This window comes from Lepidochelys kempii, chromosome 6 (assembly GCF_965140265.1).
Source record: "Lepidochelys kempii isolate rLepKem1 chromosome 6, rLepKem1.hap2, whole genome shotgun sequence".
Classification (NCBI taxonomy): Eukaryota; Metazoa; Chordata; order Testudines; family Cheloniidae; genus Lepidochelys; species Lepidochelys kempii.
Window position 1 is genome coordinate 105,281,161 of NC_133261.1, and position 288,358 is coordinate 105,569,518.

At 41.9% G+C, this 288,358-nt stretch overlaps 5 protein-coding genes and 1 long non-coding RNA gene across 13 annotated transcripts; 3 read left to right on the forward strand and 3 right to left on the reverse strand.

The window, feature by feature from the left end:
- Positions 1-286: 286 nt before the first annotated feature.
- CCDC197 (coiled-coil domain containing 197) lies at positions 287-24,848 on the forward strand. The gene is made up of 9 exons (XM_073350708.1): positions 287-568; positions 3,453-3,498; positions 5,417-5,593; positions 6,198-6,355; positions 15,043-15,125; positions 19,914-20,086; positions 21,431-21,541; positions 23,159-23,275; positions 24,424-24,848. Exons 1-9 carry the CDS (start codon positions 459-461, stop codon positions 24,619-24,621), a joined length of 1,173 nt encoding a protein of 390 aa, XP_073206809.1. The 5' UTR covers positions 287-458; the 3' UTR covers positions 24,622-24,848.
- Positions 24,849-52,135: 27,287 nt separating this feature from the next.
- DDX24 (DEAD-box helicase 24) lies at positions 52,136-67,442 on the reverse strand. 3 transcript variants are annotated; one of them, XM_073349532.1, is made up of 9 exons: positions 67,315-67,442; positions 64,690-65,410; positions 62,427-62,810; positions 60,724-60,877; positions 59,818-60,333; positions 58,086-58,161; positions 57,232-57,420; positions 54,319-54,448; positions 52,136-52,747 (listed from the first exon to the last, which is right to left on the reverse strand). In XM_073349532.1, the coding sequence occupies exons 2-9, from the start codon at positions 65,402-65,404 to the stop codon at positions 52,503-52,505; spliced, it is 2,409 nt and encodes an 802-aa protein (XP_073205633.1). In that variant the 5' UTR covers positions 65,405-65,410; positions 67,315-67,442; the 3' UTR covers positions 52,136-52,502. The 3 variants fall into 3 exon arrangements, with proteins under 3 accessions (XP_073205633.1, XP_073205634.1, XP_073205635.1); XM_073349533.1 differs by lacking the exon at positions 67,315-67,442 and adding an exon at positions 66,843-67,264; XM_073349534.1 differs by lacking the exon at positions 62,427-62,810.
- Positions 66,729-79,174, forward strand: LOC140913335 (uncharacterized). 3 transcript variants are annotated; one of them, XR_012159545.1, is made up of 3 exons: positions 66,729-67,375; positions 68,739-68,869; positions 78,706-79,174. It is a non-coding gene; the product is annotated as an uncharacterized lncRNA (long non-coding RNA). The 3 variants fall into 3 exon arrangements; XR_012159543.1 differs by having other exon boundaries at positions 66,729-66,914; XR_012159544.1 differs by lacking the exon at positions 66,729-67,375 and adding an exon at positions 67,462-67,586.
- A 16,696-nt stretch (positions 79,175-95,870) lies between these two features.
- Positions 95,871-215,172, forward strand: PPP4R4 (protein phosphatase 4 regulatory subunit 4). Of its 4 annotated transcripts, XM_073349556.1 has the most exons (25): positions 95,871-97,287; positions 97,777-97,850; positions 135,510-135,612; positions 147,054-147,201; positions 147,931-148,004; positions 149,964-150,070; positions 155,599-155,706; positions 162,372-162,493; positions 172,761-172,883; positions 174,007-174,176; positions 179,255-179,374; positions 184,718-184,795; positions 186,798-186,881; positions 188,368-188,550; positions 191,595-191,700; positions 192,557-192,704; positions 195,520-195,664; positions 198,756-198,797; positions 198,900-198,974; positions 203,086-203,155; positions 203,577-203,657; positions 204,029-204,122; positions 205,810-205,880; positions 209,091-209,241; positions 213,992-215,172. In XM_073349556.1, the coding sequence occupies exons 1-25, from the start codon at positions 97,198-97,200 to the stop codon at positions 214,014-214,016; spliced, it is 2,592 nt and encodes an 863-aa protein (XP_073205657.1). In that variant the 5' UTR covers positions 95,871-97,197; the 3' UTR covers positions 214,017-215,172. The 4 variants fall into 4 exon arrangements, with proteins under 4 accessions (XP_073205657.1, XP_073205660.1, XP_073205658.1 ...); XM_073349557.1 differs by lacking the exons at positions 95,871-97,287; positions 97,777-97,850 and adding an exon at positions 124,333-124,350; XM_073349559.1 differs by lacking the exons at positions 95,871-97,287; positions 135,510-135,612 and having other exon boundaries at positions 97,792-97,850.
- Positions 215,173-218,147: 2,975 nt separating this feature from the next.
- Positions 218,148-227,478, reverse strand: SERPINA10 (serpin family A member 10). Its single transcript, XM_073349561.1, has 4 exons — positions 226,809-227,478; positions 222,361-222,634; positions 220,838-220,985; positions 218,148-218,339 (listed from the first exon to the last, which is right to left on the reverse strand). The coding sequence occupies exons 1-4, from the start codon at positions 227,476-227,478 to the stop codon at positions 218,148-218,150; spliced, it is 1,284 nt and encodes a 427-aa protein (XP_073205662.1).
- Positions 227,479-263,668: 36,190 nt separating this feature from the next.
- Positions 263,669-272,181, reverse strand: LOC140913341 (alpha-1-antitrypsin-like). Its single transcript, XM_073349560.1, has 4 exons — positions 271,524-272,181; positions 267,510-267,780; positions 265,488-265,635; positions 263,669-263,860 (listed from the first exon to the last, which is right to left on the reverse strand). Exons 1-4 carry the CDS (start codon positions 272,179-272,181, stop codon positions 263,669-263,671), a joined length of 1,269 nt encoding a protein of 422 aa, XP_073205661.1.
- Positions 272,182-288,358: the final 16,177 nt, after the last annotated feature.

The window sequence follows — 288,358 nt, forward strand, 5'->3', positions numbered from 1 at the left end:
AAGCAAAGCCCAGCCAGTCACCCTCAGAGAAGACACTCTCCCGGTACTGAGGCCCTGATCCACTTGTGTCCCGCGTTCTCTTTTAGAACGCGGCCCAGGGTTGCTAGGGGAACGCCAGAAGAGGACGGCTACTGAAAGGTAACTGTAGCAACAGCAAACTCACCTCCTCCCTCTTCCCCCCCCTCCCCCCAGACGCTCACCCGCTCGCATTCCCCCGACTCTTGTGAGTGAGCTCTGCCGGAGATTTGCAATACAAAATTCTGAAGTTGCAACTAAGATAGACTGCTCTGCATCTCTCGTGCAGTTAAAACGATACGCTTCTAATTGCTTTGTTGTAGTTAGACGTCTGTTGCAAACTCTTTCCCCTCTGCAGAAGGAGAACGACACTGCAACGCACATGGCTTGTGTATGAAGTATTGCAGGTAGGGAAAGTCGCCTGCTAGATTCCCGAGCTCATCATGAGTTACATGGAGTCCCTGGCAGTGCCAAGGAACGATGATCCTAGGTATTCACTGCAGCTGGAAAACAGGAGGAGGAACGTTTTTGTGACCCAGTTAGGGGAACACAGGTAGGTGATGTCACTTGCACTCACGTTTTATTTCTTGGAATCTAAAGTCTAAAAGGGGAGTGTTAAAGTGAATGTGCCTGTGAGATCTGAGTTTCTGAAATCGATCTCCCCTTTCCCTGTGTGTTTCTAGGGCATTTAGAATAAGAACAGATTGATTAGTATTGTAGTAGCCTTTATGGTAGACATATAAAAATAGCTCCCTCCCCCGGGGATCTGTGTTGACTGTGGAGTTTACCTCTCAGAGGCTGAGCTATCTAGGATGATGCTCTTAGGCTGGACAATTTAGTGAGATTGAAACCTTCTCAATTTCTACTATAAAATTATTGCTTGCAACATCTGAACGTGTCCATTTATTGTAACTGAATCCATCTTGCAAACCCGGAGTAGCGTAGAAGACAGCAAGGCAGTGAATCATTTAAACTTACAAGTTATAGAAGATAGTATGGAGTCTCTAAAAAAAACACCCACCATGCATAATGTGACACACATGCACAATTGGCAAACTCAGGCCTGGAAAAGTCCAGGACAAATCTGGGAAACTGAATATGTGCAGCTGCTGCATATGTGTGCCCTGTTAATCTGTCTAGTTTGCTGTTTGTAATGTGGTCATCACTGTGGTTTCCGCTTGCCAACATACTGAAGTTGTGACACACGTATGAATCTACCATATCTGGCTGACTTGCTGGTTGTCTAAAAAGTCATGAGAGGTCAAGGATGCACAGTCCTCATGTATTTTGGCAGCCATTTCTTTTTTTTATAGAACATCTTTTCAAAAGAATAGGTAACATACCAGACATGCCCATTAGTTCTAATTATGCACATTTAAGGGTCATATCTAGAGTTTTATACCACCCTGGACTCAAGGATTTCAATCTCCAGTATGACAACCCTCATGAACACAAACAAACCAAAGTGGAAAATGATAACTTGAGACACTTTGCAGTGGGATTAATCTTGTAATGGAAACCTAAATTCTTGTTCCAGTTCTGCCTGACTCTTTGCCCAGGGGCAGGTCACCAACTGCCAATGTTTCACTTTTCGTATTTGTAAAACAAAAATAATATTCATCTCTCCAGGTACTTATCTGAACATTTGATAATACTTCTGTATGTCCTTGCGTGTTGTGAGAGCACTAAATTAAACTTTTATACAGTTTTTTAACTAAGGACACCAGGGCAAACTTCTAGTTTTAAGAGAAGTGCCAGGAAACCTGTAATGTGGACACAAGAGATCTCTTTCAGGAGTCGCTCACACTGTAAAGAGCATTGAACTCAATTTATTGGCTATAGAAAGGTGAAGTGAGTCTACCTTATTGGGATTTGATCATGTGGATTTAAGTTTTATTAATGATCTTGGCACAAAAAGTAGAAGTGTGCAAATGAAATTTGCTGAAGATACAAAGTTGAGAGACATCGTCAATACAGAGGAGGATTGGAATATTATACAGGAAGATTTGGATGACCTTGAAGACTGTAATAACAGAAATGGGATGAAAGTCAATAGTACAAAGTGCAAGGTCATGCACTTACGATCTAATAATAAGAATTTCTGCTACGAGCTAAGAACTCATCAGTTGGAAAAAAAAAAAAAAGGGAAGAGACCTGGATGTGGGGGTCAATTATAGAATAACTGAGCCATCAGTGTGAGGCAGCTGTGAAAAAGGTAAATGCAATCCTAGGATGTATTAGGGAAGACATTTCCAGTAGAGATAGGGAAGTATTAATGCCATTGTGCAAGGCATTTATAGGACCTCATCTGGAATACTGTGTACAGTTCTTGCCACCCATGTTCAAGAAAGATGAATTTAAAGTGGACCAGGTGCTGATTAGGGGAATGGAGGGCCTATCTTATGAGAAGAGGCTGGAAGAGCTTGGCTTGTTTAGCCTAGCAAAAAGAAGGTTCAGAGGGGTTATGAGTGTTCTCTATAATTACATTGGGGTAAATACCAGGGAATATGAAGTGCTATTTAGGCTAATGGATAATACTGTCAAAGAACAAGTGGCTATAAACTGGCCATGAAAAAATTCAGGCTGGAAATTAGAAGAAGGTTTCTAAACATCTGAGCAGGGAGGTTCTGGAACAGTCTCCCAGTAGGAATTGTGGGGGCAAACAACTTAATTCTCTTTGAGAGAGCTGGACAAATTTGAGTACAATTGTATGATGGAGGTGCTTGTGATGGTGAGGGTGGGGAGGGCTCAATAGCCCTGGGACTCACTGCCAGTTTATATTACTAAAAGCACATCCCTCAGGGTTTCAGGCAGTCACCAGTAGAGGTCAGGAAGGCATATTTTCCCCTGAATATATTCTGGGAGGGTATTTTTATCTCTTTCATCTGAAGCATCAGGGATGGCCATGACTGGAGATGGTACAATGGTGGGGTGGGCCAGGGCTCTGAGGGGGCACCGAGCATTCTCTCTCTCAGGTGCTTGGCTGGCTGATTCTTGCTCACATGCTCAGAGTCTAACTGATCACCATGTGTGAGGTTGGGAAGGAATTTTCCCCCAGGTCAGACTGGCAGTGACCTTGGGAGGTTTTTGCTTTCCTCTACAGTGGGTCACTTGCCAACTACACCAGGGTCCATCTCACTTAATCAGTTCCCTGCCATTGCTGGAGCCTTGGGCATTGGTGCATCAGTTCCTCCTATTCTCAGCCTGTGGCACACAATAGTCTGATCTCCTGTGGGTCTTATTTACCTTGGTCTCATTTTCTTCATTGGGTTTAGTGTGTGGGTGCTGGGTGGTGTTGGTGGCCTGTGATATACAGGAGATCAGACTCAACAATCGAGTGTGGTCCCTTCTGGCCTTAAACTCTATCACTCTGATCTGGCTTGTCAAAGTGTCCTTAATTCTCCCCATGTAAAGGTGACTCTCATTTGTTTTCCCAGGGAAGAAGAGGATAAAGATGTTACTCATATCCCCATCATCAACGAGGTTAGATGTGTTTTTTTTTATGCCTCCTTCTTTTGTGTGTGTGTCACAGGGAACATATTTCAAGAGCTTCCCCTTCAACAGGGTGCTGTGTATGTGTCATCAAGAATCAGCTCATCTGTGTCTGTCTATATGGGAATTGTATGGCCCTCATTGCTGTAGGATCTGAGTTTGGTGGCTGGATAGATGAGCAGGGACATATGCAGCTGTATAGGGCACCTAAAAATTTGGGGCACCAGCAGGACCGTAGGCACCGACTTCTTATCTTGCCGGGCGATGGTGGACCGCACGCTCCACTCCAAGCCCCCAACTTCACCCCTTCCCCCACGCCTCTGCCCCACCTCTTCCCGCCCCTGCTCCATCCCTGCCCTGCATCCTTCCCCGAGCACGCCCCATCCCTGCTCCTCCCCATCCGTTCTGGAGCTTGAACGCAGCAAATCAGCTGTTCGCAGCACTCTGGAAGCGCTGGGAGGGAGGGGGAGGAGTTGGTAAGTGCGGGGCTGCCGGTGCGCAAGAGGCGTGGGGGGAGGAGGGCTGAGGGGTGGAGTTTGGGGCTGGTGGGTGCTCTGCACCCACTAAATTTTCCCCATGACATCCACGGAGTCTGCGCCTATGACTGGGACAGCAGGTAAGAGCAGGTTGGCTCCCACACACCCAGTGCGCACCGCAGTCCCCTTCCTAGACAGAAGGCAGGGGCCATATTCACAGAGCCGAATGTGCCGGTGCAGGGGCACCAGTTGCACCAGCATAGGGCCACCAGTTTAATAATACTGCATAGGGCCCCATAAATCCTAAAGACGACCCTGTAGGTGAGGCCGTGGAACCCTTTTCCTCAGGAAAATTACCTCAGCGCCATGTATCAGTTGCTGAGGTGATGTGATGACAGTTGCAGCTGAAAGGATGCTGCAGTCAGCTCCTACAAGAGCTCTGTTCAAACATGGGCCTCTCACCCCTCACCAAGCCACGTCATTCTTTATGTGGGGGATTTCTTTTGCAAAAACATCTCAGTGCTTTTTTTTCATGAACACACAAATACGAGAGGCCAATTAGCAAAGAGCATTAACAAACCATTGTGGGCACCAAGCAGGAAAAAAATATTCTGGTAAGGAAATTTCAGCTTCAAGCTTCCAAGAACCATGGGCCCAATCCTGACGTCTTTAGTTAGGAAGACTCCCACCGACCTGAATGGGAACTTTGCTGTGGACTTCACTAGAAAGTAGAGCAGGCTTTTAGTAAGGGTTTCAGGATTGGGCTAAGAAGAAGTCAATGACAAACTTCTGAGGCTTTTGTGACACCTGACACTGTACCTCAGCTAATCACTTCTTTGTAGTTGGGATGTCCTGTCACATCTTAACACCATCTTCTGAAGTATCTTATCCAACACGGTAAATTCTGATTCTTCTCTCATTTACCCCAGTCTAATTCCATTAACCAAAATGGAGTTATTTTTTACTTACACCAGTAGAGAATCAGGTCCTGTGTGCATTGTATCACCATCAAGACTGGATTCTAGAAAATGTTGTCTGTTAGGAAATAAATACAGCCCAGCTGATATTAAGCCCCTGCACTGATGTACAGTTTATGTCCCTCTATATGAATTATTTTCCCACACTGTGGTCACATTTGGCAGGTTGGGAGCTCTGGGCCACTGTCTGCTCTCAGTGCAGTCAAGGGGAGCTCTGTCATTTGCCTTAATAGGATCAGGACTTGGCCTTAAAACTGTGGCATTCATGTTCTTGTTTGAATCCTTGTTTTCTTATTTTAATCCGTACCTTGAGGGCAAGGGGATAAAAATAATTATTTTGGTTAATACTTTAAGACAAAAAGTAATGATGCATTTGATTTTATGCAAGACCCAAGGGAACTTCACAGGAATTTGTTATGTGCCTCTATTGATTTGAAAACCCAATTCCACTTGTAGGCCCCCAGCAAGATTCTTGAGACTGATGCAAACTCTTTGCAAAAAACCTTGGTTCTGAAGAAAGAGGTTGAAGCTGATCGTGTCACGGCAGAGCTGATTGCTAAGAGACAGGAATTTAAAGAGCGGATGGAAGCTGTGGCTCAGCGGAGAGCACAATTTGCCAAAAAGCAGCAGGATGTAAGCATCATTTCCCATCTGTGTTATGAGAAGAGAGCATTCAGGGTCCCTGAGGAGTTAGTCCAGTCTTTTCACATTCCCAGGACTCTGCTATGGTGGTTTCTCTATCTGCATACTTGCTTCTGGGCTTGGTGCAGTCAATGGTGTATTTGAGTGCTTGGCAGAGTCATGTTGGAGCAGGCAAGAGCTGCAGCCTGGTATGCTTTTTTCCCAAGTGAAAGCAATGTGCTCTCCTTCGCTCTCTGTCTGATCATACTCACAGTGATAAGAATGACTTTCAGATTGCTCCATCAGCATTGGGTTGATCCTGAAAGCCTCTATAGACTGACACTGCTCCCCTTTGCTTATGCAGTAAAACATGTAGGGCTAAATTCAGCAGTGACATAAATGTTGGTGTCAGGTACCTAGTGTGAACCTGATTCTTCATCCTACAGGAATATAAATGGAAACAAACCTGGGGCTTTGTAGATTTGTAAAACTTTAGTTTAACAAGGATAAGCAAGCAGAGCATGCACATATTTAATTGATTTTACAAAAAGTCTCTTCCCTGAATGGGGTGTTGCACTGGTTTATTAAATATGTCCTTTTTTTTTTTTTTTGCCAGAGCAGGAATCAAGCTCTTAAATTTGACAAGTTTCTTACAGAAAGTAATGTGAAGAGGAGGCGTGCACTCCAGAAATACCAAGCAGAAGTAAAAATGAATGAAATAAAACAGACGGAGATAGATAAACTGGTAGCAGAACTTGAAAAACTCAAAGTCAGGTATGCAACAGACCCATCTAGGGTTATCTAAAAATTTCACTTTCCACCGCCCACTTAACGAGTTCTACTATATCATTTTGCATGTGTCTTTCTAACATGTGTTTGTGGCTTAGAAACCTAAACTTCAGGTTTGCATTGCAGTAATCTAGACCCTGAAGGCTCAAATACTAGCAGGATCAGCTCAGTTTCTCAGATAACTTACATTCCATGCAATGTATACAGTGGTAAAATCTTTAGAAGAGAGCTAACCCCCCAGATTTGAACACGTACACATTTTGTGAAAGCTTAAATCAGAAAGTCCAGAACCTTAAGTATATAAGAATAGTCCATCAGTAGTCCATCTAGCCCAGATCAATAGTCCATCTAGCCCAGAATTCTGTCTTGTGATGCCCATGCCAGATGCTTCAGAGGGAATGAACAGAACTGAGTAATTAGCGAGTGATCCATGCCCTGTCTTCCAGTCCCAGCTTCTGGCAGTCAGAGGTTTTGGGACACCAAAAGTATGGGGTTGTGTCCCTGACCATCTTGGCTAGTCATTGATGGACCTAGCCTCCATGAACTTATCTAATTCTTTTTTTACCTAGTTATACTTTTGGCCTTCACAACCTCCCTGGTAACAGCCTCATGTTGACTCTATGTTGTGTGAAGAAGTACTTCCTTTTGTTTTAAACCTAGTGCCTATTAATTTCATTAGGTGACCCCTGGTTCTTGTGCTATGTGAAGGGGTAAATAACAGTTCCTTATTCAATTTCTCCACAACAGTCATGATTTTGTAGACCTTCTATAAAATCCCCCCTTAGTCTCTTTCTCAGATGAACAGTCTCAGTCTTTTTAATCTCTCCTCATATGGAAGCTAATCCATACCCAACTATCCACAATGCTCCAAGGTCTCCTTCTTGAGTGGTAACAGCTAACTTAGACCCCATCAATTTTGTATGCATAGCTGGGATTATGTTTTCCAATGTGCAGTACTTTGCATTTATCAACACTGAATTTCATCTGCCATTTTGTTGTCCAGTCACCCAGTTTTGTGAGATCCCTTTGTAACTCTTCAGAGTCAGCTTTGGATTTAACTATCTTGAGTAACTTTGTATCATCTGCACTCTTTGACTTCTCACCAGGGATCCTAGCTTTCCATGATTTAAAAAAAAAAAAAATTCTCTGACCAAAAAAAATGAAAATCTTCATTTTTCCATGATTAAAATGAAACACTGAACTTTAGTTTCCCTAGCCATAATATATATAGTTATCAGCTGAACACACAGTTTTATTGATATATTTACAATTTTTGGACTGACAGCCTGAGCTCGGCCCATTGTCTTGACTATCTGAATTTCTGATGATCTGATCTGGCCCCAGTCCCAATTAGATCAGATAATCAGGGTTCCACTGTATATATTTTTATTTTGTTCACAAAATGTAAAAACTAGAGATTCTCTGTAAAAACGGAAAATCGATTTTCCTTGTTTTTCCATGGCAAACGGATTTCTAGGATCCCTGCTTCTCACTGTTTACCCCTTTTTCCAGATAATTTATGAATATGTTGAATAGCTCTGTTCCCAGTATAAATAAATCCTTGGAGGACACCACTATTTACCTCTCTTCCCTGTGAAAACGGATCATTTATTCCTACCCTTTGTTTCCTATCTTTTAACCAGTTACTGAATAAAGACTGGGAGTGGATGGATCATTACACAAAGTAAAAACTATTTCCCCATGCTAATTTTTCCCCTACTGTTACTCACACCTTTTTGTCAACTGTTTCAAATGGGCCATCCTGATTATCACTACAAAAGTTTTTTTTTCTCCTGCTGATAATAGCCCACCTTAATTGATTACTCTCGCTACAGTTGGTATGGCAACACCCATTTTTTCATGTTCTCTGTGTGTATATATATCTTCCTACTGTATTTTCCACTGCATGCACCCAGTGAAGTGGGTTTTAGCCCATGAAAACTTATGCCCAAATAAATTGGTTAGTCTCTAAGGTGCCACAAGTACTCCTTGGGTTTTTTTTTTTTTGCTGATACAGACTAACACGGCTACCACTCTGAAACCTGATCCATGAGAGGATCTTCCCTCTTATCCCATGACTCCTTATTTGAGGGGCCTTGTCAAAGGTTTTCTGAAAGTCCAACTACACTATATCCACCGTATCCCCCTTGTCCACGTGCTTGTTGACACCTTCAAAGAATTCTAATAGATTGGTGAGGCATCATTTCCTTTTAGAAAAGCTGTGTTGACTCTTCCCCAACATACTTTGTTCATCTGTGAGTTTGATAATTCTGTTCTTTAGTATAGTTTCAATCAATTTGCCAGATACTGAAAAGTTAGGCTTATCAGCCTGTAATTGCAAGGATCATCTCTGGAGCCTTTTTAAAAAATCGGCATCACATTAGATATACTCAAGTCATCTGGTACAGAAGCTGATTTTAGTGATAGGTTACTTACCATAGTTAGTAGTTCTGCAATTTCATATTTGAGTTCCTGTTTGATTTTTCAATTTGTTCCCCAAACTCCTCTATTAATACCTCAATTTGGGACAGTTCCTTAGGTTTGTCACCTAAAAAGAATGGTTTCGGTGTGGGAATCTCCCCCATATCCTCTGAAAGATACCACTGAAGACTGAATTGATTTAGGTTTCAGAGTAACAGCCGTGTTAGTCTGTATTCGCAAAAAGAAAAGGAGTACTTGTGGCACCTTAGAGACTAACCAATTTATTAGAGCATAAGCTTTCGTGAGCTACAGCTCACTTCCTCAGATGCATATCGTGGAAACTGCAGCAGGCTTTATATATACACAGAGAATATGAAACAATACCTCCTCCCACTGTCCTGCTGGTAATAGCTTATCTAAAGTGATCATCAGGTGGGCCATTTCCAGCACAAATCCAGGTTTTCTCACCCTCCACCCCCCCCCCCCCCCCACAAATTCACTCTCCTGCTGGTGATAGCCCATCCAAAGTGACAACTCTTTACACAATGTGCATGACAATCAAGTTGGGCTATTTCCTGCACAAATCCAGGTTTTCTCACATCCCCCCCACCCCCATACACACACAAACTCACTCTCCTGCTGGTAATAGCTCATCCAAACTGACCACTCTTCAAGTTTAAATCCAAGTTAAACCAGAACATCTGGGGGGGAGGGTAGGAAAAAACAAGAGGAAACAGGCTACCTTGCATTATGACTTAGCCACTCCCAGTCTCTATTTAAGCCTAAATTAATAGTATCCAATTTGCAAATGAATTCCAATTCAGCAGTTTCTCGCTGGAGTCTGGATTTGAAGTTTTTTTGTTTTAAGATAGCGACCTTCATGTCTGTGATTGCGTGACCAGAGAGATTGAAGTGTTCTCCGACTGGTTTATGAATGTTATAATTCTTGACATCTGATTTGTGTCCATTTATTCTTTTACGTAGAGACTGTCCAGTTTGACCAATGTACATGGCAGAGGGGCATTGCTGGCACATGATGGCATAGATCACATTGGTGGATGTGCAGGTGAACGAGCCTCTGATAGTGTGGCTGATGTTATTAGGCCCTGTGATGGTGTCCCCTGAATAGATATGTGGGCACAATTGGCAACGGGCTTTGTTGCAAGGATAAGTTCCTGGGTTAGTGGTTCTGTTGTGTGGTATGTGGTTGTTGGTGAGTATTTGCTTCAGGTTGCGGGGCTGTCTGTAGGCAAGGACTGGCCTGTCTCCCAAGATTTGTGAGAGTGTTGGGTCATCCTTTAGGATAGGTTGTAGATCCTTAATAATGCGTTGGAGGGGTTTTAGTTGGGGGCTGAAGGTGACGGCTAGTGGCGTTCTGTTATTTTCTTTGTTAGGCCTGTCCTGTAGTAGGTAACTTCTGGGAACTCTTCTGGCTCTATCAATCTGTTTCTTTACTTCTGCAGGTGGGTATTGTAGTTGTAAGAAAGCTTGACAGAGATCTTGTAGGTGTTTGTCTCTGTCTGAGGGGTTGGAGCAAATGCGGTTGTATCGCAGAGCTTGGCTGTAGACGATGGATCGTGTGGTGTGGTCAGGGTGAAAGCTGGAGGCATGCAGGTAGGAATAGCGGTCAGTAGGTTTCCGGTATAGGGTGGTGTTTATGTGACCATTGTTTATTAGCACTGTAGTGTCCAGGAAGTGGATCTCTTGTGTGGACTGGACCAGGCTGAGGTTGGTGGTGGGATGGAAATTGTTGAAATCATGGTGGAATTCCTCAAGGGCTTCTTTTCCATGGGTCCAGATGATGAAGATGTCATCAATATAGTGCAAGTAGAGTAGGGGCTTTAGGGGACGGGAGCTGAGGAAGCGTTGTTCTAAATCAGCCATAAAAATGTTGGCATACTGTGGGGCCATGCGGGTACCCATAGCAGTGCCGCTGATCTGAAGGTATACATTGTCCCCAAATGTGAAATAGTTATGGGTAAGGACAAAGTCACAAAGTTCAGCCACCAGGTTAGCCGTGACATTATCGGGGATAGTGTTCTTGACGGCTTGTAGTCCATCTTTGTGTGGAATGTTGGTGTAGAGGGCTTCTACATCCATAGTGGCCAGGATGGTGTTATCAGGAAGATCACCGATGGATTGAAGTTTCCTCAGGAAGTCAGTGGTGTCTCGAAGGTAGCTGGGAGTGCTGGTAGCGTAGGGCCTGAGGAGGGAGTCTACATAGCCAGACAATCCTGCTGTCAGGGTTCCAATGCCTGAGACGATAGGGCGCCCAGGATTTCCAGGTTTATGGATCTTGGGTAGTAGATAGAATATCCCAGGTCGGGGTTCCAGGGGTGTGTCTGTGCGGATTTGATCTTGTGCTTTTTCAGGAAGTTTCTTGAGCAAATGCTGTAGTTGCTTTTGGTAACTCTCAGTGGGATCATAGGGTAATGGCTTGTAGAATTGATTTAGTTTCTCCACAATGGCTTTGCCTTTCTTGAGTGCTCTTTTAGCACCTCAATCGTCCAGTGGTCCCACTGATTGTTTGGCAGGCTTCCTGCTTCTGATGTAATTTTTAAAAAATGCTGTGAGATTTTGTCTTTTGCTAGTTGCTCTTCAGATTTTTTTTTTTACCTGCCTAATTATATTTTCACACTTGAAATGCCAGAGTTTATGCTTCTTTCTATTTGCCTCAGTAGGATTTGGCTTCTAGTTTTAAACGGTGTCTTTTTGTCTCTGCCTCTTTTATCTGTTTAGCCATAGTGGCATTTTTTTTTTTTGGTCCTCTTGCTGTTTTTGTTTTTGTTTAATTTGGGTACACATTTAGTTTGAGCCATGATTATGGTGTTTTAAATAGTCTCCATGCAGTTTTCAGGCATTTCACTCTTGTAACTGTTCCTTTTAATTTCAGTTTAACTACTATCCTCACTTTTGCATAGTTCCCCTTTTAGAAGTTAAATAAGGGATGGGCAAACATTTTGGCCTGAGGGCCACATCCGGGATGCAAAACTGTATGGAGGGCCAGGTAGGGAAGGCTGTGCCTCCCCAAACAGCCTGGCCCCCGCGCCCTATCTGTCCCCTCCCACTTCCCGCCCCCCTGACTGCCCCCCTCACAACCCCCAACCCATCCAACCGCCCCTGCTCCTTGTCCCCTGACCTCCCCCTCCCAGAACCCCTGCCCCTAACTGCCCCCTGGGACTCCACCCCCTATCCAACCCTCCCCTCCGCTCCCTGTCCCCTGACTGCCCTGACCCCTATCTACACCCCTGCCCCCTGACAGGACTTTAATCTCTTATCTATCACCCTAAATTGGACTGCTTGGAACTCCTACCTTTCCCTGTGTCATTGGTACCTACATGTACCATGACCGCTGGCTCCTCCCCAGCAGTGCACATAAGTCTATCTTAATGTTTTGGGAGGTCTGCAGCCTTTACACCTGGCAGGCAATTCACCATGTGGTTCTCCCAGTCATTACAAATCTAGCAATCTATATTTCTAATAATTGAATCTCGCATAATTGTTAGCTGTCTTTTCCTAATAACTCTGTAGGTTGGTCCCATCTCTACTTAATAACAATCAAAAAGACATTCAACAATCAAAATCAAATAGCATGTCAAATAGCATGTTTCATAAGACCTGAATTTTCCATGGAGCCTTTGGCCAAACTTTCCTCTCTCCCATGTACTCTTACCATTTACTGTATACTGCTTTTGCTACATTCTACTCCGTGGGCACTTTAGTTAAAAAGGGATGACTAGTCAAGACAGCTATTTGTGAACATTTTGCAAATTCACATCTCTTTGATTTGCTTTTGAGTGATATCAGAAGTAGTAGTTGCTAATGGTTGTCCAATCAGGAAACAAAAGCGATACCATGTGACATGGGTGACCAATCACACAGCTTGAGTATTGAAAGATGAAGATAGAATGTTTGCTGCAGCCACTTAGTTACACACTCTCAGGCTGGAATTTGTTTGCAAAAAATATTAGTCAGACAACTGTGAACAGCAAACTTGTAAAAGTCATGCTCCATTTGTGGACAGCTTGCAAACATTACTATTTATTATTTATACTGTGGTAGCACCTAGGAGCCCCAGTCTTGGATCAAGGCTCCATTGTGCTAGTCACTGTGCAAACACAGAACAAAACAACAATCCCTGCCCCAGTGAGATTAAGAACAAAGGGCTAAATTCACTGAATAACTTGGACAGGTTCTGCAGCTCTTAAGGCTTCCACTAGGAATGGAGAACAAGGTTACAATATTAAAAAAAATTGAATGTAATATAAAATAAATAACACCCATTTAATTAATCCAAACCCTCCACTTTTAATGGAGCTGGTACAGAATTACCACACAAATCCCTGAACAATTCAGGGACCTTGATGGTGAGTTTAGGTCCAGCTGTCCACAGAGCACACATGGCCTTGAGGGATACGCTTCATTTTACAGATGGGCAAACAGGAGATCAGAGAGACAAAGGGGTTTGCACAGGAAGTCTCTGAGAGGCAGGAATAGAATCCAAATCTCCTGATTTCTAGTCCTGGGTCTTAACAAGACTGTTCTTTTTTGCTTTTTACCATCAGAAGATAAAAGCTCTTGTGGCTATGGGCAAGTGACCGGGGGGTGGGGGGGTGAGGGGGGAGAGACTGTCATGCTTAGATTCAAAAGAACATAAGAATGGCCATACCAAATCAGACCAAAGGTCCATCTACCCTAGTATCCTGTCTTCTGACAGTGGCCAATGCCAGATGCTTCAGAGGGAATGAACAGAACAGGTCAATTATTCAGTGATCCATCCCCTGTCATCCAGTCCCAGTATCATATATTTTGAGGCCAGAAGAGATCATTCTGATCCTCTAGTGTGACGTCCTGTATAGCACAGACCCGAAAACTTTCCCAAACTAATTCCTAGAGCATACCTAAAACATCCAGTCTTGATTTTAAAATTGTCATATGAGGGAGAATCCACCGTGACTTTTGATAAATTGTTCCAATGGCTAATTACACTCTCATCATTATAAATTCACACCTTATTTCCAGTCTGAATTTGTCTAGCTTCAGCTTCCGGCCATTGGATCGTGTTATAACTTTCTCTGCTAGACTGAAGAGCCCACTGTTACATATTTGTTCCTCATGCAGGTACTTATAGACTGTAATCAAGTCATCCCTTAACCTTCTCTTTGTTAAGCTAAATAGATAAACACAAAGGGTATGTCTACACAGCAAAGAAAAACCTGCAGATGCCCCATGCCAGCTGACTTGGCTCACAGAGTTTGGGCTGCTTCATTGCTGTGTAGACTTCTGGGCTTGGGCTGGAGCCCGAGCTCTGGGATGCTCCCACCTCGCAAAGTCCTGGAGCCTGGGCTCCAGCCTGAGCCCAGACTTCTACACAGCAGTGAAATAGCCCCACAGCCTGAGCCCCGCGAACTGAATCAGCTGGCATGGGCCAGCTGCAGATGTCTAGTTGCTGTGTAGACATACCTAAAGAGCTCAATCGCTATAAGGCATGTCTTCTAATCCTTTAATCATTCTTGTGGCTCTTCTCTGAACCCTCTCCAGTTTATCAACATCGTTCTTGAATTGTGGCCATCGGAACTGGACACAATGTTCTATCAGTGATCGCACAAGTGCCAAAAACAGAAGTAAAATAACCCCTCTACGAGATTCCCCTCTGTATGCATCCCAGGATCCATTACCTGTTCTGGCCACCACATTGTGCTGGGAACTCATGTTCAGCTGATTACTCTCCATGACCCCCAAATCTTCTTCAGTCACTCCTCCCCAGGATAGACGGTATGGTCCCATGGTTCAAGCAGGCCACTAGAGTCCTAATCTCATTAGTTATTGACAAAATTCCCATTGACTTTATTGGTACAAGGTCCCAGGAGCGTTGGGTTCTTGGCTTTGTCACAGACTAGTTAGATAATCATGGGCAAGTCACTTAACCTCTCATTGCTTCAGTTTACTCATTTATGAAAATACAGTATGACTATAATAGTACAGTAATGCTATTCTAACAACACTAACTTCCACGCGGTGTTGGGAGGCTGAACTGATTGGGCACTTTTGGATCTGATGAAGGATGCTATGTCATTTATATGCAACATACTTAACACCATTATTCACATTACTATAAGGGAAATCCTTTCCCTTGAGTAGTGCAAGTGTGACAAGAAGCCATAATTGACACATGGGATTCATGTAATTAGCTCCTCATGTTCTCATTGGTTTTTATTAAGCTTTACATATTTCTTGCTGCATTTTTACAGACAAAAGAAGCTGCAGAAGAAGGTAGCCAAGCAAAATGTCTATGAGGATTTCCTACTGAAAATCATTGACCAGTTGCCTGACAGTAAGTGCTCTTACACTGCATCTGCAGTCTCCTTAAGTATAATAATAGTAACTTTCACTGACTCATTTTGCTCCTGTGACCTGGCCATGTAGCCTAGTCATCGCCAGTAGTGAGTGTCTTTAAAAGTAAAGGCAATCCACATGTTACAGAGCATCTGACAGCTTCTGTTCCTCAGTCACAAACAGGCCTGCTAAGCAGCACGCTAACCATCACAGCAGGGTTGAGACAGTTCAGTGAGTCAAATCCATTTTGCACGACCCACATTGTTTTGTTCTGTGGGCAAGATAAGGTGCCCAGGCCTACCTGGACCATGTTGGCTGAGCTAGACCAGTTCTATTAGGTATGCAGGATAAAAATAGGTGGGAACATTGTCTCCATATTCCCAGCACTTGATGGCTGGTATAATCCAACTGCCCTTTCTTAGAAGAATTTACTCATTCAGACTTATCTATTCAGGGAGGGGCATGGGTTTTTTAAATTTTTTTTTTTATACGTAGGTATTTTATTTCTGCTCTGCTCTGCAAGTTTGCTATTGAAAGCAAAGTCTGACATGCAGCTTATCCTTGGAACAGAAAGTGATGAGGTTTCAGGCAGTTCTTAGCTCCCATGGGAGTTTGTTCCACAGCCATGGACCAACCCCTCCAAGAAAGCTAGGCTTTATCCTTGCAGTGGGCAGATCCATTGTGCCCAGCAGTAAGGTGATGATCCACAGATGACTCCTGCCAGAGCTTCTGGGGATCTTTTAGGCATCCTGGGCCCAGGGCTGGCTCCAGGCACCAGCGAAGGAAGCAGGTGCCTAGGGCGGCCAATAGAAAGGGGCAGCACTCTGTCCGTCATCGGGGCAGCATGTCCGGGTCTTCAGTGGCAATTCGGCGGCGGGCCCTGCTGTCCCTCTCTTCCTCTTCGGCAGCACTTTGGCAGCAGCTCAGCCAGGCTTGGTTTTTGGTTTTTTTTCCCCTTCACCGCTTGGGGCGGCAAAAAAGCTGGAGCCACCCCTGCCTGGGCCCAGACCATTTCTCCTTCCCTATTTATTAAACAATTGGAGTCACTAGAAGATGCTCCAGACCAGTTTCTCACTCAGTGTTTCTCAACCTGTGCGTTGCAACCCAGAGGTCACAAGGTCATGAAAGGCAATCGGGGTGGGGGAAGTAGTGGGAAGCATTACATATTTTATTACAACCTAAAGCAAAGGAACTCTTTCTCCTCCACTCCTCACAGACTCTTACCCTTCAAGGGTAAGCATTCTCTGGCAACATCTTAAAACACAAATAACAATAAGCTTAGAGTTTATCACTGATACCTTGTTACTCTTACTTTTGTACTAAATGTAATGGGGTCATGAACATTTTTGTCTTGACTAGGGGATCACCAACCTGATAAGTTGAGAAACCCTGTTTTAGCTGACAGGAGTGATATTTTGGCTGATACAAGCTCTTCTAGTTTTAAATGCTGTGGTTTATCTTTCAGTTTATGTCTATCATAAGTAAATACAGTGCAGCTTGTTATTTCTCTATCAAATAAAGGATCAGCTACTTGATTAATTTCCCCAAATCTCAGATTCTGCCTTGTTACTTGCACATTTCTCATAGAATAAGACTTTGCTTAAATTCATCAAAACGTCCATCTGAGTTCTTTCGCGTATTTCAGGTCTTGGTTCTCTAGCCCAGACTCAAGGCTGAAGTGATAATTGCGCACGAAAAGGTTATCAGATTATCATAGATATCTCTTCTGACAGCCATTTAACATCTAGTTGGGTGTTAAGTCTATAGATTATTCATCTCTTAGCAACATTCAGAAGCTGAGCCATGGAAACTTACCAGCTTCACTTCACAACACGGTCAAGTTTGGGTGATGCAATCACCTGCTTAAATGACTCAGAATTCATGACTAAGAGTAGATTCTTTTAAGCAGACTCTTCTATGCCATATTTAACTTTTTGGTACAAAATCTTAATTCCCTTGTCCCATCCTATTGCTGGAGAACCCGGTTCTTCAGATTATGCACTTAGATTCTCTTGTTATATGGTATCAATATTCTGTCCTGTGAAAAACTGTTACAGCCTCTGACCAAGCTTCCCACAAGTTAAATGTCCCTGTAATAGAACCAGTGCCATCCAGTGGTGGAGAGATGCAGCTACATTTCAGTACATCTTTTAAAATGGACTGCATTATATTGTCATAGAAACATAGTCATAGAATTTCAGGCCAGAAAGAACCACCAGCTCATCTAGTCTGATCTCCTGTATGTCACAGGCCACCAACACCACCCAGCACCAACATACTAAATCCAGCAACTGAAATGAGACCAAAGTATTGCAGCCTACAGGACATCAGACTGTTGTGTGTGCCACAGGCAGAGAATAGGAAGGACCAATGCCGAAGGCCCCTGCAATGGCAGGGAATTAAGTGACATGGACCCAGATAAACCTGGCAAGTGACCTGCACCCACACGTTGTAGAGGAAGGCAAAACCCCACAAGGTCACTGCCAATTTGACTTGAGGGGAAATTCTTTCCTGACTCCACATATGGCGATCAGTTAGACTCTGAGCACATGAGCAAGAGCCAATCAGCCAAGCACGAGAGAGAGAGAATGCTTGGTGCCCCCTCAGAGCCCTGGCCCACACTGCCCAGTGTCCCTTCTATAGTCATGGCCATCCATGACGCTTCAGAGGAAGGAGATAACCCCAACCCCCAAAATCCACTGGGGGGAGACTGGCAATCCCTTCCTGACCCTTGCAGTTGGCCAACGGAAACCCTGAAGCATAAGGTTTTAGGAACATAAGACATAAACTGGAATTGATCACTGGGGCTGCTGAACCCTGCCCCTCACCATCACAAGCAGTGCTGTCATCCAATCATACTCATAAATTTGTCCAGCTCTCGCATAAAACTAATCCACTTATTTCTCCCCACAACTCCTATTGGGAGGTTGTTCTAGAACTTCACCCTTCTGATTAGAAACTTTCTTCTAATTTCCAGCCTGAATTTGTTCATGGCCATTTTATACCCATTTGTTCTTGTGCCAACATTGTCCTTTAGCTTAAATAGCTCTTCACACTCCCTCGTATTTATCCCTCTACACCTCGATGTATTTATTAAGAGCACTCATATCCCCTCTCAGCTTTCTCTTTGGGAGACTAAACAAGCCAAGCTCTTCCAGTCTCCTTTCATAAGACAGGCCCTCCATTCTCCTGGTCATCCTAGTAGCTCTTCTCTGCATCTGTTCCAGTTTGAATTAATCTTTCTTGAATATGGGTGACAAGAGCTGTACACAGTATTCCAGATGAGGTCTCACCAGTACCTTGTATAATGGCATTAATACTTCTGTGACTCTATTGGCAATACGTAATACATCCTAGGATTGCATTTGACTTTTTCCACAGCTGCATCCATTGCTGGCTCATAGTCATCCTGTGATCAATCCCTGCACCCTGGTCTCTCTCATCCTCCTGTCACTTTCAACTGACAAGTCCCCAGCTTGTAGCAGAAATTCTTATAAGACCCTCCTAAGTGGATGACCTTGCACTTTGTACTATTGAATTTCGTCTCATTTCTGTCACTCCAGCCTTCAAGGTCATCCAGATTTTCCTGTTTAATATTCCAATCCTCCTCTGTATAGACAATTTTCAGAGTAGCTGCCGTGTTAGTCTGTATCCGCAAAAAGAAAAGGAGGACTTGTGGCACCTTAGAGACTAACAAATTTATTTGAGCATAAGCTTTCATGAGCTACAGCTCACTTCATCAGATGCATTCAGTGGAAAAACGATGAAGTGAGCTGTAGCTCACACAAGCTTACGCTTAAATAAATTTGTTAGTCTCTAAGGTGCCACAAGTCCTCCTCTTCTTTTTTTGCATTGACAGTGCCTCCCAACTTTGCATCAACAAATTTAATTAGCACACTTCTACTTTTTGAGTCAAGGGCACTAATAAAAATGGTGTCAATTGTTCAAAAACTTGGTACATTTTTATGGAATTAAGTCACTCATGCCTGCATGCTATCAAAACAAGAAGTCTTTTTTTTCCTTCTCAGATATCCATTAGTGTTTCCAACTCTTGCAACTTTATCATGAGTCTTGCAATACTTGTTGGTCTTAAAATCCCAGTTCCTGAAGTCAGCTGACTCTCATAAGTCATAAGACTGTCAGCTTTCAGTTTAAAAATATTCACTTCTGATCCTTGTGGTTGTGGAGAAAAGACTGAAAACATAAAGGCTCCAAAATTGGAAGGCAACTAAAAATAACTCCAAATTTAATATTTTTTAAAAAAATCTCATGATTTTTAAATCATCTCATCAGGGTTGAATGTTTGCAGTTGGAAATATTGAGTCAGTTTTCATGGAAAAGATTTATTTAGCATGGACAGGGCCCAATTGTGCAATTGGCCCCCTCCTGTAAGGTGTGGGAGCTGTGGATACACAATATCTCCCCTGAGCCACTTGGGGTATGTCTACATTGCAATAAAACACCTGCGGCTGACTCATGTCAGCTGGCTTGGGCTTGGGCTGCGGGGCTATAAAATTGCAGTGTAGATGTTTGGGCTTGGGCTGGAGCCAAGGCTCTGGGACTCAGTGAAGGGGGAGGGTCCAGAGCCCTGGCTCCAGCCAGAGCCCCACGAGCCCAAGTCAGCTGACATGAGTCATCTGGGTGTTTTGTTGCAGTGTAGGACATACCCTCAATTCCTTAAAGGATCCGGTACATAACTTGAAAAGGAAGGAAAAAAAGCATCTCTAATACATGGTGAGCTAAGTCTATTTTCCCTTTGTGCTGTTTCCCCTGTGTCCCGCTACAGACTATCTGGAGTATGGTGCAGATTCTGTCATTGGAGCTATCATCAGGCGGCATGAGATGCTGTCAGCTACAAACCAGACCTTGATAAAGAACTTGATCACCCTGTCAGATGACTTTGAGAAAAGCCAGCATGGCCTTGAAACCTTGCAACGGGAACATGATACCACAAAACTTGTAATGTTATCAAGCATGTTATTTATGGTATAGTAGATAGTAGTTAGTCCAAGAGAGTTAAGCCAGGGTCTGTAAGGGTCTGATTCTGTGAAATACTGAGCACCAGTGACTTCCACTGAACCCTTGGATGGGATCCATCCCCCAGCCCTCCAGGTCTGTCCTAGAGTCTCCAGAATTAAAGATTAATTAAAGATTATGTCATGTGATGAAACCTCCAGGAATATGTCCAACCAAAATTGGCAAACCTAGGTCCATATGTAACTGCTGAAACGGACAGTTTCTGGAATATTTCTGATCACAAACACCAAGTATGTTCTCATCACTTGATCACCCTGGACAAATTTTTACTCTCAGATTAGTAGTGTCAATCTCTGTGGCACATTCTGCCCTCCATCCCCCATTGAATGTCCCGTGGCTATTGGGTCAGGCAGGTCCAAGGGCAGACTATGCAGTAATGGTCCACAGCATGGGTCTTCTAGCACAATGTTGACCCACGCTTATACACTGTGGCCACTGAAGCCAATTCCTGATAGAGAAAAGTTTCTCCAGGTGTTTTATTTTTAATTCAGTGAATAATCCTTAACATTTCTGTTAATAAAAACAGAGGGCTAGATCCAGGCTCCTACAAGGGAAGGGGAAGAGATGTAGCAAGAGCCTGGCTCTTCAGCTCAAGTCGTAGAGACTTATGGTTCCAGCTCTTGGGAGCCCTTGTTCATTCCCCTGTGTGTTGGCCAAGATGGTGGCCATCACAGTAGCATTTGAATTTCACCTGGAGGCTTTATTTCTTCAAAGGCCAGGAACCTGGCATTAGGGGCCAAATTCTGTGCTCAGTGTAAATCCAGAGTGAGGGTTTGTCTATATAGGGAAGTTGACCCAGAATAGCTATTCTGGAGCTGCTCCCTGTTGTGGACACTCACCTTCAAGAATCAGTGTCAAAATACTTCAGAATTACTATTGCTCTTTAAATTCGCACCCTACGTTGTTCCAGAAGAACTTCCCATGTGGACAAGCTCTAACTGTATTGGAGTTGCTTTAGACTTATATCACTGTAATTGAGAGCAGAATGGCCCAGTTTTTTCAGAGTCATGGCTGCGGAGAATGCTGGTAGCCTATACAACACTTGTTGAACAGATCCAGCTTGTGCTTCCCCCAGTGGAGCCATGTGGCCAGGGAAAAACTTGCCTCTGAGTGTAACTCACTGTTAGTGAAATAGTTTGTTAATTTGTAAAGTGCTTTGGGATCCTTCAAATTGAAAGCCACTAGGAGAATGATTGACACTAGAGCTAGACTCCTTCTGCAGTGCAAAGTACATTCCCAGTGGGCATTCTTGTTTACTTCACCTAGATGCTGATTTGGGAACTTTCTGAGCTTCAAATGAAGTGCAACAGAATACAGGAGAAAAACAAGCAGCTGGAAGTCAGTATTAACCACGATAAAGGTCACTTCAGATATCAGGTAAGTTCAAAAGTGCCCCTTCTGTTCCTTCCAGCAGAACATGAGCTATGGATAAAAGAGGAGACACATACCCTAACTGAAAAGACTGGCACACGAGTGAGATCACAAACATTCAGAGCCTGATCCTCCTTCCTTGGAGGCAAGTGGGGGAGTTGGCAGCAGGATCAGGCCCAGAATTCATTAACGTGCCCATTGTTCTAAGATACACACATCATCCCTCTTCTTGGTTTGCTCTCCAACTTATCATTTACTTTCATCTAGTTTGTTGTTTGGTGTGGGCTAAACTTCCAGGTCAGGGTTAGTCCTCACTGAAGTCAGGGGGAATGTTGTGTGAGTAAGGACTTCTGGGTTTAGCCCTATGTTCTTAAACTTCAGTTCTTTCTAAAAGGACAATGTTAAAGACAGAAACTACCATTAAAATCTGCAGCAACTTGCTCCAAACACTGTATCTTCAGTGGTTTCCAGGGACGGATTCAAGCCTTGTTTACACTGAGATTTGCCTCTGTTACAGCCATCACAGACTAGCTACTGGTATAGCTGCACCACTGCAAACTTCTGCTGTTGCTAGGCAAAGAGGCTGTAGGCCATGACTTGTAGCCAGTGCAGTCTAGCCCAGTTTCAAGCAGTGATTTTGAACTTCAAGTGGCTTTCCTTGTCTACTCTAGGAGTTGGTATTGGTGAAAATGGCTAGTCACTGATTGTCTAAACTGGGGATTTCAGTCAAGGCCTTTAGGCACAATCCTTTCTCCATACAGACAAGTTTTCTCCCAACATAGCCCCCAGCTGACACCTAGAGAGACTTTTTCAGTCCAACCCTATGGACACGCTGTCTTCCTCCCACTCCATGAGTTACTACCCAGTTTTCCCTCTTAAACTTCCTCTCCCTCTTGACCTTTTTTCCCATCTCCCTCATTAGCCCCTCCCAGAGCTCCCTCTGGTTTTCCCTTTTCCCCACTCATCCCTTCATCTTCCTAGGTTTCACTCTGCTGCAATGCCCTACTTCTGTGCCTCTCCCCACCCACAGCTGCCACTTGGCACAGCTCGTTCTCACTAGCCCTGCTGCTGCTCACCACCAAGTGAGGCTACCACAACAGCGAGTGGGAGCCATGCCATGGACTGGGGCATGACAGAGAGTCGAGGCAGGAGGCAGCAGGGACTTGTGGGAAAATTGCTAAACTCTGCAAGCCTGGCAATCTGGAGGGACCCCAATCTTACTAGCCCCATGGGGGAGAAGACATCTGGGAGGAGGGGAAACAGTTAAGAGGGGGATTCTCCGGTGTAGGATGGAAGGGTCAATGTCAGTATTGGCAGTTGCTGAGGGTCTACACCTTGTGCAAAGAAGGGCACCAAGTGAGGAGGGAAGAGAGAAGCTTGGGTAGAACAGAGGGGCCAAGAGAGGGATGTAGGAGGAAATGGGGGCAGAGATACAGGCAGCAGTGCAGTTGGGTTGCACACTGAGGAGAAGCTAGGTCTCACAGCAGAATTGTTACCCAGCCAAACTCCTGTGTGATAGTCTTGAGAGGTGTTTCCTCATCATGGAAGTTAGCAATTCCAGGCACCCGTATGTGCAAAGTGTTCTGTGGGGCAAAATTCACCAATGTCTTTTATGCCTTGCAGAGTCAAGAACTAGGCAGCTTGCTGTTAGCTATCGCCAACCTGGCCAAGCAGTGCCACATGCAGCATTATGGCCCCTTGCAGGAAATGGAATGGTTGTCAAAACTGGACATGATCCAAGTAAGTAACAAACCCTGCTGTAGCATTAATAGAAAAGCTGCTTAGGACAGCGGGGTGCCTGCTGCTAAGGGAATACAGATTGTATAGGCAGCTAAAATTTAAGTGACTCAGATGTCTGGCTCATTCAAGAATGGGTGTTTTGGAGCCTTTGAGCAAATGCAGTAGTGCATGTACTAGCAACATATGTAGAGGTTAGTTATATACATAGTGGGAGAGGGCACACTGCATAGCACTTAAAACCTGGAACTGGGGATCGGGAGATCTGAGTTCAGTTCCCAGCTCTGCTAATGACTCACTGTGTGACTTTAGGCAAGTCACTTAATGGCTCCGTGCCTCAGTTTCACCATCTATGAAACTGGAATAATATTTCCCTATCTCTCAGCCATTCCACTACACACCCGTGGCGTTTGGCCTGCTCTTGGTTGTGAAACTGGGGCTTTGAGCCATCGTGCCCGTTGGTGGTTAGAGTACATTGCTGAATGGGAGCGGGCCAGCTGTAGTGCTCTGGGGACCAGCGCAGCAGCTCGTCATTAAGGTAAAGCAGGAGGACCACAGAAGCCTGCAGTACCAGTAGTGCCATGCGCAGCTAGTCTTGGGAACAATTTCTGAAATACCAATACTGTCTGCATTGCAATGCAGGGGTTTTGGACCATGTGGTACTTGCAGATTTTCACCAGAAACACTGTGTGTTGGATTGTCAGTCCTGCTTTCTCTGTGTGACAATTTTAAACATGCACTTATAGTCCAGACAAGATTGTAGTTTGTGTGTGGAACATCCTGAGTGTTGGAGTCATTAGAAGGAATTGATACAATTGATTTGCGTTTACCATCTAATTCACAGATTAAGCCCCCAGTTTAGCAAGATCCTGAAGCATGTGGCTAATTTTAAGCACATGAATAGGCTCATTGACTTCAGCGAGAATACTCACATGCTTTAAGTTAGGCATGTGTTTAAGTACCTTGCTAAACTGGGGCCAATGAGCCTAATCCTAATCCTCGATCCCTTACTCAGTATATCTCGCTGTGGACAGTATATAAAACTGCTGCTTAGTTTCATCAAAGGGACTATGTGTGTAAGTAAGGGCTGCAGGATGGAGCCCTTCCATGAGTGAATGTCTGCATGGAAGAAACCTCTCTTTTTGTACTAGGAATTCATTCTGGAAAAAAAGCATATCCAGCAATTAGTGACTCAGCCTGATGAATCTGGGGCATTGCTATCTACTCTTGGAGACAAAACTCAGAGCAGAAAAATGGGAATCACCAAGAAGAAGTTCCAAAGCCAAGTTCCAGGAGGCGGTGGTGGTGTAATACAAACTCCTAAAAACAACGGGAAAGCATCAGTGTGACACTGTTTTGTATTAATGTATTGCAGTTTCCAAAGCAATGGAAGAGAGGAAATTATACAAGCTTCCTCAGACTTATTGACTTTTCATAGTGTGAATTGCTTCTTTCTAGTGCCTTCATTTTTAATATTTGTGTCTTCCATACACACACAAGTTTGGCATTGGTTCACACAATTACTGGACTATAACTCAAAAGCCAAAAAGCCCACCAATAAAGTAAATGAAAACTACATTGGTTTTGCTATATGGGTATAGTATTAGTCCATTACTAGCTGTGGGTTTTATCCATGGCATGTCCAGTGAAATTAGTAAGGAGTCATTTATGATATTCCATTCTTTGACCAAAAAGTAAGACTAAAATGGATACAATAAAACATATCTGACCACAGTGTGAGAACAGTTAATTTGTTGTTTGTAAAACATACACTAAGATCCTTATCTGAAAATTGCTATGTAAATACCAAGTATGATTATGTTGCAGTGTGTGTTTTTCTGTGGGCTTGTTTGAAATTACATCAGGGACAAGTTCTCAGCTGTACTGATTTACAGCAGCTGGTCCGAGACTTTTCTGATGTCATAACAAGGGTTTCAGTTTCCTGTTGCCAAGGGGAGAAACTGAAACAGAAGGTACAAAGTGACTTATCAGCTGGAAAAGCTAGAGGAACTCAATGCCAGTAACAAGAAGTTCAGTACTAGGTTAATGGCCTTTGACTCAGTTCAAGTATAATATCAGTTTAATAGCTCAGACGTTGAGATGCTTCCTTATGGTCAAGTCTCCCATGACACCTAAGGAGTTAGCCAACTAATAATGGCTTACATGGAGGGGGCCCATTAATATTAATTTATTATATTTTTGTGGTTTTTTCCTCCCATCTTTCATCTGTTGCTTGTCTTCTTTGATTGTGAGCATTATAACTTATTTTATTGCCATTTGTTTATTATTATAGGTTACTGTGACATTCTGTGAACATTTCCTTACTTCTCACAGTTGAGCTCAAAATTAAGGTAAATTTATAGGCCCAGTTATTACAACAGAGCCCCAGTCACGGACCAGCACCTCATTGTGCTCGGTGCTGTACAGACATAGAACAAAAATTGCCCCACTGCACCCACTTGAGAGCTAAAACAAGGGCTCAATTTTAGAACCTCATAGATTCATTATCCTCAGCATGGTCTTACTCCTTGCCCAAAACAGAATCATTGCTGTGTGGTGTTCTTCTAAGAATAAAAAAAATCATGGCTTATTGTTGAGATGGGAAATTGGGTTTATGGTGAAGTTCTGGGATTTTTTTTCCTGGTCCACCACAGCCTTCCCATGGGACCCTTGGCAAGTCAAGTCACCTCTCTGTGCCTCAGTTTCCCCATCTGTAAAATGAGGATAATTCTTCCATTAGATGTAACTCAATACTATTTGTAAAAATGCTTTGAGAGTCTCAGGTGGAAGGTGATATGGTTCTATTAAGACAAAACTGGGATTATTTATCACTGGTCAGTCCACAGGTTAGGAGCTTTAAAAAGAAGTTCTCAAAAAGACCTCTACTGAATGACTCCCCCAGAACACAGTAAGAGGGACATGGGGAAGTCAAGCAAAGCTGTACATTAAGACAGGTTTCAGAGTAACAGCCGTGTTAGTCTGTATTCGCAAAAAGAAAAGGAGTACTTGTGGCACCTTAGAGAGTCTCTTAAAGGGAAAAAAACAGGTGGAAAGAGCTGGGGAAGGAAAGCATTTTTATTGGCTGGTACATTAGAGGAATGATTCAACAGCAGTTTATCCATGTGAAAATCTGGCCCGCCAGTAATTCTACCAAAGTCCATGAGCTCTGAGGCAACATAAAAAGGGGCAGTCAGGCAAATTAAAGTTATGTGAGGCTTAATTTACCAGGGTAATGTGCATTCAGCTTCACCAAGACTTTTAAAAGATCCAGAGCGGAGGCTTTGTACACCTTACTCATTCAGGCCTCTTTCTCCACTCTCTTCTCCACCATGGCCAGATATTCTGCATTTCCTTTGTGCATTACACCTTCCACATCTCCCAGCATATCCATACAAAGGAGAAAACTGATGGGTATCATTTTTATTGAAAAATGTACAATGCATCACCCTTTGTTTGCACTATACAAACTAGGGCTGGTCAAAAAAATTCCCATCAAAACTGTTTTTTGATGGAAAAATTGGGTTCTTGACCAAATTAAATTTTTCACACACAAAAAAATTTGTTGTTGAAATATTTCACCTACAAACCAAAATATTTTGGCTGAAAATGGGAATTGTAGCACCTCAGGGGAGTTGCCGTTTGCTCTTCATGTCCCCTTTCTGGACTTTATCTTCCATATTGCACCATGACTAGGAACTCCATGATGCACAGCTTTTCCTCACCAAGAGGGGAGATCATGGAGCATTACGAGTACACTTGGAAAATTTGATTTTTATTACAATTTTGTTGGATAACACTGATGTTTATTTTAAAGCATTTTTTAAAAATTATTTTTATCAATTTAAGCTTTCACAGTTGCAAGAAATTGTGGGGTGGGGGGTCACACATTTAATGACAGTTGATGTTGAGATTCAAAATGTTGAAGCTTTAGAACTGTTAAACCACAAATTGTCAACAGCACATGTCAAAATATACAAAGTAAATATGCTAAAATCAAACTCTAATAAGTTCTCAAGCAATATTTTTCTTACCTTGCCTATCTGTATATTTCTGTTCTTACTGATGGAAATATTTTGTGTTGGTTTGTATGTGTATGGTGAAATTGACATTTACTGTGATTTACCGGTAAAGATCGAATCCTTCGGAACCTAATTATGAGAGATGTAGTGTTGCTGATGATCCCGGCACATAGTGGAGCAAACGACAGCTCCCAGGTGGTGCCACGGTTCGTGTGTTCAGCCAAAATCTTGGAGTTTTCAGAGGAAAAAAAATGAAATTTCACAGAAAACAGAAGTTTTTTGTTTTCATCAGAATTTTCAATGGGGGGGGAAAAAACATGCAGACGAGCTCTAATGTTGAATTCCGGGACACGTGGACTGTAAGTGAGACCAAAACAGGGCTTAAAGTCTGGGTTTCATGCTTAGTTACGCCCATATAAAGCTGAAGTGATGCAGTTATCCCAGATTTACACCAGTGAAACTCAGAATGAAATTTGGCCTTTAGAACTGCAACAACGTAAGTCCTGATTCTCCTTCATTACATGCATTTAGTCATTTACACCTGGACAATGTGGTGTAAAATGCTACCAAATCAGAGTGTAAGGGGGGTGTAAAATGATGCCGTTCTGATCTGGATGGGTTCTACCTCAACTCTGCACAGCTATAAATAACTACGCATGTTTGGGAATGGAGCATCAGATGCACAGTAATATATACTGTCCTGTTATAATAATGAATGTTTCATTCTTCAAGGCCTCAACCAGTTCACAAATGGTGCAGGAACAAGGTATGGTCTGGGAAGTTCTGATAGGTGTCTGAACCTTGCTCCCACAATTCTCTCGGATGCCAACAGGGATCTGACAATATGCCGTGAAGGTTGCCCACAATGCAGTGAGCCTGGAGGCATTGCAAAGGACTCTGAGCCTTGGTCTACACTAGGAGTTGAGGTCGAATTTAGCAGCATTAAATCGATTTAACCCTGCACCCGTTCACACGATGAAGCCCTTTTTTTCGACTTAAAGGGCTCTTAAAATCGATTTCCTTACTCCACCCCCGACAAGGGGATTAGTGCGGAAATCAGCCTTGCCGGGTCAAATTTGGGGTACTGTGGACACAATTAGACGGTATTGACCTCCGGGAGCGATCCCAGAGTGCTCCATTGTGACCACTCTGGACAGCACTCTCAACTCAGATGCACTGGCCAAGTAGACAGGAAAAGGCCCGCAAACTTTTGAATTTCAATTTCCTGTTTGGCCAGCATGGCAAGCTGCAGGTGACCATGATGGAGTCCCAGAATCGCAAAAGAGCTCCAGCATGGACCGAACAGGAGGTATGGGATCTGATCACTGTATGGGGAGAGGAATCCATGCTATCAGAACTCCGTTCCAGTTTTCGAAATGCCAAAACGTTTGTCAAAATCTCCCAGGGCATGAAGGACAGAGGCCATAACAGGGACCCGAAGCAGTGCTGTGTGAAACTTAAGGAGCTGAGGCAAGCCTATCAGAAAACCAGAGAGGCGAACGGCCGCTCCGGGTCAGAGCCCACAACATACCGCTTCTATGATGAGCTGCATGCCATTTTAGGGGGTTCAGCCACCACTACCCCAGCCGTGTTGTTTGACTCCTTCAATGGAGGTGGAGGCAACACGGAAGCAGGTTTTGGGGACGAGGAAGATGATGATGATGAGGTTGTAGATAGCTCACAGCAAGCAAGCAGAGAAACTGGCTTTCCCGACAGCCAGGAACTGTTTCTCACCCTGGACCTGGAGCCAGTACCCCCTGAATCCACCCAAGGCTGCCTCCCGAACCCGCCAGGTGGAGAAGGGACATCTGGTGAGTGTACCTTTCAAAATACTATACATGGTTTAAAAGCAAGCATGTTTAATGATTAATTTGCCCTGGCATTCGTGGCTTTCCTGGATGTACTCCCAAAGCCTTTGCAAAAGGTTTCTGGGGAGGGCAGCCTTATTCCATCCACCATGGTAGAACACTTTACTACTCCAGGCCAGTAGCATGTACTCAGGAATCATTGTAGAACAAAGCATTGCAGTGTATGCTTGCTGGTGTTCAAACAACATCCGTTCTTTATCTCTCTGTGTTACCCTCAGGAGAGTGATATCATTCATGGTCACCTGGTTGAAATAGGGTGCTTTTCTTCAGGGTGGAGGGGCTAGCCACGCGCTGGGGGGAGGCAAAATGCGACCTTGGAACGAAAGCACATGTGCTATGTATGTAATAACAGCAAGGTTTACCGTGAAAGAATGTACCCATTGTTCTATAAAATGTGTCTTTTTAAATACCACTGTCCCTTTTTTTTTCTCCACCAGCTGCATGTGTTTCAGGGATCACAGGATCTTCTCCTTCCCAGAGGATAGCGAAGATTAGAAGGCAAAAAAAACACACTTGCGATGAAATGTTCTCTGACCTCATGCTGTCCTCCCACGCTGACAGAGCACAGATGAATGCGTGGAGGCAGACAATGTCAGAGTTCAGGAAAGCACAAAATGACCGGGAGAAGAGGTGGCGGGCTGAAGAGAGTAAGTGGTGGGCTGAAGAGAGGGCTGAAGCTGAAAGGTGGTGGCAGTGTGATGAGAGGAGGCAGGATTCAATGCTGAGGCTGCTGGAGGATCAAACTAATATGCTCCAGCGTATGGTTGAGCTGCAGGAAAGGCAGGCAGAGCACAGACCGCGGCTACAGCCCTTGTGTAACCAACCACCCTCCTCCCCAAGTTCCATAGCCTCCTCACCCAGACGCCCAAGAACGCGGTGGAGGGGCCTCCGGCCACCCAGCCACTCCACCCCAGAGGATTGCCCAAGCAACAGAAAGCTGGCATTCAATAAGTTTTAAGGTTTTAAACTTTTAAAGTGCTGTGTAGCCTTGTCCTTCCCTCCTCCACCACCCCTGCTGGTGCTTCTCTCCTCCACCACCCGTCCTGGGCTATCTTGGTAGTTATCCCCCTATTTGCGTGATGAATTAATAAAGAATGCATGAATGTGAAGCAACAATGACTTTATTGCCTCTGCAAGCGGTGATCGAAGGGAGGACGGGAGGGTGGTTAGCTTACAGGGAACTAGAGTGAACCAAGGGGCGGGAGGTTTCATCAAGGAGAAACAAACAGAACTTTCACACCGTAGTCTGGCCAGTCACAAAACTGGTTTTCAAAGCTTCTTTGGTGCGCACTGCACCCTCCTGTGCTCTTCTAACCGTCCTGGTGTCTGGCTGTGCGTAACCAGCAGCCAGGCGATTTGCCTCAACCTCCCACCCCGCCATAAACATCTCCCCCTTACTCTCACAGATATTGTGGAGCGGGCAGTAATAACAGTGGGAATATTGGTTTCGCTGAGGTCTAACCAAGTCAGTAAACTGCGCCAGCGCACTTTTAAACGTCCAAATGCACATTCTACCACCATTCTGCACTTGCTCAGCCTGTAGTTGAACAGCTCCTGACTACTGTCCATGCTACCTGTGTATGGCTTCATGAGCCATGGCATTAAGGGGTAGGCTGGGTCCCCAAGGATAACTATAGGCATTTCAACATCCCCAATGGTTATTTTCTGGTCTGGGAAGAAAGTCCGTCCCTGCAGCTTTTGAAACAGACCAGAGTTCCTGAAGATGCGAGTGTCATGTACCTTTCCCGGCCATCCCACATTGATGTTGGTGAAACGTCCCTTGTGATCCACCAGTGCTTGCAGGACTATTGAAAAGTACCCCTTGCGGTTTATGTACTCGCCGACTTGGTGCTCTGGTGCCAAGATAGGGATATGTGTTCCGTCTATGGCCCCACCACAGTTAGGGAATCCCATTGCAGCAAAGCCATCCACTATGACCTGCACATTTCCCAGGGTTACTACCCTTGATATCAGCAGATCTTTGATTGCATTGGCTACTTGCATCACAGCAGCCCCCACAGTAGATTTGCCCACTCCAAATTGATTCCTGGCTGACCGGTAGCTGTCTGGCGTTGCAAGCTTCCACAGGGCTATTGCCACTTGCTTCTCAACTGTGCATCTTGGTATTCTATCGCTTCAGGGCAGGGGAAAACAAGTCACAAATTTCCATGAAAGTGCCCTTACGCACGTGAAAATTTTGCAGCCACTGGGAATCGTCCCAGACCTGCAACACTATGCGGTCCCACCAGTCTGTGTTTGTTTCCCGAGCCCAGAATTGGCATTCCACTGCATGAACCTGCCCCATTAGCACCATGATGCCCACATTGCCAGGGCCCATGCTTTGAGAGAAGTCTGTGTCCATGTCCTCATCATTCTTGTCACCATGCTGACGTTGCCTACTTGCCCGGTTTCGCTTTGCCAGGTTCTGGTGCTGCCTATACTGCTGGATAATGCGTGTGGTGTTTAATGTGCTCCTAATTGCCAAAGTGATCTGAGCGGGTTCCATGCTTGCTGTGGTATGGCGTCTGCCCAGAAAAAAGGCGCGGAACGATTGTCTGCCATTGCCCTGACGGAGGGAGGGGTGACTGACGACATGGCTTACAGGGCTGGCTTGCAGGGAATTAAAATCAACAAAGGGGGTGGCTTTGCGAGAAACAGAATGGCCCCCTCAAGGATAGAACTCAAAACTGGGTTTAGCAGGCCGTTGATTTCACGGAGGGAGGGAGGAGAAAATGAATACAAAACAAATCTGGTCTATTTCTTGTTTTGATCCACTTCATCTATCTTTATACATCTTGCTGGCAGCAGACTATGCAGTACGACTGCTAGCAATTGTCATCTCCTGGGTGCTCGGCAGAAGACAGTGCAGTATGACTGCTGGCCATCATCTTCTGCTGGCTGCTGATTAAAAGACAGCGCACTGCCGGTAGGACTGAATTGCCATGAGACGAAACTTAAAAGGGAAATGACCTGGCTGAGTCACTCCCATGTTTGCCCAGGCGCCCCTGACCTCACTGAGGTCAGTTAAAAGAGCACCCAGGACTATGTCGACGACGACTACCAGTCATACTGCACTGTCTGCTGCCAAAAGGCAATAAATTGCTGCTGTGTAGCAATGCAGTACCGCGTCTGCCAGCACCCAGGAGACGTACGGTGATGGTTAGCTGAGTGGGCTCCATGCTTGCCATGGTATGGCATCTGTCCAGGTAACTCAAGAAAAAAGGCACAAAACGATTTATAGCCCTTGCTTTCACGGAGGGAGGGAGGGAACGGGGGCCTGACGATATGTACCCAGAACCATCCGCGATAATGTTTTAGCCCCATCAGGCACTGGGATTTCTACCCAGAATTCAAATGGGCAGCAGAGACTGCAGGAACTGTGGGATAGCTACCCACAGTACAAAGCTCCGGAAGTCAACGGTTGCCTCGGTACTGTGGACAAACTCTGCCGACTACATGCACTTAGAGCATTTTTGTGGGGACACACACAATCGACTGTATAAAAACGCTTTCTTCAAAACCGACTTCTATAAATTCGACCTAATTTCGTAGTGTAGACATACCCTAAGATACCTACACACACTATACCAGCTACATCAATGCAGTATGGCCCTGTGTAGACACGAGCATGCCCACCAGTGCACAAGGAGCAGTGTGAACACACTCAACCCATAGCTTCATCAATTTAATTGAACTGATATAACTTTTATTGGCACAACTCCTATGTGCAGACTAGGCTTTAGAAGGAGTCAAGTGAATTACACCAGCTGAAGATGCTGGGCCCGAGCATCAATCAGTTATGTTCTCAGTTAATATCTGCATAAAGCAGAGTTATTCCAGATTTACACCTGTTGAAGAGATCCCAGAGTTTGGCCGTCTGCCATTTGCTGATGTGTTTACTTGTTTTGAAACTGTGACTGTCAAGTGAAATTAAGTGGATTTCTTAGCACATTTGTCATATTACTTGTGCATGCATTTTCCAAACAATGTTTCTGCAGTTATGAAATAAATGGAGAAAGCTGCAATTGCCTTGCCTTTTCAGACTTAATTAAAAACAACAGGACCTAGAACCTATAGTTGAACCATTCCCTACCCTTCCCTCTCCCACTGCTTCAGCTATTTCTATGTGCCCACCGATTGGGATGACCTTATTATTACTACTTTATTCTACCATTTTGATTGATTGGTTGACTCCGCTACCTTAGAAATATAACACCACCACCAAATAGTTCCCCTCTACTCAGTTGCAGTAAAAAGATAAGTAAAGATAAATGCTTTCTAAAAAATTATAAGGTACTGTTTCTCTGCTACTTTATGCCACGGGGTTTCATGGAGAAGTCAGATGCGCCTGCCTTAAGACTGCAATGGCCTCTTGGGGGTCATCTGCCAAGGGAGGGTAGCTGGAGTGCAGTGTGTTTTGCCCCCACTTCCTTCTTGACCTTCACCCTTTCATTCTTATGTTGGGAGCAGGAAGAGAAGGCTGACAGTGTTATTCCAGCAGCTCTCCACCTGCTGAAAACCTCCTTATGGAGGGGACATTCATCAGGGGTCATTTATAGCTCCTTTTTGCCAATGGAATAACTTAAAGGGGCTTCAGTACAGTTGAGAACCAGGCTCTTTGTTTTGTTCTTTTGTCAAGATACAGTGAACTCAAACTCCTGAGAGACACGTGGGAGAAAAGCTCTCTTTGGTAAAGATTCAACACTCTTTCCCCTTCAGGAAAGCTCTGTGAAATCTCTGTTTTTGCTGGAGATTTCTCTAAGGAGAAGACAAGACTTGGCACTCCTGCTACTTCTATGGTAAAAAGCAGAAGCAATTCTTCCAGGTCTCTGTAACAGTGTGGTCTATCCTTTTAAAGGCCACAGGGCCTGGAGCCAGACAGCCCTGTTTTTTTTGAAGCAGAGCCTCTTTAAGAATAGGTGTTTGGAACTGGGTAGTGATTATCAGCCCCAGCTGGGAAGGGATCAGGTGACTGCCTGATGAACATCTGATTCATATAAAGGCAGAAAGAGGTAAGTTTGATAGTGGGCACCTGAGTTGAAGGAAGCAGGTTGATACTTGGGTAAGTGGATAGTCCAGCTCACTGGAGGAGTGGGGAGGCTCTGGTAAAGAAACTGCAGAGTCAGGTTAAAAGGTAGTTCTTGGATTTATATCAAGCTGTTTTGTTTTAGGGTTTGCTAATTATTGTTGATGTCATTGCTAAATGGTGCCCTAAAGAAAGGGCCTGAGCAGACTCTAAGTGTGGTGTTTAAACCTCTGTTGGCTGGGGAGATGGGCCAGCAGCCTGCATCTTCTTACATATAGCTTTGCTTCCTCCCTCTCTTCTTCTCCCCCCCCCTCCCCCTAGCACAATAGTCACAAACCTGTTTTTAATCTGTTACTGTTTTGACTAACTGCAGAACAGTTTTAGATAACAGTTTTACAGTTAGTGGGGCAAGCACTAGATGGAATAACACTCTCTTAGATCCTAGAGAGAGGACCAACTAGTACAACAAAGCTTGTGCTTTTTTTCCCTAAAGGAATAGGATGTTGCTAAATCTACCCAGGTGCACTTGCATCACCTGAGATTACTCAGACAAGGTGGGTGAGGTAATATCTTTTTATTAGAACAACTTCTGTGGGTGGGAGGTACAAGCTTTTGAGCTACCTGGAGCTCTTCTTCAGGTCTGGCAAGGTACTCTGTATCACAGCTAAATATAAGGTGGACAGATTGTAAGTATAGGGAGTTAATGCATGTTGCAAGAGATCATTCAAGATAAAGTGGGCAATTAACTCTCCTGCATGCATAGGACAGAGCAGTCTGTCATGCTATTTAATATTTCTCCTCTGGTGTAGCAGTTGGGACCTGTTAGGTCAGCATCCAAACATCCCACAGATTGGAGAGGGCTGAGAATTCAGATCAGGATCTGAACTTTGATAACTATCTCTAATATACTAAACCAAACCCCTGGATCAGAACACCCTTCCCTAAGTTTTGTAGGGGACTCTAAACCTTGAATTGCACCTGAACTTTGTAGGTCTGGCCTATTTTTTCTGTTAAGTGAAATGCAGCTGAAGATCATGATCTTCCTGATGAGATGACTTTCTGGGCAGGTCAACTATCTGACCTATTGCCACTGGTTTTTAACTTATTCCCCAGACTCCAGTATGGGATCACTCAAACTTCTCACATTTGTTTTTTTTTAATTGCTGGTTAATAGGATTGTTTCTCCTTTAATGGATTGATAGAGGCTGGTAAATCTCAAATTTTGAGGGGCTGCACCATTGTGTGAAAGGGTACAAGTTAAAAGAAGACTCCCCCTCCCCCCCCCCGCAAAGTACAGCAAAACTTGTTTTTATGTTTCAAGTTCTTTCTAGAAAGCTTGTTTTAACACTTTGGTTTCCCCCCTCCATTCTCCATTGCTGAATATAGTTCTGTCTAAACTGTAGAAATATCTTTGCTAAAGGGTCTACTTTCCACTTTGATGTATAGGCATCAGTAGATCCCTTAGAGAAGGATTGAAGTAACTGTGGGATTTCATACAGGCATGGATGGCACAGTTAAGTGGAGATCCAAGAAGACTTTGATGCCATTAGACAAGTTCTTTGGATTAATACTGTGAACTGTACCTGGTGGGATGTTCAGAACCAGGATTTGTTCCATGCCCATCTTTCCTACTCATGGCAGATTGATCAGACTTTGTGTGCTGCCATAAATATAAAGGGAAGGCTAACCACCTTTAAAATCCCTCCTGGCCAGAGGAAAAACCCTTTCATCTGTAAAGGGTTAAGAAGCTAAGATAACCTCACTGACACCTGACCAAAATCTCCAATGAGGAGACAAGATACTTCCAAGGCCGGGGGGGACACAAAGGGTCCTTTCTGTCTGTGTGGTGACTTTGCCGGGACCAGAGCAGGAATGCAGGTCAGAACTTCTGTAAAGAGTTAGTAAGCAACCTAGTTAAATATGTGTTAGACTCTGTTTTGTTTAAATGGCTGATAAAATAAGTTGTGCTGAATGGGATGTATATTAAGGTTTTGCCTAGAGGGATTCCCTGTTTTGAATCTGACTACTCTGTAAGGTATTTCCCTTCCTGATTTTAGAGGGATTTTTCTTTTTCTTTAATTAAAATCCTCTTTTAAGAACCTGATTGCTTTTTCATTGCCCTTAAGATCCAAGGGTTTGGGTCTGTGCTCACTATGCAAATTGGTGAGGATTTTTATCAAGCCCTCCCCAGGAAAGGGGGTGTAATGCTGGGGGAGGGGGGGGGATTATTTTTGGGGGGGAGATGTTTCCAAGTGGGCACTTCCCCTGTTTTTGTTAGATATTTTGGTGGTGGCAATATAAGGTCCAGGGACAAAAGATGAAACAGTTTGTACCTTGGGGAAGTTTTAACCTAAGCTGGTAAAAATAAGCTTAGGGGGTCTTTCATGCAGGTCCCTACATCTGTACCCTAGAGTTCAGAGTGGGGAAGGAACCTTGACATGGTGGCAGTGGTGCAATGCCCTGAGTTGTTTGACTTGCCAATGCTGAGATAAAAGTGCATACTGTAGAAACCTAGGAAAAGTGCAGGTAACATGTTCTTCCTATGTCAGACATTTCTCTCCTCTTTGCTAGGTAATTCAGGATAAGAAACACCATAACGGAGTTTATCCATAGAACAGTGGAAGACTAATTTGGACTATCCTGGTGGAAATGTCAGGTAAGGTATCATCCTGATTATTGGAGGCTAAAAGAAGCTGGTTGATGGGTATGTTTAAACTTATGCCAAACTGACTTTAAAATAACCATAGTGAAAAGCATTTTTAAAAAAAACTAGAACACACTCATTTACTAACTATGAAATGGCATGAAAGAAACAAAGGGAAAACATGTTATACCAATAAAATAAAAATCAGCAGGATCTTATTAAAGGGAAAGGCAAAATACCACATTCTTTGTGAATACAGAAAGTTATAGCTAAACATTCCATTCAATCTCTTATTTATTCACACATTCATTCATACAAACACACACAGGTTCTGCAAGGTTATCATAGTTACCAGCCTTAGAGTTGTTCATGCCAAGCCACTGGCCAGGTGGCCTGGACATGAGGAGGGAGCAGGACCTTGTCAGATGCTTATCTGATGCTTCTGGAAGCTGGTTTGCAGAATCAGACCCCAAAGTTCTCACTTTTTAGAGTCTATTTTTATAGGAATTTCTTCCTATGCCAGTCTATGAGAATAGCTTCATCATGCTGTTGCTGAATCAATCGGCAGATGTCACATTCCTGATGGCTCCATGCTGCCAGATGTTATCTTGTTCTTTGGTTCTCCCATTCTTGAGGCTGTTGGGTGGATTCCAGTCTGCTCTCCGGGGGGTCCTCTGGTTATTTCCACTTGATGCCTTCTTCAGCCAATGGACACTGCATTCTTAGGCTGGCACCTCCCTGATCATTCAGTTATTATCCACACCAAGCATCCATCCACATACATCCTCTAGCTCTATTTTAATCACAATTGTTAATACAACAAAAGGGCGGGGAGTCTCTGGGTGCTGTTTCTGTTCGAGTATTGCTTTGAGTCTCTCTCTGTGAATTGCTTTGAGAACAGACTCTGTCCTAGAATGTACTAATACAATTAGCAGCTTGCAAGTTTCACACACAGAGAGAAACTACCAAAAACCAAGAGCCCTCTTAATTAGTAATACCCTGGAATTTAAACTCTGGGGAATCAAACTCATTTGTGATTTTAATACAGAACTTCTTTAATATGATCCAGCAAACAGAATATTAATGGCAAGAAACAGCTCAGCTGTAAGCCTGTGAGTTTGCTGTACATGCCTGACCAGTGTGGTCTGCAAACACCACTACTAAATGGGAGGAAACACTGTCTAGTAGCTACGGCACAGGATGAGGATCCAAACCATCTGCTCTAGTCCTGACTCCACCACAAGCTCTTGTGAGGTTAGCTGATCCTTATTCCTGAATTTAGGAAAGCACATGCTCGGGTCCATCCCTGCTCAGATTAGGATCAAAGCACTACTTTAAGAATGCACTTAGGTCCCATTGAAGTTAATGGGACCTATGCACCTGCTTATCTGCTGCCCTGAACAGGGATTGAATTGGGGCCGTAACTGGCCTGTACAGCCATCTAAATGGGAATAATACCCACTTCACAGAGGTATGAGGCTAAATGCAGGAATGTTGCAACATGTTTTGAGACTAGGGAAGGTGTTACACTGTTCCTGATGTTGTTCAGGTTTGTCACTTATTCCCTCTGTCTCTCCAGTTAAGCAGAGTGATGCCACTTATCTGGGCCTGGATTAATTGGCTCTGGCTATAGTATTTTTGATTGTATCCATGTCAGATTCTGAACATGCATGTAAGGCTTAGTCCATCTACACTGGAAGGTTTTTTTGAGACACATCAAGAGGTCTGATGAATGGCTCATAGGGATTAAAACAAATGTCCCATAATCTAAAACTAGAAAGTCTGAGCTGTTTGAACCATGACTTCTCATGATACTTCACCCTGAGGAGGATGTTTGCACTATGATAGGTGGCTTTTGGATTTTGATTTGGTCACCCTTCACTAGAAGCACGTACTTCAAGATACTTTATCTGTAAATGTTTGTTCTGCTGTAGCAAGTGCCTTAGCCCTAGCTCTAGAATGCTGTGCATTAGGAATACCTGAGTTAGACAGGTGGATAAAACAGCAGCATTGACCAGGTAATCCAACAACTGGAATCTACCTCAATCAGCTACACTCTTATTGGGGTGAAGGGATTTTTTTTCTAATCCCTATAATGATAGAGGAAGTAGCTGCTTGTCACCTGAAATCTGCATCATGGGAATGCTGGAACATAACCAATCCATACTGCAGGGATTTACTCAAAAGAACTGAGCTCCCAAACATTTCTACAGTAATGCGATACTGAGCTAAATGTAACAAATAAGTCTTTTACTAATCTAGTAGGGACTTTTATAGGAAACACTAAGCTTCTCTGCAACAAGATCACTGTCTCCTACATACATAAATCTAACCATGCTTGAAGTACTGTGTGAGCTGCCACAGGCAGTGTAGCAACAAACTGAATGGGGGCTGGGTGTGTGTGCTTGAGGGGGCATTATGACCTTGGAGAGGAAGGATGGTTAAGGCACTGTGCTGAGACTGAGAGCTGGGTTCAGTTCTGGCGTTTGCAATAGGCTTTCTGTGTGACCTTGAACAAGTCACTTTTAATCTCTCATTGCTTCAGTTCCTTAGGTCATAAAAATGGGGGATTATGGGGGGTGGGGGGAGAATGTATGTAAAATGGGAGCCTGATCTTGGTTTTGGGCCTCTATGATACTGTAGTACACATAGTAACAAGCAGAAGCATGGCCTCTGGCCACCATTCCAAAGCATAAAGGGGCGAACAAATGTTTAGCATATCTGGCACATAAATGCCTTGCAATGCTGGCTACAGAAGTGCCATGTGAACACCTGTTGTCACTTTCATGTGACAGTGCTGCCCCCTTATTTACAATATCTCCCTAAATGTAACAAACTTGTTTGCCTTAGCAATTGGCTGAACAAGAAGTAGGACTGAGTGGACTTGTACACTCTAAAGTTTGTTTTTTCTAAGTGCCATTATGTAACAACAAAAATCTAAATTTGTAAATTGCACTCTCTCAAAAGGTTGCAATTCACCTCATACAAGTACTGTAGTGCACTGTAAAAATTAGTATTTTTCAAATTTGTAATATCAAGTGAGCACTGCATACTTTGTATTGTCTTGTAATTTAAATCTTATTCTACATTTTCAAATATAATTTTAATTGGTATTCTATTTTTAACAGTGCAATTAATCACAACTTAAACTAGTTTTTTAATAAACTGCAATTAATTGACAGCCCTACTAAGTTGTCATCTTACATAACTTTTCTGAAGGTAAGAACTTAATGTGGTAAATCTCTCCAAGCACTCATATCCTCACCAGTTGTTAGACCTACTAAAGAGTGACTGGTCCAGACATAAAAAGAAATGTGATTGGAATGTGGAATGAATTGTCATAGGATGTTGAAGCCAAGAATTTAGTAAGATTCAGAGGGATTGGAAGGTTGTATGAATGACCAGATCCAAAATTATAATGGTTAATGCTAACTCCACTGGAAGGCAGATAAAACTGCTGGTTTCAGCCCTGAAACCAGCAATCTCTAACTATTGGGGATCAGGATGATACTTTCATGGGGGCAGATTATCCCTCATCTGCCTGCCATGGGATTTCTTGCACCTTCCTCTGTAGCTGACACTGGATGCTGTCAGACTGTATGAAGGACAAGATGGGCCATTGGGCTGATCTGGTCTGGCAATTCCTATCTGAATGAAGTTACAATTCTACCATGAGATACCGCAAAACATTGAATGCCATCAACCCCCACTGAAGATGTTTGCCCTATCCATGCATGCAAGCAACTGGCAGGGGTGTAATGCCATTAAGCCAAGACAATTGTCACATCAATATGACATGGCTAAAGATGTCTTCCTCCACAAGGTCTTTAAGTGTCTTTGTCTGCATTACATCTGAATGTCACATGGTATACTTGCATTCCTTAGTGGGGCCTCAGTATTAGAGGTAACTAAATATAGAGCCTGTTAGGATAGATTTAATTCAAGCCAGGCCAATCTATAATAATTTTCAACTCCCTTTTTGGGTATTTAAGGAGGGCTCTTTCCCTCAGAACTGGGGAAATTACTGAAAACAAATTAAGGAGACCTTTAAAATTATGCATTAAGTGAATTAGGACTAGAGATTTATGCAACTAGGCACTGGCTATATAGCAAAGCTTTCTTCAGTTTACTATACTGTGGGATGTCTAAATTCTAGCTGGTAGATTCCTCCTCCACATAATGGCCTGGAGCGCTGCTGTTTGCTTGCGGATGTTACCAGATGTATTTGTAACAGTACACATGGCTAATAGCTTCCTGATGACTCCCTAGCTAATCAAGCCCCCCTGCACTTCAGTTGTTCCACCTACCGGCTCTAGAAACATTTTCTGAACTAGTCTTCCTTAAAGGCACTGTCAAGCTGGCAGAGTGACATAATGGTGAACTGTACCACTACACAGAACTAGGAGAGAAGGGGTGCAGGAAGTTGCAATACAAATAGGTGAGGGGCTTGAGACACCCTGCCTCTAATTTTGAGGCGCTGCACCAAGCCCTCAGGATCAGGGACATCCCTGGGGGAGCAGGGCCTGGGACATAGGTGCCGAGTTTCTAATGGGTCAGGGCACTCCTGGCTCTGCCTTGCCTCACCTCCCCCTTACCCCTCCGGCCGCCGCGGAACATTGGATCTGCAGCAGGCAGGAGGTGCTGATCAGCAGGGGCCCGCCGGCAGGGGGCGCCGCTGAGAGGAGGGTCTAGTAGGGGGGCTGCCGGTGGCCGCGGCTCTCTCCCTCGCTGTCCGTCCATCCGTCCACCCACCTACCTCCTCACTGCCGGCCGCTCACCTCACCTCTACCCCCGGCCTCCTCACGGGTTTATGGCGCGCGGGCCCCACGGCAGGCTGCCGATCCGCTGTACCCAAGGGAGGGCTCTGCTCGGGATCAGACCACTCGTGGATCAGGTTAATCCTGTGGACTGTGGGGAGGAGTTGCTTGTGGAAGACACAAGACTGAGGAAGCTGCCTAGCCACAAAAACCAGGAAGCCTTAGTTCATGGCGCAGGCAGCAGCTGCTCCGGGATAACTGTCCGGAGCGCCCCACAACACGCACTTAAACACACAATTCTGCGGAGTGCTGTGGAAGATGCCCAGAAAGTTGCTGTACAGACGCAAGTCGGACCCCCTGTAAACTGTTAGTGCGGTTACAAAATGGTGGTTCCATCTGTAATGTGGATGGGCCCTAAAGTAATTGCATCGGACTCAGCTTCACTGCGTCGCTTCTGCCCATCCGCCTTCCCCAGCGCTGCTTCTGCCTGGCCTCCAGCATGATGTTAAGCACTGCACCGTCCTTACACCCAGGCGCAAAGACGGCACAGGGTGAAGTGAGGAGCCAAAAGCGAGGGACATGAGCACTGTGAGTGCAAAATGCTTCTGAACAATGTGGGCTCCATGTCTTCAGCCTAAATGCCGTTGTTTCTCCTCTGTTTCATAATTCTGCATCTCTGAGCTCAATAACAGACAAAATAAAAGCGAGGTAGGAAATTTGTGGGGGCGGCTGTCAATTTGGGGTGCTCTATTTCAATAAAAGAAAAGGAGTACTTGTGGTACCTTACAGACTAACACGGCTGTTACTCTGAAATCTATTTCAATAAGCAACAAAGAGAAACAAAACTGGGTGTAAGCGTCTGTGTGCCTTTGGCATCTCTCTAGTGCTAAGGAAGAAGGGCAGGGGAGGGTATAATTTATTAAGATAATGTTGAAGTAAAAAGGAAAACAGTACAGAGTTTAAGCATAGAAGTTTCTGGTTATTGGGGAATAAGGTACAGATTATCAAGGGGTGCGAAATCCAGTTTAGGAACTGGTGGCTTACACTGTGAATTAGTAGCCACCATTGTTCTTCATGGTGGTAGGTAGGACAGTTTGTCAGACTATGATCCAGTCCAATGTCTTGCACGCTCAGTGGGGAGAAGATCCACTAGCGTCCTTGTCTTTTCCAGCCTATTCACTCCTCACAGTCCTGAGAGCTGCATTTCTACGGCTAGGAACAGATTTGCTGATGCATCTGTGCCATCTAGTGTCTGCTCTCGGTGGCTGTCAAAATGTCTCTTCCTAAAGAGCAATCCTTGGTCATGATAACTAAGTAGAAGAGAGACTTTAGAGAGCATGTAGCTGGCTACCTGGGAGTCGTGGGCGGGGGTGGTGAATTCTGTGCTCAGCTACAGACCCAGTCATTTAAAGGGACACTTTAAAGGGAAACCTAGGTGACTTAAAAGAAGAAAAAAGTAGTTGCAGGGATCACATGCCCTTGATTCCTCTTGCCAGTGTTGGCGTTCTTTAGTTGCATCTTCCTGTATTGTTTGCAATATTTTCCTTCCTCTGTTGCAATGTGGAAACCCTCAAAAGAATAGGGCAAACTGAATGAATGACTATAGCAAAAGTGCTATCAAATTCATAAAGCAAACTGGAATAACTTTTTTGGTTTGTTTGGTGTTTTTTAACCCTCTAATCTCCTTCATGTTTTGGCTTTCTGGCTACTCTAGCACTCTCCCCTGGACTATGCCAGCCCTTTCTTTGCTTGCAGATTAACAGTGGGTGCGCCCCAGTCTTCAGGTCCCCTTGAAGCGTTGCCCTGGTGATATCCAGCTCCTGTCACTGGCTACTCACAGAAATACCAAGTCTGCTATTCCCCAAAGGAACCGCTTCAACTCTTGTCCAGCACTTAAACTTGTTTTCACTATAAATATATTTATCAAAGATTTAAGGTTCAGGTAATAGTGAAAAAGGATATAGGGAAACAAATGGCTACATATACAACAAAATCATCTCATGTTTTCTAGAGACTAAACTTAACTCAGGCTGACCTCCTCCTTTCTAAAGTTTCTCATGGAAGTAGTTTTCAGTCAACCTAGCTACCATCTCTCAGGTAGATGGATTACCTACAGTGATGGGAGAATCCCTCCCATCTGCATAGGTAGTGTCTGCAGCTGCTCCACTGTAGCATTTTCAGGGTAGACATACCCTCAGCCTTCTGTAAGGAATTTGCCTTGACATTGCATGAGTTTGATTAAAACAGACTAGAATGATCGTTTTACGTCACGGCACACAACCAGTTGGGTCCTGCAGGGATTAGTTCTTGGCCCTGTGCTATTTAGGATTTGTATTAATGACCTGGATGACAACATAAAATCATCACTGAAGGTTTGCAGATGACACAATTGGAAGAGTGGTAAATAATGAAGAGGACAGGTCACTGGCAGAGCTTGATCTGGACTCAAGCAAATACCATGTGTGTTTTTAATATGGCTAAATGTAAATATATACATCTAGGAACAAAGACTTTAGGCCAAACTTGCAGGATAGGGGACTTTATCGGGGGAAGTAATGACTCTGAAAGATTGGGGTGGGTGGGGTCATGGTGGTGATCAGCTGAATGTGTTCCTAGTGTGATGCTGTGGCCAACAGTGCTAATGCAATCCTGTGACTGGAAAAACAGAGGAATGTCAAGTGGGAGTGCTGAAGTTATTTTACCTTTGTATATGGCACTGGTGTGACTGCTACCGGAATACTGTTTAGTTCTGTGTCGTCAATCCAAGAAGAATGTTGATAAATTGGAGAGGAGCTTCAGAGAAGAGCCATGAGAATGATTAAAGAATTAGAAAATGCCTTATAGAAGCTCCATTGATTTTTAGGTTAACAAAGAAAATGTTAAGGCTCACAGTCTGTAATTACCTACACGGGGGAATAAATATTTAATAATGGGTTCTTTAGTCTAGCAGAGAAAGGTATAACACAACAAATGTCAAGTTGAAGCTAGACAAATTCAGACTGGAAATAAGGTGTAATTTTTTAACATTGAGAATAATTAATCATTGGAACAACTTACCGAAGGCCATGGTGGATTCTCCATCCCTGACAATTTTTAAATGAATACTTTTTTTTTTATATAAAATAACATGCTCTAGGAATTTTGGGGAAGTTCTATGGCTTTTGTTATACAGCAGGTCAGATTAGCTGGCCACAATGGTCCCTTCCGGCACTGGAATCTATGAACAAAGTATAAACCAGAAAAGAATTGGGCCCAAAGTTTCAGTCATATTAATTATGGTAATGCATGCTGACTTTCCTGTAGATTTAAATAAAGGAAACATTAAGAGTAACCAATGGCCATACAATGTGATCACATTCAGATTATTGTGCTCTCTCACGTTCTAAATACCTCTTCCAGAGGACTGCAGGTGAGATGGACCCAGCAGTTAATCATTATAACAGCTAATCCTTCAGTTTATTCAGTTGATCCTTCAGGATAGGTCCTGCTTTGAACAGGGGATTGGACTAGATGACCTCCTGAGGTCCCTTCCAACCCTGATATTCTGTGATTGTGGCATACAGCTCTAGCAGAGTTGTTGCAGTCTGCTTAGAATATGCACACGTGGCTCTGTCAGTGGCTGGGATAACACCTAGTGTTTCCAGAGGACCTGTTTTTCATAGCAGATAGCTTTTTTTTTTTTTTAAATGGAGGTTTACCAGCATGTGTGGGAAGTCTTTTAGACTATCAAGGGAGCCTGTGTGCAAAGCCAATATCTGCAAAGCCTTGATAAAGGTCAGTCATAGTATCAATTTGGGATCTATTTTTTTTTTTTTTTTTTTTTTTTAGTCAAGGAAGGAATGACCTCCCATCACACAATATATCCATGATTTAGAAGTATTCAAATGAATCTGCATAGTCTTCCCTAGTTGATTTTGACTTGAATTATTTAAAACTCAAAGTGATTTGAGCACCCAACCTGAGATGCCTTGAAAGGGGCCTCACTTTCACAGGTCTGTGGGGCAGGGGCTGGGGTTTTCTGTTTTGTAAACCAGGATCTCGCTATGCTAGGCCTGGTACAAACACGACAGGGGGTCCCAGGCACTATTGCAATACATATAATTAATGCATGATTTCAGAAATTGATGAAAACAGGCAACCAAAAACTGGGGCACCAGGAATTGCTGATGACCTCTGAAAATTTAGGCCTTTAGTTTCATGACAACTCTGAAGTTTTGCTGCTAATTGAAAACCAAAGCAGGAAGGATACTGTTATACTGGTACAATCGCAAAGCAATATACTTTGCTGAGTTGCTGCCTCTTGGGAAGTCATTTGGCACAGGAGAGCACGAGTACAATGCTTGTATGGGCTGGGCACTAGACTTCTGAGGGGAGAAACTGTGCCATAAATCCAAGTGCCCAATTTGCTTTTCAAGGCTTATAAAATGGTTGTAAATATCAGTGAAAGGAGAGCAGAAACCTGTATTTATGGCATTTTGTTCCCAACAGGGAACAAATGCTTCAGTGGTAGCTGTTCTTACACCTCTTAACCTAGCCATGGGAGACCTTTTTTAACCTGATGCAAGCTGAGATTTGGCCTGATCACATCATAAGAAACTGCTTCATTAAAGTGTAAGGAGTAATAAAGAGAACTTTTGCTGACCAGTACGCCATTCTCGGTCAGACCTCGGTATTTTTAGGGCTTGTAAATAATTAGCATTCTGTGAGCGCATATGCCCTTTCAAGACACTTCTTATAAGACATTTTAGAATAATAAAAAAATGCAAACATTTCCTTGATTTGTGAGTGGAAAGCTGCATCTGGTTACTGGTAACACCCATACTTCTGAAAATAGACAGGTTTGCTGGGATAATTGAAAGACCCTTTTACTAACAAAGTCACTATCATTAAACATTATTAAATGGGTTTTTTTATACTACACAAACCATATTTTAGAGTGCAGGATAAAATCTGCTTGGTTTGATTGGAAAAAAAATCCTTGTTTTTTCACATTACAAATATCGGGTCTTTAATTCCCATTTTTTGCTGGGGAACTGATGGGATTGTGTTGTGTGGTGGTTTTTTTTTTTTTTTTTTTTTTTTTTTTTTGAGACGAACCAATAACTGTTCTGGAGTTGTTGGTGTAGTTTTATTTACTTTTTTGAAGCGTGGTTTTTTTTTTTTTTTTAAATTTTTTGGATCAAACTAAAATGAAAAACTTTCAAAATTGTTGATGAACCAAAAAGTTTAAAACAAATTGTTCTGGGTTCACATTTTGTTCAACCTGAAATGTTTTGAGTTTGAACATTTTAATGTGTTTGCTAAGAAAATGGAAGGAAATTTTGAAATTGTTTTAAATAAAAATTGAAATTTCCATTTTAAAAGTCAAAACTACAAATTTAGACTTTTTTTTTAACACTATCAATTCAATGAAACTAACAGGAATTCATGAAATGTTTCAATGGTCTGAACCTGTCAAAAATTTGCCCTGCTCTAATTCTGATAGCCCCAGAGACTAGAAGCTGGGTAAGTTAGTGAGGAAGAGACCTTTTGTTCATACCCATTTAACCCAAGCTCTTGACAAATAAGAGGAAAAGTTGTCTGTGTGAAAGATTCAACACCTTTAACCATTTTTCAATTCAAGGCTCAAAGCTCCACCTCCCTGGCAAAAATAGGGACAGGTCTTGATGTTCCTGCTATTTTGAGATTATATAAGTAGGTTTTTGTTTTAAATGTTGAGATCTTCCTGGTTTGCCTTTCAAAGTACGGAGTAGAACTTCCTATCAATATTTATTTACCGCAATTTCTCTAATGCAGCAGAAGCAGACCGCTCTGTGTGGGTTTACTTTCTGCTTTCAGTAGCCTCCAGGATTTTGTGGCAGGAACATGTGCAGCATTGGTAATAGCACTGATTAACTGCTCTGGCAGTTCAGATCATCAGGGGCTGCTCACGCTTTTTAAAAACATACTTGAGATAGTGTTGCCTAGTGGATAGGGCACTGGACTGGACCTCAGGGGATCTAGGTGCTAATCCTGGCTTTGCCAAAGTTCACTCAGCATACCCATGGCAAGTCATTTTGTGCCTCAGTTTTCCCATCTGTAAAAAGGGTACAACAATACTTGCCTCCAACAGCTAGGTGGTGGTATAATATATGACCTGATTTAAAAAAAAATGAATTTCAAAATGTTTTGATGGGAGGGGGAAGGGACAAATTTTCCAGTGCAATTTGTGTGGACAGATGCACTAGTGATCTTTCAAACTAGGACTAGTAGGATGACATAAAAGCACATGAAAACATAGCAGTTTTTTACTTGATAACAGTAGAGCTCATTATTTGGAACAGTCTCTCACTAGCTGGGGTTGAAGTCTCCTCACTTGAGCTAGTCGGGAAAGGATGGCCTGAATGATGCTGTGGGTTATCTTCCATTCTAATTTCTGTCACTAGACTTCAGAGGATATGCCCTAGGCTAGTCTGACAGTCTTTATGTAGCCATGCGCACATTCCATATGGTGAGTGATAAGTCTCAAAAAGCTTAACTCTGACGAGAAGAAATGTCTCCTTAGTAAAGTCCTCCTAGCTGGAAATTGCCCTTCTACAGAAAGCTCCTTACGTGTGTTGGCATTTTAGGCACTCTGTTTACTTCATGTAACTTCTTCCAACAATTAGCTAATCACACTGCCACAATTAATGTGGATAACTTAACTGAATATCTTTGCACATATTTTTTGGAAATGACTTCAATGTTCCGCTGAAAGATTTAAGCCTGATTATTTCCTTAAAGTTATAACCGTCTCATGGGAAAACTAACAGAATCTGGCCTTAGGTCCTGCCTTCACTAGGAAGTTGTATGGCTTTATCTAGCTCAGTGTAGTTAAAGCAGTACAACCTCCAAGTGCAGACACAGTTATTCTGGCATAAAGGTGTTAACAATAGTATAGCTTTATTCCCATAAGGGAAGTGGGATAAACTATACTGGTATAACGGTGCCCACCCTAGGGTTTGTTCTGGTATAACTACAATGTTAAAGACCCCTCCTAACCAACATAATTATACTGGTACAAAAATGGAGCATAAGCCCAGCCTAAAGATCAAATTTGCTGTGCTTTGCTTTCTGTGTGGTGCTTTCCCTTCGTTCTTTATTGAAATCAGGATCTGTATCCACTTTCTGTTGCTTTATTCCTCACCTGACAGCATTAGCCTGTTGGTAGCATCTCAGTTGGTTGCCCTGGAAACTACAACTTCAGGTAGGGCATGAGCTTATGCAGCAGATGAACCCTTAAGGCTGGATACGCTACAGAGCTGTATCGGTATAACTTTGTCGCTCAGGGGTGTGAAAAATCCACACCCCAAGCAACGCAGTTATACCAACCTAACCTTACATGTAGAAAGCACTATGTTGGTGGGAGAGCTTCTACCCTCTCTTGGGAGAGGTAGATTAAGTATGCCAACGGGAGACACTCTCCCATTGGCGTAGGAGCGTCTTCACATAATACTCCTGGGGGAATTTGACACCAATGCTCATGTGCAGAATTCATGATTTTTTTTTTTTTTTTGTAGAAAATACATTCTGCCTTTCACCCACCAGAGGTGGTTGTTGTGCCAGAACAGCCGGCTACCCACAGACCCAGATTAGGAGGCACAGGTTGGGAGGACAGAGGCACAGGGGGCTTCTAGGAGTCAGACTGGGCTTCAGGGGGGGAAAAAACTGGGGTGGGGGCTCAGGAGCCAGTGGGGTGAAAGCACTAAGCCCAGGGCTGAATGGGAGGGGGCTGCAGGGGCAGATGTGCCTGAATGGGAGAGGTTAGGGGTCAGTTGGTCTGCATGGGGGAGGCTCCCCAAATCCCTAAATTTCCCCTTCCGCCTCTCCACCACCCACACCCAACAACCCTACAGACTCACTCCCAGGCTCCTTCCCTCTTCCTCAGCTCCTCCGTAACGCCTGACTCCCCCAGGCCTTTGCACTGCTTCTGCAGGAAATATGTTTCTGTATTAATCTGTCTAGCAAAGAACCTATTTGTCCCAAAAAAAAAAAAAATTCTGAATCTTTGTCTGTATTGTTAAACATACTTGTTGACAGATATTTTAAAATAAATTACCAAAATAATTGAAACTGGTGTGATTGTGTTATTTTCACAAATAAAATATGTAGACTGTTTAGGCACAGAATTCCCCTGGGGGTAACTTAAGTATCACAGCTGTGCAGCTGCAGTGTTTTAAGTGTAGACCTGCCCTAAGATAAACAAGGGCTAAGTCTCTGTTCATGTTTCTGTGGCATATTCAGTGGCTTCATGAGTCATAGATTCTGAGACTCCTTCTTCTCACCTCCCTGAGCATGAACAAGGATTGGCTTTTGACTTATTTTGAGACAACAGGGGTGCTCATAAAGAACCTCTGGTGATTTTTTTGTGGGGGGGGGGACCTAGTTGGAATGTGAGGTCACATATCATACACAAACTGATATTAAAGAGCATCTGTCTTAGGCCTTAGTAATAAGAGGGTCTATAGACTGTGATACAACTAGGATCATTCCCTAAACAGAACCCCTGTGGTGTCCCCAACCCTGCTACGAAGCTGAAAAGAGCTGAGGTTGAAAGTGGCCTGGCTCAGCCAGTGTCTGACACACATCACTTTTCTCTCTCATATGTAAACTATTCAAAGTTGGCAGAGGAGGCAACATTTATACTACTACCTTTTCTGCCCCCCCTTCCCTAAAGCTAGCTAGTGCTCCCCACACTGAGTTATAATTTGTCAGAACTGTCTAAGATCACAAAGATTTTCTGAGAGGAAGGAAGTTTGTGCATCTAGCACCAGGATCTGCCCTTCATTCTTATTACTGGAATTTAAGTACAACCTGCCTGCTATAAAGCCCCTTAGGGAGGCACAGACGCTGAAGCGCTCCCTTTCTTTTGGTGAGAGGAGGATGTGATCAAAATCATGCTAAGACACAACAGCACAAGCAGCAGTGATCAACTTTTAGAATTTCACTTGACAAACTCTTCCCTCCCACCCCCACGCCCCCAGTATCTCGCTCTCACATACTAGAAATAGTGAGTTTTGAAGATGCATCTCTTCTTCAACTCACATGGACTCTTCTGGTTTCTTGCCCATCCTCCTTTTACACCAAAGAACATTAGACCATCCCACTGCTGTAGAAATGAATGTTACTCAAGCAGGATTAAACTCTTTGTTTTTGTCCTTTAACAGTTGTAGAATCCCACAGGTCAGAATGAATGGGTTGTAAAAGGAAAAGAGATTGTATTTTTCAGAAAGCAGGGGCATTGGCAGAGTAAAGGGGTGAGGGTATGTGTGAAAGGAGGCATTGCTGGAAGAGGGCAGAGCTAAGGTTGATTGGGTATTTCCTGGTTGTCAGAAGCTTGAGGTCTTGCTCATCTGTAGTCTGCAAGGGGGAAGACATACCACCAAGGAATCTTAACTCTGTGTTAATGTTAGCTGCTCTTGGATTTTGTAATTTAATTGAAGCCCACTTTATGATGTGGGATCTTAAAATATTTAACAATTATTTCCAACAGTCTGCTTAAAATGTTGTTAAGCACAGGTTTCAGAGTGGTCACTCAATTACAGACCTAAAAGTCGCAATACTACAACAACAAAAAACTTCAAAAACAGAGTTCAACAAGAAACTGCTGAATTTGAGTTAATTTGTAAACTGGACACCATTAAATTAGGCTTGCATAAAGACTGGGAGTGGATGGGTAGTTTTATTTTGTATAAAACGATTTCCCTATGCTAATTTTTTTCCCCCTACTGTTACTCATACCTTGTCAACTGTTGGAAATGGGCCATCCTAATTATCACTACAAAAGGGGTGTGTGTGTATTTTCCCTCCTGCTGCTGATAGCTCACCTTAACTGATTACTCTTGTTATAGTTGGTATGGCAACACCCATTTTTTCAGGGGGGGGGGGGAAATACATACACACAATCTCTATCTTCCTACTGCATTTTCCACAGCATGCATCCGCTGAAGTGGGTTTTAGCCCACGAAAGCTTATACTCAAATTTGTTAGTCTCTAAGGTGCCACAAGTACTCCTCATTCTTTTTATTAAAAGCACAGTTTGTTTTATTGATATGTGCACTTCAGTGCCCATTTCTTCCATGACATGCTCTCATTTTCACAAAAACAATGGTCACAGTGTTGACACACCTTCAAGCTGCTTGAACACCAAATAAGGAGTAGCAAAGATTTTTTTCCTTAGAAATCTAAATTTGGATTAGAATTCTTACAAAACTGGTTCCAGCACACTGCCATTCCAACTCAGTAGCATATTATATAGAGCACATCAACAGAGACTAGTGAAATTACACCCAGCAGAGGGAACTGAGAAATTAATCTCCACAGAAAAGCTCCAAGGAGATGGGAATCTGGGATTGATTCTGTTAACCAGAGCTGTTGGTTTATGGGCAAAAAGTCTATATATTTTTTTTTCTTATTTCACTGCACTGGCACTTGCAAAGGTCAAGCTTCACAGCAGGTCTATTTTAGCAAAGGTAGAGCTCCACAGCAAGAACCCTTCTTAGTCTCTCCCTGCTCTTTTAAAATGTAAGAGTTCAAATTCATTGAAGTAATTCATTGGGATGAATTTAGTCTAATAACTTTGTTTAAAGCTGATCTTTCATTAGCACGCTAAAAGGAAAAGGTTATTAAGAATACAGCAAACAGGATTTTTACAGTCAAGACACATTAACTAGCTACAGTTCTCATGTTACCAATGCCATTTAGCTTAATTTTCCAGAGCGTGCTAGTACAAACAACAATATGTAGGAGCTGTTTGTCTAGAATGTCCACCCACATGGTACTAGGTGTTTTGTTCTGCATCATTGTATAAGCAGTCATGGATGAATGTAATCCAGATCTAAGGAAAAATGGCCACTCTTCTCTCCCACACCCCGTGGTGCAACTGATCATTTATCTAATTAATCTGTAATTAATTTCTTTTTCTTCTTCCTCCTCTTTGCTTGTTGTTTTGATATGGTGCTCAGAGCAGATTCTGAATTGCTCACTGGTGAATGAGGGAGTAGTAGCTTTCCAGATTGTGTTGGATATTTAGTCTTCAGAAGGACTTTAAATACTGGTTGTGATAACAAATGTTTCAGCTGTTTTTTCATTCCCTTCAGCATCTTTTGCTTCTGACTCTCTTCTTGCTCATTCAATCGTCCTCCTTGGGGGACAAACCAAAGACAGAATAAGGCTTTATCATGACAGTTAAACAATCTTTTGTACTTCTAAATATAGCAGCCATAAAGATCCAAATCATCTCTCTTCTGCCCCCCTTTAGGGCTCTTAATGTAGCCACCCTGCTTTCCATGGATTTGTGCTTGGGGGTTATCACACCTCCTCTCCATTTTGGGTACCAGCAAGCCAATGAAATTGAGGAGAGAATCTTGACTTCTGAATTGTTTAAGTTTCAATGGGCTGCCCAATTATGAACAGAATAATGGGAAGAAGGATGGTCTAAGTGGTTAAGATGCTAGCCCAGGACTCGAGTGCTGGGTCCAGTTCCCAGCTCTGCCAGACTTCCTGTCTGACTTTAGGCAAGCCACTTAGTTACCATTTGCCCCATATGCAAAATGGGGATGATGGCACTCCCCTACCTCAGAGGGGTGTTGGGGGCAGATGCATCCGATGAAGTGAGCTGTAGCTCACGAAAGCTTATGCTCAGATAAATTTGTTAGTCTCTAGGGTGCCACAAGTACTCCTTTTCTTTTAGCTATGTAGTGACACTCATGCTACAGTCAGTTTAAGCCAAAGATACTCTGCCAACAGCCCTTTGACAGTGCCTCATATTGACTGGGGAGAAGTCGGTCAAAATCAACCACCACCACATGGGGATTTTTAAATTAAATCCAAGAACAGACACATGCATTTAAGGTTTTAATGTTAAGGTGTTTAAAAAAAAAAAACAAATGACCAAAGCAGCACAGAGCTGTGTGAACATAGCTAGAGCTGGTAGAAAAATGAGACTTTTACTGCTGAAAATTTCAATTTTCCATCAAAAAACTGAAAATTTTTAGTCAAAAACCATGAAGTTTTCTGTGTTTGGGTTTTTGATGAGGTTTTCCCCAGAAAGCAGGCACTTTCCATGATTTTTCTCTGTGGAAACCCAATTTTCTGTCCCCCCCGCCCCAAAATGCTGACAATTTTTAACTAATCTTAATTATTGCAGAATAACTACTCTTCTTAGTTGTTTGGTTAGGCATTCTGTCTTTGGCCCAGATCGCTCCATCCGTACCTCCTGGTGTACTGTTGTATAAAATATACAGGGAGAGTTGTGTCCTGCTGCTTGATTACAGGAAAGAGCAGGAAATAGATTCTACACAGTCATAGGGGGGTACAGGGTTACAGAAGCCATCACACTGTCATAGAACAGATGAAACTCTTGCAGGACCTGCTGGGACAGCATGTTCAATTAGGCTAAGCTAGCTGACAGGAGCTCCTGACTTCTTAGCCCAGACCCCTCAGTAATGTGTCAGAAGTGTCACATCTCTCTACCTAAGCTTCCCATCTGTGAAAGTCATTAGCCCAATCTACCCACCTTACAGAGGGGCTGTGAGGATTAGTGCTAATACAGTTTTAAGTGGTATCATCCCACACTCTCCCCTTGACTCCCCTCAGGGTTGAGATATTTCTTCCAGTATGGTTGGACATATGCTAGACACAGTTGCATCTGCAGGGGATGGGGGGGGGGGGGGAGGCAGTGAGCCAAGCATACTTGTGAGCAGTTCTACTTGCCTATAAGGACATCATCATCAAGATCAATTTCAAGAGCCTCCGCAGCTTGCTGGAACCAAGAGTTGTGCTGTTTTGCCCGGCTGTTGTAATATTCCACCTTTTCAATCTGCCTTGCTAAATTCACCCGCTCCTGCCACAAAAGCACAGCAATACGTCAGAGAGGAATGTGGGATGGCTGTAGAATCAGCACTTGACAGCATGTGTTAGAACACAGTTAGTGTGCTAATCTTGCAAAGGCAAGGACAAAAACAATCAGAGAAATACATGAAAGAGGCTTTGTCTCCAGCAAGCGATTTACTGTCACAGACAGACGTCGTGTTTGTATGACGTCTAGAACAATGACTCAGATGACTCAGACTTCTAGGCACTATGGTAACACAAATCATAATTCTCAAGTAATGCACAAATGAACACTAACTCTTAGTCTATCTTAGGGAGTGGTGGGGCCATGAATATCAGGACACTCTTCAGAAGTTAGGAACAAATCAAAAGTCCATTTGCCATTAGTTCCCAACGCAGGTATTAAATAGTACAGTTAACTTACATAACTAAGACTAGATAGAAAATTGTCACTGTTATTGAATAAAATGTAACAGAACAATAAGATTCCCTGCCCAGCTTGCAGACAGTAGTGACTGCAAAAAAGACTGTACAGCGTGCAGGACACGCTGACTGAACTACTACAACTTTACTGAATAGCAAGATGCTACAGTATCTCAGCATCAGACAGCACTGCTGGATGATCAGGGGCTAGGACACTTATGAAATCACAGAGGCAAAATTAAGCTTGAAATCATTAATTAACTGCAATCAACCATTTGTCCTCAGCTCATTACTGGAACCTTTAAATAGCTTTTTATTATTTCCATATAACTTCTTGAGTCCTCTACTTGTCCCTCCATCATTAGTGCTTTGCTAGGGTCCTATCAAGTCTCTTTTGTGCCCAGAGGTTTAGGATTGTTTATAAAATTCAGACAGGACCTAGCTCTTTTTTCATCTTTAGATCCCAATGCTTTTCCCTTGGAGGAAAAGGTCAGTATCACTATCCCAATTTTACAGATGGGGAAGCTGAGGCACGGGGGTGGTGGTGGTAAGTGACATGCCCAAGATCACCCAGCAGGCCACTTACAGACCTGAGCATTGACCCCTGGTATCCTGAGTCCCAGTCCAGTGCCCTATCCAGTAGGTTACACTGCCTCCTTTGTAGATAAAAAAAATTCAAGGGAAGCCATCTCGAGTCAAAGGTGCAAGATAGTGATGGGAGAGATGATAAGAACCAACACTGGCAGTTCCAGCTCTGTTACCAGGACCAGAATAACATTTAATATGGGGTGAGCAACTCTCCCAAACTACACAGACTTCCTGCTGGCCCCCACTTCCAAGCATTTAAACACTCATTTTGGTAATCAACATCAGTGGCTTTCACCTCATAACATGCCACTTTAAATACACAATCATGAGAACAATCATGCTCAGTAGTGAGTGGTGGGTTAGGCACAATAGCTGAAGCCATGACTGTCTGAAATGTAGCACATACTCCAGCTCAAGCCTACTGGCACTTATGAGTAAAACATTCCATGCAGGGAAAGAAGAGGAAGAGTGGAGGAGACAGATGGTGGATACACCTACCATCCAGCAGTCTGTAGGTTACAGACTGTGAAGTGCTATATAAGCATTAAGTATTACTCTGGAAAGAAAAGCAGAAGCAAACTCATTTCAGAAGCCACACACCAAAGAAAAACTCTTGAGACAAGAACGTTTTTGCCTCACTAGTAATCAAAGAGCTTTTGAGAGGACTGGTTTTTCTGGACATGTTTTAAAGGAGAAAAAACCTGTAGAAACAATTCTGCTTTCTCCTTCCTCTCTTAAAAAGGCTGCATCTAGCAACCCAACCTGCAAGTAGCCTGTAATACGTGGAAGTTCCTGGGTGTCCCATGAGAGCAGTACTGCTGTAGCTGTTGGGCTAGCCCAAGTGCCTAGCCCTGGTGGTGTATATGCCAGTCCAGATACTAGGGTAGGAGGGGCATTCACCACATCAACTGAAAAATTGCTTCTTTTTCTCCCATTCTTTTGGGTTGTACAAAGGTCAGCCCCTCCACTGCCGGCCAACTGTCATGCCAGTGTTACAGACAAGCATTATTCTTGTGCCATCACAGCTATTAGAGAATCCTGATGGAGTATGAAGCCACCAAAGCTTAGGGACGGAAGGTGTGGTGAAAGACTTTATTTTATTTTTTTATTGTTTTGCAAAACCTTGCCATTATTTATTATTCCACCCTTCAAGATACACAAAACTTATGTTGTTGTTCAGTAACACAAACAACAGCTCAAAAATGGCATTTGTCAGTCTCTATCAGGGTTCAGTGGTAGCTGTAACATTTGCCAGCATTGTCTGTACTGGGATATTCCAGCAGAGGGTGACCTCAGACTGTGGAAGGGCTGGATGTTGTGGGACCTAAAAGGGGTAGTTAGATATGGTCTAGCAGAATGACCACAGTACTGGGATATAGGAAGCCCAAGTTCCATTTCCTATTCTGCTACTAACTCACTGTATGATTTTGAATAAATCACTTGATTTACTGTTGCCTCAGTTTCCCCATCCATAAAAGAGGGATAATGATACATGCTCACCTCTGTAAAGCATTTCAAGATCTATATATGAGAAATTATACATAATTACACAGAAGTATTAACATTTAACACAGTGAACATTTAAAAAAATCTGTTTGTGTGATGAATGCCTTCCTTAATAGAAGCATTCAGCACATTGCTATTGAAGATGAAAGTTGATTAATTTTGTTTTCAACTCACCTTTTGAAACTCAGACTTATTCTGAAACCTTAATAAAATGTGAAGGGTGTTTCATTAAACATAATACACGAGCAATCACTTGTATTGAAAATGTTTTTTTACCTTGATAGCAAACATGCATTTTGTTTCAACTGGGAAAAATGGAAGCTCTTCATTTTTCTCCAATGTCTTATAAATCTTCCTAAAATTTATCATATCATCAGGGCCGATCAACAGCAAGCTAAGGCCTTCGTTGGCAGCTCGAGCTGTTCTACCGCTTCTGTGCACATAAATCTCAGAAGTGCGTGGAACCTGCAAAAAATCTATAGTTAAAGGGCTCCCATAAATCAAAAGAGTGTATATGAAAGGTAAGGAAATGCTTGCAACATTCAGACTCAGAGATGACAAGCAGGTGTCTGATAAATTGCTTTCATAACATGAACCTTGTTGATAAAGAAAGGAAGTGATTAAGGCACAGAGGTGGGATTCCAGGGACATGTTCTAGACCCAGCTCTGACAGTGACGGCTTGCACAACTTTTGGTGAATCACTCCTATTCCCTGAGCCTGTTTCCCTATGCACAAAGCAAGGCAAAATGATACCCAACCTCAGACATGTTATGAGGTGGGGTCATCTGACTCCTCTGAAGTGGGACCCTGATGCCTAAGTTCAGAGTGTAAATGGGAAAGTGAGAAGAGCCATAGCCATACAGGTAACTTCTTGTACACAAAACTGTCTGTAAACGGCACCCTGACACTTGTGATGGTCACTCTAGAAATGGGTATAATTTATCTTTGTAAAGCTTTCTGAGATCCTTTTAATGCAGAGGGCTATAGAAGCATTAAATACTTGAGGCTTAATTTCTATACTTCTTTACTAGGGACTGAGAAGCACTGTTTTATATTGTAGCCAGGTTTTAGATCAATGAGACCCTGGTTCAAAAAGCAGGCAATAGAAGCTTCAAAAGATTTTTATAACCTGGTAATGGATGACATGCTGCACGTTAGGAATATCCAGACCACGAGCTGCAACATCTGTTGTCAAAAGGACACAGCTGAAATAGAGAAAGTTGGGATACATGTTATTCATTAAACATAAACCTGTAATGTAAACCAGATGCCAGTAAACACGCAGTGTGAATGACCCAAAATTTTGCCAAAAGAATTTGAAGAGCATGCTCATTTTATAACATCTGCTAGGAATATGCCATCTATTTGGAAGTCAAGAAATTGACACCTAAACACCTGATCTAGGGCAATCTTGAAATGTGAAATATTGAAAGGAAAAGAAATAATGTAATTTGTTACTGACTGTGGACCATACACTACTCCCAATGAGGTCAATGGCAAAGCTATCATTAACTTCAATCCTAGCACTAGTGTGCCTTGCTATTCTTTTATTCTCTTCCTATTTCACCAAAGTCAGTGTGAAAAGACCTATTTGATCATTTAATCCAACTTTCTGGCAGTGCAAGTCTGCTCATCCTACAAAACATTTTGCAGCGCTTTGTCCAGTCTAGGTTTAAACGTCTCATTAATTTAATATGATTTTCTACTAATACTGCTGATTCTTTTGAAAAGGTACATGATACGGCTATGACAGCTTTTGCTAGTATGAACACTGCAATGCAGGTTGCAAAACTATTCCTCCTTTATAGACTTCTGTGTTCAAACACTCTGAATTTTCTGAACATAATTCCTTTTGGACTGAAAATTCTTATACTGAATTGCACTTGAGGAAATTGCATTTAGCCAGTTCTGAACTACAAAAGGGTGGGGAAAAAAATACAGTATTTTGAATTCTGACCACTAAATTTTTTTTCATGCAAATATGTCAAACAGATGCATTTTCAAGCAAGCCATTTCACATGTAAATAATCCATAACAAGGGTTAGGGCCTCTGTAAGGATTGATGATAACTGTGTTTTGTTTTGTTTTTAAATGCTACAGGCAACTGAAAAATCATTCACAAGCATTCTCAGTAGGAATCGGCTAAGATTTTAACAAAAGCTCTGTTTTATGATAATGCATTGCATAGCTTACAGTTATAGGGCTCAATACAGTGGGGTAGTTTGGTGAAATTCCTTGACCATTGCTATACAGATGAGACTAGACGATCTAAGGGTCCCTTTTGGCTTTAATAATCTATGAAACTCTGCTCGGTCTGTCATAAACCAAGGATAGTATTGATAGGATGTTCTCCAGCAGGGATGTTTTTATCAAAAGTTTCACTGAAAATACGCACACAAGAGTATGAATTTTGTACTAGTGAAAGGTGCTCAGGTACAAACCCTGGAGACAGAGGCCATCAACTTGAGCATAGGTCAGTCTGGGCAACAGCAATGTGAGCTTCCCCACACAGCTCCTACCTCAATGTCTTCATGTGTGATTCAATCTTTGGCTTCTCTGCCTGAGTCTGTCTACCAGGTTGCCAATCAATTCCAGCTTTGTAGGCATTTTGTTGTTATGGAGATGAACTGAGACAGTCACCTCATATCACAAAGGCCACTGAACAGCCAGCAGATGGTAACAATTTTCAGTTATTACCCCAGCCTGGATTAGATTTGAACTGGTGACCTAGAAGTTGTCAAGAGCTGTGTCCTACAGCCAATCCCTTGAACTAGCCATCATCTCCCCCCACACTCTCCTCCTGTAGTCAACCATTTTTCCTTTTCACACACAGTTTTCCCACAACAGAACAATCAACTTACTTCTCTCTCTCAGCAAACCTTTCCAGGTTTTTTAACCTTTGCTTCTGGTGCATGTTTGCATGCAGAGGCAGGGGGTTACAATCCAGGATTGTGAGGAGCGCACTAAGGCGTTTTATGCAGTCTATACTGTTTGCAAAGACCATGGTTCTTCCTGGGTACTGAAGCAAAAAATAATAGAGGTGATAATCTTTGTCATCCATGTCACAGTGGATCCTGGTTTCGGTCAGAGTCTCTACAGTGCTCTCTTTTCTTGTTAAGTCTATCACTTTAGGTTTGCCCCTTATCCCCACTTTTTCCATTAGCATTTCCAGTTTGGTTTTCTGATCTATTTTTTTAGCATATTTCTTTTGTAAAACTCTTGTGGGAGCCTGATGGACCAAAGTCAGTGTGGCAGAAAACACAAAAGTCTGACGTCGAGGGTTATATTGTGAATCATTTAACATTTCGAGCAACTGAGAGAGTTCTAAGAAATGTCCCCTTTCGACCATTCGGTCTGCTTCGTCAATCACAAGGCACCTGTTGGACACAAGACAGGTACAGTATAGAAGCACAGTGGTTACTTCAGATAAATAGAAATATATTACACTTCAAAAGAACCTTTCTTGCTTTTCCCCATGTAAAACATAAAGGAGGCTAGTATGCATGGGTAATTACAGCAGCTGTTTCTGTTCCTCTCTGAATGGTCAAGGTTCAAAGGCAACAATTAGTTTTTTGCTAATGCGGTTGACATCCCCCATTCTCAATATAATGAATATGAACTTTAATGAGATCTTCTAGCAAAGACATAAGTGCTCCTGCACAGTCAACATTAGTTAATCAGTAAGTAATTAAGCACGTTTGGTGATACTGGATAGTCTTTTCCAAGGATATTAATTCTGAGTAGTTAAGACTAAAAGCCACCTTTACCTGAGCTGCCGGAGATTTGAGAGATGTGAGTGTTTCTCTTTAATTAGCTCCCATAGACGACCTGGGGTTGCAATTACAATTTCTGGCTTCTGGTTCAATACTCGTTCCTGTTTCTGAGCAGCCATTCCACCAACCAGAATTGCAGTTTGAATGCCTAAAACACAAAAGGTTGCATGATGTAAAGACCATGAAGGATTAAGTTTACTTTAGTTACTTCCTGCTGGAAAATATTCTCCACATTTTAGGAAGGAAAACAGACATATTCCATACTATACTGCAGCTTTGGGAAATTATTTAAGAAGTCTTTATCTAGACTGTAAGTTCATTTGGCCAGGTATTGTCTCCTCCTCTTCTCTGTACAACATTAAGCATTACAGTGAAATGCTGATTATAGAAAGAGGCCGAAAGTAAAAGGATACCTCTTGAATTGCACTTGCCTTAAAACAGCAGGAATGATTATTTATATACTAGATAGTTAATACACGTTTTCTTCAGGTTACAAATGCCCACGTAGGAAGGCAACCCACCACTCTTCCTCAGGGTCTAAGCTTTGACATTCTTCCATTCAGAATTAGATATGTTAATATGTCTAATGGGTAAGCAGTCCCTTACACTGTCAGGAGGTCTGCACATAATGAATAAAGTTGAGGGAGGCATGTCTTGCACCTGGATTATGAACTGCCCATTTTAGCAACCAGCCAGTGGAAGTTGTTGACAACTAAAAGTGGCCAGACTAAGCATATGAAGACTTGCTCAAAATCAGTTTAAGCTGACAGGGAAGGACAACACTGGGAGGGATTTTCCTTCCTGCCTCCAAATGCTTTTGCAGCAGTAGCACACACTGGTTGTTAAAACCACCCCAGTCTACTCTGACTACATAGCAACTGTCTCTCACTGGGGTGCAAAGCTGCATTAGCTTTTAACAGAACTGTACTTCCACAAATCGATGTGGTGTTTTAAGGGTAAGAGTTAAAATTAGCCTTCCTTTCAATTACAGGATAGAGGCCAAAGGAACATGTTTTAAAGAAAATACTCCATGCTGCATGTATTCTGGAAGAATAGCAGTATTACTCTAGTCTAATGAATACATAATCATTAATATTAGGAAGGAAAGGTAATTTTTGCTACTTGATCCTCCCTGTCTTACCTCAACTCATTCACATAAGAGTTGTGTGAGCTTCTAATATGTAAAGGAGATGAGGAGGTTTATAATATGCTTTAGTCAAACAGATTATTGGTCTCAAAGCAAGGGGTAACTGGGTGAAAATCTATGGTATGTGTTCTACAGGATTCAAACTAAATGATCTAATGGTTCCTTTGGGCCTTAAAAATCTATGTCATTTCCATGTTGATATATTTAACCCATATCATCAGAAAGTGGTACTTGGGTATCTGTGGCAATGTGACCACTGATTTTAGTGCAGATTTTGTATTTCTAAGTCAACAGTGATAGTAAACATTTGTAGGTGGAAGTTATACTGCACAGCTTTAGGCAACACATTAATGGTAACTTTGCACTTCTACAGTGCTTCCCATCCAAGAATCTCAAATCACATTTCAAACATTCATGCATTAAGCTTCCTAACACCCCTTCCAAGATAAAGGAAGTATCTCCATTTTATGAAGAGGAAACTGAGGTGCACACACAGTCAATAGCAAAGGCTGGAATTAGACCCCAGCTCTCTTGCCTCTGTCTCTCCTACCTGTAAATTTGGCCACGGCATCAATATGATGTTTTACTTGTACAGCTAGTTCCCTTGTGGGAGTCAGCACCAGCCCTAAAAGAGGCCTGTTTTTATTCAAGTCAGCAGCACGTTTGTTGGCACCAAAATCAAATTCTACATTTTCCAGCACCTTCACGCAACCTATTGTGCAAGATTCATCTACATCATCATCACCCCGACTATCTTCATCCTGCTTAGGGTTTAGGTGCTTAGGGTTTGTTTCATTATCACTTTCCCATTCTGGTTTGTCTTCATCATCACAGAGAGGCTCTTCAGTAGCATTGTTGCTTCTGCTTTTTGATTCTTGCCACCGTAGCACAGAGTGGATCATTGGAATTGCAAATGCGAGTGTTTTCCCACTTCCTAAAAGCACCAAACAACAACACAGAAACACAAGCATTACAACTGTTTGCAAAGCAGCAGCAGCCAACTGCAGTTACTAAAGTAAATTAAAAATTACTCTTATTTTATTTATTTCTACGGTATAAGTGCACTTTTTTGATTCTATGAAATTAGAAGTCAAGTCACAGCACCTTGGTTTAAATTCCTATAATAGTGACCTCAAGTAGATACTTTTTGGATGGAGCAGGTATTTTTCCAAGCCCCAGATGGGCAGGCAGAATATACATTTGCTAGGAAAGTAGTTTTAAAAAATTGCAATAGCAGCCAAGGTCTTTTTAAAGAACCGTATACCCTAAAGGAGAATACCATGCCCTAATTGGCTGCTCTGATCAATGTTCTCCAATTAAAGGAATAGCAAATGAGGCCAAGGACAAACTGAAAGCTATTTAAAGGATTAATTTCTATTTTTTCATTATGTGATTTTGCTTATTAACTGAGAAACTAAATGTAACCATTATTTCACTTTTTGTAATAAAAAGACCAATCAATCACTTGACTTAACACAGAGCACAAACTAAGGGGGAAAGATGGAAAAGTGCTCCACTAAATATAATTTCAGGGTTCAACTGTAGATTCACTCATGGCTGGGGCAGCAAACCTTAATAGTATCTGATATGTAAAGGTCATCTCTAGGGGATGCTTTGGCCAAAAACTGAACCTCTTTAGGGGACCAAAAAAATTAAACAAAACTGTTCATCTAGAGATCCTTTTGTAGCTCTTCGCAGTCTGCCTGGCACTTAATTATCTTGAGTAGTTTTGTATCATCTGCAAATTTTGCCACCTCACTGTTTACACCTTTTTCCAGATCATTTATGAATACGTTGAATAGTACTGGTCCCAGTACAGACCCCTGGGGGACACCACTATTTACCTCTTTCCATTCTGAAAACTGACCATTTATTCCTTCCCTTTGTTTCCGATCTTTAAACCAGTTACTGATCCTGGAGAGCACCTTCCCTCTTATCCCAAAACAGCTTACTTTGCTTAAGAGCCTTTGATGAGGGACCTTGTCAAAGGCCTTCTGAAATTCTAAGTACATTATGTCCACTGGATCCCCCTTGTCCACGTTTGTTGACCCCCCTCAAAGAATCCTAGTAGATTGGTGAGGCATGATTTCCCTTTACAAAAACCATGTTGATTCTTCCCCAACAAGTCATGTTCATTTATGTGTCTGATGATTCTGTGCCCCAGAACTCCCCACAGCTGATCTCCCTGTGGATATACCTGGCTAACCAATCCCTGCAAGTTCCCTTATGCTGCTGCCAGTAAGGGAAACAGATCAGTGTCTCATCAATCCCTTTCTTCCCTCAGGCCCAACCTTAGCATACTGGATGCTTCAGAGGCAAGCAAATTCCTACTCCATGCACAATACACCAGACCCAATACGTACCAATATGTATAGGTCAACATTGGGAATGGGATAACTAGACTGGAAGTATTACTGGCTGTTCTGCTATGGCAAAGACACAGTGTTCTTCAGGGACAAATTCTGCTCTCATTTACACCTTTGCAACCCCATTGGTTTCAATTGGATTGTATGGGTGTCTAATTATGGCCTACTCTTTAAGAATAATTCAAAATAAGCCTTGTTGATAAGCATGGATGGGGAAGAAGTGGAGGATTTAAAGCTTTGCATGTAGTACTTGTGAACAGGCATAGTATGTAACATAAATGCACTACATTTAATCTTTTCTACATCATAACTATGCATAGTAAACACACCCATTCAATGTGCTGAAGCTTATATGCTCTTCACACCGTTACTGCAATTGTGACAATACACTGCGTGTTTTAAAAGGGAGAACGGGAGATTCAGTGTGCTAATAGAATGGATTTGTACCTGTTTCTGCAGCACCAAGAACATCCATATTATCTCTGATTGCAGAAGGCAGGGCTAATGCTTGAATAGGAGTTGGAGCACTAAATCCTAGATAGCTCAAGGCCTGCAGAACCGGCTTAGGAACAAAGAGGTCTTTCCATGCAGACACATCTGTTTTTTGATCAGATGAGGCAGACAGAACTCCTGTGGTCCAATTTTTAACCTTTTTAGAAGACTTTGCTGGTAGAGGAGCTTTCTCAGATGGAAACACTTTCTTTTTCACTTTCTTTTTTTTCTTTTTCTTCGAAGTTTTTTCTGTGGTTGTGGTACCTCCTGATTCACATTCATCTTCCTCATAACCACACAACTTGATAGTGTCTTTAGGCTTGTCCTCCTGATCAATTACCATTTCATCTTGCTCCACTTTAAGGTTATAATTTTTACTTGCCCTTGTTCCCAGCTCTTTCTCTTTCTTTCTCTTTTTTTTCTGGATGGTAGAATCTTCTTCCTCCTCTTCAGAAACACTATCAGATTTTCTCTTCTTTTCTTTTTCTTTTCCAATTTTGGAAGAATTCACCAATTTATAATCTGTAAGCTCCTCAAAACACACTAAATCTCCAAGCTGCTCATCAGCAAACAGATTTGGGTCAATTTCTATGGGTTTCCATTTTCCTACTACTTTGATACCCTTTTGTTTCAATTTAAAAGAAGTCTTAAACTTATTTCTTGTCTTCATGATTATCTAAAAAAAATCGGAAAATAAACCATTGTAAGCCACCAGAACAAAACAGTGACAGTCAAGTTAACATACCCATAAACGCTGGAGTGCATTTGTGTAAATCTGATAGGCTATGTCTGTTGCAGCTAACTGCAGTTTGTCTCTGGATTCTAGCCTATTAGCCTTATTGACTGACTTTCACTGTGCTGGATTGGGCCCTCTGTTTGGTTTCTGCACTTTTAAAAACACTTGCAACTCTAACCTCACACAGCTATTTGAGAAATGAATTTTAATTACTTAAATTGCATTTGAAATGACAGGCCTATTTTAAATTATTTGTCAGGCTCCTGTTGAAAAATGGATGAGATAGCTAAGCAATATCAAAGCCCCGATGCCAGACTGTCAAACCAGCTTCTGTTGTGCTTCTTTTTATTAATTTGACATTTTTAGAATTTAGTGCTGAAAACTCTTCTGAGGGTCACACAAAATGGAAAGTAGGCTGCAGCCTGATATTGGGGTTCCTCTACTGCTGTTTCATAAATAACATCCTTTTTACTAGAATGCTGTTCATTTACGGTAGGCTCATTTATGACCACAGTTAACTATTTGAATTTTTTATGTCCCCTTGAGATAAAGTGATTTATCTCACTAAAACAGCATACTGGGCAGGACACTATGCTCTACTTTAAAGAGAGAATCCTGTACCCCTCCCTTCCAGTTCCTCTGAAGAGCTGCCTTTCCTTTAGCAAAATGGAGTGGGGGTATTCTGAACACACGGCAACCGGATCTAGTTATTGAAATGAGAGCTGCATAATTTGTGGAGGATTCCTTCCCTTCTCCAACTCTCAGAAAGTACCCCACACACACACTACAAAATAAGCATGTATGTGAGCAGTTTCCCCTTGTGTATGTGCTTAAGTTTTATTGCTGGTTTTGAAAGTTTGACCCTCAACATCTTGATCTGGAGGGCAACTACTGCACCATTATATTATTAGAAAGTATGTACCAGTTAAATGCTAAGTTCAACTATACTGTATGTTGGTTAGATCACTGAGGTGATGAAGAATGGCTTTGGAACGTGAAAAGTCACTGGGTAATGCTTTTATTTAGGGGATAGAGAGGCAAAAAGATCTGGGAAGCTGGCAGGTGGAAGGAAGCACTGGGCAGCATTGGAGGCAGCCAACGGCTGTTGCGTTGGCATCTTCCCACAGGGTAGATCTGAGCACGGCTTCTGCCCTGCTTTAACTATATAATTTGAGGAAGTGTCAGAGCCCCTGGTGTGAATGCCCCCGTATAAACGTGTTCACACTATAGCGTTGTACCCCTTTAACTGTGTCCACTGCCACGCCAATGTACAGGGGGAAGCATTGGCTGGAGACAAAAACAGGACAGCACTGCACGCTACACACGCCCGCCCCAGGCCCTGATCTGCCGCTAGGGAGAAGTCGCTACTCACAGCGGTCACTCAGGCTGCTTCTCAGGGCGCCGGACAACAGCAGCTCAGCGCCCACCGGCCTGAGGGCGAGCGGTGGGTCCCCCCCTCTCGGCGATGGGGGCTGGGCGCAGGAGCCGAACGCGGGCAGATTTAGAAGGGGGAGGGGCGGCGGCGTGAAGGAGCCGGGCGAACGGCCTCCTCGCGTGGGGAGCTGGGCAGTGCCCACGAGCCCGGCCGCCGGGAAGGGAGCAGGGCTGCCCTTTACCCCCCGCCTGCCGGGCTGGGCATCCCCTGGGGTCCCGGCGTCCCCCGGCCCGCTCTCCCCACCAGGCCGGACGCCCTCACGCCTGCGTCTCCCTCCGGCTTCTGGGCCCGTTCTCTTCTCCCCCCCCCCCCCCGAACGCCGCAGGCAGGTCGGAGCAGGAGCGGCTGCCACCGGCCGTGCCCTAAGCCTCGCCCCAGCTGCCTCCCGCGACCCCGAGCGGGCCCTCACCGTCACCGCCACCGCCTGCTGCTGCTACTCTCCGCTGCAGGAGCCCGTCGCGCTCTACCACGTGAGGACACAGCCGGGCGCGGCCATGACAGCCGTGACGTCACTGCCCTGCGCCCGCCCCGCTTCAAACCGGCGGGAGGGGGGGGGGAGTTCGCAGCCTGGTGAGGGTGTCCGGGCCAGGCCGCGGGGTTGGGCCTGGTGAGGGTGTCCGGGCCAGGCCGCGGGGTTGAAGGGAACTGGGCATGCGCCAGGGGAGAGACAAGGAGGATGAGGTGATATATTTTATTGGGCCAGCTTCAGTTGGGGGTGGGTACAAGCGTTTGATCTGCCCAGGGCTCATCTGTAGGTCTGGAGAAGGACTTTGGCCTGTGTGTTACAACTTGTGGTTATGAGCCATGAAACCAGCATCTTGCTTGAGTTCATGATTTTTAGTGTCCAACAGAGTTATGAATTTAAGTTCCTAGTTTTGCCTTTTGGAAGTGATGTGTAGGTTTGCAGACCACAGTTTGAGAACCTCTGCAATAGAAGACATTTTTGTGTGTGTCTGTATTGTTACAAAAAGAACAGGAGGACTTGTGGCACCTTAGAGACTAACCAATTTATTTGAGCATAAGCTTTCGTGAGCTACAACTCACTTGAGCTGTAGCTCATGAAAGCTCATGCTCAAATAAATTGGTTAGTCTCTAAGGTGCCACAAGTCCTCCTGTTCTTTTTGCGAATACAGACTAACACGGCTGTTACTCTGAAACCTGTATTGTTACAGATACACTTGCTGACATTTATTTTTAAATAAATTACCAAAATAATTGAAATTGGTGTGATTATATAGTGTTATTTTGACATAAATTCTGCACACAATATTTTAAAATTCTGCAAAATTTTTAAATTTTTGGCATGGAATTTTTAATTTTTGGCACAGAATTCTCCCAGGAGTATTTACTCCAAAGATATCCACAGAGCAGTGGACTGAGATTCTCAATGTCCACCAAGAATGTAGTTACACAGCTCCTATTAACTTCAGTGGGGACTGTGTGACTAAACCCTTTAGTCAGCTATGACAGTCTCAACTGGGAGGCTTGGACCAAATAATGCTTTGTCCGAAGCAATGAAGAGCTGGTGCAAAGCCTGAACTTGAGTTGAATGTGTGATCTAATGACACCAACCATAAAGAAATAGGGTTGAGGATAAGAGTAGAATAAGGGGTCTGGAGAAGTAGCAGGGAAGAAGGGTTCAGGTTGCCTACTTTGCCAGCTGCCAGTGTGGAAAAATATTATCTTGGTAGTAGATGACGTCTTATGCATGCTGATTAATGAATGTGTAGGCAGCCAGTTGTTGGAAAAACACTCTAGTAGTGACTGTAGGGCAGGTCAGTTTACAGGCTATGTACATTGGTAGGAAAGTCTTTGTGATTCAATAATTTCTAGTTTCAGAGATGCTGTCTACAAGGCATATCCATCTACAGTGAACAAACATACGGATTATAACAATTACAGAACACTTGTGCTGACCTCTTCTGTTCTTATGTGAATGCTCTCATATTACCTACGTTCTCAGGGTGAGATTTCCAGTCATTCATCATTTAGTTAATTTCATTCATACTTGATGGGTATAAATGTAGATGAGGATTATTTACACACCACCTTTGAAGTTTAGCTCTTTTTGAATTATTGTTTACATAGGGGTGGGAAAACTTAGTGCAGCTGGTTAAATATTTTTTCTACATCATCATAACTCAAACAGCTGATGGCATTTTGTAGAGAGGGATCAGTTGTAAAATTTGGACACATTTAAAAAAAAACGGGAGAGGAAGAATGAGGGGAAGTTTGAGATCTGAAGTATTGATTCAGCTTATCTTCAGTTTAAATATAAATATCTTCAGTAAAGAAGTGTGACAAGAAAAATTATGAAAGTATATTGATTTTTTTTTAAACTTGCCTGTTATCTTTGAAAGTATTTCCCAGTATGATGGTCTATGTAGTAGGAGGAGAGCCTGAGACATATGCCCTTGTAGTAGAGGCCTGGCATGAGGCAGGACCTGCTCACAGAATTTGGCAAGAACAGGGCTGATATTGAAGAAATATATATTCCTAAGAAGTGCTAGTCACAGAGTGCTCATGCAAACACATCCCAATATTAAATGGTATCAGAACATCCCAATATCAACGATGGTACAAAAACATTACCCAAGGATAACAGAAACACACTGACGCCTCCTAAAAGATAAGGCCAGGATGACAGTACATAGTAGAGATGTTTTCATTGAACCAACATGTACAAAATGATGGGTAATAACTAGCAATGGCAGGGGGAAGTAACTAACTAACTATGTCAAAGAGGCAGTACTAACTTGTTTGTATGGGGGTATAAAAATGTATTTCAGAGGGAGTATCTTGTCAGGGCTTGTCTGGGAGGAATGGAAAGTCCCACCATTCACTGAGCTGATCCATTGTTATGGGCACACATGTATTAGTGGTCCTGTAAAGCCTACAGGATAATAGTACCATGCTTTGTCAACAATAAACCTGCCTGCGTGCCTTCGTCCCTTAACGGGTCTTGTGGTCATTGGGTGGTTTGCTTGAGGTCTGCTGTGCCAGCTGTCTGTGCAGGGCTGGGGTGGCACACAGTGGGAACACACCCATGCAGCCAAACCTCTATCAACATTTAACCACAGTCTAAGAGAGAGGCTATTGTGTAGTCTTGTAGTAACAGGACAAATGGGGGAGAGGGTAGAGAGAAACAAGAACATTTTACCCAGGTTATCATTTAACTATGGCATACCCGTAAGCCTCTGCACCACACCACATGTAAACTTAAGGCAGTTGTAAGAGGGGTGGTTTGTTTTTTTCAGCTGACACCCCAAAGTTGCAGTTTTCTCCCTCAGGATATGATTTAATGCAATCGCTGGGAAATTAGAAGAAATGTGGTAGTGTAGGCACACCATAGTCTCCAATTCAGGAAAGCGTGTAGACATGTGCTTAACTTTTAACCATGTTCTTATGTTTTCCTGAATCAAGGCCTTAGATACTGTGGTGGTAGGTGCTATGTAACTACCTAAAATAATCTGCAGGATACAAGCCACTGTCTTCACTTAAAGTTTCCAGTCCAGTGGAGAGAATAGGCCAGTGCAAGGACAGTACAGGTTTTCCCGCACCACTTAGCAAACATGCCTTGATCTAGATCTGAAGAGAACGCCCCTGAGTAGGAAAGGACACTTCGGACTCCGTCCCTATTCAGTCGTTTGGCTTTTCCACTGAGATCGCCAACAAGACTGCTGGTTAATTTTAGTTGTGATGATGGAATTTGTGATGGGGCACCTGCTTACTGAGTTGAGGCCACCAAATTACTTCTCATAGTTGGAGAGTAACAGTTGCTGTTCACTATCAATTTAGGTGAGAATGAAAAGGAAATATACCATTTAAACAACCATTTAAACAGCTTGCAATTCAGTCTGGCTTATTTTTAGTAATAAAGCTAAACTGGGGGCAAGAAAAAGACACCCCTTTTTCTGATCAGGTACAGTCTGCATCTGTCAAAAGCCTGTGAGCACCTAAGGTGCTGTCTGCATAAATAGGAAGTAGCTCTGATGCAGTACTGCAATACAGCAGAGAAAGCCATATGCAAATCTGTTTATCTTTGGTATTTTTATTATGTAAGAAGCTTTTCAAAACCCACAGTGTGTGTGCGTGTGTGTATAATATTTAAAAAACCTTCCATCCACCATTAAGAAAGCATGCATAAAGGGCTCTTTGGATCTAGTATCTAACATCAGCAATACTATGAGTGTAAATGTCACCAGAACCGCTCCTGCAACGACAGCCGTGTTATTTGCGCTTACTTTTCTATTACTCAGTTCTTTACCTATTGTGCTGCATTTAAAAGAGTGTCATGGACAAAGTAACATGATTTGAAGAAATAACTGTAGATGAAAAGCATACCACAGAGGTCACAGTGTGCTATTTTCTCCCCTATGTGATCAAGTGCTCTTTGCAGGTTGGCAAGGAAAAAGTACGTATAAATTCTCTGTTATAATAATAGAAGATTTTTAGTTCTACTTGAAGATTGGCAGATGGTCGGAACAGCTTCTTTTGCTATGAGACATGCAGACAGATAGAAAACAGGAGGTTTCTGGGTGGGAGAGACCCGGGCTAGAAAGTGAAGCACAATTATTGCAACGATTGTGATTATTTCCTCTCAGCGGTGTCTGCAGGTGCTTGTTGGCTATAGTTAGAGGACTAGAATACTAGAGGATTATTTTGAATACATAGTGGCAAAGGGCAGAAGTAAGAGAGGCAAACTCAGTATCTCAAGGACATTTCCAGTTCCAGGGAATCATTATTGGGTTAGTGGATTTGCAATTGCACAAGGGGATTGATTTCAACTGGTTTCCTACAGAATAAAAGGATGATGTGTCAAATTCTGCTTGGCTTGCTCACAGGAGTAACCTAATTGGAGACAATGGAAGTCTTCGAGTATGCCAGGTGAACAGGGTTTGACCTGATGGCAGTAGGCCTTAATTCTGCAAACCTTATACATATGGGACAGTCCTTACTCACAAGTGTAGTTACACTAAACTGGGAACTTCTTGGTGGCTTACACATAAATGCAAAGGGGTAGCAGGTGAGGAAGCAGGGGCCCAAATACGATGAAGCTCCTCATGAGGAGGGTTGACTCCAATAGGACTACATTCATTTATAAGGAACACTTGGGCAATTAATGGTTGCAGTGTTGCTCTATTGTTTTATTAAAAGGTATCCCTATAGTTTCTGTGAGATCAGATTCAGAGGGATACCTTCATTAGTTCACAATCTTCTAATTTTAAAGACACAGAATTGGTGTATTTAACTTGGTCACATTTTACACTCCTGAACTTCCTATTATGGCAGCAAATGAGAGAGATGAACTGATGAGCCAAATCATCAACTGACACTGCTAACAGGAATCATAGGCCTGGAAAGGATCTCAAGAGGTCATCTAGTCCAGTCCCCTGCATTCATGGCAGGGCTAAGTATTATCTAGGCCATCCCTGGCAGATGTTTGTCTAACATGCTCTTAAAAATCTCCATGATGGAGGTTCCACAACCTCCCTAGGCAATTTATTCCTGTGCTTAACCACCCTGACAGGAAGTTTTTTTCCTAATGTCCAAACCTAAACCTCCCTTGCTGAAATTTAAGCCCATTGCTTCTTGTCCTATTTTCAGAGGTTAAGAACAATTTTTCTCCTTCCTTTTTGTAACAACCTTTTATGTACTTGAAAACTGTTATGTCCCCTCTCAAGTCTTCTCTTTTCCAGACTAAAAAAGCCCAATATTTTCAATCTTCCTTCATATGTCATGATTTTTAGACCTTTAATCATTTTTGTTGCTCTTCTCTGGACTTTCTCCAGTTTGTCCACATCTTTCCTGAAATGTGGCACCCGGAACTGGACACAGTATTCCAGTTGAGGCCTAATCAGCACAGTGTAGAGCAGAAGAATTACTTCTCATGTCTTGCTTACAACACTTCTGCTAATACATCCCAGAATGATGTTCACTTTTTTTGCAACAATGCTTTTTTTTGTTACACTGTTGACCCATATTTAGATTGTGGTCCACTATGACTCCCAGATCCCTTTCCGCAGTATTCCTTCCTAGGCAACCATTTCCCATTTTGTATGTGTGCAACTGCTTATTCCTTCCTAAGTGGAACACTTTGCATTTGTCCTTATTGAATTTCATCCTGTTTGCTTCAGACCATTTTTCCAGTTTGTCCAGATCATTTTGAATTATAATCCTGTCCTCCAAAGCCCTTGCAACCCTTCCCAGCTTGGTATCATACGCAAACTTTATAAATGTACTCTCTATGCCATTATCTAAATCATTGAAGATATTGAACAGAACTGGACCCAGAACTGATCCCTGCTGTACCCCACTCATTATGCCCTTCCAGGATGACTGTGAACCATTGATGGCTACTCTCGGGAACAGTTTTCCAACCAGTTTTGCACCCATCTTCTAGTAGCGCCGTCTAGGTTTCATTTACCTAGTTTGTTTATGAGAAGGTCATGCGAGACACTATCAAAAGCTTTACTAAAGTCAAGATATACCACATCTACTGCTTCCCCCCATCCACAAGGCTTGTTATCCTGTCAAAGAAAGCTATCAGGTTGGTTTGACAAGATTTGTTCTTGACAAATTCATGCTGACTTATCACCTTATTATTTTGTAGCTGTTTGCAAATTGATTGCTCCATTATCTTTCCAGGTATAGAAGTTAAGCTGACTGGTCTGTAACTCCCTGGGTTGTCCTTATTTCCCTTTTTATAGATTGGCACTATATTTGCCCTCTTCCAATCTTCTGGAATCTCTCCAGTTTTCTATGACTTTTCAAAGATAATCGCTAATGGCTCAGATATCTCCTCAGTCAGCTCCTTGAGTATTCTAGGATGCATTTCATCAGGCCCTGGTGTCTTGAAGACATCTTACTTGTCTAAGTCATTTTTAACCTGTTCTTTCCCTATTTTAGCCTCTGATCCTACCTCATTTTCACTGGCATTCACTGTGTTAGACATCCAATCACCCCCAAACTTCTTGGTGGGGAAAAAAAAAGTCATTTAACACCTCTGCCATTTTCACATTTTCTGTTATTTCCCCCCCTCCCCCATTGAGTAACAGGCCTAACCTGTCCTTGGTCTTCCTCTTGCTTCTAATTTGTAGAATGTATTTGTAGAATGTTTTCTTGTTACCCTTTATGTCTCTAGCTAGTTTGATCTCATTTTGTGCCTTGGCCTTTCTAATTTTGTCCCTACATACTTGTGTTATGTGTTAGGAAGGTGACAAGTAAAAAGACAATCATGCTACAACATTATCAGCATTTTGACTCCATAAAATGATATATTTAAACACTAGGGTATGACTGTTTTCAAGGAACCTAGGACTGAGAGTCACTTTTTACCCCCTGCCGTTAGCCTTGCCCATGTGGCTGGGTGTTGGCTCACTAACACCACCAGCCTGTCAGCCACTCAAGCACTCTCTGGGCTATGCCAGTCGTGTCTTCGCTTTTCAGGGTAACAGTATGTGCACTCCAGTCTGAATCTCTTTGAAGCATTCCCCTGTGATATCCAGCCAGACACTGGCTACTCACAGAAGTCCCAAATTCTCTGCCCCCATGTCACCGGGGCCACTGCTGCCCCTCTTTTCAAACATGCACTGCTACACCCAGTCCCAGTCAAGGAGGTTTATTCTTCTATAACAAAGGTTAACAAAGACACAGAAGGCAGTCTTAAGTCAGTGCCTGGCCCTCAGGTTTCAGGACCACCCTTCCCAGGGCTCTATGGCTCTCTGGCTCTCCAGTTCCTGGCAGCATCTTTTCCTCCTCCAGTTCTGCTCCCGTCTTGGAGCCACAACCATGGGGTTGCTTCCTTGAGCTCCAGTGACCCACCAGAGGAGTTAGCTAGACTCCACTGTAGCCTCTTGACCAGGGAGCAGCCTGCTTCAGTTCTTCCTCCCCTCAGCTGCCTACTACTTTAGAGGCCCAGGTGTAGCCTAGCTGTCTTTAATTAGCTGGATTAGGCTCACCAGCTCCAGGGAACCTGGGCTCATCTATCCACAGGCACCAGCTACCCTGTGACACCCCAGAGTAGCAGTGTACCCCAATTTACTAGTTTTACCTTAAATCACTTCTCTTGTATAACACACAGCATTTGTGGGCACTTGTAATAAAACAAAAGTACGTTTATTTAAGAAAGAATAAAGATGCAAGTAGAAACAAGAGAGAGTGGTGGAAACAAATAATTACAATATAAAACAAACTCCTAAAACGCAAACTAGGGCATAGGCTTATTAATTGTTACCTTTCGATCGAATGAAGTAGGTTTTCCTCCCCAGAGTTCAGTCTGTTGCAATGCTGGCTGGTTTTACAGGAACCAGGATCCAAAGTTTCATGAGAATATCCCTGCTCCATAGTATGTTTCCTCAGTGAATGGTCCAGAATGCCTCTCCCCATTCTGCTATACTGAAACAATCTATTGTGTCTAGTCATAGGCCTGGTCTACACTGGGGGGGGGAGAATGGATCTAAGATACGCAACTTCAGCTACGAGAATAGCGTAGCTGAAGTCGACTTATCTTAGATCAATTTAGAATCACTTATTTCATGTCCTCGCGGCGCGGGATTGATGGCCACCGCTCCCCCGTTGACTCCGCTTCCGCCTCTCACTGTGGTGGAGTTCCGGAGTTGACGGCAGAGCGATTGGGGATCGATTTATCGCGTCTACACTAGATGCGATAAATCGATCCCTGATAGATCGATCAGTACCCACCAATCCGGCGAGTGGTGTAGACATGGCCATAGACAGGGCAATCCCTTTCCTGTTGTAAAGTTCCTTTTTGCCTCCAAATAGTTTGATTGTTTGCAGTTGTCTCATAGTTTTTCATTGATAGTCCAGGAATGGAGCAAGGGTAGACCACTGAGCCTTGCCTTATATCACAGGTTAACCAGGGAGGGGTTACTCCCTATTCCATCCTGCTTGAATCTGCCATTTGCTGAGACATAACCTCTGGTGACCAACTTTTACTCCAACGTCATAAAGCATATGTTCAATATAGTTACATTATTCCTTAAGGATTACCCTGCACATACATCTCACACTGTCTGACTCTTGATAAGTTATAAGCTTTCTGTAGGTACTTTACATGTTAACCTTTATGGATAAATGCCCTCCAAGATGAGTTTGTGTCGTGAGTTTTTCAGGTCTGAGACAAGAGTTGTTTGCAAAAAAACAGGATCCTTTGCCAAGGGGTCTCTGTGTCACAAACGGTATTATTAAATATTTGTATTTTGGCAAAGTACAGAGACCCTGATCAGAACTGGGGCACTGTTGTGATAGATGCTGCTGTAAAAATACTGGGGTAAGGCACTATCTCTCTCTCTGCTTGTGTAACATCTATCCCAACAGGGCCCCTATCCTGACTGTGGCTTTGGGTGGTACAACAAGATAATGGTACAATTATTATTTTACATTAGTTAATAATACTGTTGTGAGGTTCAAATAGAACATTTTTAGGGCAAAACCACTGTTAATGCTGTTTTATCTTGTTCTGAAATTGTTAGTAATGCACAGTGAACCCATGTTTAAAAATGCTCAAAATTAAAAGGAAATTTTTAAACAAAAAGTCACCTTGAATTGAAAAATTGTTGAAATGAAACTCGTGATTTTTTTTCTGAATTTGTTTTTAAGTTTCTTTTCCAACCAAAACAATTCTACAAAACCGACACAAATTAATGAAATATTAGTATCACCAAAACTTCGAGTTTTTGCTGAAAAAAGTTTGGGTTGAAATATTTTGCCCAGCTTTACCTGGAACCTTTTATTGACACTAAAACTTTGGGTTCAGTCCTTCTCTCACAGAAATGGCTTAGTATGACACGGAGGCTGATTGGTGCCAACTAGCAAAGAGTTCACTGCAACTCCTAACAGGCCTGACATACTCTCTACCCTAGATGTGGGCAAACTTTTTGGCCTGAGGGTCACATCTGGGTATGGAAATTGTATAGCGGGCCATGAATGCTCACGAAATTGGGGTTCGGGTGCAGGTGGGTGAGGTCTCTGGCTGGGGGTGTGAGCTCTGGGATGGGGCCAGAAATGAGTTCAGGGTGCAGGCTGGGGCAGAGGGTTGGGGTGGGGGGGTGAGGGCTCTGGCTGGGGGTGCGGGCTCTGGGAAGGGGCTGCGGATGAGGGGTTTGGGGTGCAAGAGGGTGCTCTGGGCTGGAATTGAGGGGTTCGCAGGGTGGGAGGGGCTCATGGGTGCAGACTTCGGGCGGCGCTTACCTCAAGCAACTCCCGGAAGCAGTGGCATGTCCCCTCTCCGGCTCCTACATGGAGGCATGGCCAGGCGGCTCTGCCCCGTCGCAGGCACCTCCCCTTCAGCTCCCATTGGCCACAGTTCCCAGCCAATGGGAGCTGCGAGGGCACCGTGCAGAGCCCCCTGGCTGTCCCTACACGTAGGAGCTGGAGCGGGGACATACTGCTGCTTTTGGGAGCAGCACGGAGCCACAGCACGTACGCGTGGAGTGGCCCCCCGGCCCCATCCCTGCTTCCTGGCTGGAGCGTGGGAGCGGGACAAGCCCCAGACCCTGCTCCCCAGCGGGAGCTTGAGGGCCAAATTAAATTGGCTGGCGGGCCAGATATGGTCCGTGGGCCATAGTTTACCAACCCGTGCTCTACACCTAGCACACTGGTTTCATGATATTTATTTACAAATGATGTCATGTAAGGTCTTTAATAAAAGTTTATGCCATACTTTCTGATCATCATAATCAGTGCAAGTTATATGCATGGATGATATGTAAGGAGTTGTGTATGTGTATTGAAGATATGTTTTAAAGTCTGTGTCCAAGGCAGAGCTGATAAACGGGTTTTGGGTAAGAAAAAGGACGTTGATTCACATGTCTCTCTGTCAGCCATGTAATAAGCATTGCAAGCCAACACAATGGAAACTCCATCTACATATATAGTCAACTGTAAAGGAGCACTCAGGAAAAACAAGCTTCAGAGGCTAGTGTGGCCATGTGCAAAGACAGTGAACTTGGGGATATAGTTAGAGGGCAAGGAGACACCCCTTTATTTTGGACTGAGGAAAGGAAACAGACAGCATATTTATATTCATGAAAATGGGATCCCAACCAGCCGTGGCTGGAAGCACTGCAAAGGACATTTGGGGTGAGATAAGCTTCTTTAGACAGATGGTTAGCCTATTAATGGTTACATTTAGTCTCTGGGAATTGTATTATGATTTTGTTTTATTTGCAACCCTTCTGTTTCCATTATCCTTACTCACTGTCTCTCAAATCTTAATCTTTGATATTAAACTTACGGTTGTTTTCACTATAAACATCTCTCAGTGCTGTAATGTTATGTGTGAACTGACCCTGAGCGGAATCAAACAAGCTGGCTATTCCTTTGGGCACAGTATACCTGATATTACTGTGAGCGTTCGGTGGATAAGAGACTGAATGCTACAGGGGGATGCTTAAAAGAGGCGTGGGGGCTGAGGTACACCTGTTGCTAATCTGCAAGGCAAAGTAAGGGCTGGCATAGCCCTGAGGAGATTGTCTGGGAGCTGACACCCCATTAACCACCAGCACCCTCTCTTGTGCTGGAGGCTGAGGATAACAAGGTGATTCACAGTCCTGGGCACCTTGGCAACAGTCACATTTAGATATAATGGAACCTTCATGTGAATCAACCAACCCTGGCTTTGATGTGGCTTCCTTGGTGCATCTCTTGTTTCTTCTCTTTTGTCAGGGAGTTGTATCTATGCTGCTTAGTTTAAACTGAACCACAAGGTGCTAATAAATGATGCTGTACACAGTGAAATCTCTTTGTATTAATCTTAACATTTTCTGGCTTGTTTCAGACAAAAAAGACCTAGGCATCCGCTGGTTCTTGAAGCACTGCAAGCCTTCTGTGCTCTACGGGCTGTGAAGGCTGTCCCCTTTGTGAGTCTCTGTGGAATGGCTGATTAGGCCTATGATGGATTCGTAGATTCCAAAGCTAGAAGGGGCTATTCTGATAATCTATTCTGGACTCCTGTATAATAAAGGCCATAGAACTTCCCCAGAATAATTCCTAGAGCACATCTTTATTTAAAACAGTAACAGAAAATCCACCATGTCCCTTGGTAAATTGTTCTAATGGCTAATTACCCTCACTGTTAAAAATGTATGCCATATTTCCAGTCTGAATTTGTCTAGCTTCAACTTCCAGCCATTGGATCATGTTATAGCTTTCTTAGCTAGTTTAAAGAGCCCATTATTGAATATTTGTTCCCCTTGTAAGTACTTAAATTGTGATCAAATTACCTATTAATCGTCTCTTTAACTTAAATAAATGGAGTTCATGGAATTAATCACTATAATGCATGTTTTCCAATCTTTTAATCATTTTCATGTCTCTTTTCTGAACTCTCTCCAATTTATCAACCTCCTTCTTAAATTGTGGAAACCATAACTGGACACCGTATTCCAGCAGTGGTTGAACCAGTGCCAAATACAGAGGTAAAATAACCTCTCTACTCCTGTGTGTTTATGCATCCAAGGATTGTATTAGCCCTTTAGGCCACAGAATTGCACTAGGAGCTCATGTTCAACTGATTATCCATCATGACTGTGACAGGTTAGATCACAGAAACCCCCTTGGGGCTGCCAACTGATGTGCCAAGACTACTTCTGCCCCTGCTTTCCCTGCCAGCTTGGGACTCCAGCACGCTGTCTTGTTGAGCTAGGTACGCCAGTCTGTTCCAACACAAACCCAGGGTCTGAACCACGTGCACCAAAGCTTCAGACTTAATTGAAAGCAGCTTAAGAAGTGTTCTTCTCTTTATCACTCAGATGCTCAACTCCCAATGGGGTCCAAACCCCCAAATAAATCTGTTTTACCCTGTTTAAAGCTTATACAGGGTAAACTCATAAATTGTTCGCCCTCTATAACACTGATAGAGAGATATGCACAGCTGTTTGCCCCCCCCCAGGTATTAATACATACTCTGGGTTAATTAATAAGTAAAAATTGATTTTATTAAATACAGAAAGTAGGATTTAAGTGGTTTCAAGTAGTAACAGACAGAACAAAGTGAATTACCAAGCAAAATAAAATAAAACACGGAAGTCTAAGTCTAGTACATTAATAAAACTGAATACAGATAAAATCTCACCCTCAGAGATGTTTCAATAAGTTTCTTTTACAGACTGGATGCCTTCCTACTCTGGGCACAATCCTTTCCCCTGGTACAGCCTTTGTTCCAGCTCAGGTGGTAGCGAGGGGATTTCTCATGATGGCTGCTCCCTTTGTTCTATTCCACCCACTTATATATCTTTTGCATAAGGCAGGAATCCTTTGTCCCTCTGGGTTCCCACCCCTCCTTCTCAATGGAAAAGCACCAGGTTAAAGATGGATTCCAGTTCAGGTGACATGATCACATGTCACTGTAAGACTTCATTATCCACTTGCCAGCACACACGTATACAGGAAGACTTACAAGTAAAACAGAGCTATCTACAGACAATTGTCTGGGTTAATGGGAGCCATCAAGATTCCAAACCACCATTAATGGCTTACACTTTGCATTATTACAATAGGCCCCCGGAGTTATATTTCATATTTCTAGTTTCAGATACAAGAATGATACATTCATACAAATAAGATGAACACACTCAGTAATTATAAGCTTTGTAATGATACCTTACAAGAGACCTTTTGCATGAAGCATATTCCAGTTATATTATATTCACCCTTATTAGCATATTTTTAAAAATCACATCGAGTTCAACATCACAAGGACCCCTGTATCTTTTTCAGAGTCATTGCTTCCCAGGATAGAATCTCCCATTCTGCAAGTATGGCTTATATTCATTGTTCCTACATGTAAAAAGAAAAGGAGTACTTGTGGCACCTTAGAGACTAACCAATTTATTATTTATTATTAATAAATTGGTTAGTCTCTAAGGTGCCACAAGTACTCCTTTTCTTTTTGCGAATACAGACTAACACGGCTGTTACTCTGAAACCTGTTCCTACATGTATATGTTTACATTTAGCTGTATTGAAACACACATTGTTTGCTTGCACCCAGTTTACACAGCAATCCCGATCCCTCTGTACCGGTCCTCTTCATTATATACCATTCTTCTATTTTTTGTGTCATTTGCAAACTTTATCAGTGATTATTTTGTTTTTTTCCAGGTTGTTGAATGAAAATGTTGAATAACATATGGCCAAGAACTAATCTGTGAATAACTCCACTGGAAACAGACCTGCTTAATGATGATTCTCCATTTAGAATGACATTTTGAGACCTATCAGCATGTACTATCTGCCATGATAATTTTATATCATTCTAGTTTTTTAATCAAAATGTCATGTGGTACCAAGTGTAAGTATATTACATCAGTACTATTACCTTTACCAAACGCACTTGTAATCTCAAACTTGTAGCTCTCTGCCCACTGCTGGGGGCATTGGTGCCCTGACACAGCCCTGCTTATGTCGAGCTACCACCAAGTGCTAAAAACACACTGAAAGTAGCTGTCTTTGGTAAAAATGTTCAACACAATTACACTCCAACATATCTCAGAGTGAAACTCGATCGCACTTTCACCTTCCATGATCACCTTGAGAAGGTAGCCGTAAAGAAAAACGAGAGCCGACATAATCCAGAAACTAGCAGGTACAACCTGGGGTGTGTCGGCATTAGTGTTGCGAACATCTGCAATAGCACTTTATACATTCAGTAGCTGAATATTGTGCACCAGTATGGAGCAGATGCAGCCACATGTGACTTGTTAACACCCAGCTGAATACAGTAGTGTGGTGCATCACGGGAACCCTTAAGTTGACTCCAAAACCATGGCTAGCTACTCTGTCTAACATTGCTCCCCCGCCGATACAAGGAACTGCTGCAACATTCCGCGAAGCTCAGCAAATCCAGGAAAACAGATGTCGTCTTATCCACCAAGACCTTAACAACGCCCCCGCCCCCACAACGTCTTAAGTACCACAAGCCTTTCTGGGAACATTCGCTTAGCCTCATGCAATCAGGCAACGATCAGAAGGAGGTTTGGAAAGCAGATTGGGCTAAACATCACTTAAAAAATAAACACCTGGTGGTGGATCTCATGCAGAGGGTCATCTTGGTCAACTCTGAACTGAATCCAAACCAACCATGGCAGATGCAGACATCTAATGCACATATGGAAAATCAAGGACTCCCCGATGTGTGAGTGTGGCTTCCCATGACAGACCATCGAACATATCACCACCTACTGCCTAATTTATAAATATGAAGGTGGCATTACTGCAATAAATTCTGCTGCTCTGATATAGCCATTTGGCTTGATCAACTTCAGGTGAAATTGTAGGTGCTGCTTCATGGGCGACGTGTGAACTGCCGGCTGAGGGAGGTTAGCCCCCAGTCCTGCCCCTTCACCCCTGCCCCACCAACCCCTACCCCAGGCTAGCACCCTCAGCCCCAGAGCGCCAGGAGGGTGGGGGTGGTGTGGCCCCAGCGCCGGGAGGGTGGGAGAGTGGGTGGCCCAGCCCAAGCGCAGCCCCTAGCCCCCCTAGCTCCAGAGTGCCGGGAGGGCGGGCAGCACTGCCCCAGCCCCGGAGTGCTGGGTGAGTGGTGCAGCCCCAGTGTCAGCCTGAGTTCTAGCTGCGGCCATGGTGACAGCACCGGGACAGGGGAACTGGCAGGAGGAGGTCTGGGGGCAGAGCATGGATGGGGTCATGCCTGGGTGTTTGGGGAGGCACAGCCTCCACCAGCCTATGATACCCACCACCCATGTGCTGCTTTACGCCAGCCATATGAAAGAAGAAGACAACCAGCAAGACTTAGGCCATGTCTACACTACAAACTTTGGTCAAAGCAAGTTATGTTGGCGTAAAGATGCCATGGTTAATATATCGCTTATGTCTTTGCATACTTGACTCCTTGTGTTGGGTGCTGTGCGTACTCACAAGGAGTGCTTGTGTCGATGCGCAATGCAGTGCACTATGGGTAGGTATTCCAATGTGCAGCTCACAATTGTCTGGTGCACTGTCTTTTGGGAAATTTTGGCAGTTCATGGTGGGGCAGAAGTGAGTCACACAAGGGTGACTGGGATCAAGGGGTCAAGTTCCCAGCATGCAGCTTTCTCCATCCCATAGTGCCATCCATATCCCATTATTTTTGTATCTTTTTAAAAAATCCCACAAACCTGTGTGTCACTTCTTGCTGCCTGCCATCTCTGACAGAAGCATGGAACTCACACAGCTCTGCACTATTGTTATGAGTGTTGCAAACACAGGACGGATGATCTGGTATTTGCAGAGCTGCAAGAAGAACCCTAGCAGTGGTGGACATGATGATTTTATGGAGGACAGATTGCTGTGGGACATAGTAAGACCTAAGGATGTTCATGGAACAGCTGCAGACAGTGGACTGCCACCTCAGGCCCCGAGAAACAAGCACTGACTAGTGCGATCGCATCACAACGCAGGTTCGGAACGATGTGAAAGGCCACATTCCTATGTCTGTGTACCAAACTCAACTCAGTCCTCCAGTGCAGGGACTCTAGAATGAGAGCTTCACTGACAATGGAGAAGCAAGTAATGATTGCATTGTAGAAGCTTGCAATGCCAGATTACTACTAGTCAGTAGGAAATCATTATGGAATTGGAAAATCCACAGTTGGGACCATTGTCGTGCAAGTGTTCAGGGCCATTAGCCATCTGCTACACAGGACTGTGACACTCGGTAATGTGCAGGACGTGGGGATAGATTTGCAGCAATGGAGTTCCTGAACTACAATGGAGCAATAGATGGCATGCATTTCCCTGTTTTGGAATTGTGTGGCCCACAACCCATCAATAGGAAAGGCTACTTTTCGATGGTGTTGAAAGCATTGATGGATCATCGGGGACGCTTCACTGACATCAGTGGTTGGCTGGTCAAGGAAGGTACATATGACGCTTGCATTATTAAGAACATAGGACTGTTCAGAAAGCTGCAAGCAGAGACATTCTTTCCTGACAGTTGAATTATCATTGGTGATGTTGAAATGCCACTAGTGACCCTAGGGGACCCAGCCTACTCCTTGCTCTCCTGGCTTATGAAGCTGAATACTAGCCAGCTCGACAGTACCAAGGAAAGATTTAACTACCAGCTCACCAGGTGCAGAATGACAGCTGAATGTGCTTTTGGTAGATTGAAGAGAAGCTGGCATTGGTGATCACCAGATTGGATCTCTGTGAGAAAAATGTCTCAATGGTTATAGCTGCCAGTTGTGCTCTGCATAATATCTGTGAAGCAGATGTTGCAGCGACATGGAGAGCTGAGGTTTGAACAGCCAGACCAGACCAAAGGGGTATTAGTAGAGCTCAACACAGAGCTGTGTGGTTGAAGGAGACCTTGAAAGAGCATGTCACTGTCTGTATTTAGTCACAGTGATGTGGTGGGCTGTGCTGTACCTGGCCCTAAAGTTTTGGGGGGTTGTTAGGAATTGTGTGGTGCTTGCCGTTTGTTAATACAGCTATTGATTGTGTGGTGCCTCCAGTACGTGTATAATAATTACCCTGCATTTGTCACTGATCCTATGAGCTCTGTCGCCCTGGACAATAACAAGCAGTGGGCCTTTTCAGTAGTGCTTGGCATTCTGAAGCATATGATGTTATAAAGATTAATTATTTTCCCCTAAAAAAGGATTTTTATTGCATACCAAAACCAGGGCAAAAAACCCCTGTGTAATTAAAAAACAAAAATAAAGTAATGGAACAGAACTTAGCAAGGGGAAAGAATGTTCATGTCCATTTTGGCTACACCTACACCAGTTATGGTTCTTGCAGGTCCATGGGGCCAGGATTTTCACCTTAGGACTCTAACCAGCTGTATATGGTCACTTGAAAGGAATAACACTGGGAAATGGCTTGTCAATGCTGGGAGAAATTCAAAGTGGGAATCTCCTCTCTGACCTTCCCCACAATTTGGTCACTATTGATGTGGCATTTTCCTCTGCATCCTCTTCCACCTCATTTGCTCTCCATCTATTTTTAAGTCTAATCTAAAAACATCCTTTCTCCTCTTGCTTTCTCTCTCCCTACTTTTGTTCTTTGTTTTATTTTTGCAACTAAGTTATTTATTTAACTTGGTAAAGCATGCTGGGATACAGCCCTCTTTGTTAAAGATTCAACATGCTGCCTCCTTTAGCTAATGGCTGAGAAAGTTCCCAATCTACTTCTCTGTAGGCCTGATCTTGCACCATCGATCTCATTGGATTTTTACCATTGACTTCAGCAGGAGCAGAATCAAAACCCTAGGTTCTGCAAGGGAGAGCTCCAGCAAAAACAGAAAAGACAATATTTGACATTTATATTGTATCTAAAGTAAAAATATGCCATTAAAGCAAGAAACAGCCTTCTTTTATACTGATACATTTTAAATAAGTAAACAAGGACAAACCCATTTCCCTCCCCTCTTTTGCAGGTGATTTTTAAAGTAAGAGGGAAGAGTTATAATTTCACCAGGACTTTATTCAAGTAATCTGATAATAGCTCCTTAGAGAGTCCAGAATCAAGCAAACAAAACCCCCAAAGAAATATTTTATGTAAAAAATGAAAAGAAATTGTTTGGCATTTTTTATGCTAGGATAAACAATCTCTCCTTTAATATCTTCCCTCTTTCATGTTATATTAGAGGGTACTAGTCTACAGAACAGCAAACAGCAAGCCAGTAGTACAGATAATGAAAATTTAAATTATATGTTCCATTATTTTCCATTATGTTCATTCTAATTATGCTGTTATAATGAGCTGACACAAAGTGGCAAAGGAACAATCAGAATTCTGCAAATGACAATAAAACTGTGAAGCAGCAGTTTCTTAGCAACAAACTGGAAACTGTGTTAAGTAGTAGTTTTATTTTTATCGAGACGTGTGTGTACTAGCTTCCAGGTATTTTTCTAATATATATACAGATATTTCTATATGTTGTTTTCTTCTAGTTTAACATACCTAATATCTATTTTATTCTGTTGTATGGAATGGAACGAGAAAACCCTAAGGGCTCAAATCTGCTCCCATTCATAGATTCCACGGCCAGAAGGGACCACTGTGGTCATCAAATCTGACCTCCTGTATAACACAGGCCATAGAACTTCCCCAAAATAATTCCTAAAGCATCATTTTTAGAAAACCATCCAATCTTGATTTAAAAATTTGTGTCAAAAGATAGAGTGAATGGCGATGTGGTGACTGGGAGAGATGGCTCAGGACAAAAGGTCAAGAAAGGAGACAAGGGGAAGGGGGTGAGGCTTAATGAGAACATTAAAGCAAAAGTCAGACAATGAGGAAGGTGGATTGTGTGAAGACAGAGAGACCGGTGTCAAAAATCAGAGGAGGGAGGCTGAGAAAAAGTCAGGGAGAGTTAGGTGACAGAAGACAGCTGTCACAGGTGTGACTGTGGTTACAGTCATGCTGAGGTTACAATCACAAAGGATATGAACAAAACAAAGGAAATTCATAAACGGACATAGACAAATTCCCCAAATTGTCACTAGAGTGTGGAATGGGGAGTCTCATGTCGTGTGTCTTGGAGGAAGAGAATGACTGGAAAGGGTGAGGAACTGGAAGCAACAGGGATAGGAAAGAAGTGCGAAGCCTCCCTGCAGTCCTGTAGGGACAATTCAAGGTGGAGGAGTGAGAGAAGGTCAGACCATTAAGGGAGAAAGTGACTGCAGAGTGAATGTCAGATTGGGAAATGCTGTTTTGTTTTGTTTTTTGTTTTTAAATTAGAGGTTTTGGAACAAAATGTGCAAGCTTCACTGTTATATCTGGCAAGTGTACAGAATTTTCATTCAGAATAACAAAATAAGTATGGCCCTACTGTGTCAGACCAAAGGTCCATCTAGCCCAGTATTCTGTCTTCCGATAGTGGCCAATACCAGGTGCCCCAGAGGGAATGAACAGAACAGGTAATCATCAAGTGATCCATTCCCTGTTGCCCATTCCCAGCTTCTGGCAAACAGAGGCTAGGGATATCATCCTTGCCCATCCTGGCTAATAGCCATGGATGGACCTATCCTCCATAAATTTATCTGGTTCTTTTTTGAACCCTGTTATAGTCTTGGCCTTCACAACATCCTCTGGCAAAGAGTTCCACAGGGTTGACTGTGCATTGTGTGATGCAATACTTCCTTTTTTATGTTTTAAACCTGCTGCCTATTGTGGGGGAAATTGCTGTTAACCTTGCTGTTGAAACTGACCCCATCCCATTCTGCAGCAAAATCTGTGCACTATATGCAACGTATGCAAAAGCTATAATACAAGAGGCCTACATGCCTGTATCCTGTAAGACTTGGCTTAAGCTAAAGCATTTACGTATGCTAGGCTGTGGCACTTGACCCGGATAATGGACTAGGCCAATCTTTAACTAGCAAAGAACCAAAAGGGCCTCTGGAAGAGTCCCTAGCTGTCCATTATATGCACCCTCCACCCTGCAAAAGTCCCTAGCCAAAATGCTGCCACAGCAAACCACAGATCTTGATAAGATCTTGATAATAACACGGTGCCCTTCCATTAATTCCTTATAAGGCTTTATTAATAATGCTTGAGTGGTAAGGAAATGTATCATTTGGCTTGAATTTGGACCTATATAAGTTTGGTATTATAGGGGCAGGGCAGAGAGAGACCAGGGTGGCACCTGCCTGTGGCCATCTCTGTCTCCTCTCTGCATGCTTGTATTCAATAAAGGACCTCAGACTCTTTGAACCAAACAGATGGTGAGACTCTTTTTCCACAACACTATTAATTTCATTTGGTGATCCCTAGTTTGTGTGTTATGAGCAGGGGTAAATAACACTTCCTTATTTACTTTCTCCACACCAGTCATGATTTTATAGATCTCTATCATATCCCCCCTTATTCGTCTCTTTTCCAAGATGAAAAGTCTCAGTCTTATTAATTCTCCTCATATGGAAGCCGTTCCATACCCCTAATCATTTTTGTTGCTCTTTTCTGAACCTTTTCCAATTCCAATATATCTTTTTTGAGATGGGACAATCACATCTGCACAGAATATTCAGGATGTGGGCATACCGTGGATTTATATAGGGGCAATATGATATTTTCTGTCTTATTATCTATCCCATTATCTATCCCTTTCTTAATGATTCCCAACATTCTGTTGGCTATTTTGACTGCCGCTGCACATTGAGTGGATGTTTTCAGAGAACTATCCACAATGAATCCAAGATCTCTTCCTTGAGTGGTAACAGCTAATTTAGGCTCTATCATTTTATACATATGGTTGGGATTATGTTTTCCAATGTGCATTACATTGTATTTATCAGCGTTGAATTTCATCTGCCATTTTGTTGCTCAGTCACCCAGTTTTGAGAGATCCTTTTGTAGCTCTTCACAGTCTGCCTGGGATTTAACATTTTGAGATTGAGAGATGTGTATCAGCTGTGGCCAAGCTAAAGCATTCTTAGATGAACATTGTGGCTGGTATTTATTTTACTGTGTTATTTCATTATAAGAAGTTATATTGTACTCTTCTCACCTACTGGACGTTCATACAGTCCTGTGAAAAAACTATTCATTCTGAAGTTAATGGGAATTATAGTTGCATAAAGTTTATAGGACTTGACCTTTAGGACCAGATTTTAAGAGGTATTTAGGCACCTAAAGATGCAGATAAGTGCTTTTGCAAATCTCACTAGATATCTAGATGCCTCTCTTTGAGACAGGCACCTGTCTGCATCTTTAGGTGCCTTAATGCATTTAAACATCTGGCCCTTAGTGCCTCACAACATTTTATAATAAAAATAAATTGAAAAGTCAACCACATTATACACTTTAAAACTTTGATCTTCAATTCAGTCTTGAAAACTGGCATTTGAAATGCCAAATATTAGAAGACTGCAAGTTCCAAAAAGGGAATGGTCAGAGGACTCTTTACAACCTGAAATAACTGAAACTTGGCTGCGAAAGAGCTTACAAAAGGATTTTCTTAATTAATTAGGACTGGACTCTGAAGATACTTTTCTAATACTTTATCATCAGCAGAAGCCTGGATGTCAGAATCCTGAAAATTTGGGAACAGAACATTTCATGTAATTTATTTTCTTTCAGTGACTAATTTATGAGCTACATTGCAAAGGGCTTAAATTAGGTGCACCTGTATTATATTTGATGTTATTGATTTTCCTTACTTAAAAGGACCCCATCGAGGAATGTTTCAAAACACCCATTGTTCTTTATTATACTGCCTTGTAACCATGACATTGAAATCTGTATCCCTGTTGGATGTTTTGGTCTTTTGCTGCATGTACACAATAGTTTATTATTTTATTGTTGCTGGTAAGTGCTTGAGTTGTGGGTATTGGGCCAGACTCTCATCTCAGCTACCATGGTGTAAATTTGAAGTCAGTGAAATTATTCTAGATTTTTACTGGTGTAACTGAGAGAAGAATTTGGTCCATTTATTTTATACAGAGAGCCAAGAAGCACTGTGGGGTTTTTTGTTTGTTTGGTTTTTTTAATAAATTCAGAATTACATACAGAAAAACACACAAGATAAAAAGTAGGTCAGATTTTAAGCAACACGCCTTCACACTTATTTGAACATAAAACACCAATAGATTCTTGGGAATTATTGTCAAACTTTTCTTATATTAAACAAAATCTAGTAGATTGTATCTTTGTTTTCAAAGTAATAGTAAAGTATTATCATCCATTCAATTGTTGGTAGGTAGACCTTTGTGCAGTATTTTAAAAAATGTTTTTCATTCCTATCGCCATTGGCTGTTTGGATCATATGAATTCTTTATAATTGTGAAGACAGTTACGCTGAAGTCAATGGGACTAATCAGTTTAGCAAGTATTGCACCCAGTAGTAAGTGTATGCAGAATCTTGCCCTCGATACATATCCTATCCCTATCAACTGTATATAAAACACATTTTATCATATGAAAATAATTTTTAAAAGACATTTTTCTGTAACTGAGACTGATAGACTTTAAGGCCAAAAGGGATCATCATGATCCTCTAGTCTGACCTGCATATTGCAGGTCGCAAAACCTCACACACTCACACCTGCAATAGGACCACAACCTCCAGCTGAGTTCCTGATGTCTTCAAATCTTAATTTAAAGACTTTAAGTTAAAGCGAATGCAGCATTTACTTTAGTTTAAACCAGCAAGTGACCCAGGCCCCATGCTGTAGAGCAGGGATCGGCAACCTTTGGCACACAGCCCATCAGGGAAATCTGCTGGCAGGCCGTGATAGTTTGTTTACCTGCAGCGTCCGCAGGTTCTGCCGATTGCAGCTCCCGCTGGCTGCGGTTCACCGTTCCAGGCCAATGGGGGCTGCACGAAGAGGCAGCCAGCACATCCCTCAGCCCACACTGCTTCCCGCAGCCCCCATTGGCTTGGAACGGCGAACCGCAGCCAGTGGGAGCTGCGATCAGCTGAACCTACAGACGCTGCAGGTAAACAAACAGTCCCGGCCCACCAGTGGATTTCCCTGTTGGGCTGCGTGCCAAAGGTTGCTGATCCTTGCTGTAAAGGAAGGCAAAACCCGCCCAGGGTCTCTGCCAATTTGACCTGGGCAGGGGTGAAAGTAAAATTGAATCTTACTGGTACTCCACCCCACACCCCAGAAGGGGCGGGGCCTCGGCTGGAAGGGGCTAGACTGGGGGGAATCAGCATCCCCCAGCCAGCCCATCCACGCTGCCTGGCCCACGCCACCCAGGGCGCCAGCAGTGATTTAAAGGGCCTGGGGCATTAGCTGCTGCTGCGGTAGTGGCAGCCATAGCCCTGGGCCCTTTTAAATTGCCAGCCCTGGAGCAGCTGCTCCTTTTGCCCACCCCCGTCGGCGGCCAAGGTGGGGCAAAAGGGCCGTGGCAGTGCTGTAAGGACCCTGCTTAAAGCGTTGCCACAGCAGTGCTTTAACGTCGCTGCCCTTTTGCACTCCCCAAAGTGTTGGAAGCCCCGCAGCAGCACTTTAAAGTCAACTGTACGGGCCAGTACCGGCGGCCACTATTTACCAGTACGCTGTACCAGCCCGTAATGCCTTACTTTCACCCTGGTCCTGGGAGAAAATTCCTTTCCAATCCCATCAGTTAGACCCTAAACATGTGGGCAAGACCTACTAGCCAGACATCTGGGAAAGAATTCTCTGTGGTAACTCCGCCCTCACCACCTAGAGCCCCCATCAGGTCGTTGGAGATATTTGCTAATAGCAGGTGCAGAAGGGCCACATACCATTGTAGCCAACCTCTTCATACCATCCCCTCCATAAACTTATCAAACTCTGTCTTGAAGCAAGTTAGGTTTTTGACCTCACTACTCCCCTTGGAAGGCTGTTCCAGAACTTCATTCCTCTGACGGTTAGAAACCTTCATCCAATTTCAAGCTTAAAGTTGTTGATGGCCAGTTTATATTAATTTGTTCTTGTGCCAACATTTGTTCTTAACGTAATTAACTCCTTTCTGTCCCTGGTGTTTATCCCTCTGATATATTTATAGAGAGCAATCATATCTCCCCTCAGCCTTCATTTTGCTAGGCTAAACAAGACAATCTCCTTAAGTCTCCTCTCATAAGACAGGATCTTTATTACTCTGATCATCCTAGTAGCCCTTTTCTGCATCTGTTTCAGTTTGAATTAATCTTTCTTGAACATGGGAGACCAGAATTACACAGTGTTCCAGCTGAGGTCTCAGCAGTGTCTTGTATAATGGTAATAACACTTCCCTATCTCTACTGGAAATAACTCACGTAGTGCTTCCTAGGATTGTATTAGCCTTTTTTTCACAGCCGCATCACACTGGTGGCTCATAGTCATCCTGCAATAGAACAATACACCAACATCTTTCTCCTCCTCTGTGGCTTCCAACCGATAAGTCTATAACTTATAGCAAAATCTCTTGTTAAGACCCACAATGCATAACTGCACTGTTAAATTCATCCCATTTATATTACTCCAGTTTTCAAGGTTGTCCAAATCTTCTCGTATGATATTCTGGTCCTCCTCAGTATTTGCAATACCTCCTAACTTTGTGTCATCCACAGATTTTATTAGCCAACTCTCACGTTTTGTGTCAAAGTCATTCATGAAAATTAGGGCTGTCAATTAATCTCAGTTAACTCACACGATTAACTCAAAAAAATTAATTGTGATTAAAAAAAATGAATCTCACTGTTAAACAATAGAATACCAATTGAAATTTATTTAATATTTTGGATGTTTTTCTACATTTTCAAACATGTTGATTTATATTACAACCCAGAATACAAACTGTACAGTGCTCACTTTATATAATTATTTTTTATTTCAAATATTTGCATTGTAAAAATGATAAAAGTGTATTTTTCAATTCACCTCATACAAGCACTGTAGTGCAATCTCTTTTTATCATGAAAATGTAACTTACAAATGTAGATTCTTTTTGTTATATAACTGCACTCAAAAACAAAACAATGTAAAACTTTAGAGCCTACAAATCCACTCAGTCCTACTTCTTGTTCAGCCAATTGCTAACACAAACAAGTTTGTTTACATATATGGGAGATACAGCTGCCTGGTTCTATTTACAGTGTCAGATGAAAGTGAGAACAGGAGTTCCAATGACACTTCTGTAGCCGGCATTGCAAGGTATTTACGTTCCAGACATGCTAAACAGTCGTATGCCCCTTCATGCTTTGGACACCATTCCAGAGGACATGCTTTCATACAGATGATGCTCGTTAAAAAAATAATGCTTTAATTAAATTTGTGACTGAACTCCTTGGGGGAGAATTGTATGTCTCTGTTCTACCTGCATTCTGCCATATATTTCATATTATAGCAGTCTCAGGTGATGCCCCGCTACATGTTGGTTTTAAGAACACTTTCACAGCAGATTTGACAAAATACACAGAAGATACCAACTGGAGATTTCTAAGAATAGCTACAGCACTGGACCCAAGGTTTAAGAATCTGAAGTGCTGTCCAAAATCTGAGAGGGATGAGGTGTGGAGCATGCTTTCAGAAGTCTTAAGAGAGCAACACTCTGATGTGGAAACTACAGAACCCAAACCACCAAAAAAAGAAAATCAACTTTCTGCTGGTGGCATCTGACTCAGATGATGAAAATGAACATACGTTTTTCTACACTACTTTGGATTGTTATTGAGCAGAACCCGTCATCAGCATGGACGAATGTCCTCTGGAATGGTGGCTGAACCATGAAGGCACATATGAATCTTTAGCGCATCTGGCACGTAAATAACTTGTGACGCCAGCTACAACAGTGCCATGCGAATGCCTGTTCTCACTTTCAGGTGACATTGTAAACAAGAAGAGGGCAGCATTATCTCCTGCAAATGTAAACAAACTTGTTTGTCTGAGCGATTGGCTGAACAAGAAGTAGGACTGTGTGGACTTGTAGGCTCTAAAGTCTTACATTGTTTTATTTTTCAATGCAGTTATTTTTTGTACATAACTCTACATTTGTAAGTTCAACTTTCATGATAAAGAGATTGCACTACAGTATTGTATGAGATGAATTGAAAAATACTATTTCTTTTGGTTTTTAGAGTACAAATATTTGTAATAAAAATAAATATAAAGTGAGTGCTGTTGTATTCTGTGTTGTAATTGAAATCAATATATTTAAAAATGTAGAAAACATCAAAAATATTTTGGTTTTTCTTCCCTAAGTGTAGCACTTTATAGGTGTCTTTGTTGAATTTCATTGTGTTGTCTATATCTAGATCATGTGATGGGTTCCCCCAGGGTGCCATTTGGAACTGGGGTACCACTGAGCCTGCCTGACCCACCAGCCTGGATTCCTGTTACACTGTATTGCTGAGGCAAGCCAGCTAAGCCCTCCCTCAGGCTTCAGACTGCACTTTACCAGCACACATACAGGTAGGGACACACCCACATGCAGCTATACATACAGATGCTGAGATCAGCTCTGCTGCATGGGAAGGCTCAGCTGAGGAATTTTCCAGCACTCAAGTGCATACCCCCTCTGGAGTGTAAACTTAAAATTGTACCGTCTTGCACTGCACATAGAACTATACAGCATAAGCTCATGAAATTTGCCCCCTCCCTCACTGTGGAGAAAGATATACACAGCTTTTGCCCTCCAGTTATGAATTCCACAAACTGGTTTTAGAGAAAACAAAACCAAGTTTTATTAACTACAAAAGATAGGTTTGCGATCTTCTGTGAGTGTGATTGAGGAGAGAGCCCTGACAGTTTGGCTATTTGCCCATCAGCCATATCTAAAAACAGGATGCTATTATTTCAAAATAACACTGAATATTCTTTCCCTCCACCCAAATATGTATCTGTCAGGCAGAATGATAAATTTTACTGTAAGTTGAGAGTGCTTATAAAAATCAAACAGTACAATAATAAACTCTGTCTTATTATTGTATGATTAAGTATGAACAGTATCTAACCAGAGCCAAGGGGGGAAAAATTAAATAAGGAGCTGAATAGTACAAGGTATTATTACTGGAGATCCCTTCCATTCTCCATTGCAGACCTGGTGCCAAGTCCCGTTTATCTGAAGATAAATTCCTTGACTGGAGATTAATTTTAAGGGGGCATTTAAAAGCTTCTAGCATAAAAGGAATTTGCTGTATATTTCATGACACTCTTTCACAAACATTTCTGAAAATCTGATCTCACTCAAAAAGGTCTATTTTGAAATAGACCAGACGTTGGGCTTTTTACTGGGACACTTCAGTGTGGGATGGAAGGACAGTCCTGACATAGGAGGAAGAGGGCTTATGAATAAGGCTATGACTTAGTCACAGGAATTTTTAGTAAAAGTCATGGACTGGACACGGGCAATAAACAAAAATTCACGGACCGTGACCTGTCCATGATTTATATTACAAATACCTGTGATAAAATCGGGGGGGGAGGGGGCACTGGGGCCACTGCTGGGGGATGTCTGGGAGGGGTGTTGCTGGAGGCGAGGGGCATCCAGGGCACCAGCTGCCCGGGCCAGTAGACCGCTGCTACTCTGGTCAGCAAGCCAGCTGGTTGGGGACCTCTGCCCGGGCCAGTGAACCGCAGCTGCTCTGGCTGACTGGCCAGAGACTGCTGCCGGGGGCTGCCAGAGCAGCAGCTGGTGTGGCTGTCCACTGGGCCAGCTGCTTGGGCGGCCCTGGAGTCAGCCAGACTGGCCCTGCAGAAGTCACGGAGGTCACGGAAGTGACGGATTCTGTGACTTCCGCGACCTCTGTGACAGACACAGAGCCCTACTTGTGAGGAACACCCTGACGCTGAACATAAGAATGGCCATACTGGGTCAGACAATGGTCCAGCTAGCTCAGTATCCTGTCTTTCAACAGTGGCTGGTGCTAGATGCTTCAGAGGGAATGAACCGAACAGGGAAATTTATTGAGTAATCCAGTCCCTATGGTCTTGCCCCAGCTTCTGGCAGTCTAAGATTTAGGGACCCCAGAGCATGGGACACTAGGTGTGTGATTGAGGGGTATTAACATTGAGCGGTATGAGGGGTCAGAGCCCTGCCATTGGGGACAGGAGTCCTGTTGCTGGTGGTGGAAGGATCTATAATATAGGACAGCCTTGATGCTCTATGCGTGTGTGCATGTGTTGGAGGAGAGAGCCCTGATGTGTAGTGTGTGCGTGTGTGTGGGAAGAGAGCCTGACGTGTGTGTGATGGAGGAGAGACCTCTCAAACTGTGTGTGTGTATGTGAGAGATGGATAGGAGGGGGGTGTGACATGGCACTGGATATGAGGGTGGTGTGACCTGGAGGAGAGCCGTGAAATAGGGGTGTGTGATGGTGGAGAGCTCTGACATTATTTGTGTGGTTGTGGGGTGTGTGATGGAGGTGAGAGCCCTGACATTGTGTGTGTGTGTGTGTGTGGGGGGGGGAATGGGAGGAGGAAAGAGCCCTGACATTTTTCTTGGGGGGGCGGGGGGGAGAACTTTGACAAAGGGGGTGAGGGGAAGGAGGATGGGACCGAAGGAGCCGCCACACGGTGTGTGTGTGAATATGAGATGGCGGAGAGAGCTCCGACACTGGTCTGTGTCTGTGTGAAGGAGACGAACCCGGACACAGGGGTGCGTGGGTGTGCGATGGGGGAGAGCCCCGTCATCCGGTGTGGGTGATATGGAGGCGAGCCCTGACAGACGAGAGCCCTGCCATCGGGTGTGAGGAGAGCCTTGACACAGGGCTGTGTGAGACCAGCGTGAGCCCCGCTCCTGGCCGGCGGGGGTCGCCTCTCTCCTGGAGATCAAGCTCGCCCCTCCGCCCCCCATTCCAGGGTGAGCTGCGGCAGGGCAGTGCCGAAGCCCCGCCCCGTATCCCCCCAGCGCGTTCCGATATTGCCGCGTTCGGGCAACTCTTTTGCCCCGCGAAGGCTGCTGTAGCGGCGCGTTGCCCCGGCGACCAGCTCCGCGGTGCTGGGGGCGGCTCCTGCCCTGCTCTCGGTCGTTGAGTGGCGGCTCTGCGCTTCGCTGGGGCCTCGCCGGAGAAGGGAGCGCCTCCCGGCGCCTGGAAAGCCGCTGTCCTGCCCGAGGGCCGTCCCGGGGCGATGGCACCGCATCCCTCTCACTGGTGACCTACCCTGGCGAATAACGACCCGGGGCTCCGGGGATGCGCAAGGGGAGCGGGGCCTAACCGCGCCCGCCAACACCTCCTCTTGGAGGAACTGCCCCCCATCCGCCGCTCTCGGGGGGCGTGCGGCAGAAGGACCAACTGCCCTCCAACCCACCCGCTTAGGGGACTTGCCCTCATCTGCCCCATTTACGTGGAAGCTCCACAAACAACTGCGCCCTTCAACCCGATCCCTTGAGGGGGCGACACCCACGGCTGCTGCCTGCTGGAGGAGAGGGACCGCCGCCCCCGACGTAGCTTGCTTCCTCCCGCCTGCCCGCCCCCCCCCAGCCTGAAGAGAAGAGCATCGCTTCTGCGTGGAGGAGAAAGTCGAAGCAACCGCCCCCCCCACCCCACCCCCTTCAACCTACAGCAGGGCACGCGGAGCAAAGGGTGGGAAGGCTGGTGCCTGCCGCTCCCTGCAGACGCTGGAGGGACTAAGGGAAGTAAGGCAGCTGGGGAAAGTTTCCTTCCAGGAGGCTGTGTTGCGTTGGAGTGATGCTCATAGAGAAGTAGCAGTAGGTTGTGCTGGTGCCGCATTGTGTTTGCTGAGGCCCCTCCTGGGTGGTGTGGGCTCAGCAGCTTCCTATGAGGAAGAGGCAGTCGCTGCTCTACGCTCAAGTGCATCGGGGGAAGGGGGTGTTGCGTGGACTCCTCTCCTACTGAATGCAATATGAGGCTTGGATGGATCATGGTTTGCCAGGGGCTGTAGTTATTACGTGCATCCTTTAATCGTCTCCTTCAAAATGGATTTTAGTCAGAACAATTTATTTGGGTACATAGAAGACCTGCAGGAACTTACTATTATAGAAAGGCCGGTGCGCAGGAGTTTAAAGGTATATACTTTAAAACCAGAGTGATGCTTTAAAATCCAGCTGGAATTATTTCAGGCTTGTATTTGTGCATAGCTGGCTGCTCCGGCAGCACCTTATATTTAAAAAAAATCTCAGTTGTGGTGAAATTAACATCCTTGAATTCTGTTTAATAGAGCCTTAATGTGTCTAGGTATAAACAAAAACATAAGTGGGAAAAAATAGAGAAAACGTAGTTGATGTTTACAGTAACGTTTATATGTCTTATGTTAATTATAAATATGCATGAAATATTTATTATAAGAATAACTGTTAGAACAGAACCTTATTAGAGTCACTAACATATTTCTGGCTAAAGATTTATCTGACTGAATTTGAAGCCTTATTTGAGATTTTAAGGGTTAAACTCCTATTAACCATGTAATTATCTCTGAGGGTTTGGAGAAAGGGTTGTTATAAGACAAATAAAACAGGGAAACAGTAAAATCATATTTTGTATTTCACACTTGATAGACACCAGAAGAAATAGAGAGATTGACAGTTGATGAAGAACTCAATGATATTGAAAGGGCTGTATATCTACTCAGGTATGTCCTAAAATATTGTTGTGAAATGTTGCTGTCCATATTGACAACATCCAGTTTTTATTTTAGTTCCCTATTCCTTTTACCTTGTGGTTTCTGTCTCTAAGGTTTCTTGGTTTTATTCTTCTTACTGTTTGAATGATCACAAATAGAGGCAAGATAAAATAGGTGTGTTACCCAATCATTTTGTTAAACCTACACAAAGTGGTATTCGATAGTATACCCCTATAGACCTACAAGTGTTTATTTGCTGAGTAAGTTCCTGAGATGGCCCTCTCCATTAATGAGTTGTACTTCATATTTTTTTTTGCCTTGTAATTGGTTTTGAGCTGAGTGTTGGTATTAAAGAGAGCCATCAGTGACTAACTTCATATTCACTCTATAGCATGAGCAATGATTATGCAGACATGGAACAGAGCTGTTTGAGTTTATTGCATGATTCTGGGCAGTATAAAGAGGCGAACTGTTTGAGAGATCAGTCTCACTGTCCTAAGAAAATACTGTGTAACAGATTATTTTAATATTTAACCATGCTCTTGTTTCTCATTTTACCCTCCTCTTCCAGTTCCCTAAAGTGTATAGTTACTGTTACTTAATTGTTTTAAATTATAATTGTTTCAAACCCAGATCTCTTTTGACTGTACTGCAGTTGTCATCTTTGAGGGGATAAGTGTTCTGAAGGATTTTGATTTGACTATATACTTTTGTACAATACGCAGTAATTGGAGAGCCAGCTGCTAGTTTCCTTCCAATTTATCTGTCGGCTATCTTTAGTACTCTCTGAATCCATACTTGTCTTCAAATTTTTCAGGATGTTTTTCAGTTCCCTAATTTTTTTTGGTCTGGTTTGCTTGGCAGTATTGGTAGGCCTGCAGTTTTGGCCATCTGCTGTACTTTTGGTAATAAATTTTAGCTGTGGCTTATTTTTTTAATTTTGAATGTTCTAATCATTAAAGATCTGATCTTGCAACGTTTACAAATGCAATTATATGACTAGTCCTATTGACTCCAATGGAAGTACTGTACAAGAGAATAGGGATCAGAGCTCTAGTTTGTAGTTATACAATGTTTTAGGTCATTATCTCATAACAATCAGTAGTTTCTTTTCTGCATGATGGCAAATTTCTTTCTTTCTTTCCTGATCATGTTTCCAACAATATGTCATTATTGGAACACTGTCTGGCTAAAGGGTAAGAAGGAGGCTCATTTTCATATCTTTCATTTTACTAGTTGCTTTTCAACCTGGCCTTGGACTCTTCTTGACTTTCTTTTCTCCTTTCTCTGTGACTGCACAGCTGTCCAGGGACATACTTTTTTGCCTTGCAAAGATGTTTGTACGTCTATCTAATTGTAGTCCTTATATTGTTGAAAGTAACTTTCATCTATACTTGATAAGCTTTTTTATTAAATGGTTTCTCATTGTGATAAAACTGTTTGGGGTATATATGTTAATCCAGTGGAAGCTTTTGTCATTTGATAGCATGGAGGAAATTTCCCCTCTCATGCTGGTTGGGCTATAAGTGGGGAAAAAAGGAGCTGGAATGGCATCCCGCCTGTAGCAGAAGTCGTATCCTCTTTATATCACACAATGATGTATTTTTGTCTCCAGTATTCTTATCTATTATATCACATTGCCCCCCCGCCTTCCACCTATTCCTCTTTGCCAGTGATGTCCGCTTCTCATCCAGAGGTCTATATACCTTCTTCTGTGCTGGTCCTTGTGGATAGGCATTGATACCTATGAAAAATTAATCAATTTAGTGATGACTGGGTTGAGTTCCAGATGGAGATAGTTGATGCTTTGTCTGTTTATAATAATTTAAGAAATTCCATTTTTATCTGTGTGTGTGTGTGTCTGTGTGTATATTGTATCCCCCTTGCTCTATCTTTCCTATTGTTAACTGATCTTCTTAGGGCCCTGATCCAGCAAACACATACGTGGATGCTTAACTTTACTAAAGTGAGTAGTTCTTGGTCATTAAAGTAGTAATTACAGGTTTCAGAGTAGCAACCGTGTTAGTCTGTATCCTCAAAAAGAAAAGGAGGACTTGTGGCACCTTAGAGACTAACCAATTTATTTGAGCATAAGCTTGCTGTAGCTGTCTCTAAGGTGCCACAAGTACTCCTTTTCTTTTTAAAGTAGTAATGTGTTTGTGCAACACCTAGCACAATAGGGCTCCGATCCTGCCTGAGGCATTTAGATGTTGCAGCAATATAAATATTTAATAATAATAAAAAGCACCTGAAAGCGAGAGTCCTGTCTGAGTCCTCACATTACAACATACCTTAGTCTCTTAAAACAAAACAAACAATATTTTTAATATTATTTCCTAGATGCTAATGTAATTTTTGTTGTGCTCAGAGTTATTTTTCTCAAGTCCTTTGCTACTGAATCACTAGTCTGCGGTTAGATGTTGTCACCTTTCTTGTGGAGAACAGCAGTAACATTTTAGTTGTCTGAGATTTTTGATGCATGAATTACTTTATTTTCTGCTATTGAATTCCCCCCCATACTCTTAATTCTTACTCTTTCTTATCAGTCTTAACAGTCAGTGCCTATTTTTCAAGTCTTGCTTGTACTTGCTCTCTTAATATTTTAGGCAGAACTGATAGGGGTAACATTAATGTGGGTCTGAAGTGCAGAACTGATGGTGGAATCTAAAGGGCAGGATTGATTTTTGGGGCACAATTAATTGTTAGGCAGGGAGCGTGAGTAGATGTGTGGGTAATGAGACACTCCACACACTTTTTTTTTCAGGCCACTTTAAGCACTGATTGTGTGTGTGTGTATAGTGCATAATATACTGGAGCCTCAATCCTTGATTGGAGCCTTTAGGTGCTACTGCAATTCAAATAACACTGATCTGCTTTTGGTGATGTATTACTTTCATGAGGATATTGTTTTATTTCAATTACAGTTTGATCACTGCCTGTGAACAGATTTTTGTTTTGTTGACTCAACAATACTGGGGTTTTTTTTTTGTAACTTTGATTGTCTTGTCTACATTGTTTCTACAAAGGGAAAACTAGTTCTCTAAATTTATATATATATATTTGCAGGTAAATCCTCCCCTACCCAAGTGACTTTTGAGAACAGTCAAATTTTGAAAAATGAAATTTTGGTGTTAAGGGGATGTTTTATAATTTCAGATAATCAGTGTTTTGGAGAACTGGGTTTGAATAACCGGTGTTAAACTTGTATTTTTAGAACAATCATTGAAAGGCAGGATGGTCTAGTGGAATGATCATGTGTCTCCAAATCAGGAAGTTGTTAATTGTAATAACTTCTGACACCGATTCTCTCTGTGACCTTGAGCAAGTCATTTAACTCCTCAGTCTAAATTTGGACACCTGTAAAATGGGGAAAATAAAACTTGTCTGTCTCATGGAGGTGTTGGCAGCTAAGTAATATCCTTAATTCCTTTGGGGCATAATGCCAATAGCAAAATGATGATAATTATTATTTATTATTTGTATTATTGTAGCAGTTAGAAGCCCTAAACATGGACCAAGACCCCCTTGTGCTAGGTGCTGTACAGATCAAAAAGACTGTGCCTGCCCTAAGGAGCTTACAATCTAAGTTTGAGACAAGAGACAACAGATGAATATAGACAGACAAGAGAGCCCAGCTAAACAATGAGGCCATATTGGGTCAGCGTGATATGCTGTGATGGATTATGACTTTTAAAAGATACATTTTGTTTGTCGTAAAGATACTTGATTTTGTATTGGGATAGTGTCTATCACTGGCATGCACAGTGTTCTTCGATTATTTTCTGAAGCCTTCTGTGATAAATTTCCCTAGTGGTCTTACTTTACTGCATGTATAGTATTGTATTCAGCTACTCCAGTTTGTTTCTTTATGCTTGTTTACTTACTATTTCTGTTGTATTGAAAATGACAGAGGAAAAATATGTTAGAAGGTTCAATTATTCACCCTTTTGGGAACATGCTTTGTAACAGGCAGCATCTTGTCTCACAGTTTTAAAAAAAATCACTATATTTTTGCAAAGCATTTAACACAGAAGATTATTGTAGACTAAGTAAAACCTGTAGATATGAAAAAATGAAACTCTTAGAACTTTAGCATGTTTATAAGCACAATAACTACAAAAACACTCTTATAGCAGACATCTTACATCAACTGGTGTATTTGCAAACTTTAGTAAACTTTTATGAATTTACATTGTTGCGAACCTCAAGCAATTCAAAAATCATGAGATTTTACTAATAATAAATCTTGGGTATTTTGTTTGCCTTCTGGCTTTTCAGCTTTTAGGGCTCCTCTGCAACTGTGAGGGCTAGCACCTTACTTTTTGTTTTAAATGAGAGTCAAGATTCTCATTTAAGTGTACAACTCCAAGAGCTGGAGCTATAAGATAACCTCAAATATTGCAAGACTTGCAATGAAATTATGAGAGCTGGTAAAACAGCTTCAAAACATAGACTTCACATTTTGTGGCCATGTGCCTACACAGGATTTTGAAATATCCAGTTGTTGGATTCCGCAGTGTAGCAAAATATTCTGTTATCTACATCATTAAGCTGCAAATATTAACATTACAAACATGACCTTCTTTCTCTTCACTCCTCCTTTATGTTCTTAAGCATGCTTGTGATTGTAGCCTCACAGCTTTTTGTTCTTATTTTGTAAACTGCAATTTAAATTATATGGAAATTGCATTATTGATCCATTTATTTGCATACATTTGCATAAATTAGTTGTCTGACATTGTTTCTGTTATGCAAATAAATTCACAGATAAGAAGTTAGTGAAGTAAAAAATCCAAAAAGAACTTTTTTACAAGTTAGTGCTAAGTAACTTTTTATTAAATTCAGTTCTGTGAAAATATTATCTTTGCTTATATTGACTACTTTAAAATATTTTAAATGCAACAAATGAGTCTGTAAAAAGTCAAAGGAAATTAAATGTTTGTCATATCTGAACTTTAAAAGGTAGTTGAGAGTGACTCAGCTACACATACAGCTATACAGAGAGGAGGGTAGCACTGTGCTCCTGAGAAGCCTTTTAATCCTGAGGACAGGGAAAAGGTTAAATTGTTGCGGACTCCCCCTGCACTCACAGATATTGGATGGCCTTTTGTACAGTCAGAAACTGGTGAGATGGAGTGGGGAAGTTGGGGCAGTAGCTGCTCTGTATGCCACTATCCCCCTTGAGAGAGAGAAGCTTTCCAGGCTTGAGAGATAAAAGAGCTTTAGATAAAAAATTAATGCTGCAGAGACATCTTTAGCCAAAGATATGGTTATTTCCTCAAAGGAAGACTTGTACAAATAACATATTGAATGGAAGGTAGAAAAAGAACTTGGCATCTAGATACCACTGTGATGGGAGCACTAGAAATGTGTAAAACTCTGCGATGTTATTTCCCAAAGTTAACATTTTAGTGGCATTCTAAATTTACATTTCAGAGCTCTTTCAAGACATAGTCGCTTTTCCATATCAGCCTTCGGATAGAACTTGCCAGTCTGAGACCTAGCCTATGTTCTTCAGTACTTAGCCTTGCCAGTCTTTGGAAATATGGGACTACTGAGTCAAATGTCTCAATTTATTAAAACTTGCTTTCTCATGGCTGTCATGTCCACCAGAGTTTATGAAATCACGGCTCTCACTGTAAATAACTCTGCTGTATCTTCTATAAAAATATCATTTTAAGAACACACCTTTGTTTGCCATTGAATGCTAGCTGTGGGGTACGAGGAGTAATTTTAAATTGTGTTGAATGTCAAGTAATTTTATACCCTCACCCCAAAATACTAAAAATATTTAGTCTAGAGAAACAAGAAACGATAGGCCAGCTCTTAGTAATTGTCTCTCTTACTGACAATTTAGGAATGTGACTCCCATTCTTCTAATCACAGGCTGTCTTTTAGACATCTTAGACTCATAGACTTTAAGGTCAGAAGGAATCATCATGATCATCTAGTCTGACCTCCTGCACATTGCTGGCCACAGAATCTCACTCACCCACTCCTGAAATAGATTCCTAACCTCTGGCTGAGTTACCGAAGACCTCAAAATAGAGACTTCAAGTTGCAGAGAATTCACTATTTCCACTAGTTTAAACCTGCAAGTGACCTGTGCCCCATTTTGCAAAGGAAGGCAAAAACCCCCTAGGGTCTCTGCCAATCTGATCTGGGGGAAATTCCTTCCCGACCCCAAATATGGGAATCAGTTAGACCCTGAGCATGTGGGCATGACCCACCAGGCAGATAACTGGGAAATAATTTTCTGTAGTAACTGAGAGCCTCCCCATCTAGTGTCCCATCTCCAGCCACTGGGGATTTTTGTTACTGGCAGATGCCGATGGGCCACTGCCATCGTAGGCAGTCCCTTCATACCATTCTCCCCATAAACTAATCAAGCTCAGTCTTGAAGCCAGTTAGGTATTTTAGCCCCACTGCTTCCCTTGGCAGGCTGTTCCAGAACTTCACTCCTCTGATAGTTAGAAACCTTCCCTTAATTTCAAGCCCGAAGTTGTTGATGGCCAGTCTATAGCCATTTGTTCTTGTGTATACATTAGTGCTTAACTTAAATAACTCCTGTCTGTGATGGGTTTCTCCCGCCCCCCTCTCTGGGTGCCACTTGGAACTGGGGTACCACTGAGCCCACCTGACCCACCAGCCGGGGTTCCCTTTACATTGTACTAATATGCAGCTTGTCAAAGCCTTTCCCAGGTTCAGACTGCACTTTACCAGACGCATACAGGTAGGGGTACATCCAGCTGCAGCTATGCACACAGATGCAGAGATCAGCTCTGCCTGGGACAACTCAGCTAAGAAATTGCCCAGTACTCAAGTGCACACACCCCTCTAGAGGGTAAACCCAAAATTGTACTGTCTTGCATTATACAGAGACCTGTACAGCATAAGCTCATGAAATTTGCCCCCTTCTCTCAATGTGGAGAGGGATATACACAGCTTTCTGCCCCAAGTTATGATTTCCACACACACTGGTTTTAGAAAAAAACAAAACAAGTTTATTAACTACAAAAGATAGTTTTTAAGTGATTGTAAGGGATAGCAAACGGATCAAAGCAGATTACCTAGCAAATAAAACAAACATGCAATCCAAGCTTAGTATACTAAAGAAACAGGTTATAAGTAGAAAATTCTTTCCCTAAATGTTGTTTTAGGTAGATTGCAGAGATTCTTGAAGGCGAGCTGCACTGGCTTGCAGCTTAAATCTCCAGACATTCCTTTCACAGGTGAGACAACCCTCTCACCTGTGCTCAGCCCTTCTCCCCTAGTCCAGTCTTTTTCTTCTCAGGTGTTTCCCACAGTCCTCTTTTTTGGGTGGCGAGTCAATGAAGAACGAACCACGATGATGTCAATCCCCTACCTTAACTAGTTTTTACATATGGCTGGAATCCTTTGTCTCCCAGTGTGATTCCTACCCCCAGTCAGTGGAAAAATACTCATATTATCATAGAGTCCAGTACCACGTGACTTGGTCATATGTCTCTGCAGTCATAACTGAGAAGCTTAGTAGTTAGTTAGTAGCGTCCCCAGGAAGACTTCCTGGTGGGAGATTAGCATCTTCAAGGATCAATTTTTTTCCCCAATGGCCCTTCGCAACTGGCTATCCAGACTGATTTCATTCTGTCTAGTGGGCGTTCCCAGTGTAAACACACATTTCTAATAGATGCATAGACGATATGCCTAACTTCAGATACAAAAATGATACATGCATACAAATAGGATAATCATATTGAGGAAATCATAACCTTTCCAATGATATCTCGTATGACCCATCTTGCTTAAATACATCTTAGTTATGCCATAATCATATCATAACCATATCTCTATGAAGAATATTGGGTGTAGTGTCACATACTCCTTCCCTGGTATTTATCCCTCTTACGTATTTATAGAGAGCAAACATATTTCACCTCTTCCTTCTTTAGGTTAGGCTAAACAAGCCAAGTTCTTTGAGTCTCCTCTCATAAGTTAGTTTTTGCATTCCTTGGATCATCTTAGTAGCCCTTCTCCGCACCTTTTCCGCTTTGAATTAATCTTTCTTAAACATGGGAGACCAGAATTGCACATGGTATTCCAGATGAGGCCTCACCAGTGCCTTGTATAAGGTTACTAGCACTTCCGTCTCTCTACTGAAATACCTTGCCTGTTGCATTCTAGGACAGCACTAGGCTTTTTCACGGCCACGTCACATAGTCATCCTGTGATCAACCAATACACCCAGGTCTTTCTCCTCTCCTGTCTCTTCCAACTGATAAGTTCCCAGTTTATAGAAAAAAATCTTGTTGTTCGTCCCTAAATGCATGACCTTGCACTTCGCACTATTAAATTTCATCCCATTTCTATTACTCCAGTTTACAAGGTCATCCAGTTCTTCTTGTATGATATTCCGGTCCTCCTCCTTATTAGCTATACCTCTCAACTTTGTGTCATCTGCAGATTTTATTAGCACACTCCCACTTTTTGTGCCAAGGTCATTAATGACAATGGTAAATAAGATTGGTCCCAAGACTGGTTCTTGAGGAATTCGACTAGTAACCTCTCTCCAGCCTGACAATTCACCTTTCAGTATGACCCATTGTAATCTCCCCTTTAACTAATTCCGTATCCACCTTTCAATTCTTATATTAATTTCTATTTTTTCCAATTTAACTAATAATTGCCCATGTGGAACTGAAATCCAGGTAGATGAGATCTACTGCATTTCCTTTGTCTAAAAACTCAGTTATCTTCTCAAAGAAGAAAATCAGGTTGGTCTGGCATGATCTACCTTTTGTAAAACTATGTTGTATTTTATCTCGATTACTGTTCACTACTTTCTCTTTCAAAATTTGTTCCAAGACCTTTCATACAATAGAGGTCAAACTAACAGACCTGTAGTTTCCTGGATCACATTTTTTCCCTTTCTTAAGCATGGGAACTATATTGGCAATTCTTCAGTCATAGGGTACAACCCCTGAGTTTACAGATTCATTAAAAATCCTTGCTATTGGGCTTGCAATTTCATGTGTCATTTCCTTTAATATTCTTGGATGGAGATAATCCAGGCCCCCTGATTTAGTCCCATTGAACTGTTTGATTTTGACTTCCATTTCGGATGTGGTAATTTTTATCTCCATATCCTCGTTACCATTAGCCACCCTGCCACTATCCCTAAGCTTTTCATTAGCCTCATTAAAAACTGAGAAGTATTTGCTTAGGTGCTGGGCCATGCCGAGATAATCTTTAATCTCCACCCCATCCTCTGTGTTTAGGGGATATTGTGATTGAAAGCAAATAAAATAATTACTGTTTTGGCTGTTTTATTATTATTATTATTATTAAAGAAAGAAAAATAAACATTAAACAACATAAATGACAGAACACAAATGACTAGTTACTTCAGTTACAATCTCTTTTCTGTGCTTTTCTGCAGAGAGCTTTTTCACATGGATTACACCTTTGAGAGTGGGCCTGCTTTTGGTGAGGCACTTCTTTCTTGGTAAATTGAAACCGAGGTCTTATTTTCCAAAATTATTGAGAAACCAGTCATAGTATCTCATAGCTAATAAGGCTATTTATGGGTAAGCAAAATAATTGTTTAAAGATAGGTGGATCATGTTGGTTAATTATTAATAACCAGAAAGTTTATAGGTGTGCAAGGTAAGCAATGTTAACTAAATTGCATGAAATTGAAAAAAAATACCTCCATCATTTACTTTAGAAGAAGCTATTTAACGAGCTGTCTTAAGAAAGGCCAATTAATGAAGAATCTTAAATTAAATTAAATCTCTCTATTTCTCTGTTTACTAATGTTTAGTCCCTGTCTCCTTTCATGTTTAGCCCCTCTGTGCTGTCCTGGCATACAGGTCTAAACATTTGGTGATTAACAACAGCTAATATTGTTACACTGAGTGGAGTGGCTCACAATTGTGAGTGCCTACCTCAGGGCAGACTTTCAGAAACAGGGCACATACCCCAAACTGATGGTGTGTTCTATAATTAGATTTCACCAAGCCAGCACCAAATGTGAAAGTTCTGAATCACTATACCATTCTTACCATGGTATCACAGACTGTCCCCTTAGACTGTCCATCCTATCTTGCCATCCAGAGAAACTGGACTTTGTGATAAAATAACTTAAGCCAAAAATTACACCACATCATGTTTCTCCCAGTCCCAAGAGACCAGTCACTTACCCCAGATCAATTGGTACTCCAGATCTTATACCAGACAACACTAGTAAACTAATTAAAGATTTATTAGCTAAGAGAAGTAAATGAGAGTGATTGAGAGGTTAAAGCAGATAAAATATATGTACAGGTGAATCACAGTTTGTAATTCCAAATGATGGCAGTGATGTAATAAACTGTCCGTTTCCCCAAAGTCTTTAAAGGGTACCCAGGATCTCTCTGGGGATCTCCGCTTTACATCTGGTACACTTCCCTGTAAGAGTCCAAACAGTTGAGAGATGAAGGATCTTTCTTTGAATCCCTTCTTATAGCTTCTTCTCACAGAAAACAAGCTGACAGTCTTTCTCTACCCATGTGGACTTTTCCTTTGATAATGGTGAGCGAGGAGTGCACTTTGTGAGTGATGGCCATTTGCTTTGGAATTAAGACTTTTTCTGATAAAGTCCTTCATTAACATTCACAAGGCTTCTTTGACGTCTGATGGTATTTAGTTATGGGGTATTTATAATGTAAATATTTGCTATTACATTATGACAGGACACAGATAAGTAAAAACAATGTATATAACATCTGTGACACATCATGTGACACATCAGTGCCCCTCTGCCATGTACATTGGCCAAACCGGACAGTCTCTTTCTAAAAGAATAAATGGACACAAATCAAACATCAGGAACGGTAACATATAAAAGCCAGTAGGAGAACACTTCAGTCTCCCTGGACATTCAATAACATATTTAAAAGTAGCCATCCTGCAACAAAAAAACTTCATAAATGGACTTCAAAGATAAACTGCAGAGCTGCAATTCATTTGCAAATTTATCACCATTAATTTGGGCTAGAATAGGAACTGGGAGTGGCTGGCTCACTACAAAAGCAGTTTTCCCTCTCTCGGTATTGACACCTCCTCATCAATTATTGGGAGTGGACCACATCCACCCTGATTGAATTGGCCTTGTCATCACTGGTTCGCCACTTTTAAGGTAACTCCCTTCTCTTCATGTGCCAGTATATTTATGCTTGTATCTGTAATTTTCACTCCATGGATCTGTAGAAGTGGTTTTTTACCCACGAAAACTTATGCCTAAATAAATTTGTTAGTCTTTAAGGTGCCACTGGACTCCTTGTCGTTTTTGTGGTTACAGACTAACACAACTACCCCTCTGATTCTTGACAATGAATACTGTTCCTTAGTCATTGCATCACTGCAAAAGGATTGGAAAATATGCCTTATGGTAATGGACTCAAGGAACTCAATCTGTTTAGCTTAACAAAGAGAAGGTTAAGGGGTGACTTGATCACAATCTATAAGTACCTACATGGGGAACATATATTTGATAATGGGATTTTCAGTCTAGCAGATAAAGATATAATAATGCAATGGCTGGAAGTAAGTGGAAATAAGGCCTATGTTTTTAACGATGAAAGTAATCAACTATTGGAACAATTTAACAAATATCATGATGGATTCCCCATTACTGACAATTTTTAAATCAAGATTGGATGTTTTTCTAAAAGGTATACTCTAGGAATTATTTTGGGGAAGTTGTATGATCTGTGCTCTACAGGAGGTTGGACTAGATGATCACAATGGTCCCTTCTCGCCTTAGAATCTGTGAAAGCCGCACCGTGAGTGTTCATAGGAACATGGCACAGTGCGGATTTAATACTAAAATTAAAAAGTAATGTATAATGCTCTTTGTTCATCTCTAACTTTTACTCTTCTTTCTAGCTAGAGGGCATGGAACATCAGATTCAAGCCTGATACAAACTAATTCACATGAATGGAGCTGTACTTACTTAGAGGAGGTCTGGGTTGAGGATAAAGACTATTACTAGATATCTTGTAACGAAACTTCCAGTTTTGTTTTTAGTTTAGCTAGGAAAGTGTTTGCACTTGTGCAGACCCTTTCTTTCACTTTCTTTTCTTTGAGTTATGTAATCTTAGGTGCCCATCACTATGGAATCCAAATAACTTGCAAAAACTAGGGAGCATTGACTGCACTCTCAGAGGGCTGTAATCTCATTCTCCTTTCCCAGCTGATTATTTTTTGGGGGGGGGAATGGGGAATAGGGAAGGAGAGGCATTATTTATCCATCCTTCTGTCTTCTTCTCCACCCCACTCTCATGGATCTGCTACTTCAGGTAGATCACTTGTTCTTGTTTTGCAAATTAGTCTCTGTAGCCATTTTTCTTTCAGTGAAGTCTGTTTCTCATTTACTTTTGTAGTCAAGCGACCCATCTCAGAATGGATATGCTTTCCAGACTTTTTCCCAGTTCCTCTTTACTCAGAAGCATGTCATAAAGGTTTTTGGGTATTTTTGTTGTTGTTTTTTTGACTAGAGATGCACTAATTTGGGAGGGGGGCGGGGGGGACTATAGCAGCTGTAAATGTAGTGAGTATTCACTTCTAGTCCAAGTTGAAATTACTGTTTTGTTCCTTTCATGTTCGAAAGAGTGATAGTTAGTGTTAGTTGACCACAGTTGTCTGGCCTGAGTGTGCTTGGACCAATGGTAATGTAATATTTGTTGTGTCTCCTTGGAACACTATAGGACAAGTTCAGAAAACAGGTGACTTGTAACCACTCTGGCTAGTGGCTTTAGATCTAATCATTCTATATGCCACCTGAATATTTACTGAGAAACAGTCATGGTTTTTTCCAGAGGAAAATCTTCAAGTAAGCATAGATGATACACCTATACCAACAATAGCTCTGGCATATTGGAAAGTTTTCTTTTGTGGATTTAACCTGGTGAGAAATAAACTCCAGCTCAGATTCTTTTTCAGGAAAAAAAGCGAACTCTGGGGGTGCATCTTAAAAACCCACCTTGTCAAGATAGGAAAAAAAATATAAAAAATACTTCAAATGTTTAAATCTTAAGGATTTACATAGAAAGAGTTCTAGGAATTTGGTTTATGAAAAAAGAACATGTCTCCTGGTGTGTCTTCAGCTAACTTAAGCAAACATCCCTCCAAGAGAGGCAGAAGTGCCACAATATGGGAAATATATGAATGTTTCTATTAATAACCATAAATAGTAATACCCTTCCTGTAACTTTATTAAATAGCTCATTTTGGATTAGGGAACGCAGGAACTGGAAGAGTTATTTAGATTATAAAATCTTCAGGGCAGGGATATCTGTTTTTTGTGGTTTCGGTTGGGATTTTTTTTGGACTTGATCAAGCAGAGTCTATGCTAAATAAAAACATAACAGAGAAAAGGAAGATGACAATTTAAATAGGGGTTTTAATCTATTCTGTGTTTTTAGTATGCACTTTAATGTGCAACTATATGGTATGCATCTCACATTATCTTTATCTCCAGATTAAAAACCTAACTGTAACTTCTTTTTAAAGGTGCACTGCAAGTTTTTAGACATCACATGTTTATAGTATTCTACAAGAAAACAACATGTATAACATGATTTCATAATGGATTATCAGGTGGATTTAGGCATGGGACACATTGCTAGGGGCAGACATAATATGGGTCTTACACTTTTATCTCTGAACATTTCTGCCATTTGAAATGAGGTGTTCTAAGAGTAGTTAGTTGTTAGGGCAAGAGAGTGGTAATTAAGATTCCTGGATTTTATTCCTTGCTCTTTCACTGTATCTCTCTCTGATCTTGGGTAAATTACAAACCTTCTCTTTGCCTTGATTTACCTGTCTGTAAAATGGGGATGATGATCTTCCTTATAATGGTATTGGGAGGTTTTCTTCATACTATTAAAATTCATTCAGATCTTTGATGAATGATGTTTTGTAAGGGCAAAGAATCCATCGTTATCCTATTACCCAGGCTCTTTAAGCCCACTACAGAGAATATTAATGTTCTTTTCCTGAACTCTGTTCTTTCACTGACTACCGCTTAATTGTTGTTTTTCCTTTCTCTCTGTCACCTGAACACTTCCCTCTGCTAGTGAGTTTGGTTAAGCTGATGCTGTTCAAAGCAGTATCTACAAAATGCTGGTTATAGGACAGTGTGGAGAACCCTTTCTGTCAAGTCTCATGGCTGCAACAGCACAAATAAATAAATATTCTATAAATAAATGAAGGTCTCTTTAGTGCACACATGGAACTCTGGAGCTCTCTATGCATTGGAGTAAGACTAAACCACTAAGTACAGTATGTCACGTCTAAGTTAAATTCTGCCTCAGAAAGTCCACCGGCAAGCAAGCCAAGTCAGATCCCAAATACAAGTATTCTGCGTTACAGCATTTCTCAGTCCTGAATATATATCATTGTGCTGTCCCAGTGGCTGTTTTACTAGATTCTTTCTTTTTTCTCAATGCTATTTTTTTCCCTAGAGACAGATGTTGATATTAGCACACTGAATATGTGGGCTAGATCTTCAGGTGGTTTAAACTGGCATAACTCCATTGAAATCAATGGAGTTGCACCCAGCTGAGGATCTGGTTCGTTGAACTTAATCATGATGCATCCAAAGGAAAGATGCAATCATTTTAAAGAAGATGTCCATCTAATTTTAGTATATGTGCGCGAGATTACTGTCTATGCTTTATTTATTCTTTCCACTGCAAAATGTCACACTCTGTCAAGGTTCCTTCCCCACTCTGAACTCTAGGATACAGATGTGGGGACCTGCATGAAAGACCCCCTAGGCTTATTCTTCCTCAAGGTACAAACTTTGCCTTGTCCTTGACCCCTATGCTGGCACCACCAAGTGTGTTAAACTAAGAACAGGGAAAGAGCCCACTTGGATACATCTTCCCCCCAAAATATCCCCCCAAGCCCTACACCCCCTTTCCTGGGGAAGGCTTGAAAAAATCCTCACCAATTTGTATAGGTGAACACAGACCCAAACCCTTGGATCTTAAGAACAATGAAAAAGCAATCAGGATCTTAAAAGAAGAATTTTAATTAAAGAAAAGTAAAAGAATCACCTCTGTAAAATCAGGATGGTAAATACCTTCCAGGGTAATCAGACTAAAAACATAGAGAGTCCCTCTAGGCAAAACCTTAAGTTACAGAAAGACACAAAAAACAGGAATATATGTTCCATTCAGCACAACCTGTTTTACCAGCCATTTAACAAAAGGAAATCTAATGCATTTCTAGCTAAATTACTTACTAACTTAACAGAAGTTCTGAGGAGCATTCCTGATCTGGTCCTGGCAAAAGCATCACACAGACAGACAGACCCTTTGTTCCCCCGCCTCCAGCTTTGAAAGTATCTTGTCTCCTCATTGGTTTATTTTGGTCAGGTGCCAGCAAGGTTATCTTAGCTTCTTAACCCTTTACAGGTGAAAGGGTTTTGCCTCTGGCCAGGAGGGTTTTTATAGTTCTGTATGCAGAAAGGTGGTTACCCTTCCTTTTATATTTATGACACAGTCCTTTTGGGATAATCATACTGTTAGGAATAATTTTAAAATAATGGTTTGTGAGAGGAAAATAGTTTCACAAAAGACCATTTAAGATCAGTGTAGTGGACCTGTGGATCACAATCAAGACCACAGCCCTGAGATCAGATCTGTTTAAACTTGGTTGGTGCTAAACAGATTCTGGCATTGTGTTCATCACCATTGTGGATGGGCCTAATGGCAGAAAAGTTATATACATTTCTATTTCATATTCTTTTAGGTGAGGTTCCTCCAGGGAGAGATGGGAAGTTAAAGTATATTTGCTTGTTCCACTGAATTTCTGTCTGTCATGTTCATTCTGTCACCTGTTTTGCGGCCTGATCCCAAATCCAGTGAAGTCAATGGGAAGACTCTTGTCAACTTCAATGGGCTTTGGATCAGGCTGTTGCACAATCTGTCTTCCAGAGTGAATATGTATCAGGCACAGCACTCTTTCTTTTTGGGCTGACCATGAATCAGTTGCAACAGGAAATGGAAGTAATTGTAAATGATTCACACTTTGCTGAGGAAAAGCTGTCCTTGATCTATGTGTGCTTGTGACAGATGAGGGAACATAATTGAAATCAGCTGTTTGATACAGTGTATCTGCTATTTCTCAGGGCTTGAACCTGATCTGAGTAGCTAAGACTATTGAAACTATTTGAATAACAATTAGAGGATGACAGGTTTCAGAGTAGCAGCCATGTTAGTCTGTATCTGCAAAAAGAAAAGGAGTACTTGTGGCACCTTAGAGACTAACAAATTTATTTGAGCATAAGCTTTTGTGAGCTGCAGTGGAAAATAATTTTATTTTCCACTGCATGCGTCCAATGAAGTGAGCTGTAGCCCACGAAAGCTTATGCTCAAATAAATTTGTTAGTCTCTAAGGTGCCACAAGTACTCCTTTTCTTTTTAATTAGAGGCTGAGAGAGTCTTATTACCGGTACTTACTTTCTGCTTAAGAGGTAGTTTATGCAGGGTACAAGTTCACAATTTTTCAAAAATCCAAGCCCCTTTTTGGTTTTGGGTCACCAAGTGGTGGGATCACTATAGAGACAACACATTGCACCTGTAATCCTCAGGAACTGTTTCTGGGTTCAAAACCCTTGGAAGTCCTATCCAGCTCTCTTTGGTTTGAATAAAGGTAGCTTCACTCCACCACTTCTAGGGCCAGAGTTTCAAAAACAGGCTTTAAAATGGCAAGGTTCCATTTTCAATACCCAAGTTTTTGCACCCACAATTTTGGAGTTTAGATTGAGATCGATGTTCTCTCTAATATTTATTTTTTCTCCTGTGTAAGGGGAAAAATGGCTGTCTGAGCTCAAGTTTTTAAACCTCTGAATGCAGTCTCTCCCTCTTCCATTCTCTTCCCCTACTTACTTTAGCCCTCCATTCATTTAACCTAGCTCTTCATTCACCCATTGACCTGCTGTCTCTCTACATTCATTCCATACACAATATCCATTATTACTGCCTCTTTACCACTCACTCTCACTTTTTCACTTTTTCTTCCCCTTTCTCACTCTCTTCTGCAGCAGTTAAAACAGGATGTTCAAGTGTGTGTAGGTGACATCTGAATACGATACTCCTCATGTTGTTGTGCAGTGTGTCAGCCACCACAACCTATTCTGGGATTTAAAAAATATGTTCTCTATCTTAAACTGTAAAATTTCAAAGCATCTTTCAAAACTCATTCATACTTTTTAAGTCCCAAAAGTCAGTATCAAGCTCTGGCTGTTGCTCTTAAGGTTACTGTCATATGTTTTGGAGATATCTTCTGTATGCACTGGGTTGTTCATCAGGCAGTCAAGTCTTTGGAAAGACAAGTAACAGTGGAAGCCAGTTGGTCCAGTATGTATAATGGCTCACATTTGTGCAGTGCCTTGAATCAAAAAGGACCCTAAAATATGTTTAGAGAGCTGTAGAGATTTTGTTTCATTCTTGACCAAAATGGAGCCACCTCTATGAATAAACTTATTGGTATAACCATTTGGACAACAAGTGAAAACAGATGCTTTATGTAACTCATTCTGCAAGAGGAAATTTATATGTGCAGAATATATTCACTGCTTCTAGAATTTGTGTACAAGCAGGGATGCAATCAGAATTTTCCTAAGGAGCAGTCCCAGAACTCTTCCTCCCTGTGCCTGAACCAAGCCTCAATCTCTCTTCCCCTGTTCCCAGGCCTGCACTCTCTTCACTGATGCCTCCACGCCCCGCCCTGCACTCTCCCCTCTGCACTCAGCTCAACGCATGTTCCTTTCCTAGTGCCCCACACTCTTCTTCCCCCCTCTCCTCCATAGTCTCATACCCAGTTCTGAGCTCTCTTCCCCCTGCAACTAGCTCCATGGTCTCCCTGCCCCACACCCAACCCCAAGCTCTTACCCAGAGAGGTGTTCAGTCTGAAGGGCACCATCCTCACCAAGGGACAGATGGTTCTTGGAGTCCCAGACCTCATCCTCTGTCATCTCCTCTTCCCCAGGAAACACCCAAAGCCCAGATCCAATTCTCCCACCATCCTGGGGACTGAGGTTCCTGGTGCCCCCATTCTGCTTCTCTCCAGTGGCTGGGGGTGCTTCGTTATAGAGGTGCTGAAAGGACTGTATAGGTGGGGGGTGGGGGAGCAAGCAGGCTCACAGGGTTGCAGAGCCAACCAGATTTGTTGACAGACGGGCAGCCAGGCCAAATCTGAGTGAGTGGCATTGCAACCTGTCATGTGAGTCCTTTTAAACACATTCACATTTATGATCCTGAAGGTTTTTCTAAAATACAGTTTTTTGAAATGTTACCACATAATAATTAATGTTTAAAGTTAGTTAAAGAAATAGATGACCCTTAGAAGAATGAGATTATTGTAGTACATTTGCTCTGGCAGAGTCACAAAATGGTCTCTTATCTGAATTAGAATTCCTTTTGGCAATTCTTCAATAAGAAAATGAAATAAGAAGGTTCAATTGAGCAAACTGGTCTTGGTAAACATGGTTACTATGAATACATAGCTACAATATTATCCAGTTAAGTATTGTTTTTCTAATCACATTTAAACTCCATTGGATTGTTCATATTTAGTAACACAAGTCAAATTAAGCAAGGCACTGAAAGTTAGTTGACTCATTTATTTTTTCATAGTTTAAAGTCTATGTAGATTTTATCGAGATTCAACCAAGGCACATTTAGTGGACGAAGTGAAGAGCAGGAAGGGAAAGTGTTTTTGGAAAACCAGATATTCTATGGGAAAAGTGTTTCAAATTCAAATGTAAAAAGGCAAACATGGCTATCATAATTGACACAGCAGTGTTTCTTATAATAGAGCTCAACTGTATTTTATGGTTTCAAATTTTTTGTTGTCCCTTATTTACAACACCATCTTAGAAGCTTAAAAATACAAGTCCAGATTCTTTTGTCCAGTTGAGATGTGCTTGTCATGGGAGGACAAGGTGGCTTTATACCATTTTAGTAACATAACAGTTCTGGGGCTAGCTGGAGACATGTTTGGGCCCCAACCCTGGAAATATTTGTGTGTTCTTAACATTGTGCATTTGGGTAGTTCCAAGTTAATGGGACTCCTTGCATGCATAAAGTTAAGTGTGTGTAAGTATATGCAGGAATGGGCCCGTGGCTCCTGGTATAATTTAAAGCAGCCTTAAGGATGCTTTAAATTATATTTGGCTGTTTATGGCCCCAAAGGACTGTTCTGGAAGCTAGAAATCGCTGCAGTGCCAAGGTGATCTGAATCTGCCCTCTGTCTTATGAGCACACTCCTAATGCCAGGGAAGCTGGATCTCAGGGGCCCATACATATAATACAGAAGTATAATCTCTCATAAATTTTATACCAATTTTATATGAAGACAGAGTGTCTTCTATTTCTTACTGTCATTTACCATCAGATAATTCTGCAATTTAATAGATATACTGACATCTGTCTTTTTAATAATTTGCTCCCAAATCTCATGTTGGGGTTGTTTTTCTTCTATTCCCAGATGTCTATTTAGGATCACAGTACAGCTTGAGACATGGTAGTGCATAACCCACTTACTAGTCTCTTTCAAGAGCAGTATTGTCTGTAGAGTCTCCCTGGTAATGGGTGTGTTTATTTTAGCAACTCAATTTGTAGTTCTGCTTCTTCTCATTCTTTGCCCAACCTGTGGTCTTAAAGTGAAGTGATTGTATCAGAATGATAGTTCCTTCTATGGGATTGGGTCCAGTTTTCATATAGTTATTACAATGTCAGCTAAGTAAATTATTAGATTCTTTTATTTCTGTTGTTACAATAACTTCTATTTATAGCGCTATAATTAAAATGTGAGCATAGTTAAGGTTTCCTCTCATGAAAGCAAGAACTACTGCATATCAGATATGCATTGCGGTGGTGGAAGGAACAGATGTCTCTTCTACAGAAAATATCATTTTCTTATGTTAAAGGAACACTAGAAATCTAGTCTTTTGTTAAAAATAGTCTAAAGCAACACATCTGCGGACTGACAACAAGCACATTTTCCTACTTTTTAAAAAGTTTTTCTTTCCTCTATTGCTATATTAAAAATAAACATGAAACAATGTCAAAAGTACAAAAAAATCCTTCTACCAGTTAAATAATGTTAGATGTTACTTGTAATAATAGTAGGTTTAAAAATTGGACAGAAGTGTAATGATTTTTAAATCATTATAAATATTATCTCAAAATCTTAAAGTTAAAAGTAAACGAAGACTACATAGGATCATAGATTAATTTTACATAACTAGTAACTAATCCTTGTACTGCATGAGGAAGCTTTGTTGACCATGTGGTTGCTATTATTGACAGTGATATTTATCTGCATTTGTTGTTTGCCTTGGCAACCAGTGTACTTTACAGGAGGAGAACTGAAAACTTGGAAATGGAATTGATGTTGAGTAATCCCTATAAGGACTGAATCCTGCAAGGTACTTAGCCCTCTCAATTTCCCATTCATATAAAAACAGAAGTCAAAGGGATTCAGTACCTTGCAGGGTTAGGCCCTTAAATCCTAACACCTGGAACAAAGTAGATATTATGTTGAAAGGATCATGTAGCAGGATACACAGTCATAACGAAAGCAGTACATACAGCATCCCTTGAATGCATTGAGGCACTAACCCTGAGGCACACTAGCTTTCAGTATCCAACAAGATATACATTTCATAAAGACAAGGAGAGGGATTTTCAATAGCACACCATGTTGGCCTAATTTTGCTCCCATGGAAGTCAATGGTGTTTTACCATTGGCTTCCATGGAAGCAGATTTAGGGCAACATGAAGCACTTTAGAAAATCTCATTCAACTATTTTAGTGTTATTTGTTACTTTTACAATTCTTTAAAATTTTAAATGTACATGTTAGCAGTTGAATGGTGACAGATCAACAGCCATGGAGACTTAATGTCCTATATGTATACCCAAAACAGTCACAGTGTTCCACCCATGTCCTCACCCTTGAACGGGGTTGGCCACCTTTAAGTGTACAAGAATAGGTGAAAAAAGAAAAGGAGTACTTGGGGCACCTTAGAGACTAACCAATTTATTTGAGCATAAGCTTTCATGAGCTACAGCTCACTTCATTGGATGCATAAAGTGGAAAGTACAGTGAGGAGATTTTATATACACACAGACCATGAAAAAATATACATTGTAAGGAGAGTGATCACTTAAGATGAGCTATTACCAGGGGTGGGGGGAGAGAAAACCTTTTGAAGTGATGATGAAGGTGGGCCATTTCCAGCACATTTCCAGGAGTTAATAAGAACGTCTGAGGAACAGTGGCGGGGGGGAGGAATAAACAAGGGGAAATAGTTTTACTTAGTATAATGACTCAACCACTCCCAGTCTCTATTCAAGCCTAAGTTAATTGTATCCAATTTGCAAATTAATTCCAATTCAGCAGTCTCTAGTTGGAGTCTGTTTTCAAAGTTTTTTTGTTGAAGGATAGTCACTTTAAGGTCAGAAATCGTGTGACCAGAGAGATTGAAGTGTTCTCCGACTGGTTTATGAATGTTATAATTCTTGACATCTAATTTGTGTCCATTTATTCGTTTACGTAGAGACTGTCCAGTTTGCCCAATGTACATGGCAGAGGGGCATTGCTGGCACATGATGGCATGTATCACATTGGTAGATGTGCAGGTGAACAAGCCCCTGATAGTGTGGCTGATGTGATTAGGCCCTATGATGGTGTCCCCTGAATAGATATGTGGGCACAGTTGGCAACGGGCTTTGTTGCAAGGATAGGTTCGTGGGTTAGTGGTTCTGTGGTGTGGTGCGTGGTTGCTGGTGAGTATTTGCTTCAGGTTGGGGGGCTGTCTGTAGGCAAGGATTGGCCTGTCTCCCAAGATTTGTGAGAGTGATGGGTCGTCCTTCAGGATAGGTTGTAGATCCTTGATAATGCGTTGGAGACGTTTTAGTTGGGGGCTGAAGGTGATGGCTATAGGCGTTCTGTTATTTTCTTTGTTAGGCCTGTCCTGTATTAGGTGACTTCTGGGTAGTCTTCTGGCTCTGTCAGTCTGTTTCTTCACTTCAGCAGGTGAGTATTGTAGTTGTAAGAATGCTTGATAGAGATCTTGTAGGTGTTTTTCTCTGTCTGAGGGGTTGGAGCAAATGCGGTTGTATCGTAGAACTTGGCTGTAGACAATGGATTGTGTGGTGTGGTCTGGGTGAAACCTAGAGGCATGTAGGTAGGAATAGCGGTCAGTAGGTTTCCGGTTTATGTGACCATCGTTTATTAGCACTGTAGTGTCCAGGAAGTGGATCTCTTGTGTGGACTGGTCCAGGCTGAGGTTGATGGTGGGATGGAAATTGTTGAAATCATGGTGGAATTCCTCAAGGGCTTCTTTTCCATGGGTCCAGATGATGAAGATGTCATCAATATAGCACAAGTAGAGTAGGGGCATTAGGGGACGAGAGCTGAGGAAGAGTTGTTCTAAGTCAGCCATAAAAATGTTGGCATACTGTGGGGCCATGCAGGTACCCATAGCAGTGCCACTGATTTGAATGTATACATTGTCCCCAAATGTGAAATAGTTATGGGTGAGGACAAAGTCACAAAGTTCAGCCACCAGGTTTGCCGTGACATTATCGGGAATAGTGTTCCTGATGGCTTGTAGCCAACTGTGCCCACATATCTATTCAGGGGACACCATCATAGGGTATATTTTTTCATGGTCTGTGTGTATAGAAAATCTCCTCACTGTACTTTCCACTTTATGCATCCAATGAAGTGAGCTGTAGCTCATGAAAGCTTATGCTCAAATAAATTGGTTAGTCTCTAAAGTGCCACAAGTACTCCTTTTCTTTTTGCGAATACAGACTATCACGGCTGCTACTCGGATACCTGTCAAAGAATAGATGAAGTTCATTCTCCATGACCATTCTGGTAAGGATTACCAGTTGTGATGATATATGATATTTTTGTTTGTTTACTTTCTCTCTTCTTTAGAATTTGACTGAGACCACCAAACTCATTTCCCATATTCCACTGAGCAGCCATCAGGAAAAAATACAACTTTTGGTTACTACATGCTGCTTAACAATGTCTTCCTTTACAGGCGAGGAATCAAAGTGGAGCTCATGCCCTCCTTATATTGAGAACTATAGTCTTGGGCCCTAAACAAATAAGGCAGGCCTCTGGATCATGCCCCATACTCTTTCTACCACCTTCCTCTAGCCTACTTCTGTCATCTCTCTTTCCCGTATAGCCAACCCTGTCCCTAAGTTTCTTTAGCACAGGGGTAAAGACGCAGTTCCTTAGGGTTTCTTCCCTCTTGGTACAGAGTAAATAAAATACACAATAAAGCTCCCTTTCCTCAACGTTCAGTGGTAGGCCAGGTCACAGTCATTCCAAAAGACACCCCTCAAAGGATGGCTTTCCTGTCTTCTCATACTGGTCTGGCTGTCTAGCCACATCTATATCCAGGAGCTTCCAGGTGTGTGACCTTGATTTACACAAATAGCCCCCAGCTGTCTTCCTATTTCTCTTTTAATATTGTTCAGGCTTGTTCCCTGGAGAGCTCATGAGCTGTAGGCATGTCTGATCTTTACATCTTCACCCTCTTCTTTCCACAAAAAGACTCTGGTCTCCCTGGCAGGGTTTAGACCACACTGTTACCCCTGCTTGGATTTCAACTTGTGTTTTAGAGACAAAAGGTGTGAGTATTTACAGTTTGACAAAATTTTCACAAATTGAGTAGGACTGTCAGTCAGCAGGTGTGCTTGCAGATTGCACTATGCTGTCATAATTGGTTGATTTGCTGGCATTCGATTCCTTCACATTCAATGCTTCTTTTGCAGAAGTGCAAATTAAATAACCCGGCCACAAAATACACAGCACATGGCTTCAGAGTCTTCCAAAAATGATATTCTCTCATCCAAGGCGCTGAATCACTATTACAGGCTACAGTGCCCATTCATTAGAGCCTGTGGGTTTATAAGGGCTACTAAATTTAAGAAATAACAATAGATACAGCACAAAGTAATTCAGCTGTAACCAGCTGGCGAATCTTTTGAGCTAGATTGTGGCATTTAGCCACAGTCCTAAGTAAGGGACAGTATGCAGTTGCACTGGCTGAGTATGAGCTTGGGGAGACATTGTGCCTCATCATTCTCTGGTATGTAGCACAGAGCAGAATGCACCACACTCTTCAGACCAGTGCAGAGAAGAGGTAGGGTCATGGACCTGCCCTCACTTTATCTATCTTTCTGCTTTCAGGTAATATGTACCTCTTGGGGAGCATATGGGGAGTAGTTCTTGGCCTTCGCATGATGCCCAAGAGAGAGAAGGTTTTGCACCCGTCCTCCTTCCAGAGACACATGTACCTGAATGAGGGTCAGGGACTATCGGACTCTTCATTTTAAAAATTTTTTTCTGAATGTACTTTAAGAATATTTTAAAAAATTAACAATACAGTTAATATAGGACTGATTGCTGCAAACCTTCTCTCATGTGAGAGAGGACTACTCCCTGTAGGAAAGATTTGTAGGATCTGGCCCAAATTTCCAAAGATTAATACCATATGCACACTAAATATCTACAGGGGTTGATGTTTATTAGTACTGTATTAATAGATATAAATATTTAATAGTTACGATGTTAATTTTCTAGATAACAGGTGCATTTAGTTTCTCTAAGGACTTTATTGCCTTTATGTTATGCCCAGGTTTGCTGTTTGTTTTTTGTTAAACACCAACATTGTACTCAACACCATTCAAGACACCAAAGAAAACATGTTTTGTGCCCTGAGGAGCTTACACAGTAAAGGTCCAAACCTGGAAACACTTAGTACTGAGTGTAGACTATAATTTCAGTGGGACTACTCAAGTTAAAAGCAGTTATTTGTCATGTCCAGTAGAAAGTGTTTGTAGCATCTGGCCTCAAATAGATAACACAGAAAATACATGGAGACCCAGAAGAGGTTGTCTTACTTTTTAAAAAGCAATGCATTTGGTGATGGGTGATTACCTTTTTTTTATTATTAACGTTCACATTTGGGGGAGTCAGAGGAGAAGTGTGAGTTAAATGTTGATTTTGTTTTGATTTTTGTGAACTATAAATATATGAATATATTCTGGCTTCAATTTCTTAGCATTTAGTACAGGACATGGTGAAGGATGTACTGGTCATCTGCAGTATACAATGGTAATCCACCAATTATTAATAAGCTTCCTAGGTAATTTTGATTTTCTTATTTTCTTTCTTATTTAGGGCTAGATTCTGGAACCCTTACTCACATAAATAGGATTTTCTTGTGTAGTTAAATACTGTTCAGCATGAGTAAGGGTTATAGATCTGACTTTCGATAATGTGACTCTTCTAGATGTTCATTTTCCTTAAAGTGCTTCTTTAAAAATTTCATATCACTTGCTGTCCAATGTCAGGAACTTTCTCAACCTTTTCAGTAAAAAAGGACCCTGTCTCTTAAGTTCTTCCCGTTGACTTCAGCTGGAGTTCCATGTGAAGTGGGCTTGCAGGATTGGATTCAAAGTTCTTCTGCACATGTCCCAAGTAGTAACAATACAATAGTTTCAAGTTCTAAACATTTTCTATAATTTTGTTTCACCATGTATTTTAGAGAAACAAAACAGATGATGTGATATAAAGATTTTTATCATTATTGGTGATGTCATTCCAAACTCAGACTAATAATAATAATAATAATATTCACACAGTCACATTATGTTATATACATATAAGGTTATACAGTTGTGCCAAGTTTAAATTTGGCCATATTTTCTGTCTGCACAATCTGCAGACAGGATTTTTTTGTTTATGTTCCCAACATTATATTTTTGAAGATGCAAATTTAGAGAGTTTTTTTTGAAAATTTGACCCACAATGTTGTGAATATGTCCATGGTTACAAACTGAAGAAAGATGGGAAAAATACCCAAAGATTTATTTCTGAATTTTTGTCCATAAATGATATTGTCTGCATGAAATTTGCTTACAAAAAAGGGTGATCTAAATTGCCTTAAAGTATAGGGCTCTGGCAGAGCTTTCCTGCAGTTAATGCTATTAATAGAGGAACAATTTCTCTATAACATTGCATTTACTGTGACCTCTAAAGGAAATAACTATGTAGCATTTATTTTGGTATATCATACAGTATTAAAACTGTTTTAATCTGAACATTTAGAGATAATTCACTTTAATTCTGGAGACCTGAGTAGCTAAAGAGAAGACTCCACAATGCTACTGCTTCAGTAGTAATATAAGAAAAATCTCCCACAGCTGGAAAATTACAGGCTGTGTGGAGGTGTTGAAATGCCTCCAGCTCCAAATTCTGAATTGGCAGTAAGCCAGTCACTGTGAGTAGTTCTCATTTAAAGGGGAAGGCACTCCTTTTCTTTAAGTTTCTTATTCACAAAGCTGATGGTATTTTGTCATAGTATCTGTTGATTAAGATGTACAGTTAAATTCCATTTTGCTGAATTTCAGGAAGCAAATCACTGTCCTTCAGCCAGGTAATGCCTTTGTTTCTCTAAGATTTTGTTGGAATTGTGCAAGTAATGTGATTAGCATGTGAGCCTTCGAAGAATTATTAAACAAATCACTAACACACACATAATCAACATTAGACACATTAGTGTTATTGCTTGAAATAAAATAATGAAATATTGATGTTTGATTTTTCAAAAACAACAACAAAGCAATAAACCACGTCCATCACAAAATAACTAATCATTTAATGTAAACCTATTCATGGTAACTGAGTTAATAACATCCTTTCATTCAGTTTTAAATAAAGGTTTAAAAACATGTTTTGGAAACTTTGTAAAATTGTACTTAAATTGTCATTTTAAATTTTCTGTTCTCTAATCTAGTTCACCCTAATTTTGAAGGTTTTAAGAAAAAGATTTGGATATAGCTGTGAGTGTTGAAACTGACTAACATAACTGTGTTTGTGGACAATGTTTTTAAACCAGGGAACACTTGTGCAGATGAGACACTTAATGAGACCTCCTGCCTTCTACTGGAGCATCGTGTATTTAAAAGTGATATGATAATTAGCCATACAAATGGGTTGTAATACTTTTAAGAATGTCATCCTAATTTCAGTTAGGGAAGTAGCCTAGTTATCTTAATAGATGTATTAAAAAAACCCAAAATATTAATGCACTTCTCAAGTTGGATGTTATTGTAAACTGTAGTTGCATTCTTGGTAAAATTACAGTCTATATTCTTGAGATAGGGTAGAAAGAAAGAGGGAATGAGAGAGGATGAGAAAAGGAGAAGAGTTGGATAGCCAACGTGCAAAATCTTTTTCATGTATGTTATTTTTCTATATCTTATTTGTCAAACTATTTCTATTAGAGTTTGGACTAATTTGGCTCCAAAACAGTTTCTAGATGTCAATAAAACAGTCTGTTGTTCTGAAGATTAATTGTCAACCTTTAATTTGATAACATTTTAATTAATATTCTAGTCTATACAGTAGTCATGTTCTGGAATTTCAGTGTGCTTTGTTTGTATTTCAATGTGGTATTCTGAAAGATCAGAAGATGAAAAAAATAATAAAAATGAATATTGTAAAATAAAGTTTTAAATTACAATCAACATTCTTAAGCCTGCTGCTGTGAGAGGAAAGTGACATAATGGAGGTAAAGTCGCAATATTAAAACAAAAAAACTTCAAAAACAGACTCCAACGAGAGACTACTGAATGGGAATTAATTTGCAAACTGAACACCATTAAATTAGGCTTGAGAAAAGACTAGGAGTGGATGTGTCATTACACAAAGTAAAACTATTTCCCCATGTTTATTCCTCCCCCACCCCACTGTTCCTCACACATTCTTGTAAACTGAAGTGAGCTGTAGCTCACGAAAGCTTGTGCTCAAATAAATTTGTTAGTCTCTAAGGTGGCACAAGTACTCCCTTTCTTTTTGCGAATACAGACTAACACATCTGCTACTCTGAAACCTGCTGGAAATGGCCCACCTTGACTATAACTACAAAAGGTTTTTTTTCTCTCCTGCTGGTAATACCTCCCCTTATCTGATCACTCTCGTTACAGTGTGTATGGTAACGCCCATTGTTTCATGTTCTCTGTGTATATAAAATCTCCCTACTGCATTTTCCACTGCATGCATCCGATGAATTGAGCTGTAGCTCACGAAAACTTATGCTCACATAAATTTGTTAGTCTCTAAGGTGCCATTAGTACTCCTTTTCTTAGATCAAATCTAAGAGTCCCCTGACCTGCCTCCCATACAAGAGATCAAAGGGAGCAAACCCTGTGGATTGTTGGGGTACGCTATACGTGAACAGTAAATATGGGAGCAACACATCCCAGTCACCCTCATGCCTGGAAACATGCATTCTAAGCATAGCTTTTAGAGTTCCATTGAACCTTTCTACAAGTCCACTAATTTCAGGGTGGTAGAGTGCAGCTTTCAAATGCTTTACCCCACACAACTCCCATAACATCTCAAAAACTACAGATATAAAATTAGTACCACAGTCTGTTAAAATTTCTTTGAGAAAGCTTACTTTGCTAAAGATAGTGAACAAAGCTGTGGCCATGGTCTCAGCTTCAAAGTTAGACAATGCTATGCCTTAGGATACCTAGTAGCAAAATCTACTACCACAAGAATATATTTCTTTGCATTCCTGGAAGGTTTAGGTCCAACAATATCTGCAGACACTCTGGCAAATGCCTCTCCTTTAATGGGTAAAGGCTGCAAGGATACTTTTCTAGGTCCCTTAAATCCTTTGCGTTTCTGACACAAGTCACAGCTCCTACAGTAGGCCCTCACTGAGTCATACATAAGTGGCCAATGGGAGTTTTGCTTCAACCTGTCACATGTTCTTTCTATTCCCAAATGACCTGCAAAATGGTCCGTCGTCGTGGGCTAACTGGAGCAGATCTCTCCTATATCCTTAAGGTTTAACTATTTGCTGACACACTTCATCAGGAATCCTCTTTTTCCCTAAATAATAGGGCTGTTGATTAATCACAGTTAACTCATGCAATCAACTCAAAAAAAATTAATCGTGAATAAAAAAATTAGTCGTGATTAATCATAGTTTTAATTGCACTGTTAAAGAATAGAATATCAATTGAAATTTATTAAGTATTTTGGCTGTTTTTCTACATTTTCATATATATTGTATTCTGTGTTGTAATTGACATCAAAGTATATATTTTTGATTATAAATATTTGCACTGTAAAAATGATAGAGAAAAGAAATAGTATTTTTCAGTTCACTTCATACAAGTGCTATAGTGCATTCTCTTTGTCGTGAAAGTGCAACTTACAAAAGTAGAAATTTTTTTTGTTACATAACTGCACTCAAAAGCAAAACAATGTAAAGCCTACAAGTCCATTCAGTCCTACTTCTTGTTCAGCCAATCGCTCAGACAAGCAAGTTTGTTTACATTTACAGGAGATAATGCTGCCCTTCTTATTTATAATGTCACCAGAAAGTGAGAACAGGCATTTGCATGGCACATTTGTAGCCAGCATTGCAAGGTATTTACATGCCAGATATGCTAAACATTCGTATGCCCCTTCATGCTTCAGCCACCATTCCAGAGGATATACTTCCATGCTGATGACTCTCATTTAAAAAAATAATGCGTTAATTAAATTTGTGACTGGACTCCTTGAGGGAGAATTGTATGTTCCCTGCTCTGTTTTAGTATCATTCTGCTATATATTTCATGTTATAGCAGTCTTGGATGATGACCCAGCACATGTTGTTCATTTTAAGAACACTTTCACTACAGATTTGACAAAATTCAAAGAAGGTACCAATGTGAGATTTCTAAAGATAGCAACAGCACTTGACCCAAGGTTTAAGAACCTGAAGTGCCTTCCAAAATCTGAGAGGGACAAGGTGTGGAGCATGCTTTCAGAAGTCTTAAAAGAGCAACACTCTGATGTGGAAACTACAGAACCCAAACCATCAAAAAGAAAAACAACCTTCTGCTGGTGGCATCTAACTCAGATAATGAAAATGAACGGACATAGATCTTCACTGCTTTGGATTGTTATCGAGCAGAACCCGTCATCAGCATGTCCTCTGGAATGGTGGTTGAAGAATGAAGGCACATATGAATCTTTAGCGTATCTGGCATGTAAATATCTTGTGACGCCAGCTACAACAGTGCCATGTGAATGCCTGATCTCTCTTTCAGCTGACATTGTAAACAAGAAGTGGGCAGCAAATATAAACAAACTTGTTTGTCTGAGCAATTAGCTGACAAAGAAGTAGACTGAGTGGACTTCGTAGGCTCTAAAATTTTACATTGTTTTATTTTTGAAGGCAGTTATTTTTGTACATAATTCTACATTTGTAAGTTGAACTTTCATGATAAAGAGATTGCACTACAGTACTTGTATTAGGTGAATTGAAAAAATACTATTTCCTTTATCATTTTTACAGTTCAAATATTTGTAATCAAAAATAAGAATAGAAAGTGAGCACTGTACACTTTGTATTCTGTGTTGTAATAGAAATCAATATATTTGAAAATGTAGAAGACATTAAAATATTTAAATAAATGGTATTCTATTATTGTTTAACAGTGCAATTAATTGTGTGATTAATTATTTTTCGTCACTTGATAGCCCGACTAAATAATATTCCCTCTTTCACAAAAGATCTTACCCATCCTTCCACAGTTGGGGGCATTATTCTGTGCATTAGCCCTGGCCTGCTTTAATTAAATATCACTCTGTTGAGCCACAATACATTTCTTCTGAGTTTTACTTGAATCTAGAATTACCCTTGGTGCATCCATTTGCCTGCGTTGAGCCTTTTCCTCAGCAGTGCATCCTGCTGTTCCATGCATCTCCTATACTCCTGCTTTTCCATCTCAGCAATGTCACTGTCCCTGAGCAAATTTTTCAGTTCTTGATCTGGGGCTTTCTTCTTAAAGGATAACTCCCTTTGTAAGCACAAATCTTCAAGGGCTTTTCTGTCAAGACCCTCATATGTTCATGGCTCACTCATTGTAACTAATCTTTAACCCAGGGGTGGGCAAACTTTTTGGCCCCAGTGCCACATTGGGGTGTGAAATTGTATGGAGGGCCAGGTAGGGAAGGCTGTGCCTCCCCAAACAGCCTGCTCCCCGCCCCCTATTTGCCCCCTCCCACTTGCCACCCCCTTACTGCCCCCCTCAGAACCTCTGACCCATCCAGCCCCCCCTGCTCCTTGTCCCCTGACTGCCCTCTCCCAGGACCCCCCCGCCCCAAACCGCCCCCCGGGACTCCACCCCCTATCCAACACCCCCCGCTCCGTATCCCCTGACTGCCCCTTATCCAACACCCTCCCCCCTGCCGCCCCCTTACCATGCCGCTCAGAGCCGCAGGAGCTTGCAGCCCTGCTGCCCGCGCAGTGGTATAGCTGCGGGGGAGGCGGGACAGTAGGGGAGGGGCCGGGGGCTAGCCTCCCCAACCAGGAGCTCAAGGGCCGGGCAGGAAGGTCCCACGGGCCAAATGTGGCCCGCAGGCCGTAGTTTGCCCACCTCTGCTTTAACCCTTAAAACTCTCAATATCAAAATCAAATTTTGATTAGCATGGGGGTTCTGATCCAAACCCAATTAACCTGTGGTAATATGTGTCCTAACCAGACTACACCAAATGTGTCTGTGTGACTGCATGAGCCACACTGAGAATGCCACACTCAGGGAATACTGCAAGGAATACGGTAGGCAATCCCCCAAACTGGTGGTTTATTCTATAATTAGATTCACCAAGCCAGTAACAAATCTGTAGTACCATAGACTACAGACTTGTAGACTACAAGAAGCCAGACAGAGTCCCCTTCAGGCATTCCAGCCCATGGCTCCCATCTAGACAACCAAGTCTAATATAGTGAGGGGTTACTGAAAACTGTGTTCACCATACTTAAACTTATACCTATCCCAAAATATCGGACACTTACCCTCAGGTCAATATGAATTTCAGATCTTACCCAAATATCACACTGTCAGCCAATCCTTAGTAAACTAACTAAAATTATTAATAAAGGAAAATAAGAGAGTTATTAATGGCTAAGAAATCATACATATACAAGTGATTTTCAGTGTTCATATAGCAGTGATGTTATATATGCTGGTTTGAAAAGTTTCTTTGAAATTATTCCAACAGGTCTAAATCCAAAAGAAGCTTATATGTAAAGTGTATTAAAGTCTTTCCATACTATTTTCCAGGGTATTCAAAATAAATATTTGGAAGATCTTAGACCACAGTTTAAACTTTCCCTGTTCAAAGTTCAGCAGACTAGAGATGCAGGATGAGGCCCGAGGTTCCTTTTTTTTATAGCTGAAGCTGAACCTGAAGCTTGCTGGCAAGTGACAGGCAACTTCACCATGTGGACTGGGAAGAAAAATCTGTGATCTTTATTCAATGGGCCATTCAAAGATAATGCCCTTTGCAAGAGCCATTTAAACTACTAAAATCGTTTACAGATGTTTCACAATCATAAGTTTCAAAGAGACATGAGGACAATAACATTATTACTTACAAAGCTTCACTTAAATGTTAATATCCCTCTTGATCTAGAGACAATTGAGTATAGTAATAATAGTATTACAAGACATGAAAAAGAATTAGCATCTACAAGCTAATTTGGTTTCTTCTAACAGGACATAGGTAAACCACAGACAAATACACTTAGCAGCTATTTTTTATCCTTATCAATACAAAGGGAATGAGTTGGGGATTGCTAGCCTAATTAAGATTTCTTTGATAACCATACATAAGTGGATTGTCTTGATTACAACTGCAATGCCTCTTGAAGCTGAAGCTTGCTGGCAAGCTGCTGGATCCCCCATCATCTCAGGCATTGGCACCCTAACAGCAGGATTGTCTGGCTGTGTAGACTCCCTCCTCAGGCCCTACGCTACCAGCACTCCCAGCTACCTTCGAGACACCACTGACTTCCTGAGGAAACTACAATCCGTCGGTGATCTTCCTGAAAACACCATCCTGGCCACTCTGGATGTAGAAGCCCTCTACACCAACATTCCACACAAAGATGGACTACAAGCCGTCAGGAACAGTATCCCCGATAATGTCATGGCAAACCTGGTGGCTGAACTTTGTGACTTTGTCCTCACCCATAACTATTTCACATTTGGGGACAATGTAAACCTTCAAATCAGCGGCACTGCTATGGGTACCCGCATGGCCCCACAGTATGCCTACATTTTTATGGCTGACTTAGAACAATGCTTCCTCAGCTCTCGTCCCCTAATGCCCCTACTCTACTTGTGCTATATTAATGACATCTTCATCATCTGGACCCATGGAAAAGAAGCCCTTGAGGAATTCCACCATGATTTCAACAATTTCCATCCCTCCATCAACCTCAGCCTGGTCCAGTCCACACACAAGATTCACTTCCTGGACACTACAGAGCTAATAAACGATGGTCACATAAACACCACCCTATACCGGAAACCTACTGACCGCTATTCCTACCTACATGCCTCCGGCTTTCACTCAGACCACACCACACGATCCATTGTCTACAGCCAAGCTCTACGATACAACCGCATTTGCTCCAACCCCTCAGACAGAGACAAACACCTACAAGATCTCTATCAAGCATTCTTACAACTACAGTACTCACCTGCGGAAGTGAAGAAACAGATTGACGGAGCCAGAAGAGTACCCAGAAGTCACCTACTACAGGACAGGCCCAACAAAGAAAATAACAGAACGCCACTAGCCATCACCTTCAGCCCCCAACTAAAATCTCTCCAACGCATCATCAAGGATCTACAACCTATCCTGAAGGACAACCCATCACTCTCACAAATCTTGGGAGACAGGCCAATCCTTGCCTACAGACAGCCCCCCAACCTGAAGCAAATATTCACCAGCAACCACACACCACACCACAGAACCACTAACCCACGAACCTATCCTTGCAACAAAGCCCGTTGCCAACTGTGTCCACGTATCTATTCAGGGGACACCATCATAGGGTCTAATCACATCAGCCACACTATCAGAGGCTCATTCATCTGCACATCTACCAATGTGATATATGCCACCATGTGCCAGCAATGCCCCTCTGCCATGTACATTGGGCAAACTGGACAGTCTCTATGTAAAAGAATAAATGGACACAAATCAGATGTCAAGAATTATAACATTCATAAACCAGTCGGAGAACACTTCAGTCTCTCTGGTCACTCGATCTCTGACCTAAAAGTCGCAATATTACAACAAAAAGACTTTGAAAACAGACTCCAACGAGAGACTGATGAATTGGAATTAATTTGCAAACTGGATACAATTAACCCAGGCTTGAATAGAGACTGGGAGTGGATGAGTCATTACACAAAGTAAAACTATTTCCCCATGTTTATTCCCCCCCCCGCCCCCCCCCGTTCCTCAGACATTCTTGTTAACTGCTGGAAATGACCTACCTTGATTATCACTACAAAAGATTTTCTTCCCCCCCCCACACACTCTCCTGCTGGTAATAGCTCATCTTAAGTGATCACTCTCCTTATAGTGTGTATGATAACACCCATTTTTCATGTTCTGTGTGTATATAAATCTCCTCACTGTATTTTCCACTGAATGCATCCGATGAAGTGAGCTGTAGCTCACGAAAGCTTATGCTCAAATAAGTTAGTTAGTCTCTAAGGTGCCACAAGTACTCCTTTTCTTTTTGCGAATACAGACTAACACGGCTGCTACTCTGAATCTTGTTAAGTTGTTATAGATCAGACACGATTGACTTGTCTGCCAGTAACACAAATGTATTTGACTTGCTGGGCACTAACAAATTAATTCTGATGATCATCTAATACCTTCTTGAATGTTTCTACTGATGCACCATACTGTTTTCTATACACAGAAAAAAGAAAATCTTTCCTGTAACACAGTGTTTCCCAAACTTGGGACACCACTTGTTCAGGGAAACCCCTGGTGGGCCGGGCCGGTTTGTTTACCTGCTGCATCCGCAGGTTCAGCCAATCACGGCTCCCACTGGCCACGGTTCGCTGTGCCTGGCAAATGGGGGCTGTGGGAAGCGGCAGCCAGTATGTCCCTCGGCCCGCACCACTTTCCCCAACCCCCATTGGCCGGGCACAGCGAACTGCAGGCAGTGGGAGCTGCGATCGGCCGAACCTGCGGATGCGGCAGGTAAACAAACTGGCCGGGCCTGCCAGGGGCTTTCCCTGAACAAGCGGCGTCCCAAGTTTGGGAAACACTGCTGTAACATGTTCCAGTGTTTCAATGCAGACATTCTAGACTCCAGTGAATGTAACCACAATAATTACATATGTTCAAAAACCAGCAGGAGAACGCTTCAATCTCTCTGGTCACTCAATAACAGACCTAAAAGTGGCAATTCTTCAACAAAAAAAACTTCAAAAACAGACTCCAACGTGAAGCTGCAAAACTGGAATTAATTTGCAAACTGGATACCATCAGATTAGGCCTGAACAGAGACTGGGAGTGGTTGGGTCACTACAAAACCTAAACTTAATTTCCCCAATACTAATTTCTCCCTACTGTAACGAACACCTTCTTGTCAACTGTCTGTAATGGGCCACTCTCTTACCACTTCAAAAGTTATTTTTCCTCCCTTGGTATCCTGCTGTTAATTGATATATCTTGTTAGACTGACCTCACACTTTGTAAAGCAACCCTCATCCTTTCATGTATTTATACCTGCTCCTGTATTTTCACTCCATGCATCTGATGAAGTGGGTTCTAACCACGAAAGCTTATGCCCAAATAAATTTGTTAGTCTCTACGCTGCCACAAGGACTCCTCGTTATTTTTGCTGATACAGACTAACACGGCTACCACTCTGAAATTTGTTTCCAGTTTATTGTAGAAACTTTTACCAGGTAGATATCTGTTTTTTAAAGGCATGTGGTATTCATTTAACAGAATAGAGTTAACTTGGATTAGTTGTCTGTAGCTGAATATAGCAACTAATTTGTGTTTGTTCCTCAGAAAATGTTAAATGTTGTTAGGTGAAATTAGAAATTATAGTGGAACCCTTGAAGATCTTTTCAGCTCTAACTGCTGCAATAATAGTTTGACTCTTACTTCAGTACTCTGTGGAACATTTGGTACCACTTAGAAACAAAACTGTACAATTACAGTTACAAAACTATAAATTCAAACCAAAACAAAAAAATGATTGAGATCATTATATTTGCTAAATGGATGCTTATTTAATCCAGCTTGTATTTTTAAATAAAGAAACTTTTACCCTTACCAGAATGATCATCTGGACAGGATATGGTATATAAAAGTATTTTAGGTAATTAAGACTTGTATGCATTACTTTTTTAAAACATTTATTCATATTATGAATTAAAGGAAAATGCATTGCAAACAAATTGTGGTCATGCCCCAAGGAAGCTGCTTGTGTGCTTTGTGTGCCTATGTATGATTGGGCTTTTTAGCCATTTAAAACAAGTTTTGATTTGTTCAGCATAACAGATTATAAAACTTTGAAGTAGCAATGGTTAGTATGAGTTACAGCTTTTAACTCGGTGGTTGTCAATAGATGGCCAGGTGTCCTCTGTTCTTTATCAGATGGGAGATTCCAGCATTTTCGGAGTCTCTTTCAACAACTCATGCCCCTGCTGGATAGATCTTGTATTTCCATTCCATTTCCTTCCTTCACTGTTTCTTTATCCCATTCTCCACCCTTGGATCTTCTGTAATTTCTTTTCTCCCTTTCCCACCCATGTGTGTGTCATAAGGGTATCTGTTTCAGTTAAAAAAGTTTATAAGTATACTCTAACCTAGTTTTCCCTGTGGTGGTGACATCTGTTTAATCCTGGCTGATAGTATGGAAATGAAAATTATATTTTTAAACACAAAATGATAAATTTATGTCATAATATACAGATTTTAGTTTAGTTTCCATACTTAATATTTTCCACCATCCTAACTTCCTCCTCCTCCTCCCAATCTCTTCTGCTGTCTTTCCCGCTTGTCTATGACATCTTAAGAAAGGAGCATGTTATTAAGCTGTTCTACTAAGGTTCATCTTTTTATGAACAGTGTGAGCTTGAGGTCAGCTCATATTATACAATTTTAAATGTATGTATTTTTGTAAGGTCTTATCAAGATATCCAAGGAAAAAGTTTGACTGTGCAGACTGTGGTCAAGGTGTACTGATTGTCTTGCTCGCGTACTGATGGTGTGTAATGGTGAAAAGAGAAAGCAGCAGTTTGATTAAGAGAGATATCTTAATATCTAGTATTTATAATGATACTACATTATATCTAGAGTAAAGTTATCATCTGTCTGTTTTATCATCTGCATGCTGTTATCCTAACAAGCCACTCAAAAAAATCTCCGTTAGGGTGGCGCCTTGTCTTTCCAGTTTGAAATAATTTTCCTTTTAAATGATTTATATTTTTTCTAAATATATATGCTTAGAACATTTCACATTAGAAACAGCATATTTGTGATTTTATGTTTATCATGAAAGTTATTCTTTATGTTACTTTAATGTAGTTTTTTGTTGTGTGACTTATCTTCAACTATCTTCTTAAAACTAAAAAAAACCCTTCAGGGTATATGAGTTGTTATATGAATAGTCATTGTCCTCACTATGAAAGCTGTGACCTTGAGGACAGCTTGTAGTATAATACTTAAAATGTGTGTGTTTTTTGTAAGTTCTGGTCAAGACATCCAAGGAACAAGTGTGGTTGCAAATCTTCCAGTCCTGATGCAACAGAATCCTGCAGAGACACTTCGGAGGGTTTTGCCAAAAATCAGAGTAAGTTACTAAATGTGAAGTTATGAATATACCTTTTGTCCTAATAAAATATTGCAAAAAAGGCAACAAGAGAAACAACTGCTTTAGTAAGTATGATTTGAAGATCATGTTGTATCAATATTAATTAGAAGGGGATGTTCCTTATTGATCTTCTACACGAATTCACTGTGTACATGGAACATATATTTTAATTAATTATCACAATTAGTATATTTTTTCCAGAAAAATGTTCTGCATTCTTCTGTAAAAATCTTGGTACTATAAAGTTTACCATTCTCTGCCAGCCTATGGAGAAATCTTTAGCCAATCAGTCTTAATGGTACAATTTGGCAGGCATCATTTCCTCAGCCTCATTCCATCTTCTGTGGGAGAAACATTGAGGTTTTTATGCTACCATCCAGAATTATATATTTTGTGTTTAGTTTTTCAAGGTGTATGTGATGCCCACAAAAGTTTAGTCAGCTATTATTAGTTGTTTGGTGAATTCCCTATGTGCATGGTAGTCAACCAATATGGGTATATGTTAATGGGCAAAAAAGGTGTTTGTTAGTTCAATTGAGTTAGCTTAACATGATTGAGAAGCCCCATTAAGATGTGGCTTAACACATTTGTAGCCATGTATGGCTACAACACCGCCAGGTTCCATAGCTTCAAATGCATTGGCCTGCATTTTGCCACTCTTTTCAGTTGAGTTAAACTAACTCAGTTGAACTAGCACTATTAAACAACACATTATTTTTTCCCAACAAGAGAGGGCCTAAGAATTTATTTTGAATGATGGGATGTTTCTGGTGTTTTGTTGGTTCAGTGTGTTGTCATTCAGCTGAAGTTGTAGAGTAAGCCAGAACTTTAATTCAGTTTCACAAAAAGCAAAGAACAAATCTGTTTTAACAGAGCTTTCAGATTAGCCTCTGGTCTCTTAAATGCTGTTCCTTCAAACATATTTCCATCTGTTTTTCTTGCTGAATTTTTCTGCATTATTTGCTTTATTTATTTATTTATAGTCCAACAATAACTAGTCGCTGCTCATCGCTATTTAGACTTTGGGATAGGTAATACTTAAATTGGGCTACTACTGCCTCAGACTCGAAGGAAATATTCAAATCAAAGGGAACTGATTGCTAGCAATAAATAAGTTCTTGCAACAACCTAAGACCAGCAATGCTGATAGTTTGTTAGTCCGGTAAAGAATGCAATAGATAGCAGTATTACTGACTCAGCTCTTTCAAACATCTCAGGCTCTCTCAAGCTCTTGCTGAAATAAACATAGGAGGAGGGGCCAACTTGCTCAGTCTGAAACTGTATACGTTTTGAACCTGATTTAATGTGGCCTAAACAATCTCTCCTGAGGCATATCTTTTTTTAAATTTAAATAATCTGTTAGTATGCACAGTTTTTAGTATCTGTTCTTTAATTGGGGAATTTCAGAGCTCCTTCTAAGAGTCTATTATGACTAAATCCCAGTATAAGTTGTTTGTTTGTTAAGATAAGGATCCCACTCTAAGAAAAGTGAATGTATCAGAAGAGGAAAAAGCTGATGATTCAGCCAAAATTTTCACATCATAAAATGTGTTGTTTCAGTTCATGATGGTTCAAAAATGTTTAAGATCAGTTACGAACCTAGAGATTGATCTGTCCTTTACTTACCTGTTTCTGGTGCTTACCTGATGGTTAAGGTGGTGAAGAACGTTGACAGAATGTGAGAGAAAGTAGACCACAGGTCATCTTTGTCTAGATCCAGATTGTACAGCCTCTCACTAAAAAGCAATCTGAATTCGTCTATAATTAGCAGTGTGGGTATGTCTGTACTGGACATAAAGACTGCTGCTGGAAAATTTAGTTCTGAAGAGCTGATTTATGGCATATCTAGTAATTTTTAGGACAGCTTCATTTTCAACATCATTGCAACAGCTCTTTTTCAATGTGTGTAAATTAATGCTTGAGTAAGGTGCCAGACTGAAAGTCCGGGAGACTGAAGTGCTATAGCTATGGAGTGCATTAGTGCCTGGGGGTTAGAAATTAAGTTCCTGCCAGTTTCTTTGACAATATGACTCATCCATCCATGATTTGAAGGGGACCATGTGTAGAAATGAAGTTTCTTCATATCCTTGAAATCTTTGTTTTTAGCTGAATCTGCCAACATATGCATCATTTTGATGGTGATCTTTATGATATGGACAACTGTCCTCTAAGAAATGGATTGAAATTGCTTATTTCAGACAGTTGGAAACAAATTTGGCTCATTACTGACCTGAGCTATATTTGAATCACTGAGCTCCAGTAGATATGAAAAAAGTCATGTTCCATTAAGAACATTCTGAGCAATCCAATCCCAGAAACCTTTAGAAATGAGGTGAAAAAAAGATTGTAACCATTGCAAACTATTTGCTTTCTTGAATTTTTCCTTATATTCTCAGTGACAGGGGTAAGGTAGTGGGTAATATAGGAAGAGTGGCATGGCTGAGGTTCTCAGGTTTTCTTATATTTTCATGGTAGTTTTTTCTGTACAAAAAGAATGTGTTAAAAAGGATTGATGTCACAAGTTGACACTGACCCTTTAAGACGGAACAGGGCCAGTGCACCTGTGCTTCAACAGCTCACTCCAACTGGGTTTAAAAGAGGGCACTTGGACCCAGTGGGGGAGACCCAATGAGAGAGAGACCTGGTGAGTCAGGGCTGCCTGAGAGCAGAGATTGGAGAAACTAGGAAAGGGTTAAGTGAGAGCTTCTTGGGAGAGACAGTTTGTAGAGAGTGAAAATCTCTGTAGGCCCTTTTTGGGAAGATGGAGGAATCAACTAGGGTGAGAGCAGGGAGGATAGTTTGGTGACTGTTCTGGGCTAGAATTGCTAATGCAAGGAGGCTGAGAGCTAGGAGCCAGCAAAAGGGACTAGCCTGCTGGCTTTCCTTTGTCAGAGAGACAGTGATGGGAGGCTGTTAAGGGCGGAGGGCTAGTAGACCAGCAGAGGGGCTAGTTTTCATACCTTCCTAGGCTGAATAGTCAGTACCGCGAGGTGGAAAAGGGCTGACTTGATAGACTGTGATTTAGGCAGAAGAATCATGGGGTTGATCACTCTCAGGATGATGGGCTGGAGGTGTGGGACCCTGGAACAAGGGCAGAAGGAAACTGGAAACAGTACTGTGGACTCACTAGCAAGGAGCTTGGAAAATCACTGTACATTTCTATGTTTTATTTTGGGAATTGGGAGAATGTTTTTTACTGTGAGGGTTCTATGTATTATTGTATGTGTATCTGAGTAAATTATGCCCAAAGATGGGATTTTGCGTGAAGACTGGGAAAGACTGTGTTCTTTTTATGGCCGGACCTAGATAAAACTGAGGCAGGTGCACGTGTCATGCCATGGACTACTGTAGAAGGGTGCTCCGAACAGGGCTGCCTTCTTACAATTGGTTTCTATTCTAGAACAGCTGACCAATTCAAAATAGGATTTATTACCTCTAGAGATGACTGGGTATTAGCAAATGGTCCTTCATTTCTTTTTTTCAACAATAAATTATTTTTCTGTATTTCACTCCTCTCATTATTTTATTTTTGCAGGGACTGGCTATTTATACCAACATACTATGTTTATAGCCTTCCCTTCAGCTTTATCTGGTTTTCAGTCCACCCATTTTATACTTACTGTGTTAACAAAAGTATTCCAGGAAAATATAGAACAGGTAGCAAGATGGTACTCATAACAAATTACTTCTCTCATATTTTATCAAATTGCCCCAGGAAATAGCCTCATAGTATGTCCTCTTTTTTCCAGTCTACTAAAATAAGAGGCTGTTTGAGAGACAAACAATATTTGTTAGAAATTAAAGCAATTTCATTTTGAATCTGTGATGCACATATTCCATCTAGTTCATTCTGAGCTGTTAGATTAAAAGTGCAAGAACAAACATATCAGCAAGCCTCCTGCTCTGTAGTATATGCAATCCAGCAACATGATTACTTGGCAGGTATTGTCCTCTAGGATACTTAAATGCATGCTCCAGTACACCCTTGTCATCAGAAGTGCCTTTGGTTCCATATTGCAGAGATGCTTTTATAATATTGAGCATCATGGGTCAACTTGGTCTTGTCTTCCTGGGCCTTTATAAAAGAGCTGTTTTTCTCTTATTCTTTGAACTGAACAAATGGCCACAGAACAAGATGTGTTCAGAACTGAGGAATAAAATGAACTGACAAATTGTTTAAAAAAAGCTGAGTCAGTTCCATTATCAGATTCAGTGGTGTTAAGGCCAGTTCAATAGACCTTTTTAATAAAAATATGCAAATAGCTTTGGGAAAACAAACAAACAGTCACATGAGGTTGCAAAATTATTGACAATTCATTAACTTTAACCCTAGTTTTTCCACTTACCTGCCACATGAACTTCTAGCCTCCTATTCCAGGCCCCTTTCTAAACTAACGTGCTGACTTGAAGAATTTCTGGAATTTGCTGCTTAAAATACTGAATCCCATTACATCTGAGACATTCTTGATCCTATGATATGCTTTGGTAGACAGAGAATTCTTGAAATGAAGGTGCACTAAAAATCAGCAACCTAGATTTATTTTTTTTCTTAAATTGTGTGACACTCGAAAGTTGAGATTCTCACTTCGATAAAGGTCATTTTCTACCAAAAGTTCATTAAATGTTGTTGGCCTGTTGGTTGCTGGTGGTACTTCTATTGCTTTTATATACTTACTTTCTGGCAATATATAGCAAAAAGGAGATTTTGTTCTTATAAATGTAGGGGTCATAGTGGATAAGCAATTAGCGTGAGCTCCCAATGAAGTGCTGTGGCAAAAATGGCTAATGGGATCTTTTGATGTATAAAGGGGAGTAGTGATTGTACCTCTGTATATGGCATTGGTAAGATTGATAATCAAATACTGCATACCATTCTGATGTCCACATTTTTAGAAGTATGTATAAAAATTGGGAGAGGGTTCTGAAAATAGCCACAACGATTCAAGAGCTTGAGAAAATGCCTTACAGTGGGAGACTTAAAGCGCTCAGTCTGTTCAATTTATCAAAAAAAAGTATGAGAAGTGACTTGGTTTCAGTGTATAAATACCTTAACAGGGAGAAAATACTGGTAGTAAAGGGCTCTTTAATCTAGCAGAGAAAGGCATAACAAGAACCAATGGCTGGAAATCAAAACCAGACATATTCAAATTTGAAATTAGGCTCAGATTATTAATAGTGAGGGTGATTAACCATTGGAACAAACTTTTAAGGAAAGTGGTGAATTCTCAATCCCATCACATCTTCAGATCAAGACTGGATGGCTTTCTGGATGGTATGCTTTAGTCAAACACAAGTTATTGGGCTCAATGCAGAGGTAATTGGGTGAAATGTTATGGCCTATGATAAACAGCAGGTAACACTAGATTTTTCTCATGATCCCTTCTGGCCTTAAACTCTATTAAACTCTGTGAAATACATGTGAGTTTTGTTAACGTCTATAGACACTAGTATAAGCAGTTCCTCCAAAGGCTGCTTTACTATCTGTTTACTTTCATTAAGAGCTTGTCTAGACGGAGAGTTAGTACATGGCAAGCTGGGGTGTAAATCTACAGTGCACTAGCATGCCACACACTAAGTGGCTGTGTGGACTGTGGACTGCATGCTGGAAGTTCCCTACTATGCTTTGACCTACTGCTGTTTGAAACAAGAGATGGTCAAAGCACACTAGGGAATTTTTATCACACGGTAACAAGGTCCGCACAGCCAGTTAGTGGGCAGCACACTAGTGCGCTGTAGATTTACACCCCAGCTTGCCATTCACTAACTCTCCATCTAGACTAGCCCTAACACAGGGATAGTTGTATTTTCCTATTTTTCCTGGGTGGGTTTATAAATGCTCTTATTGGTTTTGATTGAAAATATTTTTTAGCATTGACAGGCTTTGTTATGTTTGATTTTTGTTTTTGTCTGTTGAAGAAATATTACTGCTGATGAACTGACCAGTTACTGGAGATTTCATATAGCTGTCACTTGATCTAATTCCCATTGAAAATAGTGGGAGTTGTCTCACTGCAAAGGGAATTGAATTGTCTGTTAATCTCTCTGCACCTCTGTTTCCCACATGTGAGATGGAATAACAATGTTCACCCACTTTTGTAAATTTGTATTTACAACTGTAAAGTGAAAGACATAGTGATTGCTATGTGTTTCTGCAGCTTTTTATCACCATGAACTAATTGGGCAGTTAACTCAGCTTCCTCATGTAGTGTTTGAATGTATTTGCAGAACTCACAGGTAAGAACAAATGCTCCTTTTGTCAATGCTGTGGGTAAAATAGACTGAGGAAAAGGTAATTGAAAGACATTATGACTGTCTGGATCAAGACTTTTCTCTCTACTTGCTGGCAGAAATTGGTAAATCAAACCTGGTAAACTTGCCTGTGCAACTGCAGAAATTATACAGGTAGGAAAAATTTTCCATTGAAATTCTATATTTGTCATTTTAAATATTTAAAACAAAACAACAATTAAATAACCACCAAACAAAAAACTTTCACCTTTTACCATTTTTAGATTGGGATAAACAAGATTAAATTTACCAGACCCTTTTAATATAACTCAGAGAAAGTATGGTCAAGTTTGAGGCATCAGTATTGTGTTCTATCGGTTAAATCAGTTGTGATATATATATAGTTCAGAAATTAAAATAAAATCATGTATATGAAATTTTTGTACATTCTCTACAGTTGAAAAACACTGATGTCTTGTTATGGGTTCTCCCATGTAGATCCCCCACCCTCTGGATATCTGCATGCACCTCCTCATGAACCTTGGTAATCACTGAAATGCAGATTCATAGACAGCTTAGAGCACCTAATGACTCCTTTGTATTTGGCATTGACAGCTCCCTTCCTTTTTGATCTCCATGGTTTGGTGGATCTCGGTGCCACCAGAATGAGGTTTTTTGAAGGCATTTATTTTGCTGAATTTTCTTTATTAAGAGCTATTTTTCCAAATGTGGCTTCAGAATAAAATTCAATTAATTTTGATCTAGAGCTGCAGTTGGTCACCTAACATGATAAGTGTCTACATCCTTCTAAGGACAGAGAGCCCAAATCTTGTCAAGCTTACAACACTCTGGCTTCTCAAAATTGTGAACATCTTTGTTTCTTACTTCATCTATATATTATCTGGTTCCTACACATCAGGCCCTTTCCCTGTGGTATCTGATCCATTCTAAAGCCATTTTCAAAACAAATTATTCTGTAATCTATGAAACTATTTTTTAATTTGCTGTCCACCAACTTGTCAACTTTGTAAGCTGCAGTTGCTATTGACAAATTCTTTTCTTACTGTTTCCACAAGGTTAGGAAGTGGAAGCGATGGTGCTCTTAACCCTTGCTCATACTCTAAAGCAGATGTGGGGCACATCCATCCCACAGGACCGTCCTGCCTGGCCCCTGAGCTCCTGGCCTGGGAGGCTAGCCCCCGACCCCACCCCGCTGTTCCCCTTCCCCTGTAGTCACCCTGCTGAGTGGGCAGCGCTGTGGTCTGCGGGGCTGCCTGCTCATGCATGGCAGCATGTCTGGCTCTGGCTGGGCGGCATGGTGGCAAGACATGCTGCTCTGAGTGGCATGGTAAGGAGGCCCAGGCCAGAGGGTTGGTAAGGGGCAGGGAGTCCCAGGGGGCAGACAGGGAGCAGGGGGCGGTTGGATGGGGCGGAGGTTCGGGGGGGGGGCGGTCAGGGGATGGGGAATGGGGGGCGTTAAATGGAGGTGGGGTCCCAGGGGGCGGTTAGGGGCGGGGGTCCCGGGAGGGGGCGGTCAGGGGTAGGGGTGGTTGGATGGGTCTGGAGTTTTGAGAGGGGCAGGCAGGGGGCAGGAAGTGGGAGGGGGTGGATAGGGGGCAGGGGCCAGGCTGTTTGGGGAGGCACAGCCTTCCCTACCCGGCCCTCCATATAGTTTTGCACCCCGATGTGGCCCTCGGGCCAAAAGGTTTGCCCACCCCTGCTCTAAAGTGACTTTGGGTTCAAACCTAATTAGTCCTTTGTTCTACCATTCTTCTGTAAATATGTATGCGTCTGTCTGTCTTTCTTTCTTCTAGTTCCTAATTAAAAGGTTATGCCATATTAACACAAATACAAAGTTGATAAACTGCAGCATTCTTTCAAGGAAAATCTATTCCAAAGGGACATAAATCACATTTCACTGGAGGTGAAATTTCATCTGTTCCAATTCAAGAAATCTGCAGTACTTTCTACAGTTTGGAACTATAGCTACCTGAACTTAACTGCTAGACCTTAGTCTTTTTCAATAGGGTAGTTCATCAAAACCAGCTTGTTTTTTTGATGTCACACTGAATCCCTCTGAGTCTGCTGGTTAGTGCTTTTTTGCTACTGGAGAGTGGGAATCTGTGAAGGAGATCCCATGACTAGAAAAGAAGTTACTTACCCATAATCATAATTCTCCAAATGGGTATCCTCCTCGACAGATCTACACTCGCAAACCTGATGTCTTTTGTCATACATTTTTATGTCCAATTTAAGGTCTATGGAACTGAAGTGGGGATGGGAGCCAGACACATTTTAATAGGTGGAACTCAACAGTTCTCAGTGCAGACATCAATGCAGGCACATGTTTAAGCAATCTAGAAATTTACATTTCAATGTCTCCCGAGGTCCATGAGGAGGCACATCCAGAGAATGTGGCTCTCACACATGATTACCCAGAGAGTGTGGATCTGTGGAGGAGCTAACCATTTGGAATCTTGAGTTGTTGGTAAGTAACCCTATTTATGTTGTGTACCCAGTGAACATATTTAAAATTGAAATTGAATGCTTTCTATTCCAACAAAATCTATGTTGATTTTTTAACTTCAGCTTAACATTGCAGAAACGTATGTCTCCAAAGTGCCAATTCAGCCCACAATTGAAAAATCTATTGAGTGTGGAAAGTGTGTCAGATAGATAAAATCAACAATCCAACTATTGCACTGTTTGCAGTTAGTCCTTTTGTAGTTAGAACGTACTAACAATCTTGTCTTTCACCTAAATGTTAGCACACAGGGTGGGAGGTGGGATGGGAGCTTCTTTATAAATAGCTCTAAAAGGGGCAGAATTATCTGTGCTGTCTCTAAATCCTATCTGAATCCTAAAACTCACGTTTTGATTCATGCTCTTTAGGCCCTGTTTCTTCTGCCCTCTTTCTTAATTGTTTTGTAAAGTTCTCTCTCTTTTTTTGAATGACTGTAAGAGGTGTATTTCAAGAACCAGATATTTATGTGCTTCCTTATTCTGATCCCCAAAGTCATTCTGTTATAAGGTCATATACTGACTTTGTTCCTTGGCAATACTCCCAGTAGTATTTTATTTTACTGGAAGTTGGTAAGGTGTCCAGCACAGCTTAATTTTACTTGGATAATGGGTATCCTGGTAGAAATATCCACAGCTATAATAAACACCCACAGCCAGCTCTTGAGATGAATAACAGTTTTCCTTTAGCTCAGCAACTCTGAAAAAGGGTACTTGCACATACAATCTGATTGGTTGACATTTCTGTACTGAGACTTCTGTATTGTTCACCTCTTATTACATAAATGATAAATGTACTAAATCATCGCATGACAGTGGTAAGCAAATCATAAGCCAGGATCATCTTTTGTCTGTCACATTTATGCCCGTGATTTGTGCTTTTTTTTTTTTTAAAGAAAGTCTGTTGGAGGTTTGTTTTTGGTTTTTACTAAAGAGTTAGATAATATTCTTTGCTCTTTCGTTAAATATGGGAAATATTATTTGTGTCCCAATACGTATGTTAAAAAAAGGACCAAGTAAGCATCTGTGAAAAATATCAACTGGCAGGTTGAGCTTGATCAGTCTAGAGAGAAAGCTAAGTGTTACCAAGGTTGGATTCACAAGTAAAATATGCAAATTGCAAGTAAAATAGCAAATTATGCAGTAAAACCACTTAAAAATGTCATTCTAGTAATATCCAGCAAAATGTATATATTGGTAGTGAGTAGTGTGACTCATACAGGTTACAGATAGCAGATGTTATGATATGTCTAAATAACTTTGAAAGATCTAGTTAGATATGGCCTTTAATTTTCATCTAATAACTGTCTACAAATGAACACTTGCTCACATTTTCTCTACCACATCATCATTAGGGCTCTACCAAATTCACGGCCATGGAAAACACATCACAGACTTTGAAATCAGGTCTCCCCCTGTGAAATCCGGTCTTTTGTGTGCTTTTACCCTCTACTATACAGATTTCATAGTGGAGACCAGCGTTTCTCAAATTGGGGGTCCTGACCCAAAAGGGAATTGCAGGGGGGGATCACAAGGTTATTTTAGGGATTGTCACTATATTGCCACCCTCACTTCTCCGCTGCCTTCAGAGCTGGGCAGCCGGAGAGTGTTGGCTGGGCCCCCAGCTCTGAAGGCAAGGCCCCCCAAGCAGCAACACAGAAGTAAGGATGGCAATACCGTACCATGCCATCCTTACTTATATGCTGCTGCTGGTGGTGGCGCTGCCTTCAGAGTTGGGCTCCCAGTCAGCAGCTGCCGCTCTCCAGCTGCCCAGCTCTGAAGCTTCAGCAGCAGCGCAGAAGTGAGAGTAGCAGTACCGCAACCCCCCCTACAATAACCTTGCAACTCCCCCCACAACTCCTTTTTGGGTCAGGACTCCTGAAATTACAACACCATGAAATTTCAGATTTAAATAGCTGAAATCAGGAAATGTGTGATTTTTAAAATCCTATGACGGTGTAATTGACCAAAATGGACCGTGAATTTGGACCTAATCATCACCTATTGTTATTTGACTTTGGAATAGGCACTCTGAAAGAGTTTCTAATAAATGAGGTTGGTTCATGATAAAGTTGAGTATCCATAAATAGAGAAGTGTTTAAATAAATAACTTCATACATCTTTGGCTGTTTTTATTAAGAAGCTATACTATAAAATTTTATTTATGTTCGGTATCAGTTGGTGATGGAAATTTAAATAACTTTGTGCAATTTGGTATCACTTCCCAGGTGTACAAAATATTTATCTCTCTAACCCATGAATAACTGAAATGAATGCTGGCTGGCTTGTTATGACATTTTCTAACTGTATATAAAGAAAGCATCTCCACCTAAACACAAAAGTAATTGAATAAGACACACAACTAAAAAGCTTAGTAAAATTGTAATGTGTGCTACATTTTTTCCTTGCTAATCAATGTCAAACATTATGATCCACTTTAATTTATTTGTCTGGAAAGCTTCATATTATTATGATTTGTAAGACACCTGAATTTGTGAAGATATGGTTTAAAAGAGATTAGAGTATCTCTAAATGATTGCTGTTAAGAAGAAGTGGTTGTGTAAGGATAGTTTTGTATCAGCTGATTCCTAGGATCTGAATAAACATTGGAATTTTCTTTTAATGTATTTCTGGCTCATCCTTTTAAATAAATACGCTTTCTGATTATACAGGAGGTCCTGCATGTTGCAGGGGTGGAAATGCAGTTAACAGCTGCTGTTGCATTTTTGACTATTCTGCAAGAGGAGTCAGTGTCCATTCATACTTATTCCCACTCCTTCCTACACATCATTCTACAGAATCTGGAACACAGGGATGCAGGTCAGGATCATGATGCTATGCTGATAACTGATTGGTTCTTTGTGATTTATGTTTCCTTGTGCAGTACTATTTAAAACAATACATGCAATCTATACCAATTTGTGAGTTTATTCATTGATGGTGGTTTTATGGAATGGCTTGCCGTATGTAAGGTTTTCTATATATTGACCTTCCTGTAGACTGTTATTTAGCTGATAGTTTCCTTCATTTTGAATAAAACAAATAAATACATTTCTGTTTGGTGCACGAAATCCTGAGGTCCTTAGTCCAAACTTCCAGTGACTTAATTGGAATCTGTGCCTGAGTAAGCACAAGTACGGACTACAGTGTTTTTCTTCATAATGTTGAGATTTTGGAGATTTTCTTTTATCTTCTTGAAAATTATTTTTTTAATACAGGAAAAATAAAAATGACTCGCAGGAAAAATAGAAAGTTTTACATAAGTAAATTAAAGAAAATAGTATGTTATTTCTAACTGGAGAAAACTGTCATCTTCAAACAGTTGTTCCAAAAACAAGTAATAGAATAATTCTCCCCTCCCCAAAATGCAAGCAAAACCTGCTTTTCTAATGAAATATATGCAAACAGATAGAAGTGTGTAACTATTTTTGAATGTTACTGTAATGTCATTTAGAAGTATAGCTCATTGAAGAGCTGAATGCACCAAATCAGAAGTTGTTTCATACAACTGACCTATAATATAACATATAGTCCGTTTGTGTCTAACAGGTGTCAGTAATGCATGGCTAGAAACTCTTCTTGCTGTAATAGAAGCCTTGCCAAAAGAAACCATCAGACATGAGGTAATATTATTTTTTCCTGGAAACTTTAATGGAGAATAGATTAAAGAATAATGATCTGATTTTCAAAAGCTTGGAGTACCTGTAATTCCTATTTGCTTCAACAGGAGTAACGAGCGATCAGCACCTGTGAAAATCTGGCTATATGTAGAACATAGTGTAGTAAAGGACTGTGTTGGGGGTAGATGGGAGGTCATCTTAAAAGGCTTTTGTATACATCAACAAACAATGACTACAGTATTTTTAAATGAGATATCATCAATAAAGTGCATTCGAGGGTCTGTGTTTTCAATTTCGAAGATGATAGTAAACGTGGAAGAATGTTCTAACAAAAGAGTTTTTGTTTTAGTAACTTAAAATTCTGGATTGGCACTGAACCTAATTTTATGGTATAGGTGTAGTGGACTTGGGGGTCTAAGTTCCTCTCAGTGGGTCAAAGCCTGAGGTCTTTATTTGGAGGTCAACCTGCAAACACTGTGTATTTTGTGTCTACATTATGGGTTGGGGGTAGGGAAGAATTCTGTCACCTGCCCCTTAATTATCATTGGTTTTATAAAAACATTGTTAAAATGTGCTTGTAAATGAAATCCATTGTTGCTTTTAAAGGGTAAAAGGCTAACAATAACAAAATAAATTTATTTTGCTAGAACCAATATGTTTCTGTAATGTAATTTTAAAAATGATCACTTCTGGAAAATGTCAACTTGCTCTCTGCTTTTTCCTTAAAATAGAGTAAAATGATAGGATGCCCCCATAACAATGTACCTTGTATATAATACAATTGCTGAGGCACTTTTAGGACAGCAATTGGTTAAGACCACATGATATAAGGCTTTTCTTAATTATTTCATTTTTGTGTTGTGACACTTAGATTCTTCTCGTTTTATTTATTGTAATGGAAATTGGAGGACAGTCTTAAATTCAGAGCACTTTAGGGAAAAGACTGTGTCTTGCTAAATATTTGGAAAGTGTCTGGCATGTTCTGGGTACTCCCATTGTTCAAATATTAAATAATAATATATGGTACCTACAAAACCTGTATGACTTGTTTCCTTATTAAGTGTTATGATGGGTAACACATTCTGTGTACTAATTCTAGCTTGTTCATCTGTTCACATTTTCACAGTAACCTCAGCAATTTCTGTCAGTAAGATGATGGGAAGGGCTGCTTCTGCAGCACTGCTACTCTTTCCTGGCCTGTATATTCTGCTGGGGTTGTGCATGAAAGGTTGGATGAAGAGCTGAGGCAGAGCAGGGGTGCTACCCTTCTTTGCAGCACCCTGCCCTACTCTGCACATGGGTTTCCATGGTGATTTCTCATCAGAAGATAATACAACTAGGCATATTATCTTCCTCTGGCTCCCTTTGACAGCTGATCCTCTGGGATTGTGGAGGAGATCCAGCAAATGGTAGCACATCTCCAGCAGAAGCAGCAGTCGGTCATGGTTGCACATGGAAATGGAATCCCTTCCCTATGGATCCCAGAGATATTCAAGGTTGGGAGGGTATATGGCCACCAGAGTTCACGTCAAAGGGGGTGTCCCTGGAGAAAAATTGGCAAGAAGAGCTTCATACTATTTCCTTTCCCCCCCTCCTCCTCTGGGTTTTTCCAAGTCAGGGGTCCTTTGTGTGAAAATTCCCCAAATAATATCTATAAATATGCTTATAGAATTTATTCTCTAAATAAAAACACAAGAAGATAGATGTAACGTTGCAAAGGTGTAATGGCTGTAAGTGTGATATGAATCATAAACTAGAATTTGGGCCAAGATACATTTGGTATATACTATAGTTGGCACTGAATATTAAAATGCAAGGTTCTTCGTAGTCTTAATGTGTGCATTATTATGATCGCAACCTAATTTTGTGGAAAAAGTAATTGTATTATGTACTTCTAGATTTTTTTAACAACAGGAATACATTTGTTACTGTTTAAATGTTTCCTCCCATTTTTCCATATAGATCCTGAATCCACTTGTTTCCAAGGCGCAGCTTTCCCAAACACTTCAGTCTCGTTTAGTTAGCTGTAAAATATTGGGAAAATTAGCTAACAAGTTTGAAACTCATATGTGAGTAGTTTGTGTGTATGTGTTTCAGATTTAATGTTTATCACAATGTCTTTTCCAGTGGATAATATTACAAGAAGTAGATTTACATAATTTTCTCTATTGTACAAAAATTGAATGCTTTTGTTCTTACAGATCCATCCATCATAATACTAATTAGCTATAAGCGATGTTCATTAGGTAGGTCACAGTACTCAGCATGTTCAAACATTGCTGTTGTCATCAGCTTTCAACTTCTCTGTGTACATTCTTCCACCAGTCAAGAGGTTACCTTGGGAACACCATTTTTCATGTCATTTCTCCAGATTATTGTTCTGTATAGGAAAGTCTGCAGATCTAAACAATGGTTTTTCAGCCTGCTTGCAGCTTTTGGAGGCATAACCATGCCTGCCTATCAAAAACAACAGGAGAGCATCCCCACTCCTGATGAGCCTGCCAGTTTAATTCTGTCTCCTCACATGCAGTTAGACTCTTTCAAGCCTTCCTGGTGCATTTCATTAAAATCTATTTTAAAATCTCCAGTAAAGGAATTGTTAAACGTAAAACTCTCTTGTCTTTAAAGGCAAAATCTTGTTTCTAAATTTTGAGTTGTGTGGCCAGATTTCAGAATTCTTTGCTTGGGATTTTATTCTTGTCATAACTGCATGGGGGACACAGCAGCAGCCAACTGCTGTTGACCTGATCTCCTCCACCTCCAAGACTGAAAGTCAGTGATTTGGACAGCAATGTAGAACCTAGAAATACCTAACAGCAGTAAAAGCCCTAGAAGCTATCTGCCCCACAACATCCATTCTACCTTACTTACCTTCTACCATCAGTTTAATCAACCCTGTATTAAATAGGCCCTTTTCAGCTAGCCTTTCCTGTGCAGGCAACATTAATAACCGTGCCTCAGGACTGTCTAGATGAGACATTAGTGTCCTCAGCGCCTTCTCAGGGTCTTATCAGACTCCCAGAGTCTCAAGGCTCAAGAATAGGGTTCCCTTGAGATTACCTTTCTGGGCCAAGTTTCAGTCCCCAGGTCCCTCTACAGGGATCTCCATCCCTAACAACTGAAAAGATGAGCTTCCAAAGAAAGCCACACTCCAGTGTAGGAAGGGACTCCCCTTTCCCTAGGTGATATTTAGACAAGTCCCAAAGGTCTCCTGCCAGAAACAAAACTGGTTTCCCAAGGTTTAAACACAGGGTTCCATTTGGTTTCTGTTGATGGGGAGCGTCTTTGTACATGTTTCTGTCTCTCTCTTCTGGCCCAAACCCCTCTCTGAAATGAGATGTTTTATATGGTAACATATTTTAAATAGACATTTCTTCTTGACAGAAAAATTGAAGAATCATATCCTGGTCGCTCTAAAGTCTATTGTGTGCTACTCCAGCAGCTCAGAGCAAACATAAAGCTTGCTTAAGTGGCCAGCTTTAAGGGCCCATTTTTCCTTCAGAATGGCTGCAAAGAAACCAAGAATGCTCTTTCTCTAACACTTTTCCTTTTTAACATTTTTCACAAAGTTTAGCTGCGTAATTCCCTCCAGCCTCTGCAGAGTTAACTTTTTCACTCTCTTTTCTCTTTGTAAATATGCCTGGGGGTGCCGTACATAGGACCTTCTCCCCCTTCACCTGCTGTAATGGCTGCTACCTGTTCAGAGGCAAAGCCCAATTTTTGTCTCAGACTCTTAATTAGTGATTCACAACTACTATGATTTGCAGGTGCTCTGCCCTGCTTCAAGGTTAATTTCTTTACCATACCTTGGAGCACATGATTCTCTCTTTCAATTTTCTCAGAGGCTTTAGCTTGGTCTGCCAGGAATCTCTCTCTCTTTTTGCATTCCTGGAGTGCCTCTTTCACTATTTTCAGCTGACTTTGGGTATTTGTAGCGAGCACCTTCCAATTGTCTGCTTCCTTTTCCGTTTGTGCCTTTTCCTCTTTACAAGAAGACAAGCGGAGGTAAGAATCCTTACATGCCTCCCACAACAACCAAATTGCTGCTGCATCTCTTTTGGCAGCACTAGAAGGTTTGTATATGAGGATATACTGAGCCAATCTATCCTCTAGGTCCGAAATAGTGCAGACATCAGCTAGGGCTTGTTTAGTCCAAGGACTGTGCCCAAATTTTTGAAGGATGTTTAAAAGGTGTAATTTCTTTAAGAAAAGGTGAGGTTGGAGTTCCTTCTGACTGCATTCCTCCCTCTGGTACTGGCTTAAGATGTTTAAAAGAAAACAGGGTAACATGGAAATTAAATCTCTTTGTCACTCCTGGTATTACTTAGCAAGTGACACAGCCTAGATTCTGAAATCATAGTTTATCAAATTTCCTCGTCACACCTGGCACAGGTCAGCGAGTGACACAGCCTAGATTCTCTGAACCTGCTACTCCTTATTCCAGCGAATAGTTTAGCCTGGCCCTTAGGCCTTCTTGCTGCCGCTGATACCTCAGTGAGCAATAGGACTTAGGTTTAGTAATCATAGCTTAATCTATGCGTTTTTCCCCTGCTACCTTCCCAGAGGCCAGCAGGTCCCCTGCTACCTTCCCGGAGGCCAGCAGGTCTGGTTAACCTGTTTTTCCCTGCTACCTTCTTGGAGGCCAGCAGGTCTGGTTAACCCAATAGAAATGCCTAGCTCAATAGAGCTGGCGGTGTGCACACCAATATTTACAATAACTGAGACTTTTTACCAGTATTCCTCCTTTCGCAATTCTCCACCAAAATGTTATACCAATAAAATAAAAACCATCAGGATCTTATTAAAGGGGAAAAGGCAAAATACCACATTTATTGTGACTACAGAAAGAATCATAGTAAGTAGTTAGTTATAGCTATAACATTCCATTCAGTCTCATATTTATTTACACATTCATTCATACACATACACACACAGGTTCTGCAAGGTTGTTATCATAGTTACCAGCCTTAGAGTTGCTCATGCCAAGCCACTGGCCAGGTGGCCTGGACATGAGGAGGGAGCAGGGCCTCGTCAGATGCACATCTGATGCTCCTGGAAGTCGGTTTGCAGAATCAGACCCCCAAAGTTCTCACTTTCCAGAGTCCATTTTTATAGGAATTTCTTCCTATGTCAGTCTATGGGAATTGCTTCATCATGCTGTTGCTGAATCAGTCAGCAGATGTCACATTCCTGACGGCTCCGTGCTGCCAGATGTTATCTTGTTCTTTGGTTCTCCCATTGTTGAGGCTGTTGGGTGGATTCCAGTCTTCCCTCCGGGGGGTCCTCTCGTTATTTTCACTTGATGCCTTCTTCAGCCGATGGACACTGGATTCTTAGGCTGGCACCTCCCTGATCATTCAGTTATTATCCACACCAAGCAACCATACACATACATCCTCTATCTCTATTTTAATCACAATTGTTAACAAAGCGAGATGAATACAACAAAAAGGCGGGGAGTCTCTGGGTGCTGTTTCTGTTGTTACAGAGTATTGCTTTGAGTCTCCTTTTGTGTGAGTAGTTGTTGTTACAAAGAATTGCTTTGAGAACAGACTTTGTCTTAGAATATACTAATACAATTAGCAGCTTGCAAGTTTCACACATAGAGGGAGAGAAACAGTACCAAAAACCAAGAGACCTCTTAATTAGTAATACCCTGGAATTTAAACTATGGGGAATCAAACTCATTTGTGATTTTAATACAGAACTTCTTTAATATGATCCAACAGAAAGACCAAGTAAAGCAGTTCATAACTCCAGCTGCAAGAAAAGAATTGGAGATCAGAATCCTTATGTAAAGGGGAGGAAAGCTTGTATGGTTCCAGATTGACCAAAAATTGTTATTACAAATTAATAACAGTTGACTTGGTATGGATGCTGAGTCAATCTGCAAATAGTCAATTTGGAAGATTGGAGCCTTTGTAATGTATGTGTTTGTATAGTGCTATGAATATCTATGTTGTTGTTTTAAATAATAATTACAATATTCATGAATAGAGTCTAGATAGACTTCGACTTAATATTGTCTCCTGGAATCTGACTTTGATAGTAACCTTTCCAAAGACTAAATGGAATTGTGCTATTTCATTTTCTTCCATTTCAAACATCCCTTCTTGGAAATACTTTCTTGGCTAGAAGAGCTTGGATACTAGAAACCCTTGAGCAGGCCTCCTTTTTTAAATTTATTTTATTGTCTGTATTGTGATAGTATCCAAGGTCCCACTCAGGATTGATGCCCTGTTGTGTTAGATGCTGTGCAACCATAGGATGACTTGGACCTCACCTTGCATAAAGACAAGTTCATCTTCAAGATTTTCTTCCCAAAATGGGCTCAAGGTTTCCATATCAGCCTGGAGATTTCCTTTCCTTCTGTATTCTGAGAAGTTTTTCAAGATTCCTTAAATTCTATCTGGACTGAAATAAGGATTTTTTAATATATAAGTTCGGCTGTTTGAAACCTCCAAAGAAGGGTCAAAGAGCATCCAGGGCTATGTAGGTCAGGTCTTGCAACAGAGGTCCAGTGTGCACTTATTCCTACTTCATTGGGGCCTATTCCACTTTAAGGAGTGAAAGAGATGGAAGACATAGCTGCACAAACCAGTTGTTCTGATATTTTGGAAATCTATTCCTTCCACTCTGCACTTGGTAGGGTCTTAGAATATCTTAAAGGCCGTGTTTATTAGGACAAGTGGTTGGCAAATGGTTTCCCACTCTACAGTTGGGTAACTGCTCAATAGTCCCTTCAGATTAGATTGATGGATCTGCAAAAACAAATTTAAAAAAAAGCCAAAAAAAAAAAAAGCCGTTTATCTTACAGACTAAGCTGTGTTTCGCGCCCACAGTTGGGATAATGCTATCCTGTTGAGTCCATTCACTTTGTGTGGATTGTATTTTTTTAGGGCAGAGCTGTCTGTATGCTGTAGCATCTGTTAGAATATAATAGAGAACTGGCCAACAACAAAGTGTATAAATGCTGATTTGGAGGGTCCTGTTTGATTTACTGGATACTGGAACAGATCAGTCTAATGTCTTGATTAGTGGACTTAAGTTGCACCCTAATTTTTAATTTAAAAAACCAGCCATTTACATTAAAATTCCTATTTTGTTGTGTTTGCAAGCAGCTGATGATGATAAACATAACTGGGACTTTCATTTCAATTTATACAATGTATATGTATTCATACAACAGCTGTCCAAATATTGCACTGAAGTTGGTTATTAAGTATCTTTATTAAAAGTAACACAATACTTAAACAGTATTTTCAAAGGTTTGAAAATCCTTCAGATGAAATATTAACAAACTGCGGTGAATATGGATAATACTCTTCTGTGAAAATTCCATTTTGTATTTTAGTTTAGTTATAAAAATATGCTGTAAAGTTCTATACTATTTATAATTATAAGCTTCAGAATTGTCAGTTGTACTTTATCAACCTGCCCTACAACACCTGCTCTTAAAGGTTATAAATACTAAATGTTGCTGTATGAAGAGTACAAATTAAGATTACTGTGAACCATCTAGAATCAGATGTGTTCACTAAATGGAGTTTACAAATACTTAGTTCTTCATATTAATTTAAAATTTTCAATTTTTTAGCATTAAAAGGGAAATTCTTCCACTGGTAAAATCACTCTGCCAAGATGTAGAATATGAAGTTCGATCCTGCATGTGTCGGCAACTGGAACATATAGCTCAAGGAATAGGGTGAGTATAACTTGCAAAATTTACTACAAAATGTAAAATTTAGCTCTAAAGTATTTAGTAGTAATGTAAAAACTTCTAAAAATTTCAAACGTGTATCCTGGCGTGTTAAATTATTTGATATTCAAGGCATATTGCAGTCTCTCAATTAATTGTCCACAGCTTTCACCCACTTATGCTTTATGTAATTCAGGAACGTATTTTTGTAACTACCATGTGAACAAAAAACATTTTTCTGAAAAGGGTCTGATTCAAAGCCCCTTGAAATCAATGGGAAGATTTAGCTGACATCAGTTGTTAAATGTGTAGGTATACAAAGATGGAAGACAATCTGGAAGGAGTCCATAGTTCTTTAAACTAATTGCCACTCTTTGCAAAAGGATGATAAACATGTTTTGATTACTTATAGTAAAAGTAAATTCTGTGGCAGCTGTTTATATAAGCTTGAAAGCCTCTTCATTTTTTTAAAGTTACAAATATAGCACTAGAGAAGCTCTGTTGAACTTATAGACAAGTTAAAATTTATAGTGTCTTGTCTTGATCATACAACATAGAAGGTACCACAGAATCAGGGCCAAAGAGGATACGTTTTTTGCCCTCTGAAATTTCTATTATAAATACAGATGTAGCTGTCTACCTCTCTGTTCTTGTCTAGGAGATATGAACAGTACATAACATTATGGGCTTGATGCACAAGTTACTGGGTGAGTTTCTCTGGCTTGTGTTATGCAGGGAAAGGTCAGGCTAGATGATCATAAATGGTCCCTTTTGGCATTAAAATTTATGAACAGCACTCAGGGAGGGGATGAAATTAAAGCCTAGCTTTGAAAGGTACTGTACAAATGCAGTTTGAGGTTTTTTGGAGTACCAACATGTGTGGGAATGATTCTTCTTTGTGTCTTTAACCCTTTGAAGGTGGGTGTGATGAACTGGGCTGTGTAACTACAAGCAGTTAGAGTAAAAGATTAGTAATGTGGTTAAATTAACACTATTTCAGTAAAACCATGCAGTGCAGGGACTGCTAGATTAATTTGCCAGTTACCTTTTATTTGAGATAGGAAATAAAATTAACTAGAAGTGCTTTGAATAGTTGCTGTGTAAGGGCTTTGTCCTGCAAACATTTAAGCACATGAGTAACTTTAGAAGACATTGAGCTTATTCAGATTACTCACTTGCTTAAGTGATCAGGTCCTGTGTTATCCCCTTACCTCCCTCCACCCCAAAAGACAGTTTAGCATAAGTAAGTAGTTACAATGTTTTATAGTAAAATAAATTTTGTTTTAATATATTGTATAGGACCAGCTTTCAAGCATTAATTGGTCACTTCATTTTTAAGTGATTTCTTGCAACAAGCATTAATGCTTTATGCTTAACAATTTGTCCCAACTTGTATTTTACTATGACATTCTAGTTACCTTTTCCAGACCTGAAGAAGAGCTCTATGATGCTTGAAACTGGTTTCTTCCGCCAAAAAATTTGGTCCAGTAAAAGATATTACCTTACCCACTTTGTTTATCTCAATACAGAATGTAAATTTTTGAGATCATTTTTATTATAATCCACTCTGATTATGTTATATATCAATATATGTATAAGAGTAAAAATTGCATGGAAAATGTACGGATTGGTATCACACATTGGTAGCTGCATCATCTTTTGGAAATGACATGGTTTTATCACAGATTTATAAACAACTGATTCTTTTTTCTAGTTGCCATATTTGTTTTAATTCTCTGTCAGAAATTAAATATATCTTTAATGGTTCCAAAATGGAAATCCACAGAAACACATTTTGTAAATATCTGTTTCAGCTTTCTTCCCGTTCCCCATCCTTGTGATTTCATTTTCTCTCTTTCTCCCTGCCTTCCTGGGTCTTATTTGGAATGTATTTTTACCCCTCACTCCTGACCATATGTTCACTTATTTCCTTCTTAATCCATCCTCTCACCTGCCTGTTGATATTTCTTTCCTTTGGGATTCTGTCCGTTGTTTCCTGTAGTTTTCTCATTGAATTTCTTTAGCTCCATCAGCAGGTAGGATGCCATAATGATGCATTTGGTGTTGACAATAATGAATAAGTGACACACTCTATTGTAAAATATTATTTCCTTTGTGGGAGGGTGGATTATAAAATTTAATCTAATATCAGTAAAACTAACTCTGCTAATGACTTTTTTGTGGAGGCTAAAAGTGGCTCCTATAAAGTGACATAAAGGAGGTAGGAGGATATATGGAAGAGTGCAGAAGATTTATTTTCATTCTTTTCTTTTAAATCCAGGTTAGCTATAGTAGAACCTGATGATAAGGAGAGAAGGAAAATATAGAGCTTTACGTTATCTTCCCCCACAAAAAACGTTCAAGGCCAGTATGTTAACCAAGGAAATGAAGAAAAGTTCATCATCTTCTGGTCTCATTTTTAGCTCAAACAGGAACAAATACACTATAAATGAGAACTGAAATTTGCATAAAGTGATAGATTTTACACAAAGCCAATTGGCAAGAGATAACAGTGCCACTAGTGGCTAACAATCTCCACAAAGGCAGTTTAATGAAGAAGGAAAAAATTTCATAAATAATTATTAACTGTTGAACAGCTGTTTCTTTCTCTCTTCCCCCACCTCCTTTATTGCTTGTGTATCTGTATCCGTATGCTATGCTCTATGTCTCAGAGTATCTCTGCCTGGTCCCCTCTCCTGCTTTCTCCATGATTTAGACTACACTGTGAGCTCTCTAATGTAGCGGCTGTAAGCCAATGGGAGAGAGCTCTCCTGTTGGCTTAACTGCTCCAGCCCCTGCGAACGAGGATAGCTATGTTGGCAGGAGAAGATCTTCCGCTGACACAGTGCTGACTACACTAACTATGTTGATGTAACTTATGTCGCTCTGGGTGGTGGTTTATTCACACCCCTGAGCGACATAAATTATGTCGATATAAGATGTAGTGTAGACATGCCCTCAGTTATCGTCATCTTTAATCTAACAGGATCTAGTTAAGGATGTGTGTATTTATGGAGGGTAAACTGTAGCAGTGATTTGTGTTGAGGATGGCTCAAGAAATAGTGGAATAAAGGCACTTCTAACAAGATATTGCATTTATGTAAATACTGCAGCCATGCATGGCATCATTCCTTTTCTTCACCATTTACTGGTGCTCACTATTTCATAATCAAACAATTTCCCAGTAAAATATTAATGATTAGTGTGTAATTATCAGTTGAGAAGACAAATACTGAGATCCACTTGGTTTGTTGCAATTAATTTTGTCAATAAGCTATAGTAGTCCAATCCAAGTAACTTTTTCTTGTTCTTGCTGTTTCTGAACATTTGAATACATTATCATTTGCACTGACTTATAAGTGGGGTCTGTATTTTTTTTGTTTACATAGTATAATATGTGTTTGTGTGTGTGTGTGTGTGTGGTCTTTTCCTTTATAAAAAGTGCATATCCTATGACTTTTTGTTATAGCCAATACAGTACTAATATTTCTGTTTAAATTGTGAGAGAGCCTAAAAATTCTGTATATATGAAGAGGCTGTAAACATCCTATATAATTTTGGTTTCCTCTTCCTGATTAGCACCCATGTAGTCTGAGTCTGAGTTGCAGTATGTAGTTTGCCTGCAGTACCTCTGTTTATCAGTGTGATAAACATAAAGGGTACATAAATCTTCAGGTTGTGGAAGTTGATGTAGTTCTACTGACTTCAGTGGAGCTGTGTCAGTTTACAATCGCCGCAGATCAGATGAAAAGATTTTATGTATGTGCAGGAAGAGGCCTGCCATCAAGGGCGAGCTTCTCAATTAAAATATTATCTAAACTAAAAGGCCAGAAGTCCTGAAAACTGTGAGAAGTGAGCATGGTGGAAACATGTAAGGAAAGTGGAAAAGCTCCTTCGAAGTATTATTAAGACCATCAGGAAGACATTTCTGGTTGTCTGTAGACAGTCGAGAACTCCTTTGTAAAATGCTCTGAGATCCACTAATGAAAAGCGTGATATAAGAGCTAAGTATTATGGTAACTATTTATTGTATATTATATATGCATTGAGGCATACCAAATGATGCTGGCTGCCTACTTTAGTACCACTGCGCAAGGAAAGGGAACTCTCTCCCATTTTGCTCACACCAACTCATCTTTCTATACAGATGATTCCAGACCATGAAATTCCATGCCATGAAAATGTCTCTCCCCCTTCAATCTTCAAATTGATGAGAGATTCAAATCTCATTCCAGCCCTTCATATACAGTAACTCCTCGCTAAATGTTTTAGTTATGTTCCTGAAAAATGCGACTTTAAGTGAAACGATGTTAAGCGAATCCAATTTCCTCATAAGAATTAATGTAAATGGGGAGGCGGGTGTTAGGTTCCAGGGAAATTTATTTTCACCGGACAAAAGATTATATTATATATATATATATATAGTGACAAAGCTCTGTCCTTGTCTCCATGGGTGGCACGTTTCCTGGCAGATTTTCGCTAGCCTCAGAGGCTCCCTGTGACCCTCCATATAGCCCTTCTCTCTCTAGAGGCAAGGGTCACAGCCTACTGGACCATTTTCATCATAAGCCAGCAAAGAAGGTGAGGAGAAGCTACCCTCCCTTACACAGTCTCTGTGATCTCCCAGTCTCAGTGATTAATCAGGGGACAAAGTGGGGAGCCCAGGCCTGCCCTCTACTCCGGGCTCCAGCCCAGGGAGCCTAAGAGTACCAGCTATGGTAGCTGACTTTTTAGAAACAGGACAAGTACAATTCCCTGGGCCATTTCCCCACAGCAGCCCCCCACTTCACCCTTACCTCAGGGCCTCCTTCCTTGTGCCTGATATGGTGTGTACTGCTCAGTCTCTCCAACAGTGCAACTTCCTCCTACAGTTCATGACACATGCACCCACCTGACTAACTGGGAGGCTTTTAACTAGTTTCAGTTAGCCCCTGATTGAGTTCAGGTGTCCCAGTCAACCTATCTGTCCTCCCTGCCTTCTGGAAAGATCTTAATTGGCCCCAAGTCTCTTAATTGACCTTGAGCAGCTGCCATTTGCTTATTCTGGTAACAGGGATTTGTTTAGCCTGTGGCTAATATATCTGTCTCCCATTACTTTACTATAGCCATCTGGCCTTGCCCCATCACAATATATATATACACACACAGTATAAGTTTTAAACAAACAATTTAATACTGGTACACAGCGATGATGATTGTGAAGCTTGGCTGAGGTGGTGAAGTCAGAGGGTGGGATATTTCCCAGGGAATGCCTTACTGCTAAATGATGAACTAGCAATTGGCTGAGCCCTCAAGGGTTAACACACTGTTGTTAATGTAGCCTCACACTCTACAAGGCAGCACAAATGGAGGGAGGGGAGACAGCATGGCAGATAGAGACACACATTGTGTGTGAGAGAGAGAGATGCTCATTGCCCCTTTAAGTACGCTGACCCCACTCTAAGTACACTGCCTTTTTAAATAGATCAACAAGTTGAGACAGCAGCTCCTGCCAGCAAGCCCCCTCCATCCTGAGCCCTGTAGTGTCCCCCCCTGCTCTTTGGAAATGGGGTAAGTGGGGTACAGGAGCAGGGGGGAGGGGGACTCCCTGACATTAGCCCCCTTTTTCCCCCCACCCCTTGCACAACAAGCAGGAGGCTCCAGAGAGCAGTTCCAAGGCAGAGGGCAGGAGCAGTACATGGCAGTGGGGGGAGGGACAGCTGAACTGCTGGCCATTGACAGCCTGCTGGGCGGCTGCCGCACAGGGAACTTAGGGTAATGGGGAGCTGATGGGGGGCTGCCAGTCCACCCTGGTTCCAAGCCCCCACCGGCTAGCTCCAATGGGCTGCTCTTCCTGCAAGCAGTGGACAAAGCAGGTGGCTGCCAAACAATGTTATAAGGGAGCACTGCTCAACTTTAAACAAGCATGTCCTCTAATGAATCAGCAACAAAACAACGTTAACTGGGATGACTTTAAGCGAGGAGTTACTGTACCAATCCGTAGCAGATGTTGAAACCCAAGTTGCCAAGACTACCTTCAACAGATATGTTAGCAACTGGGAAAGAAGGATCCTCTTCCCTCCCTTCCCTAGAACTGGCTTTGAAGAATCCAGCATTGATGTTGGGTCAGCCAGTCAGGCAGCCTCACAACTCCTCCAGATAATGGCGGCAGCCCTTCAATGTAGAAGGGCTTACCTTTGGCCAGTGCCATCTTATATAATGAGGACAAGTCATTCCCATGCATTTTCACTAGTCATGGCTCATATTTTGTCATTTACATTTAGGACCTTGCTCTTTTCTCGCATTGAGAAGTTTCTGAATCCTCTTGCAGAGAACTCTTCTGTGTGACGCACGTTAAATCATCATAACTCTTTTTTTTTCCAGATTGCATTGTATGTACAATCTGTAATTTGAGATAAACTAAGTAATTTTCCTTAGTCATGAGAGGGGATGATTTGTATTTGAAACTTTAGTCTGTTTTTAGATGGCTACAAAATCTCTGGAGGTTGTTTTGTTTTGTTTTTAATTTTATTTTTGTTTTCCTGCAGCTTTTTTCAGTTTTTCCTAACTGGGAAATTGAAGAGTAACGTACAACTTCCAGAAGAAAGTTATGTTTGGGTGAGATTGGGTTTGGTTCTGTGTAAACATTGTTTCATTATTTGTCTTCCCTAACCATTTTGCTTGCTTTGCAGGACAGATCTAACAAAAAATGTAGTGCTTCCTGAATTAGTAGAACTAGCGAGAGATGAAGGCAGCAGTGTGCGGCTTGCAGCTTTTGAGACTTTAGTTAATCTGCTTGAAATGTTTGATGCAGGTAAGGTCATAAGTCTAGAACTACTTAGCCCAATTCTGCAGCAGTTTTTCTGGATTATAGAATTTGTCTGGTTGTATTTCATTGTTTTCATTCTGTAGATCAGGGATGGGCAAACTTTTTGGCCCGCGGGCCACATCTGGGAATAGAAATTCTATGGCGGGCCATGAATGCTCACAAAATTGGAGTTAGGGTCCGGGGGAGGGGAGGGCTTATGCGGCTCCAGGGTGGGACCAGAAATGAGGAATTCAGAGGGTGTGGGAGTGGGGGAGGGGCTGGGGCATGAAAGTGCGGGGGAGTGAGGTCTTCGGCTGGGGATGTGGGCTCCAGGGAGGGGCTGGGGATGAGGAGTTTGGGGAGTAGGAGGGTGCTCCAGGCTGGGACCGAGGGGTTCAGAGGGCAGGAGGGGGATCAGGGGTGGGGCAAGGGGTTGGGGTGCGGAGAGAGGCTCAGGGGTGCAGGCTCCAGGTAGTGCTTGCCGTCGCTTCCGGGAGCCACTTGAAGTATGTTCCTTCTCTGGCTCCTATGTGGAGACGTGGCCAGGCAGCTCTGCATGCTGCCCCGTCCACAGCACCGCCCCTGCAGCTCCCATTGGCTGTGGTTCCTGGCCAATGGGAGCTGCAGGGGTGGCACTTGGGGCAGGGGCCCCTGGCTGCCCCTACACATAGGAGCTAGAGGGAGACCATGCCGCTGCTTCCAGGAGCCGCATGGAGCAGCCCCCAACCCTGCTCCACAGCTGGAGCACTGGAGTGGGGCCATGCCGCTGCTTCCGGGAGCCACATGGAGCAGTCCCGGACCCTGCTCCCCAGCAGGGACCTCGAGGGCTGGATTAAAATGGCTGGCAGGCCGGATCTGGCCCGAGGGCCATAGTTTGCCCATCCCTGGTGTAGATGATGATAAAATTGTGCTTAAATATCTTCATGTTCTGTCCATGTTACTCGGATTCATTCTCTGAGTCTGTTTTATTTAAAACTTTGTTCCTTTATCTTTGTTTGGTCCTTGCCCTGGTTGATTTGGGGCACCTTAACTTTCAAGTAGGAGTGAGCTATCTGTCACACCTTATTATCTAATGCAGTGTTGGGAGGGAGGGGGTATAAAATGGCTGAATAAAATCTTCAGTGCATCTGATAGGAATGTTGGATAATTATCGTTATTAATTTAATTCTATAAGTGCGTTTAACACTGTGTAAAACCTGGAGAAAAACAGAGTCCTTGCCTCAGGAGCTTACATTGTCAGGGACAGATTCCGATATCCTTACTCATGTTGGCTAATATCTTACTCTTTGAGTGCTCCCACTGATTCCATTTGAAGCACTTGAGGAATGAGATACTACTCACTGTGAGCATCTGGCCCTAAATCAGACAATACAGGTTGGGCATGTAATACAGACAATGGGTTCAAAATGGTGTAGGCATATTATTTAATTTTTTCCTTAAACTCACTTCTATTGTTGATGAACTATCATTCACCAGAAGTAGTATGTTTTAGGAGGAACTTCAATGAGGTGAGGGAAGTTGTTTGGTACACAATGTAAAGAAGTGAGTTGAAGGAATAAAGGCTAGTGAGGAAAGGCAAAAAGATGAAAATAGAGAGATTTAAAAGGGATATTAACTAGAGAGAAGATTGGGTAGAAGGAGTAAAAAAGGGACGAGGTGAGATGTGTAGACATGGCAGAGATGTGCAGAACTGGAATGTGAAGACAAGACGTTTGGGTTTGCTGCATGAGGAAAGTGGCACATCAAATGTTGATACAGATGGATTTTTATACCAAAACACAGTCAAGTGTTCCTCTTCAAATATGTGTCAGTGTGGATCCTACTGTAGATGTGAATGCACCTCATGTGCAATGAGATCAGAGTCTTTTGACTGGCAATGTCTGTCGGGGCTGTGCCTGTGCCATCTTGTGCTCCTGTAGGAAGGCATAAAGAGTGAAGCAGGTGCAGCCTTTTCTTAGTTCCCTTTCATCCCCTGTGGCAGGGAGATGGACCCCAACAAAGACAATCTGCTACTCTCTTTTAGTGTTTGCTAACCTTTGTCTTGAAAAGAAAACAGCTAATTGAATAATTCATTTTTCTGTCTTCAAAAATCTACAATCAAATTACACTTTTCAAAAGAAAAAAAAGGTTCAACAACTCTTCCCCCCCATACACTGGGGTCAGGCACTTTGCTCCAACCACCATCACCGTGGTGGACTTCGAGACACCCAGGTTCAAATGCTTCCCATCATGTGACATTCTTATCCTGCTTACATGTGGCCACAGTCACTGCCTGTGCTGCCTGGTGGGAAGCCACAGCCTGGACAGATGTTTGGTTTGCGACTCCTTTTTCTTCAGAACCTGTCAATTCAGACACACTAATCTCAAACTGCATCTATTAGTGCAGTCTATGTGTATTGCTTCCAAATTGTAGAAAGTGACAGCTACCAAACTGGAGCCGAAAATGTCATTTTGGTTAGTGCCTCCTCAAGCAGGCACCCCACATCAGGGTCTGGCAGCAGGAAAAAGGCAATGAAGAGGGAGGTGAGAATGTCAGGATTGGCATTTTTGGCATCAACCCTTTTACCAACAGACCTGGTGTCCAAACCACCAATGCCAAAGACACACTAAGAGGCACGGCCAGATGGAGCACAGGCAGAAATGGAGCTCTGAACATCCCTTGGGGTTATCTCACAAGGAAGCTCAGAAATACCAGTCTTCCAGAGGCAAAACCTCCAACCCCTCTATGGCTTCAAGAGCTGGACACACAAGCGCAACCACTGGCACAACTCAAAGAAGTAGTGGCTTGGTGCCAACATCAGTGCTGAAATCAAACCATCCACCTTACAAGCATCAGGACTGGCACTGAAGATTGAACCCGTTGTTTCATTTCTTGTTCATCTCATTTCATTTCTCCCTTTAACTACCCCCTTCTATTTAACTCCATAGCAAGTAACTCATAACAAACATACAGGGGTGTGTACTATATTCATAACAAAATACAGATATTTCCCAGTTTGTCACATTCTTCCCCCTTTCCCATCCATCTTCAGGGACTCTTCTCATGAGGACCTACAAACAAGAGTGGCTTTTGTTGTTTCATCTTGGAGTTATAAAAGAGGTACCATAGAAGTTCAGGGGAGAGGCTCCTATTCCTGATATTTCTTTATTCCAAAGAAGAAAGAGTGTCTTCGTCCTATCCTAGACCTGAGGAAACTGAACAAATATATATGCTGTTTCAGATTCAGGATGGTAACGCTTGTCTCTGTCATTCCACCTCATCAGGTTCAAGACTGATTCATGGCTTTCATGAATTTACAGGATGCCTACTTCCACATAGCCATTCACCCAGCACAATTCCTAATTTATAGGAATTACCTGGGATTGACAGTAATGCCCAACCATTATTGATATAAGGTATTGCCATTCACACTCTTCAGGGCGCTGAGGGTCTTCACATGATGTCTAGCAATGATAGCAGCACATTTGAGGAGGACATTCACTTCTTCCATTATTTGCACAACTGACTTATCAGAAGCAAATCCAGAAAGAGATCATGGAATATGCTGTCTCTTTATTCATCTGGGTAGGTCTCATGGTGAACAAAGAAGAATCCTCTTTTACCCCATTGCTGATGACAGAGTTCATTAGAACCACAATTGACTCCTAGTTACCAAGAGTTTATCTTCCATAGGACAGATTCCTATCACTGTGCTTGTTCTAAATGAAAATAAAATCAAATCTGAGTGGTACAAGCTTGCCTTGGACTGTTAGGCCACATGTCAGAGTGCACTTACATGATGCCACTTGCCAGACTTTGCATGTGGCATCTTCCACTTTAGCTCAGATCTGTCTACTCCCTGACAAGACACCAGATGAGCAGGAAAGATGTAGTCCCACCTCATCATCTCACTGCTGAATTCATGGCTAGCCCTCAAGCTCCCAGACCTGTCATAAGAGAGACAAAGTAGGTAAGTAATAACTTCTATTGGACCAACTTCTGTTGGTGGAAGGGACAAACTTTCAATCTTCACAGAGTCTTCTTCAGGTCTCGGGAAGGTGACCAGAATGTCTGAGCCAAATACAAGTTGGAACAGATTGTAAACCATAAGGGAGTCACACATGCTGTAGGAGATGACTTAAAATGAAGTGTGCAGTTAAGGGCTAGCAGGCAGTAGGGTGCGTTACAAATTGTTGTAATAAGCCATAAAACCCATGTCTCTGTTTAATCCATGGTTTTTAGTGTCTAGCAGAATTATGAATTTGTTCCTAAGCTCATCTTTTGAGGGCATTGTGCAGGTTTCCTTTGAGGAAACTGAGAGGTCAGATATAGAGTGATCGCTTTGTGAAAAGTGGTCACACACTAGTGATACAGTCCACACAACAGATCCACTTCCTGGACACTACAGTGCTAATAAACGATGGTCACATAAACACCACTCTATACCGGAAACCTACTGACCACTATTCCTACCTACATGCCTCCAGCTTTCACCCTGACCACACCACACGATCCATTGTCTACAGGCAAGCTCTGCGATACAACCACATTTGCTCCAACCCCTCAGACAGAGACAAACACCTACAAGATCTCTATCAAGCATTCTTACAACTACAATACCCACCTGCGGAAGTGAAGAAACAGATTGATAGAGCCAGAAGAGTTCCCAGAAGTCACCTACTACAGGACAGGCCTAACAAAGAAAATAACAGAACGCCACTAGCCGTCACCTTCAGCCCCCAACTAAAACCCCTCCAATGCATTATTAAGGATCTACAACCTATCCTGAAGGATGACCCAACACTCTCACAAATCTTGGGAGACAGGCAAGTCCTTGCCTACAGACAGCCCCCAACCTGAAGCAAATACTCACCAGCAACCACATACCACACAACAGAACCACTAACGCAGGAACCTATCCTTACAACAAAGCCCGTTGCCAACTGTGCCCACATAGCTATTCAGGGGACACCATCACAGGGCCTAATAACATCAGCCACACTATCAGAGGCTCGTTCACCTGCACATCCACCAATGTGATATATGCCATCATGTGCCAGCAATGCCCCTCTGCCATGTACATTGATCAAACTGGACAGTCTCTACGTAAAAGAATAAATGGACACAAATCAGATGTCAAGAATTATAACATTCATAAACCAGTCGGAGAACACTTCAATCTCTCTGGTCATGCAATCATAGACATGAAGGTCGCTATCCTACAACAAAAAAACTTCAAAACCAGACTCCAGCGAGAGACTGTTGAATTGGAATTCATTTGCAAATTGGATACAATTAACTTAGGCTTGAATAGAGACTGGGAGTGACTAAGTCATTATGCAAGGTAACCTATTTCCCCTTGTTTTTTCCTACCTCCCCCCCCAGACGTTCTTGTTAAACCCTGGATTTGTGCTGGAAATGGCCCAACTTGATTATCATACTCATTGTAAGAAGAGTGATCACTTTAGATAAGCTATTACCAGCAGGAGAGTGGGGTGGGGGGAGAGAAAACCTTTTGTAGTGGTAAACACCCATTTTTTCATGCTTTGTGTGTATAAAAAGATCTTCTATACTTTCCACAGTATGCATCCGATGAAGTGAGCTGTAGTTCACGAAAGCTTATGCTCAAATAAATTGGTTAGTCACTAAGGTGCCACAAGTACTCCTTTTCTTTTTATGGGAATTTACTTTCTAGGATGCTTTCTTGTTTAATTAAAAACACTGCTGTGCTTGCTAAGCAGCTTTGCTGGCTCTCCCCCACCCTGGCTTTATTCTGGCCATGACCAGGGTCCTTTCCAGATCTTACAAATTTCAGCCAAAGGCTAACTGGAGGTATAAAATTTAAGATTATCAAGCCTAATTTGTGCAAGATGATTCATGGCTAGGCCGAGATTAACCAGTGTGCACTCTCCATTTGAGGAGGGACCCCAACAAACAGGGCAAAAAAAATTAACAGTGCTGCAGTGCAACGCTACTCACTTAAATATGGCATAGCTTCCCCACTGTCATGACAGAGGAGTAGCTAGCCAAACTTGAGCAGCCCTGTGACCCTTTCCAGCCCGTGTCACAATGTCCTTCACTGAAGTTTGGCCCAGCTGCACCAGACCTGAGCAGTGTGTGTGGGTTACATGTGGCTGTGTAAGTGTGGAGCAAGTGGAGCCGAGCATTCAGGATCAGGAGGAGCCAGCTTAGTCCAGGACAGGAATGGAGTGCTGGGATGCTGGGGTGTCAGTGAGTGGCCAGGAAGGTCCCTGGGGTGGTGGGTGAAGGACTGGGGATGAGAATTGTTGGTGGGCTGTGGGATGAGAGGTTGGGGGCAAGTGAGAGATGTTGAGGGATGGTGGGGTAGGAGTTGGGGCGAGTGAGAGATGTTGGGGGTGAGTGGGGAATGTTGGGTGTTGTGGCTGATGCGCCCGAAGTGTTCGGGGCTGCAGTGATGTATGTCAGGTCTGCTGGGTGTGTGTGTGTGTGTGTGTGTGTGTGTGTGTGCATGTGCTGTCAGGATAAGTGGGGGCCGGTGGAGAGTTGTTGGAGTATATGTGGCGTGAGAGGGACATTCAAGGGTCTGTGTGTGGATGGGGTAGAATGGGAATTTGGAGGTATATATGGGGTGAGGTATGTTTGGGAAGAGGGGCATTAGGAATATCTTGCCTTTCATCTCCCTCCGAGAGTAACAGGCACTTTTTTCAATTGCTTACAGTCTGTACTTGCCAGTAGAAAAGCAATTCCCATAAAATAAAGCCGCAATGATAATTAACTATCACACTTCCCTTTGCAATAAGAGGATCAAAGTCTCTATTTTGTTTCTAGCATTTTATTTTTTTCTCTCTCCCCTGCTTCCTCCTCCATTACTCAAAGTACATTCTAAAGCTTGCACTGATGTAACAGGGAGAAAAAATGAGACCATTGACTAGATTCAGTCCAGGGTCTGTGCTGACAGAAAGCCTGATTAAGATTGGGGGGATTGCGGTGGCACAAATACTTGCAATCTTCTGTCTGTCAGGGACCATGCAACAAATCAGTACACTCTAAAAGTAGGCAGTGCTTGTCAGGCAGACAGGATGTGTCCAGAGTGGCTGACAGACATGCTGAGTCAGCACCATTGTCTCGGCAGCCTCTGCTGGTGGCACACCTACAGAGTATCTGATGAAAATGAAATCTGACCTTGACTGGTGCACAGGGGTGCTGGAACAATTTTTATAGTGGGAGTACTGAGAGCCATTGAACCAAACTGTAAACCCTGTATTTAATGGGAACCACTTCAAGCCAGGGGGTGCTGCAGCACCCCCGCACCCTTAGTTCCAGCACCTATGCTGGTGGAATGTTCTCTGGGATGAAGGAGCCAGGTTGGTCTAGGGATGCACCATTTATATCTGTAGTAAGAAACTGAGCATAGCAATTTTTGACATATGATTTTATTTTCATGTATGGCAGATACACTAAGTAAATTATTGAAGCAGTGACCAATCTTGTTCTGTGTTTTATAAAGCACGATATAGATACTCAGCACTGTATACATTAACATTGATTTTAAGTGTTGAGGATCAGCAGCTCTTGTTGACATCACTTAGATCTGTAGGTGCTTGGCACCATGAAAATCTTTTTCTTCTGATTACAGAATGAATGCAGATGTTATGTATGGCTCTTTAGCAAGTGTTTGTGATGGATATCCCTCTGCGGTGCAACCCGGAACTGGGGTACTAAGCCCTCTGTCTCACCAACCTGGGCTCCCTCTTACTCCATGATGCTGTGACAAGCTACAGTCCCCTCTAGGACTTGTACTCACACAGGCAGGGAAAAACCTAGCTGCAGTTACATGAAGGCTTTGGCCATTCACTGCATGAAACAACAATGGAGGGGCTTCTGCCAATTCCTCACAGCTCCCCACCTAGGACCCCAGAGCTATACCATCTTACCCTGGTCAAAAACCTGACCAGTATAAATGTATTACCCGGTCCGCCCCTTCCTCGATGTGGAGAGGACAATGGCCCAGGCCCTTTTCCTGAGCAGATTCCCCATGCACTTCATGCAAACCACACTGTTTTAGGTAAAATATAAAACAGATTTATTAACTACAGAAAGATAGATTTTAAGTGATTTATAAGTAATAGCAAACAGATCAAAGTAGATTACCATAAGAAATAAATCAAAAACACAGTCTGAGTTCTCTAAACTCAGGATTAGGACAGGATTTGAATCAAGTAGTATCTCACCCTGCTAGATAGTACAAACAGTCCACCAAGCCTCCAACACAGGCAGACTTCCTTCTTTCCTGCCTGGGACCCTGCTCCCCTAGTTCAGTCTCTGTTTCTTAGGTATTTCCAGGTGTTGTGTTGTATGGGCAGTGAGGCCCAGTGGTCATGTCAATTCCCCTTTTTATAGCTTCTTCCATCTTGCTGGAAAGATCTTTTGCTGTGATCTGAGTCAAACAGTTCCCATTGTGTAGTGCTATCTCTGAGAGATTTCCATTGTTCATAATTCCTGCGGTAATCCTTGTGAGTGTTTGTATTCTTCTCTATGGGCCATCAGTGTTGTTTGGCCTTTTATGGTTATACCTGAAAGGCGGCTTGTGCGCGGCTTGAGGCTCCCAACCTCACAACATGTTTCAGTGGCACATACATAGCAAAACTTCATATACAATGAGAGCACAAACAACTTAACAGGATACTAATGTTCAACAAATTAAGACTTTTAAAATGATACCTTCCTCAGGCATACTTTGTATAAAACATATGATAATTATATCATCAATGGTGAATATGGGGTACAGAGTGTCACAGTGTTCATGTTTCAGCTTTTCAGGAAAAGACTTGTTGAAAAGAATGTTGAAACGATATTTTAAATGCAATATTCTTTCCAAGTTTTTCTTCTAGTCAGCACTGCAAAGCTTCAGGCTTCTCACAATGTATGGGTATGTGATCCTGCATCTTTAGGAAAGTAAAGCCAGATTCTCTAAGTTCATTTGGCTCAGTGTGGGGGCCCAGTTATGCATCCATGATTCTCTTCTTAGCTTTGCCTCAGCAGAAGCTGGAGAGGCTTGAAATGGACGTATTCTAGCCTGCAACAATTGGCGTAGTCTCCAGGGGAGCATCTTGGATAATTGAAGTGCACTGTTTTCAGCCATGTTCCCTATACTGAGGATTGCTGGGGTTAAGGAAAGCAATAGGAGCCAGCTACACTGGCTCTACAGTTGCAGATAATCTCCACTGCTTTTTCACCATCTGAGAGGTACAAAATATCAAAGTGGGCCAGAAATCTGGCTCATAGAGAGTATGCAAAAGTATCCTAATATGTCTGTGTGATGCAGCAGTTGTTATAGTCACTGTTCATTATTTAACAGTTAGTACTGTATATAGTAATACTCTTTTTTTTTTCAGAGCTGTTCAATTGTTTATCTTCATTAGCAGCCCTATATTTTGCACAACAGCTCCCACTCCCACTCCTGTTTTTCTGACTTCACTGCATCTTCCCAATACATAAATGAGGAGCAAATATTTACTTAACAAGGAGTTGATGGTGAATTATCAAAATAATCAACATATAAAACATATGGAAAGCTGCAAAACAAAAAGCAGATAGTTTGGGGAGAGTACCAATGAATGCAATTGGATTGTTTAACCGATAGCATTTGTACCATTGGATACAGTAGTAGATTTATTTTCAAATTGTTGAGACTATCAATTTCATACTTCTGTTTAAAGTTTTTTACTTACTATTGCTGCAACAGCTGTTTTGGCTGTTGGAAAAAGGTTGAAGAGTGGTCAGAGGTTATGCACAGCCCTGCAGTTAAATAGGAGGGAGCTCAGTAGGTTGAAAAGCTTAATTTCTAGCTGACCTTGAGATCCACCCTGCTTGGAAGATGGAAGAGCAGAACTCACCCTGTCCCACCTTGACAAGCTCTCCCTTTATCCTTTTGCTCACCATATATCTTCTCCCTCTATCTCTTGGCTACTAGGTGTGTTGGTGGAAGGAGAAGATGAGTTTGCTTCTTCACTTACCCACACACTGCAGGTCAGAGCCTGTGCTCAGAGAGCTTTTGTTGTCCCATCATTGTACAGATGAGGGTCCTTCCCTAGAAAAGGGGGGTGACCCATAAAGGCCTCAAAAGCTTCTACATTAAAATAAATAGATTTCACTCATACTCATACTTGTTTAGATGACACCCATATTTTAATTAACAATCCCAGCTGCACTTTAAAGGTCCTTGATGTTTTTATCATGAAACGGACATATGCTCTTCTTCAAGTGAATGAACACGAACAACTAACTTTACACATTTATTTTGTTTTTCAGATGACAGAAGTCAAACTGTGCTCCCTTTAGTGAAATCATTTTGTGAAAAATCCTTCAAAGTGGATGAATCAATTCTTGTTTCTTTGTCTTTCCATTTAGGGAAACTATGTAATGGACTATATGGTATGATTTAATGATTATTATAAATTCAGTGACTCAATGTATTGTGAAGTATACAGATGATAAATATTTGGCTATCTGGACATTTTCTAAAGTGGGATGATAATTAGGAGTACAAAAACCCTCTGAAACCATCTGTAACATGGAGATTGGATTGTCTTTTCTTTTTCATATTTTCTCTACTTTCATTGTTTTGTTTTGATGCCTAGTTTTGTTGCAAGTTTCATCTTGAAGTGAGTGTGTTAGTTTTAGTTAAACTATAAACCTTTGAAAATAGGGCATGATATTACCACAGCATCTAGCACCTTATTGCTATGTCTCCTCAGACACAGTACAAAGAGTTAGCCCAGGAAAAAATGGGAGCAAAAGAGGCTTTATGTCACTTTTGCACCACTTGGATTCCTGGCTGCTGTGGGGGCTGAATCTGCAGCTCAGAATTCTCAAAGCAGTGAGCTGAAGAAACGCTCCCCTTGCACCACCAACATATGTTCTGCACTAAGGCCTGTGAGGCTAAGGCAGTGTAGGGCCACTTAAGTTAGCTCTAAACTGCTCCCGTATCATGGGATTTCTCCTCTAACTTTGTGGTCCCTATACACCTATCAACTGGGTTGGGGCTGGATAGAGATCAAAATTCAGCCCATTGATCTTTTAAGTGTAACGTGAAATTCACTGTACTACAGGTGGCCCAGATAAACTCCTCGATGCTACTTAAACCCTTAAGGTCCCAAAGGCTTAATTTGTGCAAAGGGCTTTGCCTGAGCTCAGTGAAAATGGTGGTGGTGTTCATTTGGAGGCAAAAAGGGGAATAAACATGACCCTACCACTTTTAAAATATATTCACAATCCTCCCAAATGAAAGCCTTAATATTCTAAAAATTATATATTTCTAAAATGCAGAAGTGAAGATTCCTTCTTCTATGGGTAGGTTTAATTTTTCTGTAATCACTATTTCTCCCTACCACTTGCAATAAGGAAATGGTTCCTACTGGAGTCATTATATGAGAATGAACAGGGAAAATGGTTTATTTGATTGCTCCAGAAACAAACTCAAGTTGTTGGATATTGTTAGCTTTTCCCCTGGTATTCTGTAACAAGAAACTTAAGCATTAGTGTTGTATTTTTAAAGGAATTTTTACTCCAGAGCAACACTTGAGATTTTTGGAATTTTACAAGAAACTTTGCACACTGGGTTTACAGCAGGAAAATGGACACAATGATAATCAGATACAACTTCAAACCCTAGAGCAAGAAAAGAAGTATATATCAGTAAGGAAGAACTGTGCTTACAACTTTCCAGTAAGTTAACTGCTATTTTATAAAACTTACATTGTGCACATTAGCCACAAAACAGGAATAAATGTAAGATGTAAAATCTGTTACCATATAGTATATTGTGAGCCAAATCCGAACATCTCTGCAAAGCACAAGTAAATTGACTTAGTGCAGGGATTCTCCAAGAAGGCTGTGAGTAAAGCTAAGTTCCTGTCACAAATATTTTTCGTAAAAGTCATGGACAGATCACGGGCAATAAGCAAAAATTCATGGAAGCCCATGACCTGTGCCTGACTTTCACTAAAAGTATCTCTGACAAAATAGAGAGGCGAGTTCAGCACCCATCGGTTCTAGGCTTTGGGGTCCCCTGCCACTGCGGTGAATGGGAGTTCTGGGGTCCCCCCGCACAGCAGCTGAACAGCTCTGCGGGGGGAGGCCCTGCTGCCCATAGTGGCAGGAGGCTCTGGGGAGATCCCTGACACCTGCAGTGAGTGGGAGCCCTGGGGATTCCGCCGTCCACAGGAGTTGAGCTGCCGTGGGGTCTCCTCACCCCCCGCTGCAGTGGGAGTCCCAAGGGGTCCCCACTGCCCACTGTGGCTGGGAGCAGCAGGGTCCGCCCACTGCAGCCAGGAGCTGCAGGGTCCTGCCACCGGGGGCAGGACTGAGAGCTATGGGGGGAGGGGAGCTACGGTGGGAGTCTGGCTGGGAGCTCCAGCCTTGGGGCTGAAAATGTCACAGAGGTCAATGGAAGTCACAGATTCCGTGACTTACTTATGTGCCGGGCCGACCCACAACATTTTGGCACCTGAGGCTCAAATGACGCCCGCACATGCCCTTGCTTGGGCCAAAACTTTGAAATTTTGCCTTCTTCCTCTTCTACTCCTCTCATGGTACTGCTCTGCTACCTACCCCAATAAAGGAGAACTAACAACTTAAAATGCATTGTTCAAAAATTTTAAGTAACACTTAACTTTCAAATGCCTGAACAGCAAATGTAACTTTTCTTGTCTGCATAGTAAACACTGGCATTTTTATCTGTTTGAATCATCAAAGTGGTGCTTTCCGTGCCTTCTTGGTTGCAAAGATTTGAACTTCTTCCTGAAGCTCCACGGTCTGGGCCCGTTCATGCTCTATTGAGATGGTTGCAAGGTCGACCAGCCTCTCCTGTGTCATTGTGGAGCATAGATGTGTTTTTATTAACTTCAGCTTGGAGAAGCTGCATTCTCCACTGGCAACTGTTACAGGAAGTGTTAGAAGTATGCGCAGAGCAACAAAAGCATTTGGAAAGAGGGTGGTCATCTTATTTGTGAACATGTATTCCAGAATAGCCTTTGGAGTTGATCCTGCTGAAATGTATCTTGAAAAGGCTTTCAGTTCATCACCTAAATCACTTGCATCAATATCGCACATGTCAGCATGTGTCAACACTGTCTCTAGTGCCCTGCGTTGCTGGTGTAGGTCTTCTTCAGGCATAGTGAGGAGTTTTGGAATATCATACAGCATCCCAAATATACTGCTGGGTTCCTTGAGCTGCATGAAACGTTCTTCAGCTGACTGTATTGCACAATCTAGCACCTGGTTAAAGAATTCAACTTTGAATTGTTGTTTGGGGTCTCTTATGGGATTATCCCGTGTCTCGTAATCAAAATGTCTTCTTCTTCGGTGACTCTTGTGTTCTTGAATGGGTGGGAAAATAGCTTCAGTGTGAAGTTCCTCTGTCAACTTCTGTGCACTCTTCAGAACGTTTTGAAATGCCTCATCTGACCAGTAAGACTGTAGGTATGACTTTGCTTTGTCCAGTTGTTCTATTGCTCCACATATATGAAGATCAACACCTTGTAGTCTCTTGCTTACAACATTTATTTCAAACAGTATGTCATGCCACAACACTAAGCCACACAGAAATTTGAAGTTATGTATGTTTCTGGTGATTCCATTTCGCTCTGCCACTGTTCTCCCACGAACAATTCCTGTCATAGCATTATCCTCCATAATGGCAACCATGGAATCATCTGTCTTCCCAATTTGGTGTTTGATAGGCTTTATCACCTCCACTTGACTTTCCCATAATGTAGCACTCAGTGGTTTCAGTGTCAGAGAGGATGTTCCCAGAAGTTGCTTCAAAATTTGCCATCGATGAGTTGATGCAGAAAAAAATACATAGATGCTTTGAATTACATAAAAAATTTAGCAACCTCACTAGAAGCTGATGCTGCATCACTGACCACCAAGTTCAATGAATGAGAACTGCATGGGACAAAAAAGCTTCAGGGTTTAACTCTCGGATCCATGTCTGCACTCCTCTGTTCTTTCCTCTCACGTTGGCACCATTATCGTAGCCCTGACCTCTCATGTCAGCTATCACAATTCCCGTATCTTCCAGCTTTTTAAGAAGCACATTTGTCATACCAGCTCCTGTAGTATCATCAATGTCAATAAATTCTAGAAAATGCTCTCTGACAGTCACCATTGCAGGGACATTTTCACTAGTTTCTGTTGTTGTTGTAAAACACACCATTAAAGTCATTTGTTCCGTATGGCTGATGTCAGGTGTGCAGTCCAGAATAAAAGAGTAATATCTTGCTGACTTCAGATCTGCCACAATCTTCTGTTTGACTTTTGTTGCCAGTAACTATATGATTTTGACTTGTTTTTCCAAGGTAGTGGTGTGTGTACATTTCTTGGGTCATGACTCTTCTTAGATGCTCCTGCAGTACAGCATCAAATTCAGCCATCACCTCCACAGTTTTAAGGAAGTTTCCATTGTTTGGCACATACAGCTGATCTGAAGTGCCATGCAGTGCTAGGTTTTGGGTTGCAAGCATTCTCACAATGGCAATGAGCCTTTTCAGAACATTTTGCCAGTAAAGAGACTCTGATACAATCTTCTCTTGATGCTGATCATCTATGGTGGCCTTTAACCTTAGTCTCATCTCAAGCTCTTTCCACCTATGGAATGCTCTCTGGTGATTTGCTGCCTTCTCATGGCATGCCAGATTTCTAGCCAGATTTTTCCAGTCCTTTGTTCCTGTAGAACCCAATGCAGCTGGAACATTAGACTGGAAGAGTTGGCAACAAAAACAGTATGCAGCATTCTGGGTTTTTGAGTACATAAGCCATGGCCTCTCCACTTTGTCACCGTTGGGGATTTCACGCCAGTAATGTGTTGGATGGAAACTTCTATTTTCATTGTCTTTGGGGAACATGAAGTTTTTCACGTGCTGTGGCCTATGCAGTACAAGGAAGTCCCTCAGGCTACTGCTCAAGTGGGTCCACATTCAGGGATCATCTAGATTTAAGGAACTAAACTCAGCAGCAGGTGTTTCTCGCGCCTCCACCACACTCTTCTCTGATCTACACTTTTCTTCAGGAATGTGCATGGTTACATCCATTTGAGATGGAAATACGGATGCTGCAGTAGCTGCCAGGTCACCTGCACTCTGACTAACTGGAAGATCAGGCATCTCCTCACCACTCACATCGTCACTGGGGCCGGAAGGCTCACTGTGAACATTTGTGTCTATGTATCTCAGGAGAGCTCCTTCCTGCTTAGATAGAAAAACTTCCTTTGCTTTCTTTCATTTTCTGAATACTGCCTCAGAGGGCTGTTTTCTTCTTTCACTCATGACTGCTGTTCTGTGCCAGCTGTAGTGACTCTCAACTCTCTATTGAAGGGGATAAATAAGCAGGCTGGTAGGAGGGCCTGAGTGAGGGAAGATATCAACGTCTTAAGGGCCTAACTGGCTCCTACTACTTCAGGTGACTGCTTGTTCTCCTCAAGTGGGTTCAGGGAAGCAGCAGGAAACAGGAAGCTCCCTGCGAAGCTGGTGTTAATCAGTCCTGTAGGTGCTAGAGAGGTACATAAGAAGCTCCTCCTCCTCTCTCTCCCTGCAGCTCCTGCTGCTTTCTGTTATTCCCTCTCACCTTTTCTCCTATCTGCCTGTTATGTCTCTTGTGCCCTCCTTTCTCCAGCATAGCACTCCACCATCTCTGTGCATCTAGAGCAGAGAGAATACATATGCACCCAGCAGCAGACATAATTTTCTACACTCTGGGTCCTAGTGGCGCCCCCCACAGTCTGGCACCTGAGGCGGCCGCCTCAGTTCGCCTTATGGTAAGGCCATCCCTGCTTACGTGACATAATCATAGCCTTAGTTATGAGGAAGGATCCTCATCACCAAATCACAGAAAACCAGTGGTGAGTTTTGACCAAGAGATTCCTGTCATCGGTGATCTCCAACATACACAAGGGGCACAGGATTTAGCTCCGAATGAGTTAGATATGCATCTAATTTATGAACCCTTATGTATTTGCTAAATAAAAGGTCTTTTCACATATATAGAAATGAGGCTTTTATGCCTAAAACTATTGTTTCGATTAATCCGTCTTCTATTTTGAATGTATACAGGTATCCTTTATATTTAAAGGAAAATTTCTTTATAGGCAACCTTTCAGCCATGTTTTTTTAAGTTGGCTTAAAATACACACAAAATACATAATTAGATATCTACTGGTTTACTTGAGCAAATGCATGTTTTGTGCATAAACAATGGTAGCCAAAATTTCAGAAATTGGCTTTGTTGCTGGCTAAAAATGTATTTTATTTATTTGTATTTAAAAGCTCCAATTGAAGGTTTTAGTTGTTTAGAGACTAATTTAAAATATGTAAAACTAAAGGATCCGTATCCACAATGCCAAGACTTTTTCCTGTCCTCCTGGAACTGACCCAATCTCTCAGAATATAAATTGCCCATTAGCTAACTCATCATGAAATAATAGGTTCCTGTGCAAATTATTCTGTGTTTCTCAATCTCTCTCTTCAGAAAAAGCCTTGCAGCATGTCCAGAAGTTAGCTGATCCAAACTGTGTCAGACCATAGGGGTAGGAGAGAGTTCCAGAGTTGAGGACCAGTCAAAGAAAATGTCCTATCACCAGCTCCCCCATTTTTAAGTCAGTGTGTATTAGCTCAAGTGTCCTGCTGATTACAGCAGCAGTGGTGTCACACAGGGGAAGAGGTGGTCCGTCCAGTAGCTGGAATCCCAAACATTTTGGCCCTGTATGTGTACATTTGGATTAAAGATTCCATCTTATTTGTCCACAGGCCATGATTGCTTTTGTGGATCCAAAAAACTTCCATTTGGAACTATACTCTACATTTTTCTGTCTTTGTCATGACCCTGAAGTGCCAGTCAGATACACTATGGCTATTGGCTTGTATGAAGTAAGTCCAGAAAGTTTCTTTGTTAATACTTCAGGTTTTTTTGCTTTGTTTTGCTTTTTAATATTTTATGTGGTTTTTATATTTGTCTGCTTAAATTGACATTTGTTATATTTTAACTACGCAGTGCCTCAGTGAGAAAGCTTTGGAAAATTTGCTAAAATTCTTCAATTTATTGAAAGTCTTCTTATATAGAATTATATCCACTACACATGTTTTAAAATATATTTTAAGGGACTGGAAATTTAACTAGAAGGAAGTTATCATTGACTTTGGTGTGGGAAGTTTCGGCTTAGTGGATTAGGAGGACAGCAGATAGAAAAAACTCCAGGACAGGAAATAAATAAATAAACAGTATGGTCCAAGATTTTGGAGACAAAGGGCCAGAGGACAGGACTTGGGAGAAATAATTGGGATTAAGGGAAAGAATTCTGCCCCCCCCCCCCCCACACACACATCCCAAACCAGTGGGGGGAGAGTAGATTTTAAAAAAGGCAAGAAGGATGGAATTTGAGGGAGACATGAGTGAGAGCAGCTTGTACAGGAACCCACAAGGGGAGAGGCAACTCTCGATCTAGTCCTGAGTGGAGCACAGGATCTGGTCCAAGAGGTAACTATAACAGGACCGCTTGGAAATAGTGATCATAATATAATAACATTTAACATTCCTGTGGTGGGAAGAACACCTCAACAGCCCAACACTGTGGCATTTAATTTCAGAAAGGGGAATGATGCAAAAATGAGGAGGTTAGTTAAACAGAAATTAAAAGGTTTCAGAGTAACAGCCGTGTTAGTCTGTATTCGCAAAAAGAAAAGGAGTACTTGTGGCACCTTAGAGACTAACCAATTTATTTGAGCATGAGCTTTCGTGAGCTACAGCTCACTTCATCGGATGCATGCTGTGGAAACTGCAGCAGACTTTATATACACACAGAGAATATGAAACAATACCTCCTCCCACCCCACTGTCCTGCTGGTAATAGCTTATCTAAAGTGATCATCAGGTTGGGCCATTTCCACCACAGTGCTGGAAATGGCCCAACCTGATGATCACTTTAGATAAGCTATTACCAGCAGGACAGTGGGGTGGGAGGAGGTATTGTTTCATATTCTCTGTGTGTATATAAAGTCTGCTGCAGTTTCCACGGTATGCATCCGATGAAGTGAGCTGTAGCTCACGAAAGCTCATGCTCAAATAAATTGGTTAGTCTCTAAGGTGCCACAAGTACTTCTTTTCTTTTTGAGAAATTAAAAGGTACAGTGACTAGAGTGAAATCCCTGCAAGCTGCATGGATGCTTCTCAAAGACACCATAATACAGGCTCAACTTAAATGTATACCCCAAATTAAAAAACACAGTAAAAGAACTAAAAAAGAGCCACCCTGGCTTAACAACCATGTAAAAGAAGCAGTGAGAGATAAAAAGGCATCTTTTAAAAAGTGGAAGTCAGATCCTAGTGAGGTAAATAGAAAGGAGCATAAACACTGCTAAATTAAATGTAAAAATGTAATAAGAAAAGCCAAAAAGGAGTTTGAAGAACAGCTAGCCAAAAACTCAAAAGGTAATAACAAAATGTTTTTTAAGTACATCAGAAGCAGGAAGCCTGCTAAACAACCAGTGGGGCTCCTGGATGATCGAGATACAAAAGGAGCACTTAAAGATGATAAAGTCATCGCAGAGAAACTAAATTAATTATTTGCTTCAGTCTTCACGGCTGAGGATGTTAGGGAGATTCCCAAACCTGAGACGTCTCTTTTAGGTGACAAATCTGAGGAATTGTTACAGATTGAAGTGTCACTAGAGAAGGTTTTGGAATTAATTGAGAAATTTAACAGTAACAAGTCACCGGGACCAGATGGCATTCACCCAAAAGTTTTGAAAGAACTCAAATGTAAAATTGCGGAGCTATTAGCTATGGTTTGTAACCTGTCCTTTAAATCAGCTACTGTACCCAATGACTGGAGAATAGCTAATGTAACGCCAATATTTAAGAAGGGCTCTAGAGGTGATCCTGGCAATTACAGACCGTAAGTCTTAACGTCAGTACTGGGCAAATTAGTTGAAACAATAGTAAAGAATAAAATTGTCAGACACATAGAAGAACATAAATTGTTGCGCAAAAGTTAACATGGTTTCTGTAAAGGGAGATCATGTCTGACTAATCTATTCGAGTTCTTTGAGGGGGTCAACAAACATGTGGACAAGGGGGATCCAGGGACATAGTATACTCAGATTTCCAGAAAGCCTTTGACAAGGTCCCTCATCAAAGGCTCTTACGTAAATTAAGTTGTCATGGGATAAGAGGGAAGATCCTTTCATGGATTGAGAACTGGTTAAAAGACAGGGAACAAAGGATAGGAATAAATGGTAAATTTCCAGAATGGAGAGGGGTAACTAGTGGTGTTCTTTAAGGGTCAGTCCTAGGATAAGTCCTATTCAACTTATTCATAAATGATCTGGAGAAAGGGGTAAACAGTGAGGTGGCAAAGTTTGCAGACAATACTAAACTGCTCAAGATGCGTTACCTAGGGAGGTGGTAGAATCTCCTTCCTTAGAAGTTTTTAAGGTCAGGCTTGACAGAGCCCTGGCTGGGATGATTTAATTGGGGACTGGTCCTGCTTTGAGCAGGGGGTTGGACTAGATGACCTCCTGAGGTCCCTTCCAATCCTGATATTCTATGATTCTATGACCAAAGCAGACTGTGAAAAACTTCAAAAAGATCTCACAAAACTAAGTGATTGGGCAACAAAATGGCAAATGAAATTTAATGTGGATAAATGTAAAGTAATGCACTTTGGAAAAAATAACCCCAACTATACATACAATATGATGGGGGCTAATTTAGCTACAACTAATCAGGAGAAAGATCTTGGAGTCGTCGAGGATAGTTCTCTCAAGATGTCCATGCAGTGTGCAGCAGCAGTCAAAAAAGCAAACGGTATGTTAGGAATCATTAAAAAAGGGATAGAGAATAAGACAGATACTATCTTATTGCCCTTATATAAATCCATGATATGCCCATATCTTGAATACTGCATACAGATGTGGTCCCCTCATCTCAAAAAAGATATACTGGCATTAGAAAAAGTTCAGAAAAGGGCAACTAAAATGATTAGGGGTTTGGAACGGGTCCCATAGGAGGAGAGATTAAAGAGGTTAGGACTTTTCAGCTTGGAAAAGAGGAGACTAAGGGGGGGATATGATAGAGGTATATAAAATCATGAGTGGTGTGGAGAAAGTGAATAAGGAAAAGTTATTTACTTGTTCCCATAATATAAGAACTAAGGGCCACCAAATGAAATTAATGGGCGGCAGGTTTAAAACAAATAAAAGGAAGTTCTTCTTCACTCAGCGCACAGTCAACCTGTGGAACTCCTTGTTGGAGGCAGTTCTGAAGGCTAGGACTATAACAGTGTTTAAAAGAGAACTGGATAAATTCATGGCGGTTAAGTCCATTAATGGCTATTAGCCAGGATGGGTAAGGAATGGTGTCCCTAGCCTCTGTTTGTCAGAGGGTGAAGATAGGTGGCAGGAAAGAGATCACTTGATCATTACCTATTAGGTTCACTCCCTCTGGGGCACCTGGCATTGGCCACTGTCAGTAGACAGGGTACTGGGCTGGATGGACCTTTGGTCTGACCCAGTATGACAATTCTTATGTTCTTATGTTCTTAGAGAATGTGAGAAAAGAATATGCTGCATTTGATCTGATTCTGCAATCCTTCTCTAGGACTGTAGGATTTGGGGCTTAGTTGGCAGTGTGGGGAAGACATTGTAAACACCAGGTCTAGGCAAAACATTGACTGAATGTTAATATTAACAGAGTTAGAAAGTTATAGAAATGTAACAAGTATGTATATTATAATTAACTGCTTGGTTTTCTATAAGCTGCGCTATCCTGTTTTATTAAATATATTAGATGGTGTGGTTGTGTAGGTATTAATGATTTTTAAATGGAATGAATTGCACAAATGAATGTAAAATCCCCTTCCTCAATTTAGTAATAATCCATACTCTTCAGATGGTGGCTTTCATCCAAGGATTGCAGAGCTTTACTGTAAGCCTCAGAGCAACTCAGGACTCACTCTTATTATCCCCAATTTATAGACAGGGGAGAATGAGGCTGAGATTAAACAGTTTGTTGAAGGTTTTACGGTGAATTTGTAGTAGAATTAGAAATAAAACCAGTGTATCTTGACTCCCAGTTCCCTGCTTTAACCTCTGCACAACATTGCCGTAGAAGGAGCTAATTGAAGCTAGTAGTGGAAATTGTATAACTAGCGTATAATTCTGCAAAATCCGATACTTAGTGTGTCTGCCTCCAGACACCTTTAAACTGATATTTGAATAAATAAAAGAAAATTATTTTATCCCTGTAAAAGGGACTCGTGAGATTACACTTGAAATGCTGTGCACAGTTAGGGTATGTTAATGTGTTACTATGTCATCAGTGTAATTAGTCATCCAAATGTCACACCGATATCAGTAATTTATGATGCTCATCTCTAGTTGGATATATTTTTGATTTAATATGCTTTGTAGCCATTTCCTAAAAGAAATTATATCCTTCCTCTTAGCTGGAGGTAAACAGATTGTTAGCATGAGCTAAGTGATACAAAGAAAATGATTAAAGAGTATCAAGTATTACCTCAAAAGGAAGCTATGATTTACCCCACATGGCTGAGAAGTCAGATTCCTTGACACTTTTCTCTTATTTGCTGCCATATGTTACTGATTGTTTTAACATTGACATCAGGCTTACTGCAGAACTTTAAATGTGACTTGTGAAATCTAATCAAAAATGCCAGCAGCCTTGGAGTTTATGAAGTGAGAACCTCAAATTGCAAAGATTACGGAGGCTTAGGGCCTATAGCTGACGCCAAACCAACCTTTATTTCTTCAATTCTGCTGTCTGACTCTGTTACCTCTGTTACTGGAGCATGCAGCAGGCTGTTTTAAAAGCCCTGAATGTTTCTCTAAGTATTTGCAGGTCTTCTTTTTAAAACAAAACAAAACAAAAAACAACAACCCCACCTTTGGAATATAAACATTAGAAAAGGAATCTCTTGTTAACCCAGTCTCAATGGCATGTTTAATAGTTATGCAACAGCTCTGGTGTTCATTTTGCATGCTGTTATAAAAGCAATGTTATATGCTAATAGCAGGAAAGTACATAACCTCAACAATTTTAAAGTGCAATTTGTGGATATTAGAGATTTGTTCAGCATCCATACTTTCATATTACTAGTCAAACCATGCTGAAAAGTAAATGCAGCTATTTTAACTGTCGTATTTCCATGAAACTAAAGTGTGTTTTTGTTTGTTTGCCTTACTGTCATTTTTTAGGTTGCTAAGCTTTTAGATTCTGGTGTGTATGTAATACATAAAGAACTGGTAACACTACTACAGGATGATTCATTGGAGGTAATATATTTGCTCTTTTTTATTTGTTGGTTACATTAATTTAGTTTACATTAATGCTTACCAACAATACAATAAACCAATATAATGAATGTTTGAAGTGATTAGTTTTACTTTTGGTTCACATATTCTATAAAGATTCAAGGAGTCATTTTAGACTCAGATTTATCTTGGTGCCTTTGAAGGTGATGACTGTAGGAAAATAAAAGGGGAAAATAGGGGGATATTTCAATTCAATAACCCTCCCCTGTTTTTATCGTATTCAAAATTTGGTTGAACATGGTATAATTTATCAGAAGTGGCAGAAGCTCTCTTTGAATGGATACATACATATAGGTACAGAAATCTAAACATACTAAGCATGGAGAATGGGGAGAATCAAGGAGCAGGAGGAAGTCGGAGTGTCAGAGGAAGTCCAGGTGGGTACTCTGTATGGGGAAGGAGGCAAAGTTGGGGTATCAGGATGGAGGCTTTGCATTGAGAGTGGGGGATAAGTAGAGTGTCAAGGATAGGAGTGGGAGTGGGGTGAGTGCTTTCCCTGGGGAGTGAGAAGAGCTATGGGATTTCGCTGGGGTGGAGCAGTTGGCTCCAGGCTGGGAAGTGGGGGCCCAGTGGTATGCACCAGAGGTGGCTGATCCCAGCCTAATCACCTGGTTTCCTACCTGCTCCCCAGACCGATATTTGGCACTGCAGCAACCGCTTGAGCCCCTCTGGGTTTCACTCTTGCCTCTGCCCTCAGCAGCCCTGGAGCCCTACCTGGCTTGAGCAGAACAACAAAACAACTTGCTTAAGAAGGATATGCAGGGTCAGAAACATAGATCACAATAATATATCCATTGCAGGGGTGCTAGACCCCCCCCCTTGGATTCCACTGCCCCTGTAACTTATCAAGATTGATTAATTTATACAATTACATGTAAATCCATTCATTTTAAGTATATATAGATTATGGAGAGGTTTCAAGTTTGTTTGTTTTTTCTCTGACTGAATGGGAGGTATAATAGTGTTGTGATTAAGGGACAGAACTTAGAGAAAGGAGACCTAGATTTTTGTCCATGGTCTGGCACAGACTTTCTGTGTGACCTTGGGCTACATACCTAAATTTCATCTGCCTCAGTTTTGCCATGTGTAAAATACTTAACCGTCTTGCAAAGATGTTGTGACACTTTTGGTTCTCCATTGAAATGGCCAAACGATTAAATAAGAAAAAAGCAATTCAGTCCCAATGCAGTAAAATACTGAAGGAATTTCAACTCTTGTCTTTAGTATGTGACTACTCATTTGACTTCAGTGGAATTATTCCAATATCTGGCCCACTTTATTTTGTATAGAGCCAAGATATTGAAAAATAAATATGGATTTTGGGTGCCCAGCTTGAGACACCTTAAAAGGGCCTGATTTTCATAGAGCAGGTTCTCAGCACTTCTGAAAATTATGGTCCCTTTAAGATGTCTCAATTGGGCACTCAAAAATTGAGGCTCTAAAACCATCTGTCATCAATTTAGGATTTGTCCCTACAGTATGTTTAATAGTGTTATTTCTAGTCTAGTTTTAAATGCCCCAAACTTTCAATGGCATGTTAGTCTGCATTTCCAGAGTAAAATATAATACACTATCAAGTGCAGTTTTGCTAAAGCTGGATAAAAAAAGAGTTTTAAGTTTTATCTGGCAAAAATTGTCCAAAATATATTTATTTGCTTTCATATCTGATGAAGTTCTTACTAAACTGTCTGGAAACTGCAGAGGTACACAGAAAGATATTTACATTTTAATATTTTATATTGTGTATACTTTGGTTTAAAAGATCTGATTGTAGTATGGGTATGATCTTAGTAACATCATCAGGACAAATAATGGGACCTGATTCTCGTTTCATTTATATTGGTGTACAAGAGTAGTAACACCACTGAAATCACTAGAGACATACCAGCATCAAACTTGTGCAAGAGAAGAATCAGGCCAAGTAAATTTATAAATATGATTAATCCAGCATTTCTTTAAATAGGTATTAGATGCACTGATAAGTCACCTTCCTGAAATTCTTGAACTTATGACTACCGGAGGAGAAAACAGTGGATCAGAAAGCAAAGTAAGCAACCTGTGTTTTGTAGTCTAATTCTAAACATGAAGGAGGTTAGTACTGAAATTGTTTCACATATGTAATGCTCATTGAAATCACTGAGAGTCTGTTTGCAGAAGGATTATGGGACCAGATCCTGACTCTGACAAATCTGCAAACTGACATTTGTATTTGTTTGTTTACTTATATACATATCAAGAGGGAGAGATAATTATATAGATGTAAGGCCCTTTTGCACAATGCAAACATTTTCAGTTTATACTTGCCTTCTGTCTGAATAAATAACCACAAAGTTTCTGAGTAGCAGCCGTATTAGTCTGTATCCATAAAAAGAAAAGGAGTACTAGTGGCACCTTAGAGACTAACAAATTTATTAGAGCATAAGCTTTCATGAGCTACAGCTCACTTCATTGGATGCATACAGTGGAAAATATAGTGGGGAGATTTTATATACACAGAGAACATGAAACAATGGGTGTTACCATACAGACTGTAACAAGAGTGATCAGGAAAGGTGAGCTATTACCAGCGGGGGGCCGGGGGGAACCTTTGGTAGTGATAATCAAGGTGGGCCATTTCCAGCAGTTTACAAGAACAGTAGGAGGGGAAATAAGGGGAAATAGTTTTACTCTGTGTAATGACATATCCACTCCCAGTCTTTATTCAAGCCTAAGTTAATTGTATCCAGTTCGCAAATTAATTCCAATTCAGCAGTCTCTCGTTGAAGACTGTTTTTGAAGTTTTTTTGTTGAAGAATTACCACTTTTAGGTCTGTAATCGAGTGACCGAAGAGATTGAAGTGTTCTCCGACTGGTTTTTTAATGTTATAATTCTTGACGTCTGATTTGTGTCCATTTATTTTTTTATGTAGAGACTGTCCAGTTTGGCCAATGTACATGGCAGAGGGACATTGCTGGCACATGATGGCATAAAAAGGGATCAAATTTTCAAACATAGTAGCTAAGTTGCATCTAAGTTGTGCAATTGCATCTTTATGGTTTCATAGTCAAAGTGTAGTTGCATATGTCTAATAGTAATTTGTATGCACATCTGCGTAACTTTATGTAGAACTGCCCCTTCAGACAGTTAATCCTTTTAGGAGGAATGATGGCCTTGTGATTAGGGTACTGAATGAGTACTTGGGAGACCTGGGTTCTACTTCCAGCTCTGTAACTTACTCCCTCTGTGATCATGGGCAAGTGCCTCAGTTTTCCCATCTGTAAAATGGGGATGATACTACCCTACCTCACGGGCATGCTGTGAGTACAAATTTATTAATGTAGGGAGGTGATCAGATTGTCCATTGCTGGGGGCCCATATAACAACATGATTGGATGAATGGATTTTGCGTGTGCAAACACAGGCTATCATCTTAAAATAGGAACAAATCAGTCTTGTAGATTTCTAAATTAACATAATTTTTAGGCTTCAATTAATACTGTGTCATAATGACTTGAGATTTTAAATTTTTAATGTTTTTAATTTATATTTTTAGTTATTGACTGTCCCTGACTTGATTCCGGCACTAACGACTGCGGAACAGAGAGCAGCAACTTCTTTAAAATGGAGAACTCATGAGAAGTTATTACAAAAATATGCATGCCTGCCTCATATCATATCAAGTGATCAGATTTATTATCGTTTTTTGCACAGAATGTTGACAATCATTATGACAAATGTGAGCCCCAAGCTGTCTCTATCTCTCTTCTGTTGTTTTCATATTTGTTTCTGATGCTTTAGAATGACTAATACAATATAAATAATACCTTTATGTACTATATATTTTAATTAAAATTAGTATTTATTATACTATCTTCTATAGAACAAAATTAGATTGTTCACTAATTTTATCACATAAGAACCCCCCCTCTTCCCTCCCCACACCTTTCATAGGAAAAGTTGGACTTCATTAACATTTCAAGAAATTGTCATGTATTCTTTTCTGGATTTCCCTTCCCATGCCATTGCTGATTCTCAATATGTTTTTGTGTAAATCAAAATTTTCTCATCTGGAAAATGAATCTTTTACTTGATCCCTTAGCTTACTTTATATTACACTCTTTCTTTTGTGACATTTAATTCCATGGAATAAATTGTGCTTTAGAAAGACTGGATTGGGGCCTTGTTAAATTAATCGAGGAGAAAGAGTACTGTAAAAAGGCATTATTTTTTGTTGTTTATTTTTGGTAGCACCAATAGTGTGCTAAGTGATTTCCAGAAACAGTAGAAAGTGCAGTCCCTGTACCAAGCAGCTTAAACACAAAAAAAGGGATAGAGAGAGGAGAGAAAGTGGGTAAATTATATAAATAAATGGTCAAAGTTGATGGGCCCAATTCACCATTGCATTACTCCAGTTTTACACCAGTGATATGCCAGTGATTTCTGTGGAGTAATGCAATGGTAAATCAGGCCTCATATAGCTTATTAGCAATAATATGAGACAAAATGTAGAAAATGTGCATGACAGTTAAATGATTTTAGTTAAAACTAATATATTTTTAAAAGAAAAGGATGTGGGAGCTCTTTATTATTTTTGCACATATGAATAAAATATGAATGGTAAACTTTTTCAGTGGCATGACCTACTTCAATGTGAATATCTGGTAACTATATAAAAAGCTGACCCATAAACAGAGGTTGTCGGAAAATGGAAAATGAATCCCTGAAATGTAAAACATATTTTTAGTTTTCACTCAACAACCAAAATATTTCAATTTGGTATGGTACTGTGTTGCTTCATGAGAGCTGTAGTTGCTTCATGCTGTGAGTCTCCTCTCCTGTCCAGGCTCCCTGGTTGGACTCCATATCCCGTTACGCACCATTGTCTTCCCTCTTGGTGAGCGGAGACTGTACCTTATGGGAGTCCCAAAGCCATGATGTATCATGGGAGATGAAGTCTGACTGGGGAATTCAGCCCCAAGAGGAGAATGAGGAGGTGGGGCAACTGAACTACAGCTCCCATGAGGTATTGCAGCAGCATATCCAAATCCAGATATTTTGGGTTTTGGCTGAAAGTGTTTTGGTTTTAAGAATTTTTTTTAACAAAAAAAATCAAAATTTTCTGCAGAAAACTATCACTTTTCATGACTCTTTTCTGTGGGTCTTAAAGTTAAGCATGTGCCTAAGTGCTTTACTTGAATAAGGATAGAATTAAGCAACAGCTTAAGTGCTTTGTTGGATCATGGATAAGGCTACGTTTCTGTCACAGGGGTCATGGAAGTCATGCAATTCCTGACTTCATAGAATCATAGAATATCAGGGTTGGAAGGGACCTCAGGAGGTCATCTAGTCCAACCCCCTGCTCAAAGCAGGACCAATCCCCAACTAAATCATCCCAAGCCTGACCTTGAAAACCTCTAAGGAAGGAGATTCCACCAACTCCCTAGGTAACCCATTCCAGTGCTTCACCACCCTCTTAGTACTTTGCATTGCTGAGTGAAAAAGTTTTTCCTAACTCCAACCTAACCTAAACCTCCCACACTGCAACTTGAGACCATTACTCCTTGTTCTGTCATCTGCTACCACTGAGAACAGTCTAGATCCATCCCTCTTTAGAACCCCCCTTCAGGTAGTTGAAATCAGCTATCAAATCCTCCCCCCCCACCACCATTCTTTTCTTCTGCAGACTAAACAATCCCAGTTCCCTCAGGTTCTCCTCATAAGTTTTCCAGAGATCTCCATGACATTCTCCCAAGGGCTGCAGCACTCTGGAGCTGGCAATCAGTGGGGCCTTGACAGGGTTCCAGTGACAGGCCAACAGCAGCAACAGGTGATGGGGGTGGAGGAAGGGCTGCAAGGTTCCAGGGACAGGTGACAGACTCCTGAGGGGACCCTCCTCAGGGTTCCAGCAATGGGCGACAGCCTCGTGCAGGGGGTGGGGGACGACTTGGGCGAGTGGCGGAAGGTGTCCCATTTTCTCTTTGGGAAATATGGTCACCCTGCAGCTCCTAGCTGCCCTGGGCAGAGGGCCGCCCCTCCCCAACGCAGCTTCCAGCTGCCGCAAGTGGAGGGGATCCCCACAGCTCCCAGCTACCACAGTGGCAGGGGAAACCGTGGAGCCGCAGCAGTAAAAGTCACAGGTCACGGCTTCCGTGAATTTTTGTTTATTGCCCGTGACCAGTCCGTGACTTTTACTAAAAATAACCATGACAAATCTTAGCCTTAATCATGGGCCAAAATTATAGGTCTGTAAATACTACACACATCAGGAGCCATGCAGACCCACAAAAGCTGAAATCAAAATGCAGTATACAGTAAGTTATGTTCTACATGTGCCTAGAGCACAATACAGGTTCAGTGTTAAACATTCAGACCTTTTTAAACATCTGAGTTTGTTCCTACATTTTATGGAACTAAATGTTTTCAACCAGCTGTGCCTATAAGTTATTGTTTGGCTGTTATCAGTCTGAAAAGTGACATTGTTTGAATTAAAAAAGAGGTCTAATTAAATATTAATGGAGTCTATTTGTAAAAATACTTGATCTGAGTAGACATTAAAAAGTATTTCAACTTGAAGTGTAATATCTGTTACCCTTAGAATGAAAAAATAATGTAGAATATATTGCAAGGGGAAAAAAAGGAAAATAAAACCACATGCCAAAATATCACACTTTCAGAAGGAACCTGATGAGTTGTCTTATTTTTCTCTTGTAGTTGATAGTGTGTCCAGAAGTACCTATACATGCCTTTAGATGTTTAACTGTATTTCCTGTTTCTTTTAAGAATGTTCTCCCTGTCCAAAAAGCAGCTGCTCGAACTCTCTGTGTTTATTTACGCTATAATCGCAAACAAGAACAGAGGCATGAAGTGATTCAGAAACTGATAGAACGTAAGCAGTAATTTTTTCTTGATTATTTTATGAGAAGCAAATTAATTCTGGTAAATGAAAAGGAGATGGTGCTTAGGATTGTACTCTGTAACCATATCATCAATGAAGAAACAATATTCAGAAGACATATGGGACCACCAGTTTGGTCCACAGTGTCATCAGATAAGACATGTGAATATGTACCACAGCTATGCAAAGTACTCAGCAGGAAGAGTCTATGCAGGAAATTTACCATATGCTGAAAGATCCTGTAAACCCACACTGCTGGAATTCAGTATTTTTAGCTGAAGGTGTTGTATTATACAAAGCAGTTTTTCTTAGAAAATAGAACACTAGAGGCTGCATTTTAAAGAGTGCTGAATGATACATTTTCTGAAAAATGAATAATTTATAGAGGATTTAAATAATTTAAAAGCAGCTGACAAATTTGACCTATTGATCTGTACTGTAGTTCCTCAAAAATTGCATAGAAGGATGAAAAGCCCACATTAATGATCCTTAATATTTGCACATCTCTAGCTTCATGCACCTGATATGTGGCGTGAAATGCACGAGTTTCTGTTCCATGTACCAGCTGTGTCACTTGTTAGTTCTGATGTTTCAGTTGGCTAATCAAACACAGAGGATGATGTCCTGGCCCCCATTGAAATCAGAGGCAAAACTGCACTGTCTTCAGTGGGGTCAGGATTTCAACCAGAGAGTGAATTTGAGATAGGCTGACACGCTGGGGTTTGCGACAAGTTTATTGACCCTATCACAACCATTAAAATCACTTTCAGTCTCAGGCTAATCCTTGACATGATCTATTTCATTTTTAAAACTTTACAGATAACCTTTTTGGGGTTTTATTTTCCAGAGCTGGGCCAAGGAAAAAGTTACTGGAACAGACTTCGCTTTTTAGACACCTGTGAATTCATTATGGAACTGTTTTCCAAATCATTCTTTTGTAAATACTTCTTTCTACCTGTGCTCGAGCTTACCCATGATCCAGTAGCAAATGTGAGGTATTGTACCAATTGTATGAAATTTTATATGGAAAAAACTAACCCTAATAGTTTCATGGTGTATATTAATATAATATTAAATGGCTTCTTTAAATAAGTTGAGTAACAGGGCTAAGATTTTCTGTGATAGTTGAAAAGAAAAAGAGGATTATAAAATATCCAGAAGAACCTGGTATGATAGGACACAAAAGCATGTTTTTTATAACATTAAATCTTGCCTATTAATCTACTAGAGCATGTCAACATAATAGTGGTTAGAGGAGGACCATATGATATCATTTATTTGTATTTTTACAAAGACCTTTATAAGTCTATTAAAGAAACTCGACGCCTAATTCAAGACCCATTAAAATGAATGGGTGTCTCTCCCACTGAATTAATTGAACTTTGGATCAGCCCTCTGTTGATACAATATGAAGGCTAAAGTATTGACACAAATTAGAAAATGTCTAGGATAGAAAAAAATAGGAATAAATTATCAATTTTCAACATAAAAGATTCACTGTGGGGTGCCTGCAGGTTCTGTGCATGGCTCTTTATTGTTTAATAAATTCATTAATGATCTGGAAGTGAACTGAACAGTTCAATAATGAAATTTGTGCCAGTCACAAAATTATTTAAGTTAATCAAGAGGAGAAGACTGTGAGGAACCTCAGAGGGACTTAACAAAGTTAAGTGGCAGCAGAATGGCAGATAAAATTTATTGATGAGAAATACAACTTAAAAAAAAAGACACATTCTGTAATCCATTGGAATATAAAAACAAAACCTAAATATTAAACATGTGAAATAAATTCTCTTTGAATGTTGGGAATACTATTTTTTTTCATTATGTATAATGTTCTACACATGTATACCTAGAGCTGTGTAAAAATTGTATTATTCTGATATATTGTATATTTGAGAAACAGTTGGTGATCATGTAAAAACACTAACTAATTTGAAAAAATACTAACTCCTAATGTATGTGCAAAAAAGGGCACAGTTAAGGTTGCACAAACAGCCTTATCTTTGGATGTCCAAACTTTAGAGTATTTCACTTTGCAACCTTAATGTTCTTTTAACATAGTTTTTGCATGAGAATGGCATAGTGAAGCTAGTGGATCTTCTGTTTACTCTTACCACTAATAAAAGAACAAAGGGATATTCAGTGGAATTGAAATGCAACAAATTTACCACTGATAAAAAGGAAATGCATTTTACAGAATGCATCCGTAGCCATTGTCACAAGTTATCAGCATGGCCAAAAGCTTAGCAGGATTCATAAAAGTGAATATGGACATTGAGAGCATCCACAGTTGTATCAGTATGCTAAAAGTAAACAGTGATTTAAAACCTCATATATACTGGCATAAGTCAGCTACTAACTGGTGGGGTTAAGTAAAAACTTCCCCTATGGACATCGTATTCCATAATTTTCTGCTTGGGGTTTTTTTTTAGCTTTCTCTCAAGCATGTGGCACTGGCCATTGCCAGAGCCAGAATACTAGACCAGATTGCCCATTGACCAAATCTGATAACGGCATTTTTTATATTTCTACTCTCATATTTCAGTACGTACACAGTGGTTCAGATTCCACATTTTGTAATAATATAGTATGCTATTTTTGTACTGATGACATTCTAGAAAATGCTTTCAGGATTGTAAATATATTAGTTTTCTATATCTGAAGAAGATCTGTTTGAAAATAAGGACATTTTGCTTCCTGTATTTATATTTATTCCTTTAATCAAACTGAATTTATATTACAAAATCAGAGAATCATTGAAGAAAACTGAAAAATGTTAAATTTGCTATTTTGAGAAAATGGCCTCAAAAATTTAGTTTCGTAGCTGACAAGGTACAGCTTTGTGTATATAATTCCGTTACAATAAAACTCTTTCTTTAAAGAGTTTCTGCTGGCATTTTCTACTGTGTAAAATTGAGCTTAATTATTTTAGAAAGATATTAACAGTTTCATGCAGCATAGTAAGCCATTATGGAGAGCAGTACTGGAAAGCCTATTAAATACTTTATAGAATTTTGAATGTTCAGTGATATTGTATCAAGCAGTCACAACTTTATCATTTCAGTGTGAGCACCTGCAAAACTGCTAGGAGTCAGAAGTGCAGCCACATTTCATTATCCCATCCAGAATTACCCTGAATTCTTTAGAGGTTCTCCTCCCCCTCAGCCTTACCTCCACGCTGTAGGCCCTTCCTTGTGATCTCAATCTTCAGGTCAGGGAGAGTTTGTTCAGACTAAATCATCTAGCAGTGTCACAATACAGAGCACTTCCTCTCCTGCAGTAGCCTGGAAGACCAGAGAACAAGAGTAACATTTTGAAAAGTGTCTAAAGTCCCATTTTCAAAAGGGACTTAGGCTCTTAAGAGCCTAAATCTCATGGACTTTCAATGAGACTCCTAGATGCCAAAGAACCAGACACCTAAGGGAGTTCAGCACCTGCATGTTTTTTGAGAATCCCACCAGGCACATATCTAGACCTTTAGGTGCCTAAATACTTTTAAAAATCTGTCCCTAAGTCACTTTTTTGAAAATAGGACTCCGCCTCTGAAGTCACTTAGGTGCCTTTGAAAATTTTACCCTGGGACTAGAAATAACTTACATTTTAAGTGTTGCTTTTCACACTCTTCAGCTTTGCTTTTCATTCTTACTTAGTCAAAGGACTTCATAAAAATCAAGTTTAGAGGTAGGCTGAAAAATAAAAGCAGATATGAAGTGGAGTCAAATTGGCTACTGCTTTTATTAAACAATGGAACCAAGTATTTGCTCACTATCTGCATTAGAAGTTAAATATGAATTCCTTTTCTTACAGAATGAAGCTTTGCTATTTGTTGCCAAAAGTGAAATCTACCCTGAAGGTCCCCACGGACAAACATTTACTTCAGCAATTAGAGTTGTGTATAAGAAAACTTCTCTGTCAGGAAAAAGATAAAGATGTCTTGACTATTGTAAAACGAGTAAGTATTTTTCTGATCAAGGAACATGTCATGTTGCAGCTGTCACTGCAAATTAAGACAACTGATGTCTTTGCTCTTGAGGTTGGGATAGGAGGTCAAGGACTCTGTTATTCTTTTTGTCAGTTTGAACAATTGGAATCAGAGAAAATGTCAGATTGAAATATATTATATTCTGCTGAATTTAAGAGAAGGATATATTTTCTTCGTTTCTTAAAATACAGTTAACTGCTTGACGCTGTGAGTCAGGCTTTCTTGTTTAGTGACTGCCTCAGCCTGCTCCAAGGGTAGCAGTATGAATACAGGTATGGGAAGAAAGGTTCACATCCGTAAAAATGAGTAAGAATACTTGAAGTATAAATGTTTTGCTATTGTTTCTATTCTTTAGTAACAAGATGCATTTTCTTTGTGCTAGATTGTACTTATTCCCAACACAGCCACTCAGGAAAGAGGTGGGAAGTAAAAATGCCCTCTTCTCCCAGTGCAGCCAGTTTAGGACTACCTGGATTGCAGTCTTTATGGATGCATGCCAACTCTTTCCCCCTAAGAGCGAGTGGGTGGGGTATAGATTAAATAGAGCTTTGCCTCCTCATATATGTCAGCCAGCAGTATAAGTAGGCTACATCCCAGAAAAGGCTGGGGGTCATCACAAATTACCTCTCCCCACCCTAGTTTAATGGGGAACCCCAAGAGGTATTGACAGTGTCTGCATTACTCTCGTGCTCTCACTTAGCACAGCGCAGCTAACTTTAGATCATATATAAATGGCACAATTTAGCCATTCCTTTGTGAATCAGAGTGGGATTTGGTGAGAAAACAGACCTCTATGAGTATTTTCTGATTGCAGCATTAACTTCTCAGCATATGGGTTATTATATAAGCTCATGGAGGATGGATACATCAACTATGGGTCCATCAACTTGGCTATTAGCCAAGATGGTTAGGGACACAAATCCATGCTCTGGGTTTCCCTAAACATGTAACTTCCAGAAGCTGGGACTGAAAGACAGGGGATGGATTACTCAGTAGTTGCCTTGTTCTGTTCATTCCTTCTGAAGTGTCTGGCACCGTCCACTGTCAGAAGACAGGATACAGACCATTGGTCTGACCCAGTATGGTCATTCTTATTTTCTAAACAATACAAAAATGTTTCTTCAGTTTTAAAAAAATCCTTACAAATGGGACCCCATTAAGGTATGTTAGCAACAAGAAGAAGGTCAGGGAAAATGTGGGACCCTTACTGAATGGGGGAGGCAACCTACTGACAGATGATGTGGAAAAAGCTGAAGTACTCAATACTTTTTTGCCTCCATCTTCACAGAGAAGGTCAGCTCCCAGACGGCTGCATTGGGCAGCTCTCAGTGGTGAAAGAACAGATTAAGGACTATTTAGAAAAGTTGGACATGCACAAGTCCATGGGTCTGGATCTAATGCATCCGAGGGTGCTGAGGGAGTTGGTTGATGTGACTGCAGAGCCATTGGCCATTATCTTTGAAAACTCGTGGCGATGGGGGGAGGTCCCGGACGATTGGAAAAAGGCAAATATAGTGCCCATCTTTAAAAAAGGGAAGAAGGAGAATCCGGGAAACTACAGACTGGTCAACCTCACCCTCAGTCCCTGGAACAATCATGGAGCATGTCCTCAAGGAATCCATTTTGAAATACTTGGAGGAGAGGAAAGTGATCAGGAACAGTCAACATGGATTCACCAAGGGCAAGTCGTGCCTGGCCAACCTGGTTGCCTTCTATGATGAGATAACTGGCTCTGTGGATATGGGGAAAGTGGTGGACATGATATACTTTGACTTTAGCAAAGCTTGTGATACAGTCTCCCACAGTATACTTACCAGCAAGTTAAAAAAGTATGGATTGGACGAATGGACTGTAAGGTGGATAGACAGCTTGCTAGATCATCAGGCTCAATGGATAGTGAACAACGGCTCCATGTCTAGTTGGCAGCAAGTATCAAGCAGAGTGCCCCACGGGTCGGTCCTGGGGCCGGCTTTGTTCCACATCTTCATTAGTGATCTGGATGATGGGATGGATTGCACTCTCAGCAAGTTCACGGGTGACACTAAGCTTGGGGGAGAGGTAGATATGCTGGAGGGCAGGGATAGGGTTCAGAGTGACCTAGACAAATTGGAGGATTGGGCCAAAAGAAAACTAATGTGGTTCAACAAAGACAAGTGCAGATTCCTGCACTTAGGATGGAAGAATCCCATGCACCGCTACATGCTGGGGACAGACTGGCTAAGTGGCAGTTCTACAGAAAAGAACCTGGGGGGTTACAGTGGACAAGGGGTTACAGTGGACAAGAAGCTGGATATGAATCAACAGCAAGCCCTTGTTGCCAAGAAGGCTAACAACATATTGGGGTGCATTAGTAGGAGCATCGCCAGCAGATCGAGGGAAGTGATTATTCCCCTCTATTCGGCACTGGTGAGGCCACATCTGGAGTATTGCTTCCAGTTTTGGGCCCCCCACTACAGAAAGATGTGGACAAATTGGAGAGAGTCCAGCGGAGGGCAATGAAAATTATTAGGGTGCTGGAGCACATGACTTGTGAGGAGAGGCTGAGGGAACTGGGCTTATTTAGTCTGCAGAAGAGAAGAGTGAGGGGAGATTTGATAACAGCCTTCAACTACCTGAAGGGGGGCTCCAAAGAGGATGGAGCTTGGCTGTTCTCAGTGGTGGCAGATGACAGAACAAGGAGCAATGGTTTCAAATTGCAGTGGGGGAGGTCTAGTTTGGATATTAGGAAAAACTATTTCACTAGGAGGGTGGTGAAGCACTGGAATGGGTTACCAAGGGAAGTGGTGGAATTTCCATCTTTAGAGGTTTTTAAGGCCAGGCATGATAAAGCCGTGGCTGGGATGATTGAGCTGGGGATTGGTCCTGCTTTGAGCAGGGAGTTGGACTAGATAACTTCCTGAGGTGTCTTCCAACCCTAATCTTCTACGATTCTATGAAGGTATTGAATGTCAGTATTTTAAGCTTTCCTACAATGACAAGTTTCCTTTTAAGCTTAAACTTAGCATGTTCTTGGAGTTATTGGACAGCTTAGGGCAAAAATATTATTTTACTTTTTTTATAGACGGTGTTAGAATTGGACAGAATGGAAATCTCTGTGGATGCTGTAAGTGCCTTCCAAATTTTACACTTGCGAGTGAGAGTTAAAGATGTATGGAATGATATATGATTATTTCTATTACTCTTTTTTATTTTAAACTTTAATCAGTTTCAGAAAAGGTTTTATGAAAATGATTTGTTGGATCAAGAAAAAGAAAGAGAAGAACAACTCCTGTTGGAAATGGTATGTTTTTAAATATAATATGCCTGCCACAGTTTCATAGTTTAAAGCTAAATATTTATATATGTTGTTGGGAAGGTGATTCCAGGGTATGGGTGTAGTGAAGTGTGTATTATGGAGGTGTGCTGGGGGTGACATAGTTTCCTTTTCCACTGTAAAGTAGGGTTAAATCTCTAAAAACAACATAAACCTCCCTCTAATTATTATCTATATTACACCATGTCAGTTAGGAGACTGAATTTTTGGAGAAATTTCACACTTGAAAGCCTTGTAGCTTAAAAATTTTTAAGCTCTTTAACAACTTTCCTTTATGAAATTTTCCAAGAGACCCTCATGTTTTGGCAGACTTTTGTAATGTAATAATCTAAATACTTCAAAATTCACACTCAGCTTCAGTATGCAAAAAAGCTAATGTCATAACTTTTCTTGTGAGCCAAGAAAGCCAAAGGAGGCTGTGTATCTGCTGTAGACTTTCTTAATAAGAAAGAAGGGGTTGGAGCCAGTGACAGCTGCAGCCCAGCAGGGGGGAGGCTCAGTGTGGGTTGCATGGAGCACAAGGGGCTAGGAGGCATTCAGGAGCCACTCAGTGTTGGAAAAGAAGGCAGATAAATGCTATTGCCTCCCCGCTGCTCTAGCTTTTAAATCTACTGTGGTTCACTGGAGCTGTAAGCCTGGCAGAACTCTGCAGCTGGCACTCCCCCGGGTAGTCTACCATATCCCTGGATGCTCACACACCAGCCAATCAGCTCTCCGTATGCCTACACTGCAATGAGGGTATGTCTATACTGCAAATAAAAACCCACAGCTGGCCCGTGGGGCTCAGGCTACAGGACTGTGTCACTTCTGTGTAGATGTTTGGGCTCAAGCTGCAGCTCAGGCTCTTGGATCCTTGCATCTCACAGGGTCATAGTGCTCTGGCTCCAGCCCAAGCACGGAAGTCTACACTGCAATTTCAACAGCTCCTTAGCCTGAGCCCCGCAAGCCTGAGTTAGCTGGCCTGGGTAAGCCGTGGGTTTTTAATTGTAATGTAGGCAGGTGCCAGTTGCTCCCTGACCTGTCTGGTGTGTGAGAGCTGAGGGCCCGATAGGTTTTGGAGGAGGATTGCTTTAACACACCTCTTGTTCACAGCAGCAGGACTCCTCTCAAACGAGCCATCACAGGTTAAATACTGACCTAGAAATACTACCTTGTCCTTCCAACACTGCTGCAGAGCCCCCATACCTGGCCCTCTTTGTTCTCTGCAGACACCACTGAGCCTCTTGTGCTGGGCACTAGCATTTCCAGCTCAAGCTCCACTCACCAACACTTTAGGCAGCCTCTCTGCCCTGCTCAACTTCCTCTGCTGATCTCAAGCTCCAGCCAGATCTGCTAGGTAGCAGGCTGTCTTGTGAGCTCAGTCAAGGGCTGAGATTGGATCAGTGCCTAGGCAGGAATGCCTAAGGGGCTTATCTGACTAATTTCTGAGCTGACTTCCCACCCCTGCTTTGACATTCTATACTCAGTTCAGTCCTGGTGCCCACCTCTACTCAGATTTCTTGCATTTGGAACAGGGAAGTAGGAGCTGGCTTGGGCACTGGTGTTTGTGGACTGGGACTAATTCAGACTCCCCAAATTCCCCTATTATGTTTACCCTTTATAGAATTGTGACAAAGTTTCTCCTCTACCTTGGTGAGTCTTGCGCTTCTTGGCAGATATGCTCGCCTTGGAGCTTCATGGCAGCCCTCAGTTTGGCTGTTTTCGTGAACCCACAGTCCAGGTCAACTCCTCCTGTGTCTGACCAGGAGTTGGGAGGATTTGGGGGGAACCTGGGCCTGCCCTCTACTCCAGGTTCCAGCCCAGGGCCCTATGGAATGCAGCTGTCTAGTGCCTCCTGGAACAGCTGTGCAACAGCTACAACTCCCTGGGTTACTTCACCATGGCCTCCTCCCAACACCTTCTTTATCCTCATCATAGGACCTTCCTCCTAGTGTCTGATAATGATTGTACTCCTCAGTCCTCCAACAGTATGCATTCTCACTCTCAGCTCCTAGTGCCTCTTGCTCCGAGCTCCTTACACATGCACCACAAACTGAAGTGAGCTCCTTTTTAAACCCCCGGTGCCCTGATTAGCCTCCCTTAATTGATTCTAGCAGCTTCTTGATTGGCTGCAGGTGTTCTAATCAGCCTGTCTGTCTTAATTGTCTCCAGAAGGTTCCTGATTGTTCTGGAACCTTCCCTGTTACCTTACCCAGGGAAAAGGGACCCACTTAACCTGGGGCTAATATATCTGCCTTCCATTACTCTCCTGTAGCCATTTGGCCCGACCCTGTCACAAGAATGCTCACGTTAGCTTGGCCTTTGCCTGGTGGGGTTATGCTGCATGCTCCTGACCGCACCTACCTCTGTCAGAGCCCCATACCCTCAACTGCCACAACCCCATAGTTGTATGTCCTCACCCGTGTCCCTGATGCACCTCTCCCTACTGAGACGCCCACACCTCCTGGTTGTCCCCTACCAGAGTCCTGCAGTGCCTTACCTGAAACACACCTTGGCAGTCCCTCACTCCCACCCCAGGCATATCCTGGCACCTCCAGCTGGCCCCAAGGCAGAGCCTCACACTCCCCTCAAAAGCATTACATGTATCCAATTGCTCAAGCTTAATTGCCGCCTCTGAGCACTTTGGTTAGAAGTAACACATTCTACATTAGTGTAGTAAAAATATGACGTGATGGTGAAATGTCTGTCTCACTGAGGCTGGAGTTAAGTTCTGTGTTTGAGCATGATTTTGAGGAACTTGATGTGTTCAGTGTGTGGTTGCATGAGGAGTCTGAGTACATCTGGACAGTATGAACTAATCTGGTTGTTAACGGTGCATAAATTGGTGATTTCCTTGATTTCAATTATTTAGTTAATTGGAACTACACTTGAACAATCTTAACCATGATTTAATGAAGTTTTTTTGTGGGGATAGTAACTAGAATTCTAAAGAAAAGAAAAATAGACCTTTCTACGTTCCGTTGGTGTGTGTATTATGAGGTGTGGTACAGGAAAGCAAAGCTAATGTTACATAGGTGGGAGGGATCATGCTTACTCTGTTTGGAAAGCACCAAGCACACTGAAGACGTTACTAGAAATAATTTGACTGAAATGATATTTCATGCATATATCGATAATTATATGTCCTATCTGTTATAAAACTAGCTAATAATACAGATTTAAAAATGGGTTTACTAAAATATGAGAAATTATTACATGTGGTTCAAATACCTTTTTTTCAATAGAGGCTTATTAACTCCAGTAAATACTTTAGATGCTAATTTTAGAGAAAGCATAAAGCTTGAGAAAATACATTGGTTATATCAGTTTGGATTTAAATATTGTCCATCTATATTGATTTTGTATCTTCATACTGTTTATTAGCCAGACCTTTAAATTCTATATGTATTCTAGAATCATAGTGGCCACATTGCACAATAGATATAGCATTTCCATTTTAAACACCCAATTTCTATGTTATAGCTTCTCCTCTTTCTGGCTAACATTTCTCTTGCTTGATCTCAGCCTACAAGATCTTTCTGAGATCATGTAATAAAAATCAAGAAGCTTTTGAGTTGTAAGAATCTGAATAAATAGTAATTTTTATCTGTTAAGAAATTTTTCAGAGACCTTCCTGAATTCAAAAGCAGGTGTACTTTAAAGCGTCACACTTAGCTTGTGCAAAGTCATGTATGAGGAATTATTTTGTTTTGTTTTGTTTCAAGAAATGTGTTTTTAAAAGAAAACAATACATTGTCAAAAACAACATACTAAGCATAAATTCCTTACCATTTTTCATGGAGGGGAATGTTGAAGATCAAATTTCCTGAGTCAACTTTACATTGTGTTACCCTACTCTTTTGTTATGATCTCTACTACAGTAAAAGCACACTAGATCATTCAGAGCATTTACTGGGTTCCAGCCGATATTCATTAGTGAACACATGACAGTGTTATTGATAGAGGGGGTCTATATTCAAATAATGGAGAGAAGAAATTAATTTGTAGGTTGGTGGGTTGGGAGCATGCTCATTTACAGGAGGCCTTCAATCTGTGTGGAGTGTAAATTCTCATTCTTATGAAATTGTTTCCATAATAGGAACAATTAGAAAAAGAGAAGCAGCAGAATGAGGGAAGGTCTATCAGTGATAAAATATTTGAAAAGAAGCGTAAGTTTTTTTTTTGGGGGTTCTTGTTTTTATTTTAGGGGGGTGATTCTTGGTAAATGAAATTAATATAGTAGTGTTTTAGGAAACATGATGGTGGGTGTTTAACTTAGTAAAGAACTCTTGTTGTTTTGTCATTTTTTTTCTTTAAAAAGGTTAATTTATAAAAAATGTTTATGGTGTGTTACATAGCATAGTATTAATTTCATTAATAAAATACATGTCCAATATGATATTTTCTACTAAGAAGGTAGTAGTATGATTGTCTGTCTGTCTCTTATTTCAAGGGTGCTACTATTATACTATTCTAGTATTATTACTATTTTCCCCAGTATCATACCAAAGTTGTATATAATATTTTACACCTTTATGTAAAGTAAGGCTATTTATCAGAGTACAGCATTTACAATAAACTTTGTTTTAGGTAGAGACAGTAAAACGTCATCAACTTTGTCAAAAAGTATATCTCTTTCTGTTTCTGGAAGCTCTTCAAGTGCATCAACAAGTAAGAAACAAATTTTTAAAAAAATTTCTAGGATACTTGTATCTCTCCTGTGCAAGTTTGAAAATAGACAAAGGTACCACTGACTCCCCTGCGGCCAGGCTTTCACCCACTGTGCATTGCAGAAAGCATTGCAGAAGAAAGCATTGCAGTTAGAGAACACGTGGTCTTTTTACACTTAAATATTTTCTTGATTGTTGTTTGGTCGTTCATGATGGGTCATATAAATGAGATTTATTGCTATATTATCTTCCAGCTCCTTTAATTAGCTTAGACTGAGAAGAAGTAATGTAAACAGACATTCTTACTACTGATAAAAGACAAATTGCAATAATTTCCTCACTTTAAATGTATTTGCGGCTTATTTGTTTCAGGCAAAGAAGGGAAGAAATCTAAGTTGGTTCGAAGCCAGTCTTTCAGTACTCAAGCACTGCATCCAAAATATGGCAACATAGACAAGTGTTCTAAGTATGTTTTCTTCGAATAGATTCCACTCCTAAGGTCAAATTCTGGTTACCTCTTATAGAAATATATGTATTCTCCAAAATATGGAGAATATACACCCCAAAATGTACTCCTGAATTCTAAGGTATAACACCCCAAACCATCTTATAGTTGTGCAAAGCAGGACATAATCTGTCCCATCTCAGAACTCTGAATAACCTATGAGGTATATTATCCATTATCACCTAATACTGGTTTGTACCTATAGCATACCTGCTTTTGGCCAAATAACACCACTTTTCTTATGTTGTGCTCTCATTTGCAAAACACTTCAGGATATATTTTCCATCTGGCTATTTCCATCCAGGACAATGGCACAAGGAATACTCTTTTTGCAGCAGTTGTTATCCATTTTATGCAGACACCCTTACTCCTTTTATTGTGCCACACCCCTACATGGACAACATGCCAGACTTCTGTGAAGATGTAATAAATGCTTAAGGCACTAGGTCAGCAGTATACTTTAGTGCATGCCTAACTTTAAGCATGAGTAAATAGGACTGCTCATGTGCTTAATGTTAGGTGCATGCCTAACAGTGGTGCAAGTACGGTAGTACGCTCTGGCACGCCGTACCAGTAAGATATTCATAGCTGGTATGGCATACCGGAAACACAGGAGGAGCCTGCCCCCAGCCCTTCTACACAGCTGCGTCTCCTGAGACCTCCGGCTTGGGGTCTGTACAGCAGCCGCACCGGAGGACAGGGCTGGGGGCAGTATAGCAGCCGCGCCAGAGGAGCTGCTGGCATGGGGCCACCGCTGCGGTTCTCGGGAGAGCCCTGAGATGCAGAGTTATCCCGGGAACCACAGCGGTGAAAGGGGCAGAACGTGGTGCCACTGGGCAGCCCCGCACTGGCAGCTCCTCTGGCACAGCTGTACCATCCCCAACCCCGCCGCAACTCCCCCCCCCCTCCGTCCTCTGGCGGAGCTGCTGTACAGACCCAGGCAGGAGGACTCCAGAGACGTGGCTGCGTGGAAGGGCTGGGGGCAGGGCTCCTGGTGGTACAGCAGCCGTGTTGGAGGAGCTGCCAGCGTGGGGCCACCAGACGGCCCCACGTTCTTCTGCTCCTTTGGCTGCTGCGGTTCCAGAGAGCCCTGATTTCCCAGGAACCACAGCGGCGAAAGGAGCAGAATGTGGGGTTGCCCCATGCTGACAGCTCCTTCAGCACAGCTGTACCGCCCCCAGCCCTTCCAGGCATCTGCGTCTCCTGAGTCCTCCTGTCTGGGATCTGTTCAGAAGAAGTCTCCAGCGTAGCGGGAGGAGGAAAGAGCACCTCCTCCAGGTAACATGGCATGGATGTGTATCATGGGGGTGGGGGAGAGCACGGGGACCCTGGGCTGGGGGTGGGGAGGAATCACATGGGGGGATCACGTGCCCCCCCCCTTTGTGTCCCTCCCATGAGTGCAGTGTACTGGCAAGAAATGATTTCTACTTGCACCACTGATGCCTACGTACCTTGTTAAATAATGGCCTAAATGAGCAGTTTCTTATAATTGGGAAATGTGTGAATTTTTTGTATTTGGGTGAAAAAATACCATTTTAATACAAATCTGGACTTATAAATGGCAAACATTTGAAGACCCAGAAACACTGCTTGTGACTTACTTAGTTTAATGTGTAATAGGTAATTTATCACCTAATTGTTTTTCTAGTAAAAGTTCTGCAACAGGATATACTTCTTCTATACCAGGAGTGGGAAAGGGTTCTATGCTACCATTTAGTGGTAAGTGTTGTTGTATGTATCAAAGTAGCTCCTAGAGGCCCTGGAGAAGTTCAGGGCTCCATTGTACTACTGTATCAACACCGACTAAAAGACAGAGACTCTGCTTTAAAAAAATAGGACTGTACTTGACAAAATGAAAAGAGCAGGAGAGGAACATTGATAGCAACACCTGGTTATGTAAACTAGCCATCTGATAACTGTTTGGTTGCAAGTCAAAAAATAAAAAAAATAAAAATTTTCGATAATCCCTACTGCCCACCTCCCTAGCCATTATCAGTTTGGTGTTCTGTTGTAGTCCCAAATGAGACTTGGGAAGAATTTGAAGTAAAATCGTATAGGGTCTTTACAAATTAATTCTGGACGGGTGTTCCAGGCATAAAGGGAAGCATAAGATAAAGCTCAAAGTGACTTCTTAGAGAATTAGACAAGCCAGTGATGGAGAGCTGCATAGTTGGTAGACAAGGGAAAGAAAGAAATGATGGTTAACAAGGTTAATCCCGGAAAGATTAGTTTTCTATTATTTGAAGTATCTCTTTTTTATTTTAGATTGCATAGTTTAATTTGTTTAGTTTCCAGATATGGAATGATCTTTAAAGATCATTACTACATTAATCGTAAATTTCACTCTGGCTACGGACAAGTGGACAAGAGTTAATTTGAGTCATATTGTGGTCAAACTGAAGATCTTTTAAAATAGCAATTACAGATATTTCCAATGGTAAATGCTTATACAGTACAAAAGCTATACAAATAAAAAATGGTTCACCTAAATGTAGTTAACATTAGACTGTTTAAAAATGTCAATGGCACATAACATTTGAGACATCTATATACTAAACCTGCTTCGTTTTACTCTCTGAATATAGGTTTGCAGAACTCTTGCAGAAGGCATTCCAGAATTGCCAACCCCAAGCATTCAAAAATCATGAGTCAGACCATAAAAAAAATCATAAGAATTAAAAATTATAACTGTAGAGTTCTTTTTATTTGTTTTCTGGTGTTGGAGACTTTAGGTTAATGTTGTCAAGCTTTTCTCTACAGCAACATCAGCTCTAAACTTCCTTTTTTTATTCAAATATGAGATTCTCAAGTAATAACATGATTCCAGCTGTTGGGTGCTTTTTAAAAAATCGAAATGGTGACACTTGAGATAAAATCCTCAGAGTTGGCAGCACTGGAATTCTGTCTAGGTAGAATTTCCTGTCACAAATGTTATATCAGATATAGCTAGGACTGCTCCAATACCCCTTACTAGTCAAACAGGCACAAATATGACAGATTACCCTCTGATAGTCATTTTAATTGGACAATTTAAAAATACTAAATAAAGATGGTTCATATTGACCCAACTGCTCTTCCTTGATTTGATCACCTTGTTCCTCAGAAGGTGTCTGTGTTGCCCATTTTCACTGAGGTCCTTTGAAATTTAATTAGAAGTAATAAGTTCTGACTTTTCCTCCCTGCCCCTAGAGGTGCTTGACTCCATCCTGTCTAAAATGCTAATAAAATCATTTTTTAAAGCACCAATTCATTTATTAACCATTTTCAAATATGCTCTTCTGCGGTGTTCCCAGGTTCTGTTTCCACTTGAGGAGTTTTTGCATGCAAAGGCAATGAGAGGATGTGTTGCTTTTTCAAGGTGGGACTAAACAAAGACAGTGATCTTGCACTGCTACTCTATATCCTGAACATGGTCTAAACAAGAGGATTTCATTCTCCAAAATTGTTAATGATGTACTTTTGGAATTTTTAAAAACTTTTTTTTATATACGTTTGTTGATTAGCAATTTGCAAGCATTTAGAGATGGGATCTGTCAAGGTTCCTCCCCCACTCTGAACTCTAGGGTACAGATGTGGGGACCTGCATGAAAACCTCCTAAGCTTACTTTTACCAGCTTAGGTTAAAACTTCCCCAAGGTACAAATTAATTTTATCCTTTGTCCTTGGAATAACCACTGCCACCACCAAACTCTAACTGGGTTTACTGGGAAACGTAGTTTGGACACGTCTTTCCCCCCAAAATCCTCCCAACCCTTGCACCCCACTTCCTGGGAAAGGTTTGGTAAAAATCCTCACCAATTTGCATAGGTGACCACAGACCCAAACCCTTGGATCTGAGAACAATGAAAAAGCATTCAGTTTTCTTACAAGAAGACTTTTAATAGAAATAGAAGTAAATAGGAGTAAAGGAATCACCCCTGTAAAATCAGGATGGTAAGTACCTTACAGGGTAATTAGATTCAAAACATAGAGGATCCCTCTAGGCAAAACCTTAAGTTACAAAAAAGACACGCAGACAGAAATAGTCATTCTATTCAGCACAATTCTTTTCTCAGCCATTTAAAGAAATCATAATCTAACACATACCTAGCTAGATTACTTACTAAAAGTTCTAAGACTCCATTCCTGTTCTATCCCCGGCAAAGCAGCATACCGACAGACACACAGACCCTTTGTTTCTCTCCCTCCTCCCAGCTTTTGAAAGTATCTTGTCTCCTCATTGGTCATTTTGGTCAGGTGCCAGCGAGGTTACCTTTAGCTTCTTAACCCTTTACAGGTGAGAGGAATTTTCCTCTGGCCAGGAGGGATTTTAAAGGGGTTTACCCTTCCCTTTATATTTATGACAGGATCCTATGGATTAACCAGCAGAAAAGACAGCGAGCACTCAGTAAATAGAGAAATATGATCATATTTATGCATTGACCAATTCTTAATATACTTTTTTCATTTTCAGTTGCTTTTCTGTGTAACATATTTTGCAAAAATATATTTTTTTAAGTAGTAGACTCTTAGACATGAATTTGGACATTCCTGACTGGTGTTTTTAAAAATAGTAGTTAGACATCTAGATGCCATAAATTGTGCTTGCAATTATTTGCATTCACAAATTTTGTATGTAGAAAGGGAGACCCAGTTTTAAAAAGCTGCCTATTAGACATATATTATATCAGAGACATTTCATGTATTAAATTTGGTTCATTTTCTGTAGACCTTCTCAAAAAGTTTATAGATTATCAGCTATTTTTCAGTACTTTGCCACACCATTTTTTTTTAGTGAAAATCTTTAAATTAGCAAAGTTTTTTTTGTAGACAGGACAATTTTATGCTATATTGCAGTCGGAACACCTGTTCAACCTACTGATAGATGTGTTGTCGCTGTGTTTCATTCAGACTTAATTCCCTGTATAATTGTCAACTACTTTCTTTCAGATGATTCATTCCGGACTCGTTCCACCAATATTAGTGGAAATGCTGTTTTTTCTTCCAGCACCCCCATAGCGACTTCCTCCCGTAATACAGCTAACTCAGTTGACCAAAAGAACAATGGGACTAAAGAGAGTCATTCACGAAAGATGAGCTTGTAAGTGATTGGTTATAGTTATGAGCACCTTAAGGGAGCTATTCACAAATGGAACTCAGAATAGTCTGTAAAATTGCAGGGTTTGTTTTTGTGTGTCCCATATCTGTTACATGCAATTTTCCATTTCCAGATTTTTATGTACACAAATATTTGGGTATGGAATATTGCCTGTGTGAAAATTTGGGTTCTCAAAAGCATTTTTAGGACTATATTGTGCCCCTTTGAACAAGTCTTTCATACTGTTCCTTAAATGTGTCTTTCCAATGTGGCTATCTATTTTTGGGAATAGTGTATCAGTATTCCCTTGCATATGGTTGGTTTTCAACGAATCATATACTCTGATACTTTGGCTATGTGTAAATATGTGTTCCTAGTTCAGAGGTCTTCATTCTAGTTTACAAATACAAAATTACTTATCTAGTCATTTTGTTACCTGAAATTATAATGATCTTCTTAATTGGAAGTGGTATTATATGATTCATACTTTTGTGTATGCATACAAAAAAAACCCTTCATTGTGAAGCAGTTTTTGGATTGCTATATTTGACATATTTCTACAAATTCATGGAAATTAAAGAAAAGGAAAGCCATCTAACAGTATATATCCTCTACTCCTCCATCCACAAGAACGCACATTATCATTACCACAATTAGCACACACCAAAATCTGACATTTATTCTGCCTCCTCTTCCAACACAACCAACTGCTACACCAAACATCTACAATTACTAGCTGTTAAGTTAAGCTTCTTAAATATGCTCTGTGTGTATAGCAACGCACCCTATCAGCTTCACAATGAAGTTTTTTGTTTATTATAGGTGGAGCCAGTAGAAACACCTATTATTAAGGTTTTCTGACACTTAGCATTATAAAACCCTGATTTCAGTTTCTCACAACTTTGCTAGACTAACTGTTTGGCTTGAAATTTTCCATGGTAGCTGTGTGCCTCAGGCTGATTTTAATTTCAGCTAAAATAGTTCAGCTCTTTAAGAGAAAGAGATTAGAGGAAGATATATTGTTTTGTCCATGTTAAAAAATTCTGGCCACTTTTTTCTTTGAAACTCTAGTGCTCCTATGCGTTGGAGAAGGGGCTTGACATTGGACAAGGGGCATGGTCTTTGTGTCAGAGATGTGCCTTTTTCCTTGCCTGTGATAATCTGCTCAAATTTGGCCAAGTTACAAGCCTTTGAAAAATTACAGTTTCCACAGGCGCTATGGAGACTTTTTTTAGATTTTTAGCAACTAAATGTCCCAAAGATTCCATTCACATTTGGCATGCTCTAGCCCAAGGCTGAGTAGAACTTTTCCTTGCAGTTGCAGTTCTGGGGTGCTATGGGCCATGCTGGGTCTGCGTATGGTCACCTGAACTAAGAGCGAGTCTGCTGATGACCCATATGGGTGTCAGCATGTTGAAATTTCTGTTTTTTCAGGGTTTTTTTAAAAAAACCTAGGAAATTACAGAAACAAAACTATGTTCAAAACATTATTCAGGTTGCAGGTGAAGGTCTGAAAAGATTAGGAAGTGACAGAATCAAGGTTGCCTGTCCCTGGGAGTAAATCAGGTTTGTGCAGTGAAGGAGGCTGTTTATAGGACCCTAGCCTCATTTGTTGTACCAGCTGGAAGGTTTTATAAATGAGGCAGGGGACTGCAGGAAGAGAAGAGAGTGGGTCTTGCAGTTAAGGTAGTTGAATGCTGCCCTGGAAAACTGTATTCTATACCTGCCTGTGCCATAGAGTTCCTGTGTGATGCTAGGCAAGTCTCTTCAATCACACTTTTCACAGACACTAATTGTGTGTTCCTCATTTTCTGGGTGTCTGACTTGAGACTATTGGTATGTCTACGCTGTAATTAATAACCCACGGCTGGCCTGTGCCAGAGATCGGGCTCTGGTTGCGGGGCTGTTTAACTGCAGTGTAGACATCCGGGCTCAGGCTGGTGCCTGGGCTCTAGGACACTGTGAGGTGGGAGGATCCTAGAGCTCAGGCCTGATTCGGAATGTTCATGCTGCAATTAAACACCCGCTCTGACAAGCCCGAGTCAGCTAGCACAGGCCAGCTGTGGGTGTCTTATTGCAGTTTAGACATACCCCTTGGGGTCAGATTTGAAAAAGTGTGGTGTACTCACTGCAGCAACTGAAATCAATGCTTTGAACAGAGAAAGTGCTATGTAATGGTAAGTGCTAGATGTCTCAACTTGGGCATCCAAAATTAGTGGATACTTTTTACCTTAATCTCTCTGTGCCCCATCTGTAAAATGAGGAAAACAGCACTCTCTCTTCTCAAAGAGGGGTTGTGAAGATAATTAACTAATGTTTGGGAAGCATTCAGATATTATAGTGAAGAGTGCCATAGCAAATCTCATGAGGAAATTAATAGTTCAGTCTTCAGAGCAGGGTTTGAATAGTGTGCAGTAATGAAGGCATGAGATCACACACTGAACTAGTATAAAATAAAATATTGAATAGCTTCTCCTTAAGTGAGCACCATCCATACTGTGCACTGAATGAGGCAGGGGTACTATGGAAAAAATAGTATATGATCAAGTAATCAGACTTTCTCTCAATACATATACACAAGGGTGCCCAACTTTTGAGTGGTTGACTTTGCAACATTAATAATGTTCTGTTCACATAGTTTTTGTGTGTAATTACTTATCTGTTTTTATTTTTGTGTATGTATGTAACTGAAAGATCAAGGTATCTATAGATTAAAGATAAAAATCACAACTGCATATGTTTCTGTTTAATTTATTTTTCATTTTAAATTAATATATTGTTTCAATCAATTATGATATAATTACCTATATTTAACTGTTTCACAAACCTCTCTGAGGCAAATTAATAGAAGTTCACTGGTAGCATGATCAAAAATATGAGTGAATCATTTTTATGATTTGTAAATGGAGCCATAATCTTCAAGGGACTTTCTAATATCCACATGAGGTACTTGAGTGCAGAAATTTTCATTGGAATCTTTACATTAGCAAATGTATGTTTGCAAACTTATGTTGGAGTTCAGTTCCTTCTTGGGCCCACATCAGAGATGAACACAGAGAAAAATGATCCATCTCATTCTTGGAATAATTTATACATTTTAAATTAATCTAATTTAAATCCTTATCCAATTCTCACAGTAGTTAGTAGAAAGACACCTATTGACTTTAGTGTGATTTGATTGGGCCCTTAGATAGTTTTCAGGCAGAAGAAATTACGTGAGTTGAGAATTGTGCTGAAGATGCCTCCTTTTGTATCTATGATGTCTTAATCACAGAAGATAAGAGGCTCTGAATTTATGTATATTTTGGAGTGTGGAAGAATCCCAAAGAACATCAATTAAATGCTTCAGCCCACAAGAGACCTCTCTTAAGTCAATTTTCAGAGAAAAGCATGTGTAGATCTGATTGTTACTAGCGAATAGACAATATTAGATTATGAGTCATCCTAGAATAGATATTGACATGAATCATAAATGTTAGGAATGATATAAGAATCCAATCGTATACTATTATGATGATTAGTTTTATTGTTTTCATATATGTATTCCCTCATTTTTGAGGATTTTATAAATTTTCTTTCAGCATAAGTGTTTTCCTTATTTTAATATAACAGGATAACTGATTCAAATACAGGAAGGAAAGTGAATATCTGTCTGTGCTCTATAGATGATTCAATAAAAATGTTGGCCTGACAGAGAGACAATTTAAGAAATCTGTTTTAATGTAGTACCTGGGCAAACAGATAATGAGAATTTTGCACTCACTTCAGTGGTTTAGAATCAGGCTCCTAAAGAGCAGGGGTGAAATCCTTGCCCATTGAAGTCAATAGCAAAGTTCTCATTGATGTCAAGGGGGCCTGGATTTCACAAAAATCTCAGTAACCAGTTTCCAGACCATAGATATTGGTGTATGAACCCATAATAATATTGGTTTGCCTACATAACTTGATATAGTATCTATCATCCTTTCAGAGGAATAACACTGTTTAGTGGGTTGAGCACAAGGCTGGGAGTCAGGAGCTCCTGACTTCTGCCCCCTTCCTGCCACTGACTTTCTGTATGGCCTTGAGCAGGTTACATAACTTTATAATCAATGTTATCCTACTCCCATTTATAGTTAATGGCAGTATTAAAATCAGTGACAGTTGGAGTTGGTTTGGGCCCTGTTTCCCCTCTTCTAAAATGAGGGCAATGAATATAGTGGTGTCTATATATTAGAGTGTCCTAAATATCTTTGATAGAAATGCCTTTTGATATGATGGGGTACCAAGAATCTCTGTTAGCACAGAGCTCTGAAATTAAGTGTTGCTCTTCCAGAGATCTCTGGGCTTTACATGTATTTGATGAATTGAGCCTCACAACACTTTTATGAAGTTGGCAAGTAGTATTTTACAGACAGGTAAACAAAGGAAATGATACATTGTGACTTGCCAATTCACATGTTGAAATCAGTGGCAGAACCAGAAATAAAACCCAGGAGACCTTTAACCACAAGCTATATCATTCCCTAGAGTTGTTACAAATTTTACCAACCTAACTTAAGCCTTCTTGAGCAGATTTACTTGAAAAGTACCCCCACACTATGAAATATATCCTAAATTATGAGTGAATTGACTTTTTTTTTGTAAGGTGTGTTTCCAAGTAGTTCCAGCTTCTCAGATACGCTTCATATAATGGCACGTTAGTATGAAGATATTACTGAATGCTTGAATATATCAACAATATTTTTACATATGTTTCTTCTTTTGTATAAAGAAAAAACAGAAAATCAAACTCTTAGATGATCATCTGACAGAAAAAGAAGCACACCAAAGACTGCTGGAGGCAAAGTGGTTTTGTGATAACAATGGTTGGAGCTACAGCTGGGGAATCTGATGACTGGACAGGAGAGACTTAGTGCATCTTGCAATGTTAAAACCTATCTTTTAAGCAAATTCCTAAGTTGTAAAATAACTCCATATAAATAATGTAATGGTTGCAGAATTCCAATGTTGTAGTGAAGTGTTAATGAAATGTAACTTTAGCTATGTGCTTTAACTGCTGCAGCTAAAGAGATAGGGTTTTTGTTCTTCAATTATGCCTTTGTAGTTCAGATTCTTGGATTTAGGATGCAAGTGTCCTATTTAAATGTACTTATTTAGGGTTTTAGCAGTTCCTAACATTGGTTTGTTATGGAAGAAAAATATAGCTGAAATTGTTCTGTATATGGGATTAACCGAGATATTAATTTCACCTTTCAAAGACTCTTCAAACTAAATTTAAACTAAAATCCAGGAGTACCACTAAGAAGCTGTCTTGAAGCATAAACTGAAATAAGATTGTGCTGTGAATTGGGATGTGGTATCACTACAAGTACTAACTCAAGTTTATACAAATCCTTTACAAGTTTTCCAAAAATGTTAAGAGCGAATACCTCCAAACAATATCAGAATTATTTCTTTTGTTTCATAGGACAATTTTGTTGTATAAATACATTGTTTAATTTTTAGTATTTCAGATTGTATTTTCTTTTACCTAATAATTTTAAAATGATGAATCTAGTTTTTAATTAACTGTTATTCCAGGCTATCATGCTTTAGCTTTGTCAACATTTGTTTGTATTAATGTTTCTATCAAAATTTGCCTGTGAAAAACATGCAGTTCTATTTAAAAAGTTCTATTTATGCCAATACTTGAGAGATATTGTATGAAGCTATTGTCAGCTTCTCTATTTCAAAATGCAATCAGCATAACTATATTGATATCAGAAAATATCTGTTTTTTAAATCTATTGGTGTATGATAAAGATGATCTAATTTGTGAATGCATGTGTGTGTGGTTAGTTTTTACCATGTGAAATAATGAATGATTAATTTACTCAAAATAAAACTTAGGATAATGCAGTACTTGCATGTTGCTGGAAAAAAGAGTTATTTTTTGCAATGTTTATTTTATAATTGAAGAGAAATAAAAGCATTTAACGATATAAATTACGTATTTTAAATGACACTGAAGCCAGTTTTATTGCTCTACTGTGAAGATGTGCATTAGCGTCTTGCAATGTATAGATTTGTTAGCTCCTCATAGTATATTTGAATTTTGGTGAGCCTAGTCATGGGGGTTTTTTGTTTTGTTTTTTGTTTGTTTGTTTGTTTTATTCACTGGCATTGTTTGGACTCTGTGGTCATAAAGTTTTGTGAGGCATCAGCTGGAGTCCTGTGTCCAGTTGTGGGCAGCAAAGCTTAGGAAAGATGTGGACAAATTGGAGAGAGTCCAGAGGAGGACAACAAAAACAATAAAATGTTTAGAAAACCTGACCTGTGAGGAAAGGTTTAAAAAAGTGGACATATTTAGTCTTGAGAAAAGAAGACTGAGGGGGCACCTGATGTGAACTCAAATATGTTAAGGGCTGTTATAAGGAGGACTGTGATAATTGTTCTCCATGTCCATTGAAGTAGGACTGGAAGCAATGGGTTTAATCTGCAGCAAGGGAGATTTGGTTAGAGATTAGGAAAACTTTCTAACTACACCTCTACCCTGATATAACGTGACCCAATATAACATGAATATGGATATAACGCGGTAAAGCAGGGCTCCGGTGGATCAAAGCAAGTTTGATATAACGCGGTTTCACCTATAACGCGGTAAGATTTTTTGGCTCCCAAGGACAGCGTTATATCGGGATAGAGGTGTATAAGGGTAGTTAGGCACCGGAATCAGTTTCCAAGTGAGGTTGTGGAATCCCCACCACTGGAGGTGTTAAGAACATGTTGGACAAACACATGTTAGGGATGGTCTAGATTTACTTGGTTCTGCCCCAGTGCAGGGGGCTGGACTTGATAACTTGTTGAGATCCGATCCAGCCATACATTTCTTTAACTCTATGATTGGTTCAAGACTGCAGTATTTGTTCTAATGCCTGAGTTAGGCTCTTGTAAATTACAGATTCTTTTTGAAAAGTCTGTTCTGAGTTTTCCACTATGATCAACAGTTGGTATTGGTGCAACAACACAAACATCACAAAGAAATATCAGGAGATGGTTGAGCCATGATTATTATGTCGCTTTCCGTGACTGATGGCTATGTTCTTCCCTCTCGCCTTTCGTCCACATTGCTGGCTCTTTGGCAGGAAGATAGTGTTTTCCCTCTGGATAGTGTTTTCCCCTTCACCATCCCCACTTTCTGGCCTTGTGTATCGACTTGTCTGTGTCTGCCTGCCTGCCTGTAGATGAATCTGTCTGTTTACATCTATGTAGGTACTTTTATGGCTCCCATCATCATAGTAGCTGAGTAATCTTGAAAACACCTCAGTTGTACTTCGGGCAGCTTTCCGGAAGACCATGTGAAGAAGAAGAGTTCCACTTGGATCTGTTAACTTCATGAGAGCTGTATGAAGCAATCCAGAAAAGCCACATGTGGCTCTACACACACACACAGGTAGAATGTAATTATATAACTGTACTAGTTGAAGGAGAGATACTGCTGTCCTTTCTTCCTTGACTAGTCCCATTGAAATCACTGGGCTTCTTGTTTTGCATTGAGCTCTCAGAAATACACATTTTAAAATGTTTTTTTCCTTTCACTATTTCAGTGCCTCTAGTCTGTGAATGGAGTTATTTTCCCTTTCGGAAGCTTGCTGTCTCTTACTAAAGGCAGCAATCTACCTTTTTTAGGTATGTAGAAAACTTTTAGATTAATCAGTTTATAATGTGCACATTACCATGGTATCTAGGTGATACAATATGGCAATGTACTTCAGCAGGGACTCAGTTTTGGTGGTGCAAAATAGAACTGAAAGAGTCAGCTTTCCCAGCTGTTGTTGAAGTTATCTTTTGGAAATATTTTATCGTTTGTAAAAAGGCCAGTTTAAATGTGCTTTTATTAGACTGCGTTCGTGTGCCCTGAGAAGCTAAAATGCATTTGATAAAACTGAATAACCTCGCTGAACTGAAAACCCTGCTGTGACCTTAATTATAGGCTTGCTATTTCTCCACAATAAGAAGTAAATAAAATTCTTAAGAACAGAGTCTATAGATCCCATGCTTAAAACTTGACCCTGCTCCCAGTGAAGTAAATGGCAAAATTTCCAGTGATGACAGTGGGAGTAGGCCCTTAATTCTTCTCATTGCAGTAGAGAATATTGTTAGAAAGTAGGCCAAACTGCAGTGTTTGGATGTGAACTTTCCAAATGTTTTGGGATGTTCGGATCCAAGGTTTGCATTCAGGCTTATCTCTAAATGAAATATATCTGAATTCTATCATTAAAATGTTGAATTTGGGACTTTCAATTTCGTACTTTTGAAACCTTTAATGATGGTAGCTCTACAAGACGTTATTTTGGAGTTGATAGTATAGCCTATTGGACCACAAGTAAATATTGTCAGTATTTTTAAAATACACTTTAAATTTTTTGTTTACATTTTGATGATTCTTCTGTAAGAAACTATTTTTTCTGTGAATGTGAAATGTGCAGAATGGTGGATCTGTTATACAATGGGGAATTAAACACAAAATTAAACAGAAATTAGCGTCTTTTAACTCAAACATTTTATTGAATTGCACATATACAGAAATATCTAGTTTAGATCACAGAATAAAATATTTGAACTGATTTTTATAGTATACAATCAGTAATCTTAAGCCTACTGTTAGATGGCTGTCAGAAGGAGTAGTTTAGGAAATACATAAAATAACATGCATCTTTTGAATAAATCTCTATTTTGTCACAGTTATTGCCTGAGCTAGATAATCTTGCCACTTGGGCATTAACAAAAATAATTTAGTAGGACATGCTGCTGATTTGAGATGTGAAATGAATCTGTTTTCATATCTAGCTAGTTTTCAGTTCTAACTAATTCAATGTAATAGTTTTAAGAAAATAAAAATAAAACTTGGAATATCCTGGAGATAGACTAGAAACTATTGTCTTCATTCACAGTTCTGTAGGATTAACCACTCTGCCCATGAACAGCAATGTTTTGAAAGTTTCTTCGTAAATCATAAAGAGGAATGGCTGGTTAACTTTAATGGTAGGAGGCATTGAGTATGCAGTAATTTCTGACCCACTAACAGCTGCTGCTTCTGTTCCTTTCTCATCCACTTCAATTACTGCTCTTTGGATAATCTGATAATGTAAAGAGAACAATATTATAAACACCAAAAACGAGACTCCTTATGTGGAGAACAGTCATCAAAGTTCCAAACAGCTAATGAGTGGCAGGCCTTTGACATACAGACCAAGGGACTGAGGGTCACTGTGCGGATCTGATCTTGCAATTGATGGCTGCACTCACACAAAGCCCCATTGGCTCCAGTGTGACTGCACAGCTGCCCTAGTCCATCTGTACCCTATCAGTTGCAGGATCAGAGCCTAAGAAGCTTCCTGGATACCTAAGAAGCTTCCTGTTTCTAGAAGCAGTTATACAATTTCTGTGTGCATAATTTGGCAGGGTAACTTTCTTATAAAAAAATGAAGGCTGGACCTTTGATCTTCAAACCACTTTTCCTAGCCACTCCTTCCCATAACCCAAATCCATGCATAGCCCAGGTTGGCCAGACCACAGAATCTGTTTTTCAGTTAACTAACAGAATGTATAGAATGAGCCTTCACTTCCTATTCCTGCTGACCCTGCATTCTGTGTTTCATGAATAAATATGCAGGCAAATGTCTATTAGTGGTTCAGGTTGTTTGTTTCTTTAATTAGCTTGTTTGTGATTAAGTTTAGTTAGTCACAAACATTGAAAGCTTTACTTGGTTAAATACTGTGCATTCTGAAAGTGCTTATAAAATCATAGAAACAGGACCCGAAGGGAGATCAAAAGTCATCAAGAAGTCATTTAGTGCATTTCTCCATGCTGAAGCACAATTAAGTATACCTAGACCATCCCTGACAGGTATTTGTCTAAGCTGTTCTCAAAAACCGCCAATGACAGAGATTCCACAACTTCCCTTTTTAACCTGTTTCAGTCCTTAACTATCCTTATAGTTAGCAAGTTTTTCCTAATATTGAATCTAAATCTCCCTTTATGTAATTGCACCTGTCTTGTCTTATTGCTATATGTTTATAATCTTGAGAAGATTTCCTTGAAGCAAACAGTAACCCAGAACTAATGAGTACAGCCATACAAAACAATCCTGTGAGGTGTTTGCAAGCCCTCAACTCCCTCAAAACTCACTGGGAATTAAGGACACTCAATATCTTGCAGGATCTGACCCTTTCCTCTTTATTTCTGTAGTGTATGCATCTAGCTATTTCCTCAATTCTTAAGCCTGTGTCTGCAAGATTCATGGTTAGTTTATGGTCTCGGACATAAAGACAATTAAAGATGTTAACATCACCAATACCAAACTCTGCTCACTGTGTTCAGGGTCCTAAATCTGTTTCTGAACTAATGTAACTCACATGGTAACATTCAATAAAATGCTGCAATGGCCCTATGCCAGCTGGTGCATAAATTGCTTTTAAAATCAGTTAACAGATGCTATTAAAATTAGATTGTTTTATAATAGAATTATTAGCCAGTTAATGCTGGATTATGCCATTTTTCCTGGTATCTGCACAAGGGGAGAGTATGCCACAGATTCTCAACCTGATTTACACACATTAAATGGTATACTAGCCCATAAACTAAACATCTTCTATTTTATCTTTTGTATTTTTACTCTTGGGATATGAAATAACCTTTCTGATTAAGGTCAGCTTACAAAGCTGTCATAGTTCAAATACTTTTACATTTATAAATTTGGCAAGGCAACTACTATGCTCTTTAAAAGGGTGCAACATATGAGAATCACAGTGGTCTGTTTGGTATGGAATGGGGTAGGGCCATGTTCATGTTTTGTCCTCTTTGGCATGTCTCTTACTGCTGGATGGTGTTGGATTGTGGTGGTTCTCTGCACAGGTGTACAGAAGAGGTGGGGGAAGTTTCTGAACCAGAGCTGGGCGAATAATGGACTTGTCAGTTTGCTAGCAATTCTAAAAAATAACAAAGAAAAAACCTGTTTTGGGTCAACTTGAGAATGAAAATTTGGTGACACACAAAGCCAAAAATAATTTTGTTTTGGGTCTAAAGAACCCTTTTTAAAATGTTCACCACTTTTTAAAGTTTCTGATTCTTAAGTACCATTACAGGAAATTTCGAAACTAAAAATTGTTTTGAACGGTAAACACTTTTCTTTTGAAAATGATGGAGCAAACTGTTTTGATATTTTTCTGATTTTTTTTTAACTAGAACAATTTGGTGGAATTGACAGAAATTTGTGAAAGGTTTTAGTGTCACCAAATCTGTACATTTTGCTGAAAAAATGTTTCTTGTAAAAGATGATGCCCAGCAATACTCTGAACTTCCTCTCCCACTGCTTCTCCCTACAGCTTTGTGCAAGAGAAGCCAAAATATGGCTGTTACTGGAGTGACAGTCAGGAGTCCTGGGTTCTATTCCTGGCTCTGCTCTGAGACCTTCAGCAAGTCACCTGATCCTTTTTGAGCTCTTTGAGGCAGGAACTATTTTCCACGATGTATTTGTACAATACCTAACACAACCAGGTCCTGATCTTGGCCGTGCCCTCTAGGCACTAATATAATACAAAAAATAAATAACAAGAAGCAGCTTATAAGTCTTACCTTTGATACTTTTACAAATCTTTGATCTGTGAGTTGACTCAGGTCTGCCCTCTTTGTGAAGAGATTTTGGATTCCCAGAATAGGAAGCAGTTCATGCATCTGGTATTTCTGGTCTAATTTGAACTTTGGAAAGAAAATGTCCATTTTTCTGTAAAAACATAAATACTGGTAATACAGTGAAAAAAATGACAAAGTCCTAATTTTGGAACAAGAAAAATGTCCTTATCACAGGCTTGATTTTTCTCCATGAATTTTGCTTGTCTCATTATCCTAGAATATACTCAGTAATTATTATTAGAAGGATCGTTCAGTAATATTTTGCATTTCATTACACCTTTCATCAGAGGATCTAAAAGTTCCCTATAAAAAATAGTGAAACCTCCTCACTTGTATGATGCAGAGCCCTGACATTTTTCATAAGGTGTAGCCATATTGCTCCCAGGATATGAGAGAGACAGGGTGGTTAAGGCAATATCTTTTACCGGACTAACTTCTGTTGGTGGGAGAGACAAGCTTTCAAGATACATGGAGCTCTTCTTCCAGTCTCAAGCACTTGGAGGTAAACATGGGACTCGAACTGACTTTTTCAGTAGCAGTGAAGTTCAGTTTGAGTTCCACGTTTGCCTCCAAGTACTTGATACCTGAAGAAGAGCTCTGTGAAGCTCTCAAAAGCTTGTCTCTCTCACCTGCAGGGGTTGTCCAGTAAAAGATATTACCTCACCCACCTTGTCTCTCACTTGTATGAGGCAGACAAGAGATATATAATAGTCACTTCAACTAATACTGAAATGCAACCAGTTCTGGGATCAAATTTAGTAGTGCACAACATGCTATGCAACAGTTTAAGGCAGGAAGTGAAGAATAATTGAAATGTAGGGGAAGCTAGGTAGGCGGAATGTAAATCCCTGTGTAACAACTTGGGAAAGACAGCAGGGCTAATGTTTTCTCTCTTATGAAAAATGTCAGGGCCACAAGGGGTCAGAACCTCTAGTTTCCTGCAGCACAGTATCCCCACTTCTATGATGAGGCGTTGATTAATTCAATACTGAACCAGGGGAAGGAGTGTCACCTACTGAATCACATTTCAAATGAAGAGATTAATTTATTTTACATTTTTATAGCTCACCCTATTTAATATATTTGTATTTACGCTTCATTGCCCAAGTAGGAAATCCCTTAATGAGTAGGCTGCACACAGTGGTTAGCCATGCTATTTCAGCTGGAAGTGCCAAATTGAAGACCACAGTTAGGACCTGATGTTTGGGCTTAGAAAGGCTGGACTGTGCTCTGTAAGACGTACATTTCTTAGTGGGATAGAGGGGATGAATCAGTCTTAAATGAAGGCTTCAGGTGAGAACCCTACACCACTCTTATGCACAAAGGTTCTGTTTTGGGGGATTTAGAAAGACCTTGCCTTTGTGAGGATGCCACTCCACAGAGAAACCAGCACGTAAGTGGGTTTCTTTTACCTCAGTAAATATGAAATATGTTAGTATCATCAGGATGTCAGTATGAAGCTATACCTGGTCTTCATGTTTCTAAGCCACGATTCCACAAGCTCTGCTGTTATGTGGTCTTCAAGTGAAGCGTAGTCTCCCTCCTTTTCCGGCATGGCAATAAGCATGTGTGCACTCCCTCTGTAGGGAAGTTTTAGCACAATGCATTGTAAATTCTTATCCAAAGTTGAGGCAACCATGTCTGATTTAAACATCATGGGCACCTGTACGTTCCTATACTTGTCTATATAGAAAGTCTCCAGTTCTGTGAACCTTGTATTAAATGGGTGCAACCATTTGCCTTAGAAAAGAAAGAAAGAAAATAATTATTCACACTCACACTTGCTCATGGTAACAGTTCTGAAGTCCTTAAAAATATTATCCAATTGTATCTGTTGCTATCTGGTCATGTAGGATTTGGGACCCTTTGTGCATAGGATGGCTGGATGACAGCTATGATATCTTTAGCAAACATACTTCAAAACTTTTATAGCACAGGACAGCAAAACCACACAAAATAAACAGGTCTAGGCCCACGAGGGATGGAGAGGAAGGAACATGATCAACAATATTGTCCCTTTGTCCAGGTGGTCAATTACCCCCAGGCTCCAAACTAATAAATATTCCTTTAATGTATTGAATACCATATAATCATCCATTTTTTGCAGAAATGCCACTTGACTCTGCCACCTCTGCTAGAAGTCTGTTCCACCTATTCAGTACTCTCTTTTTAAAGTGATACCTCCCATATATTCTCATTCATTGAGCATCAACAGTGGGTTGCCTCCCTTATGAGTGCTATGGACGGACACCATATATGTTGATGATACTAAGGCCTGCATTTCCTTTCTACCAAGTCTAGACAGAACCATTTCTTTCCTGTCTCAATTTCTGGTAGAGAAAGGGATTTGGATGAAATCCAGCTGGGTTGGGTTCAGTCAAGATAAAACACAAGTGATGCCTGTTGATAAAAGATGGTTGATTGCTGATGGGGAATTGGCAGAAATGATGAAGGCATCTGCAGGCTGATTTTTTAGAGGTTGTCCATCTGAGTCGTATTTGGATTCATCTCTACTTACGGCTTCCAAATTAGCAGTGGTGGCCAAAAACACCTTCTTTCACCTTTACACTTGACAAAATCTTTTATTTTCAAAATGCAGAGCTCGTCATGATTATCTATGGGCAACAGGGGTTGGCTCACTTCATTCCCTATGGGGCACCTGGCATTGGCCACTTTGGAAGACAGGATACTGGGCTAGATGGACCTTTGGTCTGACCCAGTATGGTCAACCTTATATTCTTATGTTCCTGCTTTTGTCATCTCAAGGCTAGACTACTACACTATTCTCTACCTGGAATTAGCCTTGTTGTCCATGTAGAAGCGTTGGCTACTGTAAACAGTACTTGCCTTATAGGTATATTATACCTATGTGCCATGCTCTGCACTGGTTAATTCACTTAAAGAATTTAATTCATGGTGCTGATTGCTATCTGCTGAAGCCTAAATTATCCAGCGTGCTGTTCTTAGACATGGACTCTGCCAACAAATCCACACGAACTCACAGGAGCTTCTGACAAACTGTTCTCCCTCATGGGCATTCATCCCTGAATTTGCTACTGCTAGAAAGCAGTCAAAGCCTGACCTTTTTTTGGAGTTTGCTGTAAATCATAGCACTTTTTCAGGCTTTCTCCACTGCATTTCTTTTAGTAACAGGCTGTCTTCTAACTGTCTTTTCCCCAAACTCAGTGTCCCAGTGTTGTTACTCTGTCTAGGTTTTTTAATACCTCACTCATTAGTAAATTATCAGGGTATCTCTACTCACACGTAAGCCTAGCCAATCTATTTATTATCTCTGTATCTTGGGTGGGCTTCATTACATCTTAACTAGCATTCTTCAAATAAAGGAAACAGAATTACACACCAGACTCAGACTATGTCCCAGTAAGTGCTACTAAGCTGTCAGTACAATAACATTGGACTCTTGGTGCATCTCCTTTTAGCTTATTTTACTGCTGCTGCTCAGCTGTTCCCCCATCTCAAGGAAAATATGCCTTGCTCTGAGCTATTGTGAGATGAGCCCCCATACCAGACAGCAAAAATCTCTGAACTTCCACCATGGAGCATTCTGCTCGGTCCTCTTTGTTTTGTTTTACTTTTAAGTTTGCATCTGTTTTCTTTCTTCAAAAGGAGAGAACTCTCTGTATGCTGCTGTCCTCACGAGAGAGTTGTACACTGAGCCAGAGGCTTTTCATTCACTCTCATGATCCTGGGACCATGGGCACCAGCCCAAGTCAGAATTAAATGGTTTCTCCTGGCCCCAAGGGGCTGAAACTACTCCTGCGGATTGGGACAGCATAGAGACATTATCCTGGCCACATCTCCTTTTCTCTGTCTGTGTCACTGAAATCAGCACCAGATCCAAGGCCCCACTAAACCCAGAAACCTCCCCTTTGCATTGTCCCAACTGGCTATTTATATGTCAAGGAGGAAGGAAACCACACTGTGGAGCCATTTTTCTTCCCTCACTTAAGCATGCACCTAGGCAGTGTTTTCCTTGATCTCTTCTTGGAGCAGTGGGCATGGTCTGGGATTCTCTGCTCCCTCTTTGCCCTACTTTTGTCCCTGCACTCTTGTCTTTTGTCCTGATCAGTTGACCCAACTTTTTCTGGCACCCTTCCCCTCTGATTGAGGGGAGTGGACAATCACTATTTTTGCTACATGGGGCCTCCTTTGAAAAGTCTGGTCCTTCTCAACTAGAAGTCAGAGACTACTGACTGCAGGGGGAGGGACACAGGAGCTTCTACACCAGCTGTTCATCAGCAGAGAATCACCGTGTGTGGTGGAGATGCATTAGATAATTGCTGTGTGCTCCTTGACCTAGACAAGAATCTAACTCCTTGTTTTGTCTAGTTCTGCTATTTAACTGGAAACTCATCCTTCCTCTTCTCTCACGCATATTCCGGGCACCAGGGACAATCTTATTTGGATTATTTTAGCTTTTTCAAGTAGTACAATGTCTTGAATTGGAAATTTTTAATGTATACCCTGCCCATCACTCATTCAAAGGACCTGGGGGAGCATTATTGGGGAAAACACTGCAATAAAATGCACCCTTATAAATGTGCCAGGTTGCAGCATTTTAATGTTAGAGGTAATATTTCAGCACGCCTGGGAATTCTGGAGAGGTTGAAGTTACTGCTCCAGATCTGACCCCGGTTCGCAGTGACCAAAGTTTATCGTGTGATAGCTCTGCATACCCGTGACCTGCAGAATCCTCACCATCATAACGTTTCCCATCGGAGTTTCATCCCTAAGAGGACTCGATGACTTCAGGGACCTGAAGGTGGACTGAAAAATCACTGGTTGCTCTAGGGGAAACTCCAGCTGGGGCCTCTGGGCCCAGGCTGGCCTCCTTTGGCTATGTGAAACTGAAAGAAAAGAGCTGAACTCCGGTCCTGGGACAGCTAATTTGCTGTGTAATCAGGGAGCCTTGTTGTGTGACAGGCAGTTGTGTGACAGGCTCATTACGGGGGGTAGGAAGTCTCTGAAGAGTCTGCTTCTCCTCAGCCTAGTTGGGGCTGCTACGTGGCCCTAGCAAATAAACTTTGGCATGCTGTGCTTATTTTTCCTAGTTTGATTGCACCTCTCCTGCCAAGCTAAGGGCCTTCCAGATTCTGATAACTTCTTTTGGTTGCACCAGATCAATACATGGAAGGTCCTCTCGTGGGTTAGGTGTGGTTCTTTTCCCTGATCAAAGAGACTCTTGTATGAAATGGGGAAACTCTGTGTTGCCTTGACCAATGCACTCTATGAGAAATGAATTGGTGCCCTCAGCCCAGTGTCTAGAGTACATATGCCCATGTTACAGCTATCATTATAATGGGCACCGCAATAATGGCTTATTAGCAGGGAGCCCAGGGATTCAAGGGAAATTGAACAACCTTCTCGGCCCTCAAGATGAACCCTTCAGAAAAGGGTTAAGACAAGTTAATATGGTGCTGAGAGGAAGTTTTCACTGCCTCTGTCTGTGTTCTAGCTGTTCTGAGGATGGAGGTCTGCAGCATTCAAGGCCCTTTTCAGTACCACTAAAATCGTTTACAGTTTTAAAAAATTAATTTAAAAAAGGAAATCTAATGGGGGACCATGGGGAAATACTGTATCTTTGAAAATGCTTTTCCCCAAAGGAGAAGCCCCTAGCCACTATCATTGTATTTGAATTACTGACTCAATTATAATGGGTATCTCACATATGTACAGATCCAGTTTGCAGTGAACTCAGTAGCACTGGCAGGTTTACCTGACTTGCCTGATGCACAAACGTTCAGCACCGTATCCCGAGCTCAGTTGCAAATCTAGAGTAGCAACGTTGATCCCAGTGGAGTTTTTCTGGAGCTGCACTAAAGTAACTGAGATCAGAGTCTTGCCTGTTGTCTTTTTATAAATGATGATATTACAGTATAAAATCAATCGTTACCTTTAAAGAGAATGTAATCCACGAGAACCAGTTTAGCATGCTGGTCAAATTCTTCAAAAAGCTTTGGGATTTTTCCTTTGGTCTTCTTGTTAATATTCTGATTTATGATATTTTTTGCATGGGTGGAGTTGTGAAAATCCACATTTAAGAATTCCATATCAAAGTACTGCTTGGATAAATTAAGGAAAGGCTCCTTCAGTCTGAAGTTCTTTTGAACAAAAGACAAACTACCTCTCTGCAGAACAAGCTCTTCATTCTCTGTGATGTTATCTTTCAATTGTTTAAACAAAGTTGGCAACTGATGAAAATTCTGTTTGCCCTGCAAAAGATGGAGGTTTGTACCCTGAACGATTTGCTTGTAGGTTTCCCCTTTAGCCGCGAGCATGAAGACAGCCATCACAAATGACATAGAGAGCGGGGAGAAAAACACGTTATTGTCATGCTTCAGTGCTATTTTCCTGTAGAGATTGAATCCAAAATTCATGTTCTTTTCAGTGAGGTTGTAAAGAGTGAACTCTAGAGGGACTTGCTCTTCAAATGGCTCTGCGGTCTCAAGATTCTGCAAGAGACTCTCCTCTTTATCTTTCTTTTGATTTCCATTCTTGCCAAGAGATGTGCTTAATTCAGTGCACATTTCACATAAGAGAAGAAGGCAAATCCCTGCTTTCATTTTGGAGTCCAGCAGTGAGCTTCTTTCTTGTCAAGAAAGTGAAAAGAAACAACAAAGTCAATGACAATTTTTCTTTTTTTAAATTGAAAATACCTTGCTTCTGGGTTCCAAATAAAGAGGTCATGGAGATAGCCAAATGGTTTGAAGTTCCTTCTACCATGTAATTCTCACCAACCCCTCCCCCACAAGTTACACACCAATGTAAAGTTTGAATGGCCAATACCCAAATCAAAAGTGAAAGTGAAAGTAATGGAAGAGAGAAGTATCCATTCTTTCAAAATGGGTGCAAAAGAGATGTCATGACCTTTAGCAAGGGGCTCACTTCATATGCTACCTACAGTTCATGATGAAAGTCCCTCACTAATCTTCCTATGTTAAATTGAAGCCTGTCTTAAAAGAATAGGTCAAATTTTCAGATGAGGCACCAATTTGAGATCAAGGGTCTGATTTTCAAAAGTGCTTAGCCCATTCATCTCCACCTGAAGTCAATGAGAACAACCCATTTTTAATGTAATAAATACAAATGTAGAAAGCGAGAGAAATACCTTGTTGACCATTAAAGGGCTAGTGTGTATAATGTGCAGTATGTATAAAAATATCAGCATTGAGTTTCTGCACAATGTATACTAAAAAAGTCAAACTGTAACCACTAGTTCTGAGTCCCATACATCTGAAACTCTGAGAGTTGACCATACTTTAAAAAAACATGATTGGGAGAATTCAAAAGTTTTACATTTCAAATTGCTTGAGAATCCTTTTAAAAATTACTAGAGGTTTTGTGAATAACTTGGACCTTCTTTTCTAGGGAAAATTAGCCTGAATGACATGTAAGTGTGTTTTTCCAATTACACAGAAACTTTCAGGTAGGAGAAAAGCAAAACGTGAATAATAATTTTTGAAAAGACCAGTGGTCCTGGGCCTGATTTTCCTCTGATTGTTTACACCCGTGTAAACTAGGTGTAACTTTACTGAAGCCACAGGAATGATGATTGTGAAAGACTGGTATAAGGCAGAGGAGGATCACACCCAGGCCTCTTACTTTTTAATTCAGCTGTGCAAGCTTGTGAAAATGAAATCTTTTGTTTTAGAAACAGGATGGCAATAGCACAAGGAGGAATTAAATATGAATGACCCTTCCAGACACACATCCCCTACATCCATCTGGAGGATAATAGAGAACTTATTGTTACCATGGAACCAACATCTGCTATTTTGTTAAGTAAGTGTACTCTTTCCAGCTGTGAGTACTGACTGTGTGGTGGAATGGCTCTGCCCTAGGAAAACCCCACAGTGAGGAGGGGAAATGACAAGTACTCCAGATTTTCATGATGTCTGTAATAATGCCTCCTCCCTTGTTGAATAGTCACTCTGAATATTGAGCACCTATGCTGGTGGACAGCAGGGATTCAAATGCTTTCTTGGCAAGAGTGAGGTAGCTCGATGTCTTTCTAATAGTTGAATAGGCTGCTTGTGAACTTCAGATGTGGTTCACCTTTAACAGCAGCTCCCCCATTGCGGAACAAGATTGCTCTTATGTTCATGTATTTGTGTAAAAGCAATAGATGAACTAGTCCTACAAACATGAAGGAGTGTACAGTTGTGAGCCTTGGAGTAAGCGGACTGCTCAGAAGAATGACTTAGACATAGTACGTTTTGCTGACGTTCCTATTGAATAGGGAAGGTGGGACATATTACTTCCTTCTAGCCTTGAAAACAAGACTGCACCCTCTTAATTTTCATGTTACTGTTTCTGACTACTGAGCTATGATGAGGTTGTAAGACCCTGGACTGAGAATCCAATACCATTGAAAACAGTTAAGGAAATTCGTCATTCCCTTTCACTTTCCATTTGTCTGGTATGGATTATTTATTCTTACAGCCACAGTGGTGCCCAGGCCATGTTTAGTGTTACCTCTGATTCTTTTACTTATCAAATATTGTTTTGTAAGATCCGGTGAATGCTGAAGTGGGCTTGTGAATGGACTGAGGGTGAGACACTTATACTATGTTTGGAATATTATTATTCTCTATCACAAGCAGTGATATCTAAGCAACATTCATGCAGAGGCATGTTCTGTAAAACCTTGCCTTTTTGAAAATTTAACTTTCTTATTGCCCCAAATTAACATCTAAATTTGCTCATGCAAAATCCAAAATTTGCATGTGAAAGTGGAAGTTGCTTATATAAATCGCATAGATGCGTAACTTTTCCATCTACATGTGGAACTGCCATTTGTGAATTTAAATCCAAGACACTGAACATACAAAATAACCAGAGCAAATTTAAAAGCAATGTGTGAATTGCTTGCCATACAATATAGGATAGAATATCACTTTAATACAATATTTTGAATTTGCTTATTTTCAGATAGGAAATCCCACCCAGATTAGAAGGGAGTTCTGTTAGGATAGCTAGAAAGAAAAATGATCTGGTGCCATTTGAAATTTCATTCTGCACCCATTCTCTTTGTATAAGAGTGATTATAAGAATGAAGAAGAGGTATGAAAAGATTGATTCTGTTAAATGAGCCATCATTAAAATAGTAGGCTTTTAGTTAACTAGATGGAAAGAACAGTCTCAAAAGATGTTTTGTTGTTAAGGGATATCTGAACTCTAACACCAGAGTATGGTAATTGTATAGCTTGCTATTTGTCATATGGCCAAAGAAATATGTGATAGACTAGGTGACCTCTTGAGGTACCTTCTAGTTCTATATTTTTATGATTTCATATAAAAATCCCTCATGATTGCCTACATCAAGAAGTGTAATTGTCTGTGGCTATGAGCCCTGAACAGGCACTTTCATGCGAGCAGTAAGACATCTGGGCACAAAGTAACAGCACACGTTTGGCAGTCAGGCAGTTAATTCTCTATTGAAATAGTGAGTTACATTCTGTACAAGATGACAGCCCAGATGGGCTATAATGAATGAATCAAGAGACAATGAAATAGTTGAATGTGATGCATCTTCTTAATCAGATGTAAAATATGTAAAATATTAAAAATATACAACTTAAAACCATTTTCACCAATTTTATATTTATTTTAACTGTATCTGAACTCCCAGTGGAATTCCCGATGCCCATCACACACTGACTAAAGCTGCACTAGGTGTGGGTCATGAAAGCTCCTGCCATTTTATCCTTTTTAAACATTACTAGAATCCCAAATATATAAAATATGAAACCCCTCTCATAAGTTAGATTGGACTGTCTTGGAGACTGCTGCTTTCCCTCTGCACCATCCCAACAGTTGAGATCAGCTCTTGCTAATAGTCATGAGACTGAACTTTGTAGGAGTGGAGCAGGGAGGAGTATGACTCTTGAATTCACATCCTCCCTTTCTTCTCACACAGGCACTGCACTGCAGCATCTTCCTTATTCCCCAGGTAAAGTTCATCATGGGGCCCTCAAAAACCCACCAATGCAATTTGTGGATTGCCCAACAGGGGGCTGCATTGTGACCCTCACATCCTGTCTGGGTAGAATATGCTAGCTCCACGGCACTTACCCTTCTTACTTGTCCAAGGAGCAGGAACCCTAATCCTAGAATAGAGTCTGTTTCCATAAATGGCTATGCACAGTACTATCAACGGATCAGGCTGTAGAGCATACCTTTTAACTTCATCTTTAAAATAAGCATTTATTGTATCTGTGACCCATACATAGTACTTGGGCTCAGATTTTGCTTTTCATGTGTTCTCTGGAGCTCTAATATACCTTAATTGTTGGCAGATTGTCATTTATAGTTAATATAATTAGCTGAAGTGATCACATTACTTCTATCATTTGAGTTAAGTGATTAGGGTGAAATTCATTCTGTTCTAACACGTCTTCTCAAGACCCTCTGCACAACTTAAATTTCATGTAATCCTTGTGCAGGCCCTCTGCACGGGGGAAAATTTTATGAGGAGGTTAGATGCACTATCGATACAGGATGAATGTATTCTGATCAGTCATCTTCAGACCAAAAATAAATCTCCATCTAGGGTACAAATAGTTGGATGGAAGTTTAATGTTGAAACTGAAAATCGGGCGAAACTTGGTTTTGATACAAGCCTAAAACTTGAGCTACATTTCCTGAGTCTCCAGCTCCATTTGTAGTTTGAAGACTCTGCAGCCAAAGGTCAAGTAAGAAGTGTGTGGCTGGGGGGATCCATCGCACTAAAAGGTTACTTGAATTCCTGGTAAACCAAACCTCCTGAGTATGGCATGGCCTTAGTTTCTCTTGAGAAACTTTCTATCACTCATCTTACTACCCAAGCTCCATAAACCTGGAAATCCTGGGCGCCCCATCATCTCAGGCATTGGCACCCTGACAGCAGGATTATCTGGCTATGTAGACTCCCTCCTCAGGCCCTACGCTACCAGCACTCCCAGCTACCTTCGAGACACCACTGACTTTCTGAGGAAACTACAATCCATCGGTGATCTTCCTGATAACACCATCCTGGCCACTATGGATGTAGAAGCCCTCTACACCAACATTCCACACAAAGATGGACTACAAGCCGTCAAGAACACTATCCCCGATAATGTCACGGCTAACCTGGTGGCTGAACTTTGTGACTTTGTCCTTACCCATAACTGTTTTACATTTGGGGACAATGTATACCTTCAGATCAGCGGCACTGCTATGGATACCCGCATGGCCACACAGTATGCCAACATTTTTATGGCTGATTTAGAACAACGCTTCCTCAGCTCTCGTCCCCTAACACCCCTACTCTACTTGCGCTATATTGATGACATCTTCATCATCTGAACCCATGGAAAAGAAGCCCTTGAGGAATTCCACCATGATTTCAACAATTTCCATCCCATCATCAACCTCAGCCTGGTCCAGTCCACACAACAGATCCACTTCCTGGACACTACAGTGCTAATAAACAATGGTCACATAAACACCACCCTATACCGGAAACCTACTGACCGCTATTCCTACCTACATGCCTCCAGCTTTCACCCTGACCACACCACACGATCCATCGTCTACAGGCAAGCTCTGTGATACAACAGCATTTGCTCCGACCCCTCAGACAGAGACAGACACCTACAAGATCTCTATCAAGCATTCCTACAACTACAATACCCGCCTGCGGAAGTGAAGAAACAGATTGATAGAGCCAGAAGAGTTCCCAGAAGTCACCTACTACAGGACAGGCCTAACAAAGAAAATAACAGAACGCTACTAGCCGTCACCTTCAGCCCCCAACTAAAACCCTCCAACGCATTATTAAGGATCTACAACCTATCCTGAAGGATGACCCAACACTCTCACAAATCTTGGGAGACAGGCCAGTCCTTGCCTACAGACAGCCCCCCAACCTGAAGCAAATACTCACCAGCAACCACATACCACACAACAGAAGCACTAACCCAGGAAGCTATCCTTGCAACAAAGCCTGTTGCCAACTGTGCCCACATATCTATTCAGGGGACACCATCACAGGGCCTAATAACATCAGCCACACTATCAGAGGCTCATTCACCTGCACATCCACCAATGTGATCTATGCCATCATGTGCCAGCAATGCCCCTCTGCCATGTACATTGATCAAACTGGACAATCTCTACGTAAAAGAGTAAATGGACACAAATCCGATGTCAAGAATTATAACATTCATAAGCCAGTCGGAGAACACTTCAATCTCTCTGGTCACGCGATTACAGACATGAAAGTCGCTATTTTACAACAAAAAAACTTCAAATCCAGACTCCAGTGAGAAACTGCTGAATTGGAATTCATTTGCAAATTGGATACAATTAACTTAGGCTTGAATAGAGACTGGGAGTGGCTTAGTCATTATGCAAGGTAGCCTATTTCCCCTTTTTTTTCCTACCCCCCTCCCCCGACATTCTTGTTAAACCCTGGATTTGTGCTGGAAATGGCCCACCTTGATTATCATACACATTGTAAGGAGAGTGATCACTTTAGATAAGCTATTACCAGCAGGAGAGTGGGGTGGGAGGAGGTATTTTTTCATGCTTTGTGTGTATATAATAAGATCTTGTACACTTTCCACAGTATGCATCCGATGAAGTGAGCTGTAGCTCACAAAAGCTTATGCTCAAATAAATTAGTTAGTCTCTAAGGTGCCACAAGTTCTCCTTTTCTTTTTGCGAATACAAACTAACACGGCTGTTACTCTGAAACCTGAAATTTCACATCACTCTCCCTGCAATTGTTTGGTCCTACATTATTCTTTACATTAGCAAGGGCATCTATGCAAAGCCCACGAAGCCAAACTGCACACTGACAAATTTTGCAAGGCTTGAAAACAATTCTCTTCCAGCTCTCTGTGGTGCTCCTTGGCCACTACTGTAGTTACAGAGCTGCAGCAGCCTCTGCACCTGCAATGCACCCCTTAGATAGGGAGGAACACGATGACTGACCTTAGAATATCAGGGTTGGAAGGGACATCAGAAGGTCATCTAGTCCAACCCCCTGCTCAAAACAGGACCAATCCCCAATTTTTGCCCCGATCCCTAAATGGCCCCCTCAAGGATTGAACTCACAACCCTGGGTTTAGCAGGCTAATGCTCAAACCACTCAGCTATCCCTCCTTTCCTAGAGTCTGCCAACCTCCGCCCCCTCCATTGCAACAAAGATAGGGGCCCCTATGGAATTAGACTTTATGATAGGTTTGGGGTATGCTCTCCATCCATCCACTCCTGGTATCCTGTTCCCCCTACACCAGATGAATCCTGGCATCTTACATCATTTCTGTGATAGGCAGGGCCTTCTGCAACTGAGGGGTTGGCAAGATCTGCCTTTTATAAAATACATAATTAGAGGGATTGATCCTGTTTTCACACAAGTCAATGCCAACAATCCCACTGACATCAATAGCGACAGGATCAGGCCCAAATGTTTAATAAACATAGTGGAGAACCAGCTTCTCTTTTCCTCCTCAGCAGTGTCTAGACTTTTTAATTGCTCTGAGATAAGGTAGCTGATAAAAATGCACCCAGCACTCCCTGCATTATTTGAAGAGTCTGTGATGTTATTCCAGATTCAGCACTTGGCAGGGAACCAAAGGGTGAAATTCTTACTTAGGGCCTGATCCAAAACCTACTGAAGTGAAGGGAAAGACTCTCTAGACCTCAAAAAAGCAAAATTCCCGCTGACTTGGGAACATTGCCAAAGAGCACACAGTTGGACAATAGTCTATTGCTAGTTTGGGATGATGAGCAATTCATTTTAGACATATCATTACAAAAGTTTTGCTGTTCAACATCAATAATCATCTGATAAAGCTTTTGAACGGCAAAGAAAATATATGAAAGTAGTGGAAGAAGCTTTGGAAACAATCATGTATTTGTTGTCTAAATTGTAAAAGCAAAGGCTTGCATTTGTACAGAATGTCAAGTTCAAACATTGTTTTGGATTCCGAAAGATCTGTTTTTAACACTGCAGAACAGAAAACACATTTCGTTAAAATTATTAACTGTTAAAGCAGGAAAAATTTGGTATCAACTTTGTTTTAGGATGATTTGTAGTAGCAACATATCTACAGAAGGAGATTTCTTGCTTTTTGCTCATACTAAAAGGTTTCCCCTTGAAAACATTATAGCATTTTAAATTAAAATAAAATTTCAATATACAAGTAAAATCTACTCCTGCTTGAAACACTGCACCATGTTAAGAACATGCAGATATAATTACCCTCCTCTTCCCTCCCACCCCCCATAGATATTTAAAATTCTCAGTTTAAAGAGTTCCATCTTACCAACAAGGCAGCTCGTCTGTTACTTTTCTCAATCAACTATACTTAAAACAAAGTTAAATGATTGTCCAGTGATGAAGGTCATCAGCAAATAGTAAGTATTCCAAAGTGTAATGCTCTGATTTTGTAGGTTATATATTAACTGCTGGTACACAGTGAAAGATGAGTGTCCTATAAGTGGAGGGCCATGTTCCAGTAAACATCTTATTGATCGAAAAGAAATAAAATAATGACAATACTATTGCACTCTCAAATTAACAGATTTGATAGTTTATCTTGGGACCTGATCTTTGTCTTATTCAGGCTATGGGAGTTTGGCCTGATTTAAGACTAGAGTGGAATTTAAAAAGTGCTGAGGAAACAAACCGTACGAGTAGAAGGAAGTTATGCAACAGATATCCAAGATGATTGTAAGGATCTAAGCTTTTCTCCCTAAAATGTTAATATGAAAAGTACCTGTAAAATAGACCCATAGCATCTAAACTAAAACACACAAACATCCATAAAACTGTTTTTAATATAATCTCTGGAATGTATCCAACCAGTTAATCAGCTGTAAGGGGGATGCTGTTTCTTCCACTCAAAAGGCATTTTTAGTCTTCTCAACTGCTGGGTACAGACTTCTTAGTGGCTCTGTTTATATCTTGCTTATAGGCCCCTCCAGTTTTTCAGAGAACTTGAGGTATACAATTATCCAAATTGCCTTAAAACCAATTATAGCCTATTGGTTCTTTTTGAAAGGTGTGTATTCACATATGCAATCCACGGCCACAAATGGATTATAGTGCTTACTATAGGCCACAAATTTTAGGCCTTGGAGTTTTGCCCAAGTAACAAAAGTTGGCCCTTTAAGCAACATTTAACAATCAGATTTTAGGATTACAGAATAGAGGGGAGAAATATCTCATGCACAGTTTTAACCTGATAGTTTAATGTAGCATAATTGGCCTTGTACACATCAATAACATTGTAATTTTATGCTGGCAACTGATAAAAGTGTCTCATTAAAATCTGACAACACTTTCCCTGCGAGTGGTGGAAAGGCACATTACTTTATTCGTAGTAATGTATTTGATTAAGCTACATACAATTCAATACAAAATTCAGGAGCTGGAGCAGAAGGCAGCCTCCTATTCTTCAAGTCCATATGGAGCCAGCAGGTGTCATTGAAATCCTTATTTCCCAGCTGGGAAGCCCGTACAGTTTGGTGTTCTTTGGACTTTTGCCTTTCTCTTCTGTCTTATGCAGTATATATTATGAGGCAGAGCTCACACAGGCAGCTCTCTACATGCAAATCTCTCACTGAAGTCAGAGAGTTCCATTCTTACAGTGGCTCCCAATTGAGGTCCCTGGTTTCAAAGACAGATCTTGGTCAAGATTATTATTCTGGCCTTTAAATCTATAAATCTATTAAGCTGTGCTTGTTCTTTGGATAACTGGAGCAATTTGGTTCCCAAGGCTATTAATCTGTAATTTTTTTGGATACTAAATAGTAGTTATAGTTGTAAGCAGAGTCAGGATGAGCTCTGTCCTGACATCTGGAGGTAGGTTGTGGTGGGTTGTTGAAAAGAACTTCACTGGCTGATCTCATTTGCATAGGCACACCCACCCTGCCCAGATGGTCACTTTAGCTGCTGTAGGAGCCCCAGTTTCTCTGTTATTGGGGCAGGAAAAATAAACTGTTATTATCCTGATTATGTGAATCAAGGACAGTGGAACTGTACTTGGCCTTTTGTTATGCTGGAGGGACTCACCATCAACTGAGCAGAACTCGCTAGGTAAGGGTCATGGGTTCCCTTAGAGAAGTTGGGGACAGGTATTAATACCTGGTGGTATGAGCTGCCTGGTGAGGGCTCTAAATGCCAATTGCACCTTCTCCTCTCTCTACTGTGGAATTTCAGAGCTAATTTTGGTCCAATTAGGAGTCTAGTTACAGGCTGCTGAGCTGAATTCACTTTGAATTAATGGTGTACCAGCACTGAGGCTTCCCCCTCCCCTCCCCCACAAGTTGAAATCACTGAGAGCTGTGTTAAGTACGGGGAGCCTGAAGATATATTGTGGGACAGCTGGCAGAGCAGAGCCATTTGTGGGACAGCTGGAGGAGCAGAGCCGTTTGCGGGACAGCTGCAGCAGCTCATGGGACAGCCGGTGGAGCGAAGCGGAGCAAAGCGATTTGTGGGATGGCTGCTGGAGCACAGTGGAGTGGAGTCCCACAGAGAGGTGGGGCAGTTGGTTTCGGACCATGTAAGGTGCCCTCCAAGCTGGCACATAAAACTCTGCAGATAAACTTTCGAACTCTGGGGTGGCACTGACTGGGGACAGAGACTTCTGGGTTGTTGGACTTTTGGGACTTTGGGTGACTTTTGGGTTGCTGGACTCAAGAACCAAAGGGAAAGGACATGGCCCAATTTGCTTGGGGTGGGTTTTTGCTCATGGGTTGTGTTATGAATCCTGTTGGTGGTGTTTCCCCAACATAATGCCACATTGTTTCTCTCTGTTATTAAAAGGCTTTTGCTACACTCAGACTGTGCTTGTGTGAGGGGAAGTATTGCCTCTTCGAGGCGCCCGGGGGGGGGTGGGGGGATATATATATTTGTCCCAGGTCACTGGGTGGGGGCTCGAGCCAGTTTTGCATTGTGTTATTGGAATGGAACCCCTAGATACTGAATCCGGCCCTTGTTGCTGCCAAGTCTGATGGGCAGAAGGGTTACATAGTTAATAGGCTGGATTCATTCTGGCTTGAAGCCAACTTCTGCAAGCTTAGCTGAGAATGGAAGGTGGATGGTGGTAGAAAATCTAACCGGAGGGGCCGGGGTGGTGCATGACACTCACAATCACTGCTCCACCAGTGCTTTGCAGGTGGGTAATGAAGACCAAAAAGTGGGTGGGGGGACAGCCTCAGAGTGATCCCAGGGAACATGGGGACTATGCCCTAATTTAGCACATTGCCTGAGCAGCCTCAGCCAGCAAGGCTCCTATGAAGACTCAGCTCTAAATTAAACCTGCCTTCCCCTGGGGGAAACCACCAAGAGAGGGCAGGGCTGAACACACTGCCTGCCCTTCTTTGGGGGAAGCTACATGCTTCCCTTGCTATAATAGCCCAGGCCGATGTGAAACTTCTACCTCTTCCTGCAGCTGTGCGGGTGAATCGGGACTGTTATGCCAATGGAAACAGATGCTTTAAAAGTACCTGAGTTTACTGGGTTTCACTAAAACAGAGAGTATGGAACTAATCTTACCTTAGACCCTTGCAGTTTGGCTGATCCCAGGCAGATCAGCATCATCACTAAATACTCATTCCCAGCAGCATCTCTTAATTCCGAGGAGGAGGATATGGAGATTTTGGGGAGCTACACGTCTAAACAGCTGTGAGAAATGGAAAGCACAAATCTCTTTTCAATACATCTGACTCAATATCTCACCCTGGAAGTTACCTAACCAGTACTGAAAATACATGCATTTAATAAATGCTACAGAACCACAGCCCCATTTATTGTAGAAAACCTATTTACCAAGCGTTACATAACTATTCCCTTCCCACAATCCCTATTTTGTGGCAATACAGGTGCACTTCCCATTTACTCTGCAGTTATTGTTACTGAGAGTTTTGCCCATGTAGCAAAAGTTGGTCCTTTGAGCAACATTTATACTGGGTATCATACAAAAACAAGGTTAATTTCTGTTTGAATTGCTGTTTTTACAGCATTTCTAATCCTGTAAGAGATAAAACAACCTTAGGATTTATTAGGTTAAGTGAAGCAATAGACACACAAGATGCTAGCTTGCAAGGAATTGAGTTCCTTCTATGGTCTAGTCAGCAAAGGAACTGTGATGCCCTTTTGATATGCTGTACCTTGAAATTTCTAAAATCTTGATTTGTCAGCAGAGCAGCCGTTTTGTTCTCAGAGCTGAACATAAGAACTGCCATACTGGGTCAGATCAAAGGTCCATCTAGCCCAATATCCTGTCATAGAATCAGAATATCAGGGTTGGAAGGGACCTCAGGAGGTCATCTAGTCCAACCGCCTGCTCAAAGCAGGACCGATCCCCAATTAAATCATCCCAGCCAGGGCTTTGTCAAGCCTGACCTTAAAAACTTCTAAGGAAGGAGATTCCACCACCTCCCTAGTTAACGCATTCCAGTGTTTCACCACCCTCCTAATGAAAGTTTTTCCTAATATCCAACCTAAATCTCCCCCACTGCAACTTGAGACCATTACTCCTTGTTCTGTCATCTGCTACCACTGAGAACAGTCTAGAGCCATCCTCTTTGGAACCCCCTTTCAGGTAGTTGAAAGCAGCTATCAAATCCCCCCTCATTCTTCTCTTCCGTAGACTAAACATCCCCAGTTCCCTCAGCCTCTCCTCATAACTCATGTGTTCCAGTCCCCTAATCATTTTTGTTGCCCTCCGCTGGACTCTTTCCAATTTTTCCACATCCTTCTTGTAGTGTGGGGCCCAAAACTGGACACAGTACTCCAGATGAGGCCTCACCAGTGGCAAATAGAGGGGAATGATCATGTCCCTCGATCTGCTGGCAATGCCCCTACTTATACATCACAAAATGCCATTGGCCTTCTTGGCAACAAGGGCACACTGTTGACTCATATCCAGCTTCTCGTCCACTGTAACCCGTAGATCCTTTTCTGCAGAACTGCTGCCTAGCCATTCGGTCCCTAGTCTGTAGAAGTGCATTGGATTCTTCCGCCCTAAGTGCAGGACTCTCACTTGTCCTTGTTGAACCTCATCAGATTTCTTTTGGCCCAATCCTCCAATTTGTCTAGGTCCCTCTATATCCCTACCCTCCAGCGTATGTACCTCTCCTCCACTGTCTTCTGACAGTGGCCAATGTCAGGTGCCCCAGGGGGAATGAACGGAACAGGTAATCATCAAGTGATCCATCCCCTCTCATTCATTCCCAGCTTTTGGCAAACAGAGGCTGGGGACGCCATTGATGGACCTATCCTCCATGAATTTATCTAGTTCTTTTTTTGAACTCTGTTATAGTCTTGGCCCTCACAACATCCTCTGACAAAGAGTTCCACAGGGAAGCATCAGCCTGCTCTCTCTCTCTCTCTCTCTCTCAGGCACGTATGGCATCTGCAGAGCAACATTCCACAGACACAGTTGTATTCCATAATCCAATTCAAGGCTGCCTTTGTGACACTGTGACTATCTTCCAGTTCACCTTGGAATCCACATTTGGGGCACTGTGTTATAATGTGTTTGATGTTTTGGATGTTCTCACTGCAGCCCTATGAAGGGCAGTCTTTGATTTTCCACTTGTGCATCAAGTAGCTGCATTTTCCGTGGTTTGTTCGGACACGATTCAATGTGATCCCAATACTCAAGGAGCTGACTGAGGAGATATCTGAGCCATTAGCGATTATCTTTGAAAAGTCATGAAAGACAGGAGAGATCCCAGAGACTGGCACTGTATTTGCCCTTTTCCAATCTATAAAAAGGGAAAAAAGGACAACCTGGGGAATTACAGACCAATCAGCTTAACTTCTGTACCCGGAAAGATAATGGAGCAAATAATTAAGCAATCAATTTGCAAACATCTAAAAGATAATAAGGTGATAAGTAACAGTCAGCACGGGTTTGTCAAGAACAAATTGTGTCAAACCAACCTGATAGCTTTCTTTGACAGGATAACAAGCCTCGTGAATAGGGGGGAAGCAGTAGACGTGGTATATCTTGACTTTAGTAAAGCTTTTGGTACTGTCTCGTGTGACCTTCTCATAAACAAACTAGGGAAATGCAACCTAGATGGAGCTACTATAAGGTGGGTGCAAAACTGGTTGGAAAACCGTTCTCAGAGAGTAGTTATCAGTGGTTCACATTCATGCTGGAAGGGCATAACTAGTAGGGTCCTGCAGGGATCAGTTCTGGGTCTGGTTCTATTCAATATCTTCATCAGTGATTTAGATAATGGCATAGAGAGTACATTTATAAAGTTTGCGTATGATACAAAGCTGGGAGGTGTTGCATGTGCTTTGAAGGATAGGATTCAGATTCAAAATGATCTGGACAAACTGGAGAAATAGTCTGAAGTAAATAAGATGAAATTCAATAAGGACAAATGCAAAGTACTCCATTTAGGAAGGAACAAACAGTTGCACACATACAAAATGGGAAATGATGGCCTAGGAAGCCGTACTGCAGAAAAGGATCTGGGGGGTCATAGTGGACCACAAGGTAAATATGAGTCAACAGTGTAATGCTGTTGCCAAAAACGTGAACATCATTTTGGGATGTATTAGCAAGAGTGTTATAAGCAAGACACAAGAAGTAATTCTGTCACTCTACTCTGCACTGATTAGGCCTCAACTGGAGTATTGTGTCCAGTTCTGGGTGCCACATTTCAGGAAGGATGTGGACAAATTGGAGAGAGTCCAGAGAAGAGCGACAAAAATGATTAAAGGTCTAGAAAACATGACCTGTGAGGGAAGATTGAAAAAAATGGGTTTGTTTAGTCTGGAAAAGAGAACACCGAGGGGGGACATGATAACAGTTTTCAAGTACATAAAACGTTGTTAAAAGGAGGGGGAAGAAAATTTGTTTTTCTTAACCTCTGAGGATAGGACAAGAAGCAATGGGCTTAAATTGCAGCAAGGGAGGTTTAGGTTGGACACAAGGAAAAAATTCTTAACTGTCAGGGTGGTTAAGCACTGGAATAAATTGCCTAGGGAGATTGTGGAATCTCCATCATTGGAGATTTTTAAGAGCAGGTTAGACAAACATCTGTCAGGAATGCTCCAGATAATATTTAGTCCTGTCATGAGGAAACCAGCATAAGCTATACCAGTATAAGCACTTTTATACTGATCTAACTGCATCCATACGAGCGTTTTTTGTTGGTTAGGCTATAGCTATACCACTGTAACTGCACTGGCAAACCCTCCTAGCAGAGACAATGTCTGAGTCAGAAATTGGAGATTTAATAATGTATTTCCTTAAGGCTTTGTCTTCTCTGGGATGCTTAATAAACTTTGGAAGTGCATTAAAGCTGAAGAGCACAAAGACACCTAAGGGTATGTCTACACTATGAAATTAGGTCAAATTTATAGAAGTCGGTTTTTTAGAAATTGTTTTTATATAGTTGATTGTGTGTGTCCCCACACAAAATGCTCTAAGTGCATTAAGTGCATTAACTCGGCGGAGTGCTTCCACAGTACCGAGGCTAGCATTGACTTCTGGAGCGTTGCACTGTGGGTAGCTATCCCACAGTTCCCGCAGTCTCCGCTGCCCATTGGAATTCTGGGTTGAGATCCCAATGCCTAATGGGGCAAAAACATTGTTGTGGGTGGTTCTGGGTACATGTCGTCAGGTCCTCCCTCCCTACCTCCCACTCTCCGTGAAAGCAATGGCAGACAATCGTTTCATGCCTTTTTTTCCTGAGTTACCTGTGCAGAGGCCATACCATGGCAAGCATGGAGCCCGCTCAGCTCACTGTCACCATACGTTTCCTGGGTGCTGGCAGACGCAGTACTGCATTGCTACACAGCAGCAGCTCATTGCCTTGTGGCAGCAGATGGTGCAATAGGCCTGATAACCATTGTCATCATGTCCGAGGTGCTCTTGGCCATCCTAGTAAGGTCGATCAGGAGCACCTGGGCAGACACGGGTACAGGGACTAAAATAGGAGTGACTCAACCAGGTCTTTCTCTTTAGTCCTGCCGGCAGTTGCATTGCACCGTCTTCTGCCAAGCAGGCAAGAGGTGAGGATGGCTAGCAGTCCTACTGCACCGTCTGCTGCCAGCCAAAGATGTAAAAGATAGATGGAGTGGATCAAAACAAGAAATAGACCAGATCTGTTTTGTATTCATTTTCTCTCCTTCCCTCCCTCCCTCTGTGAAATCAACGGCCAACAATCGTTTCGGTGAGGTCTGTCAGGGACACCTTGAAAAGTTTAATGGAGATTCAGTCCTGCCTAGAATACCAGGGGGAGGGATAGCTCAGTGGGTTGAGCATTGGCCTGCTAAACCCAGGGTTTTGAGTTTAATCCTTGAGGGGGCCATCCTGTGTGACAGTTGTTTTCGTTTCTCCTTGACGTAAAGCCACCCCCTTTGTTGATTTTAATTCCCTGTAAACCAACCCTGTAAGCCATGTCGTCAGTCGCCCCTCCCTCCGTCAGACTAACGGCAGACAATCGTTCTGAACCTTTTTTCCGTGCAGACGCCATACCATGGCTAGCATGGAGCCCACTCAGATCACTTTGGCAATTAGGAGCACATTAAACACCACACGCATTATCCAGCAGTATATGCAGCACCAGAACCTGGCAAAGCGAAACTGGGCGAGTAGGCGATGTCAGCGCGGTGACAAGAGTGATGAGGACATGGACACAGACTTCTCTCAAAGCACATGCCCTGGCAATGTGGGCATCATGGTACTAATGGGGCAGGTTCATGTGGTGCAACGCTGATTCTGAGCTCGGGAAACAAGCACAGACTGGTGGGACCACATAGTGTTGCAGGTCTGGGACGATTCCTAGTGGCTGCGAAATTTTTGCATGCGTAAGGGCACTTTCATGGAACTTTGTGACTTGCTTTCCCCTGCCCTGAAGCAATAGAATACCAATATGAGAGCAGCCCTCACTGTTGAGAAGCAAGTGGCAATAGCCCTGTGGAAGCTTGCAATGCCAGACAGCTACCGGTCAGTCGGGAATCAATTTGGAGTGGGCAAATGTACTATGGGGGCTGCTGTGATGCAAGTAGCCAACGCAATCAAAGATCTGCTGATATCAAGGGTAGTGACCCTGGGAAATGTGCAGGTCATAGTGGATGGCTTTGCTGCAATGGGATTCCCTAACTGTGGTGGGGCCATAGACGGAACCCATATCCCTATCTTGGCACCGGAGCACCAAGCTGGCGAGTACATAAACTGCAAGGGGTACTTTTCAATTGTGCTGCAAACACTGGTGGATCACAAGGGACGTTTCACCAACATCAGCGTGGGATGGCCGGGAAAGGTACATGATACTCGCATCTTCAGGAACTCTGGTCTGTTTCAAAAGCTGCAGAAAGGGACTTTCTTCCCAGACCAGAAAATAACCATGGGGGTGTTGAAATGCCTATAGTTATCCTTGGGGACCCAGCCTACCCCTTAATGCCATGGTTCATGAAGCCATACACAGGCAGCATGGACAGTAGTCAGGAGCTGTTCAACTACAGGCTGAGCAAGTGCAGAATGGTGGTAGAATGTGCATTTGGACATTTAAAAGAGCACTGGCGCAGTTTACTGACTCGGTTAGACCTCAGTGAAACCAATATTCCCACTGTTATTACTGCCCGCTCCACAATATCTGTGAGAATAAGGGGGAAACATTTATGGTGGGGTGGGAGGTTGAGGCAAATCGCCTGGCCTCTGGTTACGCGCAGCCAGACACCAGGGCGCTTAGAAGAGCACAGGAGGGCGCGGTGCGCTTCAGAGAATCTTTGAAAACCAGTTTCATGACTGGCCAGGCTATGGTGTGAAAGTTCTGTTTCTCCTTGATGAAACTCCCCATCCTTGGTTCACTCTACTTCCCTGTAAGCTAACCACCCTCCCCTCCCCGTTTCGATCACCACTTGCAGAGGTAATAAAGTCATTGTTTCTTCACATTCATGCAGTCTTTATTAATTCATCACAGAAATAGGGGGATAACTGCCAAGGTAGCCTGGGAGGGGTGGTGGAGGAGGGAAGCACCAGGAGGGGTGGTGGAGGAGGGAAGCACTGGGTGGGATGGTGGAGAAGGGAAGGACAAGGCCACACAGCACTTTAAAACTTTAAAACTTATTGAATGCCAGCCTTCTGTTGCTTGGGCAATCCTCTGGGGTGGAGTGGCTGGGTGGCCGGAGGCCCCCCCCACTGCGTTCTTGGGCATCTGGGTGAGGAGCCTATGGAACTTGGGGAGGAGGGTGGTTGGTTACACAGGGGCTGTAGCCGCGGTCTGTGCTCCAGCTGCCTTTCCTGCAGCTCAACCATATGCTGCAGCATATTAGTTTGAGCCTCCAGCAGCCTCAGCATTGAATCCTGCCTCCTCTCATCACGCTGCCGCCACCTATCATCTTCAGCCCTCTCTTCAGCCCGCCACCTCTCCTCCCAGTCATTTTGTGCTTTCCTGTACTCTGACATTGTCTGCCTCCATGCATTCGTCTGTGCTCTGTCAGTGTGGGAGGACAGCATGAGGTCAGAGAACATTTAATCGCGAGTGTGTTTTTTTCACCTTCTAGTCTTCGCTAGCCTCTGGGAAGGAGAAGATCCTGTGATCCTTGAAACACATGCAGTTGGTGGAGGAAAAAAAAAGGGACAGTGGTATTTAAAAAGACACATTTTATAGAACAATGGCTACACTCTTTCACAGTAAACCTTGCTGTTAACATTACATACATAGCACATGTGCTTTCGTTACAAGGTCGCATTTTGCCCTCTCCCACTGCGTGGCTAAACCCTCCCCGTGGCTAACAGCAGGGAACATTTCTGTTCAGCCACAGGCAAACAGCCCAGCAGGAACGGGCACCTCTGAATGTCCCGTTAAGAGAAGCACCCTATTTCAACCAGGTGACCATGAATGATATCACTCTCCTGAGGATAACTCAGAGAGATAAAGAACGGATTTGATTGAACACCAGCAAATATATGCTGCAATGCTTTGTTCTGCAATGATTCCCAACTACATGCTACTGGCCTGGCGTGGTAAAGTGTCCTACCATTGTGGATAGAATAAGGCTGCCTTCCCCAGAAACCTTTTGCAAATGTTTTGGGAGTACATCCAGGAGAGCTTTATGGAGATGTCCCTGGAGGATGTCTGCTCCATCTCCAGACACATTAACTGACTTTTCCAGTAGCTGTACTGGCCGCAAATGCCAGGGCAGGCCAAATTCATAGATTCATAGATATTAAGGTCAGAAGGGACCATTATGATCATCCAGTCTGACCTCCTGCACAATGCAGGCCACAGAATCTCACCCACCCACTCCTGCGATAAACCTCTCACCTATGTCTGAGCTTTTAAACCATGTATACTATTTAAAAAGGTACACTCACCAGAGGTCCCTTCTCTGCCTGGCAGGTCCAGGAGGCAGCCTTGGGTGGGTTCCGGGGATACTGGCTTCAGGTCCAGGGTGAGAAACAGTTCCTGGCTGTCGGGAAAACCGGTTTCTCCACTTAGGTTGCTGTGAGCTATCTACAACCTCCTCATCATCATCTTCCTCATCCCCAAAACGTGCTTCCATGTTGCTTCCCTCTCCACTGACGGAGTCAAAGCACACGGTTGGGGTAGTGGGGGCTGAACTCCCTAAAATGGCATGCAGCTCATCATAGAAGCAGCATGTTTGGGGCTTTGACCCGGAGCGGCCGTTTGCCTCTTTGGTTTTCTTGTAGGCTTGCCTCAGCTCCTTAAGTTTCATGCGGCACTGCTTTGGGTCCCTGTTATGGCCTCTGTCCTTCATGCCCTGGGAGATTTTGACAAATGTTTTGTCATTTCAAAAACTGGAACAGAGTTCTGATAGCACGGATTCCTCTCCCCATACAAAGAAAAGGAGTACTTGTGGCACCTTAGAGACTAACACATTTTTTTGAGCATAAGCTTTCGTGAGTTACAGCTCACTTCATCGGATGCATTCGATGAAGTGAGCTGTAGCTCACGAAAGCTTATGCTCAAATAAATTTGTTAGTCTCTAAGGTGCCGCAAGTACTCTTTTTCTTTTTGCGAATACAGACTAACACGGCTGCTACTCTCCCCATACAGCGATCAGATCCCATACCTCCCGTTCGGTCCATGCTGGAGCTCTTTTGCAATTCTGGGACTCCATCATGGTCACCTCTGCTGATGAGCTCTGCATGGGCACCTCTGCTGATGAGCTCTGCACTCACCTGCAGCTTGCCATGCTGGCCGAACAGGAAATGAGATTCAAAAGTTCGCGGGCCTTTTCCTGTCTACCTGGCCAGTGCATCTGAGTTGAGAGTGCTGTCCAGAGCGGTCACAATGGAGCACTCTGGGATAGCTCCCGGAGGCCAATACTGTCAAATTGCGTCCACACTACCCCAAATTTGACCCGGCAAGGCCGATTTCAGCGCTAATCCCCTTGTCAGGGGTGGAGTAAAGAAATCGATTTTAAGAGCCATTTAAGTCGAAAAAAGGGCTTCGTCGTGTGGATGGGTGCAGGGTTAAATCGATTTAACGCTGCTAAATTTGACCTCAACTCCTAGTGTAGACCAGGGCTTAGTGCAGAATAAGAATGTCCACACAGGGTATTAGTGCAGAAAAGCTATTGCACCACAGCTGTATTGGGGTATTTCCCCAATTAAGAATGAAGAATATTTTTCATCCAGTGTCTATTAAATAGTTGCACTAACAGCAGCTTGCATTTGCAACACTATGCCTTATGCAGGTAAATGCTAGTTTGCATTGTGATGCTGATTTGCTCAGGCAAACTTTTGAGCTTGCAGTATGTTGGGGGCCGGCTGAAAATTTGGCCCTAAATGCACATGAAAGAGCAGATTGCTCTTGTTGAATTCAACAGTTCTGTTGAAATGAAAAACAATCTGTACTATGGAGTCTTTGCTCAGAGAAGTTTTATCTCCTGGAGTCAGATCAAACAAATGGAAAAAAGAGGAATGCAAGGTCAGTGTCTGGACTGCAAATTAAACAAAAGGGTTATCTTAAACTCACACCAAGAGAATGGAAAACAAAGATACTAACTACTGAAGCATTTTCTTATACAGCTAATATCTGAAGAGGGTATCATGGCTCCAATTATTAATAGACTTGTTTTCTATTCTGTGTATTTATTTACAATAATTTTATTTAATATTTTTTCATCCTAAACAATGCAACAAAAGGCTGATTTTTTGTGTGGGCAGGGAAAGGAGCTGAAGAACTGAAAGTAAATGCAAGGGGTAGGCCAGTTTTGAACTCAGCATTCATAGAAGAGATTAGAATCTGATCCTGGAAGCAAGGGGAGTTTTATGAAAGAGGAAAAAGGTCCCAGAAATTATTGGCCTAATTAAATGAAATGGAGTTTTGGCAAAAAGGAGAAAGGAGGAGGAGTGGCCTTAGGTCTAGAGCAGAGGATTGGGAGTTAAGTGATCTGGGTTATATTCCCACCAGTTAACCTCTCTGTGCCTCAGCTATTACAGCTGTAAAATGGAAATAATGGTGTTTATCTGCTGTTTGAGGCTATGAATGATAAACCGATATGAGTTAAAAATATTAGCAATATCATTGACTCTGATCTAACTGATGTTCCTCTTCTATAAATAGAGATTGCCAAAAAAGATCCTGGCCGGCCTACATGGTGCATAAGGGTAAGCAAGATTCTCCTCTCCCTCTCCTCCTCCCCCACAATATAGCCTCTCCAAGCCTTGGGTCAGAACCGGCATTCCATGCCCACAAATTCCTTTCCTAAGCAAGCAAAGAAGGGGCAGGGGGAGGGAAGAACAGAGCCTTGGGTCTGTCCACAGATGTGTCAGCTAGTGCTGGGTGGGACCAGCAGCAAATTGCAGCCACCTGGGAACAAGGGTGGGAAGTAGCTACGAGAAGGAATCATGCCTCAGTGAGGAGTGATTGAATTCAATGAAACTTTATTGGCAGAAGTTACACAAGCATTGACAAAGCATAAGAAAAAGACAGACCACAGCAAACCCCCGCACAGGAGCGTGTCTCAGAACCTGGGTCAAATGACTCGGGCTCTGGGGGGCCTGAAACCTGGCAAGGGGGATGGATCTTAGAGTCTGGGCTCCAGCCCAAGCATAGAATGACCATACGTCCCTTTTGGCAAGGACAGTCCCTTTTTTAAGCCCTGTCCCAAATTTTTCCAAAAGGAGGCATTTGTCTCGTTTGCTCTTGATGACTTGATCAGTAGGCAAGAGCAAACAGGGCAAATGCCCACTTTTGTCAAATAGTGCGGTGCGGTGTGGGTGAGCAGAGATGCCAGCCCCAGGATTGCCAACTTTCTAATTGCACAAAACCGAACACCTTGCCCTCCCCCTGCCCTGAGACCCCACCTGTGCCCCACCCCTTCTCCAAGGGCCCCTCCCCCACTCACTCCATCCCCGCTCCCTCCATCGCTCGGTCTCCCCCACCCTCACTCATTTTCACCGGGCTGGGGCAGGGAGTTGGGGTGCTGGAGGGAGTGAGGCCTCCAGCTGAGGGTACAGGCTCTGGAGTGGGGCTGGGGATAAGGGGCTTTGAGTGCAGGAGTGGGCTCCGGGCTGGGGCTGAAGGGTTTGGAGTGTGAGAGGGGGCTCAGAGCTTGGGAGGGGGTTGGGGTGTAGGCTGTAGCTGGGGGTGTGGGCATGCAAATCCTCCGTGGCTGCCCCTGCACCTAGGAGCCAGACATGCCGGCTGGTTCTGGGAGCCGTGCGGAGCCACAGCAGGCAGGGAACCTGCCTGAGCCCCACTGTGCTACTGACCAGACTTTTAATGGCCCAGTCAGCAGTGCTGACCGGAGCCCCCAGGGTCCCTTTTTGACTGGGTGTTTTGATTGAAAACCAGATGCCTGGCAATCCTAGCCAGTCCCCTGCATGGGGGAGGTAGGGCTGAGGGGGAGAGCAGCATTCCAGCGTGCGGGGCCCCCACAGGGTTCCAGTGACCGGGCAACAGCCTCACATGGGGGTGGGGGAGGGTACCGGCAGCAGCATTGGTGGGGGGAGGGGGCAAGGGTGAGTGGCTGCGGGTGTTCCATTTTCTCTTTCAGAAATATGGTCACCCTACCCAAGCAGGAACAGCTTCGCTGCTATTTTTAGCCCTATAGTGTGAGCCTTGCAAGCCTTAGTCAGTTGACTCAAGCTCCTAGAATGTCTATTGTGGGTTTTTGGGGTTTTTTTTAAGTGTAGACGTACCCTTAGGCATCAAGAGTTCCTTCAGTGCAGCCTGTTATATATGCACAATCTAGCCTACAGTGCTTTGGTGCTGAGAATAAATGTCCATTATAAACTGCTGTTAGAATGTGACCACCAAACTCATTTCTCCTGGTGACTTTAGTTAAGATTTCAGCCCAGGACCCAATCAGTTAAAAATCCATCCACAACTCCTGGTGTCACCTAGCTTCCTGAACTTATTGTTCACTAAGGCCTAACTACCATTAGGAAGTTTTTCTCTTTGACCAGAGAGGATTATATTTAATGGAAAAATCTGTACATGTTATGCACAACTGATATGGAAACACTTCTGAGTCAGCCAGGTTTTTCTGGATGTGGCGCATATGATGATAAACATGTACTAAGATCACACTTGCTGTTTACTACAATTCTGGTTGAGTTGGTTTCTACTGTAAAAATATTCTTCTAGAGGGATATTATTTTCCCAGTACTAATTTATGACCACTACATTTTTTGACCAAGAAAATACAAAAATTAATCCTTACATTTGTATGGGCACTTCTATTTGCCCAGCTTTGGGAAGCACTTCGAGATCTAAATATTTAAATTTTTATATGAGTGCTAAGTATTGTTCATCTTTTATTTGTGACAGTGTAATTATCAAGCATGGCACTTTGATTCAATGGGCACCTCTTTCATGTTGAAAGCTCGGTGTTTCAATCCTTGTTCCAACTATTTGAATACACTGGCACTTTGATTATCTCACAATTTCATCATGTAACACATGATGGCTTCTTTATTTGTAGCCTGTGTAGAAGAGTAAATAGCTAAACAAGTAAGGGACCATCAAATATAAAATAATGATAGAACTAGATCAGAGTCCAGGTATTATGTAAAAGTATCTTTTGGCTTGCTTCATTAACAGCCTTCACCCACAGCCTTGCTGACATGGCATTACCAGTAACACATATATAGTTGTATATGGTCCAGCAAACAGCACTCTAAAAAATATCACCTATCTTCAGTATATGAGAAGGACTCAATTCAATTAAAAATGTTGGTGGGATTGTATTTCTAGATTATGACCAAAAAAATTAAACATTTCTAGATTTTAACAAAAGTTATCGTGGACAACCCTGAAGAGGCAAAGCTATAAATGACCAGACAAAAGAGTTTTGTCTGATCTGATTCCAAGTAGTTACAGTAATTTAAGCTTTTTAAAAGTTTTTTTAACATATACCTTTAAATAGTCATTGCACACTGTGAAGAGGACAATCTACTCTATGTGTTAGCTTTTTCTTAATATATTCTCAATGAAATAATCCCATGTCATATTATATAGTGGTATGTTGAGACCTGCTGAGTTCAAGTGAAGGGCTCATTTACCAAAGATAAAGCAGAATAAATAATGATGAAATCTTGTTTCTAACGGCCTTGTTTTTTTGAATGTTCTTTTTGGTCTAGTTGCAAAACCTCTAGTGACTGAGTTAGAGAGTATTGGCATGTCAGAGGTGACCTGACAAGGTAAAGAAACAACTCCCTGTCACTTCATAGTTCTGTATGTTCTGAAATCTCCCAGAAGCCCGACTCAGCAGAAATGGAGGCCTGGTTTAGGCAAATTACTGGAAAGTTTTAGAGTGCAGAGAGCAATCCTGTACTGGACTCCAGGAGACTAAATAACTATTCAATCCCTCTTACACCTCCAATTCTAGGAGAACACTTCTTCCCAGAGCGAGCAGAGGAGGAGAGAGGTGCTACAAAGCACACACGTCTTCGAGAAGGCCTCTACTGCAAATGCATAATACCTACTTAGAAGGAACTCTATTGTCACTAGTGCCAGAAAGATTTGTCCTTGGAGGCCTTGTCTGGATCTTGTGTTCAGCACATTGTCACCTTAATAGTTGCTTTCTGTCCACCTTAACAAAATGGAGAGAGAACCCTCAGAATACGCACACAGAAGGTTCTCCACTTTTTCCCCTGCTTTCCTCTTCTCCCTTAGTCCCTGCAGGAACTCTACTTCTAACCTTGGTTCAGCTTTCTTGTGCTTTGCTGTTACTCTTTATTATTTGCATTACCGCAGTGCCTAGGAGCTCCAGTCATAGACCAGGACTGCATTGTGCTAGGTGTTGTACAAACACAGAACAACAAGACCTTACCCAAGGAACTTAAAATCTAAACATAGGACAAGAGACAGCAGAGGGATACAGACACATGGTTGAGTAGAAGGAAGCAATGAGACAATATCGGTCAGCATGGGAGGCAGTCGTCTCAGTGCACCTGCAGACTAATTATTGTCAAGTTTTTTTGGTAGGTATCGTGGTAAAGGAGAGTTTTGAGGAGGGATTTGATGTTGGACAATGAGGCAGCTTTGTGGATGTTTACAGGGAGCTCCTCCCAAGCATGGGGGGCAGAATAGAGAAAGCGTAAAGGTGTTTGATTGAAAATTTATCCAATGGGCAATTCAGGTTGCCACGTCTGAGGTACAAAAAACCAGGACATCTGAGACGATCTTAAGCACCTAAAGCGGAACAGCTGGGAGTGTGTCCTGAGTTCCCTTACAGATTTCCCAGGGCCGCCACCTCAAAAAGGGTAATCCTGGGTAAAGTTGAACAGGTGGCTGCTTTGCAGGCAGTGGAAGCTGGCGCCATTGCCTGATTGGAGGCAAGTGTTGGTAGCTTGATAGCGAATGAGGGAGGATAGCTAGCGTGGGGATTGACTGTGAAGGGCCTTGAAAATGAATACCAGCAGCCCTTCTGTCAAGTGTGGTCTCTCTCTAAATCCCCCATCCTGCCATGTAGAGAGACTGATGTTTGCCAGCCACCTCCTCTTCCGCTGCTGGATCTGCTGGTTCAGCTCTTTCTACTTTATGAACCAGTGCTCGTTCCTTCCTGCCCCCAGTCTCTGAGTCTTTTCCCCTCCCGACTGCTGGCTGGAAGGACAAGCTGGGATCCAGCAGCAGGCAGCAAGGAAATGGGACTCATCAAGAGGGCAGGCTTGGGAAGGGTTTCAAATTGGGGAAGAGGAGCTTGTCAGGATCCTCACTCCACCAGTATCAGCCTAGTTCTGCCTTCCCCGAGGTCCCCTACGTGAGCCTGAAACCCTTCTGCCATAGCAGCGTCTTGCCCTCTGCACCTTCACCTTTAGGGGAATGTCCCCAAGGCCCTAAACTCCCAGGGATCAGTCAGTGTCTTACAGGTCAACAAAAGCGACACATGGGGCATTTGTGGGGTGGAATGGAGGGATGTAATGAAGCATGCGACCCCCTAGCTCTAAAAGGGGGCTATATGCTTTCTGTGAAAAGCTGCCCAGAATACCAGCACATCCTTTATTCTTCCCTCTGCAATTCACGGCAGGGGCTCTGTATGCCTCCCATTTCCCCCTCATCCACAGGCCAGGATCTTTGTGTGTCCTCAGTGTCATCCTCCCCCCGGACCTCCTTGTCCCCTATTCTCACTCGCATAGCAGAAGCTCTGTGTACCTCCTATTCCCCCTGTTCCTCCCATACCAGGGTCCCCCATTTCCCCCTGCTAGGAGGTCTGGGTGTCCCTATTCCCCCCACTTTTCCTCCATTCCAGGATCTGTGTGTTCCCTATGCCCTGCCCCCCATATCAGGCTCCCCCATTCTCTTCCCCACATGACAGGGGCTCTGTGTGCACCCCTATATCCTCTTTCCCCTGCACCATTTGCATGTCATTTCTTTTTGTCTGAGAATAAAAGATATGACAGATAAATCATACGGTGACACTGGCAGTCCAGGTGCCAGCTCTTGCCAAGGCAATAGGCATCAGCTGAGCACTGACAAATTCATAGCTGGAAACTAGACCAGCTCACCTGTTCAAGATAGGTGTTAGATTTGTAAGACTGTGTTTAGTATTTAGATGCTATAAAATGCTTGTAAATTGCTGCATGCATTAATCTCACCTGTAATGTCTGTATCCCATGCTATAAGGTGACATGTACGTTTTGCTTTAGGCTTTGTCTACACTGCACTTTCGTCAGTAAAACTCCTGTTGGTCAGGTGTGAAAAAAAACAACTCTGCCCGACAAAAGTTTTACCAACGAAAAAGTGCTGGTGTGGCTAGTGATTTGCCAGTGGGAGACACTCTCTGGCCAACAAAGTTACTGCCCCTCGTTGCTGGTGGTTTTATTTTGTCAGCAGGAGAGCTCTCTCCTGCCGACAAAGAGCGTCTACACTGCTTACCTTGCAATGGCGCGGCTATAGCAGCACAGCTGCGCCACTGTAAGGTGCCTAGTGTAGACGTAGCCTCATAACTGAAAAATTGCCTGCTCTGAACCTATGAACCCAGACAGGAAGAGTGGTTTCCTTGCCTATCAAGGACTGTCAAAACTAAATGGGCCATTGTGGACTATCATGATGCAAAGACTAGGTTAATGGCCCTCTCGCACCCAAGAAGGTTCTATGTGCAAGAAAGCTCATCCCATCCTCTTGCTTTCTGGAAAGAGGAAATAAAGATAGCTGATATGACAATTTTTCTCTCTCTTAGCTGTTTGGATGCTCACAGGGCTGGAGCTCAGAAACAGAAGAAGAGATCCACAGAGTCAACCTATGTTAGTCCTAAAAGACATTCAGTGCTGACAGATTGCTACCACTCTGTCACCTTTTGGAACCACAGGCTGTAACTCATTTGTGTGTGTGTGTATAGCCTGCTTTAACTTGTAAATAACTCTCTCATTTCTTTTTCCTAATTAATAAATCCTTGGTTAGTTTACTATAGGATTGGCTACAAGCACTGTCAGTGATGTGAGATCCGAGGTACAAACTGATCTAAGGTAAGTGACTGGTCTCTTGGGGCTGTCAGTAACCTGAATCTTTTGTGATCTTTAGTGTATGGCCACCAACTAGTACTAAGCCCAGCTTGCCTGGGTAGCAGGATATAGTGGAGTTCCCCAGGGGACTGTCTGTGACTCCATGGTAAGACTGTTACAGTGCTTCAGGAGTTCACATTTGTTTCTGGGTTGGTGAAATCTAATCATAGAACATTCACCAGTTTGGGGTCTTCCTTACTTTTTGACAATCTGGCCTGAGGTTGACACTCACGATCAGGAACCACTCCAGACAGCGTGACAGACATTTTAAACTACATTGGGACCATGGGCAGAGATGAGGGACGTTGTTATACTGGAAGGCATTAATGCAGTGGTCCCCAACCTTTCTGTGGGAATGGCATATTCCTATTCCCAGAAGACTGTGGCGGGCACCAGACACCCCGCCACCGAAATGCTGCCGAGAAGCGGCAGCGACAAGAAGCGTCACCTCCGAAATGTCGCCAAGAAGTGGGAACGCTTTTTGGAGGCATTTCGGCGGGCAGTTCTCCGGTGCGGCGGCATTTCGGCAGCGCAGTGTCCTGCGGGTGCACACAACTGCCCCGGCGGGCGCCATTGTGCCTGCGGGCACCGCGTTGGGGACCCCTGCGTTAATGGCTGCCATCCACTGATTCTTTGATCTGTGGACTATTACATAGGTGGTTGATAGACAAACAGAGAAATGTCCTCAAGTTAAGTGTGAGACCTCACTTCACTCAGGCTGGTCTGCACCAGAGGTGAAAGTAAGCCGGTACGCCCCAGTACGGCGTTCCGGCAAGAGCCCATGCGCCATACCGGGGGTGGATCGGCTTCCCCAGGCGAAATTTAAAGGGCCTGCGGCTCCCAGCAGCGGCTGGAGCCCCCGGCCCTTTAAATTGCTGCCAGAGCACTGCTGCTGGAGCCCTGGGGTAGCGGCGGCCAAACCCTGGGCCCTTTAAATCAACCCCGGAGCCCCACCGCCGCTTCCCCAGGGCTCCGGCAGGCTCCGGGGACGATTTAAAGGGCCTGGGGCGGTAGTGGCAGCCGGAGCCCCGTCCCTGGAGCCCTGCTGCCGGAGCCCTGGGGAAGCGGTGGCGGGGCTCCGGGGACGATTTAAAGGGCCCAGGGCTCCGGCCGCCGCTACCGCCCAGGGCCCTTTAAACCGCTGCCAGAACCCCCGGCTGCGGCTGTTACCCCGGGGAGGGGGAAGGAGGCACTCGCCGGTACAGGGTGGGCCGGGGCTGGCTCTGACCCCCCCAGCCCTGCCCCTTCCGCCCGAGGCCCTGCTCCTTCCGGGGGCCAGAGCCAGCCCCAGCCCAGCCCCGTACCGGTAAGTCCCTAGACTTACTTTGACCCCTGGTCTGCGCTAAAACATTAGGTTGACCCAGCTACATAGCTCAGCGGTGTGAAAAATCCACAGCCTGAGCAACATAGTTCAGCCAACCTAACCCTGGTGTAGACAGTACGAGTTGAGGGAAGATTTCTTCAGCTGACCTAGCTACTGCCTCTCAGCGAGGTGGATTGCCAACACTGACAGGAAAACCACTCCCGTCGGCACAGGTAGTGTCTACACTGACACGCTACACACAGTACTGCCGCCATAGCATGTCAAGCGTAGACAAGCCCTCAGGCTGTGCCTACAGGACAGCTGCCGCTGTGCCACTGGAGTGTACAGTTGCTACCGCAACAGAAGCGATTTTTCCTCACTGTAGTTCATCCACCGTCTTGAGAGGCAGTAGGTTGGCCAACGGAGGAATTCTTCTGTCGACCTAGCAGTGTCTATACTGGGGATTAGGTTGGCTTAACTATTACTATGACTTTGGTCCCTCAGGGGTGTGGACTTTTACACTCCTGAGCAACAGAGTTAAGTCGATCTAAGTTTTAGATGTAGACCAGGCCTCAGTCAGCTGCTGGATTGGATGCAGCCTTCTTCATACCCTCCCTCTAGAGCTAAATCAAGCCAATAAAGATTCTGTTGCTTACTTGCAGCTTAACTTCTCTCTCGTTGCTATTCTTTTTCTTTGGCATTACGGCACTTCTCCAGGTAGGTTTTTCTTTTCTCCAAACCGGCTCACATAAGGGAGCCAGGCTAAACATCCCTGAACATTTATGGCTGCGGCAATGATTAGAAATATTTGACTACAAGAAAGAGTGTTCCTGACCATATTACCATTCCTACCAGGCGCCCCCTTTAGTCTCTGTAAGAGGCACATTCTGTTTTCTGTAACAATAATAAATAGTACATCTCAAAGAGCTTTATGAAGCAGATCAGTATCATCCCCATTTTACAATAAACTGAGGCACAGAGAGGGGCTGTGACTTGCACAAGGTTACCCAGCAAGCCAATTGCAGAGCCAGGAACAGAAGCCAGGTCTGCTGAGTCCCAGTCCGGTGCTCTATCCACAAGGCCTCACTGCCTCTTCTTATCGCTGCCTAAAGCGCTCAGTGCTATGATGAAGATGCCTTCCTCTCCAGTACAAACACGTTCTCTTTGTAAAACACCACTTACTGTAATGTGCAAAAAGTTTTGACCTCCTAAATACAGAGCAGGAAAGCACAAAGTCCCTGGGTCTTCCCTGGGCATGGAGGAGAGTAAGTTGCTGCCCGTCCACACCTCCCTGCTGGGCTGAGCAAGGGCTCCTCAGATTGTGACGGGCTCCAGAGGTGAGAGCAGGGATCGATCACTTGATACTCTTCCCTGTGAATGGATGGGGAGTGGAAGGAGGCTTGGCTCTGCCCCGACTCACTGCCTAGCTTAGCTTGTGGAGACCAAACTGCACCCCAAAAAGGGGCAAGTAACTTACTCCTGTCCCTGAAACAAAGGATGAGCAGGGCAGAAATTGTGCCTGTCTGAGAAAAAATTCCACCCTGCACTTACTCCTTGGCTGGTGCAGCTATTCACTGCCCCCTTCTCTCAGCTGAATCTAATGGCCCTAGCTACCCCTACAATACTACAGGTATAGGAAATGTGCCTTTTGTTATTGCAAATCAGTTGGCCATTGCTACTGTATTGAAACAATTGGGAGGAGATGTAGGACTTCAGGCCTAGATGACATTTCCATTTCCCAGCTGTGGGTAATCATGCTGTGGCAGGGAAGAAAAGAGTGTGTGTCTGATTCCTTGTAGCCTGAGACCAAGCACGCTTGTGTGTGTGTACGTGTATGTGTACAAGTGTGATGACTAATGTAGGCTGTGCAGCAGCAAAGCGAAGAGCATCCACCTTCTGCACAAATGGCTTCTTACGGGTGGGAGGAAAGAAGTGTTATAATGCGGGAGTGAGAGTGGGAGGCTGTGAAAAGAACTGGTGCAGAGAGGAAATGCAAAGAACAAATGTAATGAAGAAGTCTGATCTGTGAAGCCGCAGCGAGAGATGATGGGAGAGAAGGAGTAAAGGGTGGGGAACAAAGAAAAGAGAGAGAGAGAGTTTATGCAGCACAGTATGGACATAGGCAGCAAGAGAGAGATCTATTGCTCTTTTCTGCTAAGCGTGGTGCCTGTGTGCACTTCCACTCTGGCTCTCATGAAGAATGCAATGGAAAGTAACAGTGAGCTGTCAATAAACCAGGAGCTATAGTTGGTGACTCCATGGGTGCTCTGGGGCTGGAGCACCCACAGAAAAAAATAGTGGGTGCTCAGTACCCACTGTCAGCCCCACAGATCAACTCCTGCCCCGCAACCCTCCCGCCCGCCAGCAGGCCTGCCAATCAGCTCCTCCCCCTCCCTCCCAGTGCCTCCTCCCTGCTGCGATCAGCTGTTCAGCTACCTTCAAGAGGCACTGGGAAGGAGGGGGAGGAGTGGGGGCAGGAAGAGGCAGGAGGAGGGGGCAGAATGGGGTGGGAAGAGGCGGAGCAGGGGTGGGAAGAGGCAGGACAGGGTGGGAGTTCTGGGGAAAGGGATGGAGTGGGGGCGGGGATTGCAGCAGAGTGGGGATTAGGCATCCTTCGGGAAGTCGGCGCCTCTTCCAGGAGCTGTTGCCTGATAAAGCAAGTCTGGCAACCTCATTCTCAGGACTCTGTGATCTTGACATTGGCAGGAAATTGACTGATGTGGTGGCATTCCCCCTTTTTCATTTTGTTCTCTGGTGTCACAGTTTGGAAGCCACAAATTAGCCTCTCCTTCCAACGCCTTTGAAACCTTTGTGAGGCACAAAGGGGTTAATTTAGAAAGAAGACCAAGTGGAGGTCTTTTGAGCAAATCGGGGCATCATGTGTCTTGGATCCCAACAACATGATCCAGTCCTGATTGAGGTTGGGTAAGCTTGACCCTACGTCAGTTTGAAAAGTCCTCCTTGACCTGAAGGTTTTTACGATAGCCATCACTGCAAGCGATGTGTGCCCCAAAACATATAAAAAGAGTGGGATCAAAAGGAGATAATCCCATGGAAGCGGTCTCAGCCCTTTCTTTGAGATAACAGTTGGAAGGTGCAGATAGCACCAAGTCTGTTAGGCCTTGACACGTTCATGGCTATACTTAATAGCCCAATGAACACTCATTATACCTCATCCACACTTGCACATCTGACACATTTCCATTCCCATACATCCTCGCAGCATTTCTAAAATAAGAAGTCACATCTTCCCTGCAACCATCACTTCATCCCTCTCCCAACCAGGAGCTGAGAACTAACTCATTATGGATTAACTAGGTGAAGGGTCACATTTTACTAAAAGTAACTTTTAACCTAGAGACAGAAAGCTGCTTTTGGCCTTGTTCATGTAAATCCCATATAAGATAAAGAAAACTGAAAGTTTATACATCCCAAGCCCTACTCACAAGGGCCTATTCCCCTCATGGATGGTTCCTCACACACCTCAGCCCCCTGCCCCCACTTATTACATGCATACAGATAGGGTTTGCTAGGATGTTTATATATTTTTTTTCCTTACTGTTCTTTTACAACAATCATCTGTTCCCATCCATATAGAAATCTAGATTCATTCTCATGGAGCAAGCAAGAAAACCCATTAAATGCTCCAGAAGTTCTGGATCCCACCCTTGAATTGGGCTTAAAATTATTAGAGAGCTGTGATATTGTGGATGGAAGAGAGCTTTGGGCCTGATTTTCTTCTCACGTGCCCTGGAGAAAACAAAAAGTCACTCCATTGAAATCCACTGAGCCAGATTCTCAGCTGGTGCAAATTGATATAGCTCCATTGAAGGCTATTGGGCTCTGCTGAACTACCTGGCTGAAGATCTGGCCCAACTGAGGTGCACCTGTGTAAGTGAACAAATAAATCCTGTGTCTCTGTCTGTTGTCTTTTTTTGTGGCCAGGTTTTTAGCAATGAAATATCAATAGCTGAGATGAAACAGGAAGAGACTGGTGATATCAGTGCTACGCAGTAGAGGTTTCTTTCAAAAAGATATGGTGCTTGCGGCATCATGTGGGCTGCTTTACAAATGGTTGCTGTGTATGCCCTAAAGCAAATGATCCTAGCCAGGGTGCCATTCAAACAGATGGGTGTGAGTGCGAGAAAGAGACAACAAGACTGCATAGCATATGTGCATTAATTGTAGGTGTTGCTGGCAAGAATCCTAGTTAGGGAGGTTCATATTTTTTGTCTATCTGTAGGTTACACACCTATAGTTAAGAGAAATAGTGTCAACCTGGAAAAGTGACATTTAACAGCTGTTTCTCAGTTAGCTTTCCTGTTGGGAACTTAAAGCTGAAATGTTTCTTGGAGTCCAATTTGCCTAGACTTACAAACATATTTTCCTGTTCCTTTGAACTGGGAAAGTGGAGGCAGTGCTTTTACTCTCTGTTTCACATCCATAAACAGAGGAATCTCAGTTTGGGGTAGAAAGGTTATTTTACCTCTAAATCTGGCACTGGTGCAACTGTGGCTGGAATACTGTGTCTGGCTCTGGTGCCCACAGTTCAAGAAGGATGTTGATAACTTGGAGAGGGGTCAGAGAAGGCCCACGAGAATGTTTAAAAGATTAGAAAACAGGCCTCATACTGATAGATTCAACGTGCTCAATCTATTTAGCTTAATAAAGAGAACTTAGGTGGTGAGTTGATTACAGTCTATAAGTATCTACACGGGGAACACACTTTGGTTTAGCAGAGAAAGATATAGCATGGGCTAATGGCTTGAAAAGTTGACGCTAGACAAATTCAGACTGAAAATAAGTCAAATTTTTAACAATAAGAGTAATTAACCATTGGTGGATTCTCCATCACTGGCTATTTTAAAATCGAGATTGGATGTTTTTCTGAAAGATCTGCTCTAGAAATCATTCTGGGGAAGTTCTGTGGCCTGAGTTATACAGGGGGTCAGACTAGATCAGGGGTCTCAAACATGCTGCCCGCAGGCTGCATGAGGCCCGTGGGGTTATTTTCTGCAGCCCGCCAGCTCCCCACGACCCCCTGCCCCCCCCCCCCCCCCCAGCATTTACCTAGAGCGGCTCCAGCCCGGCGCGCACCGGGGGCAGGGCAGGATTCCTCCCTGCCTGCCTGCCCTGCCCCCGCGCCGCTCCGGGAAGTGGCCAGGACCTGGGGGGGAGGCGGTGCGGCACAGGGGTCTGTGTATTGCCCTGGCCGCGCCTCCAGGTACCTCCCCCGAAGCTCCCATTGGCCGCGGTTCCCCGTTCCCGGCCAATGGGAGCTTCGGGGGAGGTACCTGGAGGAACGGACAGGCAACACACAAACCCCTGTGCCCCCCCCATCCCCCCCGCAGGTCTTGTCTGCTTCCTGTAGTGGCATGGGGGCAGGGCGGGCAGGCAGGGAGCCTCTCCTGCCACCGGTGCGCGCTGGGCCAGACCCACCCCCCAAACCCCCTCCTGCAGCCAAAACCCCTGCCCTAAGTCCCCTGCTGCACCCTGCACCTCGACCCCCTACCCTGAGCCCCCTGCTGCACCCCTCCTGCACCCCAACCCCAACCCTGAGCCCCCTGACACACCCTGCACCCCTTCTGCACCCCCTGGGGGTAGGGAGGGGGCAGAGTTGGGGTGGGGATTTCTGGGAAGGGGTGGGAAGAGGCAGGGCAGGGGTGGGGCCTCACAGAAGGGGTGGAATGGGGGCGGGGGCAGGGGGAGTCAGTGGTGCATCCCTCTGGCCAATGTACTAGTCCTCATGTGGCCGTCATGGTCATTTGAGTTTGAGACCCCTGGACTAGATGATCAAAATGGTTCCTTCTGGCCTTCGAATCTATGCTCCAGATTGATGTCATCTTCGTGTTTCCCTCCTCTAAAAACTCACGCTCTATATCCTTTCCCTTATTGAGACTGCCTTGCAAATTGGGAGTTCCTCCAACATGGGGTGATCCCTCAGGGTGTGGAATTGCCAGGATGATTCCTACTCTACCCCCTCTGAGACCACCTCATTGTTGGGGTTATGGTAGGAGAAAGAAAGTGAGTGTGTGGCTGCTACACCTGTCCGATATTTGGTTGCCAGAGCAGCCCTTTGGAGGTTATTAACAGCCACCACAATTTAGAACATCCCTAAATCTGCATTAAGTTCTGCCTTGGAACTAGGGTGGAATCCGGCACTGCATATCTGGTTATGAGGATCTGGTCCATTGTGTATATTCATTCCTCAACTGCTTTAAAAGGAATGATTGAAACAGCTGAACTGTGCTGTATCTCCAGATATATCTTTTCTACGGGTCTGCCAGTGAAAGATGAGGACTCCCCAGTGCCTGCATAATTACCAGCCAAAACATACTCCACGCTCAACCAGCTATACCCCTGTGTTGCGGTTCAGTGATGAGACAGAACACAGCTTTATGCAAGCAAGCAGGCTGGTCAGCGGAGATGGGCTGTTCTGCCCCCCCTGCCTTCCACCTTCTCCTTTTATTATATTTCTCCCCCTAAGCATTACACACTGCTACACAAAGGAATGTATGACGTTGATTCATATGCTTAGTTACCATCCTCTATCTACTACAATCCTGGTTCTCAGGCCTTGAGCCCAGGCTAAAGAAACCTCCCACAGTTGCTGTCCAAACAATCAAGTTCTCAGGGTTCATATCTAGCCCTTGTCCTTGGATAGAGCAATGTGTGCATTGCTCCTAGGAAACAGTCAGGGTGTGCCCCGCCTGCTTCCAGGTGGAATAGCTAGACATTAACCCTTCACCCCTGCACTGACTCATGAGATGGGTGCACCCTTAACAGAGCTGAAGTTCAAATACACACCCAAACTATCCAGGCTTGCTGAATTTACATCTTGTGGGAACAACCTTTTTCATGGTGTAGTATTAGCACTTCCAGTTCCACGTGGAGCTGCACGCTCATTTCAGACCCTAAAGGAAGATTTGGTACCCACTCAGTTCTACTAATGGGCAAAGGCTTGAGGTGGGAGGGAAAAGTTTCTTATGTACTTTTAAAAAAGGTTTGCCAATCCCCAATGGTGACCCTAGTAAAAGGCTAGCCTCCTACTCCCCTTTTCTTCTCTCCTTCCTTTCCCAACCTCCAGCTCTCTTTACTTCCCAGAACAGTGCTATGTCTCCAGCTATGACAGAATGACACCACTTCTCCTCTGTTAGCAAAATTGTTCATCATTTCATCCAAAGAACATTAGCTGACAGCCAGAAATTAAACAAGAAGTTTCTATTGTGATGCAAATCACTATGACTGTGTGCTGGAGAATCTGGAAATCTTACTAAAGTCTCTTCATTCTCAGCTGTCAGAAATGTTTTTTGTTTGCTGTCCTAATTAAAAAAATACTTTTTCTGCCCACATCAGATAACGATGCTGCATAAGCCCAATTTATCTTTTTCAGCACTAGTTGCTACTGGTTCTGATGTTGTGCGAAAGTATTCACTAAGGAAGCAAGTATACTTCTAACCAGTTAATTCAGGTGGCAAAGCTTCTTTATTTAGGAATAGCCATCTGAATTGATAACACTTAAGGCTCAGCAGGGTTATTTATCTTTCCAATGAAGAGTGTGCTGTTGGTAGCTCTATCAAAAATCAGCACCAGGAAGGGAGAGTTGAATTCAATGATGTGAGGAAAAGACATTGGCATTATTTCAATGGCAGTGGCTGCTGCCGCCTCTGTGCCTCTCTCATCGATGTTCAGCACGGCCTTATGGACAACCTGTGGGAGATAAAGCACATATTGCCATTCTGAGCAGAGAACAGTAGCTTGTAAGTAAAGATGAACCTGATGGCTTTTAGAGCTGTTTAGAAAGTCTCCTGGGGAAGAGTGGGCAGATGGACAGGACTGAATGGACACTACAGAAAGAGAGGACATTTTCTTATTCTAGCAATTGTTGCATATCTGAGAAACAAGATCATCAGATCATAGAAATTCAGGGCTGGAAGAGACCTCAAGAGGTCGTCTAGTTCACCCCCTGTGCTGAGGCAGGATTAAGCATACCTAGAGCATGCCTGATATATGTTCACCAACATGTTCTTAAAAGACACCAATGATGGGTATTCCTCAACCTTCCTAGGTAACCTGTTCCAGTGCTTAACCGTCTTTATAGTTAGAAAGTTTTTCCTAATATCTAACCTAAATCTCCCTTGCTGCAAACTAAGCTGATTACTTCTTGGTCTACCCTCGGTAGACATGAAAAACAATTGATCAACGAAAATTTTTTGGTTATAAGTCTATACCTCCTTATAGTTATAACACATTTTTACATATTTGAAGACTATCATCATGTCCCCCGCCATCTTCTCGAGACTAAACATGTCCAATACTTTCAACCTTTCCTCAGGTTTTCTATGCTTCTTTTCATTGTTGTTGTTCTCCTCTGGACTCCAGTTTGTCCACATGTTTCTTGTGTGGAGTGTGGTGCCCAAAACTGGACATGATGGATCTGTTTGACCCTCCCCTCTATGAAGGAGATTTTTCTTTCAGTCTACAAAAAATAGTCTCAATTGCAGATCTCCAAGATCTCTGAAGGGATGGAGAACTGGTTTCTGAGGGATTATGGCTGAAATTCACCTGTGTGCAGAGGACCAGCACAAGGCATAAGTACCTCTTGTGTCCTCTAAGACCAATAAATATGGGAGAAGCATCTAAATTGCTTTCATTAGTCTCTTTATGCCTGGGGGAAAGGAAATGACTGAAAGTATTTGGGCAAACGCATCTAAACAGCTAATATAAATGACATCCAGTTAAATTCCAGAAATCAGTCCAAAAACATAGATGCTTATCTGAAGTGTTTCCCTTAACCCTGAGATCTTCTCTTCCTCCTCTACGACCCACCCCTTCATGATATCCCCACCTTGAGTTGCCATCTTGTGAGGAATGGGATACCCTTTAGTTTCCTATCCACTGCCTGCACCTCCTCCAGACTCACTGGGGTGGCCAGCCTGCAATCCAGTCCTGCTTTCCTGGGGCAGGAGGCTGGGCAGCATCTTCCAAGTACCTTTGGCAGCTTCTGTTGAGAATCAGGCTGCCTGCTCACCATCTCATTCTTCTGGAGGGGAACCTACCCTGATATGCTCTGGAACATCCAGTTGCTCAGTACTGGTTCAAAAAGGGTTAAAGGGCTATTGCAGAAGATGCACCTTAGAGTGCAATGGGCTAAGCTGAAATCCAGGTTGACATTCGGCCAAATTCATCCCTGGTGTAAACCCCCGGATCTGAGCAGAGTTAAGCCAGGGATGGATCTGTCCCATTGTGACTGACAATCAGACGCTCTGCTAAGCAAGGTACATTTTAACATGGCATTTTCAAAAGGAAAAGAGAACCCCCACATTTGCAAACTTACTCTTGAAACCTGCAACTCAGGCTCCCCAGTGATTCCAGACAGATCAGCTTGTTTGGTGAACACATCAGTAATGCCCATTTTGGTGAGATGGTCCTTTAAATCATAGGTAGCAGAGATTGAAAATTTTGGAATGTACAGGATTGCAGAGCTGTCAAAAGAAGAAATACAACAAGATGCTAAAATATTTCACTTAGCTCATACACTGTACTCTGACCTATTTAGCTTCTGTGACTGTTACAAGAAAACCCCAGGGAGTAGGCACACTCCTTTGTGTACAGTACTAACTGTCCCTCTGCTTTCCAGAGCTTTCAAATGGTGATGCAGATAATGGGTCGAACTCATCTCTGATGTAACACCTCTGGCTTTGGTGATATTACACCAGGTCTAAAATTGGCCATTTAGTTCAAGTGGTCTCTCATATTTTTTGTTGCTCTTCAGTGGACTTACACCAATGATGAATTTAGCCCAGGATGCTCCAGAATATGCTGCTGAGAATTGCATGAACTTTTTTTTGTGAGTATCACATTGCCAGCTGCTATCCAATTTACTGCCCGATATCTCTAACTCCACTGTGACGCTTTATATTTCAGTATCCTCAGTAACTTCTGCAACACCTCCCCCTTTAGTATCATCTAGCTAATTAGCACAAGCAAACCAAATTAGTGTGTTTTGTCCATCCTCTTCCAGATTGTTAACCTACTTGTTAAATATGACCAGGACTAACACTGATCTCTGCCTCAATGGACTCCTGGCCCAGCTTGACTTTGGACCTGATCCAAAGCCCACTGACACATATTGAGAGATTCCAATTAACTTCAGTAGGCTTTGGATCAGGCCCATATTGCTCTTTATCAGCACATTTTGATTACACTCCTTCAACCCATGCCCATATTCAAACCAATGTGAACTAATTTATCTAGTATGATTTTATTCGATGTGGCACCAAATGCTTCACAAAACTGCAGCTATTTTAGCAAACACAAGACTTTGTTAAAAGAGAGTTCAGGCAGATGTAGTGAGAACCCTGGGTGCAAATAGGCTTATCTTGATTATTAACAGTGAATCAATGGGGAACTCAGAAGTAGGCTGACTTGACTAATGCAACTTCTCTAACGGTTCTAGCATCTCTTCTCTTGCCAGCAAGTTGCAGCAGTGGAAAGTTGTAGCTGGTGTTGATTCCAGCAGTGGGAGCCAGTAGAACTTCATCAGAACATTATAGCTTGAAAAATAAAATCCTAGAAAATCAGGAAATCCACAAATAACCATAAATCCTGTTGATCATGGAATTCAATGATCCTTGTAATGTATATACAGGTCAAAAGCAAGTTTTTCTAGTATTCTTCGGATTTAGAAAATGAATAAGTAATACATTTTGAGCCTGTCATTTCCCTTTGTCTTCTAGGTGAAAGAGTTTAAGTCATAATTTTCTTCACTTGTTTCAGAGAATAAGGTTCTTGCGGTCTACAACCATGTGATTGAATTCTCTGTTAGTTGTGATTCTGGTTTATGAAAGGTGTTAATACCACTGGCAATTTGTCAAGATATTTCAAAATGCAATTCTATCCTGAAAAATGATTGTGGAAATTGCATCTTCTTGATCAAGCAAACTGATTACATTAGTGACTCAAACACACTTTTACTACTTTTTATTCCTGACAGCCCTGCAGAACCGATGCAGTTCTAAGAAAGAAAGCTGAATTCTATTCCAGCCCATGCACCACTGGCAGAATGATTAAATACATTCCAATTGCAAGATCTTTATTGATGGGAATGCCTGAGCGAAAAAAGAACCCAACTTGACTCTAAAAGCAAAGGGTGAGTTTGCAGGGTTGGCAATTAGGAGAAAAAATTGTTAAACTGAGCAGGTCTGATTAGGAGTCACTGAGAGATATAAACCCCACAGTGTCATTTTCACAGTTTCACTTTTCAAAGTACATCAGCACTTCAGACGTGCCAGGCCCCCATACTTGAATTGGCGACTCCATAATACTTTGAAATGGTACCTGATTGCCAAAAGATTACCTTCGATGGAGTGAGGTTGCCCATCTGGACACAGTTTCTTTCCGCAGAGCATCTTCTACCTGCTTAATTTTTCCTTTATTAGGCAGAATAAAATATGCTGTAGCACTTCCATTGTAATAAAGTTGGACCACTGTGCAAGACAGCTCCACATCGAAGTGGTGGACAAACATGCCCATTCTGCGCATCATAGGAACTTTAACAATTGTTTCCTCATCCACAAAGAAGTCTCTTTCTTTAGTGTCCTCTGGCATAAAAGGTTTTTCCCACTTGCCTAACAGAAGGAAAGAGAATGCGGTTGAATATTCTGGAAAAGAGGAATTACACATACAGTCCAGGTGAACCATGTAAGGTTATGTGTGTATGTAATTCAAAAGCTAATTTTTATTTATAAGGGATTATTGGTTTTGCAACATGTATTTATTTGTAGGCCACAGAAATGCCTAATCATAGTGCAACACCCCAGAAACATTAAAGAATTACAGGTTTCAGAGTAACAGCCATGTTAGTCTGTATTCGCAAAAAGAAAAGGAGTACTTGTGGCACCTTAGAGACTAACCAATTTATTTGAGCATGAGCTTTCGTGAGCTACAGCTCACTTCATCGGACGCATGCCGTGGAAACTGCAGCAGACTTTATTTATACACAGAGAATATGAAAAAATACCTCCTCCCACCCCACTGTCCTGCTGGTAATAGCTTATCTAAAGTGATCATCAGGTGGGCCATTTCCAGCACAAATCCAGGTTTTCTCACCCTCCACCCCCCCACACAAATTCACTCTCCTGCTGGTGATAGCCCATCCAAAGTGACAACTCTTTACACAATGTGCATGATAATCAAGGTGGGCCATTTCCTGCACAAATCCAGGTTCTCTCACCCCCTCACCCCCCTCCCAAAAACCACACACACAAACTCATTATCCTGCTGGTAATAGCTCATCCAAAGTGACCATTCTCCCTACAATGTGCATAATTAAGGTGGGTCATTTCCAGCACAAATCCAAGTTTTCTCACATTCCCCCCCCCACCCCCATACACACACAGACTCACTCTCCTGCTGGTAATAGCTCATCCAAACTGACCACTCTCCAAGTTTAAATCCAAGTTAAACCAGAACATCTGGGGGGGGGGGGTGTAGGAAAAAACAAGAGGAAATAGGCTACCTTGCATAATGACTTAGCCACTCCCAGTCTCTATTTAAGCCTAAATTAATAGTATCCAATTTGCAAATGAATTCCAATTCAGCAGTTTCTCACTGGAGTCTCGCTGGAATTCATTTGCAAATTGGATACTATTAATTTAGGCTTAAATAGAGACTGGGAGTGGCTAAGTCATTATGCAAGGTAGCCTATTTCCTCTTGTTTTTTCCTACACCCCCCCCCCCCCCAATGTTCTGGTTTAACTTGGATTTAAACTTGGAGAGTGGTCAGTTTGGATGAGCTATTACCAGCAGGAGAGTGAGTTTGTGTGTGTATGGGGGTGGGGGAGATGTGAGAAAACCTGGATTTGTGCTGGAAATGGCCCACCTTAATTATGCACATTGTAGGGAGAATGGTCACTTTGGATGAGCTATTACCAGCAGGATAGTGAGTTTGTGTGTGTGGTTTTTGGGAGGGGGGTGAGGGGGTGAGAGAACCTGGATTTGTGCAGGAAATGGCCCACCTTGATTATCATGCACATTGTGTAAAGAGTTGTCACTTTGGATGGGCTATCACCAGCAGGAGAGTGAATTTGTGTGGGGGGGTAGAGGGTGAGAAAACCTGGATTTGTGCTGGAAATGGCCCACCTGATGATCACTTTAGATAAGCTATTACCAGCAGGACAGTGGGGTGGGAGGAGGTATTTTTTCATATTCTCTGTGTATAAATAAAGTCTGCTGCAGTTTCCACGGCATGCATCCGATGAAGTGAGCTGTAGCTCACGAAAGCTTATGCTCAAATAAATTGGTTAGTCTCTAAGGTGCCACAAGTACTCCTTTTCTTTTTATTAAAGAATTACAATAAGCCTTACAATGCCTAGAGCCTTACCAAATTCACAGTCCATTTTGGTCAATTTCAGTCATGGGATTTTAAAAAATTGTAAATTTCATGATTTCAACTATTTAAATCTGAGATTTCATGGTGTTGTAATGGTAGAGGTCCTGACCCAAAAAGGAGTTGCGTGTGTGTGTGGGGATTGCAAGGTTATTGTAGGGAGGGTTGCAGTACTGCTACCCTTGCTTCTGCGTTGCTGCTTGTGGTACTCCAACTGCCCAGCTCTGAAGGCAGAGCCGTTGCCAGCAGCAGCGCAGGAGTAAGGATGGCAAGGTATGGTATTGCCGCCCTTCCTTCTGTGCTGCTGCCTGCAGAGCTGGGCGGTCAGAGGGCGGCAGCTGCTGACTGAGGGCCCAGCTCTGAAGGCAGCAGCGCAGAAGGAAGGGTGGCGTGGGACGGTATTGCCACCCTTACTCCTGTGCTGCTGCTGGTGGGGTGCTGCCTTCAGAGCTTGGTGCCCAGCCAACAGCCGCCGCTCTCTGGCTGCCCAGCTCTGAAGGCAGCAGTGCAGAAGGAAGGGTGGCAATACCATGACCCCACAAAAATAATCTAGCGACCTCCCTGCAACTTCTTTTTAGGTCAGGACCCCCAATTTGAGAAACTCTGGTCTCCCCGTGAAATCTGTATAGCAGCGGGTAAAAGCACAGAAAAGACCCGATTTCACGGGGGGAGACCTGATTTCATGGTCCGTGCTGCATTTTTCATAGTTGTGAATTTGGTAGAGCCCTAACAATTCCCCACTGAGATAGGGAAGTATTAACATCCCTATTTCATAGACAGGGAGGCACAGAGAGGTTAAAAACCATGGGAACTGGACTCGGACTCCTAATCCTGTGTGCTAATCACAAGACTATTGTTATTCCTTTATTAGAATAATGCAGGGGCATCTCTGTATTGCCCAGACGTATAACTTTGAATGACCGGTTAAATGTTTTTAAACCTGTAGTTTTGAGGAACGAAAAATTACTCTATTTGCGTGGGTTTATGAATAATTGGGGCCAAATTATGTCCTGTCAGGAAAACCAATTGTGTTTTAACTTGCTCATTTTTTCCCTAGACTTGGGACCTGGTTTACTTTCTTTTGAACCCACTTGAATTCAGATAGCACAGGCTCACATTCTGTTGTGGAGAGCACACGTAGTTTCACTGCAAGGTAAATGCAACACTTTACATTTGAAGCCCACTTTAGCTGTGTTGTGGTCAGAGGACCTGATCCAAAACTCATTGACTTCAATGGAAAGACTCCTATTGACTTCAGTGGGCTTTGGATCAGGCCCATAATGGGCATTAAAACTCACTTTACTCTGCTTACACTGACTAGTTCCATTGTACAATACCATATAGTAGCAGCATCAATGTTAATGCTGACAAGGCATGAAGCATGTCTGAAAAATATTTGTCTGCACTAGATTGACCACCCTTGAATATTTGTCTGCAGTAGATTGGCCAACCTTTGAAAGAGACAGATAAGAAGGATCAGGTAGTTGGCTCATCCCTTAATGCTTACAAGCAAAAATGGGAGGAGGTGAGGGGTGCAACATTGTACTTATTACTAACTCTCTCTAAAGAACACTCTAGTTCCAGATGAATGATGCACCTGTGGGGGAATCATATGGGCCTCCCTTTGCCCCAAAATTCAATGATGATGCAAGTTTTCTGTGTGCCTTGTGCTACAGGGTGGGGTTTATGTTCCCTCTGATAGCGGAGTGAACCTGCAGCCACTTTTCACAGCTAGGTGAACAGGGATGTGGGCGTTTGGTTTTCCACCCATTTCTTTCTACATCAACCACACTTATTTGAAATCATAATGGAATGACTTGATAACTGTCAAGATAGGTCAGTTTACAAGATTAACAATCTGTACAGTTCCCTATAGATTGTAAAAAAAAGAACTGTAGTTTTCTTGTCTTAGATTCTAAGACTGATCATACTCAGCCATCTAAAACATATTAAACAGAGATCTGTCTGTATATATCTACTTACCTTTAAAGAAGATATAGCTAACCAAAATCATTGAAGTCTCCGGATCAAGACCCTTGACTAATTCAACAATTTTCCCATGTGTTTTCTTCTCTACATAATCATTGATCTGTTTCTGAGCCTCTGCAGTATTCTTGAAGTTGATACTAAAAGCTTCTGCTTCATACAGGTTTTTTACATCAGCTAAAAACTTCTCTAGTGTTTTCAGTTTTTCTTTTAGGAACAAGGCGTTTCCCATATTGAGTTGCAGCTCACCATCAGGATGGTTTAGAATGCGGATGAGAGCATGGAAACCATGATGTATCTCCTTTTCCTGAACTTCTGTCAGATTAAAGGCAAGTCCTTCCAGAATCTGAGTCAGAGTGGCTGATTTAGCACCTAGGGCCAGCATTGCAAAGGCAGTGGAGATGCTAACAGGAGAGAAGAAAATGTTCTTCTTAGGGGCTTCTGAGGTAATCTGCTTGTAGAGTCTAAATGCAAAATCAGCATTGCTGGGAGCTAGTTTGAGGCAGTCACCTTCATGCTGATGTTCCTCATGGTGTTCCTCACGAGCTATATCTTTATGGTGGTCATGTCCATTGTGGTGATCAGGCCTGTGATTGCAATGGACAACAGCATGAAGCCCAGCAAGTAACAAACACAGATAGAGGACGGGCTTCATCTTCCAGTGGAACTACTGTGTGTGGCAAAAATGAATTGGTTAGTAAGTGGAAAATAAATAAATAAACCTAGTAGTGAAAATTACTCTCTCATCCCCATATAATAGGTGATCCTGTGATTATCTCTTCAGTGATTAAATTTTTGTGTGGCCTAACTCGGTTCTTAATGGTGTGCTTAACCTTCCTGCAATTCTCCTACATGATCCTCCTCTGCTCCACATCCCTCATCCCCATGACTACCCAGTGTTATTGCAGAAAAAGCAAGGGTAGCTCATTGAAGGTGCTGTGTATTTAATTTAGGCCAAAGGACATAGAGGGGAGACTATGCAGTGGATGCTACTTTACTCGTATGGACACATGTGCCTGTCTAAAGTATGGCAACTCTTGTGAGCCAAAATACTGCAATGCTGGAGATTGCTTTTGACTCTAAGGCTCTAAGATTGTTCACAACAGGAGGACCACTGGGTTAGGAGATCCAGATATCTTCTGAGCCAAGAAAAGGGGAAGAGTTAGGCAGGAATCGCTATCCAAAGCTGAATACAAGTTGAGGGGATATGTCTGGACTGGTTCTTATTGCCTCTGAGCTGATTCCTCTATCCCTGCTTTTAAATACCCTAATTATTGTCAGGTGTCCAAGATGCTGCATTTCAACGAAGGATGCCTGGCTTTTTATAGCAAACCCCAAAACTCTTACACTCTTTGTAACAGTGAGATGCCTCAGTGAAAAACCTCTTCTAGAAAGAGTGTGAAATAATGTTCTTTCCTTCAGAAACCAGTAAACCCACTGGAATGGGTTCATTTTTTTCAACACTACAAAAAGTGTTTTTTTTTCACACTCAGGGACATTTTAGAAAGTTAATTTCCTTTTACAGGCCTCTTTAACTTCAGCAGGTGCTCTCTTGGTTAAGAATAATATTTCAGTTCCCAACATACCATAGAGATGATAACTAGGGTTGCCAGCTATCCTGGTTTTCTTGGAGTCATCCCTTTTTTTAGGTAGCTGTCCCAGGAAATCCATAAGTCTTCTCAGGACATGAAAAGTCCCATTGTTGTCAGTCACACCCCTGCAGGCTCCCTCAGGCCCTAGAGGCTATGTGGGGGGGGGGGGAGCCAGGGGGCACCAGTGCCTGCACAGAGTAGCTTTGGCTCCAGAGTGTCTGGGAACTGCAGGGATGGGTTGGCTTGGGACCCGCAAGCAGAACAGGAAGAGCTTGGGTCCAGGAGTGGACAGCTACCACCATGCAGGTACTGTCTGTGGGGTTGACCGCGGCTGTGCCCTGCTAGGTGAGGTCAGTAGCCATGGCAACCCCAGGAGCAGAAGTTCCTGGAGGCTGTGCCATCTCCCATGGGTGGGATGGGCAGGTAGTACCCAGGGTGTATGTGGTAGGATGGGGGGAGAGGGGGAGGGCAGAAAGATGTCCTGGTATTTCATACCTCAAAGGGCAGATGTCCCAGGACAACACGGGTGAACATAATCCAAAGCTCATTGAAGACAATGACATTATTTTCTGTTGACTTCAATGGGTTTAAGATCAGATCCATAGGAGTCAACCCATTTCTGTTTGCCTTCTTTCCTTCTGGTTGCAGGAAGTACATTACTTTGTCCACTAATGACTGTATAAACCCATCATCAAGTGAGTTTGGAATCAGAGCTGAACTCCTTTCTAAACATCAATTTACCTGCAGCTGGACCAAACAAATGGCATGAGGGTTGTGAATTGGTTTGAGAAATACTAGGCCACATTCACTAAAGTTCACTCAGGAAGGTGTAAATTGAAGGTCCCTGCACCAACAATGGCCTTGCATCCCAGCAGGGACTCAACTCCAAAGAGTATTATCAAGGGTATTTGCTCACTGCTGTCTCTTGGCTCTCTCACTGCAGGGAGCAGGTTTATTTTGCCCCATTAATATCCACTTTCCATGATGTTACATTCCACAAATAGAAAAACATTTCAGCCAGGACTGGGCAAATATTGCAAAAATATTTTCAGTGAATAATCACTCAAATTTTTAAAGGAATATGCTTCACTTTGTGTTTGTATCTTTTTATTGTCTTTCTGCAAATATCTGATCCTTTGGGTTTTAGAAGCGTGAATATTTGTAAAAACCGGACGTCTGTTTGCAAATATTGCAGAAAAGCAGAACATCTGCAAGTGTTCATAGCAACCAAGTTTAAAATTCACATACATATTATTTAAGATGGCTATTCTTGTGTTCTCAACCAGTCAAGACACAGAAACAATACCTCATGACTTATCTGACTAGTTTTACAAAGCTCCTAATTTGAATATTTGGCACAAATGCTCTCCAGACAATATGAATAAAACCATTTGAAAATAAATCAACTCTCATAACACATGAACCAGAGCTAAGCCTAATCTGCTCACAGATTCTCTGCAAGCCTACGCTGTGGATACATTTGGATAAATTATTCATTGTGAACTATTTATTCAGCTCTAGTCACAATTTATCTAGTTATCATAGATACCAATGAATATTTCATTTCACATCAAAGCCACCACCATTCTTTGTTCTCATCTCTTTTAGTGCCTAACACTAAACATACAATATTGTTGGAATTTTACATGGGCAGATTTATTAGCCAATTCATATTTCCTTGGAATGTGAGATACATATTGAGTTTGAATGTCCCTGTTCAAGAAGCCATTTTAGTAGCTCAGACAAGATGTTTCAATTACCGCTGTATTTCTATATGAATTCCAGTTTTCTGTATTGTTTTAGTGCATATTGTTTTAAATTTTTGATTAGTTTGTTTTGTACTACACAATTATAATAGGTATTTTTTCTTGGCTTGGTTGTTTTTGTGGCAGACTGATTAACTTTCATAGAGTTAATCATGTTGCATTTCAATTTTCAATTCATAGTCAGAATCTAATATAATATGGGCCTGATTCTGGGCTAGAGATTTACTTTTTTTAAAAAATTGAAATCTGAGATTCTCACATATTCATAGAAATGTAGGGTCAGAAGGAACCCTGAGAGGTCATCAAGTCCAGCCCCCTGAGCTGAGGAAGGACCAAGTAAATCTAGACCATTGCTGATAGGTGTTTGTCCAACCTGTTCTTAAACACCTGCAATGATGGGGATTCCACAACCTTCCTTGGAAGCCTGTTCCAGAGGTTAACTATCCTTGTAGTTAAAAAGTGTTTCCTAATATCTAACCTAGCCTCCCATGCACACAGATTAATCTCATACCTTCACCTGACTCCAGGAGCTTGGACTTTAAGAAACATACCAATTATTGCAAGACTCACAATAAAATCATGCAAGATGCCAACACTGGTTACTCTAGCTTCAGGCTAGTGTGGCTGTATTCTAGTCAGTGAAATTATACCAGAATGAAACTGGTGTAACACAGTAGAGTCCCAGGCTGTCTATATCAGAATTGTAAAGGACAAGGCAAGTGGGGGCCTGACTGTGCAATGAACTCTCTTGAGGAGTGAGCCCTGTGTTTGAATGGAGTGCATGACAAAACTGAGGCCCAAAGAATTACAAATTAGGGCATTTTTCAAGCATTCATTATAAATTTTAAGGACCTGATGGTGCAAAGTGCTCAATTCCATTGATTTCAGTAAAAAGAACATGAGTACTTGTTGCACCTTAGAGACTAACAAATTTATTAAAGCATAAGCTTTCGTGAGCTACAGCTCACTCCATCGGATGCATAGAATGGAACATATAGTAATATATATATATATATTATATATACATACAGATAAGTTGGCAGTTATCATACAAACTGTGAGAGGCTAATTAGTTAAGATGAGCTATTATTAGCAGGAGAAAAAATACTTTTGTAGTGATAATCAAGATGGCCCATTTAGACAGTTGACAAGATGGTGTGAAGATACTTAACTTAAGGAAATAGATTCAATATATGTAATGACCCAGTCACTCCCAGTCTCTATTCAAACCCAAGTTAATGGTATCTAGTTTGCATATTAATTCAAGCTCAGCAGTTTCTCATTGGAGTCTGTTTTTGAAGCTTTTCTCTTGCAAAATTGCCACCTTTAAATCTTTTACTGAGTGGCCAGAGAGGTTGAAGTGTTCTCCTACCGGTTTTTGAATGGTTTCAGAGTAGCAGCCATTTTAGTCTGTATTCGCAAAAAGAAAAGGAGGACTTGTGGCACCTTAGAGACTAATAAATTTATTTGAGCATAAGCTTCCATGAGCTACAGCTCACTTCATCAGATGCACGAAAGCTTATGCTCAAATAAATCTGTTAGTCTCTAAGGTGCCACAAGTCCTCCTTTTCTTTTTGTGGTTTTTGAACGTTATGATTCCTGATATCAGATTTGTGTCCATTTATTCTTTTGCATAGAGACTGTCCGGTTTGGCCAATGTACATGGCAGAGGGGCATTGCTGGCACATGATGGCATATATCATATTGGTAGATGTGCACGTGAACGAGCCCCTGCACATCTTCAGCCCCCAACTAAAACCTCTCCAGTGTGTCATCAAAGATTTACAACCTATCCTGAAAAATGATCTCTCACTCTCACAGATCCTGGGAGACAGACCAGTCCTTGGTTACAGACAGCCCCCCAACCTGAAGCAAATACTCATCAGCAACTACACACCACACAGCAAAAACACTAACCCAGGAACCTATCCTTGCAACAAAGCCTGATGCCAACTCTGTCCACATATTTATTCAAGTGACACTGTCATAGGACCTAATCACATTAGCCACGCCACCAAGGGCTTTGTTCACCTGCACATCTACCAATGTGATATATACCATCATGTGTCAGCAATGCCCCTCTGCCATATACATTGGCCAAACCGGACAGTGTCTACGCAAAAGAATAAATGGACACAAATCTGACATCAGGAATCATAACATTCACTACAAAAGTTTTTTTCCTCCTGCTGATAATAGCTCATCTTAACTAATTAGCCTCTCACAGTTTGTATGGTAACTTCCAACTTATCTGTATGTTTATATATATATATATATATCTTACTATATGTTCCATTCTATGCATCTGATGAAGTGAGCTGTAGCTCATGAAAGCTAATGCTCTAATACATTTGTTAGTCTCTAGGTGCCACAAGTACTCCTGTTCTTTTTGCGGATACAGACTAACATGGCTGCTACTCTGAAACCTGTCACTAATTTCAGTGGATGACATGGGACATTTAGTACCTTGCAGAATCAGGCTCTTGTGTGAAAGCATTGGATAAGTATAACAGCAGAATGTGTGTTCTTAACTATGCTAGAAATACTCTTGAATACTCTTAAACAGAAGACCCAGGTCAGTCTGCTATTTCTGTTTTAGGGCTGGTCAAAAATTTTCCATCAAAACTGTATTTCCATGAAAATGGGTTTAGATTAAACAATTTATTTTCAAAAGATGCCTGCTTTTCCCCCAATAATTTTTTTCATTGAATAAACAAAATATTTTAGCTAATAATCAATATTTTTTCTGCCAAAAACTGTTTATCCCATCAATATGGAGTTCAATTCAGTTTCCTCATATCCACATTCTCTCTTATGGGCCTGGCTTCCCAGCCTGACTACATGTCACATGATGTACAAAGGCTAAGAACTCTTATAATGCAACCACCTTCCCTCACCTTGAGGGGAGACCATGGTGCATCATGGGAGATGTAGTCTGATCAGAGAATCTGGCCTATAGAGGAGAATGGGAGAGTGAAGCCCTCAAACTAGAACTCCCATAATGCACAGTGGTAGCCTTTCCAAATAGAAATATTTCTGCTTTTGAATAAAATATGTTGGTTTTCAGACAAAATGTTTGGGGAAGAATAACTTTTTTTCTTAAAAAAAAATTGTTGAAATTCTCCACACAACTTTTTCCAGTTATAATCTGTTTTCTCATTTGGGAGAAGTTATTCTTATGTTGTCGAGTGCCACCTATTGGAAATAGTTATGCAGATGGCTGATGAGCATGGTCAAATACACACTTCAGGCAAGTTAAACAGACATGCATATATTTTGTATTATGGCATTAGTTCCTGTAGGCCAATGAATGGTGCAAGCTTTGCCTGAACTATTAGTGATTATGTTATGAGTGGGATCTTCTCAAACACTTTCAGATACTAGATTTAAATTTTTATGCTCATTTAATTTTACAATTATTTTAAAATGTAGGGTTTGGCATTCTTTCGAAAGTCCTGCAGTTTGGAAACCTGGACTGATCTTTAGGGGTAGAAAGAGAAATTCAAATATAATTGTTTGGACTATAATTTAGTTTTTCAATATTATGGGCCTAATTCTGCACTAAGATACACTGTCTCTGATTCTCTATTAGTCTATCATTGAGCTGAGACAAGAACAGAGGTGGGGGCAAAGATGGCTATTGATTTCAATGAAAAAAAAATAATTTAGAATCTGAGAGACACAAGATGGGTGAGGTAATATCTTTTACTGGACCAAATTCTGTTGATAAAATAGACAAGCTTTTGAGCTGCATAGAGCTCATCTTCAGGTTTGCAAAAGGTGATTAGAGTGTCACAGCTAAATCCAAGGTGCAACAGATTATTAAGCATAAAGAGTTAACACATGTTGCAAGAGATCATTGAAGATAAAGTCGGCAATTAACACCTCTGCAGTCATTTAAAATCTGACATTTTGTCCCATAAAAGAAGGATAGTTCCAAGGATATATATTGATTGAAAAGGGATTTTATTTAAGGCGTATACAGTGTGAGAAGCAAGCCACTTAATGCATTCAGGAATATGATTTGAAAGCTCCATGGATTAAGGGAATATCCAATGAAATAGTCTTTGTAATAGAAGCTTTGCCCTGCAAGCTTTGAGTATTTTCGCCTCACCCCCACCCCCAGTAAGACTGGGAGCCATTGCTTTGGACTTCATATTTGATGTGGTTGCTGTATTTGCCTTTCACAATTTGCAAGGAGATCAGATAATTATAATTAGCAAGAGACACTGTTTAAATCCGAATCTGTTATAAAGCACAAACTACAATATCCTACACATACTTTATGACTCTGGGTTTCTGTTACCAAAGACAATTCCTTACAATTTCTTAAAATGCAAATACAATGCAACCTGCACAAAATTAGAATAATATTTCACTATTTTATAGTGCTTTTCATCAGTAGATCTCAGTCTAGTTTAGCCTGGATATAAACACAGGATTCAAAGTCAGGTGTGCCTGAGTTCTTGTCCCAGGTCTGCACTGACTTGCTGTGTAGCCTTAGAGAAATCACTTCACCCCTCTCTTCCTCAGTTTCCCTCGTGTTCTGTGTTAAGCATCGACAAAGTGCTGGGGGTTGTAGGAGATGTGGCTCTTGCCATGCAAAACTTTCTGTTGAAACGGGCAAATGACACAAGAACATGCTGAGACTCAGAGGATGGCGGTGCTTAGGGCAATTTGCTTTGAATGGACCTTGGCAATCATGTTTGACTGACCTAAATCAGCATTTGTCCTGTCACGCTGATCTTACAACTGAGAATGGCAGCTCTTGCTTCCCCAGCGGCGTGCTGGAGAAAACCCTGGGACTAGCTGGAGCCACCTTATTAAAATCTCACCAGCAAACTGAGAGGAGGGCTGGGGTAAATGCCATGTCTCTGGTGGAACTTGTTCCCTGTCTGGATACCACTATCTTACCTGTGCTAGAGATGGTTTTATCTCTGTGATTCAGAAACAGACATCCCTGAATACAATCTTCTGTAGAATAGTTTAGGTACTGGCTACTTAAAAAGTCCTGCATTGTAGAGCACACGTCCTGCATCCTTTACAAGTTCTCCAGAATTCCCAGCTCAAACTACACAAGATGAAAACTGCTGTACTAGTAATATGCTAAGGCACAAAGGAGATACACCTCCATCAAATGCATAATCTTATTCACCAGATGGTGCTGCTTCCCATCCTTCATTCTGGTTATAAGATAGCAATTTCTAAGCAGGGAAAAACAAAGGAGCAGATTTCCTAGTTCCTGAATGCTCCATTCTTTGAGCACTTCCCCCTCCCCAAGACATGAGATTAATTTCTGCCCTCATTAAAATCAGTGGCAGCTTTTCCCTGACTTCAGTGTGATCAGGATTTCACTCATAGAGATCAGCACTGCCTACAAGGGACATTTTTGTGTTAAATCCCTGTTAAATTACTGTCACCCTATAACTGCTTACCCAACTGCTGTGAAAATTCGTCAATTAGTGCTTTTACAGCGCTCTGATCAGGTAAAGCGCTACGTGCATTTTAAATATCATCATGGTTATTGCACCCTGAAATGGTTGCTTAAGACACATTTCTTTGTACCAGCCATCACAAAAGGCACCACCATGTGAATCAAATGGCATAACATAAACTGCATGCAACACTGGTTATACACATTTGAAGTCCCCATGGTAAAATGATTACTTACCTCAGATTCCAAGGATCCTGTGGTGTTCACCAGGCTTGTGCAGCACTTTGCTTTGCTATTTATGCTGCTAAAAAGCATTGTGAAAGCAAGGTGTCCTCTAGTAAAGATTAACCAGGTCAGCTAAGGGTCAGTACTTTAGTGATTGTACAGAGCAAACAGTGATGACTTAGTTTTATGGTGCACCCAATTTTGCTGTGTGTGCATTCCCTAAATATGGATTTGTGCACAATGGACATAGGCATCTGTCATAAACATACAGCTAAGGGTAGCATAAAATCCCTCCTTTACCTGTAAAGGGCTAAGATGCTCAGCTAACCTGGTTGGCACCTGACCAAAAGGACCAATAAGGGGAGAAGATACTTTCAAATCTGTGGGGGAAGGTTTTTGTTTTGTGTTTCTTTGTGTTCTCTCCCAGTCAGCGAGGAACCAGGGCATGGAAAATACATCTCCTAAAGCCATACCTGAACTAAGCATCTAAGATTACAAATTGTAAGGAAATGTGTTAGATTATCTATTGTTTTAGCTTGTGAATTTTCCCTGTGCTAAGAGGAAGGTTTATCCCTGTTTTTTTCAAAAAGAAAAGGAGTACTTGTGGCACCTTAGAGACTAACCAATTTAATAGAGCATAAGCTTTGCCTAGAGGGGAATCCTCTATGTTTTAAATCTTATTACCCTGTAAAATTACCTTCCATCCTGATTTTACAGAGGTGTTTCTTTTATTTTTTTCCCTTTATAATAAAGTTCTGTTTTTTAAGAATCTGATTGGTTTTTAGTGTCCTAAAAACCCAAGGGTCTGGTTTGTGCTCACCTTGTTTACCTATCTGGTTGGTAGATTATTCTCAAGCCTCCCCAGGAAAGGGGGTGAAGAGGTTTGGGGGAATATTTTGGGGAAACAGGAGCTCCAAATGGTCCTTTTCCTGAATCTTTGTCTAACTCACTTGGTGGCAGCATGCCTCAGTCCAAGGACAGGGAAGGATTTGTGCTTTGGGGAAGTTTTTAACCTAAGATGGTAGAAATAAGCTTAGGGGGTCTTTCATGAGGGTCCCCACATCTGTACCCCAGAGTTCAGAGTGGGGAGGGAACCCTGACAGCATCCACCTCATTTCTGTTTATGTTACAGTGAGGAACACTAAAGCCTCAGTCTTGCAACTACTGACATGCATGAGTAACTTTACTAATTTCAATAATCCCATTGGTTTCAAGTGAGTAAAATTACATGTGTATAGTACTGGCTTGGGGCCTAATGGCAAACCTCAGGTAGCTAAGTACTGCAGGCAGATCTCTTCTTAATAGTTCAAAATGAGATTCCTTGTTTCCATCCCAGAAAACTTTTAGTAGCTCTTATACTGTGTATGTAATGCATATAAAACTAACCACCTATTACTTAGATACAGTCCCATTGACAAAGCAAGTAACTGGGACCATCCCCCCACAATTAAATAAAAAGGCCTCATTGGCCTGTGATGGGATATTAGATGGGGTGGGATCTGAGTTACCCAGGAAAGAATTTTCTGTAGTATCTGGCTGGTGAATCTTGCCCATATGCTCAGGGTTTAGCTGATCGCCATATTTGGGGTCGGGAAGGAATTTTCCTCCAGGGCAGATTGGAAGAGGCCCTGGAGGTTTTTCGCCTTCCTCTGTAGCATGGGGCACGGGTCACTTGCTGGAGGATTCTCTGCTCCTTGAAGTCTTTAAACCACGATCTGAGGACTTCAATAGCTCAGACATAGGTGAGAGGTTTTTTGCAGGAGTGGTGGGTGAAATTCTGTGGCTTGCGTTGTGTAGGGGGTCAGACTAGATGATCATAATGGTCCCTTCTGACCTAAATATCTATGAATCATTTATGTTTGTAGTGACTATAGGTTGCTATAGTGACTGGCAAATTCCACTGTGTTTGCTATATTGAATAAAAATGATTAGAACATGCGCTGGTAAATGCAATGTTTAAGTATGTTCCAGTTTTTTGTAATCTCACACAGGAATCAAGGACAAAACCCAGGATACCAGCAGTCTGTTTAACTTATAAAATGATAATCGTTTAAATAAAACTATAGGTTTGCCAGTGTATTTTTGTGATCTCCTTTTTAATGCAAATACTGTGATTTTAATTCAGAACTGGCTGAGTACTGTCTGCTAAGGATGGATTTCAGCTCTCAAGTTATTTACAGGCTGGGTACTGATGAGGATGGGAAAACCAACTTATTCACAGATGTTGTGTGTTGTTTGCCATTCTTTAGTCAGTATTTATCTGTCATTACTGCACAGTGGACTTGATTTACCCTTCCCTAGCACCCAGTGTAGTCATTGGCACCTGGTCACAGTGCTACCATTCTGATTTGACAGTGTCTTTCACTCACCTTATACAGGTGTCAGTGACTGCACAAGTTGCAAATGGGAGAATCAGGCCCAGTTTATCTCATGTCCCCAGATTCACACATGAAGGTGGCCCCAAGGTGTGTAGATCTCCTCTCTCCAACATGAGGCGGCGGGGCAGTTGTCTCTTCAGACTTGTTCCTTCTTTGCCCCCTCCCTTTTACTCTGGGCTCCACATTGTCACTCTGTCGGTCTGGGGAGCTACCTGTGGGGAAAGTAGCAGAGGCTAGATGGGCTTAGGAGTGGAGTAAGTGGGCTTGGTGGCCCTCTCTGGCCCAAATGGGCTAACCTAGCAAAGATAGCATAGCCTGGAAGAGCCTGGTATCACAGAGAACATTTATAGTTCAAGTGAGTCTCTGGGTCAACTGTGTGACTGAACACTTACTCCCTCAACTGAGAGCCACTTGGAGAGTGGATGATGGGAGAGGCAGGAGTCACCAGCAGGCTGTTGCGGAAGAGAGGGCTGCTCAGTACTATGAGCAGTTCTGGTTGCCCCATCTCAAAAAAGATATATTCAAATTGGAAAAGGTATAGAGAAGGGCAACATAAAAGATTAGGGTTCTGGAACAGCTTTCATATGAGGAGAGATAAAAAGAAGACAGACTGTTCAGTTTGGAAAAGAGACAACTAAGGGGGGATATGACAGAGGTCTATAAAATCATGGATGGTGTGGAGAAAGTGATTAAGGAAGTATTATTTACTCCTTCACATAACACAAGAACCTGGGATCACTCGAAATTAATAGGCAGCAAGTTTAAAACAAACAAAAAGAAGTATTTTTTCATACAATGCAAAGTTAACCTGTGGAACTCATTACCAGAGGATGCTGTGAAGGCCAAAAGTATAACTGGGTTCAAAAAAGAATAAGATAAGTTCATGGAGGATGGGTCTATCAATGGCTATCAGACAAAATCTTTAGGGTTGCAACTGCATGCTCTGAGTGTCTCTAAGCCTCTAAATGCCAGATTCTAGGACTGGATGACAGGGGATGGATCACTCGATAATTGCCCTGTTCTGTTCATTCCCTCTGAATCATTGGCATTGCCAGAATCAGGGTCAGGCATCAAGCCAAGGGTCAGAACCAGAGTCGATAGACAGGGGTGGGGCACAGAAGCAGGGATCAGGAAGAAGGCAGATGATCAGGAGGCAGGTTAAAAGGCAGGGTCCAACATAGCAGCCAGCCAGAGATTCACCTAGTTGTTTGGGCAACTTTCTGTGCCTCCTTTTGGCTTAAATAGTGAGTCTGAGCCAATCAGAGGAGCTGGACATCTCCTCCAGTTGGGAGCTTCCTGGGTGGTGCCTATCCTGAGCTAAGGTCCACTAGCTTACACTCCCTGCAGGTACCTGTGAGCTGCTGGGTTGTGATCTAAGGACTGTATAGGACCTGGATTTGAGACCTATGATCCCACACCATTTGATGCCAATACGTCCTTTCCCACAGCTGTGTGAACTCTAATGGAATTTTGCTTCCTTCCCCTAGCGTATTTTGTCCTCTCTGCTCCTATCTCTGTTCATTCATTTGGCTGATAGAGGTTAGAAAGGCGTTTTAATAATAATTTTGATCCAGATCGCCATAATATGTTTTGAATTATTTACCAGTGGATTTAATAGTATGCATTTACACAGTGTGAGTATTTCTTTATACAGCTACATACACATCCATAATGACTTTCACTGAAATGATAATACAGTGATTGGAAATACAGGGAAAAAGAAAAGCAATCTTTCAAGTTACAGAGCCTCAAATGGCACACACATACATATTGGCATTTACCCATCAAGAGAGAAGTAAGTATACAATGAAAGAAAGAAAAAACAGAGAAAACCCACAAATTAAATACATGAGGCATGAGAGGAAAATTCCATCAGACTTTACACAGCCCTTTCAAGAACACTTCAGCATCTTAACTCAAATAACCCCCTCTACATGTTGCCATTTGAGCATAAATACACAATGGAAAAGGGAGGAGACTTTTTTACATGAGTCTCTATTTATATCCTCAATGGCAAACCCTATTTTTTTGCATACAAAGCAGCTTCATCCATTTATGAAAACCACTTCAGAACTCCGGATATCTCATAAGTGTTTAAATTCAATGTCTTGTAATTGGACATTTGGCACCTAAACATAAAAACATAAGCACGGCCATACTGCGTCCGACCAATAAGCCCAGTGTCCTGTTTTCCAACAGTGGCTAATTCCAGATGCTTTAGAGGGAATGAACAGAACAGGGCAATTATTGAGTGATCCATCCCCTGTCATCCACTCCCAACTTCTGGCAGTCAGAGGCCATCCTCCATGAACTTATTTAATTCTTTTTTAAACCCAGTTATATACTTTTGACCTTTACAACATCCCTAGGCAACAAGTTCCACAGGTTGTCTTGCATTGTTTGAAGAAGTACTTCTTTATGTTTGTTTTAAACCCGATGCCTATTAATTTCATCAGGTGACTCCGGGTTCTTATGGTATGTGAAGGAGTAAATAATACTTCCTCATTCACTTTCTCCACAGTATTCATGACTTTATAGATTTCCATCGTGTCCCCCCTTAATCATCTCTTTTCCAAACCGAACAGTCTTTTTTTCCCCATCTCTCCCCATACGAAAGCTGTTCCATACCCCTAATTTTTTGTGCTGCTCCTCTCTGTGCCTTTTCCAATTTTAATATATCTTTTTTGAGATGGGGCTCCCAAAATTGTACACAGTATTGAAGGTGTGTACATACCATGGATTTATACAGCAATGCTATGATACTTACAGTCTTATTATCCGTCCCTTTCCTAATGAAAAGGAGTACACAAGTACTCCTTTTCTTTTTGCGAATACAGACTAACACGGCAGCTACTCTGAACCCTTTCCTAATGGTTTCTAACATTCTGTTAGCTTTTTTGACCACCACTGAACATCGAACAGATTGTTTTGGAGAACTGACATCTGCTGGGAGAGCAATACAGCAGTGCACAGACTATCCAGGAAGTTTTTGGAAAGTGTTGGGGACAACTTCCTCGTGCAAGTGCTGGAGGAACCAACTAGGGGCCATGCTCCTCTTGACCTGCTGCTCATAAATAGGGAAGAATTAGTAGGGGAAGTAGAAGTGGGTGGCAATCTGGGCAGCAGTGACCATGATATGGTCGAGTTCAGGATCCTGACAAAAGGAAGAAAGGAGAGCAGCAGACTGGGCCTTGGACTTCAGAAAAGCAGACTTATGACTCCTTCAGGGAACTGTTGGGCAGGATCCCCTGGGAGGCTAATAATGATGGGGAAAGGAGAGCTGGCTGTATTTTAAAGAAGCCTTATTGAGGGCACAGGAACAAAACATCCCAATGTGCAAAAAGAATAGCAAATATGGCAGGCGACCAGGTTGGCTTAACAGAGAAATCTTCAGTGAACTTAAACACAAAAAGGAAGCTTACAAGAAATGGAAACTTGGACGGATGACTAGGGAGGAGTATAAAGATATTGCTCGAGTATGCAGGGGTGTAATCAGGAAAGCCAAAGCACAATTGGAGTTGCAGCTAGCATGGCACGTGAACGGTAACAAGAAGGGTGTCTACAGGTATGTTAGCAAGAAGAAGAAGGTCAGGGAAAGTGTGGGACCCTTACTGAATGGAGAGGTAACCTAGTGACAGATGATGTGGAAAAAGCTGAAGTACTCAATGCTTTTTTTGCCTTGGTCTTCACAGACAAGGTCAGCTCTCAAATTACTGTACTGGGCAGCACAGTATGGGGAGGAGGTGAACAGTCCTCAGTGGTAAAAGAAGGGGTTAAGGATTATTTAGAAAAGCTGGACATGCACAAGTCCATCGGTCCAGATGCATTGCATTGGAGGGTGCTGAGGGAATTGGCTGAAGTGATTGCAGAACCATTGGCCATTATCTTTGAAAACTCATGGTGATTGAGGGAGGTCCCAGACGATTGGAAAAAGGCAAATATAGTGCCCATCTTTTAAAAAGGGAAGAAGGAGAATCCAGGGAAATACAGACTGGTCAGCCTCACCTCAGTCCCCAGAAAAATCAAGGAGTAGGTCCTCAAGGAATCCATTTTGAAGCACTTGGAGGAGAGGAAGGTGATCAGGAACAGTCAACATGGATTCACTGAGGGCCAGTCATGCCTGGCCAACCCAATTGCCTTCTGTGATGAGATAACTGGCTCCGTGGATATGGGGAAAGTGGTGGACGTGATATACTTTGACTTTAGCAAAGCTTGTGATACGGTCTCCCACAGTATTCTTGCCAGCAAGTTAAAAAGGTGTGGATTCAATGAATGCACTATAAGGTAGATAGAAAGCTGGCTAGATCATCAGGCTCAATGGGTAGTGATCAACAGCTTGATGTCTAGTTGGCAACCGGTATCAAGTGGAGTACCCCAGGCGTCTGTCCTGGAGCATGTTTTGTTCAACATTTTCATTAATGATCTGGATGATGGGATGGATTACACCCTCAGCAAGTTCGCTGATGACGTTAAGCTGGGGGGAGTGGTAGATACGCTGGAGGGTAGGGATAGGACCCAGAGTGACCTAGACCAATTGGAGGACTGGGACAAAAAAATCTGATGAGGTTCAACAAGGACAAGTGCAGAGTCCTGCACTTAGGACGGAAGAATCCCATGCACTGCTACACGCTGGGGACTGACAGACAAAGCAGCAGTTCTGCAGAAAAGGATCTGAGGATTACAGTGGACGAGAAGCTGGATATGAGTCAGTGTGCCCTTGTTGCCAAGAAGGCTAATGGCATATTGGGCTGCACTAGTAGGAGCATAGCCAGCAGATTGAGGGAAGTGATTATTTCCCTCTATTTGGCATTTGTGAGGCCACATCTGGAGTATTGCATCCAGTTTTGCCCCCCCCCCATCACAGAAAGGATGTGGTCAAATTGGAGAGAGTCCAGCAGAGGGCAATAAAAATTATTAGGGGGCTGGGGCACATGACTTCTGAGGAGAGGGTGAGGGAACTGGGGTTATTTAATCTGCAGAAGAGAAGAGTGAGGGGGGGATTTGATAGCAGCCTTCAACTACCTGAAGGGGGTTCCAAAGAGCCAAAGAGCTCAGCTGTTCAGTGGTGGCAGATGACAGAACAAGGAGTAATGGTCTCAAGTTGTAGTGGGGGAGGTTTAGGTTGGATATTAGGAAAATCTATTTCACTAGGAGGGTGATGAAGCACTGGAATGGGTTACCTAGGGAGGTGGTGGAAGCTCCATCCTTAGAGGTTTTTAAGGCCTGGCTTGACAAAGGCTTGACTGGTATGATTTAGTTGGGGTTGGTCCTGCTTTAAGCAGGGGGTTGGACTAGATGACCTCCTGAGGTCTCTTCCAACACTAATCTTCTATGATTCTATGAACTCTCTACAATGGCACCAAGATCTCATTCTTGAGTGGTGTGATGGGTTGCTCTACTCACTGCTGGATGGCGCCACCTTCTGGTGGTTCTGGGG

Coding starts and splice junctions, on each gene's coding strand:
- CCDC197 (XM_073350708.1), top strand. CDS start 459: ATGAGTTACATGGAGTCCCTGGCAGTGCCAAGGAACGATGATCCTAGG. Junction 5,594..6,197: donor TTGCCAAAAAGCAGCAGGAT/GTAAGCATCATT, acceptor TTTTTTTGCCAG/AGCAGGAATCAAGCTCTTAA. Junction 20,087..21,430: donor AACATGATACCACAAAACTT/GTAATGTTATCA, acceptor TACTTCACCTAG/ATGCTGATTTGGGAACTTTC.
- DDX24 (XM_073349532.1), bottom strand. CDS start 65,404: ATGAAGACAAGAAATAAGTTTAAGACTTCTTTTAAATTGAAACAAAAG. Junction 60,334..60,723: donor TCAAATCTCCGGCAGCTCAG/GTAAAGGTGGCT, acceptor TGTGTCCAACAG/GTGCCTTGTGATTGACGAAG. Junction 54,449..57,231: donor AATGCATGTTTGCTATCAAG/GTAAAAAAACAT, acceptor CTTTTGTGGCAG/GAGCGGGTGAATTTAGCAAG.
- PPP4R4 (XM_073349556.1), top strand. CDS start 97,198: ATGGATTTTAGTCAGAACAATTTATTTGGGTACATAGAAGACCTGCAG. Junction 148,005..149,963: donor AAGAAACCATCAGACATGAG/GTAATATTATTT, acceptor TTTTCCATATAG/ATCCTGAATCCACTTGTTTC. Junction 198,798..198,899: donor TGGAAATCTCTGTGGATGCT/GTAAGTGCCTTC, acceptor AACTTTAATCAG/TTTCAGAAAAGGTTTTATGA.
- SERPINA10 (XM_073349561.1), bottom strand. CDS start 227,478: ATGAAAGCAGGGATTTGCCTTCTTCTCTTATGTGAAATGTGCACTGAA. Junction 220,986..222,360: donor CTTAGAAACATGAAGACCAG/GTATAGCTTCAT, acceptor ATGTTTTTACAG/AAAAATGGACATTTTCTTTC. Junction 218,340..220,837: donor GATTTGTAAAAGTATCAAAG/GTAAGACTTATA, acceptor TTACATTATCAG/ATTATCCAAAGAGCAGTAAT.
- LOC140913341 (XM_073349560.1), bottom strand. CDS start 272,181: ATGAAGCCCGTCCTCTATCTGTGTTTGTTACTTGCTGGGCTTCATGCT. Junction 267,781..271,523: donor TAGCTATATCTTCTTTAAAG/GTAAGTAGATAT, acceptor TCCTTCTGTTAG/GCAAGTGGGAAAAACCTTTT. Junction 263,861..265,487: donor CTGAGTTGCAGGTTTCAAGA/GTAAGTTTGCAA, acceptor TATCTCCCACAG/GTTGTCCATAAGGCCGTGCT.